The 222611-nt window shown below is 42.2% G+C and overlaps 10 protein-coding genes across 18 annotated transcripts; 6 read left to right on the top strand and 4 right to left on the bottom strand.

Annotated features, from left to right (window-relative positions):
* Positions 1 to 1890: 1890 nt before the first annotated feature.
* LOC127601959 (dynein axonemal heavy chain 10-like) lies at positions 1891 to 27970 on the bottom strand. Of its 2 annotated transcripts, XM_052067712.1 has the most exons (76): positions 27687 to 27970; positions 27498 to 27616; positions 26837 to 27047; positions 25700 to 26088; positions 25443 to 25633; positions 25171 to 25369; positions 24874 to 25068; positions 24578 to 24748; positions 24212 to 24388; positions 23952 to 24104; positions 23687 to 23856; positions 23456 to 23607; positions 23216 to 23380; positions 22931 to 23138; positions 22635 to 22791; positions 22059 to 22535; positions 21795 to 21953; positions 21583 to 21699; positions 21366 to 21468; positions 21089 to 21267; positions 20774 to 20985; positions 19162 to 19318; positions 18843 to 19076; positions 18645 to 18767; positions 18152 to 18385; positions 17794 to 18017; positions 17440 to 17709; positions 17165 to 17348; positions 16957 to 17091; positions 16691 to 16843; positions 16390 to 16578; positions 16108 to 16254; positions 15610 to 15801; positions 15352 to 15470; positions 15111 to 15269; positions 14879 to 15014; positions 14666 to 14788; positions 14456 to 14587; positions 14121 to 14337; positions 13803 to 13922; positions 13298 to 13443; positions 13077 to 13229; positions 12738 to 12998; positions 12482 to 12654; positions 12274 to 12367; positions 12000 to 12167; positions 11740 to 11928; positions 10452 to 10623; positions 10143 to 10346; positions 9972 to 10052; positions 9253 to 9450; positions 9023 to 9184; positions 8758 to 8932; positions 8458 to 8639; positions 8187 to 8323; positions 7901 to 8118; positions 7592 to 7813; positions 7355 to 7502; positions 6966 to 7245; positions 6670 to 6899; positions 6303 to 6576; positions 6122 to 6226; positions 5877 to 6031; positions 5643 to 5797; positions 5366 to 5546; positions 4849 to 5049; positions 4518 to 4727; positions 4346 to 4441; positions 4087 to 4258; positions 3866 to 3997; positions 3567 to 3778; positions 3326 to 3493; positions 3075 to 3255; positions 2518 to 2663; positions 2261 to 2422; positions 1891 to 2173 (listed from the first exon to the last, which is right to left on the bottom strand). In XM_052067712.1, the coding sequence occupies exons 1-75, from the start codon at positions 27772 to 27774 to the stop codon at positions 2276 to 2278; spliced, it is 13368 nt and encodes a 4455-aa protein (XP_051923672.1). In that variant the 5' UTR covers positions 27775 to 27970; the 3' UTR covers positions 1891 to 2173; positions 2261 to 2275. The 2 variants fall into 2 exon arrangements, with proteins under 2 accessions (XP_051923672.1, XP_051923671.1); XM_052067711.1 differs by having other exon boundaries at positions 23216 to 23607.
* Positions 27971 to 29655: 1685 nt separating this feature from the next.
* On the bottom strand, positions 29656 to 34943 carry tctn2 (tectonic family member 2). The gene is made up of 18 exons (XM_052067742.1): positions 34742 to 34943; positions 34517 to 34630; positions 34364 to 34434; positions 34020 to 34215; positions 33828 to 33928; positions 33535 to 33731; positions 33321 to 33438; positions 33068 to 33221; positions 32911 to 32988; positions 32715 to 32837; positions 32540 to 32614; positions 32354 to 32449; positions 32125 to 32242; positions 31952 to 32055; positions 31702 to 31843; positions 31473 to 31616; positions 30295 to 30383; positions 29656 to 30113 (listed from the first exon to the last, which is right to left on the bottom strand). The coding sequence occupies exons 1-18, from the start codon at positions 34803 to 34805 to the stop codon at positions 29974 to 29976; spliced, it is 2124 nt and encodes a 707-aa protein (XP_051923702.1). The 5' UTR covers positions 34806 to 34943; the 3' UTR covers positions 29656 to 29973.
* Positions 34944 to 35808: 865 nt separating this feature from the next.
* On the top strand, positions 35809 to 47135 carry atp6v0a2b (ATPase H+ transporting V0 subunit a2b). Its single transcript, XM_052067738.1, has 20 exons — positions 35809 to 36351; positions 36533 to 36611; positions 37018 to 37115; positions 37193 to 37330; positions 37487 to 37584; positions 37947 to 38073; positions 38548 to 38630; positions 38715 to 38808; positions 41109 to 41321; positions 41996 to 42146; positions 42333 to 42472; positions 42555 to 42712; positions 42817 to 42907; positions 43237 to 43355; positions 43442 to 43652; positions 44034 to 44153; positions 44236 to 44355; positions 44440 to 44557; positions 45931 to 46102; positions 46187 to 47135. Exons 1-20 carry the CDS (start codon positions 36235 to 36237, stop codon positions 46287 to 46289), a joined length of 2550 nt encoding a protein of 849 aa, XP_051923698.1. The 5' UTR covers positions 35809 to 36234; the 3' UTR covers positions 46290 to 47135.
* A 1829-nt stretch (positions 47136 to 48964) lies between these two features.
* Positions 48965 to 76694, top strand: LOC127602608 (dynein axonemal heavy chain 10-like). Its single transcript, XM_052068842.1, has 77 exons — positions 48965 to 49275; positions 49349 to 49446; positions 49524 to 49629; positions 49701 to 49816; positions 49908 to 50118; positions 50461 to 50849; positions 50975 to 51165; positions 51242 to 51440; positions 51519 to 51713; positions 51809 to 51979; positions 52528 to 52704; positions 52805 to 52963; positions 53043 to 53212; positions 53288 to 53439; positions 53528 to 53692; positions 53784 to 53991; positions 54073 to 54229; positions 54331 to 54807; positions 54910 to 55068; positions 55174 to 55290; positions 55417 to 55519; positions 55610 to 55788; positions 55886 to 56097; positions 56398 to 56554; positions 56642 to 56875; positions 56951 to 57073; positions 57145 to 57378; positions 57478 to 57701; positions 57786 to 58055; positions 58158 to 58341; positions 58415 to 58549; positions 58663 to 58815; positions 58913 to 59101; positions 59234 to 59380; positions 59733 to 59924; positions 60062 to 60180; positions 60272 to 60430; positions 60560 to 60695; positions 60786 to 60908; positions 60986 to 61117; positions 61236 to 61452; positions 61587 to 61706; positions 61795 to 61940; positions 62017 to 62169; positions 62270 to 62530; positions 62611 to 62783; positions 62875 to 62968; positions 63160 to 63327; positions 63412 to 63600; positions 64020 to 64191; positions 64293 to 64496; positions 64571 to 64651; positions 65597 to 65794; positions 65858 to 66019; positions 66091 to 66265; positions 66402 to 66583; positions 66682 to 66818; positions 66901 to 67118; positions 67196 to 67417; positions 67493 to 67640; positions 71141 to 71420; positions 71487 to 71716; positions 71814 to 72087; positions 72160 to 72264; positions 72339 to 72493; positions 72581 to 72735; positions 72846 to 73026; positions 73736 to 73936; positions 74052 to 74261; positions 74338 to 74433; positions 74521 to 74692; positions 74768 to 74899; positions 74987 to 75198; positions 75272 to 75439; positions 75523 to 75703; positions 75781 to 75926; positions 76006 to 76694. The coding sequence occupies exons 1-77, from the start codon at positions 49050 to 49052 to the stop codon at positions 76150 to 76152; spliced, it is 13713 nt and encodes a 4570-aa protein (XP_051924802.1). The 5' UTR covers positions 48965 to 49049; the 3' UTR covers positions 76153 to 76694.
* A 128-nt stretch (positions 76695 to 76822) lies between these two features.
* On the top strand, positions 76823 to 94753 carry si:ch211-225b11.4 (thyroid adenoma-associated protein homolog). 3 transcript variants are annotated; one of them, XM_052068844.1, is made up of 32 exons: positions 76823 to 77031; positions 77112 to 77283; positions 77362 to 77448; positions 77532 to 77559; positions 77921 to 78069; positions 78152 to 78274; positions 78691 to 78811; positions 78977 to 79113; positions 79193 to 79289; positions 79366 to 79502; positions 80532 to 80729; positions 80799 to 81516; positions 82015 to 82167; positions 83174 to 83283; positions 83357 to 83517; positions 84135 to 84298; positions 84390 to 84545; positions 84632 to 84783; positions 84871 to 85008; positions 85293 to 85397; positions 85536 to 85736; positions 85898 to 86048; positions 86125 to 86371; positions 87520 to 87756; positions 87834 to 88038; positions 89357 to 89551; positions 89753 to 89982; positions 90070 to 90228; positions 90311 to 90577; positions 90655 to 90857; positions 91217 to 91393; positions 92044 to 94753. In XM_052068844.1, exons 1-32 carry the CDS (start codon positions 76838 to 76840, stop codon positions 92097 to 92099), a joined length of 5628 nt encoding a protein of 1875 aa, XP_051924804.1. In that variant the 5' UTR covers positions 76823 to 76837; the 3' UTR covers positions 92100 to 94753. The 3 variants fall into 3 exon arrangements, with proteins under 3 accessions (XP_051924804.1, XP_051924803.1, XP_051924805.1); XM_052068843.1 differs by lacking the exon at positions 92044 to 94753 and having other exon boundaries at positions 91217 to 91680; XM_052068845.1 differs by lacking the exons at positions 90655 to 90857; positions 91217 to 91393; positions 92044 to 94753 and having other exon boundaries at positions 90342 to 90506.
* pik3ip1 (phosphoinositide-3-kinase interacting protein 1) lies at positions 94641 to 102799 on the top strand. Of its 2 annotated transcripts, XM_052068849.1 has the most exons (7): positions 94641 to 94798; positions 94952 to 95062; positions 96371 to 96487; positions 97792 to 97980; positions 98060 to 98138; positions 101581 to 101789; positions 101858 to 102799. In XM_052068849.1, the coding sequence occupies exons 1-7, from the start codon at positions 94696 to 94698 to the stop codon at positions 101866 to 101868; spliced, it is 819 nt and encodes a 272-aa protein (XP_051924809.1). In that variant the 5' UTR covers positions 94641 to 94695; the 3' UTR covers positions 101869 to 102799. The 2 variants fall into 2 exon arrangements, with proteins under 2 accessions (XP_051924809.1, XP_051924810.1); XM_052068850.1 differs by having other exon boundaries at positions 101581 to 102799.
* Positions 102794 to 122325, bottom strand: limk2 (LIM domain kinase 2). Of its 4 annotated transcripts, none has more exons than XR_007962847.1 (17): positions 122107 to 122325; positions 121865 to 121961; positions 113424 to 113559; positions 110906 to 111015; positions 110102 to 110287; positions 109765 to 109939; positions 108399 to 108610; positions 108115 to 108301; positions 107934 to 108020; positions 107562 to 107693; positions 106609 to 106665; positions 106265 to 106330; positions 106015 to 106189; positions 105877 to 105932; positions 105628 to 105785; positions 104266 to 104551; positions 102794 to 104001 (listed from the first exon to the last, which is right to left on the bottom strand). XR_007962847.1 is itself a non-coding variant. In XM_052068846.1 (16 exons), exons 1-16 carry the CDS (start codon positions 122120 to 122122, stop codon positions 104335 to 104337), a joined length of 2067 nt encoding a protein of 688 aa, XP_051924806.1. In that variant the 5' UTR covers positions 122123 to 122325; the 3' UTR covers positions 102794 to 104334. The 4 variants fall into 4 exon arrangements, 2 of the variants coding, with proteins under 2 accessions (XP_051924806.1, XP_051924807.1); XR_007962846.1 differs by having other exon boundaries at positions 102794 to 103998; XM_052068846.1 differs by having other exon boundaries at positions 102794 to 104551.
* Positions 122326 to 125668: 3343 nt separating this feature from the next.
* On the top strand, positions 125669 to 144724 carry si:ch211-225b11.1 (uncharacterized protein LOC561694 homolog). The gene is made up of 13 exons (XM_052067777.1): positions 125669 to 126007; positions 130461 to 130595; positions 134489 to 134699; positions 136353 to 136485; positions 136693 to 136827; positions 137309 to 137412; positions 137761 to 137885; positions 138124 to 138236; positions 138529 to 138669; positions 138777 to 138876; positions 139019 to 139119; positions 139974 to 140141; positions 142231 to 144724. The coding sequence occupies exons 1-13, from the start codon at positions 125827 to 125829 to the stop codon at positions 142351 to 142353; spliced, it is 1770 nt and encodes a 589-aa protein (XP_051923737.1). The 5' UTR covers positions 125669 to 125826; the 3' UTR covers positions 142354 to 144724.
* A 16460-nt stretch (positions 144725 to 161184) lies between these two features.
* wscd2 (WSC domain containing 2) lies at positions 161185 to 209852 on the top strand. 2 transcript variants are annotated; one of them, XM_052067779.1, is made up of 10 exons: positions 161185 to 161619; positions 191679 to 191855; positions 192001 to 192577; positions 195987 to 196101; positions 197838 to 198022; positions 199866 to 199987; positions 200053 to 200227; positions 202704 to 202868; positions 202974 to 203174; positions 208299 to 209852. In XM_052067779.1, exons 3-10 carry the CDS (start codon positions 192196 to 192198, stop codon positions 208649 to 208651), a joined length of 1698 nt encoding a protein of 565 aa, XP_051923739.1. In that variant the 5' UTR covers positions 161185 to 161619; positions 191679 to 191855; positions 192001 to 192195; the 3' UTR covers positions 208652 to 209852. The 2 variants fall into 2 exon arrangements, with proteins under 2 accessions (XP_051923739.1, XP_051923738.1); XM_052067778.1 differs by having other exon boundaries at positions 191679 to 192577.
* A 3856-nt stretch (positions 209853 to 213708) lies between these two features.
* On the bottom strand, positions 213709 to 215941 carry cmklr1 (chemokine-like receptor 1). The gene is made up of 2 exons (XM_052067786.1): positions 215765 to 215941; positions 213709 to 215680 (listed from the first exon to the last, which is right to left on the bottom strand). The coding sequence occupies exon 2, from the start codon at positions 215651 to 215653 to the stop codon at positions 214616 to 214618; it is 1038 nt and encodes a 345-aa protein (XP_051923746.1). The 5' UTR covers positions 215654 to 215680; positions 215765 to 215941; the 3' UTR covers positions 213709 to 214615.
* Between the last annotated feature and the right edge of the window lie 6670 nt (positions 215942 to 222611).

Below are 222611 nucleotides of genomic sequence, written 5' to 3'. Positions count from 1 at the left end.
CGCGACCGTAAATTCAAGATTTACCTGCTTTATTTTATTCATTCATTCATTCAGCTTCCGAGCCGCTTGTTCCTCACTAGGGTCGCGGGGGGTGCTGGAGCCTATCCCAGCTGTCTTCGGGCAGTAGGCGGGGGACACCCTGAATCGGTTGCCAGCCAATCGCAGGGCACACAGAAACGAACAACCATTTGCACTCACACTCACACCTAGGGACAATTTAGAGTGTTCAATCAGCCTGCCACCCATGTTTTTGGAATGTGGGAGGAAACCGGAGCACCTGGAGAAAACCCACGCAGGCCCGGGGAGAACATGCAAACTCCACACAGGGAGGCCGGAGCTGGAATCGAACCCGGTACCTCTGCACTGTGTAGCCGACGTGCTAACCACTGGACTACCGGGCCGCCCGCTTTATTTTATTTTATTTTTATATTTATTTTGTGAAAATGAGACTAATAGGATGATTAGGGTGCAGCGTACATGAACACAAAAAATATGTTACGAACATGTACAAAGACACACAAATGGTTGTTTGTTTTTTTTTCTCCTCGACACTCTTCAGATCTACTTGGGACCTGTCTTAGATCTACTGGTAGATCAGGATCTACCTAATGGGCACCCCTGGTCTAGACTGGTTGTTTAATGACCCTACATTTTCATCAGTGAGATGTGAATCCACTTGTTGACTGATAAGTGCTCATTTTATTACTGTTCTCCATCGTGAATCCTTTGCTTGCCAAAATCGTGCCTATCCTGCCAGCATGGTTGCATAAACAAATGCATGTGGGGCTCAGTCATGTGATTTCCGGAAGATTATAAGTGGACAACTAGGACGCTGTGCTAAAAAAACTAAAACAAAAACAGAGCATTATAATTATGTAAAATTCGAACATGTCATACAGCTCTTGCGCATTAAATTATGCAGGTATACCGTATGTTGTGGCCCGTGAGGGTGTTTGCCCTCACCATTCAAACGCTACGTGGTTTTAAGTACCCTGGTCCAATTATGCACATTCAGCACCACCACGGCACATATATTTAGTGTCAGTATGGTAGAGTCATCAGTGCCCCTACATACAGACAGAAGGCGGGAGGAAAGCAGCCGTCTGCCCATACATGTGAGACATGTCGAGTTACAAATCAAGCAGCCACTAACCACAGAGCTATGCTCCTGATCCAAGCTAAACACCTGGTGCTGAAACTCAGGACCACGATCCAAGATACGAATGTGCGGTACAGGAAACTTTACGGCTCAGGTGTCACGAAACAGTCATACATGCTGATGTGGCATCGATTATTCCTGATTTGTACAATTTGGTTATTGATTGAGATAAATTAAGTGTTTAGACACTCAGAAGTACTTAGTGAAGAGGGCCTTGGGGGGCAGATAAGGCATTCAGTGAACGCACCTGCTCTCACACAACTAAAAAGGAAGTTGGTTAGGCTAATGGATAGATTGTGATCTGTGTGAATGTGTTCTTTAAATTTCAGAGCAACGTTGGCATTTAATGAGGACAGTCCATGCAAGCAGTTGCACAAAGCAGGAAATGGAACAGTTTCGAGTTAAGGTAAATCCCTCCAGTCACAAGCAGCTGAAAATAATTTTGTCCTATGCGGAGAGAGATGGGGTCGACTCCGTTGAGAGGATTCCCCCCCGTCTGTCTTGAGTAGTTGCTCTCCTGCTTTCTTAATTCCCGACTGTGCAAACACATTATCTATTGTCTGTGTAGTTGTGCATGGATGAAAGAATTGACGCAATGTAGGAACTGAGCATTCTTAAGACAAAATAGTAATTTCCTTTTTATTGAGACGTCTGAATACGCAGTGTTCAAATCCTTATAGGACCAAAGATAAATATATTTATTTGTATACTTAAAATCAGAAGTAAACTAATTATGTTTGGTTGTATGTATTTTTATTTACTGATGACAGCTGCTTACTGATGATGAAAATAAAATGTATGTGTGGAGCAAATTACAACTGCTTTCCCAATGGATTGAATGCTTCAATCATTCTTATTCAAAATGGCAATTGAAAACAACATAGCCAAAAGTTGAAGTGATGCTGAAAACCAAATATAATGGTGATGCACCCAGATAGGATCAGTTTTAATTGGAGTCTGTAGTCCAATGAAACAGACCTTCCGGGTTCCTGCATCTGAGGGAGGAGCTGCCATCTAGTGAGCACAGAATGAAACAGCTTCTGAATTGGACGTGTTCTGATGCAGTTCACTCAAAACGCTCATTGGCTGTATGTCACGAACAATCGAAGGCTGTCTTTAGTCAGTATTGAGGGATAAACAGACACCCTGAAGTACCCAATGGGAGAGGTGCTCGGTGGTGAATAGATCAGCCTCAAAAACCAAACCTACACCCATTGCATTCCTCCGTAACGATGTCGTGTAGACCGGAGTCCGCAATGTTTTCTGAGGAGGAGCACATCACATACAACCATTGCCAAAAACTGTTGCCGATACACAATAAAAGAGTTGATGCACACAACACTGATGGTGATCCACACCTGTAACCTGAGGCGGCGGGTCTCAATAGGGATGACTCTGAGAATGGGCAGCTGTACCTCCAGAACTTTTGGTTTACTCTTCACCAGGCAGCCGACATCCATGTCCCAGTCTGCTCCCTCCAGGTACAAACCAGACACAAAACAGCCTGCAAGCAATGACTCATATGATTTATTATTCCTTTTTTTTGTAGTTTACCTCCAAAATGGGAGCGGTAAAGGAGTGGCATTCATTCTGAAAAGAAGGATGGGTCGGAAGTCGTTTCTTTATTTATTGTTTTGTTGTTGTTGTTTTTTTTTTTAACACGACACTATGACAGTATGGTCTCGGACTGGGACAGGATGGGACTTTTTTCTGTGGGAGTTGGATGAGATGGAACTGAAAATCCACTCCTGTGTCACCCTCTAGTGTACGACACAGGCCCCGTCTATTATTAATTTTCGTAAAATACAATACAATACAATATGTCTTGATATCTTGGGCGGCGAGAAAATGGATATTGTGTAAAAAGGGCCCACAGTTAGCATGTCGTTGTTTTCAAATAGTTTCAGTTCATTACCTTGTGCAGGTCTGTCACTGACTTCCTCCTCTTCACGGAAGCGGGTCACCTCAGTATAAAGTGTGGAAAGATCCAGAGGCCAACCATTTTTTCTGCATGCGGCTTGAACGAGGGCAGTCAAGTAAGATTCTGGGATGTGGAGCCCCGATAACCACATGACCTTTGGCTCTGCTGAATCCACCTTTTGACAAACAAAATTGAAAAAAAAGGTGTACACAAATGTACATGATGTCATGCACAGCATTACTCACCCATGATTTATATTGCTCAAATCGCCTCTTGAAATGTATCATCCAGTTGCCCAGGGACTTGAGGGTGTCAGGTGCTAACTTCTTCCAAATAGCAGGGATCTGACCATTAAAAAGGGCCCGGGCAACTTCGTCCAGCTCACTGCTCATGCCCACCTCACCGGCCAAGGCCTACACACACCGGACAATAAAAACCAAAGAAAGTCAATGAAAGACACAACAAAGGTGTGTCCCGCTTTCTCACCCTCTGCAGCTCTGCCAGAGACCGCTTCATGCGGACCACTAGCTTGTTGAAGCGCTCCAGTTCTTGAAGGAGCACCACTGATGTAGGGGAGATATCCGTGCCAAATTGCTTGCGGATAACATCCAGGTCAAATAATGCTGGCAGCTTGCTTTGAATGTCCTGGGCGACCTGAGTGATGTACTCATCCCTGCTGATGCCTCCACCAGACTCTCCTGAAGCAGAGGAAAGTGGTTGTGAAGCGGCAAAGCACCTCAGAAAACAGCTGAGGCATATGGAAGAAGACAACCACGACTACATACCCGTCTGTGGTTGGAGGTCGATGAGATGCAACCACATGTCTTTAGCTGCTTGTGTGTAGTATCCTATCTCTGCATTGGAATGAAGACCCATCACCTCGGGGGTGTTTGCCAATGGCAGAGACTCAATCTCATCTGAAACAAGCCAGGCACACAAGTCGTGAATGTTGACCGCCCAACTATTAACTGTAAGCTAATCGAAAACAATGCAAATAACAACTGACCAATATATACTGTCTTGGGTCCATTTGCTGGAACCTTGTAGTCCACATCGTTGTTTTTGAAGAAGTGAAAGCGGCAAAAGTCATAAAAGAGGAAGTCTCCAAAATACTCATCCATGTAGACATTTAGGATCCTGCGGTCAAAACTATCTATGACTCGTCCACCATACATCACCTGTGGAATGTGTGTATGTGAATTTACAGCACAATTAATATCTATGAAAAAAGGAATACAGTATGATGTATTCAAGCTTTGCCTAACCTCGCCTACAAGGTACTTAATACTGCCCCAGGGGATGTTGCTCTCTTTTTGGTTGTGAGCTTTGGTCAGGTAGGTGTTCAAGATCTCCAAACACACCTGTTGAGCACAGTTGCAGCACAGAGGTAACTCGACACAGACCAGATGGGTCCAAAGACTTCTTCGTGCCACTTACCAAGAAGTCTGATTCGCTAAAGTCATAAGGGACATTCCATCCAATTTTGCCATACTTGCGCCTCTCTTGCACCACGGCATGGAAGAAAGACAGCACGTAGACCAGGCTGCGGAAGGCAGAGTGTGGGCATCCAGTCATAGTCTCATGGGAGATTTTCGAGTAAGTGGCTCTCATGTTGAGCTTGAGACCATTTGGAGCCTCAGTGACAACCTGCAGCGCATGGCAACAGAAAGGCATCACTGAAGAGCAACCAATTAGGAAGTGGGAAAGGACCATTGAAGCCAGTTCGTGTTTCAGATATTACGAAAAGTATAGACAGCGGGAATGCCACCTTAAGAGATTTTTGAAGAATACCAATGGGAAAGTCATCAATCGGGTTGGTGGTCAACCAAAGGCGAAAATTGGGGTGAGGTTTGGTGACCCTTTCGATGCACTTCTCCAAATCTTTCAGCCATTTTACCAGCAGGTGGCAGTTCTGGAGCATCAGCCACTGACCGCGAGCCGCTGCCAGCTCCAGAAGGTGTAATGCAACCTTGATAAAGAAAAAATGAACGTTACATTCAAACGCTTAATTAACTTCTTGAAGCTAAATAGTTGACATCATTTCCTGACACAGTAAATAAAGTACAAGTTCTTCATCAGCCATTGGCGAGAAATAGCAAGATTTATTTTGATGGCACTCATTTAAAGATGATGATCATTCCGAAAGAGTTCAACACAGGTGGGTAAATTCACAATGAAGCACCAAGTGGTCTTATATTCATGGATTGATTGCCCTTCCTCGACTGATATTTTGACATAAGGCCCTTTCAGAATGACTTGAAGTACAGGAACTAAAATCATGGTACCGTCTCCTGCCCTTGGCCCATTGCAAGGAACTTGAACTTGCTCCCAAAGCCATTCCTGTCCGCGAGTTTCATAAGGTCAGCGCCAGGGTCAGAGCCAGGGCTCAGGATGAAGACGATAGGGGAGAACTGTGTGCTCTGCTCATAAATAACATCAAAACTGATCACAGGAGGTTGAACATATCTGTGAAGAAAGATTAGAAAAATTCATCTAAGAGCATGTTCCCCTATTTCTGCAACAAAATACACTTTTGTCAAATCGGTTGGACAAATGAAATACCTCTCGCCCATGGTGAGAGTGACATAGTCGGTGATGGCTCTGTAGACTCTGTCAACACGGAAACAGCGCAGCAGGAGCAGCTTCTGAAAGTCTGTCAACTTGTCATCATATTTCATTGGCAGCGGAGCTTGTTCCGGCGCATCAAGGTCATACCACTGGGAAGAAACACAAACACAGTCAAGTAGTTGAAAGGCAGCTTGTGAATATTATCATAAATAAATAGCCACAACTTACTGACTGCCACTCTAATGAATTTCTGCAAACATCATCAGGCAGAGACTCAAACTGCCCAGGAAAAAGCTCAGATAGTTTCACGACATCTTCCCAGGCAGAATCAGGAAGCCAGCTACAAGTCTTTTTGCGTGAGCTCTTTTCCAGGGACAGATTACCTAGCAGAAGTGAAAGACAATCTGCTGTGAGTGCTGATGCTCACTGTGAAGTAGAGCGACCTCAGGAAAAGGTTTAATTATCTATATGACCTTTGATGAAAAACTCCAGTTCTTCCTGGGGGACTCGATCTTCTGCCTGCTCAATCTTGATGGTCATGTTGAATGAGAAGAGAAGCTTGTGTTTCTCAAACAGACCTGTGAAGAACAGAATCATCCCCGGTTAAGATGTGGAATTTAAAGAAAAAGTTCATGTTAAACAGATGCGGTTTACCTGTGCAGCCATAATTATAGACATTGTATGTCAGACTGTTCCTGATGTTTTTCAGTCTTTTTGGCAGAGCTGCATTTGGTGGAGACTTACGCAGGGAAAAGTCAAACACTTCCAGATAAGAGGCGAGAGAATACTGGTACATGCTGTTTACCAGAGCCATTTCTGTCAATGCAAAGAATAAAATAGCACCCCGCTTGGCAGCTGGTCGGTAGCCGTTTCGGAGTACGTCAATGTCCACGGATGTCGTCACAGCCAACTTAAGCTTCTCAAACACCTGATGAACACATAAGTAGAATAAGGTGACCCACGTGAAACGTGACATTCCAAGTGTTGTTCTCCATCCACACTTGGCCTTTGGCAAACTGACCTCACTGGATTTTGACTTTGTTTCCTCCAAAGTGTAGACCAGCTCTGTGTTATCCAACATGTTGCCGGTAGACGTGGCCAGCTCCCTTAACAGGGTGTCACCGAGGTTCTTCAGCAGCTTCTTATTGTCGCTCGTCTCCTGGATCAAAAACTCCCGCTGCTCTTCCAGCTCCTTCTTCTCAAAGCCCATGATAACACTGAGCAATTGGTCCTCCAGGCCCTTAAGGGTCACTGCGTGTAATATGATGGGTGAGAAAAGTCCTAGCCCAGGACAGAACGCACAGGAAACTGTCTTACCGGTATAATTGATAACCATGGCTTTTCCAAACACAGAGGGGGAAAATTTGGGGTTTCCCAGTTTAGTGTTGAGGTAAAGTCGGAAGTTGGGATCAAAGTCCACCTCTTTGTCACCTAGCATGACAACCTGCCTGCCCTCTGCTCCTTTCAAATTCTTCTCCAGGACATTGTCAATCACGGGGTCAATGTACTCATCGACATCTTGGAAAAGGAACGGGAACCCGTATTTAATGGCCATCTCAAGGTGTTTCAGGAAGTCGGGATCATTGAAGGAGGAGATCTGTGGACAAAAGAGCTTGAACTGTTATCATCTTGGGGGCTTTTTGTGGAAATTATGAAAAGGAACAATGCACCACATGTCACAGTATGAGACTTTTTTTTTCTTGTACCTTGAGGTTATTGCTTGCCTCCTTCTTCTTAATCCAGTTCAGGGCTTGTTGTTGAGGGTCAATACACATGGGGAAACGGCTGCCTCTTGTTGTAAGGATTCCATTCTGCACTGACAACTCATCTGGAGGCAAACCCTCTGACCCCCACCTGGAAATTCCCATGCGGTCAGTGGGATGGCCAGCCAACATGAAGACCACAACAGGTAGTTCTTTTCAACCATGTTCGTGGCTTCTCACCTGCTGATTTCCACCTCATCTGTTAATAAGTTGTCCACTTTAAACGGCTGGCTCAAGGGAATGCATCTCTCCTTTACGTCGTCAACCCAGGTTTGGTACACCATCTCATTCCTGAAGTCCCAGCTGAAGGCTCCCTCGTAGCTCAAGAAGGCAGCAGAGAGTAGACAGTCTCCGAGGAGACGCACACGCCGTCGTTTCAACTCCTCTAGATCGTGTGTCCACCTGAAAACAGAAACCACATAAAAGAAAAAAAAAACGAGCGTGCATCACTCATGGAGTTCTGTTTTGTTGTCCCAATTGTCATCTCACCTCACATTCTCAGAGCTCAGGCCCGAGATTAGTTTGTCAGCAGCTATGAGTCTTCTCTCCATCAGCTCAGCCTCCTCTTGTAGTTTCTGTTTCTCCGCAATCGCAGTTTGATATTTGTCGCCAAGAGCCTTCAGTTCTCTCTGGATATTACTGAGCTCACTCTGAATGAACTCCAGCTCCTTCTTGCTCTGAAAGAAATTTCTTTCGAGACGTGCCACCTGCAAAATACAAGTCAGGTTACTGTCCATTCTGTCAACCTAATTGTCTTCATTCGTTCGTTCATTACTTTGTCCCTTTTGGGCTTTATCTCCCTGGCAACTTCACAGTAACCGACAACAGCCTCCACAAACTTGAACATTCCTGAACCTGCTTTGCTGATGGCTTGCATTTCCTCAAGGCTGGTCCCAAGGTTCTTCAGGAAACCTAAGACGCAGAATGCTCAAAGGAAATCATTGCAACAGACAACATACTGTACTTTGCAATGCAAATTTACCAACACGTACACAAGTATTTTTAATTTATTTACTGCACTCTTCTTGATCAGGATGTTGACTGACCTTTGACAGTCTTGACCTGGTTGGGACCGATGGCATCACAGTCCATTTCCATCAGTGAACGCAAAAAGCCAGGATCTGACATCATCGCTTTCGCTGCTTGCCAGCTAATTTCTTTTTTTTTACACAGCACCAGGATACACTCACACACCACCTGCACCTGCTTGGGTGGCTTTGCAAAGGATCTAAATGAAGCAACAACAGGAAAGAAATCCATGGCAGGATGGAACGCTTTAGAATGAGTGTTGACCGGTTTACAGTAGTTGGACAAGTCATTCTGTAAGTCAGCAAGAGAGAGTTTACCTGATCTCAGTGACATCAGATTTATCAAGGTCTTGTAAGGCAATGCGAGCTGCTTCTAATGCTGGCAGGGCTTCAGCCAGGGATGTTTCTGCTTCTAACTTTTCAACAGCAATCACTTTGTTTTGCTCTTCAATCTCTTTGGCTTTGTCTTCTGCAAGTGTCTTTTTCTCCTCGGCTAGAGAAAAAGATTCACCACACGAGTTGAAGTACAGTAGTATGCTGTTTTTCAGCCGTAACAATACTAGTTTTGCAGGTTTTCACTGACCCACTGCGGTGTTTGAGGCAATCTCTACCAGCATTGTCTCACAGGCTGCAGACTTCTCCGCGAGAACCACCTTCTGCTCTGCCAGTTTGATGTTCAGCTCATCCAGTTGAACACTGGCCTCCTTCAGCTTATCCAACCCCCCTTCAAGATGTTTACACTGCGCTGGAACGCATAACTTATTGTCACTTCTCCAATGCCAACTTCTATTTCATTATTTTCCACCCGCTTACCCAGTATATACTGGTCTTTTTCCTGCAGAAGGCTCGAATATGTGCTGATGAAGTCCAAGTAATTCTTTGGGGTAACAAAGTTCGAACGTCGAAGTTTTTGGAGGAACAGAATGCTGTATTCTCCAACAGATTTATGGACCATGCAGACATGCTCGATAACAGCTGGAGCGTGTTCCTTAGGAATCATTTCACTTTCACCTGTGCAATTGACATAAGTACATCAACGCTATTAAGATCATGTAGAACCAACAACTAAACAAGCCGTGGCACCAGAAATCAATCAACCACAATACCATATCGCCGGTCTCGACTCTCATAGTCGCCTCTACGTAGAACTAATAAGTTCAAAACAGAGGCAAACATTCATTTGTGTTCCAAAAACCCATGTTCCATTTCTCATGTTGCAACTGAAAATGGATGGATGCCTCTTGTATCATATGGAATAACAGAAATATGAAATCAGAAATCATTGTTTAAAAAAAAACTGTTGGGTGTTCCCATTTACTTTGAACACTTTTGTGTCATACCATTGTGACACTGCATACGTTTTTTGGGGCGGTAACTCATGTGATTGATTTGGTGTGAAGAACCAAAAAGCATGGCTCTATCTATTCAGAAAAAAATAATAAAATAAAATAAAATCTTGAAGCCGTAGAAAGAGAAAGATTTGACAATTGGCATAAAAGCAGTGAAGGGTATAAATGTGTGACAATTCTAACCGAGAAAAGACTCAGCGACGGCAAGTAGCGCCTGCGGAGGCCATGGCAAGAACCAATCTATTACAGTGTTGTTCATCAGTCCTGGAGAAGAATCAGAACAGGTGACAATTTATTATCAACAGTCTCACAGTGTGTTGAAAAAAAAGAGACATTTTCTTCCCCCCATTTTACCTGGAAAGTTTCTGCAGCGTGTTCTCAAGGTATCTCCGACAGGAGACATGCCTAAAACTATGTGGAGGTTGCTGGCACTTTTATTGACAAAATACTGCCACACACTGTCTTTTGTAGGACCTGATCCCATTTTGAGGGCCTCTTCTCGAAGCTGGTTGAGGACCGCTTCTTTCTCATCATCGGGAAACAATGCAGGAACGATACCTATAAGAGGACAGACATCATGATCGCAGGATGACATCTCACTTTTTTTCATGAAAGAATGAAATGTAGGACAGTATGAACCCGGACGTTAAGAATATATCCAACCTGACGTAAGCATGTTGTTGATGAGTTCCAAAAAACCTTCCTCAGCAACATGAGCATCAGTGAAGAGAAACACGACCTTCTTGTTTTCAATGCCAAGTTTCAAATACAAGGTTTTCAAGTCATCACGAAAGGTTGATTCGCAATATCCTCTACTCAGTGTTATCTCAAAAACCTGAGGAAATCATGAAAAAAGACGGCTATTAGATCTTGAAAGGCCGATCCATGCATCCAGCCTCCACTTTGGGATTCGAGACAACTGCCACTGTGGGCAATGACCACCTAATTTCCACACCACGGCCAGCTGGCCCTATTTTCGCATCCAGCCAATCTCTAGTGCAAAGTGCAGACTAACTGTGCACATGGGTGAAGTTTCCCTTGTTTTGATATTTTCGTCGACGGGAGCAGATATGAAGCGGTGTTTGCGCTGTTGTGGGAGTGAACACAGCCAACTTACTTCATGGTCCATGAATGTGGCTCCACTCATTTCCTTTCAATTCAGTGCAGCAGAGGCACGGACAATTTTGTGGAAGCAGAAGCAGAGTCCATCCCGACGATGGAAGTGTGCAAAATACATTAGGAAATGAAAGCAGACCTCCACTTTCGAATGATGTAAAAATGGCCAGGACAATCACAGCACATCGCTCTGAAGTGGTCACGCCGTGTGTGGCCTCATCCACCAAATATAATAATTATCATGATAATAATGATAGGTTCATTGATTCAGAGGGTTCACTCATGATGTTATACTTTTGAAATACAAAGACCGCCATCACAGATATGACCGTAGGATTCAGGGGAGTGGGGCAGGTGATTCTGCTGTTTAAGAGGGAGTAAATTTAATCTGTGCTGTATGTTCACAGATTGACAGACACAGCACATTTGACAATAAAGTTGTACTTGATACTTGACTTGATACTAGATACTTGATTGTTGTGGTAAAAGAAAGTGCTCCCGGACGATATGGTAGGGGGCGGTCTGCGAGTCAATTACATCTTGTCAGAGCCTCTTGACCTTGTACACCGGCTGAGGCTGCTTTCCCGACAGAAAGGTGATGTTTTACATCCAAGGGTCTCACTTGTTCAACCAAAGACTAGACAGCCAGGATCACGGCCTTTGACCATGACCCGGATCACCCGACCCATTGTCCCTGTATCACAGGTGGTGATTCCACAGGTAATTTGAAAGGTGCCATTACAAATGATTCTAGTAGCCATTATTGTTTACTTTGGCAACCATTCAAAAGCAAGACGTCACAAAATTTGTATTTAAAACAAAACAGTTTTACAACCTCACAGTCAGCAGTGAAGGCAGCAAGCTTGGTAATGGACTGTTTGCCTGAGCCTCCCACACCCACAAGCAGAGCATGACCTCGATCAATGCGGATGATGCGGTGCACTCGAGTCAGATGTTCCAGGGCGTCATCAAACAGTACCAGATTCATCCTCGACATTCTATCATTGTATTCCTCTAGAATCTCCTGCAGGATACAAAAATGGTCTCTCCAAGTCTTTTCAAATTTGGTTATTTGAAGTGATGCCACCATCATACCTGAAACAGAGCTTTTGAAGCTTCAAAGTCCTGTAAGTCCTCGTAGACTCTTGGTTCTGTTTCACTCAAGGCTGTCCTGTAGTCTCCGAAAAGAACTGGGTCTCTCATAACCTCGTCTATGTTTGCCTTAAAATGCTCTTCAACTAAGGCCTTTATAAGGCCTTGAACCTGTTGGGAAAAGGTGTAAAGATAAACGCATAGATGTTACTTTTTAATGTAGATTAATTCCGCCATACATATAATTCATATTATTGTGATGAATTAATGAATTTACCAGGTTTTTGTCCTTTTCATCAATGAGTCTATCGTGAAAAATCCTCAGACACTCATTTCGCCAAACCCGTACAAATATACTGACGGTCGAAAATCTGTTGTAGTGACAAAAAAGGTTAAACAAACAAGTACACACATAACGACACAACGCACAACACAACACTGTGCAACTCAAGACCCGTGGAGAGAATTCATTGGCTTTAACAGACCTTTCAGGCTCTGTGAGTGTTAGTCCATTATACACCCTCGATAGGTCTCGTAGATTGAAGATGTAGTGAAACTTTGCTGGAGTTGGCGGCAGGTCTTTGACAAGGCTATTGTACAGTTCCAGTGTGCAGAAGGTGACTTTATCACAAACCTTCTGTACCACATCCTCAAAGAGCTAAAATAATCAATCAAATGCATTCCACATTACATGAGGTGTATTGAGACCAGCAATGGCCTTCATGATAAGATGCTACTCACTTTGGTGTGACCTTTGATAATGGATGAATAGATCAGATGGAGAGACTCCATTGCTGGGAAAGGGATACTGAAGACACTGAAGAGTGAAACAAAACGGGTATCCACCTCGTTCCTCCCACCTCCTGCTATTCCCATGGCGGCAATGAAGCCAAGGTCTTTGAGGGTTTTGTAGGTGAGCTCCTTTCCTCGGTCATAGATGCCTCCTCTGTCCAATAAGAGCTTCAACAGTGCAATTGGCTGCTGTGTGCCATAGCTATCCACCTGGACAGGAAGAAAGAATATGGCCGACCAAATAAGAGACATTCACTTGAAACCCTGTGGTCAAAGTCGATTGTAGACCTTTGGCATATTCATGTCATCTATATAGACCAACAGTCTCTTTCCCATTGGAGGACCATATATTTCTTTGGTCCTTTTCTCTACATTGGCCTCCAGGTTCCTCTGGAGGTCCATTGATGTTGTCCTGGATGAAAGGTTGATGGTCAAAGTAATCTGGCGGCAAACATACACATCAAAAACAGGTAGGGCAGTGAATGCTGAAACCTGTCTGACTGACTTACATTTGAATCTCCACTTAGGTGTTTCAGAAAGTTACTAATGGTCGCGGTTTTGGACGTTCCAGAGTCCCCAACCAAAAGAACGGACCTCTTTATCTTCACCATCTGTTCCAATAGCCAGCTGGTTCTCGTGGTATCCACAGTTGGGACTGAGGCAAAGGTAGTATATTAGAGAGTCAAGGAGAAACAAAATTGGTCCACAAGCCCAGTTTAAAAAAAAAAAAGCACTAAAAATGTGTTTGTATTTCTGTTGTAAAGGTTAGAATATCTGACCCATCAAGCCAAATTTTTCAGGGCCTTTAAAAAATAAAAACAAACTGCAGACTGTTGATTGACGGAGAATTATTACAAAAACAAAAATGAAAGGAATGAGCATCGCGAACAAAGAACTGAACTGTGGTGGTCTTGTATCATTTGGTGGAAATATGAGTAAAAGTCTCCAAAGTATATACATTTGTAATTAACATACTTGGTTATCCTCAACAATTAGCTCAAAGTAAAGCCTTACCAAGAATATCCGAAAACTTCATTTCAGGGTTGTGGATGTATTTGGTAACCAGGGAAGTCCAGGGAACCCACTTTTGCTTTGCGTCATCAAAATGGAAATCATACAGAGTTGGCTGCTGCCCTGTATGAATGACATCTATTAAAATTCACTGGAACCTAATCAATTACTGTTTAAACAAAAAATACAAACAATTCCTGGCACAATAATGCTTCCATTATGTATAATAATGAATGCACACTACTATCCGCTGCAAGTGTCTGAGTGAAACTTTATAACAAATACGAAGGCAGCATCATCAAGTCGAAATTTGTCTCTTACCTGGGATCTCTCCAGGTCCAGCCATTTTTTTTTCATCGCACACAGTGGTTAAGCTAGAAATCCTTTTGATTAAATCATCAAATTTTTCTCTTCCATCATCCACCAGTGTTGCCCCAAGAGAGCAGTACAGCGCTTCCAAGAAGTAACACTCCAACACATCTGCACTTTGGTTCTCATTTTCAAGTAGGGCATCAAGGGTCATGCAAAGCTGGGACACCTGAACATATCACCAAAGCAATATGAATCGCCATCAGCTGTCTGGATCACAGCTGGTCCTCACTTTCTTGCATAAGTTAAGCAATAAATGTTTCAGGAGAACACGTCACACATCCTACCATATTTAGATCAGTCTGCGGGACAACAGTCTTCAGTTTCTGCCCTTGTTTCCCATCAACAATACCTTCCACGATCATGTCAATCAAGGTGTGCACGTACTTTTCAAAAAGTTTATCAAGTTCTTCTTGTTCCTAAAAAAAAGGATTCGAGTTACAAAAGACGACAACAAGTGTGAAGAGTACATTTCCGATTCAATGAAGATGCTCTACTTTGACGGGTCTGGTTTTCAACCATTTCTGCCAGTATGGGGTGTAACGCAAGTTTTTGGGATCCACAAAAACCATTCCACAGCGGGAGACAGTAGCAGGGGAAGCATACTGCAGATCTCCAACCTGCAATCATGAGAATAACAAAACAAAACATTGCTTCGTATTAAAAAAATAGAGCATATGTATCAATGACATCCGTAAATACATACAGACCTCAAACAGCAGCGCACAGTGACCTTGTAAACGAATTCGTTCTCCATTAGCCAGAGTAAGGAGCTTGTTGTCGTCCATTACCGAATTCATGTTCTCAACCCAGAGAGCATCCACATCCCCATCAAAAAGGATATATCTGTGAGTTCATATTTTCATGTTCGGAATTTATATCAACACTGAGAACAGTAGAAGTGACATGTTATTTAATGTCTAGCAAATGTTTTGGTCTTACCTCCTCTCTTGTTTGTCGGTCGGCTTGTTGATGTCTCGGAAGATGTTGGATAAGACCCCATCAGTCCAGTCTCGAGTGTCAGGATCCAGAATACCATACAGTTCAATGACACTCACAGCTTTAGGGTTCAGGGGATATAATTTGGTGTGAAATCCCAATCTGTTGGTGAGATATTGATGACTGGAACACATATACACGACAAAGGAAACTGACAAAAGTTTGAAGTGTCTGAAACACTGACTTGGTTTGAGCTTGACATAATGTGCTGATTACAACCGATTTCCCACCACCTGTTGGGCCCACTATCATCGTTGTGTGTCGTGTCATCATTGTTTCATACATTTGCACCACTTTATCCACCTAAAAGCATTAAATGTAGAAAGGGTTTCAGAAGACTCAAATGGAAATCCATTATTTCCATTTGTTGAAAGTTCCACTTTCAGCTGCAGAAAGTGGAAGCCCGGGAACTAAATAATTCGACACAATGAATAACATGAACCTGGATAGGCAGTAAGATATATTTGTTGTCTTGCAGGTTTTCTTCTACAGCATCATTGAAGTTGGGATAACGAACACGGGGGCATTCCAGCCCCGGAAACAGGTCTGAGATCAGCCCAAGGAACAGAGGCACATCCTCAAATATAAATTTTGGAAGATTCATATCCCTCAGCGCTCGCATCAATACAACATCCTAAAGAAAAAGAGGGAACCTATTAAAAAGCTGTTGTTGCATAAAATGCTCATCTTTTGTTTGGAAAAAAATGTGACCCATGCATAAAATGCTGATAATACAGGAATCAATGAAAACAGAACTACAATATTTCATGTCATCCTCTAGAGGAAGTTGCCATGTAAGACAAATTATTCAGAAATATTTTGCTTGCTCAAGGACACGTTAAGTGAAAAAAAATATCGTACACACACACACACACACATACACACGCACACACACACACACACACACGCACACACACACGCACACACACGCACACTATACCTCAGTGATGTCTGGTGAGCCCCTCTTCAGTTCTCCTGCCATCACGAGGACAGATTTCAAAGCGCGCAGGCCAAAGTCATAATGAGACTGCTTGGACAGCTGCTCTCGAGCCAATTTATAGAGCACAGTCATTTTCTTTGCAAGAACCTGAATGAAACAAAAGCAGACGGATGCATTCAGCTCATGAAAAGGCAAATGTGTTAAGTCAATGTTGGGGAGTGTTAAGTTGTTGTCTGGATACAAATGTCAACAGTGGGACAGAAATGTGGGTACATTTCTCACCTTGGCCATGAGGAATCCCTCAGAAAAGAGCATGATCTCACAAATTTGTTGCAAGTCAGGCACAATCACCACCACGGGCCTGAAGAGAGCTTTGACAGATTCTGGCAGCTCTGTGCGCCCTGCGTAGCCCGGGTTCATGGTGATGAAAATCCCAATTCGGCTGTCCAGGGTAATCTCGTGACCTTCAAACTGATTTTCAAAATGATATGATGAAAGTTAGCTCAAGTTCATCAAATAGGCAACAATAAAGTGAACAAAAAAAAAGAACTTTATATGATTATATCGCACTTCAAAGACTTACATTGAATATTTTAAGGTACAGAATGAGAGCATTGCGAATGGTTTGGATTTGGGAAGAGATAACTGAAAGCACTGAGGCATCAATGCGGTTGAATTCATCAAAGCAGCCCCAAGCTCCACATTGGGCCAAGCCAGAGAGGATCTTGCCCACAGCCTACACAACAAGGAAGATAATGATTCAGGAATACACACCAAAAAGGTCTCAGTGCGTGCAATTCAATTTACGAAGAGAATACAATCGTCACTATTGTTTGCCAGATTAGCTACCATGTAGTCCATGCCTTCCCCACAGTTGGTAACTACACAGAGCAGGCCCAAAGCTTTGGCCAGATCTTTGGTTGACTCTGTCTTTCCAGTACCGGCTGGCCCAGCAGGAGCTCCGCCCAGGAACATGGAGAGAGCCTTCACCACAAACACAAGCCACATCAACAACTGTGTACTTGCTACAAGAGTTGTCAGTACTGTACTCACAAACCTGTGTGATCGTGAGGTAGATTCGGTCTGTCAGGGGAGTTATAACCAAGCGACCGTTCAACCCCATATATTCGTAGCCGTAGCTAAAGGTTGCACTGCACTGACGTATAACAAGATTGTCATCTTCTTGGACCCAGTAGAATCTTAATTGACTTTCCCACTCAAACTCCTTTGCATCTGTAATACTGCAGAGAGGATCATGAGACCAATTTGGCTTAACACACAAGTAAAAAGGTTCCAATTGTTGATCGAAGCAGGGCCCGAAATAAGCTGTACCTGTTCAAGACAAAGTTGTCTACAATGTCTCTTGCATGGACATCGATGATCAGAACAGTATTGATCTTCCGCCTGTCATTTTTCTTCATAGGCTGTGTTGAACGTGTTACCAACTCATCAATCTGCTGGTGCATTTTCGTTGCATAGTTCTTTAGAGCGTATTTTTCTCCTTTTTTCAAGTTGCAAAAAACATCCTCCACCTCCCATGTCCACCACACTTGATTTGTAGCCAGTACCACCATGCCTTGAAACAGCAACATCCAGTCCACCCTGAGTGGCAAGGAGACTCATGGTGGGAAACTTTTTACTCACAGACAGAGAGAGATAAACATGTTTTCCAATCCACACACACACCTGCCTCTGTCTTCACAGTAGCGAAAGATCGCCTCCTTGGTGATGAGTCGATTCGTTCTCCTCATCTCGTGTAGGACTCCAGTCATCCATTCCTCCACCCTTCCTTTGATCTGGACGGGCTTTTGAAACTCCATCACTTCGCCCTCAGCAGATACCATAGCTCCTGCTGAGGTTTCCCCACTGCTTTCCGAGTCAAACCGGAGAGATGCGATGTTGTCATACATCTTGCAGAATAAGGTAGAAAAAGGGTGGACCATTTCACATTCTGTATCCGATTTCACACACATTCAACAAACAATATCGGCTACAACAGCACAGGTTCAGTGAAAAAATTGAAAGACAGTCTGTTCACGCTTACCTTTATCATGTGTTCCTGCACACAGTCGTGATGACTACTTCCCAAAATGCTGAGCAGTTCATCATCAGAGATGAAGAAGAAGCGTGGGAATGCATCCCGCTTCGAATCTAGGTAGTCGTTGAGACTTTTCTGACATCTCTCAAGGTTCTCACTGAGGGTCTGCAGGTCCATTAGCCGGTTTGGAATCACGCAACAACGCTTAATGTTTGGGTTGCCCTGTGCATCATTCATTATCTAATATAAGATAAGAAAACTTTTATTAGTCTCCCAATGGAGAAATTCCCAATTCACAGCAGCAAAGTTATGAAAGGAAGAAGTAGAACAACAAAATATAGGAGCTGTTGGAAAGGCAGCCACTCTCGCGGCGCCATTTTGAAGTCAAAATAAAAAAAATAACACAACACAACACTTTCTACACACACACACACAAAAAAAAATTTTACATCTTTTACAGTTTCGTCATTAACTCTCTTAATGTCTGAACAACACTCACCTCTTTAAACTTTTTGTCAATGATATCAAATTTTTTGGCTTCCTCTGGTAACTGTGAGGAAATATCACCACCAATGAATATGCTCTCCAAGTACATCCATTTTCGCTGCACCAGCAACCAAACCTGTGTGAAATATTTTGGATTCACTTTTAAAATTTAACTCAAAAGTTGGTGGGGGATTTAGCCAAACTGTCTGACCTCTATCGTCTCACTGATAAGAGACAGGTCTTTCTCCCATTGTTGGATGGTGTTCAAGAAAGGTCCAACAAAACGGCTCCCTGCCATGCTCTGCAAATTCATGGCATCGTTGTCCACAATCAAAAGGATCTCATCCACTGCGCCCAAAACAGCACACTGTTGATGGGCACCCTTACTGTAGGATTGTATAATGAATTGCATGTTCCCCCAAGTTTCTACTACCTCTTTCACACCCTGCAACACAAATACCAATATTATTTATAGACAATCCATTTTATTCTTAGGACAATTATCTTCTGGTATCGAGAGAAGGGCTTACCTTTTCAATACCAAGCTCTTTCGAAGCTGAAGTAACAATGTCACCTATGACATCAGCATATTTATGAAGCTCCATCGCAAACATGTTCTCTAGCGTGAAGGTGGTCGGGTTCATCTCAAAGCTTGTACCAGTTCGATCCATCAATTCTTTCCAGTGTCTATTGGAAGAAATATTTGAATTTGTGTTTTTTAATTCCCTCTCATTGTGTTCATTTAATGTCATGTGTCCTTTTCCATTTGAGTTTTGCTCTATTTTCTGTCAGTTGGCTCTTAACGCTCAGAAATACTGTTTCTAGTTTGACCACCGTGTATAAGTCGAAGGATAATCATTGGTCTATTTGGTAAGAGAAGACCTTAAACCAAAGATCCATAGGTGAAAAGAGGCCTTTTGGGTTGCTTTGGTGGAACAATCAACATCACACAAAGCTATGAAGGGTGGTAGGAATATATTGTCTTGGAAGGCCACAAATAAATTTTGGTAAACCTCAATTTGTATATTGTTGTAATTCTGATTTAGCGGTAGAATAAACCCTGAGATACTCTGAAATCCCGCACAAATGTCATCTGCCCATGCAGGAACCAGTGAGTAATGCCAAAATCCCCTCCAGGGAAATGAGAATGTTAATGTCTTCCCTTACCAATCAATTTATCAATGACACTCCATCATTCGGAAAGGGCATGCGGAAATTACTCAAGGCAAAATGAGATAATGTGGCGGCCCGGTAGTCCAGTGGTTAGCACGTCGGCTTCACAGTGCAGAGGTACCGGATTCGATTCCAGCTCCGGCCTCCCTGTGTGGAGTTTGCATGTTCTCCCCGGGCCTGCGTGGGTTTTCTCCGGGTGCTCCGGTTTCCTTCCACATTCCAAAAACATGTGTGGCAGGCTGATTGAACACTCTAAATTGTCCCTAGGTATGAGTGCGAATGGTTGTTCGTTTCTGTGTGCCCTGCGATTGGCTGGCAACCGATTCAGGGTGTCCCCCGCCTACTGCCCGAAGACAGCTGGGATAGGCTCCAGCACCCCCCGCGACCCTAGTGAGGATCAAGCGGCTCGGAAGATGAATGAATGAATGAATGAATGAAAAAAATTAGATAATAGTTGCATGGATATTGGAAGCAGCTGAAGAAAGTGTCCTTTGCATGGTGGCTGGCCATAACTTTCAGTGACTTAACTAATTTGAAAATCCATCAGAAGTTGAAATACTGGTACTTCACATTGAGAAGAATCAGCAAATGTGGCTGATGGGCTTGATAAAAATGAAAAGACCCCCCATGGATAAATCAAGAAATGCTGAAATGCTTCTATTGGATATAGCCAAGGAACACAAGAAATTCTAGGAAAAGTGCTGTTGGTGTGCTGCCACTACAACTAAACTCAGAATAAGTGATGAAAAAATGAATGGCTGTCAGTCGTTTGATTTACTTAATTAATCACGTAATGGCAATTCGCTCTGGCATGTTTGTGGCAAAATAAATTACATCCAGCAGAGTGTAAGATAAAGTTCACCTTCAGAGATGATAATAAATACAAATGAAAAAGAACACTGTTAAAATAAAAGATGTATAGCTGTCATTTTTACCTCCTTCAAAACTTAGAGCAATTTGCACACTCACCTTTCTCTAAGGGCTTCATTCTTAAGGTCCAACAAAAGAGGAAGCGAATCTCTAAATTCCTTCATTCTGCCCTCTAGGAAGAAGGCCATTGGTAGTGACCTCACATCTTTGGGCAACTTTTTCAAATCTTTGATAAATCCTTCAGTACCCTCCTGGAGCAAGTGGATATTTAAGTCTGCCCATAAGGTCTGAGACCATTTGTGCTTTGCAGCCTGTGAAACAACATCAGGATCAAAAGACTAAAAAGTATGAGGTGTGCCTGATTTTTCCGCGTGTCCCCCCCCCCCACCCCCCAAGACTGCCGTTGAACGTGACCTTTTGCTCTTGATAGATGTCATATATCAACCTGTAGCCATTCATATCTTTTTGGATGCTGACAATCTCTGGATAAACAGTGATGGGAAGGTCCAGCAGCTTCTCTGCATTGGCTAAGTCCTGCCGTCCCTCCACTGCCTTGGCAAGCTCTGCTTCATAGTGTTCCATTTTTGAGAGGCCTGTAAGGAGTGGGGGGTGGAGAGTAACTGACAAAATGTCCTTGAAGAATACCCAAAACAATGTATTGTCATGCTGGTTATAGAATGTTTTCAAATACCTAGATCTAAATCATCACCGACAGCTCCAGGGCCATCCGTATTAAAGCTTCCAACAAAGATGGACAAATTCTGCTGAAACTCTTCAGTCATCCCCTTGGTAGTCTTTGTGCGGAGCAGAATGACAATGAAATTGTAGATGTAAAAAACAACATCAAAACGATGTACAATGTTTGGTCATGGTTGAGATGAAAATGTGCAATTGCTATAGGTTCTAACCTCTTTAAATGACATCTTGACATTTGTTAAACTCCGATCTACTCGTTTGGATTCTGCAAACAGGTCACTCCATATCTGGTTAATATTTTCCATTAGTTCCTTTTCCTCCTGTGCAACCTACACATTGGGGTGAGACTCAGGAAATGCAAAAATCGTAAAAAATATTGATGAAATTAAATTGATAGGATTAACACAGCCTTGGAAGACATTACCTCCACTTTGTACATAGCCAGTGTTCTGTATCTTTCCTGAATATCGGTGATGCTCAGTCTCACATTAAGAGACATGTCTCTAATGTCTGAGATTGTCCCGAGGACATTCTTCAAGTTGTCAAAAGTATCAGGACTCTGTTTAAGTTTCTCTGAGAGTTGCTGTTGAATACACAACATGAAGATATGAATTTTACCAAGACTACTAAAGTCAGTAACAAAATTTGTCAATTGAATCATTTTCTGTGAAATATACACACACATTACCATGAGTTCTTCTTTCAAGTTGAGGAGTTCTTCTTTCGCCGATTTGTTGAGCAAACTCCCCAGTGAAGTGATCCAGGACTCTGCAGTCTCCTGCACAGTGCGGGCCAGTGGCTCCAGGTTTAGTTGAATGATGTGTACATTCTTAAAAAGAGACTCAACTACCACCCTCTGATTTATTTGAGCATAGAATTGCAGCCTCTGGTCATACATAGCACAAGATGGATTTTTATCAGCAAACTTTTCACAAACTGTGGCATTGTCCTTTTCCCATAAAGGCTGGTATTGTTTCCAGTGGCTAAGGTGCTGGTCTACAGAAAGCATCAACTGCTGAATGTTCTGGGACACAGCAAAGGCACTTTCATTAATTTGAGGAAGATGACACACATCCTCAAAGAAGTTAAAAGTCACAAAGTCGTCACCATCTACATGCTGTGGTGGGCACTCAATGCAGGTTCCACTCATCCAACGCACAAATTCCTGGAAGACAAACATGGAGGTGGACAGATTTCACACACCGATGCACATTTCCAGCCAAAAATCTGCAAAGGCTCACAGAAGAGGAAATAACGGTCCTACTTTCGTGCTCTCGACACACTCTCTGATACACTGTATAAGTGTCCGGGAAATCTCATTTGTCTTTGGCTGCAACAAAATTTTGGGCGGGGAAAGGATGGCATCGACACGGAAGAGAGGGATGTTTCCCATCAGCACAACATTGAAAGCCTTGATGTTCCTAACAACAACAATCAACCGAATATTTGTTACAAAGAATCCGGCACCAGTCACACACTTGTTCCAATATAAAGACTGAAACAAGAATGTAAACCATTCAAGTATTGTTCTCATATTTGTTACAGTTCACTGGATATTACCTCTGCACCATGCTAATGAGAGCCTCGTGCACCTTGCGTTCCCAGTATGCATAATAACTTGACATACTGGTGCACTTGCCAGTGTTTGTTTCCATGATCAAGTGTTCCACCTTTGAGATAACAGGTCCAATGTCAGCGTATTTGCTTCTCAACATATTCACTGTTTTGATCCGTTCTCGATCAATACATTCAAAAAACTCCCTGACACCTGAGAAATAAAATCAGTATGACTGAAATACCGATGAGTGAGGACATTTGATTAAAATGTTGTTTTAATCAACATACTTGGTAAAATGTCAATCTTATCTGGCGCTGGGCATTTTAGGAGATCTGCCATCATTATGGATTGCAACTTGCTCTCAATATCAAGCTCGTTGTTCTGTATTTGATTGACAACTGTCTCAAACTTTGACAGCTCCGGGTTGCCATTGTTGATGAAATCCGCAATCGCTAAACGTAAACATAGAAACAGCTCCCATGTAGAATTCATATGAACGAAATCATAGAAAAGTGACAGCACCATACCCAAGGAATTCCAGTTCAGTCTTTTGCATCCTGGAAATAACACTGTTTCTACCCTTTTTATGTTTTGAGACAACATGGTGATCTTTGAATCACTCAGACTATCGATTGTAGAGTTGTAGCGGTTGACAAGCTTGCCCAGGTCATCATTGTACCTATATCCAATGGGAAATGCAAAGGTTAAAGTGATGTATGTTTTTGTGGCATGTTCGAATCCTTGGTGAGTGTGACTACCTGATAAAGTTGGACTCCTGAAGAGTCACGTTTCGAGTTACCTCAGGCATGGAGAAGGACATTGAAATCAAGTTTTTAACCTCTGCAATTATTGTCATGATCTCTGGTGGAAAGTTAACATGGTATCGCCTATCTTTCTGTCCCTTGATGTCAGGTTTGGCTGGGACGGCCTCAATATTTGGAAAAAAACCCAACTAATTCAGAAAAAATCTGTGCAATTTGCCATGTTTTGTGATAAAATACGATCAATGGAATACATACATACCAGCTCTCGTTGGGTTTCCTTTGAAATTATGACCAAGACAGGTTTTCTTAATAAAATTGGCAAGTTGCGTTCAGTTTCAGCTATCCAGGACTTATACTTCTTAACTCCATACTCGCTTATTTTTTTGGCCATTTCCAAATATTTGCTCTTTGCCTTAGTAAAATTCACAGAAGTACAAAGTAAAGACAGTTTTCAAAATGTCCCACTACCTTCAGGTAATTCTTGTACATGTTGTAAAAAAAAAAAGTACAGTTCCTCACCAGTAGGCCCATTTCACTTTCCAGTAAATTTGGCATTCTCAGGAGAGGAAGCATGCCACCTTTTATGCGCTGAAAAAGGGAATGTGTCCACCTGATGCCTCCTGCCATGGGAGGCTCATTTTTATTAATTTGTGGTTTATCTCTCTTTTCCTCAAATATTTCATTTACACTATCCACCTGTAACAAAGACAAGTGATGTTCGTTACTATTTAAAAACAAAATAAAGGAAAAACAAATATTTTGACAGTGGTTGAGATCATATACAAAAATGGCAAATTGTTTTGCCCTCCGAAAGGGGTTTTCAGCAGTGTTATAAAATACATGCACCACTTTTCAAGTGAACCTTGACAGTGACCTCAGACTAACCTCTTTGCAATATTGAGCCAAAACATCATTTGTCTTTTTCATTAAATGATTATTGATGGCTGGTCTAGATCGAATGTCTTTGTACTTGACAAGCATTTCAAAGGCAGCAGTTGAAGAGCGCAGTGTCTTGAAGGACTGGTCAATGAAGGCAATGACATCCCTCTCAATGGCCTAATCAAACACGGTAAAGATAAAATATCACAAGTACACTGATAATGATCTTTAGGTTGAACTTAGAATCCTTCTGATTCCTTCGATTGTAGGAGGAATCAAGTCAAACTGCATCCTGAACTTACATAAACCGCACTGTTGAAGTTTTGCATGATGATTTTCCAGCTGCTAATCTTACAACGACTGAAAGGATCAAAATTGGCTTCCTCAAAAGGTAAGATAAGGTTGTCCACTTTGGCCTGCATTTCATCAAAACGTTTTGGGTCCCAAGTCACACTTTTTAACTCTGGACAGAAGATGTTGTAGAACTCTTCCAAATTCTGCAGAAAACAAAACAAGTCAACATCAACACCAAGCTTGTTTATGCGATAACCCCCCATGCAGCAGGTGCTGATGAGTGTGAATGGGTAAAAAACACTGACGTGCAAAACGTTAGACAGGTCCTGGCAGATGGTGGCCATGTAATCCGTTTTCTCAAAAAGCTTTCGCCTGTCAAACTCCCAACGTTTACCAGTGCCTCCTTTTTGAATTTCTGCACGCACTTCAAAGTAAGAGGACTTCCACAATTCCAGAACTTGCTTGGCATCATCCACCTTGGATTTGGCCAACTCTCTCTTATCTCTATAAGAGACGCACAATCAGACTCTCATGACGGGGAACGGGCAACACTTACATTTCAGTTTCATTGACGTACTTGAACAGCACGTGGATATCAATGACTTGAGCCACACGCTCTGACAGTTGCCAAACAATGCGCTCCATCAAGGGGACCATGCGATCATTCCTGTTATAGTGGCAGGAGATTAACCACACAACTTGTAGGCTGTTCATCAGAGGTGGGATGGTCTCTATAATCACACTAAAGTGTGCTCCAGTAGCCAGATTCTAGAAGGGAAAACATTTGGTTTGGGGATAGACATTTACCAAATTTGGGTCAAACATATTACTCACCTTGAAATGCCTTTCCAGTGTTTTGAGGAAACCTATATTTTCATCTGCCTCCAAACTGTATTTAACAAGTTTAGACACCGTGGTCTCCATAGGAATAATCACATCCGATTGCGCTTTGGTCAATACTAGCAAAATCTTCTTTACCACAGGTTGATTCAGCTTTGCTGTCAGAGCACTCAGGATGGAAGAACGCTCCTGCCAAAAAATGATTTCTGCCATCGGACGGGGTGTCTCTGGCTTCTTGCGATCTTGCTCCTCAATAACAGTAAGAAGCTGACTCTGCCAGTTTGTCACGCACTGCTTCAGCTCCTCTACCAGCTCTAAATTGCCAACCAGTGTATTGACATCTGCCTCCATGTCTATCTCTGGGATGTGTAGTGCAATCTCATCTGCAATAAAATGGTTATTTGTATGATCAAAAGAGTAAGAGTTCAGTCAGCGGGCAGAAGCCAGATGGTTCAGTCAACAAGGAAATTAAATTTTTGCATTGGCTTTCCGTCATTTCTCAATTACCCTCAAATCAGATGCCAGCTAGAGCTGGTGCTTGACAGCTTTCATGGGCTTTACCTCATTGGGGTGGAACAAAAAAACGATTTGACTTGGAAAATCTGGTTTAATTCAGTCGATGTGAGGACAACACATCCAACTGAATTGAATCTTTCCCCTTTAAAATATATCGAGATCAAAAGGATGGAGAAAGTATTTTTTTTCTTTACAACTCACTGACAGTCATCAACATTAACGAAGTCCCTATTTTTTAAAATCATATTGGACTACAGCTGTGCTTTAACAATAAATAACATTGTATAATTTGATGCTAATCTACAAAAAGAATAGCAATTAATAACATATAATGATAAATCAGCTAATTTACTGGTTGCGCTGGCACGAATAGACGAAAATTGTAGCTGCTCTGTCTCAAATTTTAAGAGCGAAATGCTACCATTTAGCGGCAGTCTGGAGCTCCGATTTGAATGCACAGCCTTTAGACACAATTTACATCAATTAAATGAGGACATAGAATTTCTCTAAACATTTTCCCTCCTCAAATCCTTGATGGAATCTCTGGCGAGGAGATCATATGTCAGCAGAGTACCAAGAAGGTTGGAAATACAAAATTTATCGAAATGTACTAACCTTGAGCTTTAAGTTGTTGAATAGTTGTATTAACCACTCCCAAGAACTTGTGCGTGCTGTTAAGTAACTCATTGCGAATGGGTGCTGGATCACTTGGTTTGGTTGGAGACTCCTTTTCATTTTTGGACTCTTCATGAAGAGAAACTTCTTTAGTCTGACAGTTGAATTTAATATTCTTCATCTGATGGGCAGTCATTAATGGGATATAGATCTAAAAAGAGATACAATGGCAACCTCAATTGTGTTTTTTTTTTTTGGTAGGTTTAATACCTGCACAACAGCTTCATGGCTTTGGCTATGTTCACAGGATAGCATTAAAAAACAACTAGTAACTACCTCATTACATTTTGTGGGTGGTTAGATAATCACTCAAGGGATATCCATGGTTAGAATAGTCTGTATGAGTTTGTTAAAAGGACTAGGTAAATCCTAAAGGGCTCAGCCTAAATTTAAGTGACCTCCTTGGCATGAGGGAAGGAAAAATCATTTAGCTTTTGACGTGGATCTCGATAAAACAGTAGATCCAGGACCTGTTTATATTTTTTTCATTTAAAAAAAATCAAAAATAGACTGGTTTGGTCCCGGTCGAGTTCTATACTGCAATTCTATATTCAGCAAAAACAAAATTCAACAGTCAGACTTGCTGGGAATGCCAACCTACATGAACAAGTTTTTTCTGCAGTAACCTCAGGATGTATTCGTTGCTCCTGACAATCTCCACGGGAGTAGGCGACAGGTATTCCTCCTCTTCAGGTTCAGGTGACGACTCATCTTTAATTTCTAAACACAGTGATCTCAGACATAAGATATCGAAGTTTATCATTTGCATAGACGATGAAATGAAACACACCTATTTCCTCTGAGAGGATTTGAGAGCCCGACTCGTCTGGATACTCCTGAGGATCCGAATTCGTCACTTCTTGTTCTTGTTCTTCCATTTTCAACACACGTCCGCGATGCCGCTAGAATTTTATGATTTAATCGTGGGTTCTATAATGTACGACCCACCATTTTATTAGAAACGCTGACATGTAAAAACAAACGTAACATTTCAAAATTAACTTAAAATAGACCAAAGGGAATTCTGTGGATAGACGTCGACACACGAACCAAAAATATCTACGCTACCATTACGTTGAACACTGACGTCACACGACGTATGTGAGAGGTGACGCAAAAAGGATTCAGTTAACCTTTTTTTACTCCAACTAACCGTATTTAACACAATTTAACCCTGGAGAACCCACGTAGTCAAATTTGGCCCCTATAAATTCTGCTACTCAAATGCTACCCTTAAATCCAGAAGGGTCAAATTTGGCACGAATCCTAAATTGGGATTAAAGCATTGAATATTTGAAAAAAACATTTTGGTGTTCAGTGAACATATAGCAGTCATTTAATGTAAAATTCATCATTTTCCAAAGAAAAAAATGTTCTTGGGTTCTCCAGGGTTAAAGACCATCCATTTTCCGATTTGCTTTATCCTAACAAGTGTCGTTGGAGGTCTGGAGCCTTTCCCATCTGTCTTCGGGCAGGAGGCGGGGGACACCTTGAATCAGTTGCCAGCCAATCGCAAGGCCCACAGAGACGAACAACCATCCGCGCTCACACTTTGGGACAATTTAGAGTGGTCAATCAGCATGCCATGCATGCTTTTTGGAATGTGGGAGGAAACCGTAGTACCCGGAGAAAACCCACGCAGGGATGGCGGAAAACATGTAAACTCCACGCAGGAAGGCCGGAGCCGGGATCGAACGCAGAACCTCTGCATTGTGAGGTTGACAACCTAACCAGTCAACCACTGGGCCGCCCAATTTAAGGACTGAATAAATGTCAAACGAATTAACCATAAACAAGATACAATCAAATGAAGTTGTATAGAAGGCTCCATCTGACCTTTTTAAAAAATTCAATCCACCCATTTTCATCACCGTTTATCTTGAAGTGGTCGTGGGGGGTGCTGGAGCCTACCCCAGTTTACTTTGGGTGAAAGGGCGGATTACCCCGAATTGGTCGGCAGTCAGTCGCACAGCACATATAGAGATGAACAACCATACACACCCACATTCTCACTGTCACTGAGTGTGAACCGATCCCACGCGGCCTGCACAAGTCAGGCGAGTGTACCGCGATGCGCCACCAGCGACTTTTCTTATATTCCAACTGCCCATATTGTAAAATATATTTATCAGAGATAAAACGAATGAAACTAACTTAATAGACTACTTCCGTACATTCAAACGAATGTGATTATTTTTGTACAATACAAACATGAAATCAAAGTGTTAAATAACAGAACAGCACATCGTATAATTGGTTATCACATCTCTATATCTATATTGCATTCTATACTGTGTACAGTTCCTTTTCTGAAACATTTACTTGTACATGCAACACTTTTTTTTTTCTTTTCTCACCCGCGACCCTCGTGAGGATTAATCGGTTTCGGATGAATAGATGTTAATAACAAGACTAATACAAAAATATTTACATAAAAATAGTACCCGTTTCTCTTCCTATAAATCGATACAGGACCTCTACCACAGGTTTTTGTTGGCTTGACTCAGATTGTGGAACTGCTGACTTGAAGGGAGTAGGTCTGTATGTTTCATCCACAATTTTCACATGAAGAATACTTTACCCTTCTGATGTGCTCTGACTCTTGCAGTGAACAGTCTGGTAATGACATTGTAGGAATTGGATGCAACATACAGTCAGTCGGATGGTCATGCATGTATGCTTCTTGTTACATTAATTAGTAACTTGTGAGGAGAGAAATATACCCTCTACCCATTGTGAAAGGTTGGAGCCCCGGAAAATAACATTCAACTCATTTTTTATTTCAGAACAAAATGGTGCACCTGCCACTATACACAATATAAACATGAACCAACAGTACAAAGAACTTTACAGTCCAAGTAAGGAAATAGGGACTGGTGGCTGGAGAACTGAGCGTTCACCTCAAGCGCTCTGCTATATGATAGCTATCTAATGGTGAACGTTGACATAATTTGCTTGCACGCACGTGAATCTCTGAACTGTGTGAACATAGCATGTTCTAGATAACACATCTAAAGAGTAAACCTACAACCAGTGTAAGAACTGTTCTTAGATAACTGTATCACACAAGCATCTCTTCAGTAATCCCGTATTACAGCACGAGAAGAACTATTCCATGCCTGCCGGATTTGCCTCCAGGGAGTCCCAAGAAGTGAGGCAGCGATGAAAAAGAAGAGCAAAATTAGGCCTTTAGCCAAAGCCTGAGAATGTGGTTCACCTAATAAAAAAGAAAAAGTGAATAAAAAGTGTATTGAAATTGGAATACAATTATTTTAACACTAACACTACTTTTTTTAAACGGAATGTAACTGATTCTTTCAACTTAGTATGCGGTCAAATATAGTGGTCAAATATTGCTTATGTAAGAAATCCAGAAACCATTGTGAGATGAGACTTACCAGTGTAATATTTGGTCAAGGGGAAGGCAAGATGAGGCCAACATACATCATTTTTGTTACAATCATACTCTGTGAAGTTTATCTGGAACCTGAGAAACAAAAAGAGTGCAGTACTGCAGTTCAGCTCACCCTTACATATCAATGCACAAACCAAGATGTGCATCACTTGCACACAAAATCACTGTATCCAAACAACAACACTGAAAAAAATTATTCTACTTTTTAAGAAACTTCAAGAAATTTGGTATGGAAACCGTCCTGAGCAATTTCAATGGAGATTTATCAGTACTAGTTCCATCATTGTGCGGTTTGGAAATTGCACAATGCAGCAGAGAAATGTGCTGCAGGCTGTGATTAAAAACTGCAGAGGACATCTGCGGTGCAACCTCCTCGTCTCGACATGACATTTACAACAGTTGAGTCACTTGGATGGCCAAAAATATTAGTAAGGAGCAGACACATCCTCCAAATTCACAAAATTTACATTTCTCCCCTCAGAGAGTCGATACCGCAGTGTCAGGTCACAATGTGGCTCACAAAGTTTTTTTTCAAGCAAGCCGTAAAACTTTTAAATAATCCGTGACTCTTAACAGATGCAATTGTTTAAATCAGGCGTGTCCAAAGTCCGGCCCGCAGCTCACATTGGAGCGGTCCCAGATTGATACTGTGGAGAACTTCTTTGAGTGATCCACATGTCATTTTGGCTCTTGCCATGTTTGCTTCTGGCATAAAATTAATAATGTGTGGCCCAACAGCACTGTACAGTAGACGTGTACAAAAAAAAGCTGTTTTATATTTCACCAGAAGATGGAAGCAGACCCACTCGAAAATACGCTCTGAGCACACTCCGCCTATCCAGACACACCACTTTTCGAATCGTGTTGGGAAAAGTGAATTTGCGAACACACCCTTCACTGCATGACTCATGTTATTATCTTCCAGCCCATTTCTAAAATGGACGTGTAGCGATAAATGCAAAGTGAAAATGGGCTTTTTTTTCCTCACTGAAATACAAAATCACCGTGTCACCGCCAAGAGATTACCGTAGCTGTTTTCAAGGGATTCACTTTTGTAGCCATAAGAACAGGATGATTTAGACCATGACCTGACCCATCATTTTAAAATGAATTGCTTCAACAAGTATCAATATTTGCAAGGGGGGTTGCCTTTTTAATGACCTGGTTTTTGGAGGTCCATGATGGATTGGAATCTCAATAAAGGTAACTGACGAAGTCACATGAAACATCTGGGTCTCTGTAGGATCTGCACATGGAGACAAATCCCCTCCTCCGCAGTCTAATGTCCATGTGGACAGTGTGGACCTAAAATAGTCCAAAAAAAGAAGACTTAGTCTTGAATTACTGTTATTTACAGTTTGCAGCATGATTTGGACTTCTATACACATACCGAACTTGTATAGCTTGGATATTGCTTTGAGCAGTTCCTTCAGTCGTCTCAGTAACTAGGCTCCAAATGGAGATATGGATGTGGGACGGAATCCCACCACACGAACCATCTCCAACTTCCAAAGAATTGCTCGAGTTCATATCTAAAAATCAGTTCACACGACAGTAAAGCAGAAATGCGCAGCAGTTCATCCCATGTCACCTATACATCAAACACGTGACTAAAAAATACATTCTTCATGTGTACTTACAGCTTATTTTGACCCAGTCTGCCTCTTTTTCAGAATTTGGGTTTCCTTTGTTTGCAACATATGTGGCTGTGATCATGTTTGTCTGCAAAGAACCAACAGTGGCTCTGGAGGAGAGAAGACATTTTAATTTGCTTGAGCACATGTTACCTCATTTTATATTATGATAATATTACCTGAGGAGATCACACTGGGTCAGATTTTGGAGGCTGACATGTAAATGACATCCTGATGTTGAATTCATAGCGAACAGAACTGGTTGTTTCTCAGCAGTGAAACATAGCCCATCACGCACTTTAAAGCAGAATGAAGAATGGGTTCTTTGTTAATCGATTTTAGTACAAAGAACGCTAGCATTCAATTGGTGACAATCGATGATCAACCAAACAACTGTCATCGTATCACCTGGTTTCCAGAGATTGATTGATGTCCTCTGAACAGAGAAAGCAGTGTTCTGTGTGCGCTTAATTCCGGCAATGACGGGCTTTCCCACTTGATAACCTGTCATTCCACATGCTGGTGTGTTAAGCAGGTATTTCAAATTTGACTGAAACGATTCTCACAGATTTTCTCAGGATAAACTGCTCTAACCTGGATTCCCCGAGTTGGACTCTCCCACATAATCTCTCGTCAGGAAAACAGCAGAATACCTCGTAGTTAAGTCCACTGGAAAGACAAACTGATTAGAGAGCAAAGCTCCCCCCGCCTAAATTTTTGTTTTAAAAAATGATATGGATTATATAAGGGATGTGTAATGGCCTTGTACCGCTTCCTTTGAAAATGACTGTTCCGACAGAGCGTATCAGGATGACTTTTGTGATGTGATTTCTTTTCCAGTAGAATGTGTAATCCAACGCCAAGGTGACATTGTCACAGACCAGGCTTTCATCTGAAGGGAAATAAATTAATCAGGCACAGAGGACACAAATCTGCTTGACGATGGTATGTTGTAATATTTGTACCTGGATTAACAACTGCATTTGACAGGAATTGACTCAAATCCCCTATCAATTCATCTCTGACTATGACCGTGACATCACCTAGAAGAAAGAGAAATTATTTAACCAAACCAAAATGTTTACAGGCAGTCTTTACAGTTATCTAAGACTTAATACATACCTCCTTGTCCATTGTTCACTCGAACTCTTAAATCTGATGCAAGTGTTCGAAAAGGGAAAGCAGTTGGACAAGAGTTCAGCAGGTTTACACATTTGTGACTAAAATTCTCCAAAAAGGCTACAGGAGCATTGTCAACACAGTGTCCAATTGCCATCTGTGTACAAAACACAGCCAATGTTTTGGTTATCTTTGGCAAAATGAACACAAAAAGACAAACCATGCCATTGTTACTCATAAATTAAACATTACTAACCTGGGGAATAGTGAACAATTGATCATCCAAAGTAAAAATGGGATTTCCTTGTCTGTAGGTATTAAAAACTGGTTCAGACAAAACAGGGATTTGGAAGGAGGGGCGAGGCTTTGGTATTCTAAACAAATCAAATGACAAAAATACAACGCATAATTAATTTTGGCAATGAATAACATCATAAGAAATACAACAAAACAACAAAATAACATTTTACATTTTGTCTCCATTGTAGAACAGTCCCAGATATGGGTTGTTTTCTGGTGGGGAGATGACACACAGAAAGGGGAACCAATCTGGGGAGTTGTCTCTTTGCGCAGAGCAGTGATAGTCTGGAACCAGAGGGAGCTGCCCACCAAAGGGTCCTGGGTGACAGTGTGACTGGAACAGCATCAACTCTTCAGGCGAACAGTCCTGTTGAAGCAAAGGCAAACATGACAGAGGATAAATAGAGAATCTTATTCTTGTTCTTATTCTTAGTGTGATACTGGTCCGTTTTCTTGCAGGTACCTTGTCACAACAACAGCGGATATCACAGGTCCTAGCAGTGAGGTCACATGGACAGGAGCCCAGAGGTTCATACACTTGGTTTGGAATGACCGTTTGATTGTCTAGAATGGACAGGAGATTAACATTTACTGAAAATTATGACGCTCTTGTAATTCAAGTTAGTGTATAGCATAGCAGATTCAGTATAACTACCTGTTGTAGGAAAAGCAGAAATCAAATGAGCATGAATCTTGGCCTGTATCAGCAATGATGCCTGAACCGCGTTGGCCACACAGGCAGATACCTGCAGGCTCTCGAGGACACACATCGGCTTTGGACAGCAGTCGGTTTCGTTATCACCACACAAATGCAGGCTTTTATTTAACTGCAGATTAACCCGGAGTGCATTCTGTGGAATCACAAATCAAACAAAGGAGGACCATTGCATGTCAAATGAGTGCACTCGGTCGGTGTGTGTTGTGTGGTTTTACATTTTTTTCGGTTTTGTCTATGCATGTTGTGACGAAGTACAACGCTTTGGAAGTTGACGTTCCTACCGTTCCAACCAGTTCCTTTGTGACAATCCACAAAGTTTCGTTAGCTGCACACGATGGAGGGTCGATGCTTCCTGTCAATAAACCAGCAACAATAGTTAGCACGTGCCTTTCCCACCTCAATCAAAAATGATAAGGAGTTCTTGTTATATGTACCTGTTACGTTAGATGGAAATACTTTGCGTACATTCAGAGAGACGTCTTTTATGTTTCCAAGTAAAAATGTTGTGATTCTCGGTCCAGTGGCAATAATGAACGATGGCTGGAAAACTGATGACAAGGACGTGTATGTCTGAACACATAGCCTACTGGTCGTAGATTTATAACATTAAACTGTCGCATTTAAATGTACTAACTCAACTCAGAAATACCATTACTTACCAAGGTGTGTGCTATCCGCCCAACAAAACAGTAGGAAAGACAGGACAACCACCACTTTGACCATTTTATCCGAAGGAGCTTGCGGAGACTTTTTAAGTCATTGATCATGGAGTCAAATCCTGATTCACCAAACACATGTCTAAAAGATTATGTGGTTAAAAATCACAGTAACATTCAAGATGTTTGAAAGTGCTCTATAAATACTGTTGACTTGACTTGACGAAGATTGAAGCTTCAAGCTACTTTTGAGTTACGCGTTACTTAGCGACAAACACGAAAACACACGGTGACGTAATTATTAAGCGACTTTAGCATGTTGGCGCGCCGCTAAAACGAGTTATCTTTTATTATTCTTGGTCGTTGCAAAACATTAAATGTATATTTCAATAAAAAATCTGCACACATTACAACCGTATATGGAGAATTAACAGCATCGCCACTTCCCAAAGGCAAAGTACTGTTGGATAACAAACATAGCGCGATGAAAAATACGTACATCCGGTTCTCAACATCTCCCATCGTTTTAAAGTGGCGCTTAAAAAAGGATGGAGTTAATTTTAAATTAAATTTCAAGAACAGGAAATCTTTAAATCGGCACTTTTTACGTATCTTAAGGCGTCTAGATGTGAGTTTATTCAGACACTGCAGTTTTTTTCTGAGAAATACCAAAACAAAAGTCAAAATTATAATATTGTAATGATTAACAAACAAATACATAATTAAATCTATAAATAAATAATGATGAATTAATTGGAATGAAAAACACCCCAGAAGTAGTACTAATTTCAAGATGTTTTTGTTTAAAAATAAATATATAAATAAGAAAACTACATCTAATCAGTAGATGTTTGTATAGAGTTTTAAAAGCTCTGTATTTTATCCATAACAAAACAAAAATAGTTTTGTTATTGTGAAAGTGTTTTTCTTATTCTAATTTTTTAATCCACAGATCCTCATTTGAATTATGTATTTCATAGCAGTCATATTTTTGCCCAAAAATAAAACTCCATTCACATAAAATCTTTTGTGTACAATTCGCCCGATCACGTGTAGCACATTATGAAGAGTCACTGCGCAGACTCCAAAACAGAGTGACGTGGAGAATAAACCAGCGACCTCCTGCTAAAACTTTATGAACTATGAAAAAATTGCATATCAAGTTGTTTGCTGGTTGGTGGTGACCCTACTATTTGAGGACTTACCGTATCTATTTGATCTTTGGGAGGAGCTTTATTTTCAGCCAAGCGAAGAGGGATATAGCCTTATGTATAGCTGGTACAACGATAGAAAGAACCTGTGTATGGATAGCGTTAGGACGTGAAGCAAGTCAAGTGTATTTGTACCACAGGATTCACAATATGACGCTGGATGAACTCGACGCAACTTGCGGGACACTGTCTGAAATTTAATGAACGTTATCTATCTTTGACCAGCTTGTTAGCTTGCTAACAACAGCAGCCACTCAGCAGAGAAGAAGGGATCAGCAAGCTAAAATGGGCTCTTTGCTGCGGGGTGAAGAAATGTGCTTGGCCCAACTGTTTCTTCAGTCCGGGTCAGCATACGACTGCATCGGTGATCTAGGAGAATTGGGCATTGTAGAGTTCAGAGATGTAAGTTCTGATGCAGTTTACATGTTCTTGTGGAAAATGTCTCTCACAAATGCATTCATGACCGTTATTACCATTCTTCGCTGAGGTTTCTAAATTAAAAAAACGAAATGAAAAGTTTCGCGTTAAATTTCATTTTGCCGTGCAACAGCTGTTGACGTTTTTGTGTGGCTTCCTGTTTCAGCTTAATCCCAGTGTTAATGTATTTCAACGAAAATATGTCAATGAAATCAAAAGATGTGAAGAGATGGAGAGGATCCTTGGTATGTATTTTTTATCTGAAACAGAAAACCAATGATTTGAGTGAAAGCCAATATGATAGGATTGTTATTAATGAATTTATGTGCGTAATTGTGTAAATTAAAAGTATGAATGCAGTGACTTAGTTCAAGGCCTGGAAAAAGCTATAATTGCATAGAGTAGTTATGCAATAATGAACAGAACGTCTTCTCATTGAATTCAATTGAAAGTCAGTGACTGTTGTTATGAGAATGCCATCCTGTGTTCATTGAGTTGAATGTGAGGGCCTTCACTCAACTGAAGCTTTTTTATTCAGTCAAGACGAGAGAATAACCCCCTAATGCGGTATGAAAGGCTGATAATAAGATTTGTTTAAAATACACAATAGATTCATGCAGAGTTTTAAACTGCCCCATGTGCTGTCCACAGGCTATCTGTTGAGAGAAATCAAGAAAGCTGACATTTCCTTGCCGGACGGCGATGTTAATCCTGTGGCTCCTTTACCAAAACACGTGATGGGTATAATGGTATGTTCACAGCTTTTATTACACATTTTGACTCCTGGTTAGCAGCCCAGTGGTTGTGTATGCATGTGTTTGTGCAGGAGCAACTACAGAGGCTGGAAGTGGAGTTAGGGGAGGTCATGAGGAATAAGGAGAGATTGCAGAAGAATCTGTTGGAGCTCACAGAGTACACACACATGCTGCGCATCACTTGCAACTTTGTGCAGAGAAGCGCTGAGGTAAGTGAGTCATACTGTAGTAGCTGGCATTTCTTGTTGTGCATGTAACACTGAAAACGATGTATTAACACCCAGCCTGATAATACATGAAGAGTGGAATCTGCTGTTTCATTTTCTTCTCTCCCATCCCTTGATTATGTATCGCTTTCCCTCTAGAGAGAGCCATTGCAAGTTGCATATGAGGAGTTTCCTTTCCTAGAAAAAGACACAATGATGGATTATAGCAGTATGCAGAGGCTTGGAGCCAAACTAGGGTAAAATAAAAACTCTGTTGTATAACATACAACATATCAAAGATGAGCAACATTTGAATGGGCAACATTTGCGAGTGTTTGCGAAGGTTGCGAATGTTTTCCTTGCGCCAAGAAAAAAAAACATTTAAACTGTTGGCAAGCATCCGGAAATCATTGGGTGAACGCTTGCAACCTTGAATGATCCCTGACGAGAACACAACATTCGCTACATTTGCCATCACTCGCATATGTTCGCCCCTCAGTGGGATACCGGCTTTTGGGACCAGCTCTAGTCCAGTGCCAAATGGTTGGATGTATAGATAGATGAGTAAAATACATGCATGATTGTGCTGTTTGTGAATCTTGTTTTCAATCTTTCGCAGTTTCGTTTCTGGGCTCATCCAGAGGGCAAAGATCGAGGCCTTTGAGCGAATGCTGTGGAGAGTGTGTAAAGGCTTCACTATTCTCAGCTATGCTGAAGTTGAGGAGTATCTCGAAGATCCTGACACTGTAGGTCTTTAAATTGGCTCTTGTTTGCCGCGTTACATGCACATTTTGATTATATAAATTTAAGCTATGAGTGACCCTAATATCCTGAATAGCATAATCATCATTTTATTGTGGCTTTTAAAAAATTAGTAACATTGGTTTGGTTCCTGATTTTTATGTGTGTGTTGGTGGATGGGTAGAGGGTGTATTTGTCACACTTTGCTTTGGGCATGTCCGGTAAAAAAGTATGAGATACACCGTCTTGCCATGTTACCATAACGCAGATTGCTATGATGTTGTGTAGATGTTGTGTGAAAAGAATATCATGCAGATGTGCTTAAAATTATGTTTTGGAATCTCTTTCTTGGCATCACGGCAGCTAAATTGTTAACACGTCTGCCTCGCAGTTGTTCATAAAAATCAATGGAATCTTTTTTCCTTCTTCATGTTGTGATGCTAATATTCTTAAATGAAGCCATTATGCCTTTTTTATAGGGTGAGCCCACCAAAAGTGTGGTGTTTCTAATCTCCTACTGGGGAGAACAAATTGGCCAGAAAGTGAAGAAGATCTGTGACTGGTAATATTCCACACTACTCTATTCTATTGCTATGGAAAAGAAAGAGTCACCTTCAAGTGATATCTGTTTTCTTTCCACCCCTAGCTACCACTGTCATCTGTATCCATATCCCAGTAACAATGAGGAGAGGAACGATGTTGTGCAAGGACTAAGTACTCGCATTCAGGACCTGCACACTGTATGTCCTCTTTTTTTTTCTTGCACTGGTTCAATTGGTGACAGAATGCAAGTTTGGTGTGTTTGTCATTGACTAAGAGATATTCCTTGTAAATTGTCTTATGGTTAAAATGTGATATACGGATGTTAAATATCAAAAGTGAGGCAACACAGTTAACAGGAAACCGTAGATGCACTCAAAATGTTAAGACGTAAAAAAAAGGACTTAGGCCGCATTCCAAATAATTTTAAACCATTTTAAAAACCTCTAAATAGATGATCTCCATTTCAGTTCAAGAGAATATGCAAATAAATTTCAAGAAATGGATGTCATATTTGAATTCCGGTAATTAAAAAACCAAAAAACTGATGTACTGCATCCAGATCACATGCAAATTAAGACGCGTGCATACATATCCATTAGGGGTGTGGAAAATAATCGATATTAATCGATACATCGATGCGCACGTCCGCGATCCGAGTGCATCGGCTCATTCACTGGGTACGATGCGATTGACGGGTGAAATCGCGATTCATCACGATGCATTGATGGGTATCGGTGAAATCGCGATTCATCACGATGCATTGATGGGTATTAGGGGTGTGGAACATAATCGGTAAAATCCGATTCTAGCAACCGTTTTGACGGGTGAAATCGCGATTCATCACGATGCATTTGGTGGGTATCGGTAAAATCCGATTCTAGCAACCGTTTTATTCATGTTAAACGTCACCTATTTGCCCTTTCCTAGGCGCAATGAATGCACCGCACCATCATTGTTTTGCGTTTTGTGTTGAATACGGACGGTACACAACTAGCGAAACATGGAAGTTAGCGCAAGCAGCAGCGAGGAATCTATTATATTTAATGCACCCGCAACATTCAAATCCTATGTTTGTAAATACTTCGGCTTCGAAAGGAAAGACGGAAAGCTTGATAAAACCTCCGTAATTTGCAAGGAATGTCGCACTAAGAAGCCATACAACGGCAGCACCACAAATATGCAGACCCACTTAAACCGATGGCACCAGATCACCGACAAGTTTCCCTCCCGCACCCCCGCTTCCACGCCCAGTTCCTCGTCGGACACCGGAGAAACTCTTGGTAAACCAGGTCAGGATCAGAAAAAAATTGCCTCTTATTTTGGGAGTCCCCTTGCAACTCACTGTGACCGCGCAATAGCTATAACTAAGATCACTGCTTATTTCATATGCAAAGACCTCCAGCCTTAGCGTGGTGGACAACGAGGGTTTCAGACAGCTCGTGCACGTTTTGGAACCCAGGTATAAAATACCAGACAGGTCTGTGTTCACTTACAAACATATTCCCGATGTGTACAACAAAGTGAGAAGTGAGATTACTGTGTCGCTGAACAGTGCGCAAAGAGTTGCACTTACAGTGGATGGGTGGACATCTTGCGCTAGAGATTCATATACATATATATATATTATTATTATATTTCATATAAGACACTCAGTGAGAATAGTCTGTTTGTGTTTACACTATAGCAACAGCTGTGAGTCTCAGGTGCCAAATTGTTTACATTTTCTTTGCACAAAACCCAATTGTGAAAGGGCTTAAATAAGTTGTTTTACAGGTTCTACTCTTTATAAGGAATAAAGTGGTATCCTTTTTGTAATACCATACTGAATTCCATCTTTTTAAAAGCTTTTTTTCTTTCCTTATTTGCATCATGTTTAATTGCACAGTATCGCAACAAATTACATTGTATCGTATCGGATCGCATTGATTTGAACTTAATGTGTATCGAATCGTATCGCATCGTGACGACGGTGAATCGTATCGCATCGTATCGCCAGAAAATTCCATGTATCGTTTAAGTATCGCATCGCTGGCAGTGGATCGTGATGTGTATCGAATCGTCTTCAGTGCTGAGATTCACATCCCTAATATCCATTATCACATCATGTAACACCACAGTACAGATTGAAAAGTAGCCACAAAGAGGCTCTCTTAAATGTGTAACCAATTTCTTCTGCGTTAGTGAGCGAGGAAAGTTTCTCTACGGGTCACTGTCTCGTAAATCGTTTGTTAACTTTAACACACTGTGATTGAAAAATCCAATTGCTCTTCCTGTAGCACATGATCAGCATAAGATCCCGGCGAGGATTTTTTTTCTTTTTCTAAATACGGTACACCTACCGTACTTGAATTCTATCCCTTCTGAATCTGTTCTTTCAGTCTCAAGTTTGTATCTGGAAATATCCACTTTGTGTTTATCCGGATCATAAAAATACAGACCACATGTAGTATGTCTTCCTGGTAATTCTATGTAACCAATTTGTTACTGTTGTTTGCAGGTACTTCATCGAACTGAAGATTACCTGAAGCAGGTCCTGATCAAGGCCTCTGAATCGGTCTACACTTGGGTCATCCAGGTCAAAAAGATGAAAGCTATCTACTACATTCTCAACCAGTGTAGTTTTGACGTCACCAACAAGTGTCTTATTGCTGAGGTCTGGTGTCCTGTCGATGAGCTTCCCACTCTGAGAAGAGCACTCGAAGAAGGATCGGTAAAGAAACTCTTCCACCACGACCGACTTTGTCATTAGTTTGTGAATGGAGGAAGATCATTTATTTTTCTGCCATTTTCAGAATTAAGTTTCAGATTTTGTTTTAATGGCCATTAAAGGTTCGAAATACTCAACTTTGACTTAGAGAAGCACTTTTATTGTATACGTTCTTTCCTTTAATTTTGGTTATGGGCGGGTGGGGGTGGGGAAATAGTAATGTCTGTACTTCAGTTCAAACGCTGCTTTCCCTGTAAATTTAACTGGGCTCGCCATTCCCGTATCTTCTTTTCAGTGCTCATAACTCCATACTTGTGTGAGCCAGTTGTGTCTGCATCTGCCCAACTCTCTTCCTTCTGATTGGCTTACAATGAAATTTGACTCTACCCCGCCAATCATCACTACTTATATAGTTGAGTCGTGCCCCCTCACAAAGTAAAAGAAAAACAAAACAAACAAAAAAACCTCCAACCTCATGGTTTAGAGGTCCTGCTTGTCCATTGAAAACCCTTTTGGTGATTTACTAATTAAAATAATGTTACACTGTTTTTTTGGCAACAACAGTAACAGCGTTGAATGAAAAAGTAATTACTGTATATTCCGTATCACTGAAATGCCGTGCCGTTACTCCTATCAATGTTCATGTTGATTCTGGTGACGTGTATTTTGTTTGACAGAGGAAAAGTGGATCAACAGTTCCATCCTTTGTCAATCGCATACCCACCAATGACACTCCCCCTACCCTGATAAGGTCCAACAAGTTCACTGTTGGCTTCCAGAACATTGTGGATGCCTATGGAGTGGGGACATACAGAGAAGTCAATCCTGGTAAGCGGGTATCTTTTTACTTTTTGTTGTGACAGTTTTTGTTGTAGAAATAGATGCATTTGATAAAATATTTATTTATATGCTTGGAGACCTACCTCGTATATTATAATTACTGCCCCACCGGTTGAGAAGTATAACTGCTCATATTACTGTTGTTCCTAATATCTTCCCCACTATTTATTGTAGCTCCTTTCACAATTATTACATTCCCCTTCCTGTTCGCCGTGATGTTTGGAGACATGGGTCATGGTCTTCTTATGGCTGCCTTTGCTTTTTGGATGGTGTTGTGTGAGAATAACCGCAAGCTTAAGAATACCAGGAATGAGGTAAATTGCTTTACAACGTGTAATCGAAGTGTACCTGTTTCCTGATAAGGCTGACTTGTAACTGGATGATTTTGCTGTCCAGATCTGGAACACTTTTTTTGAAGGTCGTTACATCATCCTAATGATGGGCCTTTTCTCTGTTTATACGGGCCTGATATACAATGACTGTTTCTCCAAATCCATGAACATCTTTGGTTCCGGATGGAGCGTCAAAGCCATGTTCACAGCTAATGCGTGGAAGTAAGTGTGTCCCAATGACAAACACAAAACATCCAGGAAAGCTTGTGAAAGAGTCAAATATTCTGCTTTCAACTCACTATGGTGGTTTAATCCTCTCCAAATAGTGTTCAGGATGTCAGAGAGAATGGCTTTCTTATTCTGGATCCAAATGTCACTGGAGTGTTCAAAGGACCATACCCTCTTGGAATTGACCCAGTGAGTGGACGGTGTTGAAATCTTGTCACATGTAAAATAACAATAAAATAACCCCTTATGGTGTTTAAGGATTTGGTAAAAGAGTATGTATATAATAATCCAGTCATTGCCGTCACAATGAAAACATTGACATGCTATACAGCTTTTGTGATGCATTTGCTTAGGCTGCTGCTATGATTGATGTAGCTGACATGTGCCTTCAATTTATAATACAAAACATGTTTTGTCCTTGATTTGTAAAACTTGAGTGCATATTTCCATTAGTTCTTTAGCTGCTTTGTGCTGCCTGCTATTTTTGGATAATACATGATTGTGTTTTCTTATTCAAGATTTGGAACTTGGCTTCAAACCGTCTTATGTTTCTGAACTCCTATAAGATGAAAATGTCAGTCATATTGGGTATCATTCACATGAGCTTTGGGGTGATCCTCAGCACTTTCAATCACTTGTAAGTATTTTATTTTTCATGGTAACATGAGATGAACGCAAACGATAGGACTTGATTGTTTGTCTCACTTTTATTCATGAAAACAGGCACTTCAGGAGGAAGCACAATTTGTACTTGGTATTTCTCCCCGAGATCTTGTTCTTGCTATGCCTCTTTGGATACCTGGTCTTCATGATACTCTACAAGTGGCTCTTCTTCTCTGCCAAGAACTCCAGACAGGCTCCGAGCATCCTCATTCACTTTATAAACATGTTCCTCATGCAGGGGGACTCGGTTCAGCCCCTTTACCCTGGACAGGTGAGGAACTAAAGTGTCCCGCTTCCTACCAAATATTTGGCCCGCTGGGTAACCGTAACTGATTCTGCTGAAACTGATTTTGTTGTTTATAAAAGTCTCTGTCTGACACATAAATGGTTGTTAAACTACAGCACTTCAAAATGAGCATTGATAAACACATCCTTGGAAAAGAGACCTTGGTCTAATTTTGGGGGGGGTCAGATGGATGGATGGATAAAATTTTTCACTGAGTGTTATGCACCTGTAAAATGAAAAGCGATCATTCTAAATTATTTAGCTTTTCTGTAATTTCAGTAGATTGTTCGTAGATATGTAAAGTTTATTTATGGGAGGGGGGACACTCTGTAAATGAAGCTGGATTTTTTTTGTTTCTATTTCCAGAGCGGCTTGCAGATGTTTCTGGTAGTCATCGCTGTGCTCTCAGTGCCTGTACTGTTCCTTGGGAAACCACTCTACCTCTATTGGCTTCACCGTGGAAGTCATCGGCTTAGTTTGTACAGGGTGAGTAGAGTACTTATTTGCCAGTCAAAATGTCTACAAGTATGTTTAAGCAAATCTGAGTTGATGTCAAATGTATTCTCAGGGTTATGAGCGTGTGCGTCATAGCAGTGAAGAGGAGCTCTTCTTGTTACGGACTCGTGACATGGAGGAGGGCAGCAGTCACAGTGAGCTCTCCTCGAGTGGGGAGCAGCACACGGAGGAGGTCAGCATTGTCAGCTACTGCACTCCAGCAAAATCTTGACAAAACCAATAAGCTACTTTCTTTTTTTATTTTTGTTTCTAACAGTTTGACTTTGCTGATGAGTTCCTGCACCAGGCCATCCACACTATAGAATACTGCCTAGGGTGCATATCCAATACAGCTTCTTACCTCAGGCTCTGGGCTCTGAGCCTGGCACATGCCCGTAAGTATGAAGCCTTCTTGTCCAGCCAGTGCAGGTTACCAACAACTCCTTGATGCCTGTACAGCTTCACAGTGTAGTGGAACTAAAGTTCAAACTAGATTTGTTTTGAGATCCTGATCGCCCTCCAGGTAATTAAAATAAGGTTCATTTTTAAAAACCACTTAAATAGCTTCTATTCTTGTTCTTTTAGTCATGACCCACACCTTGTGACCTTAGATACGGGTGGGAACCTACATTGACCGGTTAACCATTAGCTTTGCCTTTCAGTTCAGCCTCGTACCACGATAATCAGATGCAGTCTATCACTGAGGAGGGTTTCAAATTATTCTCCCCACCGACCCATAACCTCTCAGTTAAGGTCGGCACACACCCCCCCCCCCACCATACACAGTGTTCATGGTGCATTGTGCTTTCCCTTCCTGAGGTGGACCAGAATTTCCTCGAAGAGTTCCGAAAGCCCTTCTCTTTTGTCTCACCAAACCCCTCCCGTGGTCAAGTTTTTGCCTTAGTCACCATCGAAGTTGCATTCCAGTTGGCTCACAGGGGTCTCGCATGCCAAAAAGACCCATTATGTCTCCTGCAGCTCAACAGCATCGCTCACTGTTGGTGCCGACCTGAAGTGGGCTTCTATGAACCCTGATCCAAATCTTAGTGAATGTCTGTGGAAGAAGCAGAAACATTCGGTCAGTTCATGTTTCAGTGAAGGTTTCAAACAATATTTCATTGCAGTGATTGTCTCAAACGGTTGTGAAACAAAAGAAGTTATTAGTTCACAAGTTTTGTTTTTAAAAACAATCCCATTTCACCACAATTCCAAAGCTATGTTTGATTTTCATCGTTAGGTTTCAAATATGATGGATCATTACTTATGACAGAGTCAAGTTATTTTTGCAATCACGATGTTTTTTTCTTTCATGAGTAGTGGAGTGCCATGAATTTGGTCACTCGAAATCAATTTGAATGGAAGAGCATTGCTTAGTGTATCAAATTGTATAATTCAGTTAAAATGCAGTTCAAGTCTATAGTTCAATAATTCATTTGTATTTTCATTGAATCCCACAAGTGTTGTCATTACACTCACCTCACATATCGGCACCTGCGAATTTGTATCTTGCAGATTTGTTTGTTTGGGGATGGGGTCCCTTATTTCCCCCCCAATTTCCTCTCCACAAAACGTATATTGAATGCTTAGTGGTGCTTTTTGAATAATATGTTTTTGGTTGACATTTTTGTTTTCCTAAATGCATTTCAATGGGTATCACTCATATGGATTTTCTGTATTCGCGTGATGGCTCGGTCTGTGTCCCCTCATAACAGGTGTTAAATGTTCACGTCATCACACTTTGTATAAGGAGGCATTTTTCTGCACACAGAGCTATCTGAAGTACTTTGGGCCATGGTGATGCGAGTAGGACTGCGAATGGAATCGATTCTTGGGGTTTTATTCTTAGTGCCGGTGTTTGGCCTGTTTGCCGTTCTCACCGTGTCCATCCTGCTGGTAATGGAGGGTCTGTCTGCTTTCCTCCATGCCCTTCGACTGCACTGGTAAGATGCCTACATAGGTGCACAAACTGCCATGGACTTTATTGAATCTTTTTGATTTAAAAAAATCTATTTTTCCTCCCTCAGGGTGGAGTTTCAGAATAAATTCTACAGTGGGACCGGAGTCAAGTTTTACCCATTTTCATTCTCTCTCCTGCCCTCCAGCTTTGAACAGGAAGGGTTGCTGTGAAGTAATGGACATTCGCTTGGATGATTTAAAAAGCCAATATGTGATTATTCCAGTGATTTCATCATCGAGTTTGATTTTTTTTTTATGTGTGTTTCTGTCACCGCTTTACCCATTTTCCTTAGTGAGTTGAACTTTTAAGAGGACCACAACACCCTACAGCATGTACACTGCCAGTTTGAGATGTACCAAAAATACAGCTGTTCTGAGAGTTTGTACAGTAAATATTGTAGGCTATTTTGTACCATAGACAGTACCGGTATATATGTTTCACTTTAGGGCACAGATGATGTAGTTTGTAATTTCAATTTTATCATAAGGCCCAACTTGATGTCAAGTATTACGAAGCACTTCCACCAAGTTGAGAATTTGATAAAGTGAAGTAAGTTTATGTGCACACAAACCTTGTTAGATTGGATTTCGTTATCGCTAAGGTTTTTGTTATTTATAAAAAAACATCTTTTCATTTTCCGCCCACACATTTCTTATTTGTGCACATTACCTAATTATCCAAAACATAATTCGCCGACTTCATCTTTTTTTACTTTTCCCCCAAGTTTCAGTTTTGGCACATTTGATTTTTATACACTTTGTAGAAAGCAAGCCTTCATTTAATAGCTCACCCTTTGGTTGCTTGCCTTAATACAACGAATGAACACCATAAATGCCTTCTGTTAGCCTTGCCTTCTTAATTTATGATACCAAAACACAATGTATGATCTGGTATCTTTTTATGTTTGTAAATAAAAATTGTAAGTCAGGAAGGTGTGAGATGACATATTACTGCTTTAACAGGATTTTTTTTATTCATTTATAAAATCCTGCAGAATTAAAGATGAACGCACATTTGTTGTTTTCGTATTGTCATCTTTATATCTGGCAGTTACTGCACGATATTGCATTCTATGCATGGATAAGTCAATTCAGTGATTGCTGGTTAGCTGCTTACTGCATCTTCAATGAGTGACCAACAGTCACAGCACAGGTCTTTATCGAGCGTGATTATATGGTAAAGTCTGGCATCAATCAGCGGTATGTTAAACTTGAGGTGATTATGACTGGCATCAGGAATTACTGAGGGCTAATTTTGTTTATTTTACCCTTGATTGTTGGCCCATGTTCTCTGGCAGAACAGTCATTGATAATAAGATACCACATAGTTTTGACATGTTTTCATTCATACCAGTTGTATTGTTTAAGACAACGCTGTTTTAACCATTAATACCAGGTTTGCTTTGCCATTTGTGATAATATTGTGTATATGTCAACACTCCAATTTTCTCAAAATTGTCAATTGCGTGCTTGTTTTGTGTCAGACTGCCACTTTTACTTTATGGAACATAAAATGTTTGGAGATGGCTGATTTCATTTAAATAATTTGTTGTGAAAGATTTAATAACATTGTCAAAATAATGACATTGACAATGTCATTATTTTGCACCAATGATAAAAACAGTGTGGCTCTTTGCTAATGTATAAATTGATGTTCTGTACATCTTCTCAATAAAGTTTGATATATGAGGTAAAATCTCTGATGATGTTTGAACCAATATCTCTGTGATGTGGGAGCAAGAACAAATGCCAATTGTTTTATTTGCAACATACTCAACAATTGTGATATAACAACTGGACACTTGAACAGTTGGGTTTCAATAATGAAGAAACTGAATCCAATTAATAAGCCAAATGTATAGTTTGAATGCATCTATTACTATTTACAGTACACTGAGAAAATACTTTCTACCCTCCTTCAAAGAAAGAAGCACCCACAGTGGTCCCTGAGATAACACAACTGGAACTTGACGAATGTCACAGAAAACAGCTTGAATAAAATGTTATTTACATTTAGTTGATATGTTACCAATTAAGGAAGTTATGAAATTTTAAAGACTTCAGAAAGTAGGAAAAAATTACCCATTGTTTCAAACTCAAAATAGCAGATTGGCCTGTAATCATTATTAATAAAAAGGCATTGTCAAGCGACTGGAGCAGGGAAGGGTATAGAGTGAAATGTGCACAGAAAGACGCCATCTTGGAAAATTCAGAATGATCAAAAGTTTTCCAACCATTTTTCCACCACAGACAGTTACATGGTCTGACTGATATTTCATGGATCGGCAACCATCTGTTCCATTTCTGCCCTAGTGATATTGAACATTTGGGGTGTATATACTCTGCTGGAGGATTTTTATTTTTCAATGTATCTGTGCGGCCTATTACAGAGTGCCGACAAACCGATACCAGGCCGCAAGCCAGTGGTTGAAGACCACTATTGCAGTGGGCCTGGGCTCCAGTAGAGATATATTCCTAACAACGCCCCTGCAAACACCCTTGCATCCAGCACAGGGTACCTTGAATCTATGTAGGCAATCATGAAGTGTAAAGGCTATGAAGACATTCTGGAGCGATATGTGCCTCTTACTGTCAGTAAAAAAAATTGCCATTCGCAATTTGTCCATCCCTGCATGGGTCCACCAACAGGACAGAAAACCAAAACATTGAATTATATTCTGGCGAAACATGTTATTGTGAAATGCGAGTTGACCAATGTAAGGTATTTTATGGAACATACAGTAATATGCACAGTTTTTAAAAGAAAGAAGCAGTAAGCTTTTCCGACCGCTGCGCCTTTCTCTTGTCTTGAAGCAGGAAGTCCTTCAGTTTGTTGGTTGCTGGGACGACGATTTACATGGCACTCATCCACTGCGTACGCGTACCAGAACTTGCCAAATTTACAATGTTAAGGAACATTAATTTGTAGTCATGGCTCACTACGATATACGCGTGGAATGGATACGACAACGAGTTCGTGCGCATTTCAATTTAAGCGATAACAAATGTTTTGACGAACTTCTGAATAGGAGAGATGGAAAAGAGGAGGAGGAACTTATTCGCTATTTAAATGTCGTTTCTGAAGAAAACACTGTGTCGTGTCTTCTCTTTATAAAAACTGTCCGAGAGGAGGAGATTGATGTTCAAATTCCACAGGGTGAGTTACATTTTTTTCATTACATTTTAATGTTTTCTTAAATATCCTCAATCTAATGTTACCATTGCACCAGTAACTCCAGAAAAGAGCAACTCCAGTGACTCTTTGGATCATGAAGAGGAATCGGTGACTCAAAGAGGAAATAGGACTCCTGAACAACCCATCAGACATGTGAGATTGAATAAAAGCACATTTTAAAAAAGCTGGTAAACATGATGCAATAAATAAATAAACCTGTGTGTTTTCAGACGATTCACAAACAAGTTTATCACACTGGGCTTCACATGGCTATGAACCAAGTTCCAGAGAGATTTGCCAAATCTCGAGTTTTATGTTTCCTCAGGACCACAAAGAGTAAGAGCAGCGTCAAGATGATTAAATTCTATTGGGGAAACCAATCCATTGTTATCCGTGTTCCATTTCAGAGACCATTGCAGAACCACTTGACATAATTGAAGCCAATCAGCTGATGCCCAAGTTCTTCGAAATCAGTTTGCATAATGGACACAACCTGCAGACACTGCAGAAAAAACTTGTACATGTAAGTGAGTCTCACAGTCACAGCCGTCAAGTTGACAGGGACTTGGAACAAATCTACCAAGACAAATGACAATTTATGTACTTTTTTTTAGATCTATATTCCATTAATGACTGCTCATCAGCTGAAGAAAACTAAGGCTGTCTGTCTGGCTGAAGCCGCTTCTCGATGTGAAGAATTCAGTGGTGGTAAAGAAAGCCCGACCAAGACAAGTGACCAAGCACCCATTCGTAATGAGTTACTCAACAGCACGCACACGTTTTTGGCTTTGGTCAATTCAACTATTCAACAGCTTAAAACTCAAGGTTTGTTTCTCACATTCTGTATGTCAATTTGCAGCTTTTAAATTTTGGAGGGGTTGTTTTTATTTTCCCAATGAAAAAAAACAACAACAAAATTTCTCTTGTTCGAGGTAATTATCAATACTTTTAGAAGTGAATTTTCCCAGACGGATTATTATAGGATTTGTCATTCTTTCTCGAATGGCAACAGATGTACTAAAAAGCAGTGACTGCAAATTTGAGACTGGTTCACAAAATATTGAAAATATGGAACAGTGAAAGCATACCACTTCCATTTTCCATCATTTCCATGTCAGTGTTGAGTAACTACTTGACTAAAATGTGTCTGTTCCATTTATATCGCAGATGACATTGCACTGAGCATCCCAGAGCTAGATCTGAAGCCAGATGTCAGTAACCTGCTGACCAATCCAGCAGTCGTAGAGACGTTGGAGCAGTGTGTGATGAATTGGCAGACTCAGCTTACTGACGTTATTGAGGAGCAAGAAAAAAAGAAGCCACAGACACCTAGTCCGATGGCAGAAATCGTTTTTTGGCAGGACCGCGTCTCCATCCTGACTGCTCTGAGAATGAGGCTTCATCAACCTGTGGTAAAAAAGATTCTGTTGGTACTGACCAAAGCAAAAGCAGGTGTGATTCCCACGATGGAGGCGACAGAGGCTCAACTTGTTAAATACTGCCTGGAGGCAGACGAAAATGTACGTTTCCTCCAAACACTGGAAAGGCATTTCAAGGTGAGTTACCGCTATAATGTGTTATCAAAATTTCGGGAAATATTTATGTGTTCAGAAAAGCAGGGGAAAAAAAATATTGACACGAAGAATATTAGAACTAACTCACCAAGGGTTTTCTGTCGTAGAATCTGGCCACAGGCGCAAATTTTAATGTGGTTCGGGAGACCATCCCATCACTTATGAACAGCCTACAAATTGTGTGGTTAATATCCAGCTACTATAACAAGAATGAACGCATGGTCCCTCTGATGGAGCGCATCGTTTGGCAACTGTCTGAGCGTGTGGCTCAAGTCATTGACATCCACGTGCTGTTCAAGTATGTGCATTTTATTAATACATGACATAACTATTCTGTTTTCTGTCATGAGATTCTGATTGTGTCACTTGGACAGAGATGAAAGAAAGGTGGCAAAATCCAAGGTGAATGATGCAAAGCAAGTTCTGGATTTGTGGAAGTCGTCCTACTTTGAAGTGCGTGCCGAAATTGAACAACGAGGCACTGGTAAACGTTGGGAGTTTGACACGAGAAAGCTCTTCGAGAAAACCGATTACATGGCTTCCATCTGCCAGGACTTGTACAATGTTTTACAGGTCAGCGTTCATATTCTTGTGTGAGCAAGGAACATGTAACAACAGCTCCATATTTAATATTTGTATTGGTTAATGCAGAGTTTGGACGAGTATTTCAACATCTTCAGCCCAGAGTTAAAAAGTGTGACTTTGGATCCAAAACGTTTTGATGAAATGCAGGCCAAAGTGGACAACCTTATCTCACCTTTTGAGGAAGTAACTTTTGATCCTTTCAATGTCTGCAAGATGAGCAGCTGGAAAATCATCATGCAAAACTTCAACAGCAGTGTTTTTGTAAGTTTGAAATTAACAGGCATTGTCACCGTAGGCTATACATGTTCATTTGGATTAATGCTGTTGTTCTGTACCGTGTATTTGTTTTTGATCAGGCAATGGAAAGGGAGGTGATTGCCTTTATTGACAAGTCTTTCACGTCACTGCGCTCTTCGACTGCTGCTTTTGGAATGCTTGTGAAGTACAAAGATATTCGGTCTAGACCAGCCATCAATAATCATTTGCTGAAGAAGACTAATGACCTTCTGGCTCAGTATTGCAAAGAGGTTTGTTAATGATCACTGGTCTTGCATATGTTTAGTAGCCATACTTAAAACATTGTAAGCAAGGCAAATTAGGAGACTACCAGTTCATGATTTTCAGTATAGTGTGTGACGCAAGCATCCACTAACACTCATCTGGGGTTGTGGGTCATGGGGGCAGCATCTCAAGCAGGGAAGCCCAAACTTCCTTGTCCCCAGCCACTTCGTCCAACTCTTCTCAGTCAGGGGGGGTCGTCAATGCTTTCCTGTGCCATTTGGGAGACATATTCTCCCAAATGGCACAATCTGAGCTTCCTCCCAGTGGGACATGCCCGGACCAACTCACCAGGGAGAGGTGTCCAAGACGCACTCTCGTCAGGTGCCTGCACCACCTCTGGCTCTGAGTCCCTCCCAAATGACCAAGCTTCTCACCCCGTCTCTTAGGGAGAGTCTGGACACCCTGTGGAACAAACTCATTTCCGCCACTTGTATCCATGACCTTGTTCTTTTGGTCACAACTCAGAGCTCAAATGTACAGTACAGCTGCCGATTAAGCATGATATTTTCTGTAGGTGGACATTGTGAATGAAATATTTGAGGACAATAAAAACAAACCAAAAATAAATAAGAATGAGCCCCCTGTGGCAGGCAGCATCAGATGGACACATTCCCTTTTTCACCATGTAAAAGAAGGAATGCTTCTTCTCCTGACAATGCCGGGTTTGTTGGAGAGTGAAATGGGAAAACTGGTGAGTTATTCAATTTTTGCACAGCTGTAGTGAGTCTGGTACTTGATATTCAATTTAGACAGAATTGAAGAATCATTCAAAACTCTCATACAACTCTTAGGCAAAAAACAAATACTTGGAAATGGCAAGAAAAATGAATGAGTATGCTGTTAAAAAGTATCGGTCATGGGTGTCTGATACTGAACGCCACTTGCCATTGTTACTGAAGACACCCATTTTGGCCATCATTGTGAATGAAAGCCATGTCCAGAGTGAGCTGGTACGTATCATCGTCATGACCTTGCACTGGTGTGACATTGCTATGTTGTATTTCTTGAGATTTATTTTGTATCATTTAGGTCATCCCCGCCAAGTCTGAAATCCATTTACAAAAGTATCGGCGATATTGTGCAAACTTTCCACCGGAGATCATGACAATAATTTCAGAGACAAAAAACTTGATTTCAATGTCCTTTTCTGTGCCTGAGGTTGCTCAAAACGTGACTCTACAGGAGCTCAACTTCATAAGGTAGTCATACTCACCAAGGCCTAGAAAATACCACAAAAAACACACTGTAAATTCTGCTTTTCATATTCGACACAGGTACAGTAATGAGCTACGCAAGCTTGTCAGCAGCTACAACTCTACAGTCGATAGTCTGAGTGATGCAAAGATCACTATGTTGTCTCAAATCATCAAAAGGGTTGAAACGCTGTTGTTGTCAGGATGCAAGAGACTGAACTGGAGTTCCTTAGGTATGATGCTAAAATTATGCTTTGACATGTTGTTCCAGAAAAAAAAATCTCTGTGACATGAAACTAATGCCCTTATGTTTAAATTTAGCAATTGCAGATTTCATCAATGAGGCCAATCAGGAGCTCTCAAAGTTTGAGTCAATTGTCAGTCAAATAGAGAACAATGAGTTCGATATTGAAGCTAAGTTGCAATCCATCACGATGGCAGTCCTCCTGAAATGCCCTGCTCCAGACAAGATGGACCTTTTACCAAGTATATTCAACAAAAATGCTCACATTTGTAATCAAATGTAATACATCGCTCCAATGATGATTTTATTGTATCTTTTTTTCTTTTATCTCAGGTGTCAGGGAGTTTTGTGAATGTGTTGATAGAGAGCAGTTCAAGACAGTGAATTTGTTGAAAAGCAAATACGCTGACATTGGACCTGTCATCTCAAAGGTGGAACACTTGATCATGGAAACAAACACTGGCAAGTGTACCAATATGTCAAGTTATTATGCATTCTGGGAATGCAAGGTGCACGAGGCTCTCATTAGCATGGTGCAGAGGTAATGTCCTGTAAAGCAGGACCAATTATCAACCACAAGGACCAGCTCTTGAACAAGATTTGTGTTGTTTGCCACATTCAGGAACATCAAGGCTTTCAATGCTGCGCTGATGGGGAGCGACCCTCTCTTCCGTATCGATGCCATCCTCTCTGCCCCCAAGATTTTGTTGCAGCCTAAAATAAATGAGATCTACCAGTTACTTATGCAGCGTATCCGAGATTGTGTTGAGTCCACCAAAGTAGGACAGTTATTTCCTCTTCTGTGAGCCGTCGCAGATTTTGGGCCGGGGATGTGCATCACTGTGTTTGAAATCTGTTCACCTCCATGTTTGTGTTCCAGGAATTTGAGCGCTGGATGAATGGAACCTGCATTGAGTGCCCACCACAGCATGTAGATGGTGATGACTTGGTGACTTTTAGCTTCCATGAAGAAGTGTGTCATCATCCTCAAATCAATGAAAGTGCACTTGCAGTATCCGAGAACATTCAGCGGTTGTTGCTTTCTGTCGACCAGCACCTTAACCATTGGAAACAGTACCAGGCTCTATGGGAAAGGGACAAAGCCACAGTGTGTGAAAAGTTTGCTGCCAAAAATCCATCATGTGTCATGTATGATAAGAGGCTTCAGTTTTATGATCACATACATCAAAAGGTGCTTGTAGAGCCTTTGTTTCAGAATGTACACATTGTCCAACTAAACCTGGAGCCACTGTGCCGGACTGTGCAGGAGATGTCAGGGTACTGGATCACTTCACTGGGGAGATTGCTCAACAAATCTGCCAAAGATGAACTCTTCAACTTAAAAGATGACCTCATGGTAACATGCATGCGTGCATGCATCCCTATACATGAGTCAGAAATGTGAACAACTTTTTTAAAACCAATTTTAATCATCCTTTTGATCATTTGTGTTCCGTAGCAACTTTCTGAGAAGCTGAAACAGAGTCCTGACACTTTTGAGAACTTGAAGAATGTCCTTGGGACTGTGTCAAACATTCGAGACATGTCTCTTAATGTCGAGTTGTGCATCACCGATATCCAGGAAAGATACCGAACGCTGGCGATGTACAAAGTGGAGGTATTGTTGTTCAGCTTTTAATTTGTGTTGGTGGGTTTTTTTGTGTGAAATAAGACATTCGGTCAATATTTTTCAGAACATTTGAGACTTTTTTTTTATGTGTAGGTTGAAAAAGCCGAACTGGAACTCGTAGAAAATATTAACCAGATTTGGAGTGACCTTTTTGCAGAATCCAGACAGGTGGATCTGAGTCTGACAGATGTAAAGATATCATTCAAAGAGGTGAGAACAACATCAGAGCGTTAACTACACATCACGTCACATAAAAAAACAACAAAAAATAAAGCCATAACATTAGAGATACACTGCTTCAGTTCTGTCTTTTCCAATCACCTGTTGTACATAAAGACTGCCAAAAAGATGGCAGAAGACTTTCAAGAGGAGTTGTCCCTCTTTTTTGAAAGTTTTAACATGCATGGTCCCGGAGCTGTTGGAAATGATCTAGAAAAAGGTATTTATTCTTTTGAAATCCGTAACCAGAAAAATGATAATAAATATTATTGAATGGCAGTGCATTGAACCATCTTGTTTTTCGTTGTAGGACTATCACTAATGGACTCGAATGAAGCAGAGCTTGCCAAAATGGTGGCCGGACGGCAGGAGCTAGCTAATGCTGAGAAGCTATTGGACCTTCCCGTCCTTGCGTATCCAGAGATTGTCAGCATACAAAAAGACATGAATGGTTTAAGGCAGATTTATGATATCTTCCGTGATCAAAAGGTCAGGTTTAAATCACAAAAATACTGTGACACATCAGATTTATTTTTTTTGGGCGGGGGGACTCATCATTTCTTTGGATGCTGATATTGTTTATCAGGTTGCAAAGGCCAAGTGGTCTCAGACTTTGTGGGTGGACTTAGATATCCACTTGCTTCAGGATGGTGTTGAATTATTTGTCCAAAATTTGAGGAAGCTGCCCAAAGATGTGCGAGCCTTGCCTGTGGCCTGCTTTGTTGAGGGCAGAATGATGGAATTCAGAGATTCTCTTCCTTTTCTACTGGACCTGAAGAATGAAGCCCTCAGAGAAAGGTCTGTCCTCAAGTGACCCCCCCCCAAAATGTTCTCCTTCACTTTGTGATGTGATTCATCATGTAGCGACGAATCACACAGAATACTTTTATCCGTTCATTTCCTGTCACTTGTGCTGTGTAAAGCTAGGGCTTCCCATTCCCATGGTGAATGCTGATCAGGTTTCAGTTCTACCCCTCTCTTCGTGTCAAATTGTCTTTTTTAATATTCTAATTTTCTCTTTCTTTATATGACCAATTGAAAATGTTTATGTGTGTTTTTACTTGATATATACCGGTATGTTTATTCTTGGTGCAACAGACACTGGAAACAATTGATGAAAAGGACTGGCACAAGCTTTGAGATGAACAGATGCAGCTTTACTCTGGAGAACATGTTTGCCATGGATCTTCATAAGCATGCCGGTGTGATCAATGACATTGTCACTTCGGCTGTCAAAGAGCTTGGTATTGAAAAGGTGAGCCTTTGGTCTTGATAAATCATCTTGAATTCGAGGTAGATGAAACAAATACCGTAGGTAAGAATGTCTGTGTGTGCCTCTAAGGGTGTGAAGGAGGTGGTGGAAACCTGGGAAAACATGAAATTCATTGTCCAACCCTACCGCAAAGGCACCCAGCAACAGTGTTGCATCTTGGGTGCAGTGGATGAGATCTTGTCTAATGTGGACAACGATGCCATGAATTTGCAGAGCATGGCAGGGAGCCGTTTTGTTGGACCTTTCTTGAGCACCATACAACAATGGGAGAAAGACCTGTCTCTTATCAGTGAGACGATAGAGGTCAGACAATGGGGCCAATACTTGAACGCTTGGGCCGAATTTGAACATAATAAAGAAAAACAATGTTTTGCACAGATTTGGTTGCTGGTACAACGGAAATGGATATACTTGGAGAGCATTTTCATTGGTGGTGATATTTCCTCACAGTTACCAGAGGAAGCCAAGAAATTTGGCATCATTGACAAAAAGTTTAAAGAAGTAAGTCTTGTTCAAACATTAAGATAATTGATAACTGAAATGTAAATGACATTATATTAATTATTGTGTAGATAATGAATGAAGCACAGAGGAACCCAAACATAAAGCACTGTTGCCTGGTTCCCAACCGGCTAATGGACCTGCAGACCCTCAGTGACAACCTAGAAAGGTGCCAGAAAAGTCTCAACGACTACCTAGATTCGAAGCGGGATGCATTCCCACGCTTCTTCTTCATCTCTGATGATGAACTGCTCAGCATTTTGGGGAGTAGTCATCACGACTGTGTGCAGGAACACATGATAAAGGTAAGAGTGTTATTATCACCCAGAGCGTGTACTTTGTCAAGGTCGGTCACATCAGATATGTCAAACGTGTTTGACACTATTTTGCCTTTGTTCCACTAGATGTACGACAATATCGCATCCCTGCGTTTTGATGCGGAGAGCAGTGGGGAAACCTCAGCAGGAGCTATGGTATCTGCTGAGGGCGAAGTGATGGAGTTTCAAAAGCCCGTCCAGATCAAAGGAAGGGTGGAGGAATGGATGACTGGAGTCCTACACGAGATGAGGAGAACGAATCGACTCATCACCAAGGAGGCGATCTTTCGCTACTGTGAAGACAGAGGCAGGTGTGTGTGTGGATTGGAAAACAGGTTTATCTCTCTCTGTCTGTGAGTAAAAAGTTTCCCACCATGAGTCTCCTTGCCACTCAGGGTGGACTGGATGTTGCTGTACCAGGGCATGGTGGTACTGGCTGCAAATCAAGTGTGGTGGACATGGGAGGTGGAGGATGTTTTTAGCAACTTGAAGAAAGGAGATCAATATGCTCTCAAGAACTGTGCGAAGAAAATGCACCAACAGATTGATGAGTTAGTGTCACGAATAACGCAGCCTATGAAGAAAAATGACAGACGGAAGATCAACACTGTCCTTATCATAGATGTCCATGCAAGAGACATTGTAGACGGCATTCTCTTGAATAGGTACAGCTCTCATAGTTTTGAGCTCTGCTACTGTCAAACATTGTAGCCTCTGGAACGCACAAGATGTGTGAAGGTGACCAAGTCTCGTTACTGTCCCTGCAGTGTAACCAATGCTGAAGAGTTTGCGTGGGAAAGCCAATTGAGATTCTACTGGGTCCAAGGGGAAGACAATCTCGTTGTACGTCAGTGCAGTGCATCTTTTTTTTATGGCTACGAATACATGGGGTTGAACGGTCGCTTGGTTATAACTCCTCTGACCGACCGGATCTACCTCACGATCACACAGGTTTGTGAGTACAGTACTGACAACTCTTGTAGCAAGTACACAGTTGTTGATATGGCTTGTGTTTGTGGTGAAGGCTCTCTCCATGTTCCTGGGTGGAGCTCCTGCTGGGCCAGCCGGTACTGGAAAGACAGAGTCAACCAAAGATCTGGCCAAAGCTTTGGGCCTGCTCTGTGTGGTTACCAACTGTGGGGAAGGCATGGACTACATGGTAGCTAATCTGGCAAACAGTAGTGATGATTGTATTACCTTCATAAATCGAATTGCACGTATTGAGACTTTTTTGGTGTGTATTCCTGAATCATTATCTTCCTTGTTGTGTAGGCTGTGGGCAAGATCCTCTCTGGCTTGGCCCAATGTGGAGCTTGGGGCTGCTTTGATGAATTCAACCGCATTGATGCCTCAGTGCTTTCAGTTATCTCTTCCCAAATCCAAACCATCCGCAATGCTCTCATTCTGCATCTTAAAATATTTAACGTAAGTCTCAGCTGCATTATTATGCATGCTCAGTTCTATTTCAGACGATTGTTCCCTTGGACTTTCGCTGCCTACCACCATGTCATTTTTGCATCAGTTTGAAGGTCATGAGATTACACTGGATAGCCGAATTGGGATTTTCATCACCATGAACCCGGGCTACGCAGGGCGCACAGAGCTGCCCGAATCAGTCAAAGCTCTCTTCAGGCCCGTGGTGGTGATTGTGCCTGACTTGCAACAAATTTGTGAGATCATGCTCTTTTCTGAGGGATTCCTCATGGCCAAGGTGAGTAGGTGACCCAAATGTAGGCCTCGGGATTAGGGGTAGAACGAGACTACAAATTTCAACTGCAACGCATTTAATTCCACATATTCTCTTGGACAGCTGAAAACTTCTCTCGACCCTTGTCTCATTTAGATCCTTGCAAAGAAGATGACTGTGCTATACAAATTGGCCCGAGAGCAGCTATCCAAGCAGTCTCATTATGACTTTGGCCTGCGAGCTTTGAAATCTGTCCTCGTGATGGCAGGAGAACTGAAGAGGGGCTCACCAGACATCACTGAGGTAAAACCATCAGGTGTAATCATGACAAAAAATAACAAATTAATTATTTCTGAAGAATGTGTATCTTCAATGACAACCTCATCCACTAGTGTGGAAATGTGAATGGTAGCTACAATACAGTTAATGAATACACTGCATTAACTCGAACACACCAGATGTTACATTACAATTCCACACACTTAAAAATTGTGTTTTAAGATTACCGTACCTAAAATAATTTACCGGCAATTAAGTTTTCCTCCCTGCAACATTGTCGGTAGTTTTTATGCAGTCATGCACTTTGGGCACCATTTGGTGTAGATAAAGCACTACTGGATACTCCATTTACCATGTATCTTTCTATTTTTTGAAGGATGTGGTATTGATGCGAACCTTGAGGGACATGAATCTACCAAAGTTTGTGTTTGAGGATGTGCCCCTGTTCCTCGGGCTCATCTCAGACCTGTTTCCGGGTCTGGAATGCCCTCGCGTTGGTTATCCTAACTTCACTGATGCTGTCGAAGAGGTCCTGCAAGAGAACAAGTACATTTTGTTGCCTGTCCAGGTATGTCGCGTTATTTACATTGTCATATTCTTCTGGGTTTGTATGCATCTGAAACACGTCTCATTTTCAGCAACAGATAATAAATTTTAGTTGAGTCTTCTAAAACCTCAGACACACTAATGCGTCTGTGCTTCCAGGTGGATAAAGTGCTGCAGATGTACGAAACAATGATGGTACGGCATACAACTATGTTAGTGGGCCCAACAAGTGGAGGGAAATCGGTTGTAATCAGCACATTATGCCAAGCACAAACCAAGTCAGTGTCACTTCAGATAACCAAATTTGAATCTGCTGTTCGGTTGTTGCATGTACTATATGTGATCCTGTGATTGGTCGCTCACCACCAGACTGGGATTGCACACCAAGTTATATCCCCTGAACCCCAAAGCTGTGAGTGTCATTGAACTTTATGGTATTCTGCATCCTGACACTCGAGACTGGACTGATGGGGTCTTATCCAACATCTTCCGTGACATCAACAAGCCTACCGACAAACAAGAGAGGAGGTAAGACCGAAACTGTATTACATACAGTTAAGGTAATAAAGTACAATCCACTAAAATATACTAAATATTAGACAAAAGAAATACTAATGTAAGCTTGTGCACAATGAACATATTTACTTCAACTCACAGATATATCCTTTTTGATGGGGATGTGGATGCTCTCTGGGTTGAGAACATGAATTCGGTAATGGACGACAACAAGCTCCTTACTCTGGCTAATGGAGAACGAATTCGTTTACAAGGTCACTGTGCGCTGCTGTTTGAGGTCTGTATGTATTTACGGATGTCATTGATACATATGCTCTATTTTTTTAATACGATGCAATGTTTTGTTTTGTTATTCTCATGATTGCAGGTTGGAGATCTGCAGTATGCTTCCCCTGCTACTGTCTCCCGCTGTGGAATGGTTTTTGTGGATCCCAAAAACTTGCGTTACACCCCATACTGGCAGAAATGGTTAAAAACCAGACCCGTCAAAGTAGAGCATCCTCATTGAATCGGAAATGTAGTCTTCGCACTTGTTGTTGTCTTTTGTAACTTGAATCATTTTTTTAGGAACAAGAAGAACTTGATAAACTTTTTGAAAAGTACGTGCACACCTTGATTGACATGATTGTGGAAGGTATTGTTGATGGGAAACAAGGGCAGAAACTGAAGACTGTTGTCCCGCAGACTGATCTAAATATGGTAGGATGTGTGACGTGTTCTCCTGAAACATTTGTTGCTTAACTTATGCAGGAAAGTGAGGACCATCTGTGATCCAGACAGCTGATGGCGATTCATATTGTGTTGGTTATATGTTCAGGTGTCCCAGCTCTGCATGACCCTTGATGCCCTACTTGAAAATGAGAACCAAAGTGCAGATGTGTTGGAGTGTTACTTCTTGGAAGCGCTGTACTGCTCTCTTGGGGCAACACTGGTGGATGATGGAAGAGAAAAATTTGATGATTTAATCAAAAGGATTTCTAGCTTAACCACTGTGTGCAATGAAAAAAAAATGGCTGGACCTGGAGAGATCCCAGGTAAACGAATTTGGACGTACCTTTTTTAATAATTGCTATTTGCTTATTTTAAACAAGTTCAGAATAATTGAACTAGATTTTGCATGGAATCAAATCCATTGTCGATATTGATGATGATTTGATCATTTCTTCAGGGTTCTTGCCCACTCTCTTTGATTTTCATTTCTGTGGAACACAGCTGAAGTGGGTTCCCTGGAGTTATCTGGTCCCGAAATACATTCATAATCATGAAATTAAATTTAATGACATTCTGGGTAAGACCGTCATGTATAATTGACTGCATTGAAGTGATTTTAACCAAACAAGCTTTCTCCTGTTTATATTTCAAATGTTTGGCCCAAGTCCCAACTGTGGATACCACAAAAACGAGCTGGATCTTGGAACAGATGGTTAAGGTAAAGAGGTCTGTTCTTTTGGTTGGAAACCCCGGGACCTCTAAAACAGCCACTGTTCATAACTTTTTGAAGAACCAAAATGGAGAAAAAAATGTGAGTTCCCCAGCCAGGCATTGTAACATTTAAAACTGCCTTAGCTGGTTTGCATTTTGTTAATATTTTCCAACAGATTACTTTGACCATCAACCTTTCATCGAGGACAACATCAATGGACCTCCAGAAAAATTTAGAGGCCAATATAGAGAAAAGGACCAAAGATTTATATGGTCCTCCAGTGGGCAAAAGATTATTGATCTATATAGATGACATGAATATGCCAATGGTATCTGCAGCTCATCTGGATTTGGATACATTTTTACTTGACTGTTATCAGTTAAATTTCATGAGTATGTCGTTTGGCTGTATTTTTCCATCTTGTCCAGGTGGATAGCTATGGCACACAGCAGCCAATTGCACTGCTGAAGCTCTTATTGGACAGAGGGGGCCTTTATGACAGAGGAAAGGAGCTCACCTACAAAACCCTCAAAGACCTTGGCTTCATTGCTGCCATGGGGAAGGCCGGAGGTGGGAGGAACGAGGTGGATCCCCGCTTCCTTTCCCTCTTCAGTGTCTTCAGTATTCCTTTCCCTGCTGTAGAGTCTCTCCACCTGATCTACTCCTCCATTATCAAAGGCCACACCAAAGTAAATATCTTTTCAGAACGGCTATTGCTGGTCTCCATGCGTGTCGTGTCATGTATAATTCATTTGACTGACTATTTTAGCACTTTGAGGATGCGGTACAGAACGTTTGTGATAAAGTCACCTTGTGCACACTGGAACTATACAACAGCCTTGTCAAAGAACTTCCACCGACTCCAGCAAAATTCCACTACATCTTTACCCTGAGAGACCTATCGAGGGTCTACAATGGCCTCACCCTCACTCAGCCTCACAGGTTTGATCAAGGCAATTCATTCTCTTGACAGATATTACAATGTGTTTTGTATGTGTGTGCACTTATGCTTGACCTCATTCCACCAAAACAGATTTTTGACGGTCTCTCTATTTGTACGGGTTTGGCGAAATGAGTGTTTGAGGATTTTTCACGACAGACTCGTTGATGAAAAAGACAAAAAAATGGTAAAAACTCAGTTTTCAGTTGTGTTCACTATCATAATATGAATCGTGTGTGTGTGTGTAGACACACACACACACACACACTGACAATACACTTACTGCACAGGTGCTTTCATCTGTTAACCAAGCTACAATTTATGAAATAATATCGCTTTCAAGATTTAATTACACCAATGGATTTATTTGTTCCTCAGGTTCAAAGTCTTATTAAGAACTTAGTTGAGGTGCATTTCAAGCCATGCCTAGAGGATGTTATGAGAGACCCAGTTCTTTTTGGAGACTACAGGGCAGCTCTGAGCAAGACAGAACCAAGAGTATATGAGGACTTGCTGGATTATGAAGCTTCTAAAGCCCTATTTCAGGTATAGTGATGTTATGATCAATCGAGTTCTCCTTTTGCTTAGAAATTGAACAGAAGTTGGAAAGACCATTTCTGTATCCTGTAGGAGATTCTAGAGGAATACAATGATAGAATGTCGAGGATGAATCTTGTGCTGTTTGATGACGCCCTGGAACATCTGACTCGAGTGCACCGCATCATCCGCATTGATCGAGGTCATGCTCTGCTTGTGGGTGTGGGAGGCTCAGGCAAACAGTCCATCACCAAGCTTGCTGCCTTCGCTGCTGACTATGAGGTTGTAAAACAAAGTTACATTACATCCTACCATTTATAGACTTGAAGCGGTTGCCAAAATAACCTAAATCTATTCAAGATCTACAAATTCCTATTCCAATGAATTTGGGATGTTGGGTAAAATGTTAATAAGAAGGGTATACAATGATTTGAAAATTATTTTTACCCTAGTCTTAAAAAAATGGTGTGTTGAATTTCCTCAAATTTATTACATGAAGTGATTACACAAAATAAAATCATCTGGATCCAGATACATTTTTAAGGTAGATGTTTCGTCTACTTTAACAATGTACCCGGATCCAGATGATTTTATATCATACAACCGCTTGTCTAAAATTCATTGAAATTGGGGTTTGTATTTTAAATGACATCTTAAAATCCTAATAGCAGGCTTTTTTTTTGTCATTGATGACCCCTCAGGTGTTTGAGATAACCCTCAGCAGAGGATATTGCAAATCAAACTTTTATGAAGATTTGAAAAAATTATATTTGAAGCTGGGCATCGAAAATAAGAAGACTGTGTTTCTCTTTACTGATGCTGATGTTGCAGAAGAAAGTTTTCTGGAACTCATAAACAACATGCTTACATCAGGTTGGACAAACTGCAACTTGTGATTTCCTTCTTGATACTAAATTTAGTTCCCAAATTAAACAAGTGACCTGTTGTCCTGGAATCATCCTGTCTTCTGCCAGGTATTGTTCCTGCACTGTTTCCTGATGATGAGAAAGAAGCGGTCCTCAACCAGCTTCGTGAAGAGGCTCTCAAAATGGGACCCGGTCCTTCTAAAGACAGTGTGTGGCAGTATTTTGTCAATAAAAGTGCCAGCAACCTCCACATAGTTTTAGGCATGTCTCCTGTTGGAGATACCCTGAGAACACGCTGCAGAAACTTTCCAGGTAAAACTGAAACATTTTGAGTTTGGTCTTATTTTGTATTTAATATCATATAATTTCCTTCATGTATTTTTCAGGACTGATGAACAACACTGTGATTGACTGGTACTTATCATGGCCTCCACAAGCATTACGTGCTGTAGCTGAGTTTTTCCTAGGTTCGTAGCACACATATTCATACATTATGGAATCTGTTTGTCTCAGAAACCGAACATGCTTAAATTGAGCTCCCGACTCAATTCCATGTTTGGAATTGTATCTTCCTTCAGTGGCCACACCATGACTTTTTCTCCCCTTATATCCATAGTTTCTAAAAAGCACTAATGACATGCCGCATTGTCTTGAGACTAATTAAGAAAAATGAGAATAATTTTACTGTGGAACTGACTTTTTTTTTAAACCATACCAGGGAATGGTCCGTTAGAAATTCCACACATTTTCCTGAGGATATTTTTATTTTTCTACAGGGTAAAGGGGCGGGGGGCGACCATCTAATTTCTCAAAACATAACTTAGCCACCTCCGAGTTGCGCAACCTCCCACAACCACATCCATCTGGGCCATCCAAATTAGTCTGCTTTTTCACAGCTGCTTTTTTAATAGTCTCCTAGTCAGTAGTCACACGCAAAATGTTGAAAAGTACGAATGATTTTCTTGAATTTACTGTTTATTGTGTATGTTAAATCGCTCCATGTACAGCACTTTGTATGCAGCGATGGCTGTTCGAAAGTGCTCTATAAATACTGTTGACTTGTTGACTTGACTTATTCTGCATGGAAAAAAATGAATTGCTGAATAATATAGAGCAGCTTTGTTAGATATTTTTTGTTAATTAGGCTTTACTGTGAAATCGCTCTAATATTTACATCAGATAGTAGAAACTAATATTTCATTTCAATTCTACAGTACATGCATAATAATTTGGACAGTGTTGAATATTTGAGAGAATGACTTTGCATCAATAAGAATATTTAATCAGAATCCTTCATAATGAATGGCTTCGGACAAGTCGGACAAGTCTATTTGTCCCACACTACATTGGATTGTAATGTGTGCATGATTATCATATTGCAGCTGCGATGTTGTGCTTTGTCATTTGTGCAGGTGAAAGTGAAATGATTCCAAGGGAACATGCTCAAGCTGTGACAGAGCATGTCTGCTTGGTCCATAAGTCGGTTGGCAACTACAGTACGCTGTTCCAGCAAAAACTTAGACGTTCTAACTATGTCACCCCAAAGAACTATTTGGACTTCATTAACACATATTTGAAACTCCTGCAGGAAAAGGACCAGTATATTCTTGGTAAGAGGATGGAAAACATTTTCACAGTGGAAAGGTGACAACAAATTTGTTTATGGGTTCCAGCGCAGTGCAAACATCTTGAGGGGGGGTTGGACAAGTTAAAGGAAGCCAGTGTACAACTGGATGAGCTAAACATCAAACTGGCAGAGCAGAAGGTGGTTCTCGCGGAGAAGTCTGCAGCCTGTGAGACCATGCTGTTCGAGATTGCCTCGAGCACCACAGTGGGTCAGTGAAAACCTGCAACTCAGTACTTACATACTAATGTACTGTTGATAACAGTGGACTTTCCCTTTTAGCCGAGGAGAAAAAGACACTAGCGCAAGACAAAGCCAAAGAGATTGAAGAGCAAAATAAAGTGATTGCTGTTGAAAAGTTAGAAGCTGAAACATCCCTGGCTGAAGCTCTGCCAGCATTAGAAGCAGCTCGCATTGCCTTGCAAGACCTTGATAAATCTGATGTCACTGAGATCAGGTGAACTTTTTTTCATTCTGACTTGCAGGATTACTTGTTGTCCAAATAAACAATTGATCGACATACTAATAATAGACTGTACCCGAATGGCAAGCTTATCCAGCTATTTGGTTTTTTCTGGTCCCTCTTCATGCAGATCCTTTGCAAAACCACCCAAGCAGGTGCAGGTGGTGTGTGAATGTATCCTGGTGCTGTGTAAAAAAAAGGAAATTAGCTGGCAAGCTGCGAAGGCGATGATGTCAGAACCTGGCTTTCTGCGTTCACTGATGGAGATGGACTGTGATGCCATCGGTGCCAACCAGGTCAAGACTGTCAAGGGTAGATTGAGAACAATATCAGTGACGAGAATAAAAAAAAATTGCACTGCTGACTATGCCGTCTGCTGCTTTGATTTCCTTGTGTGTTCCATTTTGCAGGCTTCCTGAAGAACCTTGGGACCAGCCTTGAGGAAATGCAAGCCATCAGCAAAGCAGGTTCAGGAATGTTCAAATTTGTGGAGGCTGTCGTTGGTTACTGTGAAGTTGCCAGGGAGATAAAGCCCAAAAGGGACAAAGTAATGTGAAGCAAGTGAAGAGAATTGTGGTGGTGTGTTTGCTTAGAAGCAAGGCAGAAACGATTGTGGCTGGTGTTTACAGGTCGCGCTCCTTGAAAGGAACTTCTTTGAGAGTAAGAGGGAGCTGGAGCTCATTCAAAGTGAACTCAGTGATATCCAGAGAGAGCTGATGGCTCTCAGAGACAAATATCAAATTGCTATTGGGGAGAAACAGAAACTACAAGAGGAGGCTGAGCTGATGGAGAGAAGACTCATAGCTGCTGACAAACTTATCTCGGGCCTGAGCTCTGAGAATGTGAGGTGAGATGACAACGAAACAGAACTCCATGAGTGATGCACGCTTGTTTTTTATTCAATGATGTGGTTGCTATTTTCAGGTGGGCACACGATTTAGAGGATTTGAAACAACGGCGTGTGCGTCTCCTCGGAGACTGTCTACTCTCTGCTGCCTTCTTGAGCTACGAGGGAGCCTTCAGCTGGGACTTCAGGAATGAGATGGTGTACCAAACGTGGGTTGACGACGTAAAGGAGAGATGCATTCCCTTGAGCCAGCCGTTTAAAGTGGACAACTTATTAACAGATGAGGTGGAAATCAGCAGGTGAGATGGTTGAAAAGAACCTGTTGTGGTCTTCATGTTGGCTGGCCATCCCACTGACCACATGGGAATTTCCAGGTGGGGGTCAGAGGGTTTGCCTCCAGATGAGTTGTCAGTGCAGAATGGAATCCTTACAACAAGAGGCAGCCGTTTCCCCATGTGTATTGACCCTCAACAACAAGCCCTGAACTGGATTAAGAAGAAGGAGGCAAGCAATAACCTCAAGGTACAAGAAAAAAAAGTCTCATACTGTGACATGTGGTGCATTGTCCATCCATCCATCCATCCATCCATCATCTACCGCTTATCCGGGGCCGGGTCGCGGGGGCAACAGCTTTAGCAGGGAAGCCCAGACTTCCCTCTCCCTAGCTACTTCTTCCAGCTCTCCCCGGGGGATCCCGAGGCGTTCCCAGGCCAGCTGGGTGACATAGTCTCTCCAGCGTGTCCTGGGTCTTCCTCTGGGTCTCCTCCCGGTGGGACATGACCGGAACACCTCACCGGGGAGGCGCTCAGGAGGCATCCGAATCAGATGCCCAAGCCATCTCATCTGGCTCCTCTCGATGTGGAGGAGAAGCGGCTCGACTCTGAGCCCCTCCCGGATGACCGAGCTTCTAACCTTATCTCTAAGGGAGAGCCCGGACACCCTGCGAAGAAAACTCATTTCAGCCGCTTGTATCCGGGATCTCGTTCTTTCGGTCACGACCCATAGCTCGTGACCATAGGTGAGGGTTGGGACGAAGATCGACCGGTAAATTGAGAGCTTCGCCTTTTGGCTCAGCTCCTTCTTCACCACGACAGACCGATACAACGTCCGCATCACAGCAGACGCTGCACCGATCCGCCTGTCGATCTCCCGCTCCCTCCTACCCCCACTCGTGAACAAGACCCCAAGATACTTGAACTCCTCCACTTGGGGTAAGATCTCCTCCCCGACCCGGAGGGGGCACTCCACCCTTTTCCGACTGAGGACCATGGTTTCAGATTTGGAGGTGCTGATTTTCATCCCAACCGCTTCACACTCGGCTGCGAAACGCTCCAGTGAGAGTTGGAGAGCCCCGTTTGAAGGAGCCAACAGCACCACATCATCTGCAAAAAGCAGGGATGAAATACTGAGGCCCCCAAAACGGACCCCCTCAACGCTTCGGCTGCGCCTAGAAATTCTGTCCATAAAGGTTATGAACAGAATCGGCGACAAAGGGCAGCCTTGGCGGAGTCCTACCTCCACTGGAAACGATTCCGACTTACTGCCGGCAATGCGAACCAAACTCTGACATCGGTGGTATAGTGACCGAACAGCCCGTATCAGGGGGTTCGGTACCCCATACCCACGAAGCACCCCCCACAGAACTCCCCGAGGGACACGGTCAAACGCCTTCTCCAAGTCCACAAAACACATGTAGACTGGTTGGGCGAATTCCCACATACCCTCAAGGACCCTGCTAAGGGTGTAGAGCTGGTCCACTGTTCCACGGCCGGGACGAAAACCACACTGCTCCTCTTCAATCTGAGGATCGACTTCCTGACGGACCCTCCTCTCCAGCACCCCTGAATAGACCTTACCAGGGAGGCTGAGGAGTGTGATCCCTCTGTAGTTGGAACACACCCTCCGGTCCCCCTTTTTAAAAAGAGGGACTACCACCCCGGTCTGCCAATCCAGAGGCACTCTCCCTGTTGTCCACGCGATGTTGCAGAGGCGTGTCAACCAGGACAGCCCCACAACATCCAGAGCCTTGAGGAACTCCGGGCGGATCTCATCCACCCCTGGGGCCTTGCCACCGAGGAGCTTTTTAACCACATCGGTGACTTCAACCACAGAGATAGGAGAGCCCACCTCAGAGCCCCCGGGCTCTGCTTCCTCCAAGGAAGGCGTGTTGGTGGAGTTGAGGAGGTCTTCGAAGTACTCTGCCCACCGGTTCACAACGTCCCGAGTCGAAGTCAGCAGCGCCCCATCCCCACTGTACACAGTGTTAGTGGTGCACTGCTTCCCCCTCCTGAGACGTCGGATGGTGGACCAGAATTTCCTCGAAGCCGTCCGGAAGTCGGCTTCCATGGCCTCACCGAACTCTTCCCACGCTCGGGTTTTTGCCTCGGCGACCACCGAAGCCGCGGCCCGCTTGGCCAATCGATACCCGTCAGCTGCCTCTGGGGTCCCACAGGCCATAAAGGCTCGATAGGACTCCTTCTTCAGCTTGACGGCATCCCTTACTGCTGGTGTCCACCAGCGAGTACGGGGGTTGCCGCCACGACAGGCACCAACCACCTTACGGCCACAACTCAGATTGGCCGCCTCAACAATAGAGGCACGGAACACGGTCCACTCGGGCTCAATGTCCCCCGCCTCCCCCGGAACATGGGAAAAGCTCTGTCGGAGGTGGGAGTTGAAACTCCTTCTGACAGGGGATTCCGCCAGACGCTCCCAACAAACCCTCACTATACGTTTGGGTCTGCCAGGACGGACCGGCATCTTCCCCCACCATCGGAGCCTACTCACCACCAGGTGGTGATCAGTTGACAGCTCCGCCCCTCTCTTCACCCGAGTGTCCAGAACATGCGGCCGCAAATCCGATGATACAACAACAAAGTCGATCATCGAACTGTGACCTAAGGTGTCCTGGTGCCAAGTGCACATATGGACACCCTTATGTTTGAACAAGGTGTTCGTTATGGACAATCCGTGACGAGCACAGAAGTCCAATAACAAAACACCACTCGGGTTTTGATCGGGGGGGCCGTTCCTCCCAATCACGCCCCTCCAGGTCTCACTGTCATTGCCCACGTGAGCATTGAAGTCCCCCAGCAGAACAAGGGAGTCCCCAGCAGGAGTACTCTCCAGCACACCCTCCAAGGACTCCAAAAAGGGTGGGTATGCTGAGCTGCTGTTTGGTGCATATGCACAAACAACAGTCAGGACCCGTCCCCCCACCCGCAGGCGGAGGGAGGCAACCCTCTCGTCTACCGGTGTGAACCCCAATGTACAGGCACTGAGCCGGGGGGCAATGAGTATGCCCACACCTGCTCTGCGCCTCTCACCGTGAGCAACTCCAGAGTGGAAGAGAGTCCAACCCCTCTCGAGAGAACTGGTACCGGAACCCAGGCTGTGTGTGGAGGCAAGTCCGACTATATCCAGTCGGAAATTCTCTGCCTCACACACCAGCTCGGGCTCCTTCCCTGCCAGAGAGGTGACATTCCATGTCCCAAGAGCTAGCTTCTGCAGCCGAGGATCGGACCGCCAGGGTCCCCGCCTTTGGCTGCCGCCCAGCTCACATTGCACCCGACCCCTTTGGCCCCTCTCATGGGTGGTGAGCCCATGGGAAGGGGGACCCACGTTGCCTCTTCGGGCTGTGCCCGGCCGGGCCCCATGGGTGTAGGCCCGGCCACCAGGCGCTTGCCAACGAGCCCCACCTCCAGGCCTGGCTCCAGAGGGGGGCCCCGGTGACCCGCGTCCGGGCAAGGGAAACCTTGGTCCATATATTTTGTTCATCATAAGGGGTCTTTGAGCCGTGCTTTGTCTGGCCCCTCACCTAGAACCTGTTTGCCATGGGTGACCCTGCCAGGGGCATAAAGCCCCAGACAACTTAGCTTCTAGGATCATTGGGACACACAAACCCCTCCACCACGGTAAGGTGACGGACTCACGGAGGGGAGTCAATGTGGTGCATTGTTCCTTTTCATAATTTCCACAAAAAGCCCCCAAGATGAAAACAGTTCAAGCTCTTTTGTCCACAGATCTCCTCCTTCAATGATCCCGATTTCCTGAAACACCTTGAGATGGCCATTAAATACGGGTTCCCGTTCCTTTTCCAAGATGTCGATGAGTACATTGACCCCGTGATTGACAATGTCCTGGAGAAGAATTTGAAAGGAGCAGAAGGCAGGCAGGTTGTCATGCTAGGTGACAAAGAGGTGGACTTTGATCCCAACTTCCGACTTTACCTCAACACTAAACTGGGAAACCCCAAATTTTCCCCCTCTGTGTTTGGAAAAGCCATGGTTATCAATTATACCGGTAAGACCGTTTCCTGTGCGTTCTGTCCTGGGCTAGGACTTTTCTCACCCATCATATTACACGCAGTGACCCTTAAGGGCCTGGAGGACCAATTGCTCAGTGTTATCATGGGCTTTGAGAAGAAGGAGCTGGAAGAGCAGCGGGAGTTTTTGATCCAGGAGACGAGCGACAATAAGAAGCTGCTGAAGAACCTCGGTGACACCCTGTTAAGGGAGCTGGCCACGTCTACCGGCAACATGTTGGATAACACAGAGCTGGTCTACACTTTGGAGGAAACAAAGTCAAAATCCAGTGAGGTCAGTTTGCCAAACGCCAAGTGTGGGTGGAGAACAACACTTGGAATGTCACGTTTCAAGTGAGTCTTATTCTACTTTCTACTTATGTGATCATCAGGTGTTTGAGAAGCTTAAGTTGGCTGTGACGACATCCGTGGACATTGACGTGCTCCGAAACGGCTACCGACCAGCTGCCAAGCGCGGTGCTATTTTATTCTTTGCATTGACAGAAATGGCTCTGGTAAACAGCATGTACCAGTATTCTCTCGCCTCGTATCTGGAAGTCTTTGACTTTTCCCTGCGTAAGTCTCCACAAAGTCCTGCTCTGCCCTCAAGACTGAATAACATCATGAACAGTCTGACATATAACATATATAAGTATGGCTGCACCGGTAAGCCACATCTGTTTCACATTAACTCTTTTTAAAAATTCATACAATAATCAGGGATGATTCTTTTCACAGGTCTGTTTGAGAAACACAAGCTTCTCTTCTCGTTCATCATCACCATCAAGATTGAGCAGTCAGAAGGTCGAGTACCTCAGGAGGAACTGGAATTTTTCATCAAAGGTGACATAATTAACATAAGGTTACAGTACTTCACAGTGAGCACTCACGGCAGACTGTCTTTCTCTTGTGCAAAGGTAATCTGTCTTTGGAAAAGAGTTTTTACAAAAAGACTTGTAACTGGCTTCCTGATTCTGGATGGGAAGATGTTGTGAAACTATCTGAACTTTTTCCTGAGAAGTTTGAATCTTTGCCTGATGATATGAGTAGAAATTCATCAGACTGGCAATCAGTAAGTTGTGGCTCTTAATAAATGACATAAATCACGAGCTGTCATTCACCTACTCAACTGTCTGACTTTCTTTGTGTTTCTTCCCAGTGGTATGACCTTGATGCGCCGGAACAGGCTCCGCTGCCAATGAAATATGATGACAAGCTGACAGACTTTCAGAAGCTGCTCTTGCTGCGCTGTTTTCGTGTTGACAGAATTTACAGAGGCATCAATGACTACGTCACTCTCACCATGGGCGAGAGGTGTCTATCTGTTTCATTTCTTCAAAAAAATTCAATCCGACTATATTTATGCTGTTTCAACCGAAGTGACATTCTTGTTCATGAAATATGTTTCATATCTTTCTTCACAGATATGTTCAACCTCCTGTGATCAGTGTTGATGTTATTTATGAGCAGAGCACACAGTTCTCCCCTATTGTCTTCATCCTGAGCCCTGGTTCTGACCCTGGCGCTGACCTCATGAAACTGGCTGACAGGACTGGCTTTCGGGGCAAGTTCAAGTTCCTTGCTATGGGCCAAGGGCAAGAGAAGGTACCATGGTTATATTTTCTCTTCTTTTTATCACTCAGAGAAGGCCTTACTGTATATGAAATAGGTGAGAATGGCTATCTCACAATGCAAAACATAATATGAAATTTTATGGCTGGACCTCTTTTACCTCCCAGATCATCCTTTCCAGTCCTTGTGTAAGACATTTGACGATCAGCTGGTTCAGAGATTATGAACCTCCTGTGTTATCCCTGTAAAACAGGCTGGTTTCCAAGAGCATCGTGTCAATATAAGAATACGACAGAACATGTCAGAACATTCAGAAAACACGTCTTTACCAAAATAAAGACCAAACAAATCTGACAGCGGTTAGACTTGAAGCAGCGTAAATGGGAACAGGAAAAAGGGGGGAAACAAAGAAAAGGCTTGAACAACCGAGACGAAGCAAGTAACTATCACCAAAATAAAATAACATAACCGTTAAAACTGCGAACCAAATTCACAACATGAAGTGACGTAGATCGCAATCAATATTGGAACTAAGAAGGGATCGGGAATCATGAAGATGATTACTCTTCATTCTCAGCAAATATTAAATAATCGAACATGCACCTTATTTCCAGTTTTTGGCCAAAGTGTCATGTCAGCAATGTCAGAACTCTTCAAATTTAATCTCGAGAGGTAAAAAAGTATGTGAAATACCCTCTCAAACCTCCCACCAACCCCATACCCTCCCGCCCCACCCTACAAGGTTGCATTACACCTTCTGGAGCTGGCAGCGGCTCGCGGTCAGTGGCTGATGCTCCAGAACTGCCACGTGCTGGTGAAATGGCTGAAAGATTTGGAGAAGTGCATCGAGAGGGTCACCAAACCTCACCCCAATTTTCGCCTTTGGTTGACCACCAACCCGATTGATGACTTTCCCATTGGTATTCTTCAAAAATCTCTTAAGGTGGCATTCCCGCTGTCTATGCTTTTCGTAATATCTGAAACACGAACTGGCTTCAATGGTCCTTTCCCTAATTGGTTGCTCCTCAGTGATGCCTTTCTGTTGCCATGCGCTGCAGGTTGTCACTGAGGCTCCAAATGGTCTCAAGCTCAACATGAGAGCCACCTACTCGAAAATCTCCCACGAGACTATGACTGGATGCCCACACCCTGCCTTCCGCAGCCTGGTCTATGTGCTGTCTTTCTTCCATGCCGTGGTGCAAGAGAGGCGCAAGTATGGCAAAATTGGATGGAACGTCCCTTATGACTTTAGCGAATCAGACTTCTTGGTAAGTGGCACGAAGAAGTCTTTGGACCCATCTGGTCTGTGTCGAGTTACCTCTGTGCTGCAACTGTGCTCAACAGGTGTGTTTGGAGATCTTGAACACCTACCTGACCAAAGCTCATAACCAAAAGGAGAGCAACATCCCCTGGGGCAGTATTAAGTACCTTGTAGGCGAGGTTAGGCAAAGCTTGAATACATCATACTGTATTCCTTTTTTCATAGATATTAATTGTGCTGTAAATTCACATACACACATTCCACAGGTGATGTATGGTGGACGAGTCATAGATAGTTTTGACCGCAGGATCCTAAATGTCTACATGGATGAGTACTTTGGAGACTTCCTCTTTTATGACTTTTGCCGCTTTCACTTCTTCAAAAACAATGAGGTAGACTACAGGATTCCTCTAAATGGACCCACGGATGTTTATATTGGTCAGTTTTTAATTACCTGCTTACCTTCCTATAAATAGTTTACTGTTATCCTTCATAACTTAGCATTGGTTACAGATGAGATTGAGTCTCTGCCATTGGCAAACACCCCCGAGGTGATGGGTCTTCATTCCAATGCAGAGATAGGATACTACACACAAGCAGCTAAAGACATGTGGTTGCATCTCATCGACCTCCAACCACAGACGGGTATGTAGTCACGGTTGTGTTCTTCCATATGCCTCAGCTGTTTTCTGAGGTGCTTTGCCGCTTCACAACCACTTTCCTCTGCTTCAGGAGAGTCTGGTGGAGGCATCAGCAGGGATGAGTACATCACTCAGGTCGCCCAGGACATTCAGAGCAAGCTGCCAGCATTATTTGACCTGGATGTTATCCGCAAGCAATTTGGCACGGATATCTCCCCTACATCAGTGGTGCTCCTTCAAGAACTGGAGCGCTTCAACAAGCTAGTGGTCCGTATGAAGCGGTCTCTGGCTGAGCTGCAGAGGGTGAGAAAGCGGGACACACCGTTGTTGTGTCCTTCATAGACTTACTTTGGTTTTTATTGCACGGTGTGTGTAGGCCTTGGTCGGTGAGGTGGGTATGAGCAGTGAGCTGGACGAAGTTGCCCGGGCCCTTTTTAATGGTCAGATCCCTGCTATTTGGAAGAAGTTAGCACCTGACACCCTCAAGTCTCTAGGCAACTGGATTATACATTTCAAGAGGCGATTTGAGCAATATAAATCATGGGTGAGGAATGTTGTGCATGACATAACGCACATTTGTGTTATACACCCTTTTATTTTATTTTTTACAATTTTGTTTGTTAAAAGGTGGATACAGCAGAGCCAAAGGTCATGTGGTTGTCAGGACTCCACATCCCAGAATCCTACCTGACTGCCCTCATTCAAGCTGCATGCAGAAAAAATGGTTGGCCTCTGGATCTTTCCACACTTTACACTGAGGTGACCCGCTACTGTGAAGTGGAAGAAGTCAGTGACAGACATGCGCAGGGTAATTAACTCAAACCCTTTGGATCGCGTGTCCCTCATCAAATTGTAGAGGTTCATTCTTAGGAGTTTTACTTGCAGGTTTCTTTGTGTCTGGTTTGTACCTGGAAGGAGCAGACTGGGACATGGAAATGGGCTGCCTGGTGAAGAGTAAACCAAAAGTTCTTGCAGTTCAACTGCCTATTCTCAGAGTCATACCCATAGAGACCCAACGTCTCAGGTTACAGGTATGGATCACAGTCCATGTTGTGTGTGTCAATTCATTTGTTGTTTTCCCAATAAATGTTTGTGTGTTTTTCTTCACAGAATACTTTGCGGACACCAGTGTATACTACATCATTACGGAGAAATGCAATGGGTGTGGGTTTGGTTTTTGAGGCTAATTTGTTCACCAATGAGCACCTCTCCCACTGGGTGCTTCAGGGTGTCTGTTTAGCCCTCAATGCTGACTAAAAACTATTATCATCATCAATGTTCCCTCGAAGCTGTGCATGTGAGCAAACTGCTCTCACTCTCAGCGCGCATGGTGACGCTGGTGCACACCATGCACACACACATTACATTTCCACACTCATCCCTTTATTTTTCACCCCTGTTTTAAACAGAACACTCCTCCTCTCCCACTTAGTTTACAGTTTTAGTAATGTGACCGGAGGTACATTCAGTTATTCTGTTCTTGAATAACGAGGTCCAATGCAAAATGAAAGCGTTCTGCCTAAAAAAACATTTTTGCAGGTTTGATTGAGACTCTCAAATTTAAAAGCACTTCATGAAGAAAATCTTTCTCGTTTCAGTTGCATACCTTTTCTGTTTCAGTTGTAGTTTGCAGTTCGATCTGTGTACTGTACCGCACAACATTGTGGCGTATTTAAATAAGAGGCTGATACACGTGTTTAATGTTTTGTCTTACAAATCGGGAGTTGCATACACATCAAAACCGAAGAGGGAATGGTAACGCTATTACAATGAAGGAATACAAACAGTATACAAATAATTACAGTGGTTAATACACCACAAAATGTATTATTATTATTATTATTACATGTATCGACCATTCTATCCCGGTTCCGGCTTGGTTTATGTAAGAGAACCTGCACACTCCGTCCACCAGGCGGCAGTAAGTCACTGTAAAACCAGAATGTCAGCTTTCGAACTGGTAGAAGACGTACAGAGGCTAAACCAGCCTCACGGTTGTCAATGCCCCATGTGTGCTGCGAATGTGATAGTTGAAATGATGTCTTTTGATGAACTTCTGACAAGTCTGCAAAACTGTGTCATCGCCGAGGACCAAAAGCTCGAGCGCGTTTTCGATAAACTTTCGGAGTGCTCCAGGTTTGTTTTTTTCCTGTCGAGACGATTCGCAGACGTGGAGATGGCATTAATTGTACCCCCGATATACCCAATATGAACAGGAGCGACGTTAAAAGGACCAAGGAGCGCATTTTGGACGAGGCTGCCCAACTGTTGAAGACGGTGAATCTACATGTCCTGGCGCGTGATCACCTTGAGCTTGTAGTCAGACTTCTAGTCTGCTTGCAGCTTCAGATGGTGCACATATCTACAGCCTGTAGAAAAGTGGACCAGGTCGACTCTCGCAGTATGCAGTCTGCTTGCTGTTGAAATGGAAATGTTATCTCACTCATGTTTCCTGCTTCTCTACAGATGTTGCAGTGTCTGGCGATGGTGGATCATCAGTTGGTGTTTGGAGAGATCCACGCCTGTTTGAGTTCTATAGTTCACTCAGAGCAGGTACACGCCAACATTTTCCGTTCAAACTTTGCTGACATTTCCGAAAGCTGCACAGGTTAATGCTGACCGTTCTGTTTTTCCAGATATTCTCTCATGAACACCTTCAGAGAGGTTTGTGTTCACTATGCTGATACATTTGCTTGCCATTGTATATGCAGTAGTAGCAGTGGTGGTACATACAGTAGGTTTTTTTTTCACATGTAGGGATTATAAACAGAAGTTTGTCTAAAAGAAAAATCACAAATGACGTTACCTGTGCGCTGCAATAAAGTGTTTCTATTTTGTTCCTTCTCATCACTGATTCTGATCACAGAAGTTGCATCACACTGAGAGCTGATGTTCATGTAGTCACTCAAGCTAAAATTGAACGTGCTTAACAGTATCTTGGTTGAGACAGAATATTTGATAAAGTTCTTCAATATCTTTAGATTGAGCAAGTTGTTATAATGTTGTCGTTTATTTACACTTTTAGCTTGTATGTTCCTGGAGGTTAGCTCTGTGGGCCGTGATGTGTGGAGGGAGCTTTGTCCTGCCTTTCTGGACAAAATGGCGAAATTCTTCCCTTTAATAGTGCAACAAGAGCCACTGCGAGATGGGCAGCTATGTTACATGGCTGTCAAGGTTAGTATACTTTCGGAAATGCACAGAATCCATGACCTCCATCACAGCTCGTCATCTTCTCCCCAATATATGATCTCCACAGGTCTGCCTCCAGATATTTCAGCTTTTGTCTAGAGAGGTGTCTTTTGCAGTATGGGGAAAAAAGGAGAGTACCCCAGCCATTAAGAAAATCTTGCAGGTTCTCGCAGAAATAATATTTGGACAGGTTTGTGATTAATTAATTTTGCTGTCAATTATTTAAAGCCTGAATTCACGCACTATGATGTCATTTTCTTCTTCCTTGACTCATCTTTTGTTTTGTCAAATTCTGTTATTTTTATTATGTTTTCATTCTTGTATTTGTGGTTTGGTGTGGTGTAGCATTCATGCTAATTAGCTACATGTGAAGGGTGTTGTGTTCGAAACATTACTCAGTGGGATGCAGTCCAATTATACACCACTACAAACTTTCACCCCAGTAACAAATGGCTTGATCAATGAATTCCTCTCTGAGTGTCAGTAAAATTGAATTAATGCAGCGCTTGTTTTGGATCTCATTCGACAATGCAAGTGAAAACTAATCAAGGGTCCAATCAGTGTCCTGGTTCTTTTTCTTCCCTCCTTGTCATTACTGTCCCGCAGAGCTGCAGCAGAGACACTCGTCTTTTGGCCGGGACGGCCATGGCCATGCTCATCAACACGGCATCAGAGAGCAGCGCAGGTGCAGCAGCTGCTTGGAGTCTTTTCCAGAGCTCTCAATTAGGTACGGTATCTCTGCTGACCAGCCAGATCCTGTTTGGAGTAGCTGTGTAGTCTGTGAAGAGATGCTGAAAAATTCACTCCTATTTATTTTATTTTTGTATAAATCTCATCTTGAAATTCTACACCTCCATGCTCAGTGGTTTCTCACAATGTTTTCTTTCCCAAGAGCCCTGGCTTCTGACTGTGGGCACCCTTCAGGTGCAGTGTTGCCCCACATCAGGAGGCGCACTGGGTCAGTTGGCAATGAGCAGGGGCCTCCTCACATGCTGTCAACCTCACATATTGCTCAGTTCCTGTGCAGAGGTAAATCTGGAGGCCAGCATAATTCACCTAAGCCGAGAGACTTTATTGACTTTATTTACCTAACGATGCTTACCGGTAGTTGTCTTTGCAGGGCAGTTTACTGCTGGATGCTTTGTTTCCTCTACTTTATGATTTGTGTGAAGAGAAGCTGAATTGCCACTACCTTGCATTTGAGGGTGAGTCATAGCAAGACATTTTATTCACGTGCTTCCATGCAAAGATCACCTGTTCAAACATGACACGTGGTTGCAGTGTTCACACTGTGGCTGAAGAAGGTCAAAGAATGTGTGCCTGATATCTGGAAGATGACGGGTGGCCGTTTTCTGCCCGATGACAGCAACCTGCAGCAAAAGCTGATTTCTGTTATTTGGACCGGTGCTGAAAGTCCAGTGAGTTCAACTACTTTATTGGTATAGTTTTACATTATTTGTAGTGTGCATTATGTATTTAATTTTAGTGATTACCGGTAGATTCATATTTCTTTGCTACACAAATCTCTGAATAATCTCGCGCCACCTTACCTCTCTGAGCTCATTCGCCCCTACACACCTGCCCGGCACCTCAGGTCTGTGGACCAGATATTATTAGAAGTACCAAGAACTAAACTGAGGCTCAGAGGGGATCGAGCCTTTTCTGTTGCTGGTCCCTCTCTCTGGAATGACCTCCCACTGAACATTTGGCAAGCCTCCTCGCTGCCCATCTTTGAAGCCCTCCTCAAAACTCACTTGTATTCTTTAGCATTCGCGTCAGCATAACTTAGATTTGTTCTTGGTTTTACTCTTTGGTGCTTTCTACCGCCTTTATTACCGATTTGTCTTACTGTTTATTGTGCATGTTAAATTGCTCCATGTACAGCACTTTGTATGCAGCGATGGCTGTTTGAAAGTGCTCTATAAATACTGTTGACTTGACAAATCTATAAAATCAATATTATTTATTCATTCATTCATTCATTCATGCAGGCGCGCTAAAATCCCTCAAGAAATGTACTGTGGTTGAAATGAGTACATTTGTAGCCAAACCCAATAGTCAGTCTCAGTGTATCCTACAAATAGATCCAAATTCACACACATGAACTCACTGGGTCACAACATCAGGTACTCCTGCAAAATCTAATGAGACCCAAGAACTATATCAACTGTTTTCATGCTCAATTTTGATTGACACTAGCATAGAAATATTCTTTATGTATAACTGTAGTTGAAGTTTAGTCGTGTAGAACTGAACAGCATCATATAAATATACACTAGGATATAAATAAACATTTTACAGCAACTACCACCTAAAAAAAAATCCAAGTTTAGTCCAACGTGCTTTAATGGGATCGCTGATGGAGAAGTGTGTATGTGTATTCACATTCAGGATTGTAACGTATAATTTTTTTTCTTATAGACGCTTGTCTTGATGTGCCCTGATAGGTGGAAGGCGTGTCCGACTGTGCCCGTGTTACCTTTAGCTTGTTGCTGGACCTCTACGACATGGACTGTGAGCAGTTTGGTGACACGAATAAGCCTCTTTATTTGACTCTACTGCATCGAATTATCCAACTCCCGTGGGAATCCAAAGCCAAGTTCCATCGCCTCTGCGCTCTCCTTCCGTATTTGGGGACTGACACGGTGAGCTCGAATGCTTTTCCCTTGTAAACATCGCGCTGGCCTTTAATGCACAACCCTTTTATCAAGCAGGTGCTGGATCACTATGCTGAAATACCAAATCACCTCCTGAAGTGCATGTCAAACGATCACCTGTCTCCCTGCGGGTCGGAACTGTACAAGTGTCTGATCCAGCAGCAGAGAAAAGAGCTTTCTGGCGACACTCTAAAGTCACTGTCAGAGTCAGATCTGGGCAATAAGTGGGCAGAACGATGGCTTCCTGTCCTGCTTGAGGCCCTGACCTCAAATATAGTTATTCTTCAAAACAACAGCTCAACGCACTTACTCCCTTGCACCTTCCAAGTCTTCCCCTCTGCTGTGGAGCCTCTGCTGGCCTCCCTGGACCCGTTCTCAACAGGCCACCTCTGTGCCTGGGCATTCATCATGAGTAGCTACCGGGCTGTGACTGGGAGTTCTCCCTGGGTTCTGCAGGGGAGCTCTACCCTGAAAATCCTCCAACTCGCCCTGGGCTCTGCTGATGACAACATTCGACTTGCCGCCCTCAACCTACTGTGTTGCAGCCTCAAGACCAAAGAGATTCCAACATCAGATGAACTGTCAATAATGAGAACCTTCATTCCTCAGAACTTAAATTCAGAGTCCTCACTTTTCCGACAACATTTTCAAGCAGCGGCGAGGAGATTTTTGGTTCGGATCAGAGATGGCTGCTTGGCGCACATCAAACAACAAAAGGGCAAAGGGAATAGCAGCCAGATGGAAAGCTCACAGGAAATACTCGCCTTGGGAATAGGTGAGATGTTTGCTGTTTGTAAGATGATGCTTTGCAGCCCAGCAAAGGGCTAAGTTGCCTCGAGACTCCTTTTGACAAAGATGACCAATGTTATACTTTGGTTGAAACGTTTTAATCTTTTGGATTTTCGTCGAGTTTGATTTGACACTTTCAATGACACTTAAGACAAATCCGGCAAAGAATATTGCGAAGACGAGATCAGAAGTCAAAAATACAGACGTCTGCCATCGAATAACAAAAATCAAACAAAGCATTCATGGTCACATGAGAGTTTGATTTGAATTGTATCAATTTCATTAATAATAGGAATACAAATATCTGTCACTTAAATTCCTGCAAAGTCTTGGCAAACTGACAAGAATGTACCACAGTTTTAAGAGCATTTGAATGCAAATCTTGCATTGTTTTGCCACAGGTCTGCCTAATCACAAAATCTCAGCGCGTTTACAATCTATCCCTTGGATTTTAAAATGTTTTATTTGTTTATATTTGTCATAGGTTTTGTGGACTGGTTGAGCCAACTGGTATGCTGTAACTTGACACCAAATCACAGTTACCAGAGGAAGAAAACTGTCTTACTGTTACTGTCTGCACTGCTGGAGACATGCACTGACACTTGGAGCCCTGACAAGAAAAAGGGACAGCCACCCGGTCAGTAACGGCCACTGTAATGTATCAATTTTATGAAATATTATTTCTCTCGCGGGATCAATAAAGTATCCATGCCGATCGATCCTTCTATCTATCGATCTGTCGTTCCGCGGTATCTCTGTCTAACGGCAGTACATGACAGTGCGCTCTCTCTCTTTCTCTCTCTTTCTTTCTTTCTTTCTTTCTTTCTTTCTTTCCCACACCCACGAGACTCAAGGGTTAAGTAATTCCCTGTTTAACATCCACTGCATAAATTAGTGAATACAGACTCCATGTGTGATAGTCTGTGTTAATCTACTAAGGCTACAAATGAGTTATTTTTGATAATCCATGAATGTGTTGATTAATTTTTCAATGAATCAGATAAAAAAAAAGATTTTAATTTCCATCCCTATGTTCTAAAACAGCACATTATTTCGAAATGATTGATGAAATTAAATTAAATGAAATTGATTAAGATTTAGTTCCTGGTTTGGTCACATGTCTGATGTCTCATATTGTTCTTCAAAGTAATGGATGGAATAGTCGACGGGAATCGAGTACAAAAAGATTAGCGTGTCACAGCCCTAGTAGGTAGCACACACAGATAGGCATAACCCAGTCCAGGGAGTCCCTCACACTTGATTGCGCCCTTATTCACTACTTAGCTTGAGATAAAAGAGACAGTGCGCACAACAAAAGTAAAGATATGTGTGGGTTTTCTACGGGTTTCCTCTGGTTTCCTCCCACATTCCCAAAACATGCATGGCAAGTTAATGGAATACTCTAAATCGTCCCTAGGTTTGAGTGTGAGCGCAGATGATTGTTTGTCTATGTGTGCTCTTCCATTGGCTGTCAACTAGTTCAGGGTGTACCCTGCCTCCTACTTGAAGACAGCCGGGATGGGCTCGTGAAGATGAGATCCACGGATAGTGGGCGGATGAATACTAGCTGTTTAAAATGTTATTTTGGTTTATTGTTATACTCTGAATGCTTTCATCCCTATTCCTTGATTTGTTTTCTCCAGTGGACATGGGATCTCTCTTGACCTGTGCCACGTCAAGAGGACAGTGGGACTTCTTCTCCAGAGAAAAACTGCTGGTCCTCATCAGCTGTTTGGAAGATTCCACGAATGAAGTAGAGCTGCACAAGCCTCATTTGTAGTATCTTTCTCAGATTAAGAGAAGTCAATAAATGTTTCCTTTTTCAGATTCGGGAACTTTCCGCAGGATTATTGGTGAGATTTTTCCCTTCTGTTTTTCCTGCCGATGTCGCTGCGGCTCTGCTCGTTCGTACCAAGCAGCTTCTGTGCAGTCCTCGGGTCCAGGAGGCTCAGATGGGGGCGCTGATGATGAAGGTCCTCTATCACAAGTAAGCCATACCACCCAAAGGATTATTACGTAGTCCCGGTCCGTATAATGACATCCAACACAGGATATGTACCTAAATTCTGGCTGTGTAGAACTGTGCTGCATCATTATTTCGACAATGTTACCATGCCATATCGCCACGTACGGTGACAAACCTTCCCCAAAGGTGTCTTCTTGCGACACAGTCCTGTTAAATGGACTTTTATGCTGTTCTAGTTAACATGTTCTAGCACACCCATGTGGCATTTTTTTTCCTTTCCCTTCTTGGGGTGGGTTAGATCAGGGGATGACTTTAGTATTTTTCCACTGTGGGCCTCTAATGACCTTTGAGACTCATTTGTTGCTCAGGGCTTTGTAAATAAATCTGCCTGAACGTCACAATAATATTAATATTACATTGCAGTAGAGTTCCACACAGCTGCTCCAACCACGATCATAAACATACTGTTAATACCTGTCTGAAGTATAATTTATAAATCTCTTGTATTGGATGTTATTAGTTGGTGCAGGTTTACCGAATGTACCCCATGAGTGTGCATACAAGATGTGCTTTTGCTTGTGTCTCACTCAGAATGTGTGAAGCACTGGTTGGTAGTTATCAACTCTTTTGTTTTTTAGATGGCAAGGCCTTCTTGAATGCAAAATAATCAGTGCCGGTGCCAGCAGCGTACATAACATCAAGGCCTCCAGCTTTGCTAGATTCCTTGTGAATGAGCTGAAGGATCACTACCTCACAGCCAAAGCAGATGTAATGCTCTCTGCCAGAACCAAGCCTATGCACGGTCAGTCTAAATGTAAAAGTTGAACACCATTTCATTCGTTTTTCTGTTTTCGTTTGTTTTTAATTTCAATCCGTCTTGACTTTGGTTTCAGGAGTTCTGAGCGCCCTGCAGAAATGTTTGTTGGACGACAGATGCAGCATCTCAGATTCACTTGGTTCTACACTAATCAGTGATCTGCTGAGCCTGCTCAAGAACATTTCGTTGCTTCTGCTTGGCATGTTGCATGGACAGCAGGAAACGGAAAGTGGTAATCTTCAATTAAAAAAAAGCAGGTTTGAGTTTTCACTTAAAGGATAAGGCGCACTGCACAATCTGAAATGATTTCTCCTTTAGATGCTCCCCCTTCTTTCTGTGATATGGGGAATGCCATCAGCTCTCTGATAGCCCACGCATCTGAAGAAAATCTCGTAGATGGCGGTGAGGAGTGTGTCTTGTTGTCTGAAGAACACAGCCTTGTTCTCACCTGCTGCTGGGTGTCACTTAAGGTACCAACACAAACTCGTGGTAATTTAGCATTTTAATACTGTACTTCTTTTAAATACTCATGCGTTTATTTCTGTTCTTCTCATTAGGAAACGGGGATCCTTTTAGGATCACTTGTGGAGAAAATTCTCTCTGAATCCAAGCCCGACACCTGCTTTCTCACAAAGCAACAACTAGAAACAGCATCAGCTATTTTTAGACTTATTCTCCTCAAATGCCGTCACTGGGTGTGTTCAAGTGTCTCTCGAGAGCTCTTTGCGTTTTGCGTGTTCTTTTCCGCAGTTCCAATCAAAATTCTTTGATTCGCCCCCAAATATTTGTTTGCACTTGCAGCCATGAATTTCTCAACACAACCAATCTTTCTGTACAAACAGAAATCTTTCCAATGAAAATGTTGAAATGTCAATTCATAAGAAATTTACATTGGGGTGTGAAATGTTTTTATAGTATTTATTTATTGCATGTTTAAATACCGATGTGAATTGAAGTACATCTTCTCTTTCGTCACCAGGGGGCAGTAGAGGGATGTTCTGTCGGCTTCACCAGATACTGTTCAGCTCTACTCAGCAGTAGTGAACCTGAGCTCAGGGATATACCATCTCAGATGCTCCAACAAGTGAATTGTTTGCACATTCTCACATTTCTGAATGAATGTAGAAGATGCTAGCTTACACATGGGATGTGTCTCGCTCTCTCTATGGCTATCTCTCTGTCTCCCCTTTTCTCTCCCTCACACTCGCCGTAATGTCCTCAGGCGTTACAAGTTGTGCAGTCTCCCAGTTGTACTTCTGTAACCCGCCGGGCTGCAGGATTACCGATGCTCATCCTCTGCGTCGTGTCTGCGGAGGAGCCCAGTACGGCACGGCCACTCTTGGCACATACCATGCAAACCTTACTGGACACGGCTAGAATCCCACTTCCTGAGAACTGGGACCAGACACTGGACCTCCCACAGGTGCATTGGCAGAAGTGCAACAATACTGTTTTCTGACTGAAAAGACAAATAATTGTATCCTCTATTTGTCCCCCAATGTGGGACAAATAAAGGATATTTTATCTTATTTGTGAGATCCGAATGCGTTCAGATGTGTGTAACGCTCCATTTGTCCATCACAGGTGTGTGCTGTTCACACGCTCCAGGCTCTGGTACGAGGATCAAGCTTGGGTGTCGCCATTCTTCAGTTTGCACCCAGTGTAGCCATTTTGGCTCTCACTCTGCTTAGTTCTCCCTGCTGGGCCATGAGGAATGCAGCTTTGCAGCTTTACAGTAGGATACAAGCACATTACTCTTCATCTGGATGGTGCGTGACTGTAGGCCTACTCATGCGAGATGTGTTCACCAGGTTCTCTTTGCTCACGGATGCTCGGTCAGAGGCCCAGCAGTGAGGGTGGGACTAAATATGGCATGTCCCCCCACGCCTTCTTCCACCACTACTCCACGCTCCAACTCTTCCTCCTTGAGGAGCTCCGAGAGGCAGCGAGTGACCTTCAGTGTCCAACTGAGGAGGCGAGGCTCCGCCTTCAGCCGTCACTCTTCCCGATTCTTACTCTTTTATCCCAACTCCAACCTGGCGTACAGGACTCAACAGAGTAAGGTTATACGAGCCAACATCAAAGTCTATGGCAAGCTGAGTTGTCCAGTCACTGTCCGCTTCATAAGATGAACTTCCATAACCTAATGCACAAATGGGAACAAGTAGAAATCCCACCTAACATAAATACCATATAGTGATGCACCGTTTTGATTGACAGTCTTACAGAAATGTTAATTCGATTGTGTTTATTGTGGTTATAGTTGTTAGTGGTGTATGTAGATCTGCACTGAATTATACTTAGAACTCTTAGGGTGCTATTTTTCACCCCACTTATGCAACTAAGGTTACGTTCACATTACGGGGTGTGATGCCCAATTCAGATTTTTTTGTTAAATTTAAATTTTTGCATATAATGTACTTGTTCATATTACACAAAATGAATGCGTCTATGATGTGACACCCATGCGCACACAGCAAGACATCGAGTGGCACACGTCCCAAAAAACAACGTCACATAGCACAGTGTCTACAGAAGTAAATAAGGTCCCATTTGTAGGGGCTCATTTTATCATCTCATATCAACAGAGGACCAAGGCAGGAGAAGGTGGTGTCAACCCAAGATTACATCATGCCATTGCCACACGTAACTCATGAAGACTCTGAAGATGAATCACTACTATCACCCCAAGCATTTCTAGGGTGGATCATATTAAAGTCAAATATAAAAGCATGGACCGTTACGAAAACCCATGATTGTCAGTACTCTCACAAGCATTCTTCACCGCCTGCGCTGTGCACATATTTGGCTTTTCTTGGCGTCTACATCGGATGTGTGGATGAGAGTTCATACAGTGGACGCATCGGATACAGATACAATTCATATCCACTACTGAAAGACGACTAGGTCAGATTTGGAAAAAAATTGTACTGTTCACACTGCATGAAAAAAATATCAGACACATGCATATTTGCAAAAAAAATAAATAAAAAATCAAACATGATCTGCAGTGTTCGACACCAATGTAATTTCAATATATCAAATGTGGTTTCGCATTTGAAATTGGTATCTTTTCTCCACCAAAAGTTTTTAAAATAGTGTTACTTTAGGCTTCCCTCGCTGTGTTTGAATTGATTCGGTCAACACAAATCTTAAACATTATTTTGTGAGGCAACTTACTGTTTTCTGTCATTTTATGTGTTCAGAACCTTGGCGGACTTCCTGCCTCCTTTACTCCAGCTCTCTGCCAGTCCTGTTTACAGTGTGAGAGTGATGGCCTCCAAGGCACTGGTCGCCATGACTCCCCCGTCAGAGTATGTGAACATCCTCATCAATCTGACGGCCCGGTTGCCCTGCACACCGGAGCGCTGCTGTCACAATTGGCTTCACGGGCAACTGCTCCACATTAAAGCTGTGCTGGACAGAACTCTCGGAAAAGACTGGTGAGTCATTAAATTCGGCCTGATTGATTGACCAGACCCTCCAGGCTTTGACTTGCTGACTCGTCTTGTCTATGCAGTGTGCCTGCAGCAGAGCTTCATGCAGCGGTGAGCACTGTGGAGACATCGCTGTGGCTTGCCACAGATATTCAGCGCTGCCCGCTGGTGAGAGCAGCATATGTTAACGTTGTGGAGTCACTGAGAAGATTTTGCTGCGAGACTTTTCTCTCCATGCTCTTTGACGTTCTCATACGTGAGCTTCGCACACCAAAGCAGGGACTTCAGGTGTGTGATACCGTGGTGATGTGTTTTTAAACACACATTATGGATGATGTTGTCATGTGTTTGGAGTTTATTGCTAGCTTGCTGCTGTAGAATAGAACCATCATAGATGAGTCATTCAGAACGTAAAATGTAAACAAATCATGTATTACGGTACCTCCAACCTCCATAGTCACAAAAATCGTGAGTTTAGCCACAAAAGGTTTGTGCGGGTGCAAACCATCATACAATACAATACAATACAATACATGCTGATTTATATAGCGCTTTCACAACAGCGGCAGCTGTAACAAAGCGCTTTACAAAACAGTTAACATAAAGTAAAATAATAAACACAACACATAACATAAAACACGGACAGTCGTGCAGTCCTAACCACTTTTTCGTCACACGCTTTGTTGTTTGAGGCGGTTTGAGATGAAAGAGGAGAGAATCAAAGTGTCCTTTAACCAGTGGATCAGAGACGTCATGCTCAAAATGTGCACACGTCGGCTACAAGCTAAGTTTCAAAGTCAACAAGAAGCTGTAGCATCCATTGCCGAAAAAAGAGATTGGTTCACTTCTCCTGTCCCATGGAAATCCATTTCAATTCCAAGCGGCGACTCACGGTTCCAAATACGCATCGGCGCTCTTCACCAACGTGTGCAGGATGTCAAGCAAATCTCGAGGCTTCAGCTCAAATTGAAATAGTGTTGATAATTAGTATATATTGTTATTTCGTAAAATAAAACGGCTACATTTATATAAAAGCTTGGTTTATTTTACGAATATCGGTTATCATTGAGTTGTGTACACGAAATCAATTAACCAGTTATTTAGTAAGACAATCGAATAGAACATAAATAAAGATTACATACATTTGAAACTAAACAATTTCAAGAAAAAAAAAACAATGTAAATGCTTCCTGTGGGCCATACGTGATTCACGATGGCATTAAAATGCTTTGGGAGGGATTTTTTTTTCTTTTTTTAACCTCATAATTCTTCATAAAATGCTGATATGTATTGAGTACACATTTTCCTCAAAGAATAGTGGGGAAATAAAGGAGGGGAGAGAAAAAAATGGGAACAACCAACCCCTACCACACCTTTGAAAATGAATTAGGGAAATTGCAAATCTATCGGTGTCCAACTGCAAGTATGCGAGGGTCGACTGTACTTCCAAAGTGGCACGAATTCTTCTGAAAAAGACCCCAATACACACACACACACACACACACACACACACACACTTACCCAAAAGGTTGGTGAGGAATATTTATACAGTACATAAACAAGATCTATTCACCAGTGACACTGATGGTTGTTTCCTTCATTTCAGGTTGGCTTGTTTTCCTTTCACCAACGAGCCATCCAGTTACTCGGTACCGACCCCAAGTGGGCGCCAGACCTTTTGGAGACTCTTAGAACGGCGAGCTGTGATTTGAGGCTGACATTGGTCACATGGGTGGTGCAGGACCAGGACCATGCGTCATTGAACACACACTTTAAAGAATTGATCCAGAGTGTGCTGCAGGTAGTTACAGGCTGAAAACTGTTCAAAGTCGGCCTTGCCGCATAATGTGTAGTGAAGAGCGCCTCCCCCGGGACCTGCAAAAGCTCTAAATATATATAACGAAAAGTGTACACATAAATACTTCTTATTTTTGTACCATTCAAGCATAAAGCATATTTGACCAGATGAAGCCTGGTTTCATTCGGTGCTTTTTATTTGCAGTCCGGTCTGAGGGAGGCACTGTTGAGCCCCATTGCGGAGTACCGCAGGGCCCACGTTGCAGCCTTCGTAGGAGTGATGGCCACCGAGGATCCTCCTCCGCAAGTCTCCCTTGAGGAGTCTGTTCTTTTGGAGTGTCTGGATTTGTTATTGAGAGACCTTGAGGATCAGAGAGGCGGGTCAGAGTTCTTGTCCCGAGCTCTGCATGGTGCAAGCCTCCTGCTTTCACAGTGGTGAGAATCCAATTTTACGTCTTTTATTGTCTCCCTGCTTAGCTCTCACTTCATTCTCTAATCTTTATACTTTTTTTTTTAAACAAGTTCTCAGGATTCTTTAATCCAACGCTGGTGTGGCGTGATGGAGACTCACCGGTCCCCCCATGCTGCTGAAGTTCTGAGAATATCTTGTGCTGAAGCGCTGTGTGTGGCTGGCCTTCCTCTAACGAGCCACAATCTCATTCCTCCAACTCTCTTGATCAAGTACGGTTCGAAAATGCCCACACAGTCTTTCAACAATACAAAAATGCTGCTTTGAAGCAAATGGTAACTGTATCTCTTGCAGATTGCTGAACACAGGCCTGTACTTGCTGCAGGACCAAAGCCAACAGGTGAGGACGAAAGCCGCCCGCTTCATCTCCATGCTACATCACGCCAGAGGAGGAGGACCGCAGAGGAGGCTCTACCTCATGCAGGTTAACCTGGCTATACCGCTGCTGCTGGAATTGTTATTGGAAGAGTGCTGGGACATAACGGGTACACTGCAGGTGCTTCTGTGCCATGTGCCCCACTCTGACCTGAGATCTGTGCTAAGTGAAATCGCAGTCAGTGGGTGGGTCACTTTGCTGATTCGATATCAGAAAACACTTGACAGGGAGGTTGCTCAGCATTATGTTTCGTCTTCCTCAGCTGCGGAAGCCTCTATGAGCAGGATGACGCCAACGTGTTTGCTGAGCCTTCAGTGATGTCTGAATATGTGTTGCCTTACCTGCTGCTTATGGCTGAAAAATACTCTGAATCTTCAGCCCTGGCACAGCGCCTGAGCACATGGGCGGAAGAGAACGCTGCTCCGCTGCTCGACAACCTCACATTGTGCAAAAGCCTCCAGCCAGGTAGCACACTTGTGTGTCTAGATACAAACAGTGTTGGGCAAGTTTCTCGCAAAATGGACTATGTTTTAATATTTGTATCGATCATTTGAAGGTCATTTGTTATATAACCGTATCATATTGTGGTGTATTTGTGATTATTTTCATCAGCACAACTAGAAATAGGCTTGCTATTCTAAAAGATAGCATTTAACAAGACTACACTCAGCAACTCTAAACAATGCCAAGATTTTAAGTGCTCATTCTAATATGTCAGTATTACGGTAAATTACCGGTAAACATCTGTGTTTTTATTTCGCCAAGTCGATAACCACAGTATTGTTGTTTGTAATTAACTCTGAGTTACCATGTTGTCTTTCTAGCTGAGATGCTGACACTTCTCACAGACCCCCGGTTTCACAACACCCTTTGCGGCTTGCTAACGAGAGCCACCTTCCTTCTCCACCTTTCCAAAACTTGTGACCGTCTGCAACACCTTTGTGATCCTTCAGCCCTCCAGATGACTTTAAAGGATATTTGCACTCATCTAAGTGAGCAAGGTGTGCACTTGAGATCTTCTCTAGCATCTGCAGTGGCTGGAGACCTAAGACTATCATACCACGGACTTTCGATACTAAGCAAAGATAGATATATTATAAGATAATACAAACAATATACATGATCGCAATGACTCATTTACGCCCCCCCCAAAAAAACAACAACAACTTGTGGACAATAAAGTCATGTTAAAAAAACCCAAAACAAAACATTATTTACTGGTAACCACTTACTACACAGTTACCAGAGCACTGTGTGGGACCTGTAAAATGCATCTCCATCCATTGAAACAAACACAAATATCTATATATTTTTTCATACACTTATCAATGTCCAATGTGCAACTTTATGTCACTTTTAATAAGACCTCATGAGTTTCCTTATTTGCTACATTTTCAAGGTGAGGGCATAAAAAGGGATTTCATTGTGATGTTGAAACAATGTTTCCTTAATTCCGCATCACAATGCATTGTGTTTGGTATTTATGGAAGTCTTGAAGACTTAGTCTTCAATTTGCCGGAGGGTTTTAGTAGTGTACATACCAGTATTTGCTTGCAATTTGTGACCATCCTCAGTATCTGCAGTACGCCGGGAGAGGCTGACTGCTCAGTGCCAAGCTGGGAAATACAGTGTTCTTTATGTGCTCCATTAGAGGCCTTGTGCCCGCATAAGTGGCCATTTTCCCAACCGCATGAGAGTGCAAGATGATGGACTGGCTCTGAATTGGCAGAGGATGGGTGCTCGCTTGTAGACAGCCCACATACTAGCAGAGTCTTACATCATCACATTGCCTCCCGCTTCTTCTTGAGGTGGGTGTGATAAATGACTCACTGACAGATACAGGCGGGTGGTTTTGTTGTTGTTGTTTTTTTTTTTCTCAAATGACATGCTATTTTTTGGACAATGACGCATAGTGATGAATCTGAATATTTTCTTTCCGGCTTTGTAAAAGTGAGTCATTCCATTTTGGAGGATTCATTATTTTTACTCCCACGACCAAAGTTTAACTCAGAAGAACAATTGCAAATGATGGCTTCAACTTTGCTCCACAAGTAGGGAAGAACAAAGGAACTCAATGCGAGCGTTCGCCTGCTCCTGTTGTTTGTTTTGCAGATATGTAAAACAAATTGGCAACACAAATTCATTATTCAGCCAACAGGTTGTGTTTATGCCTACACAGTTGTGAGACTTGCAACTAGTTGAGATTCCAAAATCTCTTTGCTAAATGTGATTCTTGGACCACTGCAACCTGCCTGCTTCCTGTTTAATTCAGAAACCGACGATGGCAACGTGGAACAAGGCCAAATAGGTGCTTGTATTGGCCTCGTGTGCACACATTGAAGCACATGTTTACCATCTGGAGTGGGAACAGAGGGAGTGTTTTTCCATTTTGTCACCAATTATCCTTCCTCTCAGGGCTCCATATGCAATTACTGTACAATGCAAATTGTTTTGGAATTGTCAGGGAACTGCTGAGGTGCTATTTCTGCAAGTGACCACCGTTACTTTGTCGACACTTTGGGTTTCTAAAAATATATAGAGTATACCAATATTTTCACTGAAGGCAGAAGCAGTGGAAGTTGTATGACAGATCGAACACAATGTGTTTGACTTCAGTGGTCCAAATCTAATTTGTTCTGATACAGAAACCCAAACAAGTACACTCAAATGTGCAGTGTGTAGCAACGTGTATGTACTTGATTCCTGTGTGTTGTTTGTGTTGATGGTGACATGGTTTTTCCACTGCACGTGCAGGGAAAGGGTCCAAAGACCCTCACCCAGCCAAACGTAGAGCAAACAGATGCTGCTGTGTTTGCACAACCCAGTGCCGAAAAATGTGCCTGGCTTCTGTGGGCAGATGAACTCTTGAGTGTGTCACGAGTTGGCTGCTCTCATTTTGCGCACTGCCAACAATGCGCACCGACAAAGAAAGGGAACCTACCGGTATGCACTGGAGCTGCCAGTTCTGGGCCTCTGCGGAGTGCACTTTCTGGCTGCGTAGAAAAACAGGGCTCGTGAGTTGGAGGGGAAGAGCACGGGACACGTGCGCGCGTATTTAGGGCCAGATAGGACTTCACTGGGATTATAAATGGAAAGCCACGAGTCAATGTGGGTCAGATGGGAAGCTATGTATCGACATGAAAAGTCATTGTAGTTTTAATGTAGTAAATGTAAACACGCACGTTTGAGTTGGACTACCCGACTGACGATTGTTTGTCAGACTGCATGCTACGCAGGTGCTCGTCTGCATTTCATGGTTCTCGGTTTACGACGGAATCTGAAGACATGCACAAATTAAAACGTATTCCATTCTTTACCAAATCTTATTGGAACGTAACGCACAAGTAATGTCATGCCTATGGCAGATCTTTGTAGACCATAAATATAAAACAATCAGATTTGAAAAACACGCCTTTTCCCCACCTGTGCACATAGTTAATTTCGAGCAAATTCGTATACTCGAAATATTATATTAACAGTAAATATTAAATTTAAAAAACTATTCCAAGCAAAACATAATACGTAGAAATATATTTGGTGCAAATGACGCGAGGAACACTTCTAGTCCATATGTATAAGACTCATCCATCTATTTTCTGATATAAAATGAACACAGCAAGTATGGGGTAGGAAATTTGCGTGCTTCATGTTATGTGTAGTTCACTGCACGCCATTTGTATTAATCACTATATGTCAAATTTGAGTACATATCGTTCAAACCCAAATATAGGCCATAAATATAAAACAATAACACGGAAAACATTAAGTTTGGCTGTAACTGAGCGTGTTTCTTGTGCCGCGTGACGTCCCATTGTTAGTTCGCTGCGCAAACTAGTTCTGTATACACGTTTTGCAACCTCGAAATGTCATGATTACAATAAATAATACGGAAAACACTTCTAGACCATGAACATTTATAATTAAAATAAAAATCAGCTGGTTTGACAGCAATCGATTCTGAGCGCGTCCTCTTCTGCTGCATGACAATATATTCGTCCGCAACTGCGCTAAAGTGGCTCGTTGCCACCGTTTGTAATCTGGAAACCGCGTATGTCGAGTAAATCGCGTGAACGTATTTGTGAACGCAGTATGGCTTTAGGACCTGGAGGTGTGTTTTTTTCTGCTGCTGTTGCTGCTCGCTCCTCACGCGGCTCTTCCTCCAGCTGAAGGTTGTTTACGAAGAAAGGGGAGCTCGTCTTTTTGGCAAAAACAAGGGCTGAGACTTTCATCGAGAGGAGCAGTGTGTCTGTTGCCCTCAGCACAGGCTCTTTCTCTTTAGGCTCATAAAAAAGTATCTTGAGAAATGGATTCAGTCCGTCATCCCTGCAGGATGTTTCTTTCTTTGCACATTGTTTTCCTCAGCGCAGCCTTCGTGGACGGCAGCTTTTTAAATGCAGACCAAAAAGGTAAATAATCGGCACGTTGTTTTTTTTTTGGACACTGTTGACGTTGTCTTTCATTTCTTTTTTTTCTTTTATATCCAAATACCATCTCAGCCCAAAGCTTCTTTCCCAGCCCGTTGTAATTATCATTTCTGCCTATTTGTTGTTATTCTGCAGAGTGCATTGATTCCAATGGAGTGAGTTACAGAGGAGATAAGGCGAGTTCCTCCTCAGGCCTGACTTGTCTAAATTGGACCGACACGTACACAGAGTATGATCCTCACACAGGTAAACGCATCTAATGTTTATTTGGTTAAATAGATTACAAGAAAATAATGCATCTGATTTTAAAGTGTTGTTACCAAGACTGAAATTAGTCTCATGCAATGCAACGTGCATGGAGAGCCATTTTGGCATTTATTCGATATTTTTGATAGTCATCTTGATGTCAGCGTTGTAGGACATGGTAGTTTATACAACCATTCGGTGCAGTGCACCAGCAGCACTGAAAGTACAGTGTAACAACTGTCTCAATCGATATATGTATAGTATGTACCCGGATGTTTTCCCTCCCCACAACTGGATAACATTTCATAAACCCTAGTTGAACAACTTTGCTCTCCTACATTTGTAGTAAATCGATTCTGTTAATAGTCTGTTCCTAAACGTAACTGGAAGAAAAGACTGTATACCGGGGGTCGGCAAGACGTGGCTCCAGAACCGCATGCAGCTCTTTAGCGACATCCAGTGGCTCCGGAGCTTTATAAAAATGTTTGAAAATGGAAAAATATGTTGATAGTAGGCTAATATAGCTCAAATAGATATAGATGCATGTTGCAGCTCTGAAAAAGGAGAGCTGTGATGTTGGTTTTTTTCAAACGTACACTTTATTTATGCTTTTAACCGTCTCGACAAACAGACACGTCTGCGTCAGTCTCTCTTCTCATTCAACTCAAGAGGCGTTCAAAGACAACCTCCAAAAAAACTGAAATTAATGATCACTTCACTGACACTAAGGAAAGCGAAAAACAATGCACAAAACAAAAAAATCAAGCGAGTAAATCACAAAATAAATTCTATCGGGGTGTTTGTGAACACACCACAAATGAATTAATAACAGAAACAATTCTGAGACAGTCCAGTCTCCTACATGCTTACAGCATGTGTTTCCTTCATTGTAAGTTTTATAGAAGGCTTTTATTTTTTTGCGGCTGAAGACATATTTGTTTTTCGTAGTTGTTTTTTTTTTTTGTCCTATATGGCTCTTTCAACATTTTGGGTTGCCGACCCCTGCCGTATACTAATACTGTACATGAACCTTGAGATGGGTATCAAATAAATGCTAGAATGGCTGTCCATAACAGTATGTTTATGGTTTTAAATGGCGTCCCTTTGCACATCAGCAGCTGCTTCTTCTTGTCTTTGTCCCCATGGCGGCTTGCTCATTGTTGTGTGATGAAGTTGTGTGAATGATTAATGAGTCCAATGCTGGGCAGCCACAGCAGGACAAGTGTGTGTGTGTGGTTGTAGGTGTGTGTCGGTTCAAATGAGGGCCTCAGTAAGAGACCTGTGCTGTTTTACTCCTTCCTAATATAGGTGTGGGAGATCACAATTACTGCAGAAACCCGGACTCCTCAGAGCGGCCTTGGTGCTACATTGCGGCCCCCTATGGGATCATTCAGAAACAGTTCTGTTCCATCGAGCCATGCCAAGGTGACTTCTAACCTCCTTTCCTTGAGAACTGGAAATCATGGAAAATTCCCTAAAAACAAAACATCAACAACATAAAAAAGCTTGCTTGATTTGCAAACGTGCTTCAAAGTGAGTTATGTTCTGGAGAAGCAAGATGACATTTTTCTGCAGCTCCCCAAACATTTTTGTTTGTCAGCCCAGAGAAATTGGCAGTGTGGTTTAAAACTTTGATGGATCACTGGTTCTCGTTCCAAATAATCCAAGTGCAAGTAAAATAAGATTTCCCTCCGCCCTCCTCAATAGTAGGTCACTTCGTTAAATCTCTGTTGAGTCTAATTTACCCTTTGTTTCCTTCCTGTCTTAGATCAACAATCATGGCGACCACAGTTTTGTGTTAAAAAAGTCCACTTGCTCGACTCTTTTTTTCTTTTTTTTTCTTTTTTTGCCACGCCTCACATTGTCCCTCATTGGTAGACGGTGGCTTTCTCACCTTGGAGACAGAACCGTATAGGCTGCTCCACTGCTCCACTTGTAAAAGTCACCTTTGTAAACAGCTGACTTGTGCTTGCAAAGGAAATGGGCGATGTGGGAAAATATTGAAGCGCAGATGTGCAGGCCAAACCTCCTGTTGCTTATGAGCATGCAGAGCAGTTTTATGACCGCTGCTTCCTTTCAAAAGATAATTTCCCATATGTTTTGCCGTTGTAGCACTCAACAAGAGCAGGATCGCAACACTCTTTCAGCCCTGGCATCGCTGGTCTCATTATTAGAACAACAGTAACCAGAAAAATATGCACATTATGATATGGCGTAACTCTGGAGTCTAATTTCACACAAAGTGCCTCATTTTTCTCTACACATTATACAACAATATCAAGATGTAAACTTAAACAGTGAAGCCCAGTTTATCACAGAAGACATGTTCCAGACATATGCATAATAAGTGACCATCTTTTTTCAGGTGAAGAATGATCTGCGATACATTGGAGATGACAAAACTATATTTATAAAAATACGAATGATACTATACATCCTTAATACTTTTCACGTGATGATATTGAGGCAAAAAACATGTAGTGTTATGTTGGAGTAATCAAATTCTGTAAAGGCAGTCCTTGGTTCCACGGTACTTGCTTGATAATGAATTTGACAAAGCATATTCAATAAAACCCATTAAGCTGTCTCCATAAATTAACTAGATGTACCTTTCCTAACAATCTCACAAAAGCAATCCCGACTGACTGCTTTGGCTGATGTGATGATACGTTGGCAAAGCTCCAAGCTTTAAAAGTCATTAACGTTGATGCTCCTTCGTTGTGTTCCAGAGCTCACGTCCACCAACGCACCAGAGTCGGAGTCGGATGGCCCAACAGGGGCCAATCTCGACCCAAATACTGATCTCCCGTCAAAGACGCACTCATCTTTGGGAGAAGCCGCCGGCGTGCAGCCAGTGATGGGAATCAGCCAGCGGGTGCACACCGGACCCAAAAAGAAAAAGGATCTGGGGACGCTTGGTATGTATTTCGCCCCCTGAAAATATGCACGATTACTTTTATAGACTCTAACTTGCCGATTGCTTGATGCGCTTTTTAGGCTACGCCCTCGGCATCATCATGATGGTGGTTATCATCGTTCTTGGGGCGGGCATCACTTTTGGCTACTTCTACAAAAGGTCGGTGCATGAACAAGCGCATCAAAAAAAACAAATGAAATAAGAACGGAGAGGTGGCAAAAGTACTTGCGTTCTGTACTTAAGTAGAAGTACAGATACTTAAACCAAAAAAAAAGTGTAATTGACCGAGGAGGAAACACCAAAACTGCTGAACTTCAGTTCCAGGGTGTTGCTGTTGCGCTTTATATCAAGACTCCTTTGTTGAGCGACAGAGAGCTGTAGTGAGCATGCTGTCCCTTTTGGGTGTGCGCTCTGGAATGAGATGCATCTCTGGTTTCAGTAGAGCCGTAGCGACCATGACAACGGTTAGTGACTGGTAACAGGTCATCTTATTGGGCACTCAGTATTTCGTACTTGCTCCATTGCCTGCCAGCAGAAACAGAAAATATTTGGCCGGAAAAAAAAACTTCAGTCGGAGTTCAGCTTGATGAAAATACTGCGTTTATACAGCAGAACTCTGACTTTTCATGAATCTTTTTTAGCGAGTGTTTTGCACCCGGGCTAGCCAACTTTAGCAGTGCCGCAGGTGCTATCATGGACGTCGGACTCTCCAACCCATCGGCATCTCATTAGTCAATTGGCCGCGTTCCATCGCTCAGATTTACTTTGTAAATGTTAACATCCAAGTGAGATCTCTTCATAGTCGTTCTTTTGAACCTCCCTATTTGGGTGAATGTTGTGAATTGATTTGCAGAGCTTCAATTTATTTATTTTTTCGGCGCCAATTTGGTAACATTGAAGCAATCTGTTTAAATGTACAACATATAAGGTACAATTTTAGAAACTAACACTTCTCCAAAGCTGTGTGTGTGTGTGTGTGTGTGTGTGTTGTGATAACTTGACTTGTACTGTAACAGATGAAAGAGCCCTGGAAAGGTTCCCCAAAAAAGAGTGGATGCCCTGTAAATGTTATTTAGCTGGTTTATAAAATGAAACCACTGTTCAGATGTTGGAGGTGTCACAAGAGTAAAAAAAAATGTTGGCATCAATGGATTTTTCTTTTCACAAAAAGCAAGATTGCTTCGACTTTTGGGAGAAATGGCTGCATGTTATCAAATCTACAGAAAAAAGTATTTTGTCGACCCCCCACCCCCACCCCGGTGAAAGAAGAGTGTTTAGTGTTTCATGTGTGCGTGTGTGCACATGTGAGAGTGCATTTCATCGCTAGAGGCAACAGTTCAAGTTACAGAAGTAAAACGGCTTTTTTCTTTTCTTTTCTTTTTTTTCAGCTTTCAGCTTCGCATTGGTCAGCGTCCATTACATTGCACACTCGCTTTAATGGTGGTGTGTGTTGCGGGCCATCATGTGTTCTTGCACATTCCACTCTAATTGTCTGTGTTGTTGCACATTTGCACGCCATACCTGAAAGAACATGCTGCGGGGGGATGGCAGGAAATGAAATGTCTTTTTTTTAAGGCTTTTTCATTTCAGCTTCTTAGGAAAGATGGTGTGGAGGAGACATTTACTGCAGTGAAGTCTAGAGCACAACGTATTGCTTGTCGGATAAGCTGTGTATTTCTTTTCTAAGAGGGTGATTAATTAGGAGAAGAATGTTACATCTTGGGTTTTATGTGCAAGAACAGCATGACCCTTGTCTTTCTGATGACACAGTGCAAATAACTCAACAACCAAGCAGGGTTGCATGCGTCTCACAGTCAAAAGTCCTGTGCAGTCTTTTTTCGCGGGTTTTTTCCTGGTACAGCGGCTTCCATTTTCAATGCATGTATGTTAAGTTCATCGAAGATTGAGTAGTCAACAGTTGTAAATGATTGTTTGGTTCTGCTCTGCGATTGGCTAGCGACCAGTCCAGGGTGTACCCATCCTCTTACTCAAAAACCAGCTGGTAGAAAATGAATGGCCAGAAGAGAAACAAGTTGAGTATAACGGTACCTGTCTCGTTTGGCTATTGATCAGTACAAACATGGCTCAGTCTCAAAATAGACGACTCATGCCAGCCTGTCCTGTTCACCATCTGCCACTGTTTCCGCTCAAAACACATCACAGCAGTTTATCTGAGGCTCACAAAAAGACACATCTCAGTGTTGCCTTGGGCCGTACAGTATTTAAATGAAACCCTTTAAAAATATCACTAATTATATTTATTTTATTTATTCATTTATTTTCACTAATGTACAGACCAACTTTGCCCTGAGCAAGGCGGGATTTCTGGTGAGAGTTTGCTATTATAAACAGCATAATAACTGTATGTGCATCCCCTTCGGCTCTCTCTCTCTTTTCTCATACAGAGTTGTGCGGATAGCTTGGAAGCAAATTCCTCAGCTCAGACGTTTCCAACTTGTCTCTAAATCATTCCTTTTGCGACTCGTCTTTTGCAGGATTCAGCGCGATTGATTCTGCAGTTGCATTCCATCGGACTTTGTCGTCATATGGCAAAGAATGTAATATGGCTCCGCCCATGATTTGTCCGTCTTTGCAGGAATTGAAGTTGCTCCTCTTAAAGATAGTCATAAAAATCGTTCGAAAAATTGTGAACTTGGCAACACGGACTGCAGTTATTGTACACTAGCTCCATTTTGTACACTAACATCTTGAAAAACTAGCTCAACTGGAGTGCAATTTGAACTACGTGTTTTGAAGCTGTGAAAAAGAACTACTGTACAGCGGGGCTTTGAGATATGATCATACTTCTAACTCAAAACACTCAAATGTCAGAATAATCTTTCCCTATTGAAATGAATCGAAATGCCATCAATCCTTTCGAGCCTCCTACCCCAAAAAATTCCAACAATTAAAAAAACGTTTTTAATTGGAACAGTAGCACTGAATAGCACTGTACGTAATAAAAAATACATAAAACCACAACCATACCGTCATGACAAATGTAAAAAAAAAAAGATGTTTTTTTGTTTTTGCTTCAATTCTGTGGAAATGGTGCTGCCCCTTCTGGTGTGTGAACTTTGTCCACTAGGGGGCAGTGTAATAGAGACATACTGATACACAGCACATGGAGGTGAATCTCAGCTCTGTTGTAAGCTGCTGCAATATTAGGTCTTCTTTGAAGAGGATAAATAATATATGCAGTATTTTTATATTGTCTGTGTTCCTTCACGGATTGTGTTCAAAGTGTTATAACACCGCAACACAGGTGCTACTTGTTAGCCTATTTTTGGCCTTTCCCTTATTAGCACTAACCGGATCTATTGAAGTAATGTGGTTGTTTTAAATACACAATGTGTAATTCTCTGTTTTATGTTTAGTTTGACAGTCACGTTCAACTCAGAGTAGCAATATAACTTGTTCACTTTCTGCCATACCGCTGCTTGTTGTGAAGTTAATTGTGCTCAGTGCCACCAAATAGCACTCATATGTCCATGCACCACTGTATTTGAAACAAAAACAAATGTCCTGAAAACTTGAATCGTTATACTTGCTGTTTGAAGAAAACGGATCACGTCAATATGCACTGTGTGTGCTTGTCCAGGGGCCGAGACCTGAAGAAGCAGCACGAGCAGCGAGTGTACGAGCGCGAGATGCAGAGGATCACCCTCCCCCTGTCAGCCTTCTCCAACCCCACGTGCGAGCTGGTCGACGAGAACACCATTGTGGTGACGGCCGAGCACGAGATTACCCCGGTCCAGGGGGAGCTGGAGGGCGAGGATCTCCTCATGGGCCAGCAAGCGGGGACTCCCGGTGCATGAATCAAGATTTATGAATAATCTAGTGGACCAAAATGACCCTCATGACCGTTTGGTGTCCAGAAGCAGTTTGATCTGAAGACTGGTGCCATGTCCCGTTTCCTTTTATTTTTGCCTACGTGAGACAAATAAGGACATAAGGAGAGGGAGCCGTTTGAAGTGTATTTTGATATATTTGAAAGCCAAAAAAAAAGATTGTTGCCTGCCCTCTTAATTAGGAGTACCAGAGACTTTGTCAGTGTTATAGCTGTGTGAGATGAGGCCGTTGACGGGAAGCATGGGCATCATTTGTAACCTTTTGTACATACTATGCAGAGAAAGTGCACTCTCTGCTGATGAATAGCAATGTGCTTTGACACGCTGGCTGTGCCGAGGGACAACCCTACATATAATGTATATCGATTTGTACAGACATTGGGCATGCATGTAAAAATAAGCATCCCCCTCAAAAGGTAGGATGAGTGGAGCAAAAAAAAAAAAAAGCCCACAGAAAAAAGGCTTTTCCACCCAGAAATGCCTTAGCACTCTACCTGGCGAATGCACTTTGAGAGAGAAAGATGTGCTTTAGTTCCACAGGTTAAGGAGTGGCAGGAAATATGTTTCTCTCAGGAAGCATGTGTGGCATTTGAGTTGGTCCTCTGGATGGCATAACACTACCCGCAGCGCACGCGCGGGCACCGGCGGAACACAAAGTCCCACCCTTGTAGGCTCACGGCTGCTGCAGGGGCCTGCTGACATTGTACTCACATGCTGTTTGTGACATCAACACCGTCTACTCAACGTGCACTCCCAGATGCGTGTTTGCATCATAAATACAATTCATCAACACGCCCTGTCTGCAGCATCACTGGAGTCTTTGATTACTGCTGTTCAATTGTTTTGTGTCCTGACTTATTGTCTTCACCAAACGGACATACAAAATGCAGTTGCATTGACATTACGTGCTTGTATTTGTAAGAGTGTGTGCTTTTCAGTGAGACTGAAATAAAAAAACAAAGGTGCAAACTGGTATGTTTAATTTCATTCATGGAAATCCATACAGATTGAACGATTACTCAACATGGAAACCTTGAACTCCCCCTGCTGGTCATTCTATCCTAACTACACATTTGAGCCGCCCGCGAAGTCATCGCTTTTGGAGTAATCTTTTCTTTAAATTGGTAAAACGATATGTGAAAATTTAGTACAAACACACATTTATCAACAAATATACAGTCGTCAGAAGAATCTAGAACCACTGCAGATATTTAGTGAAACATTTCCTCATTGGTAAAGATAAATAAATACACAACTTTAGGAATGGAAACGAGTCAGCGGTCATCCCAAGTATCGCATTTAAAACTATCAATAACGACCAACATCACTGAACTAATAGGAATGGCTGATTTTTTGTGTACTCCAACATGTATAAAGCTCGAGACACAAAGAACATCACAGTATTTGCGAATTAAATATAAAAATAGTCACACGGGTGCTAGTGTCCACATAACTTATCCAAGTCTCAAAATGTGTGTGAACACATTGTCATCGTGAGTGTTTGGGGCACTTGTAAGAAAGTATTTATTTTGCTTATTAAAAACCACGGACTACAATGAGCTAAAATTCAATCGTCTAACTAGCGAATAGCTAAAATAATCTGTTGCGTGAGTGTTTATTTAGGAACCCCTCTTGATTCTTAAATATCAGTGTTAAAAATTTGTTGTCAGTACCTTGAGGCGACTAGAACAGTAACAAGAAGGCAAATCAACATCCACAGTGAATTGAAATGTCTAAAATCTAAAAGTTTCATTTATAAAAAAAAAAAGAGACCTCACATTGAGCAATATGTACAATATCTACATTCAAATGGATGTGAAAAATTACAAAGCAATCCAGTTCTTCTGTAGAAAAACAGGTTTTTGAGATTAGTGTGTTTCAACAAGCCCTTTTTGAAAAGCAAAAGCAGCAGGTGTATGGAGAACATGACCCGGGTGAGAATTTGGCAACAACACAAAACATGAACGCAACTTGTGAGAAATTGCTACAAAAAAAGTTAAAAAGTGCAAATATCTAGCAACAACCTTGCATGTGACGCGAATGAGTAGTGAAATCAAAACAGTCCCCCTGGTCGAGGAATTCAACTGTTGCTGCCGCACCCTTTGGTCCTGTTGCCGTTTGTTTCCTCAAGAAATGGAAAGATAGCAGCAGTGGAACGAGGGCGCCCTCTGATGGGAAAATATTGCATTTCACACAATGGCAGAAAAAACAAGTATGGTTTCAACCTGACGCGAGAACCAAGGCGGAATTTCCGTTTGGAAACAGACCAAAGGAACATGTATTTAGCATTTCTGCACCGTACACATTACAATGAGACCCGTGTGCATTAAAAAGTAAAAGGTAATAGCTGTTGAAAGGCAGCCTCCACTTGCACACCGAAACGAGAGCAGCCCAGCACACTTTCTGGGTCCTCACGTGGCTGCGGCACAGCTTACCTCTCGCTGTTTCGTGTAATTGGTGCAGCAGGTCAGAGGGGTTACATGGCTCGAAAAAGAGGGCGGGTACTAAGTGCCATTGTCTGATGTCCCAGAGCAGTCTGGGGAGGCCACTTTGGGGGATTGCGGCTCATCTGGGCTTGGCGCCGGGGAAGAACCATCTTTGGGCCAGTGGAGTCGACTCAGACTTTGATGGAGTTCATCTAATTCGGATGGGAGAGGGATGCCCAGCTCCTGGTTGAGGGACAGAGCTTTGAAGCAGTCCTCCAGCTTCTGGAACGGTGGACTACAAAGGGAAGCGCAAAGGGGTTAGAGGTGAAAAGTCAAACTCGATCATATGAACAGCATATGCCCGCTCTGCTCTTTTAAAGTTTCACATCGATCACATTCTCTGCTCTAGTCCACAACCACAGTCATGATAGTTAACAAAATCGAATGAAATAAATAAAAGTACTTGTGCAATTGGGGAAAAAAAATTCAGTCAAGAATTTAAATAAACATCAATGGGTAACAACTAGTCCTTAAAAATATAACTACAGATACCTGAAACTATACTTTATAAAAGTGAAACTAACTGGTGTATAATTTTAGTAAAAACATCATTTGTTTTGATCTTTATCAATGAATTTCATCCATAATTTTAAATGTTTTCATTTTTGAATTACTATTTGACGATACAGAAGAAAGAAGTTTCAAACACAAGAGGAAATTGCAACTTACTTTACTTTTATGACACAACACAGTGACATTTTTAATATACCCAATTTTCCGCACTATGAGCCGTTTCAGAGTATAAGATGTGCCCTCAACGAATGACCTATTTTAAGAGTTTTCATCTTTCGGGCGCGCCACATTCTAAGGCGCATAGAATAGTTGCTGTGGTTCCATTATGCATCCACTAGATGGGGCTACTTTAAAGGAATACAATACAATTAAAACACAGCTTTGTTTATACAGAGCTTTCACAACCACTCAAGTTGGAACAAATTACTTCCCAGAACATTTAAAATACTACGTCCATGAAATCAGAATATATTGATCCATATATAAGGCACATTGGATTATAAGGCGCTTTTGAGAAAATGGAATTGATGAATTGGTGTATTGCTCTTGCTCTCTCACTCTTCTCTGTATTTTTTTTGTGTTTAGAGACGTCTAGTCTTTAGAGAGTGTAAAAAAAGTCTTGTAAATGCTATAAAAAACATACCTATTAAATAATTAAATTGGAGATTTCAGTCTTGCGGGTTACACTTATTGCGAAGGTGGTCGTAACATAACCCCCAGTGGTAGAGGAGGACTATTGTATACAGGTATACTCTTTTCTTTTTTGCAGAGCATTTCAAATCACCAAAAGGGTCTCACCGGTTGTCTGGTGTGAGATCGCAACAAGCCACAGCCAGCGGAAAGAACGCTGGCGGACAGTCTTCAGGGAGGAACTTTTCCACAAACTTTCCCACGTTCAGACCGAAGTCCAGAGTTCTGGGGAGACATTCTGGATCTGCGTAGACCTTTCCGATGATCTGGATCATAGGATATCGGAGTGAGGGTCCATAATTGACAAGTATCACAGCTTTAGGATTCTTCGCTTAAACCTCAAAGTTCAATTCTTACCTCACATAGAACAATTCCATAGGAGAAAATGTCCACCTTTTCATCATAGCGTTTACCTGAAAACCAATCAAACACGAGACTGAGCAAAATCGCTTGCACTTTCCAGACAACAGGTCAGTAATTTGTTGCACAACGCACCATTTAGCATCTCTGGGGCCATCCAGTAGGGGTTTCCAACCACGGTATACCTTTTCTTCCGGTCAGAACGTCGGAACACCCTCTTCTTGGTGGAGTTTTTATCAGGTGATGGCTTCACTTTCTCTTCTACGATGAGTCGCGACAGTCCGAAGTCGGCAACGACCACGGTGTTGTCCTATTGACAGATTCATTTGGAGTCAAATGCTGTGAATTTGTCACTGGAGGGTGCTTACGACACTTTGCCACTTACCAGTTTAACCAGGCAGTTGTGAGAGTTGAGGTCTCGGTGTATGATGCTCATAGAGTGAAGATAGGACTGAGACCAAGACATTTTTGGAGGGGGGAGCAGAGAAAAAAAGCAATTAAATAACTTAAAATGTGCATATCAAGGATGTTTCTATTAAACATACAAAATGGACATGTTGAAGTAAGTTTACAATGTGTTTGAAGAATCAGTGGTTTTTAAAGGCAACAGAACTAATGGCAATGAAATTATTGCAGTGTGCTTTAAGCGCATGGTACATTAGCATTACAATTAAGGCCTGCAAATGGTTCACTCATATCATCAGTCTGTGTAATCAGCCTACTACTCACCATGCCAGACGCAATGCTTTTTGCAAAGCTCACTCTTTGCTCCCATGGAAACGGATCCTGGTAGGACAAAAAGCAAGATCAATCAAAATACAATTACAAGGGTCGAAGATTTAAAGATAGGCATGAACATCATTAAACTGACATTTGGACCAGAACACTAAACTCTTAAAAAAATAATTAAAAAATACTGTTTTCCTCATCCAGGCCAGCCCTCTAGGGCCCATTCAAGCTTCTGACAGTTTACTTCAGGTCAGCACCCCCAACTGTTTCACTTCCTTGTTTCTGCTCTTCTACATGTTCTGAAGTGAATCCGAGCTTAAAACGAGTGCTGAACTACTTGCGTTGGGGTGACTTTTTCCCCTTCAATATCGAGATTGCTATACACTTTTTTTTTTTTAAAGAACCACTTCCAAACTTTTTTTTTTAAACAAATACAAGCAATGTATTGCAATAAACAATCTCAAATTTATTCTGCATAAATGCCCTGGGGTCTGATAGGCGTAAGCTCAAATGGAGACAAGTGAACTATTAATTAAAAGAGAGTTTATGTATTGACTTCAATTAGAGTAGTTAACTCGCTAAAGACTTTGGCTTGACAGCTTTTAAGCATTCACCACAACGACATTCTACCAAACAAGTGTGGCGGGAATCCATCAATGACAAATCAGACCGTAACAATAATGCAAACAAATCGGTGGCTTTATCACTTCAACTTTTCATGTGGACTGCACTTCTCAAGCACACCCTATCTCAACACTATATAGAGAAATAAATATACCGGTACACATTTTATATGTATAAAAAAAGGTCCGCCAACCGACCAAAGTGAATCAGAGGTTCTTGCGTTTCTTCCCCCCGCCAAATTGCAGCCGTTGCAATTGGAACATTGACTTCTATTGCGTTGAGATCTTGATTTGAATTTGCTTAAGTCTTCAACCCTACTTCAAACCCACAGTGTCTCTGATGAAGTCCTTCAGGGTGCCTCCTTCGATGAACTCCGTAATCAAATTGAGTCTCTTGTCCTTGTACAGTACACCGATGAACTTCAGGACATGAGGATGCTCCAGGCTCCGCATGACTTTGACCTAAAGGTGATGATGGATCATGCGTAGTCAGTCAGCTAATGCTAAAATGTGCCCGACGAGAAAATAAACATGAAATCCCCGAACAAACACGACTGTGGATAAAGTTCTGCACACGGCAACGAAAACAAAGAGATCATTGTTGAAACATGTGGCGCTCTTTTCCGCAGAAGAATAAATTACAGGTCGGCACAGTGCACCGCTTTGAACGTGAGGAAGCGCAGGCCTACTGCAACTCATTACCTCCTTGAGGAAAGTTTTCTGGGTCTCCTCGTCACAGCGAAGCAGCTCTTTCATCACCATCACCTCTCCTGTGGCTTTATGAGTCACCTGCCCACCCAACAAAAGAAAAAGAGCACTTGAAACTTCATGATAGGTGCGGGGGTCGTTCATTCAGAGAGAGAGAGAGAGAGAGAGGCGGGACCTTGATAGCCTGTCCAAAGAAGCCTTTTCCCAAAACCTCGCCGTGGATGAGGTCACATGGCCTGAAGATGCGATGAGAGCAGCTACTGGACGACCTCAAAGATTCAGAGCGACCAATGTCTCGGGTGATGAAAAGGTACTCGTTGGGGGAATTGGGTCCAGGGGACTTGCATATGCTGTTACTGCGCCTGAAAACGGACAAAGTGGTCCAATTCCATAAGATCTACGCTACAGCAAAAAGCTGCACACGTGTGGCAGTTTTTTTTTTTCCTGGCCAAGACGAACCTCAAAGATCTCCTCTTCAGTGTGCTGTCGTCCAACTCAGTTCTCTCCAGGACCGCGTTTGATGGCGAGGACAGGCGCATGCGGGAGGTCGCCGGCACTCCCAGCGCGTTCCTGGACGTTTCCAGTCGGAGCCGGTCCAAACGTTGCCTCACCGGGTCATATTCGATAAGCAGCTGTAATGTTTGACTGGTGCGATGAATGAGGTCATCCACCTATATCAATCAAAAGGCTGTTCAACATTTTTAACTTTCTCGCTACCGGACAATGTCAGTGTGTTGGGTTCTCACAATCAGAGAGGTTTTTAATTTAACCGATGCCAGAGTAGAACCAGCAAGTTGAACGAAATATGAGAGCCACCGTATCGTCAGCCTCTTTAAAATAATGACCAAAGTCAAATTTTGGTCATTTTTTAAAAATCCTTAAAGATTTCTTCATGATGCTAAAATCGGCTGCAACCCGAGTTAAAAAGATCACTCAGTTCTAGGCCTGAAATGAAATTATTAACATATGGAATATAATCAGAATTTGGCTTATTTTTTTCATGTTCTGAGAAAGAAAAAAAGAAAAGAAAAACGACAATTACCGGTACTTATTTTAAGAAGGTGACAATATGAAAGAGTGCACATTTGCAGCAATGCAAATTACAGACTCAATAATAAACAAATGGGGATCCTTGGTTTACAATGCTCTGGAGTAAAGTAATAATTAAAGTACTTACGGTATATATTTGTATGAAAAACACTTCTAGGCCAAAAACATAAAACAGGGCTCAGCGATTATTCCAATTCAAATCGACAATGCAATGCAATTTTCAAATCACAAAGTCAGCAATTTGGGGAAGAAAAAAATGCCGTCATATTGGTTGGCAAGTATGTATGAATTATTATTTAGTAATTCTGTCTTAATGGTTGTTTATTGATGTACAGGCACTTCCAACTTGAATGTATTATTATCATTATCATCATTATTATTACGTGAAGGCAGAATTTGTCAGAAATGTTCTTGTATTGGTTGTGATGGTGTGCATGTCCTGCAGATGTCTGTCAAGTGTCGAAAGAGAGCGCAGCGGAAGGAGATGTCTGCACAGGCAGCGAGAGAAATGTTTTGATGTGACAATAATGATGTGAGAGTGAGGCTGTGAAAACTCAATGACTCCCAAGTACTGCATTCATTTGTCATAGAATCCTCTCCCTGCTGAAGAATGCATTAATGATGGTGGAATGAATGGAATGGCAAAATTCCCAGCTGCTGTTGATGCACGAAAACAACAAAGGGACATTCTGTGGCGGTGAGGTGAAACTCATACGCAATTAGAATTTACAGACCATGCCTCTGACTGAACATTTTCGGGAAGTGCAAAAATCACCTCTTCCTCCAGCAGTGTCCCCACCGGAACACCATTAATCTCAAGGATCCTGTCTCCAACGTGGATGGCATTCCGCACCTCGGGACTAATGAGCATCCCTCTGACCCTGCTCGTAAAACAACACCACATACAGGGACACGTGTTCATCGCGCTGAAAATGAGCATCCCTCTGACCCTGCTGGAAACATTGCGTATGTTGATAGTAGTGTAAGGCTGAGACATTATGAAGAGCACAGATGCAAATTAAAAGAACAAATAAACGCTGATCAGAAAGTCAGTGGAAAAACTCCCCCCAGCAGGAAGCACACAACATGCACCCAACCGGAGGGTCACTCACTCTGTGACTTGGACACTCGCCACGCCACTGACGTCACGCAGCACCGATACGGACAGGCCTCTCTTGCCGTTGGCCGCGGAGGGCATTGAGATGAGCGTCACCGTGTGGGGGAGGGAGTCCAGGACGGAGTCATGCGAGCGCTTTTCCAACATGGGGGTGAGGATCAGCTGCTTGTAGCACTTCCCGCTGCAGACAAAAGCAGAGGGGGCGAGATGACGCGTGCTGACAAGCTGCCGTTTGAAGTTGCAGCGCTCGGGAGCGGCGCGGAAGGAGTCATGGAAAATGACTACGTAATAATGACGGCTAAGTGGCCTTTGAATAGAATCAATTGTTCACAAAACATTACGAGATTACGAAATACTGTATTGTGGCACAATCAAAATGACGGCTTACGGCTTGCCGTCTCTGTGACCCAAACTTGGATAAGTGGACGATGGATGGATGGAATCAAAATTCTATTATGCTTTTGGTGAAGGAGAATCTTCAGTAACACGAGAATCATTTGATATATTAATTTACCAAAATCTTTATCATTGCAGCCAAATTAGTTTGATTACTTCAACAAAGGCAATTCACTGAAACATCCCCAATGAAAAGACACAGCAAAGCAAGCATGCCAAATCACAATTTTTGAGAATTTGACAACTATTACATGATATTTTGAATTAAAAAGAGTTGAAAGTTCAGTGCAGTCTGGAATAAGGGAAGCATTTTTAGAAGAGCCCCCCCACACCCTCCCCCTAATGTAATAGATGTAAACTATTCGAAACAACTCTCCGTATGACGCGGTGGACATCGGCTTACCAGAAGAGTTTAGAGCGCTCCACTAAGGCATATGTATCCCGGTCCTCAATTACCACCTTGCAGCTGAGACATACAAAGCACTCGGGATGATACTTGTGTTCTCCAGCCACCTGGAAACACAAACGGTGTTGTTGAATTTCTTGCTGCATTGCATTTGTATTTTCTTTTCCTCCCTCCCAATCGAAGAAGTGTTCTCAGGATGAACTTCCAGCCGGCAGTGCTGACACAGGCACAACACCTGCTTCGGTTTCAGCCAGTCTAGAATCTGCTATGATGTCACCGTCACGTTGGCAACTGAGATGCTCCGTCTCGTTTTCAAGCTCCCGAAAGCGATCGCTCGCGTGCGCGATCTTGTGCACGTTGTTATCTTTCTGGAATCGAGGCTGTGCCCTTTGGTGTTCATTGCTCTCGGGCGAGATGAACAAACGCATCTGTCTTCACTTCAAAAGTACGATCATCGCATACTTCAGCGGTTGGAAGTACGGCTTTCTTGTCAAAATAGGAAATATGGTTGCTAGACGGTCATGTCAGGAGTCACTCAGTGAAAAGTTTGCAGCTGCTTTTGAACACAACAAAACAAAGCAGCATGGGGAAGAAATTGCGTTTACAGTGAGGGAAAAAAAACAGACTCTATAGAGCCGAAGCTCAAGGCAATCTGTCCATAAAGACTAACAAGTTACTGCATGAAGCAGGTATTTCTTTTTTTTTTCCTCCATATGACCAGGATTTAATTTTTCTTTTTCCTTTTTTTGTCACTTAACAAGCAACAGATGCAGAAAGTAGCTTTTCATTTCATCTTCAGTTTTTCTAACCTTAAGGAGCAGCAGGCAGCAACTACTGGAGTTTTGCGCTTTAGGCTACAGTAGCGGGTTCATATTTTTTAATGTAGAAGACACAACACTGCAAGTTAAGGATGTGAAAGTGCTAGTGGGAGATAAACATGTCAGTGAATTTTAGAAAAGAAAAACCATAAAATGGCATGACTCCTTCTTGTGACTGGCTACAAATCACATTTAAGAAAATTATTTTTGTTTGGAGCATGTCAAAAATGTTGACCTGAGCAGTACTGTGTCACCTTTCATCTCGCTTACACCTCCTTGCGATTATGCAGATCACTGCGGATTGAACCTGCCTTTCAGACACGCTATTGAAAGACACAAAATCGCAATTTGTCTTGGGTGCGATTAATCACACTGCAAGTGTGACATTAACCCATTTGCATATTTTATACTCCTCCCCAGACTGTGCAAAATAAACCGCACAGCAATTTTGGCACAAGCAATGCTGGATGTACGCGCATCATAGATCAGCTTCCATTCCACCTGTTTGTATGAGCAATCAAGTTTGCGCCTGCCCTACAGGATTTTTTTTTAACCGCAGCCATTTATTTTCCCGCTACGTATACGTAAAACACCTTTTTAAAAACTACTGATGTAAGTACAGCTGTGAGTCAGTGCTGAGAGGATGATGTCTGCGTGATGAATGTGACATGACATTAAGTGTGACATTATGTTTTTCAATAATTCAGTGCATGCCATTTTTCTCCAATGGAATTACTTGCATATGCTAAAAATAGAGCATTGTATTACCTACAGTTGAGTAAACATGCATGGCCAATATAAATTCAGCAATAGTACACTACACAAACTTTCCAAACACGGTAGTTAACAACAAACAAAAAAAGCTCACAACTGCTTTTTTTTGTTGTTGACTCTACCGTGCTGCTTCACTACAGGAGACTGAACATGAGGTGGGCCCCCAAACCACGTTCTGTGTTCTGGAGTAGGGCAACCGTGGAGAACTTTGGTGCAGAATGAGGCCTCAAGGGGGAAACTTAGTTGGCCAATGGGTTTGGATGGCTGCCATGTTCAGCTGCAAGCCTATGTAAAAGTATCACTGCTCTGTAAACGTAATCACCGCGAAAAGCGTACACTCTCCCGCCTTGTAATGTGTGTTCGCATTCATCCAAAGTAGAAGGGAGAAAGTGGAACATAGAGCGCTTTGACATGCTCTGTGGGCATTCTGGTATTATCCAATTAGGGGGGGGGGGGGGGGGGGATTTGTTGGCTCGTGGGTTGATGGTGGCCAAGCAGGGGCACTAGATTGGTCTTACAGTTTGATTTGGACACTGAACACAAAATAACTAACGTCGCGGAGGAGGGGAAAAAGACTACAGCTCATACAAACAAGGCAATTGAAGTTAGTCCCTTATTACGCAACTCGGTTTCTAAAGTACTTTAAGTGCTGCTGTGACAAAATGTTGTACACACAAGATGAAAATAATACAATCAGTCGAATGTATGTCAGCGTCATGATACTGATGTGCAAAATAAGTGGACATCATAGCGGCACGTCGGCGTAGGGCACAATAAATAAGTACTGCGAGTAGGAAGAGTAATGACGTGGCGAGAAGATGATGACAGCTTGTCGAAAAGCTTGCATGCATTGGATAAAATATGAGCTGCACAATAAATCAGGTGGATGTCAGAATACAGTCTGGAGATTGTGGCAGATTTACCATTGCAGGTCCGGTCATGAGCAGAGAGCATCCGTGACACAGCTCTCCAAACCTCTCCCAGTAGTGTTTGCGACAGTACAACTTCCCATCCTTCTCATAGTACCAGTTAGTCAGGTGGTCGCAGCACACAGAGCACCTGGGAGGACAAAAACAGGTCTGGTCAGCCTTTTGCTTTTGTCTGAAATGTATTTGAAAAGCCTCTTGAAACCAAGTTGTTTTTTTTTTATGAAACAAGGGAAGTGCGATGGCCGATGGAGCTGCCGCAACCTGCCGCCTTCAAACTTTGCTGCTCGAGAGAGTGACGCGCCAATGTTTTTGTAGAGAGTAAGTTATTAAGTGGTAGTTGTTAAGGAGGTCTGCAGTTGTTGACATGAGAGCGATTTCGCTGGAACCGAGGGTTTGTTTATAGAGCGCCTCCTTATCTGGGCCACCACATTAGCCTTTTGGTCAAAGGTGCAAATCTTTTGTAATTCAAGCCTTGGTCAAAGTGTTCCAGTATCGCAACCCCCGGCTTCAAATAAAGAAACGAAGGCCGCATTAACTGGCAGATGTTGCGAAATCTAAGCAAATTCAGGTGTGGAAGTTGAAAATTCCAGTTAATAATTGGACCCATTTGTGACCTGGAGCGACGTCGGCTGAAGTAAGAGGACATTTATAATCGCAACTTCGAGGCCAAATGTGTGAAATGCAGAATGGGGCAGACTGAGAAACAGCTGCAGACTGTGAACATTTTGTTCAACAAGATTTACTGGTTAAGCAGAACTGGGCAGCAACTTTGGATGCCGGAGAACAATTGACTATAGAGCGCTGTGATTAGTTTACCAAAAGGCTGCCTACGTTGTTTCAACATTGCACATCTTCAAAAAGTTCTTGAAACTCTAAAGATTTTCAATTAGAATAATTGCTCAACTTGACCTAAACTTTTTTTTCAACTGATTTTGAAACGGATCTGTGATTTGCTAATCCGAGTCCTGTGAAACCATTCCAAGTATGCAGTGTGACATGATAAATCAGAGGGAGACCGCTGACGGTGTACTCAAAGCTTCCCATCCTGGCCTGGTGCCTCTTGCTCAGGACAAAGTAAATGATTCATGTTGACTGACATTGGCACAGACTGATTTGAGTGTTTTTTGGGCATAACTTTAAGGGGAAAATGTTACTTTTTAATGACTTGCCTACAGATAGTTGGGTCTTCGGACTACCTGTCAAGCTTGACATTAAAGTTATTTATGTCTTTCGTCATCCGCCATTCTCTGATAGTGTCTGAGCGAGTTATTCTATGTTTGCCACCCCACTGTGATACAACTGTGAAATCATGAACGTAATAACAACCCCAAAACAAAGCTTCTCCACCCTAAGACAAAAGCAATGGTTAAACAACAAATATTTTGAGCGTAAAGGGGTGAGAGGCTACCGTGTCAAGGCCAGGAAAGTACCGTAATCAAAGCTGCACTGAAGGCCTTCTTGAACACACGGCAATTGTCAAGTATGACTGCTTCTGCATTGTTGAGACAAATGTGGAGAGGTGACGCTCGATGATGATTTAGCAGGCCAAGAAAAATGTCGATTTTCTACAGCAATTATTTCAACAATAGAAAATTTAATGCTTCATAGCACAAGTAACATTTTGATCAATTAGTCAAGCCACCTATCCAAACATTTCAAGATGAGCATGATTTATTACATGTACGTGGATCAGAACAAAAAAAAAACAGCATAGAAAGCAAGGAATACTTTTTTATGCTAGAAATAAAACTGATTAATCTGCTATTGTCACTTTGAGCACCTCCTAGGTGGAGAAAATTCTAGAACCCCCCCCCCATGACCATTCATTAAATGTGTATTACATAACACAACATTATGAAACTGCACCGAAAGGTCCTTGAAGCCGTACTGATAACAGGGAGGTGCTCAGAACAAACTCAGGTGGGTTTCCGACGAACAATGCAACAGTCCAGCCGGCAAAAACACTGCAAAGTAAACATTCCTGATTTCCTTGAGCCGCATTCCTGCTGAGTGTATTCTTTTGTTTGAAGGACGGCGTGGTAGGTAGCGTGACCTTTAGTTGTGACATTGAGGACTTTGGGAGGAAGTGTTTCACCTTTCATGGGATCCTTATCTTAGCGTGTGGGATTGTTGCAAACGTTCTCCAAAACGATTTTTCTCCTGTGCTTGATGAGTGATTAAACTGTGTTTCCATTCATACGACAGGAAACGCCTGTGTGTAATTCAGTTCAGTCTAGTGGACATAGGAATAGTGCAAGTGACCTTTGATTGCAATATATGACAAAAAATATGTGACATGAAAAAGGTCGTTCAACTATAACTTAAGAGTTGAACAACCTTTTTAATGTCTGCCTCTGGCTTATAGTGTAAAGCCAGAGGCAGACAGAAGGGTTTCAGTTGTCAATAATTGAAATTAATATGACTAAGTTCAGATGCACGGAATAGAAAAATGGGGGCAAAATGTAATGTACAACTTTGCTGTTGTCAGTCAAAGTGTTGTTGATTCACCGGTTTGTGGTTTGAGGATTAGAACATGAGCTATGGGAAGTTATATCAACAATCTCTCTTGTGGTAATAAACTCCCAACATAGTCAAACAAGCAAATTTAGTCAAATGCCCATTTCGAATAATTAGGTCAGTTGGGAATTCATTCTTTTTTATTCCCTCGAGGATTAGTGTGAAGGGAGGTGGGGGGGTTATTTTTTTTTAATTTGACTTGACTGCCAGTGTTTGGCCCAGGGCTTTGGGCTGCAGTGGTCGCTGTAGAGTGCCTCATTGTCACCCATGAATGTGCGCATGTCATTCGGAGAATGCAAAAAAAAAAAAAAAAGCAAGGTAAAATACATTTTTAGAAAACTGACCGACATGAAAGCCAGCGTAGTGTGGCCGCTATGTAGGACAACATTGCAGCAGCCACACCATGAGCCGGTGGGATATATTTCAACCACTGGAGGCATTAAGTAGATATATTTTCGCGGCTTCAAAATGTAGCACACTCTTCTCTGGGGTGTCAAATGTAGAAGACCTTTTTATTTTCACTTCACAGGGACTTTAAGAGATTCTTTTTTTCTTCCCGGTATGCAGTCCAAACAAGAAAGAGTCACATTTTGACCACAACACGAAATTTCAATTTTAAGAGGCCCTAACATTAAAAATGGACTTGAAAATAGCTTATACACAAAGAGTACAAGCATAGCAAGTAAGGAAATGTGTGTTTGGTAGATTATTTCTTGGTTTGGACAATGTTTCTTGGCACCACATCTTATACTGGGCAGTTGGGAATCTAATTATTTCCACTCAATGGTCCCAAATTTGTAAGAAAAAAAAAATTGTACCAAATTTGTGGGATGAGCAGCAGAGGTCAGATTGTGAGTTGCCCGCATGACAATGTAGCAAAATCTCCGCCAATGCCAAACTACCATGAACTCGTGTTTGGTGTATTGCATGATGAATGTTTGAGAATAAAAAGACATTTTGCCTTTTTTTTTTTGGCAACGTGTTTGTCACGAGTCAGCCAATGTGGTTGTGTTGGCCACTCTGGCACGAACAGCATGCGCAAACTCATTGCAAGTTTTCAATGGGGTTGAGGTCAGGACGTCTGTGACAAACTCCGCTCTGTGGCGGCAAGCGTTGTGGACAGACTTGGGTCCCAGACTGCGAAAATATGGATGCCGATTTGCTTGGAGATTTGGCAAATTATTCCTCGGTGTAAAAAGAACAGACTCAGCTCTGCTGCTCATCTCACAAATGCACGGCCATTTAAAAGGGGAATAAATGGGCTTTCCAGTGATCGATGATTTATCGCCGAGCTCAGTTACAACCAAGAAATAATCTACCAAACAAAAATGTCCTTACTTTTTGTCCTCCGTTGAGTCACGTCTCGGGAGTGTGGTTCCACAATTTATATTCACAAGGCTCTACTCCTAAAATGAAGTTGGAAAGATGCTAGCTTTGAAAGGACTTTGTGTAAACTCAAACACTATGGTCAGGCGTTAGCTGTTCCTGCTTGAGGATCCAGACCAAGCTCTGTCTGCTACTTGAAGGCTGGAGTCAGGTTGACCTGCACTTCAGGGCTAATTCCCTGTTTTCCCTCCACTGCAGGAATGAGTGGACACAAACTCTGGCTGCGGCTTTCGCTGTAGATCCACATTCTTGATTGTTTACGTGCACACATATGGGTACACTTAGGATGTGCCGGCGGTAAAAATCAGCTCGCGGCGGCTCTGAGCAAACGTGATTTATTTGTAGTGCGTGTCTGCAGCTTGCCCCCTTTAAAGGCTGCTGAGCACGCACAGCACAAAACTTTGAAAGAGAATTCAAACCTGAAACGTAATTACTGTACTCCATTTTGTTTGTGTGTTCAATGAATGTAAATAGTCATAATGGATATGCGTCACTTGGAATATACATCTAAATCAGGGGTGTCAAACTCAATTTTGCCACAGGCCACCGGCGTAGCTTTGGTTTCCCCCAGAGGGCCGTTATGACTATGAAACCGAATAAATGTACTTTCATCACTTGATCATTAGCGTATTTTCCGGACTATAAGTCGCAGGGGTTTTTTTTCATAGTTTGGCTGGGGGTGCGATTTATACTCTGGAGCGATTTATGGGTGAAATTATGAACACATATATAAATCAGCATGTATTGTATTGTACATTACTGCAGTATAATCATTTCACATGTTATTTTCACATTAAACCGCAAGAGGCCGCTCTAGACCTGTATTGATAAAACCACGATGAGTCTGACGTAAGAGACGTATAAGAGGAAGCGTTGCATCTTCTACCTCCGGAGTTGGCAGAGTTGCTTTAAAGTGACAGAGAGGATAAAGATCCCATTGGATTTAGTGATTTGGAGTGACATTAATGGTTTGGTGAACTTGTTATCAATATAGTAGTAAGTTATCTGAATAACTCCTAATATGTTACTTGAACATACCAGGCACATTCTGGGTTCGTCGTTTATGCGTCATGTAACGTTAGCATATCGTACACTTATTCAGCGTGTTCTTTGCTATTTTAGTTGAATTTAAATTGCCTTTCAAGATACATGTTCTTGGTGTTGGATTTTATCAAATAAATTTCCCCCCAAAATGTGACTTATACTCCAGTGCGACATATATGTTTTTTTCTTCTTTATTATGCATTTTATGGTTGTTGCGAGCTATAACCCGGAGCGATTTATAATCTGGAAAATACAGTCATTATTATATATAAAATCCAAACAATTGATGGATAATATAGTTTGAAATCAGAAGCACAGGAAAATACAAAATCAACTTTGTTCTAGTCAATTAAAAAGTGATTTAGTAACAGGAAATGCTTACAGCACCACTACATTAGAGTGAAAACAATGTGCAATTTTGGCACCAATTTTAACAGAGCCACATGAAACAGACGAGACACATGATTTGCTTTGACAGGTTAATTAAATTTCATGTGATGGGCCGGATCTGGCCATGTGTGCTGTAAATAAAATGGACGAGTACAAGGAAAGACACAAGCAAAGGAAGATGATCTCAGAAATGCCCAAATCTGAACCATGAAGGTTCATCCTGACTGAGTGTTCATTCTGGGCCAGACTTTTTATTTCTTTTAAAGGAATTTGAATGCTCTAAGAATCCGACACTTATGTTGCCATGCCAGTGTTGCTTTGAGCAAACGAATCCTGCCAAGTAGGATTGTGTAGTGAAGGTCTGGTGTCAATTACAGTAGCTCAACTTCCCACAGCTGAAGTCACATCACTCATATTTAGATCGCAATCTCCTTGAGACTTTATCAACACTGTTCAAGCGCCTTCAGCTGGTACAGAATGCCGCTGCTCGCCTCTTGACTGGTACTCGTAAGAGGGAGCACATAACTCCTACTTTGGCATCCCTTCACTGGCTCCCCATTCATTTTAGAATTATTTTTAAGATCCTCCTCTTTGTTTTCAAATCTCTGAATAATCTCGCGCCACCTTACCTCTCTGAGCTCATACGCCCCTACACCCCTGCCCGGCGCCTCAGGTCTGTGGACCAGTCTTTGCTAGACGTACCAAGAACTAAACTGAGGCTCAGAGGGGATCGAGCCTTTTCTGTTGCTGGTCCATCTCTCTGGAATGACCTCCCACTGAACATTCGGCAAGCCTCCTCGCTGCCCATCTTTAAAGCCCTCCTCAAAACTCACTTGTATTCTTTGGCGTTTGACTCAGCATGACTTAGATTTGCTATTGGTTTTACTGCTTGGTGCTTTCTACCGCCTTATTACTTATTACTTATTACTGATTCGTCTTACTGCTTATTGTATATGTTAAATCGCTCCATGTACAGCACTTTGTATGCAGCGATGGCTGTTTGAAAGTGCTCTATAAATACTGTTGACTTGACTTCACAACTTCTCCAGACTAATGGTGCTCCGATGGATCCGCCTCCAATCGTGATCGGCCAATTTCAGAACAAAAGAATGCGATCGGCATATTTAAATCAATGGCTTTCATTGCCGAATATATATATATCAGCTGCGGCTCGTACTTTGCAGTCTGCAGTCAACTAGAGATCAATCTGTGTGCAGTATGGCATCCCCTCCCCCCTTTCCTCAACACTGCACATAGCGCAGACCAAACCAGTAAATAACCATATTTGAAAACCGGAAATTACACACAAACAAACCAACAAACGTGCATCTACGAAAACAAAAGCTTGTTTGGCAGAAGCAAAAACCACGACAAAAAGTATTCCACCCATTCCAAATGAGGCACAAAAGAACAGGCAAAGCTTCCTTTGCAGCAAACAAACAAAAGGTTTCATGAGCTGAATTTTGAGACAGCAGACTCCCATCTCTGAATTGCTGGTGAGGAATGCAGACATAGCGCGGGAGGGTGCTACTTCATATAGGCCTCAACACTGCCAGGTTGACTGGAACAAAAGTGACATCAGCGCATAAGAATGTTATACAAGGTGGAGGTGGTCCGTTGGCAGCGTCATCAGGCAAAGGATGTTTGGCTTGCTTTGCTCTGGTAATCTGATTACTCTGTAGTTTACAAATTTAGAATAAAGTGTGTCATTCGAATGATGCCATTCTTACACTTCAATGCAACGCTGCACATTTAGCTACGTGACACTACAGCCGCCACACACACGTGCATCTAATATCTCATATTATAATTTATAAACATAATATAATGTTTTATGTTATGTGTTGTGTTTATTATTTTACTTTATGTTTACTGTTTTGTAAAGCGCTTTGTTACAGCTGCCGCTGTTGTGAAAGCGCTATATAAATCATCATGTATTGTATATTGTATTGTATCTCGCAATAGTGTATAAATAGAAACAGTGGAGAAGTTACAGACAACTTGACATCGTGATTTAGAAAGTAATGCAGCAGCAGGAGAAGCGTCTCAATGGTGAGTAATGCAACAGTGAGAGGAACATGGGCTCTGAAACAAGGACAGGGTTGTGTATGATCTTGAAGAGGCAAAGTTTGGCAGGACTAAAATCTGAGGTTGTTTCAGGACAGTGTGCAGTTATTTCCGTGTTTAGAGATATCATACACTTTGACGATTTGGAAAATCCAGATGTCTTCAAAAGCCAAAGAAAAACTATGTTTGTAGGAGATCTGTGTGTAGCCAGTGGACGCAACGGCACATAGCCAAACACGATTCAGTCAAATAGGAAACGCAAAATATTTTCTTGGTTGTTTCGTTTCACATTGTCTCGCACCTAAAGTGAGCCAGGATAGACTCAAGCTTACAGGCCACCCAAGTGAGACAGAAATGGACGGGTCAGAATACAACTCACATGTCCATGAGCAATTACAAAGTCCATAATAGTATTATGTACATGGTGTCAATTTTGGTAAAATGTTACTCTGAAGTGTTTGTACTTTAACTTGAGCTTAATTCTCACACTCCAATTTGGCAGGCAAGTGTCATCACTTTCTGATGATCAGAGGCAATCTTATGGCACAGTGAGAATCTACTTGCTGTTTGCAAACTGCTTATGTTGGCATGTACCGGATGAGCAAAGGCTAACTGGTATGTCTACATGGTGTATCTCCTCATGGAACAGTAACCTGTTAAACCCGCAACTCCCACTTCAACTCCACTTTGTCAATCATTAAGGTAAAATCAGCTGCTAAACAGTCTTGATTCAATTGCTTGCTGCACAAGTGCAGATGTCATCCACCACTACGTGTTAACAGCAAAGCCAGTTCATACTGTCACTCCATAACCGAAACCAGCCGTGTTTAGTCTGTGATACAGAAGCTTCTGCGATTATCCTGAAGGCCGTTTGTGACGAACCCAAAACAGTGACATGTTGACCAAGAGCAGCGCCACTGTCAATGCAAAACAAAGCGTTCATTTCATGCCAACCCACTTTGGGATCCATCCCCGCACCGCTCAGTTGTGCCTTGTGAGACATGTATGGGGTTTTGATCTGAGAGACTTACTGGAAGCAGGCGTAGTGCCAAATGTCCTGAAAGACCTTCATGCGGAACGGCTCGTGGACTCTTGTTCCACAGCCCGCACAGTAACACTCTTCTGTACCTGCAACAAGCAAAACAACAGTGCTGCGACCTAACACTTGAATCGACCAAGTTAAACAATCCTGTGAGTAAAACATTACAGCTTCGTGCTAAACTAGCAACAATATATCACCCCTCGGCATCTTGAAGCTGAACTAATTCCTCACCTTCTGTGTCTCCCATCTGCTCAATTAGGCGAGCGTCGTTTTAACCTTTTACACACGTTGCATACTGCGAAAAACGGCGTCCGTGTGGAATTGTACTCCGCGACTCGTCGCTCCCGGTGAAAAATAACACCGAAATGCAGGATGAGTGACGTCGTACTGGCTACGAATTCCTGTGCCTGAAAGCGGAAGTGCTGAACAGCAGCACCTGAAAACAGGAGAATGCCAAGTGTCCAACAAAACAACAGTAGCGCCCCATGCTGCCCAAATGTGTAAACTACATTAAAGTGAAATCAGATCAATAAGTGAATCTATCCATCCAATCATGATCCGAGACGCTTTCCTCGCGTGGGTCGCAGGCGTGCTGGAACCTATCCCAGCTGTCTTCAGGCAATATCCATTTTTTATACTATTTTCTATAGTTTAGTATTAGTATAGATTAGTATCACTAGGCGTCAGTAAAATAGGGATAATAAACCAGTACTCTTTGAGGGAATTTTACATTTTTTTAAATCAATTTTTCATATTCCATTGCTGGTTTTCCTTTGGAATGACCTTTCATCAAATGTGAGGCAAGCCCCTTCGCAATTTTTAAAACTTGCCCTGAAACACATTTTTAGATGTCTTTTGACTCAGTATTAAACTCATTATTATTTTAGTGTTTTATGGTGTCTGCGTATTTGTGTTATTAATTTATTTGTTTACTGTATTTGTTGTTGGATGGCAGATTTTTACTCCATATACAGCATTTTGTATGCAGCAAAAAAAATGGGGGGGGGGGGGTCTGTCTATTTGTCTGTCTATCTCTACACTCAGTGGATAGAGGGCAGAGATCCATCCATTTTTTCAATCCGCTCATCCTCAAAAGGGTCACAGGCGTGCTGGAACCTCAACAGTCTGTGGGCAGGAGGTGGGGTACCCCCCAAACTGGTTGCCAGTCAATTGCAAGGCACACATAGATGAATAACCATCCATGCTCACAGTCACACCTAAGGACAATTTAGAGTGTTCCATTAGCCTACCATGCACAGTTTTGGAATGTGGGAGGAAACCGGAGTATCCGGAGAAAACCCACGCACGCACGGGGAGGCTTGAGCCGGAATCGAACCCTGCACCTCTGCACTGTGAGGTTGATGTGCTAACCAGTTAATCACTGTGCCACCCTGGCAGAGATCCAATGGTCTGAAAAATAAAACATTTACCTTGATTAATATTGTACTGTGGGCGGCCCAGTAGACCAGTGGTTAGCACATCGACTTCACAGTGCAGAGGTACCGCGTTCAATTCCGGCTCCGGCCTCCCTGTGTGGAGTTTGCATGTTCTCCGCAGGCCTGCGCGGGTTTTCTCCAGGTACTCTGGTTTCCTCCCACATTCCAAATACATGCATGGCAGGCTGATTGAACACTCTAAATTGTCCCTAAGTGTGAGTGTGGGCGTGTGTGGTTGTTCGTCTCTGTGTGCCCTGCGATTGGCTGGCAACCGATTCAGGGTGTCCCCTGCCTACTTGTTTTTTTCAGTTTCTGAGTAAGGTTGTTGTTTCTGAGTTAATGATTGTGCTATCTTAGAACAATATTCCCGAATTTACGATACAATGCAATACAATACATGCTGATTTATATAGCGCTTTCATAACAGCGGCAGCTGTAACAAAGAGCTTTGAGAGTGGATCAGAGACGTCATGCTCAAAATGTGAACACGTCGGCCACAAGCTAAGTTTCAAAGTCAACAAGAAGCTGTAGCATCCATTGACGAAAAAAGAGATTGGTTCACTTCTCCTGTCCCATGGAAATCCATTTCAATTCCAACCGGCGACTCTCGGTTCCAAATACGCATCGGCGCTCTGCGCCAACGATCCTCTCTCATCCTCAACTTCCGCAGCCATCCATCCCGCCGCACCAACGCCGACTGTCCAACAGAGCTGACATCTCCACTGAACAAAACGAGGTTGTGAAAAATTCTGCCCATTACAGGCGCAAAAAACACAAGCGCCCCAGGTCTGTCCAGCACCGACAGTCAATGGCGCCGACATTCCTCCCAATCAAAATCTGTGCTGGCACATGCGTGCTGCCGAGAAGGCGCAACCACTAAGCACAGATGCTTCTCCTTTGACGAATGTCGTGGCCAAAAAACGCTGTAAACAGTCCATATCAGGTCCACACGATGAAACAACAAACAACATGTGACAAAACAAAAGACAAAAACAACAAAAAAAGAACAAAAAAGCAAGGCTCTTGAAGAGCATGCAAGCAAAAAAGGAACTCTTTGTTATTGAATGTCTGACAGAACGCAGATGACATGTAATCAATCTTTGTGTTCTAAGTACGGGTGTAACAAAAAAACAAACAAACAAAAACACAATTCTTGATTTGAAGAGCCCCCCACAAAAAAAAATCACTACATTTAGACACGTATTGAATTGTCTTTTATGACAGATGTACAGCAGATATAAATTGGTTTGGCGTTGCTGATGATTTCTTCTTACTCCTGCCCGTACACTCAGGGTCGGGTCATTGTTGCTCTTGGCTGCTGCCATGTTTGTTCATTGCATTTTGTTTGTTCGCTTGCCCCTGTCATGTTTGTTTCTGTCATGGTTCTGTTCCTGTTAGTTTTTCTGCCACAGTCATGGTTTTGTTTTGCTACTTTGGATTAGTTTTGGTTGTTAGCACTTTGTTTGTTTTGGATTCATTTTTTTCTGTTTTATCAAATATAATTCGTCAAGTTCACCCTGCTCCTCCCGCCTGCCTGCTTTTTGGGGTCCACCACCACCTTGCAAACGTGACACATCCACATAAATCATTTTGTACAATCCTGTTTATTCTGACATGATCAATTGTTTGTCACGTTGATCAAAATGTATTATAGAAATCTGTAAAAAATGTGATATTTGGATTTTTCAGAATAAATGCAATAATGTTTACAGAGAACGGCTTTTGATGAATGGCTTTTAATTCAGTATATCTACATCAGTTTGACAACAGCAGAAATAAGGACAGTTACTGCAGACGGAAAAGCTAAAAAGCCTCTCCTTCCAACTGCTTTTATTTTTAGGAAAGTACCTGTTGTATAAGTTAAAAGTATGTCAAAACACATAACAATGAGAGCGCTATAGTTCCGCGAATTCTCAATATGAGCCAAACCAAAATCAGCTAATTAAATTCTATTCACAAATTGATGTTGTAATGGGTAAAGTCCGAATACATACACAAAGCAGGAATATAAACGCGTTTTAATGATCACGTCGCTTTTACACATCCAATATGGCGGCATATTCAACATCCGTTGGACTGCTCAAAGCACTATACAGTATCTATTACTTCCCTCCCCACTGTCGTGAGGTTCACAAGCTTGGACTGAAAGTTAGCAAAGGAAGTATTATGTTAAACTTCCGTCAAAATGTTTGTGTTTCCAAAACAAAACCACCGATCGCATGGGCTTCCTATTTAACAGTGTACATTGACGTATAGAATCTTTTATTTTGGATTAGGATTGACCACAACTCCCTAACTTGACAACGCTGTCATCATTACCAAACGCACGCGAGTACATTTCACTTGACCAGCCCTGTAACGACCGTATCCCATTCAATCCGTTTCACTCTTTGTACGTGACCGGATTAATCTTTTGTGGGGGGAAAAGTCGTGCATATAACGGTTGTGTAACGCATAATAATTCATTCTCATCAACTCAGCACTGGCCGGCGATCCCACCAGTAGTGAACCGATCATGGGTGACGAGAAAACGAGCGTTTTGTTAACCTCGATTGGACAAGTACCCGGCGGAAAGAAGGATGTGGCGAGACCCACATGGAGCGGGCGGATGGAGTTCATTCTGGCCACGGTGGGCTATGCGGTCGGGCTTGGCAATGTCTGGAGATTCCCCTACCTGTGCTACAGTAGCGGTGGAGGTACGTAATGCCTGATGATATAATTTCTTCATACCGTAAAGTACATCGACAATCTTTTGCACGCTGATGGGAGGAATTCGTCACAACTATATATTTTTTTCTTTGGTATTTTCTTCAACCTAAATTATAATAAAATAAAACATATATAATTGCCTGACAAAGCTACAACGAGGACGTGTTTCGTAAATGTGCTTCACTCAGTTATCTAAATCCACTTGAGTTTTTAAGGGAGGAGTTTGTTTTCACTCTCCAAATTTCACCCCAAATTTAGGGCACAAGTTTCAATTTACAGATTGTTGAGGTACAAAATGACACAAGAGTGGACTCAAAACATGGAACCCATAATTTATTTTATTTTAGTTATTGTAAAAAAAATTTTGTCTCGTGCTGTCTGTCAATATTCATACATTTTGCTGTAAAACACGTTAAAGTTCTGCTAATGCTCTATAATCCACGGCATGCTTTAGTTCCTGAATAATTGAAGCTATGTGTGGCCGCTTGAGTTTGTCTGGGGTGGTGCCCTACTACAACATTTCATCTCCTCTTTTTCTTAAAATTGGCTGTTCATGTCACCAACCTTTCTCTTCACGACAGGTTTTTGGAAAAGACAACTCAATCTGGGCCACAGGATATCTTTCCAAATTTAACCACAGTGTCCTTGCATCAACCAGGGCAAAACTTTCCAGTGTTTTCGCCAGTAAAAAGGCCTATCAGGGTTTATTAGAACTTACATTTTGATAAGCTAAAATACAGGATATTATGTCATTGATTTTACTTCTGGCGTGGTCTACAGCAGGGGTCCCCAACCCCCGGGCCGTGGACCGGTACCCGTCCATCGGTCATTTGGTACCGGGCGTCACAGACAGAATGAAGGACTTACATTACTTCCGTTTAATTTATTTCGGAGTCTGAAAAAAAATATTTTGAAAAGTTAGCAGATTCTCTGTAACATCAGTCTACGGTGTGTTACTCTTAATGCAAATCAAGGAGCGCTTCTCGGTCACGTGATCGGTTACCGCAAAAATGAAACCCAGGAGCTCGCAAAACGAGTAAAAAATAAAAAAAAGTGTTCGGAAAGCCTAGCCAGGAGACAGAAGAGGAACCTATGACATTCCAGAAATATAAGGCTACATTTAATAGACGGTATCAGAGTCCTCCTTAAAATACGGATTTATCTCAACTGGAGATTCCCATGCAGCAAGCCCACTCTGCATAATATGTGGCGATGGTGAGTTGTATTTTTCATGCACTTTGTATTTGTGGCCTATCTTATTCTGAAGGCATGTTTAAACGTGACCATAGTGACCAGAGAGTGTTGCGGCCAGATAGGACATTCCTCGTGTCATGATTCGTGTTTATTATTATGTTTAGAAAATTCTAGTTTTCATGCAGGTCATATCATAGTATTTTGTTGTATTTATCCGTCACACCTTAAAGGCTGGTCCCGGAAAATATTCTCTGACATTAAACCGATCCATGGGGCAAAACAGGTTGGGGACCGCTGGTCTACAGCCTGAGGATGAAAGGAATTAACAGAGACCATTTTTCAGTTCCGTTGGATTACCCAATGAGAAACCACAATGACTAATTTTGGGTTCTGTAAACGCTCATCATAGGAACCCTTTTTTCTATTTTGAGTTATATTCATAATCAAGAATTCTGATACTCAAAAGTAATATTTATTGGGTAAATGTTTGAAAACTATGCATTAGCAATGAACATAATTACATCAGCAGCCGTGTACTCCAGGCTTATTCAATAAAATTAATGGATCAAAATATGTTTTTGAACACTTTTATTGTATTCATATGGCATCATGAATACAGCATACCACAAACTTTGGCTATACACCATGGGCCACAAGTAAACCTGACACTGTTGACATGATTATGTGTGTGTGCTATTTATGTAAATAAACATAATCAATGGCTACTCACCCCCTTTATGATTACAAAAGCATGTAATGGGAATATGTAGAGATTTTCACTCTGACAGTTAACAAAGGTTCGATGCAGGAACAGATCGACTTTCACTGCCGGCAGGAGGTGCAGTTCTCCTTGAAGCCACCCGGTGTGCGCTCCCCACTTTCACCTGACCTCTGCAACCTCTGCCGCCCTTTTTATTGATTGAACATGCAAATTACAAGAAACATAACATAAAACAATCCCATCTTCATCAACATGCCACACGTCTGGACGGCCCCGTTGGGTCGCCCCTCAGCCAAAGCATTCTCTTGGTACCAGCACCAACATCCGAAAACTAACATGCACGTGTACATTTTAACGAGCAGTGTCTCCTTGAACTGATATTGTCTGTAATCTGGCTCGTGACGCTTTCTCATGCTGGAGCGTTCGAGTACTCCCTTCCGTCCAAGGTTAAATCTTCCTTTCCTGAGTCATAAGATAACAGGCACCAATGTGTCTACTAATGAAGGTTAAATCCTCATCTCTGAGATGTAGTCAGGTATAATCTGCTCAGGTCCCTTGATCTATCTGATTCTCTGTGCTTCCATTGTGTGCAAAATGTTCTGAACACAAGCACTTTGAGGTCAATCAAGCATGTAACAAGATGAAACTTTAAAACGGGACAACATTGTACATTTCTATTCAAACAGAATAGAATTATTAAAATCACGTGATGAATCGTAAAAAAAAAAACCTTATTACTATACATAGACTTATAGTATTGATATGGCTTGATGTCCTCTTTCCTATCCCAAGACGATGCACTGGGTAGTCTACAATCAATTAGACCAAAAAATCTACCACACGTCATTGTTAGTTCTACCGACAGTTAACATTAGTATTACTACACCTTGTGACGAATGTTATATCCATAAAGTTACTATGTCTACAACTATTAAATTATAGAAAAACTCAAACTGTTTCATAATATTTTCACCGTGATTCGCCTTTAGATCGAATGACCAACTACAATACTCGGAATCATGCCTCCCGTCGTGTTTCTCTTTGGTGTTATGTGCATACATCACAAGTGGTTTTAGTGAGACGCCTTTCTTCGGATGACTCGAATGAAAAATTCGACTGGCATTTCTATTTCTTAAATGTCGTAAGTAATACACCTTTCTGTGTTTTTTCCCGCCGCCATCTCACTCCGTCATCCGCGCGCTTTCTCAGCATGCGTTATCTGTTCCGCCCCCCACACCCCACCACTGAAAACAAAACACGGAAGTAGATTAGAAGAAAAACGGACACCACACCACAAACACACATATAGGCACAGTGAAATGCCGTTGATCACACAGGAGAGATTCGATCGCGTACAGTGAACTAGTGCGCAGTGTTTTTTATGGGAAATGATTTTTCGGTATCGTTAAAATAATCCCATGGAAATGATATGAAACGATCGTTACCGTGAAATCCTCAGGACTCTACAAAGTCCTCACAGAGAGCATCTGTTGGTGTTCTGTGGGGATTTTTCATGCACCATTAATGATCACATGATAAATTGTCCCTGCAAGAGTTAAAATCTGAGCTACTTATAAGATCAAAGGTGAGGAAAAGAAAGGAGTTGTTCTTATTAATTATGATGAGATTTGAAAAATAAGATGTTCTTGCCTGTTTTAAAGTTTTATTATAAGATTTGAGTTGTTCTCACGATATCTCATCATGAGCCACGAGTTTACGATTTCTCCATCTCTTCTCTGTACTGCTGCATTTTCTTTTTTGAGTTATTGATTGCGTCATTTCTCCAAGGGCGTCTAGTCTTAAATTTTTATAGTTTCAGTTAAAAGTGGCGCCACGGAATCAAATGTTCATTTAAAATGGCTGTTAAAATGATAAGCTATAAAATCACAACATGTAGGTAAAATGTCAGCAGGAGTGCTCTTGAAACTCTCGATAAAATTTGCAGCCACCTCAGAAATTAGGTTGTGTTTCCTCACCGTTCTCACCGGGGCCTCATGATGATCAAAACTGGCGATGTGAAAATATAAACGTATAATCCATAACCTTCCACCTGGTGTCAAATAGGGTTCACATACCGTAAGCGTTCAAAAGAAAAAGGGCCCCATTGCAGCAAAAAAACGTGGTGAACATACTAACGGCATTTAGCTGTTATGTTATCACTCAAATGGGCGAAGCAGAAGTAAAATCAGCTCCAAGTTTGATTGCTTTTGGATCCACAGAAACATTGCTTCCCCCATACCGATGATTGAGGTACTTCAAGGCATTTTAAAAGTTAATTTTCCAAAATCTTTTTCTTGCACGATACATTCTTTCAATAATGTTTAGAAAGCTACTTTTTATTTCTTTATTCTGTTTGACAATGTTTTCATTCCTCTCGTTTGTAAATGCTTTGAAGAGCGTACGTGGTATTATGTGTCATTAAGTCAACCGCCATTAAGTTCAATATCTTCACACTATACATGGAACTCATTCCTGACTGAAGCATCATCCATAAAGACTTCTTCTCTTCTTTCCTTTTGCTCCAGGAGCTTTTTTGGTGCCCTACCTCATAATGGTATTCTTGTGTGGCATCCCGCTGCTTCTTATGGAGTTTGCCATTGGCCAGTTCACTAATCTAGGGCCAGTGCACGCCCTAGCCAAAGTCTGCCCTCTGTTAAAAGGTGAGTTACTTATTTGATTGCAGTCCGAGAGTTGTTTTTTTTCCCCCCTTCAGATTTCTTATGACATGAACATTTTCCTCAGTGTTAAAATCCATCCAGATATTTATGACACTGCTGATTCTTTGATCCCAATCCATTGCTGTTACCAAACAATGAGAACTTTGTTGGGAGGTTACATTGGGATTGGGTTGCACTAATTAAGTATCATGTTCAGGAGCTGACCAATGCTTAAAGACCTGCCACTAATTTAATCTCGGCCCTTTGTTGAACTAATGTACCGGTACTGTTCCCTTTGAATTTGGTCTACTCATTCATTCTGAGTCAGTGTGTTAGATGAGATTGTCTTCTGATCTGCAAAGTGCGTATGTCAACATTTGGCAAAGCGTTCTCTTTAAGAAAAACCTGCATGTTTCAGTAACTACATTTACATTAGACTTATTAAAAAAGGGAGCTATTTCATGACGCACATTTAAATGGGACACACTGTGAGAAAAATAGTTGTCAACCTTGGGTTCCTTTTGTGACTGTCGACACAAGCGGGGATGAGAACTTACTTGGCTAGTTATAATTTTCACAGAGGTTATTGACAATTTGATTTAAGAAATAAAAATAATACACAGTATGGGCTCGAATGATTAATTGTGTGTGTGATGTGATTTGATAAAACACAATTTTATTATCGCAATGACTGCCATCTGACTGGTCACTATATTGAGGGTGCAGTTCAGAACAGGCAGAGAAGGCAAAGTTGTAAAAGTGCCGCGCGAGCTTTCTCTCAGTTTTTCGTCTCATGAGACACTGAAGGCGAGTATCTAAAATTCTTCTTTTTTAATTTTATTTTTTATTTTTAATGTGCTTATCCATTATTGAAAATGAAAGATGTCACGGTACATCATAAACAGACATAACCTAAAGTTATCCTACACATTAGCATGTGCGAGGTTATTAGCTGGAGACCGTGATTGTTACTTTTTGACACGTTTTATTTATCTAACGGTGTCTTGAAAGGCGCTCATAAATAAAATGTATTATTATTATTATTATTATATATGATAAGTGCAGCATTTAAGAAGTGCAGTCCACCTTTACATATCGTGTTTTATAGCATGAAGTGACATGTAGGAAGACATCTGTGTGACATAATTATCATAGTTGCCAAACCTGCATGTGAAAGTATTTCGTAAGGGAAACACTCGCAATTCGATTATTTCCAAAATCGTTCAGCCATAACACATTATGAGGTCATCATTTGCCACATGCATAACAATATTGTGCAATCAAGCAGTTCTCACATTTATGGTGTTGTTAAACAGTGTTGCCAACATCAACCATGCAGCAGCTTAGCCATCAATCAATCAATCATCTGTCAAAAGTCTTTTCAATGATTCATGAATTATGCTGTCTTCATTGTTCTAACTGGATTTTCTCCATAGTTTCTCTTTAAAGACAGAGATTATCTACCCGATCAAAACATGGGCCCTTCACTTGTTTTAGCACTCCTTTCTCCCACGTTTATGCTCTGTGATAAACAGAGGCCAGAAATCAGGTAGTTTTTTTCTGTACACTCTTTTGAATGATTTTCACATGCAACTCTGTGCAATTTGCCATGATGTTGACCCCCAATCAGTGATTTCAATAGAAATTGTTGAATCAGGACCCACGCTGGAGTCGAATGAATGGCAGCATGTCAGTGTTCCCACCTTTGCCACTTGGGGGACATGTCTCCTGCCGGGCTAATAAAATGACGGAAAAAGAGAAGTGAAGCAGCAATTGCTCCAAGGGGTTCTTTTTTGACAGGGATTTGGTTTGATGCACTGGTGGGGGAGTCCAGTCTGTATACTGCGTACTGGTTTTGTTAGGCAATCTAACGGGACAAAGAAAAAAGGCGTCAGACAAGTTGATTGTATAGGACAATATTAATTCCGTAATTTCTGCACTGCTGCATTTCTCAGTGTCTCATGAGTTTATCCCCACAGGGCAAAATAAGTGTGGCTTTGTTGTAACACTAGGATATTAGCTGTTTAAGGAAGTCATTATCCAAAACACTATCCAAATTGAAAAACTGTTTGATTGCGACACACTAGATTAAAAAAATCGACACACCCCAACTTGCCAAGTTGTTTTTTTTTTATATAAACAGTGAGGCGAAGATACATTTCTTTAGACCTTTTCCATAATTTAATGTGACCTATAACCAAAACAATAATACAATTAATCATTTTATAATGACATACATTAAGAAGGCGGCCCGGTAGTCCAGTGGTTAGCATGTCGACTTCGCAGTGCAGAGGTCAATTCCAGCTCCGGCCTCCCTGTGTGGAGTTTGCATGTTCTCCCCGGGCCTGCGTGGGTTTTCTCCGGGTACTCCGGTTTCCTCCCACATTCCAAAAACATGCATGGCAGACTGATTGATCACTCTAAATTGTCCCTAGGTGTGAGTGTGGGCATGGATGGTTGTTTGTCTCTGTGTGCCCTGCGATTGGCTGGCAACCAATTCGGGGTGTCCCCCGCCTACTGCCCGAAGGCAGCTGGGATAGGCTCCAGCACCCCCGCGACCCTAGTGAGGATCAAGCGGTTTGGAAGATACATTAAGAGGAATTCAGCCACAACAAATGGTCTTAAATTGTTGACAGTTGGGGCGGGGGGAAGCACATGAGCTCATCAGAGATTACATAGAAAACTGTTCTTGTTGTTGGATTTGGAATTTTTAATGCAGGCATAGATAACCACTCATGGCATAACCGTTCTTTTTCATAGTCTGCAAAATAAATGAAGATTCCAATCATGCTTCAAAAAAAATGTTGCTTTTCTGCAGGCCCGTGGAGAGAGGTGTTCTTGTCATGTTACTGTCTGGCTCGGTTTGATTGTTAAACCGGAATGTCGGGTGACATCACCCGAGGTGCAAGTCTCACTGTCGCGCTCGGACAAGTAGATGGGCTCGGTTTGATTGTTAAACCAGAAGTCAAGCATCGCTGCCGGTTGTTTTATTTGGTGAAACCGAGTCGTGTGACATCACCCTCGGTGCAAGACTCACTGTTGCACTAGGACAAATAGATGGCGCAAGCACTAATAGATGGATACAAAGAAAAAGTAGCGATTGGAATATAGCTCCATGTAATGGGATAAATTAACACATCTCAGCAGAAATATTCACTAAGGAGTAGGAGTTCCCCAAAGAGTTACCCAAGTAAAGGTTCCGCAGTAAGATAAGTGTGTTCTGGTAAGATAAGGCTGTCTTGCCACTCCAGCCTCAGCTCAGACAAACAGCCACTACTTTCTTGCAATGTTACCTTTGGCCGCTTTGCAGTCTGCCTGTCCAGTTTGCTTTGAGTCATTTCAGCAATGTTAAGGGTATGTCAAGGTCTTTGTAATGCGGTGCCTTTTTTTCTCCACTTGATAGTGACTTTTTTCCTTTTTCTCTGTATATTTAATGCATTGAATCTTTTTTTTTTAACTCTTCTGTAGACTGAAACCTTTGAACGACGAGATTCAAGTGATGCTGCGGAACCTCATGGCTTGTGTTAGACCCGACTACAAAAAAGTCAAGAAAAGCATACTGAACATCTGAACTTTATTTACCTCCTAGCCGAATGCCCGGTTAAGAGAAGGATTGCACACTTGCAACCGTATTCCCTTGAGATAGTTTAATTTTTATTTTTTTTAAGTTTACATGCAATGGTTACAGGTCACACTCATGTTAGGAGACATTTTGAAATAATTTGACTCATGATTGGCATGGGATTTTAACAGGGGTGTGTCGATTTAATTTTTTTTATAACCAGCGCACATTACAGACTGAGACAAGTGGATGTTTGTCTTTCACTGAAAAGGTTTGTCATGTGTTATGATACTGTCTCAAACAGTGATGTCTGACAACTAATCTTTCATCGCAGGTGTTGGTCTTGCAACTGTGATAATATCCTACGTCTTCTGCACCTACTACAATGTGCTCATGAGCTGGGCTCTTTTCTATTTGTTTCGCTCCTTTGGAGCAACACCTCCTTGGAAGACTTGTAACAACAGCTGGAATGTCTTTGAGAACTGTTCCAGTGGTTTCCCCGGCAATGCCACAGATATGCAGTCCGCGAGTCAACAGTTCTTTGAGTGAGCAGCCTTAATTGCATTTTTATTTCACTTTTGATGGTTTGATCGTTACTGACCAAGCTTTGCATTTTCCACATTTTGCCATGTCGCAGCCTTACTCCAAAATTGAATACATTCATTGTATTCTTCAAAATTCTACGCACAATATCCCAAAATAACACCACAAAAGATGTTTCTTTTTCAATCCTGCTAATACATTACAAATAACAACAACAAAAAATCTAAGAAATCACATGTACATAAAATATTCATGGCCTTTGCTTAGTATATCCCAAATTAACACCGCAAAAGATGTTTCTGGGATTTTTTTTTTCAATCCTGCAAATACATTACAAATAAAAAAAAAAACCCTAAGAAATCACGTGTATATTAAATATTCACGGCCTTTGCTTAGTATTTTTTGATGCACCTTTATCAGTAGTTCAAGCCCCAAGAAAGACTTTTAGAATCCAATACCATAAGCTTGGCGCACCTATCGTATCTTGTTTCTTGTTTTATGTTGAGAGGGAAGGCATTTCATCTGTGCATACAACACAGTTGACAAAGTTATATCCAATCCAATACAATCTTTCGACAGTCTTGCTCATTCATCTTTAAGCGAGGCGGTTTGGATGGGGTGTGTTGGTGCACAGCTGTTGGCCTGTCTTTCCTTAAATGTCCCGTTGCATTCGAGTCTCTGCTCGGTTGGATCACTCGAGGACATTCACTGAGTTGTCCTCAAGCCAGTCCTTTTTTTTACCCTGGCAGTGTACTTACATTCGCTGTCCTGCTGAAAGATGAACCTTTGCCCCAGCTTGAAGTCAAGTTCACACGTCTGTGTCTTCACCCAGAATATCACTGTACATTTTTGCATCCGTCTTTCCCCCATTCCTTTTATTTCCTACGATCTCCCCAGTATCATCCTCACAGCATGAAGCTGCTTCCCACCAGGCCTTACTGGCTTACTGGCTAGGTGATAAGCGGGGCAAGGTTTACTCCCAGCATGGTGAGAGCATCTCTCTTGTTGCAGCAAAGATGGTTCTCCTGATGGAAGGATCTCCTCTTCCCACAGAGGAATGCTGAAGCCGTGACATAGCGACAATGTGTTTCTCGACGGCGGCAAAATCCTGTCTCTGAGCTCTGCTGTTGATTTCGTGTTTAGTGCTTGCTTGAACACGCACTGTTAATTGTGAAACTTCATAGACGGGGGTGTGCCTTGGCAAATAATGTCAGCCAGATCAATGTATCACGGTTGCACAACACGGTAATAAAGGTGCAGAAACATCTCAAAAATCAAAGGATGACCTGTGGAAACAGGACGCATCCCAGCTACAGGACCAAAGATATGATTGCTGATGCATGACATGACAAAATCAGGAACATGTAAAAGCACTGTGCATTTTGCTTTTCACGTGTATGAAGTTACATACCTAAGCCACAACAAGAATGAACAAGCCCCCATTCTACACTCCCTAAACCACAAAAATGTCCGCTACGTAATTTTAAAAAAATGCCCGTTGTTTGGAAACTGACATTTTGTCCTCTTTGGAGTGCAATAATCAGCCTTCTATTGGTATGTTTTTACTGTATAGAGTCCCCTGTTGTTATGTTAGATGTTCATGAATTAATGAATCTTTTGTGTTTTTTTTTTTTTTTTTAATTTTGGATTTTCAGTCGCAGGCTTCTGGAGAAAACCAGTGGCATCGAAGATGTTGGTGGCTTTCAGTGGGAACTCTTTGGCTGTCTCTTACTTGCCTGGGGCTTAGTGTATTTATGCATTTTTAAAGGAGTCAGATCATCTGGCAAGGTCAGAATAGACAAGATAGACTTGTTGTTTTGTATTGCTTGAATGTTTATCTTGACAATTTATTCGCCCATTTGCATCAAAGTTCAAAGACACGGTTCTCAGAACCGGTGAAGACTAAAAAAAAGAAATAAATCTGAATTCCAAACATTTAAAACCTTTCTATAGATTTTTTTTTTTGATGCATGTCCTATTGATTTTCTCCTACAGGTTGTTTATTTCACTGCTACATTCCCATACTTCATCTTGTTCGCCCTGCTCATCAACAATATGCAGCTACCTGGTGCCAAGGAGGGTGTCCTGTACTTTGTGACTCCTGTCTGGAACAAACTTTTTGAAGTCAAGGTGAAATCATCTGTAAAATAAATGTAACTGTATCGTTAAATTGGTTTTAAACGTTTCGATTATTATCAATTATTATAAGTGACTTTCTGCCTCGAATTTGGCTGTGCGGGATGAGTATGCATGTGCAAATAATTGTCCAAGAGAAATAAAATGGTGACAATAATCTCTGGCTGTAAAACATATGGTCAGTAGGGATACAAGTTCGCAGTAATGTTTGGGAATAATAACATAGTTTGTGCAACAGAGTTTGGGGAGATAAAAAAGGTTGTCACTGAAGAAGATTTGACACACTTACGCACACACACACACACACACTGGTGAAACTTCTGAATTATCAGTAATAATTCCTCAATCCGTGTAACATACAAACAGTAATAATAATTAATAAGGACAACTTAAAACATGTCTCACTCAGTTTAATTAAGAGATGTATGCTCTTTTTGTTTATTCGTCTGCCTGATTTGTATTGCCTCACACGCAGGTTTGGGTTAATGCAGCAGCCCAAGTGTTCAATTCCCTGGGAATTGCTTTTGGTTCCATGATTTCACTGGCAAGTTACAATAAGTTCAACAACAACATCACGAGGTAATATAAAAGGCCTGAGTCATGTTTTTCCTCAAATTGTATTCCTTTACTTTGTTACTTCCCCTTATTAATGATATATTCTAAGATTGTTATTGAGGTACCATGAGTCTAGGGCGGTAATATAGGGCCAAAAAATAATATATATATATATATATATATATATATATATATTTATATATATTTTGTGTGTGTGTATATGTACTCCAGCAAGGCTGTTTGTCTTTTGATACTTTAGACACACTTTTGTTCTGACACAAACAATGGGATTGCAGTCTTCTTGATCTTCTTCTTTTCCTTCTTCTTCTCGTTATTCTTATTATTATTTATTTGACCCATCTTCTCTTCCAGAGATGTTTTGATTGTATCATTCATCAACTCCTTCACAAGCATTCTGGCTGGCTTTGTGATCTTCTCAGCTATTGGCTACATGGCACACATTCATAATCTCCCCGTGGACAACATATCAACAGACGGTAGGCAACAAGGAAACAGTTCTGAAAGCCATCGTCGCATACAAGTCAGATTTTGTGTCTCGAAAACGTCTTTTCAATCCAGCCAGTAATCTTAAACTGCTCTTGAGGTAACCCTAACATTGAATGTTTCTGGTTCATTTGATGGCATAAATCATTAAATGTCTTGCATTTGTATTTCTAATACAAATAACCAATATTCTGACTGGGATTTTTAAAATTAAATTAATTTTTTTTAAAGGTCCCGGTCTTGTGTTTGTTGTGTACCCTGAAGCCCTCTCCACTATGCCGGCCTTTCAGCTGTGGGCTCCTCTCTTTTTCTTTATGCTGCTCTGTCTTGGTCTGGACAGCCAGGTAAACATCCACACTCTTACAATGATAGTTCATCTGCTAATTATGTTATTGGCCTGTTATTGCCCACTTTACAATTTCCACTTGATGTATTAGTATCATGGTAATAGCAGTACCATTTATAGTTTCAATGAGGGATGTTATACTTTTCAGCGGTCTTTTGATTTCTCATTCATTTCAAAGATTCATAAATGACTCTAAAATGTTTGCCAGTTGATTGCATAATATTGTTATCACAGGACAATCCCCACCCCACTCCCGAACAAAGTAAGAACATGTTTCCTTTCTTCTGCAGTTTGCCACACTTGAGGTGGCTTTGACATTCATAAAAGATGAATTTAGAACACAAATTCTGCACTTTCTCAAGAGGGAAGAGCTATTGGCCCTGCTTGTTTGTATTGTCAGCTTTCTTTTTGGACTTCCACATGTTACAAAGGTAATGCAGATGTGTTTGAATGATTCCATTTGTTCAATTTCTCATCTTTTCAGCTGCGACGCCACAAATGTATCACAAGTGATGATTTCTTTTTTTTTTCCCCACAGGGTGGTATATATGTGTTTCAGTTGATGGACCACTACACTGCTGTGGTGTCCCTCATGTTCTTGGCTTTCTTTGAGGTTATTGCAGTCTGCTGGTTGTTCGGTAAGATCCTCATTTGATGTTGTGCCGTGTCTGTTAAATTGTAAGGCTGTTGTGGGAGCCGCATTCACTGCCAAGCTGCCAGAACCAGTTGAGATGTATTGGTTTGTGTTTTATGTAATAAGAACTTGTCGTATTCCACTAGGGGTCCGCCGCATCTCTTATATGATTGAGAAGATGCTCGGAAAGCCTGCGAACATCTTCTTTCGCGTGTGCTGGTTCCTTATCTGTCCTTTGCTGGTGCTGGTGAGGCTCTCTTCGAACACGATTACATTCTTCTCTATCTGTCTGTCCGTCTGTCTGTTCGTCCGTCCGTCCGTCCGTCCGTCTGTTCGTCCATCCGTCTAAAACTGCTCTGCAAGAAAAAGAAATATTTTGAACGATTTTTTGGCGATTCTTGGAGTCACCTATTTGCAATATTTTGGCTTTTTTTTTTTTTTTTTTTTGTACAGAGGTCCAGAGTTTAAATCTATGCTCTGGCCAAGAAAATAAGTTGGGTGCATCAATCCAAAAAGGTAGTTGTGATCCCTGCATAAACATATACATATACACACACATACGTACACATTCATGTACAAATAGGGTGGAAGGATACGGACCAGGCCGGCTAGTGAATAGCGAAAATCAGTGTATAATTAATGCTCATTATAAATGTTCTGGAAAAAAAAACTAGTTCCCCCAAAAATTGTTGGATAAAATGGAAATAAACTTCTAATAGGCACTTTCCACAAAAAATGGACATTGCTCCCCCCCCCCCCCAAAAAAAACAAAAACAAAACAACATCCATCCATCCACTATCCAAACCACTTATCCACACTAGGGTCACGGGTGTACTGGAGCCTATCCCAGCTGTCTTCGGGCAGTAGGCGGGGGACACCCTGAACAGGTTGCCAGCCAATCGCAGGGCACACAGAGACAAACAACCATTTACAATCACAGGAAGGCCAGAGCATAGATTTAAAAAAAAAAGGCAAAATATTGCGAATAGGTGACTCCAAGAATGCTGAACCGTGAGTAAGTGGTGGTTCACCGCATATAAAAACAAAACGAGCATGATCGCCTGCACCGTACACCTAACTTGATGTTTTCTTTTTTGTAGTGCATACTGGTCTCCAGCATCATCCAGTACACTCCTGTTCAGTATGGGACATATAAGTACCCGTTGTGGGCTGAAGTGGTGGGATGGGGCGTCTCACTGGTCTCTCTGATCTGGATTCCCATTGGAGCCATTCATGAGATCTATAACAACAAAGGCTCTTTTCTCTCGGTGAGAATAGGACGGATGTATGGGATCATGACTGTGCAAATTGTGTGCCTTTGTTTGGCTGTTCTCTGTGACTGTTTTCTTTTCAGTGCAAGCACGCCTGCTAAACTCACTCTGTAACTCTTTCACTGATACTAAAACTTTCTGTTCAGCAGCCCATACACATTTACATGTTCATTTGATGTTTTGTGTTCAGTTTTTTTTAAACTTCTATGAATCCTCATTCACCAGAATGGGATTTTATGATTTCCCATAGCATTCGTTTACTGTACTAATTTTTTTTTGTTTACTGTAGTTGCTTACATCAGCTTTATTCATACATAACATCATGTGCCAAGATAACAAGAATTTGAAGGTTGGAACTTCACTAGGTCTGGATAGAATGTTGTCTTTGGATCAGAACAGTATTTCACGAGCATCCATCCATCCATCCATCCACCCATTTTCCGAACCGCTTTATCCTCACTAGGGTTGCAGGGGGTGCTGGAGCCTATCCCAGCTGTCTTCGGGCAGGAGGCGGGGGACACCCCAAATCGCTTACTAGCCAATCGCAGCAAAAACAGAGACAAACAACCATGCACACCCTCACTCACACCTAGGGACAATTTTTGAGTGATGAATCAGCCTGCCATGCATGTTTTTGGTATGTGGGAGGTACCGGTAACCGGAATACCCGGAGAAAACACACGCAGGCCCAGGGAGAACATGCAAACTCCACACAAGGAGGCCGTAGCTGGAATTGAACCCGGTGCCTCTGCACTATGAAGTCGACGTGCTAACCACTGGACTACCGGGCCGCCAACATTTCTTAGAAAATGATTTCTCCACTACAGAAATGGGGCAATGGGACAAGAGAGAACCAATGCAATTTGTTTTTGTTTTTTGCAGTGGAGCATTTCATTTTGCTTCGCCTTACTTTGACTGCATTTACATGCAGTCAAAAAAACTTTTAAAACCTGAATGCCATGGAAACGCCCAAAAACCCAAGTATGCTCATATTCGTGTTTTAAAAAATCCTAAAAAGACCCCTGGGTTTTTCAATCCTAATATTTCACATGTCACATAAATGTGTGACAGAATAGAGGGGTTTGAGGTTTTCTGCATTTCCCACAATGCATTGGCGGCTGTCATACTGAAAGGCAAACGGCACTAACTAAGGGTCATTTGTCATTGACAATGCCATGTATGTGTGTCTTTGTTGGCTGTAGTAGTCGGCGGGCAGGGGGCTGTTGCTTCCCATATCCTTGTTTATAGTTATCGTGCAAAAAGAGAAATGTCCAAAATGGTCAAGAATGGCTGGCACCGGCATTCTCAATTTGAGAAAAACAGCTGGCATCGAATGAATTCAGTTCATTTGCGTCCTACATTGCAGCACTGGAAAATTGCCTTTGGATGACTAGTACCATATGACGATTGTGCACATACTAATTGCACAAGATTGATATAGGTCAAGCTGGGCAGCACTTTCCTTTGCGTCAGCAACCCAGTCTTGCTGTTGAAGTTGTATGTAGATCCAAATCTCCGATCAAATGCAGTCCGCACACTCGCATGCATGTCTAAAATCTCCACGCATGTCATCGCTACAGCACAATTTTTAACACAACTACTGGACAGGACTTCCTGTGTGGTATTTGCATGATCTCCATGTCCTTGCATGGGTTTCTTCAGGTGCTCCTTCCACGTAAAAAAAAAAAAATGCTCGTCTAATTGAAGAACCAACATTGTCCTAAGGGCTGACGATGGCTATGATGAAGGCTGTATTGTTCATAAGTGTGATATTGTTTGTCTATGTCATTCATGTGTTCTGTAAAAGTGTTCTGCAGCTGTTGTGAAAGCACTATATGAATAAAGTAGAGTATTAGTTGCGCTGAGATTTGCTGGCTATCATTTCCGTGTGTAGCCCACTTCTTGCCCAAAGTCAGTGGGGCTAGCCTGCAATTGACCCATAATGCGAACAAGCGGAATAGACGTTTGGATAGAATGTGTAGGTCTTTTGAATGTTGTGGCTGGCTGGGGAGTGTGTACTGTGAGTGTTGAAGATGCAGCCGCATTTTAAGTATTGGTTTTAAATCTTCCCCTTTCTTCTTTTTAGAGACTGAAAACAGCTGTGACTACCACAGTAGAGCTGGCTGTTGATGATCCTCTACCTGAAAAACAAAAACTTGGCAGCTCGGCGGCAGAAACAGCAAGAGAACACATTGATACAGTACTTTGATATGGGAGGGGTAATGTCTTTTTTTTTTTGCATCATGGAAAAAAATTAACTGAGAAAGAATCTCAGTATACTGTGCATAAGTCATTCACTCTCAAAGACGTCTTCAAACGTCTTTTCAGACTAGGTCCAGAATTGGCTCGTACTGAATGAGTTAAAATAAAGCTATTTAATTGCAGTTGGAAATAAACCATGACAGTTTTTAATTTGACACACTTGAAATGTCTAACCAGACATATCAAAGTTCAAAGCCCTTGTTTTTAAATCCAAAGTGTCTTACCGGGCCTGAGTAGAAAGTGAGTGCTTGTGAATGCAGATGTTTTTGCATTTGATTTTCATAACTTTGCATTTCTGGCAATCCATTTGCATACTTTTGCCTGGCAGATCTGAACGGGAATTCACATCAGCGCAAAATCAAAATCATTAAATCATCAAAATCTGATTATACTCTCATTGTGTGCAATGGGCTGCACATATACAGTGTATGTCCTATACCTGAAAGCCAAACTGCAAGTCTCAGTTTAACATAAATTTGCCTTAAAATCTTTTTTTTTTGACGGGTTGGGAGGAGGGTGGCTGAATTACATGTGTTGATATGTGTACAATCATAATCTAAAATGACACATGCACGGGCTTTTGCAGCTAATATAATTTATTTGAACACATGAACTCAAAACTAAATGAATGTACATGCTGAATAGCCTTAAACAGATTATAACAATTCAAATGACATAGCTTTGTTTCACAACAACCATGAATGTATTTAATGTATTTTTAAAAAATCTATGCCTTACTGTAATGTTAAGGCATATTTTTAATTTCACTTCTCTATGACAAATCAGTCAACTTGTCATATACAGTAATCCCTCATTTATCGCGGTTAATGGTGACCAAAACTACCCGCGATAAACGAAAATCCGCGAAGTAGTGTCCATTTAACCTAAACAGGTAAAAAAAAAAAACTTTTTTTAAAAGTCTGAAAACGGGCCGCGAAAAGCTGCAAAACAACAGCGAGTCATATAGAGCAACATATACAGTACTGTACTCCATGTATGTTTAAAAAAAATTAATGTTTGAAAAAATCTGCGATGCACTGAACCCACGATAAACGAACCGCGAAGTAGCGAAGGATCACTGTATAAAGCATGTGTGCAAAAAAAGTCAACACACTCCTGTACAAATGCCTGTTTTTTTTCTAAAATGAAAACGATGAACTCAAGATAGATTATTGCAAAGCTTTTCCCTCTGTACAACTCTATTGACAAAAGGGGAAAAACAACCTTTAGAGAGGAAAAATAAAAATCTTAGATGTGCTTAGGTGAGTGAGCAAAAACTGACAAGATCTTGAATAACGACTGGGGAAGGGACCACGAAAACCAAAGTCAGTGTCAAAATTGTCATCGGAATCAGAAAGGAGGTTAACAAAATTGGGGCCTTATTCACAATACGAAAAATCTGACTCTAAAAACAAAACATGGGGGTGGTAAAATAGATGCTGGCACATGAAAAACTGGGGCGAGTAGAAGGCACAGGTGAAAGAGACATGGAGGAAAAGACAGTTTACACGAAGGGTGTGGGGGTGGTTGGCAGACTGAGGATGATAGCAGCCAGTAGGCGCTTGTGACATCCTACGCGACCCATCGAGAAGGAGCGACACGAGGGGTTGGCGCTGAAAAGGCCTGTGAAGCGTTCACTCCCTGATTGGAGGTGGAGGAATGGGTCGTTGGTAGCAGTTAGTGATGTTTGTGGCTCAATGGATTGTGTTTGAGTATGCTGGGTTCATGACTGGTCAGCATGTACTGTCAGGTGAGGAGCGGAATTTGGACCCAGAAGCAGACATGATGCAGACGTTGAAAAGTCTTTATCTACCAACATCCAAAGTCAAGGCATAGTGCTGGATGCAGAAGACAAGGAAGACCTATAGTCACATGCTAGGTAACTGGGCCCTGCCAATTCTGGATTTAGATTTATTTTGATGTGCTTCGCTTGGATTTGTTTTGCAAAATTTGAAAGATATTTATTCCCTTGTCGATTTGTAAATTTTGGGTCACTTTATAGACAGCGCATGAGTAACTTGTACGGGAAACAATTACTTGGCACCATGCCTTGGCACAAATAACGTGATGAGTATTCATTTTTTTTTCTCTTACTGTCTTGCCTTCTTGCATTCTTTATGATCATATGCAACAAAAAATGCCTTTTACTTCATATATGCCATTTCCACATTGACCTCAACATGCAAATTCACTTTTATGGCAACTCCTACATGAAATCATTTATTTTATATCGTTATCTATATCAGTATTTTTGTCGTGCTGAATGAAATTGGATGTATGCTGTTATTTTGGTCAATAAACAGTTGAAGTTGCCCTCATGCCTATTGTTTCCTTGGCCGTCACTTGGTGGCAGTATAGCAGCAGATTTGAACTTTACTGTTTTTTTGGGCGGGTGGGTTCTGCATGATTGAGCCTGCCTCTCTGCAAGTGTGTGTGTGTGTGTGTGTGTGCGTGCGCGCGCGTGTGTGTGTGTAAGCTTCTTTTGAGACCCATATCTGATACTCTGTGTAGGGCAAACACACATGCCCACTCACACCCAATAGTATAACTCAATTTGGGTTTGAGGAAATCACCACTGGCACATGCTATTGAGAATCAATTGGTATGCATTGTAGGGGTGTGGGTGGATGGTTTCACTACATTGGCTGTATCGTCAGAGCGGATGATCCAGCTGGGGCACGAAGGAGAGCAGAGTCAGGACAAATGTGAATGCGATGCTCATGAGGTTTGAAAAGGAATTAGGTGAATTGTCATAGAGGAGTGCGGCGCTCATAGCAGAGCTGTGTGTTAATCAATAGTCCCATCCCCCTTCCTGTTTGGCTCGTGGCAAACCGTATCATGGCCTCTAAATCAGAGCATGGAGCACTGTCGGATCAATAGTCACAGACAGTGAAGGCCAGAAGGCAGCAAATAAATGGTTATGCATGGCGGAGGGAAAGTGATTGTGAGTTGGAATGGGCAATTGACGGGCTTATATGATTGTATGGGTCACTGACTCTGTGTTATGGTGTGAAAATGTTCGGGTTGTCTGTTTTTCCTGTGGGTGCCCAGTGTGATTTATCTCCTCTAAAGCAAATGTAATCGCATTTAATTATCGCAGGCGTTCGTGTGTGCGCGAAGATTATTTCAAGTGTCAAATCGCAGCTTTGCTGCTGAGAATAGTACAAAGTGCTTTGAGTTTGACTCATGTTGACTCTCACGCGACGACTCCATCCTGACGACCCCACTGCAGCACTTTGTCGAGCAGGGAACATAAAGCCTCTTGTAATGTCTCAGAGCGAGCAGGTATGCTCGTGAAGCAAAAATCCCCACGGATTTTCCAGATGTCGGGTGAGCCCTGATGATTGCGGTTCATTGCTTTCACCCCTGCTACATCGTGGCCTTTTCAGCGCAACGCAGCACCACATTTTGCCCGTTCTAATATTTGTTGTTCTCATAGAACAGAGAATATATTCTCTGAATATTGTATACTCGGTTTATGAGTTGTAGCAGTTATTCAAAGGTTTAAAATGACAGTAATAATTTCACTTTGTCTGTCAATGCCATTTCGCATTTACATGTTCGCATTAAGGTATCCGAATTACACGGTTTGTTTGAACATTTCTGCGTTTACAGGTACAGTGTGTAGAATTCACTGCTATCTCGTGGTGAACTAATAGAATGCAATGACCTGAGCTCGAAAGGTGCAAGCACGTGCACTACGGTGTCTTAGAGAGACCACACTTTGCAAGGCTATGGTGGTAGACTTGTAAATGTCCCCAGCAGAGGTGCAAGCAATATATCATCCCAAAAGATTTTTCGTATTGCCTCGCACTAAGTGCATGGAATTTGTTACACTTGCTACTAGGCTCGCAAAATTTGTCTCCTCTGAGTATCTGTAGCAGAAAGATGGTGGCCAAACATGGCAGCCTCCTGTACGTCTAATTACGTAATAAGCCATTACTTCGTTACTTACGTTGTCATAGAACATATTATTTGAATTAATTGTGGGTTTTTGAAAGGATGCACTTTGAAAAATTAACACATTTTTACACTCGGCCCGTTTGATTGTCTTTTGTTTTGTGTGATGAAATGTATGATTTTGATGATATACCGGTAACTGAAATGACATTTAATATACAATATAAGTTCGAAGATGCCTGATCCTTTTTCGACCTATTAAAAACATTGTTGTCCGTAGGAAATTAAAGAAATAATCAAGCAAACTATGAATGAAGCATTTCTTTCTATTTTCATTTTTTTAAACGGTAAAATCATTTTAAAGGGCAAAAACATCTGAACACCCTGCTCCCTCGATGACATGTAGCAGCGCATCTGGTGACACTGGACTACAACTTCTTTGAACGTCTGCTTACTTCATGTAACTTGTGGAAGATCTTGCGTTTTCACGTTCTTCTCGCAACCGCTCCGGTTGAGACTGGTCTGGCTGTCAACATCAGTGTTGCTGAGCTTTCATGAGACCCGGGGAGGTCTTAAGTAACATCACGTGTGACACGACGGGTTAAACGGCACAACTTTAGGGGTATTCAACTGTGAACGTTGCACTGTGGTGGTGAAATGACTCAAGCTGTAACGGTGTTGATTTTTCCAAATTTACGGTGAGGGTAACTGGGAAAGAGACATGATTAGACCTTTATGAAAGAAGAGCTTAACCTTCAACTGGGAAAATAGAAAAAAATAAATAAAAAGCATTGTAAACTTTTAGGTGACCATAAAAAACATCCTTATGGGGCCGCACTACTGATCTTCTGTTATGAGGTGTCTGCAAGCAGTGAATCAGTAAGAAATAATAAAAATAAAACTCTTGAGTATTTTTTTAATAAGAGCGACACAGATTGGTGACACATTAAAATATTAGCAATCACAGTTGATACAGGATTATTCAGTCAAAGGCATCTGTCTTTTTTTTCCTTTCTTGCTCACGCTGTGTAATGTCACTTCTGTGATAAATGCCGAATCGTGTTTCCCTGGGGGTTGCTGACTTGCTTGAAGCATGTGTTCACTGTGCAGACAATCTATAAAATGAATCTGTTGTTGTTAAATGCATGTGCAACTTTCTGTCTTTATCTGTAGTTGATCTTAAGATTCAGTCTTCAAGCCGAATTGATACATTGCCCCGGTCTGCTGCATGGCAACAACCTATAGCCAGGTAAACAGATGTTTGTATTTGCATCGCAAAAGGCAGTGTGATAGCCCCCCCCCCCCAAAAAAAAACAACTCATATTGTGTGCCGGTGAAAACATGATTGTCTTTATCTTGACTCCATGCAGGATTTGTCTGGAATGTCTGGGTAAACACATCTATTTACTTGAGCTTTTCACTTGAGTGGAATGCTAATGAGCATGTCTTGCTAACATTTCATATGCAGATGAGCGCTTTTGATGCTGGGATGCTACAGTGTGCTCTTGCTGCACGCTTTCCTTTTGTTTAATAAGGATTCTTTGGAGCTTGCTTTAAGGCTGTCGGGGATGTGCATACAGAAGAGGTCGGTCCCTATAACACCTCCTTCTGGTAATGAGACTTCAGCTCGAAGCATCACTTAGCCTTTCTCCCAAATGTAGTAATATGCTTAAGGTGAGTCAGTGCTCATATGGCCAGTTAATGTGACAGTACAAAGGTTTCCTTGGAGTCCTGCAACCCCAATGGAAGCTCATTAGGATTTGATTGAAGTGGGAGCAATCTTCAAAGCGCAAATGTGTTTTATCTTTTGCAACTGCAACTAGTATCATACTGGTGGATGCAGCCGTTTGGGGGCTGTCTTATTTATGTACATACAGATGCTGCAGATGCAGTAAGATTGTGAAAGCTGCCCTAACTGAGCAGAGCTGAAGGCTGAATATGAGATTTTGGAGTCGTGTGGTGATATCCAAGCACAAATACATTTGCATGAACCCTGCGGTTAACACCCCCCAAAATGACCTCCACATTGTGTGAACGTCTTTCAATCCGGATCTTGGAAAATGAGAAAAGGCAAAATTAGAAAAAGGCAACTTTGGCACTCCTTCCTCTGTGAAACCGCCTATGAAGAATCATATTGCAGCCTGGATTAGGTTGGAATTGACGTAGGTGTGGGTGTGTAGGCAAAGAACGTCTGATATGTTCTCTGCACAACATAAGTCTCTGGATTTTGGAGTGAACTGATTCTGCTTGCAGACTAAATGAGGTTGCTCTGAAATAGCAATATGTCATGTCTGCTCTCATAAGGAAAGTAGGAAATTGAATTTGACCCAAGGATGATGACTATTATGCATCTTTTTCGACTCTCTCTGTCACGCGTTTACACCTTCCTTTGCCATAAGGATCCTTCCATCTCTGCCCAAATCTAATTTTTAATAGAGTCCTCTTGGGCTGTCCTTGGGCAGCAGTGTTTTTCTCGGAAAATTTACTTGTCTCCGTGTTGACGCAACAGCTTTTTATTTACTTGAAAAAAAACCCACGGACACACACACACACACACACACACACACACACACACACACACACACACACACAGACCTCTTCTTATTTCCTGTCCAGTATGTAGCACACATTTTCACATTTCATTTCCGGCTTTTAGTGCAGAAAAATACAAAAAAACATTTCACATCAGCCACGCACGATTACAGCAGTTATGGATTTTTATGAATATGCTCGTTTTATGATACCAACGTTTGACCACGTTCTCGCCTTCATAAAAATACAGCACACAAGACTGAGCAGTACTTTTGATACAAACTTGGCACATGAAAAGGTCTTCATAATGAAATTGCTTGGACAATCAATCAGTCAACCATTCATCATTTTCTACACCACTTATTCCTTTGAGCCCAATCCAGCAGATTTAGGGCAAGGGGGTGGGCTACATCCCGGACGGGTCAGCAACCAATCGCAGAGCAGATGGAGGAAAAACAACCATTGACACTTACATCTGCACTGAAGGACAAGAGTCTCCAATTAACCTCCATGTAGGTTTGTGGAAGGAACCCAGAGAACTCGGAGAAACGGAGGCAAGGACAGGGAGACAATGCCCCAGAGTGTGAGGCGCATGTCTTAACTACTCATCCCCGCCAGGCCGCCTCAGTCCTGTTTATTAAAATATATGAAAAAAGTGCTATGCTTTTCTTTTCTTTTTCCAGAGAATATGTGCAAAAGTCTTGGGAAGCACTTGATAATGAATCGGTGGGAGGTTCATCTTCCAGTAAAAAATATTCATTTGTTATTTTACCATAATGGACAACGATTTGGTTCCAACATGGAAACACTTTGGGGAAAGTGTATTTTCTGTTTCACCATGACTGTCACCCAGTGCGCAAATCAAAATCCTAAAGGCATGACTGGACACGTTTTTTTTTTTTTTGTGGAACAATTTTCACACAACCCTGATTTCGACAAATGTATTTTTCCTTATTTAATTTGAACTTCGTGTTTTGATGGTCTGACATCCCAACAATCTGAATTCAAAAAGGAGTTTCTCCAAATTGGGTTCTTACCAATAGATATTTCCTCACAAAACTCAAAAGTGTGTTTTTCATTGTATTTTGAATCACGACTGCACCGATTTGAAAAAAGCAGTTAAATTGTAATGATATTATTAGTTACAGTCTTTTTTATTTGTCATTGCCTTTCTGTGCACTGTAGGACACCGTACACAATACAAATAACAAAAAGGAAGAATACAATACACCAACCTAGATGGAGTCTTTCAAGGATTGGTCTTTGCAATTCATCCTGAAATGGAGGCTGAGGTTTCATAAAAAAATGTTTGTGCTCATTTGGTCTTTCATCTAAATGTTCAAAAGGGACATTTCAGAGCCATGAGTATTTTCACAGAGTCAGTTACGCAGGCGAGTCTATATCTATATAACCCATACAAAACACAACGTTAAGCCGAATCCACTTGATCCACGCTGATTGTAATTGTATTTGAGTGAAATCAACATTGACGAGACACCAAAGTTGACTCTTGCTTCTGTTCAAGGTCATCTGAAGTAATTTGTGATGACTGGCAGGATAAAACAGCCGTGAAGGAGAATGTCACTGAGACAAATTGTATCAGAAAGTGGGTCAACTCTCCTGGGCATGCTCAATGAGAGCAGTGTCACAACGGAGGTGCCATTTGACAGCTGCGTGGAAATCTATATTATTTCATTCTGTTTAAAAATAAATAAATAAATAAAAAGGGAAGGCAGGCGTGCACTCATGGAAAGTGGAGCCTGACGTGATGCCGCCTTTTGTCCCCTTAGGCTCCGGTGTAACATGTTGTCCCAACATGTCCCGATTTAACATCTTGAAAATTATGTTGGCAAATGATATGCTGGCAATTATTCACCTAAATTTTCCTCTCATGTGTATGAGGGTCTAGTTTGCATGTGGGTGTGCGCGATCATGTGAATGTCTCCCATTGATGTATTATTAGCACCGCGGGGCTGGTGTTGTTGGCAGTGCTTTAAAAACAATTTGATACCCTGCAATTTCCTGATGACACAAACCCCAATTACCAGATTGAGTTTTTTTTCCCCCTGCTTGCTCAATAATAAACAAACACTTCAGTGAGCACACAAAATACAGGCAGTCATTTTGCTGTTACACGCATGGAATAGCAAATGCATTGACTATATTTCTTTTGGGTATAAAAATATCAGAACAATTCATTTTCCTCAGACAAGCATAAAAAAATGATATGGATATTATTATTATTATTACACAAAGCTGTTGTGATCCCCATGGTTTCGCTTTTGGGCGCTAAATCACTTCAAATATTGTCAATATTTCAACCTTGATTTCTAACAGCAGGGGGAAAAAAAGACATTAAGTTGACCTGCCAATTGCATTGATTGGATTTTTAGTGTAGCAACTGCAATCTTCTGGTTAAGATGTGTAAAGACACTTAAAGTAGTGTAGTTGAGCCTGCTGATTAAAAATACATGGACAAGCCTTTCTTAATCCTATTGAGATGCGAATCCTAATCTTCAAATGATAATAAAGTTGACTGTAGCCGAATTAAATTGAAGTCCAAGACCAGATTTATGTCTTGGGTTGTTGTTCTTTTTTTTCTTTTTCTTTTTCTTTTTTTAAACACATCGACCAAAAAAATAAATAAAAGCACCTCTCCAAACAATCAAGCATGGTATTGATTTCTAATCACTTTTCTATGCTGCAGAGAAAATGGCTTCATTTTTCGCTTTTGTTTGAGGGAACAAAAACAAACAAACCAAAAAAAATCGAGCACGTTTATTCGTGATTTCATTTGCTGCAGTTGTTCAGCAGTTGAATGGGATTATAGTGGTCTTCAGAGATGGCGATGCAAATTTGTCTGTCATCTGCATAATTAATGTAGCATATTTTGTTGTTTTCCATAATCTGAGCTAGCGGGAGCGTGCGGATGCGTTGACGAACCGAGCCCTCGGGATCTACAGTATGTGTGAAATTTTTTTTGTCCTCTTAGATGTTTGAAAGACAATTTGGAAAGATGAACAATGGACATACATCGATGTGGCGTCTTCTTGAGTGTCTCGACAAATGCCTCAATTCTCCCAAATTGTGGGAATTCACCACATATTGGTTTATTGGGCAGTTTGAGTGGTGTTTTCACAACAACACCCCTCCTCTGTTGCAAAAAGCCACACACACACTCACACGCACACACATACGAGCACGCACACACTATGATCTTTCTTTGTCTCTGTTGTCAGTCATCATTCACACTGCAGGCATTAATAATACAAAAGCAGGCAGAGGAGAAGAGGAGGAGCACTCAGACAGTTTGGCAGCTATGAGGGATTGGAAGAAAGCCACTTGAAAGAATGCGTCTCATGTCTGTAATTCTTTTAGCCATTTTTAATGCCGGTGGCCTTCACAACGAGGACAGCTTCATTGTGCCACGCTGGACAAAGAGCCTGCGACTGGACTGCAGGAGAAATATGGATTGCGTCCAGGCAGCTCAAGTTTCTCCACTTGTCCGAAGACCACGACTATATGAAACGAGGCTGCAGAACCGAAGCATCCTCGACTGTGTCGGATCAGTCTGATGAGGAACAACAGTCGGCAGAGTCAAAGGGATCAAATGAAACGCTGTGAACGAATCATTATTTTTTCATAGTGACCGAAAGATGTAGGTCTCCGGTAATACTAGCCCCGGCAGCGGCGGCAGTGACACTGAGACACTTCCGGAATAACAATTACAGCGAAGGTTGAATATCACCGTCTCAGTCAGCCACTGGACGAAAATCTACATAAGAGCATGTTTGTCAATTGATTAGTAGTGCGCAAGTGCCCGGGATCCAAGTCGAACGCTAAAGGATAATCTCATTAATTATGGATATTTCGAATTAACGCATTGCACCCGTTAAATTATTGAGAATCTATTTTGTGGTAGTTTTCAAAGAGACTGCTGAATTATTAATACCTGCAGCCATGACTGGGTTTCTTAGATGAGGACTGCCCCTACCTTCTTCAATTCTGTTCCACCTGCTCTTTCCTCATGCAGCCGCTTGGCCTTTATTAAAAGCAGACCTGTTTTTTTTTTCTTTCTTTCTTTCCACTCCCTTGACCAGCACAGTCAGAGTATCTGAGCACATTTCATTACTGTTTGTTATACGAGAAGCCCGTATATCACACTGCTGCCATGTGCTGCCTGAAAGAAGCCTAATCAGGTTTCACAGTGAAGACCAGAGTCCAAAAGAGAGGGCTCTCACATATAAGCCCAGGACAAAGCGTCCTCGCATTACTATGACTTGCTGATTTCGGCTGAATGTTAATGCCAAACAGTCTGACTCTTTTTTTTTTCTTCTCCTCCTGTATGTTAATGCGGCCGAGGGACGCTTATCAATCCAACGCTCGTCCCTCCGCACGGCTTCTCGGAAGGTCACACGGAAAATACGTCAGGGTCACTGGCTGTCACCGGATCTTGATTTACAACACCTTTTAACACACAGCATTTCCATTTATCCAGACGCTTCTTATCACCTCCAAAATAAAAATGATGCAGCAGTGAATAATAAACTCAATAAATCAACTCCTGATACTACTTTTAATACTGCGCCTCAGGAGATGATTCATAAAGTTGAAGTTTTGTGTAACTGTGACACAACAAGATGCACTCTCATGTTTGCATGACGAATATGACGGATGAGGACCATTGAGATGAACTGCAGAAAACAAACTGCCGCATACCGCAAAAGCAACAAGAAGACCAAGCTTTTAATGTGACTCCACAGGCTTATTGATTAACTATCAGTGTTGTTGCCCCAAGGAGCAGTGATGCAACCATCCATGTAAATTACAGTTGCTTCAGTGGGACTGGAAGCCAAGGTTATTTTATTTCATTAATTTTTTTTCCTAATAATCAGTTGCTACGAATGAAGTCATTAAAATTTGAGTTTATGTGAGCTGAATAAACTTCGGTCACCTTCTTACATGAACATTCCTGAAATGACACAGAAATCAGGCTTTTTGTTGCTTTTTATGCTTGATCCTAAATCGCTTGTCATTTTATTAATATTATTTTATGCCTATGAAATAACCGTGGAAGAGTTGGAAAGCATTTTATGGCTCTTTGTGCGTTTCTCCGTAGTCGGGGGAGAGAAATCAATACATTACATACATTGTACAGTACATACATTGTACTCTCAGTTTGCAGAAAACGTCTCAAACTCGCAATCAGCTGTGGTCATGAATGTCCTTGAGTTAGACTCAAGAAAAACAATCAAAGACTGCAGCCTCCTTTTTTCCCTGTAATATTTAGAGGTCTACTTACTGTGCAGCTGTTATTATTATTGACACATTTTATGTGTCCATAATTCTAGCCAAATTATATCATTTGCCATCAGTGAGATCTGCATTTTTATTAGCCCGATTTCATGCTTTGCATGCTTCCAGACATTGGTGATTGGGCCCCTTGGGGTGTATGCGAAGGGATGGGGGGGGGGGGGGGGGGAATAATGAATCAATACAAAGGTCAATGAACATGACACGTAATAATCAAGTGTTTGACACGAGAAAGTAACTTGTTAGCAATATCATCGAAGTAAATGAGAAAGTGGATGTCCAATCAATGGTGGCAGTTGCTTTTGAAAACAGGACAGTTGTATTGATGCAAGTCGACCAAGTGCGGATCTGCAAAACAGTTCAGCGCTGTCAGGCAAATATGAAAAATGCATTTGCACACTTTCTATGCAGTCGCTGTATGTCATTTGCAACAGGTAGTCTTTTTTGTTGTTGTACTAAATTGAAATGCCGCCTTATGCTAATGCTCGCTTTTTGCATGGCGTGGCGTCGCCTGAAGGAGCGTTTTTACTTGTTGTGGCTCGTTCATTTAATAGATACAATTGGTGGTATGGGACAGCACATTCCAACAGCTCTGCAAAGTACAACCACAACAACACACATATTGTTCCAGGAATTCCTCTGCTTGTGTCAATAAAAAGTGAGCGTGATTATTTTTTTTTTGTAGAGATTTTTTTTTCCTTCTGCCAATGTTGTGATTTCAATTCTCATTTAGCACAGACATAGTATAAAAACTCCATGACACACCGAGTTTTTGAGTGTAATCTGTGTGCTGGTTATAAATTAGAATCCAAGCACCGCCTTGTGTTTTCCTGGCTCTTCACTCACAGTCAACCGGTTGCGTTTCAGCTCTGATGGCGGTATACAGGAGGCAACCTTGACTTTCCCGTGAGCATTTTTCTGATCTCACATGACAATTAATCATTCGCCTGCCACTTCAAAGCATGTCTTAAGCGGACAAAAAAAAGCTGACTGACTCATGTGTTGACAAAACTTGTGCGTATTGAAGAAACCTGAAACCGGTCAATGACGACATGGCTTCCTGACATTACTGCAATATCTTTCTTTCAAAGCAAAAAAAAAAAAAAAGGCTGAAGTTAAAGAATATCATGTTGTATGTTTGGGTTTGTGACCAACAGGTGGCACTGTAGGGTCTCCCTGCAGCTGCACACCTGTTGGTCGTTATGTCGTTAGCTGTATAGAAGGACTCCCACCCGACCACTCATGGTTGGGTCATTGTTCGCCTCTGTCATTGTTAGTTGCTGTCACAATTTCTGTTGGTTTGTGTTTATCACTTTGTTTTTTACTTATGCCATGGTTTCGTTTGCTACTTTGGACTTTGTTTTCCAAACTTTGTGTGTTCTGGATTTCGTTTCCTTAGTATTTTAATAGACTTGTTCAAGTACACCCTGCTCCTCCCTTGTGCCTGCTTTTTGGGGTCCACCACCACCTTGCAACGTGACCCCTTTGTTGCGATGCAAAAAACATGTGACAACCTCATTTCTCAGGCAAACCCCTTGCTGCACAGGCTGCACTGTCCCGTCGGATTTCTCACGAGGCTTTGTGAGCGGCACCAGCGCATCACTGCTCCCTTGGGTGGAACCTCCTTTAAGAATACAAACAGGTGATCTATGGGATTGTGGATACAAGTCCCACTATTAATAGATTGTCCTTGTGCATGTGCTCAACAGATATATTCCTGCAAATGTTGAGATTATAAAAGATAAAGAGGAGATCCAAGGGCAACACCGCGCCCGTTGTTGATGTGTTAATTGTTGGAGAGCGTGCGCATCATGCGTTTGCCAGATATCGACATAAAACACACCCATCAGAGAAAGTATTTCACTGGTGGTCACATTCTCAAAGTGAAGCCCCACCCTTCCTCCCCCCCACTCCTACCCCAGCAGCTTCATACCTCCGCCAACGTGTTCCCCCGAGAGAAGAGACTTTGCACAATGAGCCCATTATCATCTATTTAGATGCCTTTTCATCTGCGTGGGGGATAACCCAGAAGCGATATGACACAAGCCAACGCAGAATGACGCTAACTTGTGATGGAGATATATGAGGGTCTGCCTCCATATTGGTTGGGCCTCAATTTGATCCCCCGCGTGATTGAACCTCCACTTTTGACCTCGAATAATGCATACGTTTGTCTCTGAGCGGGGCGGAATATCACAGGGGATGCTTTGCATTTATTTGCAAATGCAGGGATGCGAGGCCTTTCCATGTGCCGTCTGTGCGAATAAGGCAACAAATCCTTTTACCCCCCCTTGAACATATACATTTTAGGATGCTATTGTTTGGCTGCGGTCCCGCCCTGTCTGCTTTATTCAGCGTGAGTAATATCGCCACTTGCGCACTGGCGATTTTTAAAGTGCCTCTCTAAGTTGGAGACCATCTCTGAGTCACCATGCAGAGAAGAGTAATTGTAGGTGACAGCGCTACGGGCGACGGCACAGACAACAACCAAACCATGAATTAATGCTGCTGGAGTATGCAGAGTCATCTCTGTTGTGTCAGCACGAGATCCCTTAAGGGCAGGCCAACATTTAATGGCCTACTCAATCAGCTGATGATCCATGTGGCATCCACTCACCTCACGGGCAGGGCGACATTTTTTTCATTAACTCTTCTTTGCGTAAAATTGATTGACGAGTATGCTAGTGTCCTCTTGAATATCCTCGCGTGCATATCTTGTGTGCGCTGGCTGCTTGCATGCGAATTGCCCCTGCGTGTAAATGCTCTTTAAAGAGCTGCCCAGTACAGTCCCTCTAAGACATTGATTTAATTGCAGAGGCTGTCAAGGATGAGAGTGATGGGCCTGATTGAAGAGACACAGTTTACACACAAGGAGATTTGCGCCGGAACAGACTGGATGATCAACCCAATCCCACTCCAGAAATCGTGCGTGCAGCTGCAACAGCAGCAGCTGAACATCTGGAAGTGGGTTTGGCTGAGGTGAGGCCGACGAAGTTATTCGGATTAAAAGCCAAATTCACAGCAGGAAAAAATAAAACTTCCCCGTAATTGAATTATTTGCAGGAAAATGTTTGAATTTGCGCATACTTGAACATACATGTTCTCAAACAAGACCATTTGATTTAAAACACACAAACCAAAAAAAAGACATAGGTTAAATGTCACCAACTGTTACAGCTGACTGCCATCTGCCCACACGAGCACAGACACTTGTTTGTCTCTTTCTCTAAACTGTACCTAACCCCAATTCGCTCGCGCGCACAACAGTACACACGCATACACACATACAAGCGTACACAAGTCAAAGTGGGCTTGATATATGAGCTCAGGAAGCAGATGAATCCGCACAATGGCACCAGAAACTTATGCAATTGGTTAGGATTATCAAACGCCAACATCCTTAAATGTTCCCCCCCCCCCCCCCCCCCCCACTTACTCACCACAAGAGCAGAAAATAATTTCTGACTGAAGTGATGTTGAGTTGCAGTGTCATAATCATTACGCTGCATCACACTGTGACAAGTTTATAATTTAGGGGGAACATAATTTCAGGAGGAGGATAAAATATTGGCCAGACTTCCCATTGTAATGCTGTAAACCACCGTAACCAACAATATCAAACCAGCAAAATGGAGCAATATTATATAAGGCGGAGATTTTGAAACAGCTGTCGTGGATTCGATTGTGCAACTACACCAAAGGGAAGTGTTAAAATGCGCAAGTGTTGTGTGTAAAAAAAGAAATAAAACATGCGCTCTCAAAGACAAACCGGTCAGCCAGTCTAAACAAACAACCCCCCCCCCCCAAAAAAAATGTGCTGCTCAATGTCATTGGGTCTGATGTTATCTCTTCTATTGCCATGTTCCATTTTTACAGTGAGGCAGTCAGGAGCTCCCAACAGACATTCACATTAACTGCGCCGGCAGGAGAGCTATTTCTTATCGCGCTATAATTTCCTTTTCAAATAGGTGAACTCTTTTGGGTGAGTTGCGCATCAAAATGGTCTATAAACTGCAATGGATTATTTTCAAGCTCACGTGTGCAAAACTGACTTCAGTTTAAATCCTCCCTGTGTTTTCAATTTTGAAACCTTCGCAAAAAATGAATACTGTACGTAGACCAATTAAAAAAAAGACTTTGGGTCTTTTGTAAAACTCAAGCGCCGTCAAAATGTAAGATTGTTCAACACGACAAAAGTGCAAGTGGAAGACATTGACTGTGCATTTGAAAAATGATGTCAAAAGGAGGCAGTTGCTGCCTTGCTCAGAGGTACCTTTCTACTGCTAAGAAAACTGCTTACTCCATTAACAAAGTTCTTCGCTTGCCAAACTCAATCCTTCCAGATCGATCTTTGTATTTATGGTTCAGTTTCTATTTGGGCTATTTATCCAACGCAAAGCTGCTCTATAACCTTGAACACGGAAGCGCACAACATATTTTGTAAACAATAAGATGGCCGAGGGACCTCGAATGCAGTGTGTGGAATCCACAGCTACACCAGCGGAGTGTGATAAATAGATTTCAGTTTTTCTGTCAGAATAAGAATTATATCGTCAAATATAAGTAACATATGTGTGTACTGTACCGGTATACATTTTCCAAGCGCAGGTGTTAAAAAAAAAACATTTAGGTTACACACTGACGAGGTTCGTGACTGCTGAGGTGCTGACTTCACTAGAGTCGGTTATCAAATTATGATTCCATAATAGTAACTGAACCTGTATTTAAATTTTGACCTAACTGAATCATATTTTGTCATAGCTTGTAATTATGCTTCAATCACTTCACACTGTTCAACAATGTTATTAATTAATATAAGGTCAAGATGATTGCTTATCACATTTTTTGCTCTCTTTTTTTCAAATTAAAAAAGCATTTGGTTTTACCTTTTATATTTAATATGTTATAAAAGCAGAGACTGATCCCCACGTCTGGTATCATAATTGCATGTCTGATGGTTTTTGGAAAGTGGGACGAACATTGAAACTCCGCCCGGATTGTTTTTCGGAAACTACAGGACTGCCAGGCTGTTGGTCTGAACATTTAAAAACCATCCTCTTCATCATACTCGCCAACGATGCAGTAATTGTAACTTGTTCAAGCAAGTACAATAGCCTTTGTTGTTTAAATATTGTTCAGTTGTATTCAACCTTGAAGTACACTACATTTGGGTTCAATCTTTTACAACCGTTGCTTTTCAAGTATTTATCCATGAATCTATTTTCGAAACTGCTTTTTCTATCCCAGCTGACTTCAGGCAAAAAATCGGACTATACTCTGAGACCGGTCGTCAGTCGGTTGGATGGCACACATAGAGACCGGACTATCATTCAGTCACACATTCACAATGTTGCTGAGTGGGGACTGAACATGCCGCCCGCATAGAAGTCAGTCAATTCCACCTCTACTACACCATCTGTGTCCACCACACCATATCTTTTTAGGTACACATTTTATTTGACCTTTATGTGCAATACGTTTTAAGTGAGGCATTACGCCAGCGGTGAATAAATGTGCGTGAATGTGTGAATATGTGGCTTTGTAAAGCGCATATTGGGCACCATATGGTGCAGATCAGAGAGTCAACGGTCTTTTCAAAGTAAGAGCTACTTAATCGTTATTTCTGAAATTTGCTAAAATTACCTTTAACCTCGTGTGGGGTTAAGATCAGTGGATGTCATCACTATGTGTCAACTGTGAGCTTGTGAAGCCCGCTGTGATTTCAGGCTTTGATATTGACATTCGTGAAGACAAGTGTTCACATTTTTCAATGATCACTTTGGAAACTTAGTAACAGCACTGCTATTTGCTGAAGCTGGACAACGTTCCCAGTAACAACAACGACACAATTTCATAATTGCATGCCATTAAACCCTTAAATTTAGGAGGGCCCGCTGAAGGGCTCTCCATCATCTGTCAAAACAAATCTCTGATGCACGTCGTCAGCTGAGTACAGGTGTGAACATGTCATACATCTTTTAAAATCTGGGTTTCTGGAGATTTGAATGCTACCCTACGTGTTACAATTGTCGAATTGGAGCTGGAACTTGGGGAGACCTCACGTTTTGATCCTATCGTGTTTTCACTACAGGAAAACACTACAGGATCAACATTCAACTAATGTTGAATAATGTCAACTAATCAACATTCTAAATCCATTTTCAAGGCAGATTTTGTGAAAAATTAGACGAACATAAGATTCACCTTTTTTTCTGTTTTCGAACATCCATAGTTCAGTGACAGGAGCACTTCCACTAACACAGATTCTTACTGTATGGGAGAAATATTCATAATGATAAAACTTTAAATATTTCAAAAAGAGACCAAAACTATGCTGATACTCAAATGGTTCAAGAACAGCTAGAAATTGACTTTGGGTGCACATTTCTAGAGCCGTTTTTTGGCAACGTTGCCCTCGGTTTAAGGCAGGGGTGTCAAACTCAGATGCTGGAGGGCCGCTGTCCTGCATGTTTTCCAAGTCTCCATGTTGCAACACACCTGATTCAACTGATCAGATCATCAGCAAGCTCTGCAGAAGCGTGACATTGAACCTGTTCATTTGAATCAGGTGTGTTGCAACAGGGAGACTTGGAAACCATGCAGGACAGCGGCCCTCCAGGATCGGAGTTTGACAGTCCTGGTTTAAGGGGTTGAGAACCACAATGTTTGAGAATTATACAGTATTCATGCGCGTCAGTGAGGGGCATTGCTTTGGTCCGACTTGGAGGAGTGAAATCTGACTATGGCGGTTTCAAACTGCACATTTCCTTTCGGTAATATCTAAGCTACTTCTCAAGACTAAACCCGTTGCAGAGTTGATTAACACTTGGGCCACCTACGCTCCCGTATTTTAATGTCGTCCATTATGCTGATATGATGACAGTAAAGTACTTTTTGAGACGCTGCAGTTTTCGAACCCCTTATGGAATATAGTGTATCGTCACATCTCCCAAAAGAGTCGGAGAGCGCACTAGCGCCCCGCTGTGATGTTGTGTCTCTTTAAGTGCACCAGGCAGTGCTGTTGGTCCGCATATGGAGCGATCCGTGCGGGGCTGGCTCTCCGCAGAGTTCGAGCGCCGTCCTTTAGCTCGGGCGGCCGACCGAGGCGAGAAAACTGTTCCCCTACAGCCCGCGTCGCAAACCACGCCGCGGCCGGAGCAGATGCCAGGGGTCGGGGAAACGCAGGGTGGTGGGTGGTCTGCCTGGAGCGGACGGGTGAGCACAATAGTTGGTGTCGCCCTCTCAGAGTGTTGGAAGCAGCGTGTCGCGGCACATCTGCGGTGCTGTAGATTATTCAAGAGCACTCAGACGGTGTTGGAGCTGATGGGATTGAACAGAGAAACTACAGGCATTGCGAGCTGCCTGCTTCTCAGAGAAACATGTTGAGGTCTCCCCCCCAGTTGACGAGGAGATAAAACAAAACATCTCGCTACAGCAAACCATCTTCCGCAGCCTTTTCCCGACTCAGGTAACATCTTCTTAAACCTTTTTCTCATCGAAATCTGAGCGCGAATGAGTTCAATGCGCACAAATAGAGATGTTACAGAAGTGTGAAAATCTTTCAGGTCACTGCTGCTGGAACAGACCATAATAGCTGAGACAGCAAGGGCATATTTTACTGTGGAGTTGTTGTTGTTTTTTTATGTGCTGCAACTTGTTAAAGAAAATCATGATTAGGAATTTGCTTTGTCTGAATTAGGTCGACTTCTAGTATAAGAAAATACCTCTGGTCAACTTGTGGTCCTCTTGTTCCTTACATGGCCACATTTGATTTTTCACCCTTTTATTTCAGATGTATTCACCACTGATTTATGTACTTTATGACAGATATTTATGTGACCCTTTGCGTCACCAGTGGCTAAATTCAGTGATTGGTAACCAGCGTGCCATGACAGATGATCAGGCATCAATTACGCATATATTGTTGTCATCTATCTACTGTATGTAGCGACGCAGAGTGACAGGCAGGACAATTAATTGCTCTTCCATAAGATGTCTCTGAAAGTCGAATAATCCTGTATGTCCACCTGTTGCATTTCATGTAACAGAATAAGTCATAGCTTCTTTGTGTTCAAATAAGCAGGCCCGGGTCTCACGATGGGAATGAAAATGTGTGAGTAAATTGAGACGAAAATCATCATTATTTCCGTATTTTGTGAAATACCAGTTTGGAGGTATGCTGTGAGATTTTTCTCAAGGAAAACTGGTGCCTTGCCTCAATCAAGGTTGGGAAACACTGGGTTAAGACTCACAGGAGCTTGGACAGCAATCATTTACTCCCAAGTGTGAAGCAGCCCGACTTCCTTTCGAGTGCTAATTTTTAACCAGTGGCATAATTATGATGCAGAACACATCCCGGTACTAAACCCACATCACCGCCTTTCATTCGGATATGTAGTTTAGAAGATTAGCTATCACATTAAACATCGGTGTGCCTTGTACTGGATGTGTACACTTGGTCAGCTCAATGGCCCCGATATTAGATATTTAAATGAGCTAGACCCGTTGTGAGAGTCGTTCCAAAGATTTTAATGGACAATATTAGGGAGATACCATTTTAATAATTTATGTTTGATTGTAATTGTTTCCATAAATTTATAATGGCTCTATCACATTAAGAGGCATTCCTTATGCTCTGCTCCTTTTAAATCACTGATGAACTATCAATTTCCTCTGAGTAGGATGTGTTGCAATTCTCAACCACTGCAAACTACAACCATGGGTCCAGAAATCCTTTTTAATTTAATACATCTCTGCTAATACCTGTCAAAACTGTGTGGCAGTAGAAGTCATTTGTTCTGGGATCGCTACGCACAAAAAAGTAAAATGCATCCATCAATAGATGAATGAATAAAATTGCAAATGGTTGTTTGAAAGATGCCAGTCTGTTTGCTGGCTTCTGTCGAGGTGCCTTTGAGCCAGACATCACCCCCACTCCCTCACAGTTCCATTTGTCAAGCACTGTTTGCACTCCTTACACACTCTGAGTCTCTGCTTGCGTGCCAGCATATCTGTGATCTGGTGCGCCATGTTTGCGACACAAAATTCACAACAGAGTGTGAGTTGAATTTCCCGTTGAGGGATCATCTTGATGATTGATGATACAAACCCCACTGTTAAGAAAAAAAAAGAAAAGAAAAACATGAACAAAATGATTTACAAATCCTTTGCAACCAACTTGATATTCAAAAACGTTATTTATTTCTTTAACACTTTCCAAAAAAAAGCTGGGACAGGGGTATGGTTACCGATGGTTACTTTCCTTTTAACAACAAAAAGCATTTGGGAATGGACAACACTATTGGTTGTAGCGTTGTAGATGGAATTTTTTGACATTGTTGCTTACTGGACAGCATAAGTTGCCATGCCCAATAGTGAAGTGCATTTCGTGTATCTGTTAAATCCAGAAATAGCACCCATAACTGACACTGCGCCTCTGATTACATTGTGCCGTGTGGTTGTGAAAATACATTCGGTGATATCTTACTTGCTCACACGTGTTTGAAAAAGGAGTAGGGAGAAGTAGAAACTTATCTAGTCGCGTTTTTCGGGATCAAAGGTCACGGGTATGCAAGCTTGGTTTTAGACCTTGCTGCTTACATACAAATATTTTTTCAAATTCTCTGAATCTTTTCATGTACCATAGATGATGAAATCCCTAAATTCATAGTAACTGTTCATTAGTAAATGTTCTTAGACTGTTGGACTATTTGTTCACAAAGTGGTGAACCGCATTCCATGCTTGCTTGTGAAGAACTGAGCCTTTCGGTCATGCTCCTGTTTCCAATTGTCCTGTTGAATGTCCCAAACAGGTGATTTTTGAGCATTCCTCAATTTATTGTGTTAACCCCATCAAGTCCAGTCTAGCACAACTTTATTGTCACATGTGATGTATGTGCAACATACTGTACAATTTCATTGAAGAAATTTCATCTGCGCTGTATGTGCAGCATGCAGCGCAGATGAAATTTCTTCCCTCTCAAGACAACATAAAACAAGAGGAGCCGCTGCGGGTGCCCGCACCGCCATCAAAAGAAAAGTTAACATAAAATGACAAAATAAGACAACACATTGGACACAGACTATCATGCAATCTACACCACTTTCCTGCATACACTTTGTTGTCTGAAGAAGTTATAGATGAAAGGGGAGCGAATCGAAGTGTCCTTTTCACCAGTCGATCAAAGACGTCCTGCTGCAATGTGCACACGTCTGCCACAATCTAAGCTTGAACGCAACAAGAAGCTGTAGCATCCATTAACAAAAAAGAGAGATTGTCTCATGTAAATCCGCTTCAATTCCAAGCCACGACTCCCATTTCCACATACGCATCGGCGCTCTGCGCTCACGCTCCTTTCTTCTCATCGTCGGCTCCTCATGCCATGCATCCATCCAGCCGCAGACTATCCATCAGCATCGACCTTTCCGCTGAACAAAGCGGGGCTGTGAAAATGCTGCCTATTTCAGGCGCAAGACACAAGCGCCCTGGGGCTGTCCTGCAACGACAGTCAAATGGCGCCGACATTCCTCCCAATCAAAATCAGTGCTGGTACGCGCAGCTCAGTCAAATGGGTTGATTTTAATTAGCATTTTACACAACGGCCAAACTTCATTGGGGTTTTTTAAAATTAATAAAATAAAATATACAGAATACACATCTTGAATGGCATCTTGTTGTGAAGTTGTTTCATATGTCATGGAATGGCTGTCCCATTCATTCTATTTCACCTAACCCGATGCCAACTCTTCTGAAATGTATTGTAGATCTTGTGCTTTATTGACTGTATTATGTCCGTCATCCAAATATTTACGGTCTTCACAATGTTGACAGCGACACGTTGACATGACTTCAAAGTCACCTCGGGAAAAAGGCAACGCCACACAGAATCAGGTTCACGATTTTAACGAGTGAATTCCTGCACACTCAGCTGCATGTACCCACCTTCCCGCTCATTGTTTCAAATGGCCTCGGTATACTGTAGATCACCATATCGAACGATGCACTCAGCGCTTTGTGCAAAACGCAAGAAGCGAGGTTTATGGTGGGCCAAAGAAATATCGCAGTACTGTTGAAATCGGCTGATGAATGGCAACTAATTGGTCATGCTGCTGTTATTTCAGCATTGGGCATGCCAGTAAATAAGAAGCATAGAGCACGACAGAGCCCTAGTTATACCGGCGGCGACACAGCGCTCAGTTCATCACTTCCACGTCCAGGCCGAGCCGAATTGATCAATAGCAGGAGTGTCTCTCTTTCACAGAAATTATAGCTCCCCTCCCTGTTGCTCAGTCCTGTAACACCCTGCTAATGGAACTTTGAATCCCGTTATAGCATTATTAAGGTGCGCAAATGTGCGGGCACTCATTAGAAAAAATAAAATCACATGAATTGCAGTGCTGGCAGGGTGTGTGTCACCCTGCTGGCTCGGTCCTCCCCCGAGGCAGAGGTGAACAGAGAAATATGCCAACTCAAAGCAATTCATATTTGTGCGCCGAAGAAAGAGAGCGTGCTGTTCCCACTGCCGCTGTGAATAATCATGGTCAAAGTCACAGCTTTTTGCGCCACCAGGAGCTCCCCTCTCCGCGATCGCAGCAAAAAAGAGCTTCGGCCTCAACGATTATACGGCACATTTGGTGTTGAATTCGAGGGGAGTTCAAGCTTGGCTTCTGCCGCAGAGGAGAAGCCGAGACACATTCCTCACAGACCTGAAGTCTTGTGTTGTGACGGGTCGGCTGGCAGCTGAGTGTGAAGGCTGAATTCCTCCCGAGCTTATCTTTTCATCCTCTCGGGGACGTGCTGGCGGATCATATCCAATGGCCGCGGGCTTTGAAGATGGCCGGAGGAGCTGACAAGAATTAGACTTTGCTTTCTTGTGCTTGCCATTGCGGGGACACGACAAAGGTGTCCTTTGAGTTGTGTGCCGGCTGGACATCGCACTCACTCCTGATCCAGTATATCAGCATCAAGAAAAGGATGTCAAGATCCTCATTAGAGAACGAGTCCAGAAATAGCCTGGCATTAAATACTCTGCTTTCACAGCTCGTGACGCATGGAACCTCTCCTACTCTTGATAATGTCAGCCGTGCAAAAAGCAGAATATCACATTAGTCAGCTGAATTAAGGATTCAACTCTCACTCGTTTTCCTAAAAAAAAAAAAAAAGAAATGGACCTTTCTGGAAAGAGGATAATCTTTCAAACACTGTTATCTCTGCCCAGATCCAAGGAAGGGGTCAACCTTGCTGTATGAACATCTCAGACGGATTATCGGCTTATGGAAGAATTATTCTCAACACTAGACCTTTTTTTTGTCTTCTTTTTTTGTTACAGAGAACACTTCCAGGTAATCACTGCCTTCACAGGTGGTGGTGAAATACCACATTTTTTTGTGGTGAGATAATTGTCCTTGGCATGTATGTGTCTAGCGCGGCAAAAAAAAAAAAACATAATAGGGGCGGCCCCGTGATCCAGTGGTTAGCGCGTCGACCTCACGGTGCAGAAGTACCGGGATCGATTCAAGCTGCGGCCTCCCTGTGTGGAGTTTGCATGTTCTCCCCGGGCCTGCGTGGGTTTTCTCCGAGTGCTCTGGTTTCCTCGGACATTCCAAAAACATGCATGGCAGGCTGATTGAACACTCACAATTGTCCCCAGGTATGATTGGGAGCACGCATGTTTGTTCGTCTCTGTGTGCCCTGCGATTGGATGGCAACCGCTTCAGGGTGTCCCCCGCCTACTGCCCGAAGACGGCTGGGATCGGCTCCAGCACCCTCCCTGACCCTTGTGAGGATAAAGTGGATCGGAAAATGGATGGATTTACATATGTCCATATACCAGTATTTGTCAATAAATAAATAAATGTCCTTCTTTTGATAATGATTGTCCTTATCCTGAGGGTACACCCTGGCCAGTCAATCACAGAGACGTCCATTTGTCGTCCAGTCGTCATTTGTTAAGCTGCATGTTTTTGCAAAGTGGGATGAACGTGGAGAACCTGGAGTAAGAATATGGAAGCCATTGTTGATTTGTTGTTTATTGAAGAAATGGCAAAATGCAGTGCCTGGATGATTGCAACCATCAGTGGCTATTTTGATTCAGTCTGAACTTGTTTACCGGCTAAAGAAGTACAAAAACGCAACAACTATGGGAAGTTGAGCTTCAGCCACTTACGTCCACGATGACTCAACATCTTTAGACATACAGGATTTTGCTTCAAACAACACCGGTAATGAAATCAAAGTTCAAAACATTGAAACACATTCTGCCATTCCATTAAAAAAATAAAAATACCAATTTTCACTCAAGAAATGTAGGGACGTTTTGCAGAAGATGGTTTCTAAGAAAACCTGTGAAATTTGGCCACTTGTCATTCCTTTAACTCAACACAAATATACACCAAGTAGAGTATTAAAAATACACTTGGATGAGAATTGGAGGGCACGCAGTTAGTGGCTGTGCACGTGTTACGGTTACAGTATTCAAATTGAATCGGGTGTTTTCCTTGTGAATGAGGATTGATTGAGAAATGTTGTTGCCATGATGCAACCCCCCCCCCCCCCCCAAAAGCTACTGTTTTGCATTGTTCTTGTGCAAACAAACCCTTCGTCAAACCCCCATCCCAAATTCTAATGGTCTTTTTATTTTCATAGAAGTATGGATTTTTTTCCTCTGGCTCCCACAGCATGAAATATGAAATACAATCCAATTTAAATGTTACTCATTAATCCTAATTTCGCTTTCCTTGACGATTTGTGTAAAGCTAGTTGGTATTGAAAATAATGTAACATACTTTTCAATATCGTGGATGGAGCAAGAAAATGGAACACATTTCATAAAACTGGCAGTGTTTGGATCCTCCTGTAGGGTTTCACATTTAGTCAGCAGTAATGACTGAATGTCTAAATGGCTACCACGGGTGAAGCTTTCAGGCGTAGAATTGCATCCTGCTGAGGGCACAGATGTTGTCTTATTCTGTCAGATCTGATATGAGGAGAGGATAATGTGTGTGAATGTGGAGGAGTGGGGGACTGATACAACATCCTGTTCATCTTTCTTTTCAAGCCATGCAAGGGAACAAATATTGCAATCATGGTGCAACCTAATCGTCTTTTGTATGTCAGGTCTCAAAGACTGAAATTCATTGACCTGGTGCTGTGTGTTTTATCCCACATTACTTTCTTGGAATTTAGTCATTTTAATAAAGTTCCTTATATGTGGCTTACACCCAATGTACAGTGGATCGTGTCATTTTTGTCATTTTCCTTTTTTGGTCACCTTATTTACCTACTATTGACACCTCAAAGTATGTTGGAGTGTGGTTATCCAGCCTTGCAATCTACAAACAGACTAAAAATGACATTGTTAAATTAATTCCTCTCTGGAATCATTGATCAACACTGCAGACAAACAACCGCGATGTGAAGCATTAACAAATGGGCAAACAAGCGATATCAGTACATGCTGTAGTGTGATATCTGATCTGCTAAGCTAAGTAATTGAATAAAAACCAAGTGGCAGGTTAAATTCAGGCCGTGTTGTGTATCAATTCAAACAGCATTGTCATTTTTGTAAAGAGAAACTGTTTCCAGAGCTCTCATACCGAATTGATTTAACTTTAACTTGCATATCTGTTGTGTCCATAAAAGATATCTAAAATATTTTGTTAAAAAAAACACTCAGATAGCTCGACCGAGTTCAGCAACAGGTTGCTCAAGTCCCAGATGTGTCATCAGGTTCTCGCCTATTTTTCTTTCTCATTCAAGTCGGCAGTGGTCCAGTAGAGCTGAATTTGTCTCTTTGTGTGAGAACAAGGTGACAGAAGGAGGTGTGATAGTAATTGAGCAAATGGAATAAGGTGCCAAAGAAAAGTGGGCAACCCAGTGCATGTAAAGTGACACAGACGCTGTGTTCAGCAGACGACCTTGAGACGGTGCCAGTTGCTCAGATTAGCACATCACACTGTAATTGCCTACCACGAGAAGCAGACCCCCGTTGTCCTTTCTTCAATGGGATCCCCGCTTGACTAAAAGGCCTTTGTTGGTGTGAAACAGCTGGGCTGGCTGGGCTCTGTTCTGTGTAGCTGCTGCTCCAACCTGGCAATATTCCTTGATCGAAAAATTGGTTTTCGCAACTCCCCCGTCAGACACTAGGGGCACCGAATGCTGCCAGTTAGTTCAAGACTCATTTGTCTTTTGGCTAATGGTCTTTCTCTGAAAATGTTGGCCAAACATCGTTACGCTGGAAATGACGGTTAGCGAGCTGAAATGTTGAAGAAAAGAAAGAGGGAGGGAGTGACTTAAGATGCATTTATAATGCATCACATTTCATAGCCGTCCCCAAATAGCATGGAAATATGCCTCTGTGGGCTATGAGGAGCACATGGCTAACAACGGAGCTTATTACTTACACCTCACGAGGTGATTTGATGTCATGAACTTGTCGCTGTCATGACTTTTGTCATTGGGAAAAAAAGTGCAGCGTTTTGGAAGAGATAAGTGTTGTAGTTTAGAATAGTAATACGTAACCTCTTCCGAATGAGGCGCGCATTTAGTTCTTTGATTAAATTTGAATCCAGTGAGAAATGCTGCTGCTTCTAAGCGCGATGAACACGAGCAGAGGAATTAAAGAGGCGACGCAGTTTTTGATGCACATTAGATGTAAATGCTGATCTCTGAGAATTCATTGAAGCAGATGACAGGCCAATGAGATGAAATCTAAACTAATTTCTACAGAATTTTAGAATGCTTCTTGAGGGAGCACTAAATATTAATCCAGTTAACAGTGCATGTAGTGGATAATAAAAATATATATATTTTCTGTGTCTGTCAGGCAGTTAGTGGGAGAGCCTCCATATTAGGGAGGAGCCAAGCAGTGCTTCCTCAGCTTTGAGACCACTACTTGCTCTGGGTGGCGACAGTTGATCTATGAAAACAGATCTATCCGTATTTAGACAGCACTGAGAGAAAAAAGACATGCTTTTGCACAAAAGAGGATGGCAGGAGATGTTGACAAGGCCTGTCTTAACAGTACAGCGGTACAGCAGAAGGATCCCCAGTGTGACAAAGAATCAGATGGCACGAATCACCAGAACAGCCCCCCCCGCCCCGTAGTCCACCACTACCCACCCACCTCTGCGTCTGTCAGTTCCAGCTTCAGATCTCCCTTCAGTCTTCTGGGCCCTAATTGGGCTGTCACACTCGCTGGAGAAATTTGTCAGGTTGCTGTGAAATGGACAACTTGGCTAAATCAAGATGTATATCTGCACCCTCCCCTACCACCCTCAAACTAGAAATTTTGATTATCGGTGCCTTCGCACATTTTAGCCCTTCATCTCTCAAAAAAAAACATGACAGCCAAAGGTATTCAAAATGAACCCTGTATGCCTCACTATGAGAGGTCCACTATTTCTCTTGTCAAATCAGTAAATGCATTGATAATAATGAAGTCTGTCGTGAAATCTTGATGTAAAGTAATACTGCGGACCCTTGCGAGTGTATCACTGTTTGTCTGCTTGACTTTTTCATTTGTTTGGTTTTAAACACACAATTGTCATCGGAAACAAAAGGAGAGTTATTTGATTATTTCCCAATTTCCCACCGTTTTTTGTGGGGTGAAAAAAAAAGGTCAGTTGCCCATCCCTGCTGTACCATAATACTCTAATAAATAACAACAGAGTAACGCTGTAATGCAAATAAAAACATAATAACACTCAAAGTGCAGAAAACCTGACTGTAAATGAGCAATAACAGAAATAATCAGCTAATAATCAAACTGTCCTCCTAGAAACCTTTAATAACTCATTTTGGATCAGATCACAGAGACCTCAAGCAGAAAATGAAGGCAACCACTCCACTGTAACATTAATATGCTGTTGTTTGCAACTTGGACTTTGCAGTCTTTTCAGCCTCCCAATCTTCACATTGCTCACTCATCCCTGTCGGTACTGGCAGTCAACTCTTGGCTTTATGTTGCATCAGTTCTGGTCAGAATGACACTTGAAATACTTTGACACCTATGAAGCACAGACAAAAAGGACACTGTACAGTGATAACTATTAACCAAGGTGACTGGGCTGGGGGTGGGGGTGGGGGGGGATTGAAGGTGGGGGCACCCCACAAGACTCCTCCCCTCCCCTTCCCGTGGAGGACTTTGCACAAGCTGCTTTGACAAAAAATGGATCGGTGATCTAGAGTGGAGGATTTTTGCACAGTGCTATTGCAACAAATGCATTTTCATCAGTTGTTAATCTTGCTATTTTTGTCCATTCTATGACTCGGATGAACACACTGCCGTGTTTTTCACGAGTTTGCTTCCCTGAAAGTGTCAGTTCTCCTCAAACTATTCCAGTTCCGAGGCTTCTCTTTGTAACGCTCATTATAAATCATTGGAATGGGCGCCAGCGGCTCAGTTTGTGTATTGCTTGAGGAACGGAGGGCGGCAGGTTCACAACCCACGTGGGGATAGACAACGGAACTCGTTGGTGGAGAGAGCCAGGTTTAACTGCCTTTGTTCTGCGTAGGTGAGCAAGGCACCAATCCCCTGTCTGATATCACGGAAAGAAATGTCACCTCAAGGATCATAAACGTATTAAAATGCAGTTTAAATATGAAGCAAAGTCAGTAAACGCTCGTATACCTACCAGTGGCGTTGTGCATATCCAAAGTAAAATTATGTCCACTGGGTTTTAATTTGCAAAGGTGGGCAACAGGAATAGAGGGGCCTTTATTTCTATTCACTTAAAGTAAGGGCTCGTTACGCTTAGCTTTAGCATGACATGTTGCTCGATTAATTTCCGACACCGGCAGCATCAAGCAGGATGAGCGCCGAAAGTCTATCCCTTTATCAGCTACTTTTGTGGATCTGCTTGTAAGCACAGCACACGCGTGAGCTCCTCCGCCGCCTTAACATTCTCCATCTGTCAGTTAAACTGCTCGGGCTGGTGCTGATGTTTGGAACATGTAGTAAATGAAGCACACCTGGTCAGCCAAGAGCACATTGCCACATTGTCAGCTCTCATCGCCTCGGCTGTCTGGGTGAGCGAGCAGATGTCTTCCCCAGGCTGCTGGCGGCGATGGCTGAGCTCAAGCTCGGTGCTCATCACTTCAATGACCCCCCGAGTCAACCCTCTCCTCACTCAGCCGCCGGAGCTGTACAGTTACACCGAGGCCAAAATGCACACTGTTGTTTGCTTTGTCTCATGTGGCTTTACAGACCTTCATGTAACGCATCGCTAGGTTGCAGTCGCGGTTCTTTTGACGACCCGTTAACGCCATCATTGAATTCTGCCCCTGTCTTTTTTTTTCATCATTTGTTTTCTTCCCAAGACCATTACAGCTGTCAGTCATTTCTCGCTTAATGGTACTTTGTCTATTTTCTGCCCGCTTTTTCCCTTTTTCGACAATGTTGGGCGTCAGCCAATCCTCCATTAAGCGTCTCCAGCTGGTCCAGAATGCTGCTGCACGACTCCTAACTGGAGCTCGTAAGAGGGAGCACATAACTCCTACTCGAACATCCCTTCACTGGCTCCCAATACATTTTAGAGTTCTTTTTAAGTTCCTATTATTTGTTTTCAAATCTTTAAATGGCTTCGTGCCACCTTACCTCTCTGAGCTCATCCGCCCCTACACACCTGCCCGGCGCCTCAGGTCTGCGGACCACATTTGATTAGAAGTACATAGAACAAAGCGGAGGCTCAGAGGGGCTCCAGCCTTTTCCGTTGCTGGTCCCTCTCTCTGGAATGACCTCCCACTGAACATTTGGCAAGCCCCCTCGCTGCCCATCTTTAAAACTCATCTCAAAACTCATTTGTATTTTACGGCATGACTCGGACTTGATCTTAGACTTACTGTTTGATGCTTACTACCGTCTTTGTTATTAATTTGTTGTTTTAATGTTGGCTCTATGATATTGGCTTCATGTGCATCACTTATCATACAGCGATTGTTGTTTTAAAGTGCTCTATAAATACAAGTGAGTTGAGTTGAGTTATTTCATCTACAGTCAACTCACCGGCCTCAAAAATCCAGTCAGACTTCTGCCTTTCACAGATAACAAGTACGCTCAAAAACACAAACCTCAGCCAAAGCTTCACTCGAGTCACCCGCAAAATCAATAGGTGAACTGCTTTGCCTCTCGAATAATTTTTAGGTCAGGATGAATACCTTCCTGCATGTTTTCTTTTCGCTCTTCCCATAAGTTGTCACAAGCGCGACCAATTACAGCTTGATATGCTGACATTTGAGAGTGATACGAAATGGGAAAAGGGATATTTCATGTCGCGTCAGACGAATTCTGGATTTAAACTTGGTTTAACATGATGACATAACCAGACATACATAGACCAGCTAATTTTGTTCAAAACAGACGAACATCCATATATTTTAAATGTGCTTTTTATTGTTTGAATTCGATCATTGACATCAGGAATCACACCAATAATTCAATAGGAAGATCCTAGGACGAAAACCTCCGCATCATCAAAATCCAAGCACCTGTTTATGCAGACAGGATGGTGCGTACTGCTTAAGTACCTTGATGACGGCGTCAGTCAGAACTAGTGATGGCAATCTGCAGCCACCTCATAATTGGATTGGATGAAGATTCAGAGGGCTGTCTGTGTAGATTCTCAGTCATCCAGGTCATGGTAATCCGCTGAGGTTGACTCGAGGCAACTGGGTTTCTGGTTCTTAATTCTGACAGCGACAACAATGCACTTTTGTTGACCACGCCCAAGGGACGCACCCGCGAGGCATAAATTGGAAAACTCCCCCACCTAAAAATGAAGCGAAGAAGCGATTTGGAATAAAGGTGAAACATCTTCAACAAACAAGGACGAGTGCAGCAGCCTCGATACAACTTTTGCAGAGTCAGAAGACTATGGTTGAATTTATGACCAACAACAAAGCATGTCCATGTATCTTGCAGGTTCCTACTGTTCTTGCTGACATCGACGACTGCTATTTTTAAAACTGTTGTATGTTGTGAGCATAGTCGGGACAACCAAGTCATATTGTTTGTTTCCAAAATATTTTATTTTATTTTTTTATAGTTTTGGTCACACAAATTGTTTTACTTAACTCTTTCATTCCACAAGACGTACTTGTACGTCTTTTTAAAATTAGGCCTCGCCTACTAAGGATGTTCTTGTAGGTCTTTTTTTTTTTTTGCGTCACAGAGAGGAGGAGGGTCTGATGCAATCGGTGAATGAGAATAAGCCGTTTTCATCGTAAATCATGTAAAAAAGCAACCAGTAGGTGGCAGTGGTGCCCCAAATGCTTGAAGTGCATGCTTTCACAAAAAGCTAATTTTCTCCATTTTTTGCCCAGGAATCGCCACTTTCATGAAACTTAGCCATTTTGTAATGCCGATTGCTGAAGAATGGAAAAAGATGAAGAAACATTTTTTTCTACTGAAAGAAGCGAGTCCAAAGTTTATTTTGGTAGGTTCCATGTTTATATAGCATTAGAACCAAATATTCTGTGGGTCTTGCCAGGTCAGTCAAAATCCAGTAAAACGCTGGGATTGAGGGGGTTGCTCCAGTGAAAATGCCTGGGATTAAATGAGTTAATAAATTATTCTTGATATCAGTCAGAATAATTAACATCTGTAAACAATCGCTCTGTTTTTTTTTTCTTCCGGTCCGTGTCAGGACTCTGCAGCATTTCTGTTTTTGTTTTGGTATGTTTAGGTCGATTTCTTGTAATGCATGCAACAAAAATGTGCACTTGTCCCTAATGTTGTGACCAGTTAACGTTCATAGCGTGCATTTAGTTCATAAAGGGGCATTTTCGTTTTTGCATTACCACCAGTACTATCGCTTAATGTTCATCGTCAGATAGCGAAAATGTGCAGTCACATTGCAAATGTCTACCTGATGAATTTGAGTATAACGTTGTAAGTAAGGTTTCATGTTCTTCAGCGATATAGTGCAATATTTTTGATGAGTTACTTGGGATCACGGTCACTGTATAGTTGCTTTCACTTGATTTTGTTTTCCAGCAGCAAGCTTGTGGTAGCGTATAAATCGACGAGGCTTGGCTCGGAAAAAGGAGCACCTTCATGTTTGAGGGTTGGAGAATTGGCAGTAGCAAGTCACTTTCTATTTTCAGAGCTTTTATCTTCTTCTCCTTTATAAATATATTAAAAAAAAACAAGATTTTGAAAAAAAATCAACAGTCGCACTTTCCTCTAACAAAATTGCACAGTGGGAAAAATCAACAGAGAAGCGTTTTCTTGGATGTCTTTTTTTAAAAAGTCAAGTTTTCACTCTGTTGTCACGATTGTCTTCATCCATACGATCAATCTTTAACAGCTTCTCTATCTCGCAAACACACTCACGCGTCTCTCTTTTTTTTGTTTGCTTTTGAGATGTTGTTCCGTGTTGCATCAGAGCAACGGTGTGCTGCCACTGTGTGTGCTCGTCATATTTTATTCATCATAGCAGTGGCTGCGGCATCGAGGCTTGCTCCTTCCTGCCAGCTCAAAGTAGGCAGCTGTCAGAGAGCCCAAATCCCCAGATGCTTTGCCCATTTTACCTCAACATCATACAAAGGCACATTTCATTGCATGCTCCTCTGCCACCAAGCGTTTTCCAGCATTGCAGAAGCGACCCTTTCTCCATTTCCCTTTACTCTTTGGCCGCATGTGGTAACTTTTTTTTTTTACGTTTTGAGGTCAGATTCTACATCCTACCGCACCTAAATAAGGTCTTCCTGTAAGAGCTGACTCGCAGATCTTGCGATAAGGGGAAAAATGGCTTAAAAAAACAGGCTTGGGCCAAAAATCCACCTTTCATCCACTGTCTGTTTCACGTAGAGTGGCGTTGCTGATTTTGTCATTTGATGACAAAAGATAACGCTGCTGCACTGAATGACAAGGGCAACTCGCGAACAAGCACATCATCGCTTGACTAAAAATAGGAGAAACGTGCAACGAGGGCTTCTAATGATGATCATTTTTAATTGGAAAAGATATGTTGACAACTGGCCTCTGGTTCTGCTCGACCTTCACGAGCAGATTTGCGTGATGCTGATGAGGCCGCATGCTTCAGTACACATTTTGCGCGGCACGTGAACACACACTTGCACATGTTCCTCAAACAAATGCATCCAGACTGCTGCACCGTTCCCTGCGCCGTCATGCACAGTGAACTTCGCAAACAGCACGCCGGCGTGTGCGCGGCGCTGAGTGACAGACGAGCAGGCAGCTCCCATGCTAGGCTTTCTCTCTGCTTATTAAATAGAAATAATAGCAGCATCTTTGCTAGTCATATTGGTATTTGCTATTGTACTGCTCAACTTTTCCTTCTGTTCAACAGTTTTGGTTGTACTTTAAATGTGAAGTTATGCGTATAGAAATATATCCGTGCATCCATCCATTTTCTGATCTGCTTTTCCTCTGCTGGAGCCTATCCCAGCTGTCTTCGGGCAGTGGGTGGGGGACACCCTGAAGCGGTTGCCAGCCAATCGCAGGGCACACATCCACGAACAACCATTGGCGCTCACCTAGGGACAATATAGAGTGTCTCATTAACTTATCGTGCATGTTTTTGGAATGTGGGAGGAAACCCGAGTACCTGGAGAAAACCCACGCGGGCACGGGAAGAACATGCAAAATCCACACAGGAAGGCCTTAGGCGGAATTGAACACTGCACCTCTGCACTGTGAGGCCGCCAATAGAGCTATCTATCTTTTTTATTTATTGATGACTCAAACTTTAGTTGGCACGTAGCCTGACACACAATTGTAGTGTCTGAAAGAAAAGAATGAGCTCTTCATATATTTCATTCATACATTCAACCTTTATGATAAAGCTCATATTGAAACGGGGCTGGTATTTCCTCTGTGTAATATGCAAACGTTACAAAAGCAAACAACAAGATGCACCTCAGGCCAGTGCATTTATGCAAGCGCTGAAAGTGTTTAAAATTTGATTATTCTGTTTTCAGGCTTTCTTCCGCACCTCGCTCACCCTCTGCTTTTTAGATCCTCGCAAACAAGGAAAGTCAACAAAGAGTTAGGCAAGAGTGCAACATTCAACAGGTCCTCGACAAAATCGTTGTTTCCTCGAAAACAAAGACTACTCAACTGTTTAATTAAAGCCAACTGTTAAGTGTGCTTCATGCAGAGAAAACAGCCTGCTGTTTAATGATCTTCTATTGTCTGTAGTGATCCTAGCATGTGGTGTTTAGGATTACCCCCCTTATCCCCCCCACACACACCCTCCCTTCACTCGAGACATCATCTTTATTAATGACTTGAATTTCCTTCTTAATCAATGTGGCGTTATCCGATTCCCAAATGATGCCCGCTGGTCAAAACCCTCAACAAATAAGTGGTTGTCAAACCGCACTAGCTCAGGAAAGCAAAAAGGCCATTTGAGGTGATTTTTATTTTTTCATTTATCTGGTTGGAAATTGATTCAGCTGTTTAAGAGGAGGTTCTGCACTCACAGTGGTGCTTACTAAACAGATGTCCCTTGCAAGCGGCAAGTGAGGTTCAGTCAATACGAATCACTTCTACTGCAACGAGCTTTGTCTAGGCACCTTTTCATTTCACCGCGATTGTCTCCGGTGCTTGTACGGCACTTTACCTCCCGCTCATCTATCCGAAATGATGGGAGCTTTTTAAGACATGCGCCCAATATTCGTTTCATTCCTCTCCGAGTATGGAAAGTCTAAATGCAAGTAGTGGCTGACCGCAAAACAATCGCGCTTGAAGATTCGGCCACCTTCTTAAAGACTCTCGAGCCGAGTGGATACTCGGTCACCGAGGAGCTCGAGCCATCCGAGAGTACAGGGCCTACTTTCTTTCTCCTTGCACCGAGGAGCATGATGCTGTTTTCGCACACTGGCCAAACTGAAAACAGGAGGTCATGTGATACATCTCCCTCTGAGAATTCTTTCCCCCTGCAAAACATTGAGGCCACTCCATCGTAACAATCTGCTTCTCAGTGAAGATTCTCTCTGTTACGGAATAGAACAAGAATGTTTGTCGCCGTTGCTCAAATTTAGGGAGGGATTTTGAGGAATCTGTGCACAATCAGACACCTGTCCTTGATGGTAGTTAGACGAGTACACAATGCGCTGTGCTATCTGTAAACATGCTCTCTCTCTCTCTATCTCTCTCTCTCTGCCCTTTCAATGCTCTTTCCAGAATACAAAATATGTCTCTGCCAGCCAAAAACTCCGCTCAATCTTACAGAATGTCTGTTTATGTTTGGAAAAAAAAGCGCTCTTGTGAAAATGATGACATAATCTGGTCTACAAGGTTTGACTTTGTGCACCAGTGAACTTGCAATAGTTTGGGAGCTGTTTGTCAGTGAGCAGGAGGGTTGTTCGAACACATCTTGAACTTGTGCTGCATTCAAACAAGAGCACAGAAATTTAAAGTAATAAAAAGTGGGTTACTTTTTTCAATGCGGAGGTTATTGTTTGGAAAGAAATTGCATAATTCACCCATTGGACTGAGGCAAGTAATTTTCTCATTGAATATCTTTACTAAAACCTGGATTTGACTCTACATGAGTCTAAGTCTATTTGTTGTTTGAATTTGGCTGTACTGTACAGTTTAACTTGATGATGTGGAGTTGAAACATACCTCAACAAAGTTCCACAAAGAGTCATTTCCTTTCTTTCCAACTCCTTCCTTGTCTGCCTGACCAAACAAACATTTGCTCAGACCCTCTGCAATCCCCTCTAAGTCCACTCGAGCAGAGAGGCCTGCGATTTGCAGCATAACGGAGCTTGGAGAATTTGCTTTTAATTAAAGCCGAGATCCAGCGCCCTTAGTTCAGGTGGGAGAGGAGAAGGGCCAAAAGGTCTCTGGATAAAACTGCTAATATTCAGCCAGGCCATGAACGAGGAGCTTTGTTCATGGTGAATAGTGGAAGATATCAGTTGATCTCCCGCTGATGGAGCCTCGGCTGCAGAATAATTGCTTCTTTATAAAGCCGTTTAAGAGGCTCGATTCAAGTGATTGTTTGTCAAATGGGCATCAATGTGGAGCGAGGGGCAGGGGTGTGTGGCACCAACCTAAGGGGCATGAAACTCAAATCTATTTTTGGTTTCTCTTGCCACTTTGTGTGTCATTAGGATATTTCCAGCAATTCTCCTCATGATGCAGATTTTTGGGAACTGACAAACTTTTTTTGGGCCCTTTTCTCTGTGGCCTCAATGAACTTTGTGCCCGCGGCCACCATGGAACTATTATATTGTCAGTGTGTCTTTGTCTATGTTACAAATGACTGTTTAATGGAGAGGCATCCTGACCGTCAATCACTCTCTTACAAAGCCGCAGTTAAATGCTTCTGTGCAGCGGTCAAAGAGGAGGATTACATTATTTTTAGAGCCTTTAACTTACCTCTTTCAATGTAAAAGGTCACCACCGATCTTAATGGACCATTGAGTACAGTATTACCAGGATTACAATGAACTCTTCTCCTTGCCATCCCGGGTTTAATTTTTAAGCTTCATATGCAGAGTTTAAATCTTCTTTCTGTGATTTTTTTTTTTCATCCACTTCAATGACAAAATGTACTGGTATTTGAGTTACCCTTAGGCTTTGCTTGGCTGCAACGTGGGTTTAACACTGGAGTCATTGTAGGCCCACAAGGGAGTTTCTATAAGAATTTATGAAGCGTTCATGGGTGTCGCTTCCAAAATTTGCAAAAGAACACAGTTATGAGAACTGTTCATCTGTTGCCTTATTATTGCATGAGAAAACTGGCAGACATACGCAGCGTCGGTAAGCAGTAAAGAAAAGCCTTTGTTTTTTTCTCCATATATCTTTAAGACCCAACTTTGCTTGCAGGCTCTTTGCCACACTTGCATGGATAAAAATGGCACTGGGGAGACATGACCCCCCCCCCACACACACACGATTCATGACGACTGCATCACCATCCCCTCCCATTTCATTTCCAAATGCAGTAGCAGATGTCTGTTACGGCCACAAGCACATGAAATTGAGATTTGGGCGCAAAAACTTTTTTACTGAAATCATGCTAATTTTGATCTTGAAAGATTGACTGGTCAGATATTTTTGCAGCTGACTTTAAAGTCAAACTCAGTCATGACGCTAAAATATAAACTCTAACAGTGCGTGAACAATAATTCAATATAAGGGGTGAATGAAATACAGTATTAACATCTATGTTAATGTGGGAAATACAGTATTAACATTAAAAACGTAATTATAGCTTCTGACTATTTACATAATGGCGCTTGGCATGCTGGGAAATCCAACATCAGTGTCCGCCTACGCTGGACATTTTGAGTGCACAAGAATGTGTGTGTGTTTTTTTAAATACTTCAGAATGATATTTTGTGGGGGTTTTTTCCTTCTTCTTTTTCCTCTCTGTGCTCATTGCTCCGAACTTGCTTGCATTCCAAACTGATTGTCACCATACATAGATAGAGCTACATGAACATTAGATATGACCTCTTTTGAGCTGCGTGTACTTCCATATTACATTTGATGAAGCCGGGACTTGGAGCGACGTGCAGACTGGCCTCCATCTTGAACCGGAAGTCCTGCGTTGGTCCCGCCCCTCCACATCCTTTATTTCTCTTGAGATCATGGGGATGAGCACAATTCAAAAACTCATAACTCGCTGAATCTTTCAGCAATTTTCATGCGGTTTATCTGTTAAAAACGTCTGAAGCTGAAGCTGCAATACAAAAACAATCTGTGTTCATTGGAAATTTTTCTTCACTCAAAAACCTTTCTTTTAAAGGAAATAGCAAGCTGTATGTGATTGTGTGTAAGTCTAGGTAAGTGCAATGTATTTATATACTTTTTTATATTTTTATATCTCACGATACACTTGGGGGGGCGGAGGCTCCTGCAAAATCTTGTTGTAACAAGTGTGCAATGACAATAAAGTATTCATTCATTCATTGAAAAATAGACACCAGATAGATACAATGAGACTCACATGTATCCAATTTAATAAATGTAGCACAGTATACCACAAATGTAAAATAGAAAATTCCCATCCGCGCCCATTACACAACACGTCAGTTGAGCCACTTTTGCACTGCGGTGTCGACACGAGACACCAAAATGTTGCATTTTGCTTGTTTGTTGGTATACCGGTTGCACACCCATTTTAAACTGCCTCTCCAGAATTGGCTCCACGGCTGCTAAAGAAGTTATTGGAATATTTTTAGGCGTCTTGATGAAAGGATTTGGATCAGAAAACCATTTCAGAAACTCCTGGGACTTGAACATCTCTGTTTTGTGATGTAGGCTTTCAACTCCATTGTTGAGTCCTTGTGGAAAATATGTAAATATGTGCTATTTTGCTCATGGATCGGGCTATTTTTCTTTATTGTCCTTCTGGAGCAAAACTGTCAGAATCAACAAGTTCAACTCAAGTGTTACAGTACAGTACACACACAAACACACACATACACACACACATTGTGGAGGATGGAGGGTGCTTCATCTCAAATACCTGTAACTCAAAATTGCAAAACGGTACACTTCAAATATTGACCCATTTAATTCCCAGTGATCAAGCCATTTAGTGAGTGGTAATGTGACAAACAAAACAATTTTTGTGTTTGTTCGAGAAGATGATAGGGATATTCTACTGATGAATAACAATTAGCATGACCGACTCTGAAGTGGAGGTGAATGCCGTCTGCCGCAAACATCTTCATCTTCAATTTGGGAGTCAGATCTAATAAATACATGCAAAAGCCCTTCAAAGCTTAAAAAAGAAAAAAGCTTTTTGCAACGTGACACAATATATAAATTCTTGCAAAAATTGTTGACTTTCCTTTTGAGTGGCCACCAGTAATTAAGCATATCAGGCATCAAGCCAAACACTAATGCAGGCCCGCACTGAGATCAACCATTTGTTTAATTAAAATGGCTTACGTGAATAAGGCGAGCCAAAAATGTAGCTCGACTGTCTGTACCTTGCTGATCCAGAAAGAATGACTACGTTAGCTTTGTGATCCTGTTGTTGTGGGAAACAGCCATGTCCCCACTCCCGGTTTCAGGGGTCTTGCACTCGGTCGAGCAAACATCTGCGCTCAGCGAGCCACTTGAGTCTGCTGTGCACACGCTTGGCATCCAGCTGTCTGCTCGCCTTTCATTTTGACATATGCAACCGCTGTCCGTTTTTGGATCGCAAAGTGCTTTGTCTTACTGGAACCGTAGTTACGATTTATATTGCTTGCTCTGACAGCAAGTTAGTGTTCTATGCTCGCAGTGTCAGAAATACTTCATAATATGAGTTCAATTAAACTAAATCATTGTGTGGTGCTTTTAATGAAGAATGCATTTGTTGCATTTTTGTCATTTGAATGTGAAGAAGATGGCCATAAACATAACTGTTAGGACATTTGCTGTTTCGGAAGGAGCCAAGTGATTTTCATCAAGTTTCTAATGTGCATTGGCTGGCCTAATATAAGAGTATAATGGAGAGACGGTCCCTAGGGTGTGGAGGAAGCTCAGGATTTTGGGAACTACGCTCTTAACTGTTGTGCTCCTGGGCTGCTGAAGACATCCTATATGCCACAGTCATTCATCTCCTCCCTGTGTGTTGCCGCCTGTCCGGCTGATATCTATCGCCCGAAAAGATTGCTATGTTACCAGCGTAACCCTGCGGGTTGACCTACTGATGAAAAGAAGAACGTAACACAGTATGCAAAGTGCTGATTACTCCATCCATCCATTTTTCGATCCGCGTTCTCCTCGCAAGGGTCGCAGGGGGTGAGGGAGCCTATTCCAGCTGTCTTCGGGACACCCTGAACCGGGTGCCAGCCAATCGCAGGACACAGTGCTGATTACTATCACCTGAATATAATTTAGAGTTGAAATAGAAGCAATTGTGAAGCTGAGTGAAGATCAGATATGAATTCAAGCCATTGGCCAAACATTGGCTATATTAAACCCTTTTTACCTGAAGAAAAAGAAATGCTGATATACTGAGTAACAGATGTGGAATGCATAGACGAAGGAAAACAAAGTAGTCGTTTTGGGAGCTGTAAAGTAAAACCACTGTCAGAAAGAACCTCCATGAAAAAGAGCAAAAGTACCGATGCGTCACTAAAAGATGCAAACCACTCATTAGGCAGAAGAATATGGCCGGAGTGTCTATTCAGGTACTTTTGCTTCTATAAAATGTTGGGCGAATAATTATCTAAAGTTGTGTATCCGATTCAGACACATACATCAGGGAATAAAAGTTGAAACGCTGATCTCGTGTGTCATCTTTTGATGTTAAACCCCAAATAAAGGAATTGGCCTCACTGTTAATATATTTTTGGAAGAGAGTGGAGATGCTCCCAAGAGGTCTTGCAACTTGAACAAAATCTGAAATATTTTAAAGTCGAGCGAATCATCTGTCATCATATCTGCGGTCTTGGAGCATATGAAACAATTATTTTTTTACAAAAATACAAATAAAAAAATGGTGAGTTGGGAATTGACAACATCTGTCGATACTTATCTAGCTCGATAGTTTACTATAGCGATAGCTAAATAGATCTACCTATGAATAACAAATTAAGAATTATAATATTAATTCATAACTTCTGATTTGATGATATTAGTCCGATGACAAAAAAAAAAAACATCTGCAACTGCTCTAGATTCAGCTTTTCTGTTAAAAATTAAATTAATTTTCCAGGGTAAATAAAAATCTGTAGATACTTAACTAGCTAGACAGCTAGCTAGAGCATTGACACTCTCTAGCTAACTAGAGAGAGAGCTAGCTAGACGGACTTATAAATTAACTTCTAATTGCCTACATTAGTCCAATGATTAGAAATCTGCAACTGATATATGTTCAGGTTTTCTGTTTAAAATGAAATGAATTCTCCAAGTTCAATGAAAATGTTCACGAGAGGCTATTGTCTCCAAAAATTACTTTTGCGGTTAACACATATTCATCATGCGCTATTTTCATCATTGCATTGTATTCTCTCTTATGTCCGTGTTAAACGCTCAGATGTCAGAAATTGCAGGCACAAAATGACATTTTCATCTTTTTATCGAGATGCCGTCAGTCACACAAGTGATATTGTGTTCCCGTGAACACCAGATGAGGTGTTGATCTGTAGTGCTATCTTGCTCAACTCCAGTCTCCATTCAACAATGAGTCCCGAGATGAATACGAATAATATTTATGGGTTGACTTGTGGCACCATTTGCCTGGAGCATGAGCTGAGCTGGCTGTCAGCCCGCTCACCAAAGATGAACTTTGACGTTAGCTCCCATAAATCCTCTATGATTAAATATTTGCTGGCTCATTTAATATGAATGTGAATAAATGGTCAGGCGGTGGGTTCATGTCCGTTCTGCTGCAGTAATTGCCATGATTTGACAAAAAGACCTCCATGGCACATCGTCTCTTTCATTTCCTCCCTCTCGCTCTTCCAGAGATGTGGTCAAGTCGTGACTTATTTTTCGTTGCTGCTTTTCTGGACTAATTGAATGCAATTTATATGTGACATGTTCATAGAGAATATGCATCTAAGAGCACATTTGAAATACCGTACTTTGTATGGGGTGCTGTTAAAAAAAGGGGTCTGTACATGCACAAGGGGCTAATTCCACGATTCATCATGTCCTTGACGATTTCCTGCGTTCTTTGTCATTGACAAAGCTAAGAAACTATTATAATACATTAAAGTGTGTCACAGTATTCCTGGAGGATACTATGGTTTTACCTTGAGTAAGGCTGACTTTTTCAAGCTGGGGCAATGTTATGATGTTCAAACTTCACTCTAAAATGTGCATGCTTCCCTTCGGACGTTATCATTTCCACTTACTCTAAAAGTTAAACAAGCACACAAAGAAGTCCTAATTGTGACTGTGGATAACTCGTAAACATAAAGACAAAATATATCTTGTAGTATTTATTACCATTGGTTAAGTTAGGTGTTTGAAATAGTATATCTTCAAATGATTCGGATTTTGGTTTCAAGTTTGAATTATCTATTGTTTAGCGTATCCAAGAAGTGTACCACCGTCATTGTTTTATGGCAGCAGCAAATACAGAAAGAAGAAGAAAAGAGGGACGGGAGGGTTCATAAAAGGGGCAATAAAAAAGAAGAAAATGGCAGATGAGTTACGGTGCTTATGAAACTTGACACAAGATAACCCAAGTGATGGCAGCATTTTTTTTACACGGAATCAAACCTACGCAAGGCGTGAAACACCATACCCCAGAAAAGTCACAGTGATTCTGAGGTTTAATAGGATGGTCAAACAAACCCGACTGCAAGTACACTGGCAACAGGAAACTAGCACCAGACCAGGACACACATACGCTGGGACGGTGGCGCTCGGCGATGAATTTGATACGGTGTCTTCCTTTGGTTTCAGCTGCACGTAAATAGCCAGCAGAGAGTAATCAGAAACAGGTGCACCAACGCTCACCACGGAAAGTGGAGATATACAATCACGACCACTACATGTAGGCATAAATAGGCAGAAATAGATATTTAAATAGAAGAGGTGTATCCTATGCCTGAGAATGTACAGTATTTTAAAAAGTCACCTGGTTGGGAGCAACATATCAAATCAAAATTCTACATAAAGACTCCAATTCTACATCAGGTCTGTTTGCATTGGGTTTCATTAATCATTAAATTTTGTAGGGGTGTTACATATGTGATAATATAGTTGGGCTGTTGCTGTTAACAATTTCAGCTTTGTCAAGAGTTTGGTTGCTTGTTCGTTGCATATTGTTGTATTTAAAATTACACTTGTTGCAAGACTTCACCGCAGTATTTCCGATCACTGTTATTATATGAAATGTTCATACTATTTCATCTTTAATTGGGAGTGAAGGAGAATTAATGTTGAGTATAGAAATCATAACCAATGGCAATCATATGGCTGAGGGAATTCAGTCCAACGAGGAAGGCACCAAGAACTCTGTTACTGAACCCTGAGGGACACCAGCATTGAAGCTGCAAGGTATGCAGGGTGATACAGAAATTCCTAGTTGAGAAAGGATGGAGTAGAGATGATTAATTGTATCAAAAACTGCTACTCCTTATGATATTTTCCCAGCCACCACCAAATAGCCAAAGATGGTAACCACTGTGATAACGCATCACACTCTCAATGAAAATGCACTTTTGCGTTCAAACTGGCCAGACGAAGTGTCAAATTACACAAAACTGACATACAGCGGCAGTCTCATCTGAAGTTAAATTAGATTTTTCAATGTGGGTGATTTTGAAATCTTACCAGTAATGTAACTGCTCGTGTGGCCTTGTTCTACAATGTGAGCGGCAAAGTGAATAGCAATGCTGTCTCCACAATTCTTCATCTCTTTTCATCCGACATGGACCTCATGGCCGAAGCTCTTCCTCCTCATTCAGCTATATCTGGCTAATGAAAGCTAAAACATGAAACTAAATTTTTGACCTGCAAGCTGCTGTAAATGTCTAAATAGTGTTTCCGATGATGAATTGCAATGTTTGTTCGCATGTTTCATTCATGGCTTCTAACTGTAGGGTCCCACGTTGAGCTGTGATTCACTTTTCTCCAAGACAAACAAATTACAGGATTTGCGACAATGGCTTACTGTTGAGCCAGTTAGCCTTGCAATATGAATCATTTGTACACTCAGTGGGCAAAGTACTGACACAGGGCTGAAAAACTGCCATGGTTACAGAAAGAGTGTGGGAGTTAGTTTGCAAACTATTTATACAGCTGTATTCTATATGTAAATTCATCTCCTCATCTTCATTGTTTTGGGATTCATTGCCTCAAAGGCTGTTTGCGTGGAAGGGATACATAAACCTTTCAGATAACAATAATTCCAAGGATGATATACTGTTTTTATTCATTTAATGGCAGGGTGCGCGATAAGATCAATACTTCGCATGTCTGCTGAATACATCTTAAGCTGGCTGCAAGACAAAGTTTGCACCAGGCCATTGTAGTCGACTACATTATACCTTTTTTTTTTGTTGTTTGTTTTGTTTTTTTGTTTTTTTAAACCCTCAGTCTTTGCAGGGTTTAAACCATACAGCACAATAATTAATGAGAGGTGAAAGATAGCTCTTTCACAGTGTTAGCCGGCTGTGTCTAAAGCTACATTGGATAGAAAGTGGTTGAAGATAGTTGTAGTCATAAAATAGTTTCATTATTTTAATAAAATTGTAGACGCACCTGGCACAACATCAGAGGTAGTTTTTTTTTTTTTTTCTGTAATGCCAACAAGACATGGACAGTATTTTCCGCACTAAAAGGCACACTGGATTATGAGGCGCACCTTCAATGAATGGCCTATTTTATAATTTTTTTCATATATTGGACGCATGGCATTATAAGACGCAATCTACAATGCATCCATTAGATGGAGCTACACTCAAGTAAATGCCAACAGAACGATCAGATGTCAGTAAATCGTATTTAATAAGGCAGCGACAACGTTGAACTCTCTTGCCGCTGCTCTATTTCCGTGTTCAACTGCGTAACCCGATCGCCTTAAGTTTAAACTCTGCGTTGAAGGCATGTCTCTAGCAAGGAGCCATTTTGGGGTTGACATATTACCATATAACCATACACAAGGCGCGTCGGATTTTAAGGCATGCTGTGAGCTTTTAAGGAAATGGAAGGCTTTTAGGTGCACATTTTAGTGCGGAAAATACAATATTTATACTTCTTTGATTAACAGTGGTGGTCCCCACATGATCCACCCACCTGTAAGCTCGAACACACACTGCCACCATCCTCACAGTTTGAGAGCTGTGTGCATTATCACTCAACTAAAAGCCCGGACTACCACTGTCAGCCAGCAAGTGATGATTTGGGGTGCCATGCCATCTGCTGCTTTGAGTACATTGTGTTTTCAAAAGTCCACACTCAACACAATCATCTACCATGAAATTCTAGAACACTTTATCCTTCCCTCTGCTGACAAGCTATTTGGAGATACTGATTTTATTTTCCAGCAGGACCTGGCGCCTGCACGCACTGCCAAAGGTACTAAAAGCTGGGGTTCAATGACCTGGGTATTGGTTGTGCTTAACTGGTCAGCTGAGCGAAAGCCGATCGCAAGGGTGCTGTCAAGAAGATGAGAGACGCCAGACCGAACAATGCAGATGACCTTAAGGCAGCCTTGAAAGCAACCTCGGCTTCCATTGCACCATTGCCACATCTGATCACTTCCTTTCCACCTCATCTTGATGCAGCATTTCATACAAAAGGAGACCCAACTAATTATTGAGTGCAAAGAAATGAATATACATCTCAGAATGTAGAAATGGGATTTGTCCGCTGTTCACTGCAGGGCCTGATATTTTCTGATGGGATACAGGATCTCGACCACCTCAAAATCCTTTTTTATTTATTTGCCTTATAAAAATCTGTTCATGTAGCAGCCCCTCCAGAAAAAACACTGTAATAAATAAACACGATGCAATTACTTAATTGACTGATTTGGGTGTGCTTGATTAATTTTAAAAAAAAAAGTTGAAAGTGGTCCTTCGATTTTTCAGAATGTGGCCCTCGGAGGAAAAAGTTTGGACAGCCCTGCCATAGAGCCTCAAATTGAGCACTGATATGCGTTTCTTTGCTATTTTTTTTCTTTCAAATGAACAAATGAGACTCTAATGGACATTTTAAATCCCGCTGGCCTAACCCCATTAAAGTGATTTAGTGATGCAGTGACCTGTGACACTCATCATTTTTAAGTTCAACATTTAGTGTTTGGCATTTTGGAAATGAATTTGACCCTGGAAAAGATATTTGGTCACAGTGAACCCAATTAAAATGCAGACATTAGTAATCAAAACCCTTTTAGGTGCATGAAAGTCATTCGTAAGGACACACAAGTAAAGTTTAGCCATTTAGCAGTCCAACAGGGTGAGGAGTGTCTTTGCAGAACGCTGCCCAGCAGACGGTAAAATAGCTGTGCGAATGGGGGTGCCGGTGGGCCAATGCCAGTGAGGTCTCAGGTGACAAGCCACTCTGCAGATTTGTCCTGGTGGCAGACAAGAGTCACTAAGTTGAGTGTCCCCTTGAATACCCTGGAAAATTCTCAGTGGAGCATTGTGTTACACCTACCAATTATCGCCTCCCGGACTCTTCTCAGAACAGGCAACTTCTTTGAGGGAGGCTGCAGGCCTCCCACACAAATGCACCAATATGCCTATGATAGATGATGCACGCATAAGATAACCTTTATATCTTTTACTTTATACTTATTTTTGAAATAATAAAACAGTAAATAATTATGGGCGGCTGGATGGATAAACGGGCTTTCACTTGTTAGGCACTTTTCCGCCTACAAGACACTCTAAGGACTTCACACTAACTCCTCCTTCACCTACATGAGCTTCAGGAGCAACTGGGGGTTCTGTATCTTACTCAAGAACACTTCAGCATGGTCACGCACGGGCTGGGGATCAAAGCCGATTGAAAGACAACCACTCTTCCACTCAGCCATGCCAGCCGACCTAGCGAGCTAGCTAGCTAGCGATGGGTTAGCTAGCGAGAGAGAGATTGTGTGTGTTTAACCTTTTCGGGGACAACGGTTACTACAGTGGACAGCTTATCATGTTATCAGGTTCCAGAGTGCATGACGGGGTTAAACTCAACAGAAATGTCCAGAGCAAATGGAAACGTTCACAGGCCATTGTTTCTGCAAAGTACTTTCTTGGTTATCAAATTTATCGTACCGTATTTTAGTGTGTACTGTGTCATTAACTGTGTGAGGCACAGTCTTGAGACTGATTCTAAGGTACATTTGGCTCCATATGAATCAAGATGTGCCATCCGTGTTTGTGACAAACACAGATGAAGTATAACGAAAGATCACTCGCAAATAACTAGCATATTCTATGTCAAAAGGCTTCAATTCCTGAATGGTGAATGATTTATTGTGAAACCTCTTGAATTAAAAATTTGGTTGTGGCAGTAGCTCATCCAGAAGGGCTTGTGATTTGCTCTTTCGAGTCCCGCTGCGCAAAAATGCTGTTCTGCATCCTCACTACTGTCGGGGTGCCCTTGAGCTGGGCTCAGAGGCACAGTCACCTTTTGTGCATCCCATCACTCTCGCATCTCTCTTTGCATGCCTGCATGTGTGCGGTCTGGTTCTCTACGCGCTGTGCAACAAAAATATATGCAGCCAGGAGAATTTACCCTGAAGGGATCATAATATCCATTCATCCATTTTTTTGTATCCTTTATCCTGTTTAGGGTTGCGGGGGGGGGGGGGGGGGGGACACACTGGGGCTTAACCCACCTGAATAGGGGTAGTCGGCTTGTTGCCAGTCAATCACAGACAAACAGAGTAAATGACCATACCATTACCAACTGTAATGGTGACCTTGCCTTGTTGATTGTTTCGTTCAAAATTCATTGTGGTGCTGTGTAAAATGCGCCGGGCAAAATCATAAAAACTCACTGATATAATTGTGAATAACGTGCTTCTACTTTCAAGGTGCTCTGAGCCCTTTAACAAGGTTGTCTCAAGCATTCTGCCACGGAAATAAAATAAGCAACTCATTCACATTCTGATCACAAATGAGGGTTCAGTCTCTTACTCAAGGCTGCTTAAATAAGATAAAGATAAGATAAGATATCTTTTATTTGTCCCACACTGGGGAAATTTACAGCCTGCAGCAGCAAGAATGTAGGTAGAAAGAAGAAAGAAGAAAAAAAAAACAACAAACACCGTTCAATTAAGTGCAATATAAACACAAAATGGATAATGGCAGCGCTATTTACAATTGTCTTTCACATCATTTAATTATTATTATTATTATCATTATTGTTGTTGTTATTTTTATTCAGCAGCCTGACAGCAGTCGGTAGGACTTAGGGGAACCACAGCCTTTGACGTGCTGCCCCGATGAATTCATTTCTCACTTTTAATGGCTCAAAAGAGTCAATGAAAGTTCAAGTGATCCAACATCTCAAGGCAAATCAATTTTTTTTTCTCTCACACCACCCCCTCCACTCCAACAAAGCTTTCCCACTTTTTTAACATGCACAAAACAATAATTGGCTTCACGCAGATACTTGCAGTCAAAAGATATTGTTATATCACATTATTTCGCCGAATCTCATCTTTGAATTGAACACTTGCAGTGTTTCACTTGTAAAGAGCTTTTTAACGTTGCTGTCAAGTCTCTCAAATGTTGTAACTGCCTCTTCAGTCTCTAAACATTATCATCACCTCGTCATCTTGACTGAGAATGTTTTTAATTTCTGCGCAGTCCCACTCCCAAAAGATATTAGCGAAAGTGCCAAAGGGTAGAGTTTTGTTTTTGTTTTTTTCCCTTCCGGCTTAACCCAGTTTATGAAAGACAAAGTACTTGTACAACTTCAGCTCCTTGAAGTAGCTTTCCGCCTTTTTGAATCATAACACTTTCACTGTTATTTATTTATTTTTTTAATTGCCTGGATTGCTTTCTTTTTTTTCTTTTTTTTTTTTTTACTGCGTTTGCCACGCTCTTTCCAGGTTGGCGGAAGTCATTTGGTGTTGCTCATGCGAAAAAGCCCACTCCGCTCCACTTATTCCTCAATTTTTGTGTCCTTTCTGCAGATGGTTAGTCACGCCATGACTCCCTTGGATTCCCGTGAAGAACCGTCCACTCAAAGGTGAAAGGATTTCAACCCGGCCACTAAATAAAACCTCTTCTTGTCGCACAGTGTGGGAGAAAGTGCCGCAGCGGTGCCGGGATGGCATTTCTGTAGGCTGATAACTATCGTGGAAGCGGTGGTGAGTGATCATCTTTCACTCTTTTCATTCTGGATGCGCGGAGCAAGCACTCTGAGCTTTGCTGTCAACAGGAACCAGCAGACAATTTCACTCGCATGAATATAAGAACCTGACGGGTTCAAGTTTTGTTTTTTTCCCTCTCGAGACTCAAGACGCACACGGAGGAGGATTCTTCATGCCGTCGTTTGGATGACCTTCGTACCAGATTGACACCTCCCAACGGTTTCCATTTTTATAAAGATTTTCGGCCGCTGGGAAGCAGGGGGATCCGTTCCGAAGTCTTCTGCTTTATGAGTGTTGGTCACCGGGCCGACGGGCTCCAGTGGCAGGCTTAGCCAGCATGGCCAAACCTCTGCTGAAGATCCAGCGTTATTTCCGCAGGAAACCGATCCGCTTCTTCACCCTCGGCTTGCTCTACCTGACAGCCGGAAGCCTCGTCTTCCTGCACGCCGGCATTGGCGGCGACAGCTGTTGCGGAAAGCGAGAGATGCGTATTTACACCGTGGTGGCTTCTGAGATGGGCAGCCAGGTCACATCGTCAGACAGTGGGGGGCTGGGAATCGTGAGAGTATTTAAGGAGACTCGCAGGCATGGACGAGGTTACGCCCCCATGTGGAAAAAAAAGGCATCGCAGATAAAAGAAGGCAAAGCTGGAGACCACACCAACAAGCGGAGCCCTGCGGCGAAAGCCCGCAACGCGAAAGAGACTGACGACGCAAGAGGTGGGTTGCACTCCAACAGATTGTAGTCACGTACATGAGCGGTGAAGTTTGCGTATTTCGCTCGCCGTGCATCCTGTCTTGCAGGCAAAATTAATGAACAGGAATCAAACTAATACCGCGCCTCTTCACAACAGAGACCATAAATCACACGTTCTCCCTCACCAGCCCACTTTGAAAAAGGAGAATCATCACCGTGTGCTAATTAATCTGTGGAAATTCTTGTAATCAAGGAACTTATTGTAACCAATTCAATAATAATTCCATCTCGTGTTTGTGAAGTGCCTAATTACATTTTCCAACAAATTATCAGATGATTCGGCATTTTTAATGTTCTTATACATTATACATACCCTGGCAGCGTTTTCAAGCGCTGTGTGTTAACGCAACATCGATCCAAAGTCCTCTCTGATTACAAACCGCACAAAATGATCATGATTAAACATTTGTAGCCGTGTTGTAAGTCGGGCGAGCACCATGACGACGATTAAGATCTCATTTGTGAAAACCTCTTGAGAGTTCTGCTCCGCCGTGCTTCCTTCAGCTGTGCTGCGGCGCTGCTACTCAGACAGCTGAGGAATCACAACATCTAAATAACTTAATAGCAAGGTTCACGGCGTCTTCATAAACTTGGTGGCTGCAAATTTCCCTCACAACGGCGCTTCATAAAACTTGCTCAAAGAGGCTTATTTTAGGAGGCAAGTGTCAGTTCATGTTCCGTAAGTGACATTTAATAACATCAATATCCCGGCAAAGCTTGTGAGTGTCGAATTTAACTTAACCGTTGGTTAATTTAGCTGATTGTCGTCATTCACTTTTGGCAATTTTAACTCTTTCTCCTCTTTTCTGTCCATGTCACTCATGTCTGCCGGGTCAAAATTGAACATTGTGTGCTGCAGCCGATTGCATAAATATTTATTAGTGGGCCCTTCGCAACATAGCGCTTCCGGGCCTGCCGTCCATGCAGCTGGATACGTTAGTGCTTTCCAACCTTCACTTAACCATAGCACATATTTTTAATTTGAAATATCTTGCGGCACAACACCAATCAAAACTGTCATCCACGGCTTAATTGCACCGCCGTGCAGCTAATGGAAGAGCATTTTGCCATTTTGCCTGCCACTAGATGTTGCTGAAAAGGAAACATTAGGCGAAGAAATAAGGAATAGTTCTGACCGATGACGTAAATTTGGATATTTTCCTGATAATTGCTCAATTAGTACTTTATGTTTCACTGCACAGTGGGTGGAAATCACTGGCATAAATGGCATCGAAGATGGATGGATATTATTATTATTATTATTACAAAAACATCTGCATACGTACTTATATCATGTGGCATTAGAAAAATTGTCCTTTTTAATGATCTTATTATCTTACATTTGGTCATAGGCATAACATTTTCCAATAACAATTAAGAAACAAAACGCACACTATTCCTCTCTGAAATGAAGTCATTTCAAAGCACACTCAACAGGATGACAAATTGGGCTAACCCGAGTGACAAGATGAACAATAAATACAATCTGACTTGATGTCCTTCTTTTTTTTCCTCCGCAAGTGTTCTAAGATTGCTCATGAGAAGTGTCCAAATTCTTAATGAAGCACCTCAGGTCCCTTCCATCACTGTTGCTAAAAGTGTGCAGGCACGCCAAAGCACTGCGGTGGCGCCATTAGCATTCAGCAACGCGACTAACCTCTCCAGCTGAAAGTCATTTTGTGTAGGACAATGAGAAAATGGCTGTATTTTGTATTGTATAATGTGCATGCTCGTTTTATCACTTCAAGTCACTCTAGACTCCCCTCAACTTCCATTGAGGGGGAGATAACACGTTCGCTTTGTGTATTTTTATTCATTCATTCATAGCATCTCTAAAATAGATATCAAAAAGCACGGATTTCCCCCGCGTGCGCCATTGTGGTGCGCGGCTTTCACGTTTGCCCCGATTAACAGCGCGGGCAGACGTTCCGTTATTATGATTGAATAACATGGCAGAATTCAAACAGACAAATGGTGGCAGTCTAAATGTGGCGGCTGTTTTGTTGAGGTGAGACGTGCGTGAGACCTTTGTGAGGAAGAGGAGGATCAGTCTGCTGGAGGACATAAAAATGTTATTCCACTACAAAAGCTTTGCTCATTTTAGTAAGCCGGCACTCAGACGATATACCTTTATTTCATATGCCGGCAAGGAAAGGAAGGTGTTTTTCTCCACAGGAAGGCCTTGGAAGCCAACATATTTACTCTGCACACCGAAGCTCCAGGTTATCTGATTAAACCAAGGTCTTTTCGATCCGCCCCCCCAATCCCTTTTTCCCCACAAATTTCAAACCTCGTAGCACTGCAGCGGAACGTGATGATAGAGTACTTAGCAGCTTGAATGCATTGGCATTGCTCTCGTCGTTTTACATCCAGGCCCTCTCATTACTCCGTAACCATCTTCAGAATCCTGTTATGGAGGAGTTAAGAGACTTTTAGCCTCCTCTCACTCTGACTGCACCCATTCTCACTGGCTCGGAATCTCATTTGGAGGGGAATATTACGGCTCGGGCTATCGTCGCAGCACACATGAACACGTCCGGGCTGCGCGGCGCAATCGCACGGGATGTAGTGCGGAAACAGGAATCGGGTGACACGGTGAGAGGCGGAAGGGAAGGCTGAATAACGCTGAATTACGGTCACATTCGAAGAGAGGAGCCGACAGAGTAGAGGAAAGGATGAACTGTGGGATGAGTTATAATATCAGCTTGCAGCCTGATGCAATTTGAGGAATTTGGTGAACAACAGTTTTCTCTATCCTATAATCTGCATTTGATGTATTGAATTTTTTTTTCCCTCATCTGAACACTAGTTACTAGGAAGATTATAGACCCTTGGCACCGCATGCGGCTTAAATAAGAAGCTTAGAACCACAACAATTAAACTAATGCGGGGACCAAGACAATGCTGAGCCATTTAGCTATTAGCGGCGGCTTAGAGGGGTAATGGCACAGCACAGATGGCAAAAGGATTGCTTGCTGAAGGTTCATCCCAGCTCTGCCGGTCTGGTCGTTGAAGAAGAAGCCACAAGTTCAATGAAGCTCCAACCCCCACCCTGCCACACACACACACACACACACCTTCCAAAAAAGGCAGAGAGGTGCCACTACACTTTCAGGCCACTAGAAGGGGGTGTGTGTCTTTATAAATAAATAAAGATCCTGCCCCAGTTTGAACTCCTCACTTAATACATGAATGTGAAGTGAGACAAAAGGGTCTGTTTTGCAGAGCTGGAATTCATTCTTATGCCAGGGATACACCGCACAATGTATATACTGTTTCTATACGTCCGCGCATTCGTTGAACCGTGTCTGTCTTACTGCACATTTAGCTCACTGATTTAACCTTTTGTCTTTTTTCTTTTTTTATCCACAGCAAAGTATATTGGCTGCTACGTTGATTCAACACAAAAGAGGGCCTTAAAAGGAGTTTCGTTTTTTGATTACAAAAAAATGACTGTATTCCGTTGCCAGGACAACTGCGCCGAAAGGTATGAAAATCCTCCCAAAAAAGAAAGGAAGAAAAAAAAAACACTCATCCGAGTACTCCTTGTCAGGCCAAGATATGAATTCCAATGGATTGTCCAGATGAGCTGATGTAAATTCAGAGAGGCTGATTAAAAGGCTCTCCCTCATTAGAGGTGCTGGATATATGCTTGTAAACACCACCCACTGAAAAACATGGCCACGTGTCTGAGGACACTACTGTACTTCTGAGCAGCTTCTGCCTCCTTTACTGTGCTGTGTAGCAAGTCATCATATCATAAAAAAACATTACTTGCAATCTAATGAGCTTCAGAGCTGTATTATTAGCCAAGTTGAACACTGCGGATTATGATTAACGAGGTAACTTTATGTACTGTAGAGTCATGATGCCTCTCAGATCAGAGTCGTGCATTTCTCCAGCGGGAAAAGGCCGTACAGCGGTACCGAACGAAAAGGGCCTCGTGATTGAGCGTATATATATCGTTAAGCACCCGCTTTCAAACCTTCACTCTCGTACTTGTGTTTGTGTGCCTGGTGGCGGAAAGTCTTTTTGTTTATGAGAGGCCCGAGAGCCAGTGTGCACAACGCTCGGCGAAGAAATGTTTTTTCTGACTTTTGCTGTCGATGGAATTGACTCGCCGGGCCTGAACCTCACCCTCCATCACCTTTGTGATAATTTAGTCGGCCGACTGTGGGCTAGAACTGAACACATCTCTCTGAACTGGGAAAATACCTGCAGCCAGGTTTTGCGGGAGAGTAAAGACCATTAAATGTTGCCCAGTTGGCCGTATTTATTTTATTTATTTTTCAACATACAGTGTATATATAGCACTTGTGTCACTCTACAGCCAAGTCGAGTATTCACCTCCATTCAGGAGTCGATGCTACATTTGGCTTTGACAATCTGCATAAACGTCCACTATTAGAAGAGCTCTGCCTTTTCCTTCCAGTCATTCCAATCAGTTTAATCAGTGCTCATTGTTTCCCTTTGAGCTGTGCTCTCTCTCCTCCATTTCTCCGCTCACTTCCTGTCTTCTTTTCTCCTCCGGCGTCTTTCTCTCGCCTCTCTTCCTCCCCTGAGGAATAGCGGGGACGGCTCTATCGAAAATGCACCGAATTACACCCATCACTGATTCGTCGAGTGCAGAATAGGTGCAGCGAGCCAATCGTTTTCAGATGCTTTTCTCCTCACGCTGGCTTTCTGCAGCCGACCGGCCCACCCGCTATTTCGAGAGCGCGGTTTTAATAAGAGAAGACAAACAAATGAGAAGCGGCGGCATATAATGGCGTACAGAGGTTCGGGTTTGATTGGCAGGGCTGGAGGGTATGGGGCTATCCTGTGTGAAGGGTTTCTAATTGCATCCGAAAGGCCTCTTGGGAGTCAAGTCGACAGAGGGAAGGGCCACAGGAGCAAAGCCTTTTAAAGACTACCGCAATCATTTATAATTGGCCTTGGCTCCAAACCTCTTAGCATGTATAACGGCGTTCATCTTCAGTCGGCAAAAGAGAGAGAGAGAGAGCGAGAGAGATGTTCCAAAATAAACTCTGGACGCGTTCTTATGTGTACTTCAACACCCTCTGTGGATGATCATTTATTTGCTTTTATTGACTACAGTCGCTCTCAATATGAGTCGACATTAACCAGGGAAGGATTAAGATGTTAATGAATGCTCAGGTCATTAACGCCCGCCTCTTTGACTTTACTAATGACGGTAAATCGTTCTTCCTTGTCTGCGTGCAGAGGCTACATGTTCGCAGGTTTGGAGTTTGGAGCAGAGTGCTACTGCGGTCACAAGATTCAGACGGCCAACGCTTCGGAGAGTGAATGCAACATGGAGTGCAAAGGCGAAAAGAGCAACATGTGCGGAGGAGCCAACCGGCTATCCATCTACAGGCTGGAGCTGAGCCAGGACTCGGCACGGCGCCGTGAGAAAATCCCCTTCATTGCAGCCACGTGCGGCTCGATATACTCGCGGGGCTCTCCACTATCAAGGGAGGAATGGCATTTTGGAGATGAGAACGATTATCTTAACTGCTTTCTTCATTATTACTCATAGCACTATGCATCTGTCTCGCCTCCTCTACCAGAGCAACAGAGGGAACCAATAAAAATCTCTCCCTTAGAAATCAGATCCACGTTCATTTCAACAGTTTTACCCGGCCGAGGATGAGCTAACAATAACTCGCCGTGACCGCCAAGATGTAATGTGGCTCCTGAAATGTAACACAATGGCCCGTTTTAAGGGGAAATATTTGTTTTAGTGGATGTTAAGGCCACATTTGGGAGCCGGCTGCTCTGTCGTGTTTACTTCTTCCCTGGGAGAGATGTGCAACCTGCCTCCCCCAGCATGCCGTGGTCTGCATCCTAAACACTCGCCGCCTGCTGTTTTACAACCGAGGTGATGGCAGTAAAGGCTGATTATCGGAAATAGGGACGGAACCTTGTTTCTTCTTTCAGAGTGTGGGCTGTGTGTGGAGAAGTTGCTTTGTTGGAGATTCCTTTAAATTCCAGCGGCAGGAAGCGCTTCATGCAGTTGAATGTAATATTAGAAGAGCAAATGTAACACACTGCACGGTGGCATCTTGCTGCAAAGACATTTCAAACACGTCAACCGTGATTATTGCAAGCATCCTTTCGCATATAAAGATCTTTGTTTATTATTTTCATTTCTGCTTTTTCCCGTTGCTTAGTCAGCGCGACACGTCGTCACCTCCGACCCTTCTGCGTCATGTGAGCCACAGTGGAAAAAAACAAAAACAAAAATCAAGAGGAAATAATATTGTTGCGCTAGCTGCTTGACAAAGCCATGAAACAAACAGGATTTTTGTTTTATTCTCACAGTAAAAGTTGATAAATTGAACATACAGCATAGCGCGTCATTTGACTTCTTTCATTTTGTTTTCGAGGCAGTGCGGTAGAAGGCCCCCTCATCCATGAACAGTATTTCCATTATTGGTCTATTATTCATCCCCGAAGATTGTGTTTGTGTGACATTTTTTACATGGCGCATGTGTGCTCAAGGCAACAGTGCACGAAAAATCCATTTCAATAGGATTTAAAATGTATATAAGGACAAAGATGGGTGACAGAGAGAAATATACTATAGGTGGGGGGGCGGAAGCAGAAACACGGCCATGACATTAAAAATGTAGCTTCGGCGAGATAAAAAGGTTAAAGATTAATAAAACATTAGATTGAGTCACATGACCAGAGCTAAAAAATACTATTTTCAAACCTTATAGGAGACAATATATTTTATGCTGGAATCGTGCCTGCATAGCGGTGTTCAAAAAATAATATCAACGCTTCTTACTTGAATATTATTGTTGAAAAATGTGTTTAGCCGGTATGTGAACAGACTGCATGTCAGCAAAACATTTTCATTTTCACCCTTCGGGTTTTTTCACTGTTAAGAGGTACGACGGGACAATTTTTCACTTCTTGAAAGTGAGTGAAAGAACAAATGTGATTACATTTAGAGAGAAAAGAGAAGCAGCTATGCTCTGCTGTTGTTCGGTCCAACCATTAGATCAGAATGAGGTTGTTGGGTTAAAGGGCATCAACGCGCTGTGAAAATGGAAGCAGTAATGGAGAGAAGCGGGGCAGGGCCTCAATAGAATGGAGGCGAGATCCCTGCGGGTGCTCTTCATCGGGGGTCAGTGAATGGAGGTCGCAAGTGGAGGCTGCGCTCGGGAACCGTAAAACTGAAGGAAATATTGTTTTGTTTTGTTTTTTCCTGTCGGTAAGCTGCTCTTTTTGACTTTTCAGACGGCAGCGCCATTTTCAAGGGGTGTTTCCACAGACCAGACAATGTCACCTTGGCTCTCCCTTTCAGAGTCTCCATCCAAAACATGTCTGTCGACAAATGTGTCGACACTTGCACGGAGAAGGTGAGGCGGTTCCCGCGTCGTGCATGTCAGCCTGCTCGCCGTCTTTAACGGCAGCCGTATTTCAGGAGAAATCGCTTGCCGTCCTGGCCGGGGATCGATGCCACTGCGGCTTCCCGACCTCCCTCTTCTCCCTTCATGAGCCCGAGGACGAGAGCATGTGTCTCCACCGCTGCCCCGGCGAGGAGTTTGAGAGCTGCGGGAATGACGAGTACTTTGTGGTATACCAGACGCAGGTTCAAGGTAAAGTATCTTGTAAAGTTGCCTTGATCTGCCAAAGCGTGAAGCGCGCCGGTACACGCGGAAAGTGCGACAGTCGCTTGCTGTGTTTTCACTAAATAACAGACAAGCAAGGGCGCAGCGGTGCATTAAGGGGGAACAAGTCAAACTGCTGAGTGCACCACTCTGTTTAATGCATGCACCATCACGTTCCAGAAATGGGCTGGCGGATATTTAAAAAAAAAAAATCTGTTTTTACGTTACATAAAAACTACATAATATAATTCCCAAAACTTTGCAAAGAGAGTACATTGGCTGATTTTTTTGGATGGAGGTAGGATACTTCATTTTTCACAGAATAACACATTAACTAACTAACTAAGGAGAAACATGGGTGATGGGTGTACAAATTGGCGTTGGTCCTGATTAGGATTTTTCTGCCTTGGTGGTGGTCTGTGCTCTTCTGAGTGTCGAGTTTGTTCTGTTTTCGTATCTAAATGTGCAGGAGATTCATTTCGTGTTATTCCAACATCGCAGTTGGCCTCAAGTGTCAGCCCGTATGCGCCTTTGTGGGCGATGTTTCCTCAGGGCAAAAGACAGCAGTGACTTGGCTCGGCAGAAATAAGCAGCCTGGAAGAGGAAAAAAAAAACGCACACGCCTTGCAATCAAGCGGCAGTGTGAGAAGAACTTGAAGAGAATGCTTTGTGAACTCGAGACTTGATCTTGTCTTTGAATTCCAGACATTAATGAAAGAAGAAGCTCTCAAATCGCCCACCATAACAACACAAAACATTTGTGCGTTGACCTTTTCTCTGGAGGACTTCACTTCCTCTTTCGCTAATCACTTGAAAAGTCTCTCACACCATTCCAACATTGTGTCATTTCCAAAAATCTTTCTACAGCCGATGAACAAGATGGAAAATAACCATTTATCCATCAGTCGATTTTCTACTCCGCTTCTCAAATCAAGTCGGGGCTGTGACGTAACCCATCTCAGCTGATTTAGGTTGCTGTACTGTAAAGTCATTAACTTATTCACTCCCAAAGACGTTTTTAAACGTCTTTTCAGACTTGGTCCAGAATTGGCTGGTACGGAATCAGTTAACAACCATTCCCACCTATGGGCAATTTAAAGGCTTCAATTAAGCAAACGTGCATGTTTTTTGGAATGCGGGAGGTAATCTGCATAAAACATGCAAACTCCATACAGGGTGGCCTGAGCAAAGATTGTGTCCCCTGCTGTACTATATCTACCGGAGGCTTTATTGTGTGCTTGTTAAATATTTCTGGTGTCGCGCTGAAACCTCCTATGTCAAAATTTGTTACATTTCATAATTTTTCCTCAAATCTATACTATCGGTCAGTCGAGGTGGGGGTGTTAGTTTTGCAAAGAATTGACCAATCTTAAGTGTTGAAATTGTCTTGCATGCACCATTAATGCAGTTTTGGGCGTGTCGTGCACAGTGATGATTTTGGAGCTATGAGGATTACACCCACCGCCTGTGAAAGTTACTTGTGCGTTGCCTTCCAAAAATACAAATACTCCCTTTTGATTTTGAAAGATGTTATTTAACGGGGGCGGCCCGGTGGTTGCGAGTTAGCGCAGCTGCTTCAGAATGCAGTGGTGCAGGGTTCGATTCCTGCTCCCGCCTTCCTGTGTGGAATTTGCTTGTTCTGTCTGTGCATGCGTGGGTTTTCTCCGGGTACTGCGGTTTCCTCTCGCGTTCCAAAAACATGCATGGCAGGTGAATGGAACACTCTAAATTGTTCCTAGGGTTGAGTGTGAGCGCGGATAGTTGTTCATCTCTGTGTGCCCTGCGATTGGCTGGCAACCGGTTTAAGGTATACCCCCGCCTACGACCCCAAGACATCTGGGATGGATTCCGGCACGCCCCACAACCCTTGTGAGGATAAGCGGATCAGAAAAAGGATGGATGGTTGGATTTATTTAACAATACAGTTCACAGCTGCTATTTGCGGCGGATACGGACGGGGCTGACTGAACACGGAAAATCCATGTATTGTTGACGGACATTATAAATGCAATGAAAACAACCCCAAACATTTTGGTGGGGAAAATGGAGATATACCTTGGGGGGGCTCCTGGGAAAGAAATAATTGGAAAAATATTGGAAAAGATTCATAAATAGCTGAATCATTGGGTGCCGAACTACAAGTATTCAGGGGTCTACTGTCTATTTATTATTGTGGCTGTAGTTGGCAGTGATATAGTGCACTGCAACATGATGGGAGGTATTTTTATTTTAAACTAGGAAAGAACACATTGGCTAAAAAAATGGCAACCAAATGATTATGATTAACATTCTTACCTTTGGAAAGGCAGATGTTTTCATAAAACTCTTGTCAAAGATATCAGATTTTTTTGGGGTGTACTTAACGTTGTGGCACAGTGACATACTATAATATGAGTCTGTCACCATGTCATAGAAATGTCACAAGAAAATATTTCTAACATAGCTTGTCTTCTCTCGCATCCAGACAACCGTTGCATGGACAGACACTTCCTTCCTACTCGTGTCAATCATCTGGTCGCCCTAGCGAGTTTCCCCGGATCTGGCAACACCTGGTGTCGCCACCTCATCGAGCTGGCCACCGGTTTCTATAGCGGCAGCTATTATTTTGATGCTTCACTCTACAATAAAGGTATGAGCGGACTTGCTTTTATCGGTCAATATACACCACATTTTCACTCGTCTCGGTGCCTTTAAGTAAGCAATCCATTTGTTATGTGCTCTCATCTTTTCACAGGTTTTAAAGGTGAGCGAGACCACTGGCGCAGCGGAAGGACCATCTGCATAAAGACGCATGAGAGTGGTAAAAAGGACATTGAAGCCTTTGACGCCACTATCCTCATAATCCGGAACCCGTATAAGGCTCTCATGGCGGAATTTAACCGCTTATATGGCGGGCACATTGGATTCGCCTCCCAAGCCAACTGGAAAGGGAAAGGTGAGTCTCAGAAGATGGAGCTAATGTATTTCACATGTTATGAGCTGTTGTTGAAATATTCAAGAAAGTAGGAATACTTTGAGTTGCACGGGCACGAAGTAAAGTGGGTTGGGACAGGCAAATGACAACCCCAAATAGAACAACGTACAATTGCATGAGAAGAAAGACCCAAAGAAAATTCCCCAACTGATGAACTGGAATCCTCAGTTCCTAAAGGATTGTGGGTAATATCCTTACGCAAAGGGGGCTTATAGGTTGCATTCAGGCACCTTTCCTAAACGGTTGTAGGAATCCAATGACTCTGTCCTCTTCTCATTTCCAGTTAATCTTGCTCGGATAGAATAGGAAATTTCCGAGTTAATTAATAGTTTACGATTAATCACACAAAGCATCAGTCACATAAAGCTTCAAAAATGTAAAAGGGATTCACACACACACACACACACACACACACACACACACACACACACACACACACAAATTGAGACAAGTGGCGCAGAAACAATGCTTCCAATGCGTTTTATCAGTCTTCACTGTCAGATATTTGAGATTCCTCGATGCTTTTTTTTTCCTGTCATTCGTCCTTCAGACATGAGCTCAAGCTCTCTCACCATGCTGAACAGACTTGACAAAGACTACCTCTTCCCGTTCTGCTTGTTTGCCGCGCACCAGGGTTCACGTGATAGCATTCACACGTGACCAAACGAACCACATATCAGCCACCGTTTCATTTGAATCAAACGTGACAAATGTCAACCTCACTAAGGAAGATGAAGCATTCCATGTCTCTCAACTATTCGGCTAATCATGATCAACCGTGCCTTTTCCATTGTACTTATTCCGGGTCACAGAAAGCTGGTGCCAATCCTGACTTTGGATGAAAGCACCTGGTCACCAGTAGATCGCAGGGCACACACACCGTAGAGCACAGGTCTCAAACTCAAGGCCCGGGAGCCAGATACGGCCCGCCGCCTAATTTTATGTGGCCCGCAAAAGAAAATCATGTGCGCCAACTTGAATGAGCCTCGCGAAAATCTGTACCCAAATGTCAAATTGTCACGTGTCTTAAATAATAATTTATATGATGATATCACTGACATTAGATTTTTATTTTAACTCTTCACGTGCGGGGGAGGGGAAACAGAAGCTTGCCTCTCCTGTTTTCTCTGAGCACATCCGTGCCTCGTCCACACACGTCCGGGGAGATCAGAATATGTCTGCCTTACCTTGATCAAATCTACCTGCGCCACCACTTTGACCCGCTTGCGAGATGGGCTTAAGTTTAGTCGCCAAATTGTCAGGGAGACTTGGGGGAGTGGGAAAACAAAATGCCTTCAGTCTACCAGACCACCAAGCATGGCGCTGCGTGGTCTGCCGAATTCTCCAAAACACTAAAGGGTGTTGGTACCTGCAATAAAATCTAAATGTGCCAAATTTGCACTATGTGACATCATAATGTGATTTCTTGCTACATTTTGGGGGAAAAGATGCACATGGGAAATGTATGTAAATTAGAACCAGGAAATTGAATGTGCGCTAAAAGACAGAAGAAAACATTTTCTTACATCTTCCTGCCTTCAGCAAGACACACTGGCTTCTTGTCAAGCGAGCACTGTTTGGTTGATAGCCAAATGGCTTGTATTTACCGAAATGTGAGTAAAAAATTGTACTTCAGATCATGTTCTATCATATCTGATTAGAAGCTATGATTTCCACAATATCTCTAAAAATGAAATAATTAAGAATATACCGGTAGTCATTTAAGTGACGCCTTTAGGAAACTTGGCTCGATTTTTAAGGGACGGATACTTGCTCGATCCAGTGAGCAGCAATAGCAAACCGCGTTTCCCTGAGAATTATTTTCACTGGCTTGAGGTCACTGTACTTTATGGGCTATGGGTGTTCTGTCTGTTTTTTATTGGCTTTTATGATTTGCCATTGTGTTGTGCACTTGCAAGCCACCGTGCACATACATTTACTTGCTGCTGGCAAGAAGAGCAGAGTAAGGAGGAATTAACGAGTGGGAGCATTTAGCGAGAGAGAAACTGAATTTTCCGGTGTCCTGTGTATGCCAGTGCATGTGTGTGTGTGTCCGTCGCAGTGTACTGAGATTAAGATGAGGCAAAACATGTTGCGCAATGCCCCCAAGAAGACAAAAAGAACATCCTCTTGCTTTTGAATATTTCTTGAGTTACTTTAATTGCATTGCACAGTTGCACTTGTTTGAATAAATATTCAATGATGTGGAACAATCAGGAAGGAGAGGAAATGACCACCGATCTGAGGGTTGACATGGTTGTGACCTTTCTTAAGCCGATGCGGCAATGTTTTTCAATATCAAGGGAAATTATCAGGCTGCGGTGACTGTTTTCGGAAACGAGAAATGAAACAAGGCCTTAGTCATGCTGCTTGATGGCATGATGAGTCATGTCAACCGTGCACAACCAGCTTGTTCCTCGGGCGCCCGTGCCAAGCTTAATTAGAGAGTACGCGTGCATCCGTTTATACTTGGGCACACGTTCATGATAATTAGATGTGTTTGTAAGCTGCTGGGAGGTGTTATGTTGTTGTTTTGCTTGATGCAAAGGGCATTCATGTCAAAGTGCACTGACAGACTAGGGATTGCCATTTTCTTCGAAATAGCATTTGAAAAGACGCTGCGGTTAAAATGTCAATTACAAGTAATGTAAAGGACTCCACGCATGGGTTGTCACTTGATACATCACAGCATAGTCGATCAATGCCACAGATATCCATGCAATTTTGCCTCCAAAGGATGATGAGCATCAGCTGTTTAGCACATGTACAGTATATATTATTTACTATTCATCACTCCATGGCAGACTGCCCCATATGATCACATGAGTGGGCCTCATAATTTTGGGAAAGTTTGGAATAATGTGAAGAACAAACATAGGGCCTCAATAATATTAAAAATGTAAGTGAGTTAATTTGTTTTGGGAGAAAAAAAAGAAGAGTTCTTGCACTTAATATTGGTTCGCTGCTCAGCAGTTTTGTGGCGTCTTTAAATAGTCATTTTTACACCCCCCCTTGTGCTGGGGGAGAAAAAAATACAATAAGTGATGAGTTTGATGGGGTTTTTGTGGGCTAGAATAGTGGATATTATGTACATGCATTGGAAAATGTATCATGAAAAATGAATTGTATTAAGGGAACATATTTTGCACGTATTGAAAGTGGCATACATCTGGTTCAGAACTGATCATTCATTCATTCATCCACTGGCATGGAGCACCAACCCCCAGCTATGTAGTGGGGTTTTTTTTGTTTTTGTTTTTTGTCATAATGTTGGAGTGGTCTTGCCAAAACCATAAATTACTGTTGGGTGTAATTAACTGATTACATGTTAAAGTGCAATTACAAACTGCTCAGAGCTCTCCAGTTCTCGCTTACTTCGTGTCATAAAATAATTACTAAATGTCTTGTCTTCATTCTGTTATTGGCCTAATTGAGTGGAAATTGGACTATCTTTCTCTGTGTAAACGTAATGAGTATTTTCCTTTGTATTAATGAGTTAGCGGTGGAACTTTTTTAATTGAATCAAGTCTCTTTTCAGTTTTGCGAAGACTAAACGTCTTTTTCTTCGTATAATCCAAGCGAAGATGTTTAAGTGCTGGGTAATGCAATGAGGGCAGATTATGTGGCCTTTGCTGGCCTTTATACTTTTCATCCATATTCCCCTTCCCCCCAGTATATCCGTTGAGGTATATCTTTGTAACTATGGCAACTGGTTTTGTCTGGTCCACGTATCTTCTCTGTGGAGAAATCGATTTTCCAGAGGCTGGTGAGTTGCCAACCCTTTGTGAGTTATATCTCTTTGTGAAGACATCAGCACATTCGGTCTGCCATTTCCAATGAACGCTCCCCTCTTTGTGTTGGTGGGGGAAATGATGTGATGACATCAGTAAGCGAAAGACCTTTTGACAGCTGCCACTTCGCATACGGGGGGTAAGCTGCGAGTTTGAGAGTTAGCCTGACAGCGCGTTCGGGGAGCCGCATCGACTGTATCATTTGACGCACTCACCTCTGCATATGATGCTTCTGACACGGATGCCTTCCATTGGGATCCTTCAAATCCACTTTGGGTAAAGTGGAATTAATTTTAAAGAACTGTCACTGCCCTCTGCTTTTTTTCTGCTTTTCTGCTTTTACACATTCATATGGCATTTCCGGTCAAATGGCAGCTACTACAGTGGTACCTCTGTTTACGAAATTAAATGGTTCTGGTAGAGAATTTCCATTTCTGTCAACAGACACAAATGTATGTCGAATCACTCAACTTCTCCTATTTACACGATAAGACCTTCAGTAAATTTGACTAGATATGTTTATGCTCGTTATATTTTCCTCTTGAATTTCTTGTTGTCATTCTGTTACTTTTTCTGTACCGTTTCAAATCATTTGAATGAAAGCCTTTTTTAAAGTTATTGCACACCCAAGAAATGTGACATGGCCAGACAGCTTGAGGGTTCCCAGGCAGTACCAGTGGCCCGTAGCCACATACCACACCACAAAGTACCGTCTTAAAAAGGATTTCTCAGTGCCATTAACAGAACAACCTTGTCTGAAGTGACTAGACTTGGCTGTTTCTTAACCTCACGCCTCAGTGTCTAGCCATCATGAGTGTTGAGCATGACTTCTCATCCGTGTTGATTGCTCCTCGGTTTAATTTGGTTGTGCAATATATTTTTACAGGTTGGGGGGGGGGGGGTTATTGTCTTGATGTACTTTTTATAAATCCGTCACCAAAGTCATAAAGAAAACGTGATTGGATTTAGTCTGGACGTTGACTTTAAGAGATCACACAAGAGTCTTAAAATTGGTCCGGTGCAATTTTTGCTGGAGATGAGATTTTCCATCCCTTAATGAGAGAACTAAATAAGAATGCAGCATTTTGTTTGCATTCGATTTTCATCCATAATTTCAGTCTGAGTTGTGATTTCCCTAATGCACCCCAAGTGCGCTGCTTTCCTGCTTCAGTGTAATTATTTTCCCACCTCAAAACAATGAATAACACACAGTGAAAGTATTTGGAGAGCACTTTATTGGCTAGCCTTGGCTTTTCACGTCTCAAACTCCTCTGTGTGCTTGCTTTTCTTGCAGAGTGGCCCGAGTTTGTGAAGAGCCATGCCCCTTGGTGGGGGTCCCACATCATGGACTGGCTCCATTATGGGAAGAACGTCCATGTGGTCCACTATGAGGCCCTGAAGAGAGACTTGTTCTCGCACCTCAAGGGAATGGTTGAGTTTTTGGGCCTGAAGGTTTCCGAGGAGCGTCTGCTCTGCATGGAAGGCCAGAAGGATGGCAACTTCAAGAGATCGGGCCTTCGCAAACTCAAATATGACCCCTACACTCCCGAAATGCGAGCCAACATCAGTGAACTGATAAGAAAAGTCGACGATGCCTTAAAGAAAAAGAACATGTCTGGTGTTCCAGATGAATACATGCCAAGATAATAAATCCCCTCTTCTTTTTTTTCTCCAAAAACAGACATGTATCCCCATCTCATCCTGTGTGTAACCAGACCTTAACAACCGAAGGAATTTACTTTTAAAGAGCACTTGTTGTCCTCTTCCGTGCACATGCTCTGTTGGCATGTGCACACGCCTTAACACAAAGAGGCGACGCGAGAGAGCTGTGAGCGCACGTGGCGTGTTTCATCCAAAACGATTTAATACTCTTTGGTATGTTGATCTTATTTTGTGAAAACAAGGTGAAATATTTCCTGCTGCTCCTTTAGTTAGGAAACATTTTAGATGAAGTTGTGATGAAAAAAAAGCTCCTTTTCTGAGGGATAAATGCAATATGCAGGCTCTACCTACCTGACAATGATACTGTGTGATTCAAAATTTATTATTTTTTTTGTAAGCTAGTGAACTTACTATTTGCAAGATGAATTCTGTTGTTGATGATAAAGTTCTCAGTTCCTTGCTTTGAAGAAGGCACTGTGCTAAAAGAGTGATGGGGATGCATCGTGACAGCATTTATTTATCTCTGGTGTGCAGGGCGCACGTGTCTGCTTGTGAATATGTTCTCTTGACACTGGATTCAATGCCGAAACCCAAAAAGCACTTGACAGTGCCACAATCGCCCCAAAGATATCGGACGATACACACACACACACACACACACACACACTGTATGCTTTAGGTCAGATTAGTTCAGTTCTTTTGGGCTCCTTTTAGGACAGTTAATGGCACTCGATGAAACCTTTTTGTAATTGCCTTTTTGTGATAAGGGCAATGAAACTCAAGGATGGGGAAAAAAAAAACCTCTCCACAGACTGCAAAAATTCCGCTCTTGACATTGGTATGTTTCATAAGTGCTATGCCTCGTGCTTTGAACAAAACAAGCATGTACAGTACATTATATGAGTATTAAGCGAAAAAAAATGCAAAGAGGCAGAATACAAAAACTGACTTCCATTTTCAGGATGCTACTGTATATCTCTATTTTTGTAATGTGTGCCGACACACCCAAATATTTGTACTACGAGCAAACAAATTCTAGAAACGGTTTCTATTTTTAACATGCTTTCGACTTGATTGGCTCTTGCTGTCATTGACGAGCAGGCACTTGAACAAAGATTGGTTTGAATGTATCGCCAATGGAACGAATGTACTGTGATGAAGCCCAATAAATAAGTCAACTGGATAATCCGTTCGTGTTCTCCGGTTTGTCAAACGCCACCGGTAGGATGAGCTCATTTTCACGTTTTTCTTTTACTTTCGCGTCACCACACATCGAGTTGAAAAACAAGCCGCGTCGTTTCTGATTTCCGACGCCGTGTTTAACACAACATGCGATTAAAAGAAGCGTTTGTGCCGTTTCTTTTCTTGTCTCGTCTTGATTATCGGCACGTGAGGTACCCGTTGGATATTTCAGTTCGTTTTATTCATACGTGGAACGGACATTTTGTTCTTATCTGCAGTCAACAATAACGATCCAGGGGTTTCAAGTTCTCATAAATTGTGTAAATCAGGTAGCACTTAGATGGAGGACTTTCTGGCAAGATGCGTTAGTTTTAAGGAAAATAAGGAGACAAAGACGAATGCACCTTTTGGACTGTTTTTAAACCGAAGCACATTTCAGCTGTGTGAAAGACAAAAAATCAAGATAGATATGTTTTGTTACAGGCAAAAATAGGCTGCAGGAAATTAATCTGCAATGCTCAAAAGGGCCGTCGCATTGAAACGCGGTTTGCGCAGAGTGTCTCCCAGTCAAAAGTGGAGCGTGAATTGCTGTCTGTGTGCCTATGTGCCCCGCATGTGGTTGTAAATGAAAGTAGTCCACCGTGTACCTGCCTCTCCCCCGCAAGGTCGTGCGGGATGGACAGATAGCTCACCCGTAACCTTGAACAGGCTAAGCGATAGAAAATGAGTAGATGTCAGAGGCGTAATGATGAATCACTATTTTGGTGTCAAAGTCGGACGCATCGTTACAGGTTCCAAATTCTTTGACTTGAATTTATTTGTTTTAGTTCAAGTGGCATGAGGCCATTTTTTTAAGACCACAATATAAATAGATATGCGTTTGGTCGAGAGGAAGAGTAATATTACTCGGGGTTTCCCCCTTAATTTAAATACGTTTCGCCTTCTTGTGAACAAAAGTATTGACAGAAGTACTACGAACCACATTTTCATCCGCCAGTGTTTATTAACAACCCTCTCAGCTTGTCAAAGCAACATTTTTCTCTCACCCTCTTGTCTGTTCACTGCAGAGGGCATGTCTGAGTTCTAGGTAATTCAAATGTGAGTCATTTGCATTTAAATGAGACTCACTCGCCTTTAGATGTCATGGACAGAAAAGGTCTACAGTACGTGGACAAATGGGTCAAGTAAGAACTGGATTGTGTTCACTTCTTGTTTGCATCGACAAGGAAACAAAGGAGCAACTGCAATAGAAAGAGTAGACAGCTTTTTCCAAGCCAATCAACTTGGTTATACAGTAAATGTATTGAGATTGATTAACTGCGATGAAAACACACACAATGGCAGATTTAAGATACACTGTGGGAATCGGAAAAGCCCATCGTGCTACTGTTCCATCACACCCACCTCCTCGCTATTGATATCAATGGTTTTATTTTTGGAGTTGACAGACATGTTCTGCTGCTGCATACGTATGGATGCCCCGTGGGTCGTTCTCAGATGTCAGCGGCATAAAGCATGACCTACCAAACTGTAATGTCAGCACGTATCCGCAAATGTTCACAGCCGACTTTGGAAACTGTGACATTCACCAGCTGCTCACATCCGAACGCTGGGCCTGAAGCAGCAAGGTTAAAATGATAGCGATAGGTGAGAGCGATGTGGAGTGTGTGTGTGTGTGTGGGGGGGGGGGGGGGGGTTCAGATGACCTTCGCCCAGGAAGTCAAACCAAGGAATACAAAAGTGGGGAAGAAATAAAAATCGACATATGGTTGAGGTGGGAAGGGAGTGTGAGCACAAGAACACCTGGTGTGCTGTAGGATGATGGCTGATGTGTGGATCACAGTGAACTTCTTTTCCTTATTTATGGGACATTGTTGCTTACACACTGAGAAAACCTTCCAAATAAACATCTCTCCTGGCTTCCAAATACCGTCTTTGCACACACAATCAGTCCATCACCATTCAAACGTTTTTGATCCAAAAAACAATTAAACAGGCTAAAGTTTTTTTGTTGTTGTTATTTTATTGGATTTATTATCATCAAGATGACCGAGTATCGAGACTAAGACAAGAGCAATACATTTGGAAGTCGAGACTGAGATTAGACTAAGACTGTGTATGCCCACGCCCCAAAAAAATAATAACCAAAATTAAAAAGAATAAAATGGCCTGTATCTTTTTTTTTTGTTATGTCGGCAAAAAAACCCAAACAAACACAACAACAAACATGCATGTAACTTTGTGTAAAAAACAAGCATCAAATTATTGAAGCCAAAAGAACACATCATGCATCGATATATTTAATATAATATAAATTTTACGTTGAATGCACTACATATATATATTGTATACACACACACAGACACACACACACACACACACACACACACACACACACGTCTGTCTCGACGATCTACAGGCGTAAGGAACTCCGGTTCCTCGAGAGCCATATCCTGCCTGTTTTAGATCCCCCCCTACGCCAACACACCTGATTGAAACGATCAGCTCATCAGTGAGCTCTGCAGAAGCCCAAAACAATTATGCTCAATTGAACCAGGTGTGGCGGTGTAGGAAGAGTTCTAAAAAAGACAGGAAGTGGCTCTCGAAGAACCAGAGTTCCCTGCTCCTGATCTAAGAGGTAAGGGTACCCCACGAAAATGTCTCAAGTGCACTTTAAACTGATGTCTATAGCAATGGAACCTCTTTCACATGAAAAGAAGCTTTTCTCTTACCTGATGGCCTGCTAGCAGCAGACCCGCTTAACCTGAAGATGTTTGATAAGTCAAAGTTGGATTTCTGTGTTTACACTTGAACAAAATGACTGATGTATAGATTTCTGTGGGATCCTGCTTCATTTCAAATGGCACATGTGGTCGGCTTGTTAGGATACTGAAATGGTTTTTTGTAGCCTCGATAGTGGCTCAGTGATGTGACCATGTAGGGTGGCTCTTCTCTATTTTGACATCAAAGGGAGCGGGTTTGTCACTCTTTTGATAGAATGATTTCTGCTGTGGGAAGTAATTGACTGCAAAACCCATTTTCAAGGTCGACGGTGTAAATCGGACACATTCATCTCATTTGATCTGTTCTTTTTATCATAAAGCACGCTGCACCCTTTTGAAAACAATTAATCCACCAACATTAATCAAGATTTCAATTCTTTTTTTTATGGTTTGACCACATTATGAGCTGTGATTACATCACTGTAATCGACAGTGTTTTGATCTGAAATAATAATGACATCCGTTTCATGTCATGTCTGTGTTTTTTAATTTGACACCACGCGTAACTAATGATTATTTATTATCTTGCTCAATTCTATTGATGGCATGATACTTTGTAAATATTACTTAAAGAAAAAAAGAGAGAAAGCAGTGCGCCAATGAGGTAAAAGCCTTATTTAACTCTTTATTTACAAAAATGAAAAGTGAATGTAAAAGAAAACACACACACACACACACACTGGCATGCAAGAACAGCATTGTACAACTCTTATTCATTAAAATGACAAAACGCACTGGTCCATTCAACAAGCTGGTTGCTGAGTGGCGAGAACAGCCGGACGTATTGTATATGAATTGTAGCATGATTGATGAACGTTATGCTTGCAAGATATCTATTCATCATCTAATAATCTCCTTGTCCAAAATCAATTATAGCGTGCGGGGCAGTGGACTGAATGAAGATGTTCATTTCCTTTTGTCATTAGGCAAGGCCTTCATGTGAGAGCTAACTGCACCAGGTCTCAAAAAAGCCATCTAGTCAGTCATTCATCACAAGGATGTGCACTATGGTAAATAAACACCGCCACACAAACACAATTACAGATCTATTTTGGGGCAGGTGAAGGATCAGTAGAATTATTATTATTATTATTATTTATCAGCACAGAAATGACAAAACAATTATTGCATCTCTTCCCTTCTCCAAAGACTTTCCCATTAGCCGGAGATGAACACAAATTGCACAAACCTTGAGTTTATCTTTTTGCTTCGGTGGTAAACTTTGCACCCTGTGGTTCACAAATGAAAAATATCAATCAGCAAACATTCACATGTATAAACTGATTCAACATAACTAGTCCGCCATATAAGAAAAGCAGAAAGGCTTCTGTGCTTTCTTTTAAAATGACCCCCAATTTGGTCTTTTTCACAAGAAAGGAGAAACGTTTTAGATGTAGTATTGGTTCAATGTTTTCAATCAGAAACTATCTTAGTCATTTCCAGTCTATTTACATCTTGTTCTTCTCAGTCCTGCACTTTTTATCCCGACCTCTTTTTTTTTTAAGTGATTAACACGACACGCACATCAACACATTATTCCCTGCTGTTGTTTTTGACACTGCCTTGCACACAACATGAACAGAACATATTTTCTTTCTTTTATTATTATTATTTTTTTAGGAATGATTTTATTATTATGGGTTTTTTTTATTGGCTTGCTCAACGATGCAGAGTATGCGCTCAGACACTCATGAATGCCATCGCTGCCACTGTGAATTGTTTGGATGTGAAAAATGCAAGTAATTTGCATTTTCATGATTTATTCGTCACACGCCTGAAGTGTGTGTGTGTGGGGGGGGGGGGGCCTTTGCTGAGGTCATCCCTCAATGAAATCGCGCGTCAAGTTAACGTCAGGATTGCTGATTGCATGTTGTAGTGCACACGAACGCACAACTGAGGCTTCAAACTGCTTGCAGTGTTTTCCCGATAGAGTGTTGCTGTGCGAGACAACTGTCATCACGGCTTTGTGTGAGTTGGAGGACTTTTAAATGTGTGTGGACACCCTGCCGTCCATAGAGCTGGACCTGGACAGATACCGGCTGGTGGTGCGACCATCATCCCCCATGGCATTCTCCATCTTTGACAGCAAGGAGGTCTTACACCTTTGCTGGAAGTCGTTACCCATAAAGACATAGAGCACCGGGTTGAGGAAACTGTTGGCCGCCGCCAGGCAGGTTCCGACCTGCGTCCCGACAGTTAAGATGTAATGGTTGTGGTGTTGCTGATTGACTTCAAGCAGAATGAACACGTGGTAGGGCAGCCAGCAGATGAAGAAGGTAGCGATGAGCGCCGTCATGACTTTAAAAGGTTTGGACGATTTAGTCATCCTGTTGGTCCGAAGTTTCAGGATGATGACAGAGTAGCAGACGCTGATGACCATGAAAGGCACCGCAAAGCCTCCCACAAAGCGGCTGACTCCGATGATTTCGTGACTGTGTTGGTGGAACGTGTAGTTGTTGTAGCAAATGCTCCTGCCCATTTGATGCTTAATGTCACGAAAAACCGCAGAGGGAAGACTGAGTCCGATGGCAAGAACCCAGGCCAGGATAACAATGACCGATGCCTTTCGTACCGTGCGGTGGTTCTGGGCCCAGACGGGAAAGATGACGGACACGCAGCGGTCGACGCTAATGACGACCAGGAGGAAGATGCTGCTGAACATGTTGAGGAACAAGACGGACGAGGTGAACTTGCACAAGAAGAGTCCGAAGATCCACCTCCCCATGGCCATGTTGGCGATGAGGAACGGAAGAAAGATGCAGAAGACAAAGTCCGAGATGGCCAGGCTCAGGTACCACGTAGTGTTGACCGTCTTCTTCATTTTGAAGCCAGAGATCCAGATGACCAAGGCATTGCCGCAGGAGCCCAGCAGAAAAATGGTTGTGGTGATCACCAGCAGAGAAACGCAAAGGGCATCTCCCGTGCAGGTGGATTTGTGCTGAAACACGGACTCCTCGTGTGGTGTGAGGTCGTCCTCATAGTATGTGTAGTTGCCGAAATCTTCATAAGTAAAATCTTCCATTTTCTCTCCACAGAAGAGAGAAGATTACTGCGGGGGGGAAAAGGGGGGGGGGGGAGAACACATGAGGAAATCCAATCTGACAGCTGAGTACGTATGTTAGTCGGTACAAACCTGCCGCTACTGTTGACTTGATGCTGCCCAGAGACGAATGTCGGCAGAGCTGCGCTGGTTCCTTCATGTCATAAAGTGCTGAGCAGTCAGCTGACCGGAAGGTTTCTCAACACTGTCATCGGCAGCGCCTCAACACTTTCAGTACTGCTATTTGAGTTTTTCAACTATGCACTGAAATGTAGAAGTCTATTAAAGGAGTGGCCCAGACATTTATATATAGCACAAACAGTTCGTCATAATACGCCCCCTTTCCGAGATTGAAGAAATGCCATAAACTGAACTATTGTTACCAAAGGAAAAAAAAAGGGTGAAGCAATCATGTCCTTTTTCTGTCTTGTGAACATGAAATGTATAAAATATTCACCCGTGCGGTTGTCAGAGTTTTGGGAGATGGCTCTGATGTTTAGGGAATTGGATGCTTCTGTGTTGTGTGCCAGAGGCCTCTTGTCAGCCACATGTGTTTGTTCAAAGCTGACAGAAGAAGACTGCACATGGGAGCGCAGTGCTCACAAAGCCGTCAAGCATCGAGCGGCTTGAAAGCAAACGGAGCTTTTAACCACATTAACGCACGTGGACAAAACTCTTGTCCTCTTGTGTTAGTAATCCATCCATCCGATTTCTATTTTTATCCCGATGGCGCGCGTGCTGGAACCTATCGCCCGGCTGACTTGACATCCTGGATTGGTCACCAGCCAGCCAGTCGGTGTCATTGGGGCATTGCTGGGCAATGCGCCACAAACCATACTGTGCGACCCCCCCCCCCCCCCGCCACCGCTTTTATATGGCACATGATCATTAGTATGTTCAATGGATACATCTTTTGAAGTCACCTACAGTGAGATGAAGACAAAAATACAATACAAATGAGGAAAAAAGGTGTTGCCATTGCAGGAGCAGCTGATCAATGAAAGAAGGTGCTAGGGCACCCCCCCCCCCCCCCGCCCCCCAATGCACACACACTGGTCACATTACTTTTTTTGAAGAGTAGAAGTTCATTAGTTAAAAAATAAAAGATCTTAAAATATACCGTATGTACTGTCGATTAGAATTTCTTTCCAAATGAGCAGGAGAAATAGTAAGGAGTTGATTGTGTGTGCTGTCTGATCAATGACACATTTCCGGTGCGGGGCACACTCATTTTTATCTATTGACTGTTGTTAAAAGTTTGACATGCGCAGCAGTTCTTCTTCAATCCAATGGATAGGGCCGAGGCACAATATTTTTATGACAAATTTATTCAGAAGTCTTTCGTGATGTCGCAATTTGCAATTTTAAGGTACGTTTGTTCCTAGCGGTTGCTAGGTTTCCATCATGCTGACTCAGGACAGACAAATGAAGGCATCACTATTGCTCTGAAAATGACAAAACGTTTTAATGGCATCACACTCCGGAGAAAACTCCACCAGCCTCCACTGGATGAGTTTATTAGTTGTTGACAGAAAGACAGAATGTGTTGACTTAATGCTGTCCAGCTCCACGTGCTCCGCTGCCGAAAGGGAAGCAGATGAAATATGAAATCTGGAGATGGCACCCTTCAATCCTTCAAGGAATAGGCCAAAATACCTGTCATCAAGTCTACGGCAGTTATAACAATCGTTTGATTGCAGCGATATCCTCAAAAAGTCGTCACAAGATATTCAATTGAGAGGACCATCACTTTAGGGCAACAACTGTCTTGTCTTCGAACATTTGTCAGTGTCAAGTTATTTCAGTGAGCACTGTGAGTTTAAATTCTTCAACGGAGGACAGACCAATTATTTTATCCAAGCAGGTGTTAAGTCTGGAAATCAGACAAAACGTTTCTGACAATATATTTTTTGTCATATATAACATGCCTTCATCGTTAATAGGGAAATTGCGTCTAAAGTGTCTTCTACTCTTATTGACGTCTTTGGTCCTGAAGGCAGCGGGGACTTGCAAATAAACTATAATGTTAAGTGGCGGAACATAATTAATATAACCCATCCATCCATCCATTTTCCAAACCGCTTGATCCTCACTAGAGTCACGGGGGGTGCTGGAGCCGATCCCAGCCGCCTCCGGGCAGTAGGCGGGGGACACCCTGAATCAGTTGCCAACCAATCGCAGGGCACACAGAGACGAACAACCATCCACGCCCACACTCACACGAGGGACAATTTAGAGCGCCCAATCAGCCTGCCATGCATGTTTTTGGAATGTGGGAGGAAACCGGAGCACCCGGAGAAAACCCACGCAGGCCCGGGGAGAACATGCAAACTATACACAGGGAGGCCAGTGCTGGAATCGAACCCGGTACCTCTGCACTGTGAAGCCGACGTGCTAACCACTGGACTACCGGGTCGCTTAATTAATACAACACACTCCTTTTTCTTTCTTCTACATGCCACTCTACAAGGTCGGTTTCTGCTAGCATAGACCACTAAAGATGGTGCACAAGGTTGTCATGGCAATAACTGAGAAACTATTCTCTTTATTACGAGCCACCCTCTCAATGATTCAGGGGTTGTTATTCTAAGGGAGAATTGCAGCTGTTTCTCCAAACGTTTTACTCGACTCTACCTTTATATTTTCTCGGAATAATTCGCTTTTAGAATTCACAATATAGCACTAATTGCAGTAAGAGAGCTTTAAAAAAAAATACTCTTATTATACCACTATTTTTCGATCCACGATCATTTTGACTTGTCTTTCTTTCTTTTACATTTATAAACGTTGGCTTCAAAAGCATTCCAATGTTCCTGTACTGCTCTGTAATTGTACAAATGTCAATGTTGCAACACTGATGTTATTGTTTTTGAAGCTACATGAATACCGGTAATATAAATACACAGTATATTGTCTTCATATGCATTTTAACTCAAACTGCATCCCACTTACAATCATAACAGAATGTGTTTTTACATATGTATACAGCTGATACAGTTGCAAGGAAAAAAATCTGAATGCTTTGAAATTATCTGGATTTCTGCATCAAGTGGTCATAAAATGTGATCTGGTCTTCATCTAAGTCACAACACTAAAAAAAACAGTCTGCTTTAAATACTAGGAGGATTTCATAGTTTTATTGGGCACACCATGGAAACTTTAACAGCGCAGGGGAGAAAAAAATATTTGAACCCCGGCCTAGGCTAATGATTTATCCAAGATCTAAGTGAAGTCCGGAGTCAGCCAAACTCGAGTCCATTCGATGGGACCTGTTTGGAGGTGTTGGTTGCTCAGCACTATAAACACACACCATATTTTCAACATTCTCAAGAAACATTGCCCGATGTGAACCGCACAAAAGGCCTCTCAGATTTACCAACAATTGGGAATTGTTAAGGAGTCACAAAAAGTATCTTTATGTTCATCAGCCCTTAGTAAAACAGATTGTCGATAAAAACCCAATGCCAACGGCAAGTATAGAAAAGGTGGCATCATGGGCGGGTGAATGCTTTGCTACCTCAGGGTCTGAATGCATTTCATCATCAACCACAAAAAAGGAAGCCCCAAGTTTTGCAAGCCATTTTGCACCTTAAGACCATCTGTTTGCTCCTTGAAGATGGAAGATGCTAAGAGGTCAATGAATGAACTTAAATATAACTTCAACAGAAGAAATGTACACAAATACCATTAAATATTAAATCCAAGACTCACATACATTTTCCAACCTGCGCTGTGACCTGGACATATCGTGTTCATTAAAAACATGTAAACATTTTTTTGTGCGGTACTAGTGTAAGGAAACCGCGTTTGGTTATTGCTGCGAATTTTGATGCCGATCGGATCGTATTTTACAATGCATTTTTGATGCACATATCCAGATCATTTCAGATGTTTCACATAATGAATACTTTCTTGCAATTGTGTATACAATCAATCATTTTAGAAAAATAATTATCCAATTGCACCCTCTTTACACTCACTTGTATTAGGTGTACCTAATCATCTGTCCGCTGAGTGTCTTGCGCGTAATCAACACAACGTCATGTTAGTAACATTGACACTGGACTGTTAAGTCTTTTTTTTTCCAAGCTCCAGCTCCCACTTATGCTCGAACCTCAACTAAGTAAATCCTCTCTCTTCATTTCTTCACCTGCCACTCTTTCTTCCTGCCACTACACTGGTTCACCACGTTTCCGTCGTGAACCAATCCTGTTCACAGACACCCCGCGGGGCAAAAGTGACCTTCGATTTGATCATAATGAGATGATTTGGTGGCGAGAGCAGTGTCGCAAAGTGTGACAATGCACTGAACTGACAAAATTATAATCGTGGTCTCCTAGGAAACTGATGACGCACCTAATGGAATTGATGTTGACAAATCCTTACGGCATTTGAATGCTTTCCTTTTTCATAAAAGAAATTGACAGAATCACTTCTTGCCACTGTTACAGTGAGTGTAGTTGCCCTTGCAACATGCTCTTTTGGAGCTTGTTTCTCTGCTGGGATAGTGATTATTTTATTTCTGCTTGAATCACAGAGGTTCTGTGGTTGTACCGAGTCGTAATTGTTCAGACGGATTCAGCCATCCACACTCTTTGTGGCTTCTCCCGAACACGAGAATTTTCGCAGTGAGCACATCCGCTTGAAGAAGAAGCACAGATGACAAAGTTCTGCCAATTCTAAAAGGTTATGATGAGTGAAGACGACTGCAACGTGTACTGACGGTTGGTTCCTTATCCCTCCCCTTTTTCCAGCCCTCCTCGTGATGAATAAAAGAGATGGATTAACATCAACAGATTTTCAAGTGAAGATAACATGATGAATGGGGAAACAACATTTCCACATACATTTAGTCAAGAGCATAAACCCCAAAGCTCTCATCTGCTCAATAATTTAGATTACCAGGCTGAGAATACAAGATCTAATGTAGATAAATGAGAGAAAAAGGCTATTCTAATAGAATCTATTTATCTTATTGCTGACATTTCTACGCTCCACAAAAGTGTACTTTTATTGGTGTGTGTGTGTGTGTGCGCTTGCATATTCATAATTTATCCTCAGTCCAAATGTGATAAACATTTTATGAAAACTTTCTTTTGCATAGAAAAGGTATTTTCACACTCCATACAATTCATGCTCGATGTCTTTCTTCGGCTACCGCAGAAATGAGTCTATCCTTTCCCATGCATGCCCCACCATCCTGCATAGTTACAACTTCTACAAAAGTGTGCTTGGGTGCTAGCGTTCAAAACGAGTCAAACGGTTGAGTGATTAAACAGAAATATAGGGACAACATGGAATCTTCACTTGTGACTTTGGGAATTTTTTTTCCACCAGGAAAATTTGCGAGGTAGAGACCCACAATCACTGTTGGGGCTTATCCCAAAGGTGTTAAACGTGTTGAAGTTGAACTGTCTTTGTTGGTGATGTCACACGATTTGGTGACTTCTTGCTGAGTGGACATCGAAATGTTTCCACGTCTAGATGAAATCACATTGAAAAAGCGCCGTTCAGAATTCTGCGATGGATGAGGTTCACCGGGGCCATTTTTAAATAGACACATTGCAGGGACAACACAATCAATGTTTTTAAATGAAGGGGGAAAAAAAGGAGGCAGTAAATCAAACATAATCAAAAAAGCAAAAAGAATTGTTGCCGGATGTCAGTGTCGTAAACAAACATTACTCCTTCATGCCAGACATTTTTTTAGCATGCAATATGCAGTCAAGGAGTTCATGTGCTTGGAGAGTCAAGTTGAGTGGTTTGGCTGCGGCGAGGATGTGTGAGTGCCTGGCCTGCAGATCAATGCGCAATAACAAAATCATGTAAATATAAAACCACATGTCTCTGGGGGGGTGTCATAATAACAAAATATCTGTTACAGGGCTGTGCACTTGGAATTGTACCTCATATTTGTACTCTTCTTTTGAAGTGTGACCTTACACCGATAAAAAGACACTTTTCAGCCTTTGTGAGTGGGCCCGACGACAATATGGTAAACGCAGCCAGGCGAGGGATATGAACACTTCTGACGATCCTCCAGCTTGATGGCTGAAGCAGCCAGAATACTATTACCTCCGCCATGGAATTATTATATCATCTGAGAAGCGCGATATTGTCCAAGGAGAAAACGATGAAATATCGGTGCGAATCTGGATGGAGGCGCGGATCCACTACTAACTTCATTGTGACGGCTTTTCTTCAGAGTCTTGTCTATCGTAGCATACCAGGTAGCTGAAACTAAGTCAGCACCGCATCGCCTCCGTTTCGTTTTGGGGTGACTTAATCAATACTTTCTTCATGTTTTCGTTCCATAATGTGAAGATGCCAAACTCTTGCAGTTCACTTGGCATCAACAAGAAATACGTTGCGCTCACGTGGGTTTGCCTTGCTATGATGGAGAGGCAATTTCAGTCCCCATCATGCATTTAAATGGCGGGCCGCGGTCCATGCAGCTCTGTGGTAAATTGGGAAATATTTACTTGTATTCGACGTGCCTACTTGACCCACTTAGATAAATTTCAACTAAATCACTTTCACTGCAGAGACCTGCCGGTGCCCTGCAGATTAGATTTGCTAATGAAGATTGAGGTTATAAATAACCAACATAACCAGGCCTCTCTCTGGGAAAAGCTGTGCAGTCCCTCAGAGGAAATGTCGATTCCTTTGTTATGTTTGAGACGATGCTCCCCGTTGCGGGAAAGAATAATGCTTTGCTTCCTATTTTTCTTGAAAACACTCAAGCTTTAACGGCGAGGGCAGACATTTGTGTATCGAGGGTGTGCGTCCATCCGGTCTCGCGCGAAGCCGTGTTTGGTTACTTCGCTGTCTTGAGCAACGGAATGGAGAATCACATTGATCCTTGATCAATCCCGTCTTGACATTCATGAAGAGCCTGAAGTCCAGCGCCCCTCGAGCCGGATGAATGCTTCAGAAACAT

This window comes from Hippocampus zosterae, chromosome 6, assembly GCF_025434085.1.
Source record: "Hippocampus zosterae strain Florida chromosome 6, ASM2543408v3, whole genome shotgun sequence".
Classification (NCBI taxonomy): domain Eukaryota; kingdom Metazoa; phylum Chordata; class Actinopteri; order Syngnathiformes; family Syngnathidae; genus Hippocampus; species Hippocampus zosterae.
Note: the sequence above shows the minus strand (reverse complement) of the source record. Positions and strands in the feature narration are given on the sequence as shown.

Excerpts from the sequence above, each read along its gene's own strand:
- si:ch211-225b11.1 (XM_052067777.1), top strand. The coding sequence starts at position 125,827 with ATGGGTGACGAGAAAACGAGCGTTTTGTTAACCTCGATTGGACAAGTA. Across the intron at positions 137,413-137,760 it reads TTCAACAACAACATCACGAG|AGATGTTTTGATTGTATCAT; the intron begins GTAATATAAAAG and ends CTTCTCTTCCAG. Across the intron at positions 137,886-138,123 it reads GGACAACATATCAACAGACG|GTCCCGGTCTTGTGTTTGTT; the intron begins GTAGGCAACAAG and ends TTTTTTTTAAAG.
- LOC127601959 (XM_052067711.1), bottom strand. The coding sequence starts at position 27,774 with ATGGAAGAACAAGAACAAGAAGTGACGAATTCGGATCCTCAGGAGTAT. Across the intron at positions 15,471-15,609 it reads ATATCTTACTGCCTATCCAG|GTGGATAAAGTGGTGCAAAT; the intron begins GTTCATGTTATT and ends TAATGCTTTTAG. Across the intron at positions 13,923-14,120 it reads TGGACCTGGAGAGATCCCAG|GGCAGCAGCCAACTCTGTAT; the intron begins GTAAGAGACAAA and ends TCATTCATACAG.
- limk2 (XM_052068846.1), bottom strand. Across the intron at positions 113,560-121,864 it reads TGGCACTACGCCTGCTTCCA|GTGCTCTGTGTGCTGCGACC; the intron begins GTAAGTCTCTCA and ends TTGTCCTCCCAG. Across the intron at positions 110,288-110,905 it reads GAGCGCTCTAAACTCTTCTG|CGGGAAGTGCTACAAGCAGC; the intron begins GTAAGCCGATGT and ends TTTTGTCTGCAG.
- wscd2 (XM_052067779.1), top strand. The coding sequence starts at position 192,196 with ATGGCCAAACCTCTGCTGAAGATCCAGCGTTATTTCCGCAGGAAACCG. Across the intron at positions 199,988-200,052 it reads TCGACACTTGCACGGAGAAG|GAGAAATCGCTTGCCGTCCT; the intron begins GTGAGGCGGTTC and ends GCCGTATTTCAG. Across the intron at positions 200,228-202,703 it reads ATACCAGACGCAGGTTCAAG|ACAACCGTTGCATGGACAGA; the intron begins GTAAAGTATCTT and ends TCTCGCATCCAG.
- pik3ip1 (XM_052068849.1), top strand. The coding sequence starts at position 94,696 with ATGGATTCAGTCCGTCATCCCTGCAGGATGTTTCTTTCTTTGCACATT. Across the intron at positions 95,063-96,370 it reads AGAGTATGATCCTCACACAG|GTGTGGGAGATCACAATTAC; the intron begins GTAAACGCATCT and ends TTCCTAATATAG. Across the intron at positions 96,488-97,791 it reads TTCCATCGAGCCATGCCAAG|AGCTCACGTCCACCAACGCA; the intron begins GTGACTTCTAAC and ends GTTGTGTTCCAG.
- LOC127602608 (XM_052068842.1), top strand. The coding sequence starts at position 49,050 with ATGGCTCACTACGATATACGCGTGGAATGGATACGACAACGAGTTCGT. Across the intron at positions 56,876-56,950 it reads TTATCAGTGAGACGATAGAG|ATTTGGTTGCTGGTACAACG; the intron begins GTCAGACAATGG and ends TGTTTTGCACAG. Across the intron at positions 62,969-63,159 it reads ATGAAAAAGACAAAAAAATG|GTTCAAAGTCTTATTAAGAA; the intron begins GTAAAAACTCAG and ends TTTGTTCCTCAG.
- si:ch211-225b11.4 (XM_052068843.1), top strand. The coding sequence starts at position 76,838 with ATGTCAGCTTTCGAACTGGTAGAAGACGTACAGAGGCTAAACCAGCCT. Across the intron at positions 83,518-84,134 it reads ATGAAGGTCCTCTATCACAA|ATGGCAAGGCCTTCTTGAAT; the intron begins GTAAGCCATACC and ends TTTGTTTTTTAG. Across the intron at positions 84,546-84,631 it reads ACAGCAGGAAACGGAAAGTG|ATGCTCCCCCTTCTTTCTGT; the intron begins GTAATCTTCAAT and ends TTTCTCCTTTAG.
- atp6v0a2b (XM_052067738.1), top strand. The coding sequence starts at position 36,235 with ATGGGCTCTTTGCTGCGGGGTGAAGAAATGTGCTTGGCCCAACTGTTT. Across the intron at positions 36,352-36,532 it reads GCATTGTAGAGTTCAGAGAT|CTTAATCCCAGTGTTAATGT; the intron begins GTAAGTTCTGAT and ends TTCCTGTTTCAG. Across the intron at positions 44,558-45,930 it reads TCTGAGCCTGGCACATGCCC|AGCTATCTGAAGTACTTTGG; the intron begins GTAAGTATGAAG and ends TTCTGCACACAG.
- tctn2 (XM_052067742.1), bottom strand. The coding sequence starts at position 34,805 with ATGGTCAAAGTGGTGGTTGTCCTGTCTTTCCTACTGTTTTGTTGGGCG. Across the intron at positions 33,439-33,534 it reads TTCTACAATGGAGACAAAAT|AATACCAAAGCCTCGCCCCT; the intron begins GTAAAATGTTAT and ends TGATTTGTTTAG. Across the intron at positions 32,056-32,124 it reads ACCCAGTGTGATCTCCTCAG|AGCCACTGTTGGTTCTTTGC; the intron begins GTAATATTATCA and ends TCTCTCCTCCAG.
- cmklr1 (XM_052067786.1), bottom strand. The coding sequence starts at position 215,653 with ATGGAAGATTTTACTTATGAAGATTTCGGCAACTACACATACTATGAG.